The following is a 270,544-nucleotide window of genomic DNA, read 5'->3' as shown; positions in this document are numbered from 1 at the left end:
AAGGTAACTTTCAGTAAAGGTAACTATCTTTTTGAGGAGTCTTAGCCTTCTTTGCACATGATACTTTGTATTGTATGAAATGGTGGCTTTGCCAAAGTTTGCCCCTTTCAGAGAAGGCAGCAAAGCCATAACAAATGCAATCTATCCTGTATGCTTTTCTGAAAGAGCAAAGTGAAGTAGCTAAGTGTGGATAACCTCCTGGAAACTAAAACTGACCCCTATTAGACCCACTTCTAGGCAGGAGTGAAAACATGGCATTTGCACTGACCTTGTAAGGTAAGACTAACCAGTGCTGATCACTGACGAGGAGCTTTTTGGAGAAGTAGTTTTAGTATGTGTTGTTCTAGCGATCCTGTTCACCACACAGATGTGGAAACCTTCGTGCTGGAAGGAGGGAGGAGGTGCCACACTAGCTGTGAGTCAGAGAATTTTACTGACTCTTTAAAAAAAAAGATAATTATTAGATTCCTCTCATCATGAGACCTGTGTCTACTGAAGGCTGTAGAATGAGCTTGTTCAAAAGGATTAAGGCAAGAATTTCTGAGATGTAATTGATGCTGCATAGAGCTTGAAATTTTGGCCCATTCTGAACCAAACATGACAATCTCATAAGTAGCAAACAAGGCAAACAAACCAAATGGAGACCTTTTTTTTAACCCAGACAGCAATGCTTTTTCTCCATTAGCACCAAAAGAGATTTCTCTCAGAGCACAATAGTGCAAAGTGCATATATGGTGTGAGGCTCTGAATAGTGTTTGTATTGTTAAAGCAGTGCTTGTGGGATCTAATCCTGGCAGTGAGGCATTTATTATTTAATTTTTTTAGAACACTGGAACCATAAACACATTTTACAGTATTAACATAGACAGTTACGGCACATTGGCATACTTGCAGAGCACAAAAGTTGAGAAATCTGGTCAGACTGGTTTTTGAAAGGCGAAAGAGATCTCTGGTGAAATGATAAACATTAAAATACTATTCAGATAACATTAAAACTGGTGCTTTCAGCAAGCAATCTGGTCACCAGGAAAAAAAAAAAAAAGAAAGAGAAAAATCAGACAGCGCAAAAAACCTGCTTCCAGGCAATGAACCTAAAAGGGCACTATATGTCAAATCCAGTTGTGAAATTATACACAAAGGAAAGAACCAAAGTTCCCATAGGAACCCCAAGTCATCTGAAAAGCTTTAACAATTCTAAATGCAGTGCCTTTATTTTTATAACAGATGGATGTTAATATTGAAGTATGCTTTCTATTAGAAACACAGTTTCAGCTCCCTGCTCTCCAGCTGATGCAGGATGGCAACAATCCATATGACTGTTAATGTCAACTTTCTTGTTTTGGCAGAAGTTTATATTTATGATTGCATTTTTTGCAGACATTACAGGCTTTGATGTGGAACATTTCTTTCGTAATACATATTCACTGCAGGACTATCTACATTCAAGCTGCTCGAAAGCATCCTGACCACTAAATAATTGATGTAGCAACTTCCGTGTGCTGCTAAGATTTCTTGGGGTGCACATGTGGGATTTTTTTGGAAAGCATTGGAGAACTAACTGCACTTGACTGCTGGCATAGCTTAGGAGTGGTGTAACTTGGGTTTTAACCTATAAATCTGATGGGCAGCCCTAGAATTAAGGGGGTTTGGGAATGGCTCAGACTTAACATAGAGCTCAAAGGAGCTTTTCACTTGGGAAAGCAACTTTTGTGTTTGCCCGGCATAAGGAGAGTGTTGAGCAAAAAAAGAGTTGTCTGCAAATAAGGCAAGTTCTGCAGGAAGAGGGTTAGGCAATGGCAATGTAAAAAACTACTTACAGAAACTGAAGTTGGGTTAGATTTTTTGGAGCCAAGAGGTCTGAGCCAGTAGCATCCATGTATTTCATAAAGGCAAAGCTTTGATGTGAGTCTGTCCCCTCGTGTCTGCAAGTTCCTCTGCCAGGGTAGCTGCTCAGAGCTGCACCCTGCATTAACACCAGAGCATACAAACCATGTGTGTCCTGAGAGCAATGAAGAGGGAGGAAAGATACACGGAGTTTGCAAGGACATGGTGCCTAGGCGAGGGACCTTGGGTTAAGGTTTTAGGGCAACGTCTCACAAATAAATCTGTAACATAATATATAAAAACATATATAAATTCATAATCCATCATACGTGTATTACAGAGTTTCTCTTCTGGATGATGAAAATGACAGACAGGCAGATATGGAGGCTGGAGAAAGGAGCTTGCCCTTGGGAAACAGAAATAGCTAGGGTAGGGCCAGGTGGCAAGATTGGCCAGCACACACACACACCACATCTCTGCTGTCTGGGCCAGGAAGGCCGTTCTCACAGGAACAGATCAAGGATACTTTTTAGATTCTCAGTTTCAATATCTAACAAAGTATCTTTATTCTCCTTCAACATTTCCTGATGTAAGTTTACATTCTCCAGTTGTTTTTGTACCTAGGAAAAATCCCATTTGCTTTCCCCAGTTTCAGAGACGTTTCTGCTTTGCCAGCGGGGGTGGCTGCCCCTGCCTCTGCACCCACTGCCAGGCGGTGCAGCACAGCTTGCTTTGCAGATGACACAGAGAGAGGGATTTTTGCAGCCTCCCAGGGATGTCAGCCCAACAGGTGCCCACTCCTGCTGAAAATGTTGAGATTTAGAAATCAGTTCAGCCTGAGGAATTTCAGGGCCACGGAAAATTTTCCAATAGTTGTGGTGAAGAGCTACATGAGTGCCCAAGAGAATAAAGAACCACTAAGAAATTTGGGTTCCTCATTTAGGATTGGGATTGTCACCCAAGCAGGACTGTATGCTGCTATTGAGCTCTCCATTGCAGCCAGTGAGTGCATGGCTGGGCTCAGCAAGAGCAACTTTTGGGGGTTTTCCCTAGTTTTGGATCAATGAGGACAATCTATGGAGGTTTTGAGTCCTATGGTTGCATACGGCAGTTTATGTTTTGAGAGCAATTTGGGTAGTTTAGTGGCCTAGACCGTGGTGGAGCAGGGTGAATCACAGAATCGGTTAGGTTGGAAAAGACCTCTGGGGCCATTGAATCCAGCTTTTGACTGAACACCACCATGTCAGCTAGACCATGGCAAGAAAGGCCACCACATCCAGTCTTTCCTTAAACACCTCCAGAGACAATGACCACCTCCTGGGGCAGCCCATTCCAATGTCTAACCACGTTTACCATGACTAATATCTAACCTAAAACTCCCCTGGTGCAGCTTAAGGCTCTCCTCTCCTCACTAGTTGCCTGGAGGAAGAGATTGACCCCAATCTGGCACAACCTCCTTTCAGCTGCTTGTAGAGTGATAAGGTCACCCAGAGCCTTCTTTTCACCAGGTTAAACACCCAGTTCTCTCAGCTGCTCCTCACCCTCCACCAGTGCTCCAACCCCTCCACCAGCTTCGCTCCTCTTCTCTGGACTCGCCTCGTAAAGGCGATGCGGTGGGCACCGCCTTGCAGCTGGTCAGATCAGCGTTATCATCCCTGAACGGGACAAAGGAACTCACGGCAGCGGGGCCGGGCGCGGACAGCTCTGCCCCTGCCTGGGCACGACCCCTCTCCTCGGCCGGGCGCCCCTTTCCCCTCGCCCTCCGCCCGCCCGGTGCCCCCGCCGCTGCCGGGTGACCCCGCTGGGCCCGGCCCCTCCTGCCGGGGGCGGGCGGGGCGGCGCCGCCGCTGCGCGCTGTGTGCTGGAATGCGGGGGCGCCTCCGCCCGCCGCCGCCGCCAGCAGCGCCTCCCGCCCGCCCCGCCCCGCCCCGCAGCAGCCGCGCGGCCGGGCGGCCCCGCGCCGCCGGTGGGTGAGTGAGTGCGGCGGGGCCCGGCGGGGCCGGGCAGGGGGGGCCGGGAGCCGGGCGAGAGGCGCTGTCCAGGGCTGATCTGCGGCCGCCGGGCGGGCGGGGGCGGCCGGGCGGGCGGGCCGCGGGGCGATCAGCACCACGGCTAAGGAGCCGCGCCGGCCGCGGGGGCGCTCGCCGGGCCGCGCCGCCGCCGGAAGGCGAAGCCGTCGCCGGCCGGGCCGGGCCGGGCCGGGCGCAGCCGCAGGCCCGGGGCCCAGGAGCAGGCCCGGGGCGCCGCTCGCTCCCCCTCCCGCGGACGGGCATCGGGTGGGCGCGGCCGCTGTGACCTTGCCGGTACCGGGGCGCTTCCTCCGCCCCGCGCCCCCGCACCGGCGCCGCTGCCCTGCCCTGCCCGCCGCGGGGGGAGGAGGAAGCCGGGCGTCCCCACCGGCCGGCGGCAGCGGGCGGGCCGGGGGCGGCGCGGGGAGGGCGCTTTGTGTGGGCAGGCAGAAAATGGCCGCATGCCTGTCAGGCAGGGAGGGAGGGAAGGAGGGAGGGTGGCGGGGGCACGGCCCGGCCCGGCTCCCCCGGCGGATGTGCGCCGGGCCGCGGGGAGGTCGCCGCAGGGCCGGGCCGCCCCCTTTTGTTGGCGGCCTTGGGCCGGCGGGGCCCTTGGGGCGGGCGGCGGCCGGACAGGGGCGCTCGGCGGAGCCCGGCCGCTGCGCTCACCGGCTGGCCCTGCACCCCCCATCCCCCGGTGTCTGGCGTGGCGGGAGCCGCGGGGCCCGGCCCGGGTCACTCACCTGAGCCGAGCCCCGCCTGGGCCCTGGGACCCCGCTGTCAGCGCCTCCCACCCGTCCTCCACACGGTGGGATCCTGCACCACTCGTAGGGAAGAGCCCAACCACCCCTTGGGCAAAGAACGAGACCCCCAGCTCTGGGTTCTGCTTCCCGCTGCCCCAGCACCTCAGCAGAGTGCTTTAGTTTTTTGATGTTCCCTGGAGGGCTGCTTCGACGGTGCACAGCAGAGGAGACTTTTCCACACTCCGGTGCTTACAGGTGTTCCTTTTCTCTTCCGACAGAATTACTGCCATGGCAACTCAAGTGCTGGGACAGTCTGGTGGGAACGGCCTCTTTCCCGGCAGTTCAAATATTGGCATGGCATTGTCCAATGACATGTATGACTTACAGGACCTTTCTAAAGCTGAGCTGGCAGCTCCTCAGCTCATTATGTTGGCAAATGTGGCCTTGACGGGAGAAGTTAGTGGCAACTGCTGTGATTACCTGGTTGGAGAAGAGAGACAAATGGCAGAACTGACAACGGTGGGGGACAGCAACTTCTCAGATAGTGATGGAGAGGGTATGGAAGATACCCAGACTGCAGAGAGTGACCGTGAGGCACCTGAAAATGTGGAATTAAGCTCCCTTGAGGTTCCTAGTGTGGAAACTCAAGGTCCAGCTGCTTGTTCCCCTGCTAAGACTCCCAGTGTGGACAAAGATGCCTCATTGGAAGCACCGGGTACTCCAGAAAGCACAGAGGACAAGTGTAAGAGCTTGAAGAGCAAACCATTTCGTTGTAAGCCTTGCCAGTATGAGGCAGAGTCTGAAGAGGAGTTTGTGCATCATATCAGGGTTCACAGTGCTAAGAAGTTCTTCGTGGAAGAAAATGCAGAAAAGCAAGCACAGGTGAAGGAGTCTGATTCCTGCACTGCAGAAGAGGTGGATTTCTCTAAGGGCCCAATCCGTTGTGATCGCTGTGGCTATAACACTAACAGATATGATCACTATCTGGCTCACTTGAAGCACCACAACAAAGCAGGGGAAAATGAGAGAGTCTACAAGTGTACCATATGCACATACACTACTGTCAGTGAATATCACTGGAAAAAACACCTAAGAAATCATTTTCCCAGGAAAGTGTATACCTGCTCAGAGTGCTCTTATTTTTCAGACAGGAAGAACAATTATATTCAACATATTCGAACTCACACAGGTAAGGTTTTAATCTTTTTTTGACTGAAGTGCAGTAAGACTACTGAGAATATGTGATAAATGAAGGAAGCAGAGTCTTTTTGCAAAGTTTGTTCTATCTGATTTGTGCTCTCTTTTCTGGTGCTACCAGGTTATAGCCTAGTGGAATTTGCTTTGAGCTCCAGACTGTAGTCCTAGAGGGCTGAAGAAATGTCAGGTGCCCAAGAGGAGATGAAGGGCATTCTGTTTAGTCATTTTAAGCCAATTTTTTGAAGAAGGCATGACAAAGTGAACCTGAGATAATTGTCAGAGTCCACAACACCGAAACCTGATGTAGTCTAAAACCAAAACAAGCAGATTGACAGAAGGTGCCTGAATCCCATAGGTAGTTTTGAAAATGGTTCCTTTAGCCTGAGCTGAAACTTGACTACAATGTAATTACAGAGAAGAGTGAGCTGATATATGCATGCAGAGGAGTTCTCCAGCATCCACAAAGTCAGAATAAGAGTTGAACAGTGAATTAATTCCTTTTAATGCTCAGAGGCTTCGTTTTTTTCTAGGCCCTGCATCACTGCAGCAGCCAGAAGTAGACACACACTTCTGTTACCCTATAGGAAGCCTTCCGGGGGGTCTGGCCTGATTTCCTGACTTCTCCTACCCTTGGTTTGTAATTGGAAGAGACAGTGTGAGGCCCCTTTTTCCCTGGTGTATGGCAAGTGGAAGCAGAGGACTGTAGTGTTGCTGCTGTCCTGTGAGCTGGGACCTCAGGTGCCTTTGGAAATACCTTGGTTTTCAGCAGAGAGCCTCACCACCCTCGCACACGGGGAGTTCTGACCAACCAAACTCCTTTTGAGGGGGTTATCACAGCCATCTCACCTCTCTGGGCCATGGGGTACAGTTACTTGGCCTCCTGATCCCTTTTGTGAAAGTGAGAGGGCAATTCAGAGCTTCCCTGCTGCTTCTTAGAAGCTTTTATTTTCACTGTGTCCGGGCTTTTCTATGGAGAGGGCTCACTTGCTAACCATCTCCTGGCGTGCTCACCTGACTTGGTTCCCCTTTACTGTAGACTGTGCTGGCTGAGCAAAACACTGGGGAATTTCTCCTTTAAAGTCGTGTTTTGTCACAGCAGTGGCATGAATGGTTTGGAGGTTTCAGTTCAGTTGTCTGCAGCTGTCTGGAAGGGGTGGGCACCCCGGAGGCCTCGGGGCTGGGCTTGAGCTGAAGTGTGCAGAAGTTTGTTTGTCAGCTCGCTTTAGTGTCTGCTTTGTTGGGGCTGGTAGGGTCTGCTGGGAATTTTAGTACTTTATTCTTTCTAAGAATAGCTGCGTGCTGTTGTTCAGTGGATACCATCAATTTCAAACTCAGTCCTGTCTAAATATTTTTTTCCTAAACAAGTAAACAAAGTTTATTGTGAGAGTTATTAGGAAAATGGTGTTGTTTATCCTCCAGTTCATTTTCTTTGTGTGTTTTGGAGGAGTTAACAGGAAAGAGACCAGGTGAAAATGGCAAAATAGTAGGAGAAAACCTAAATTAATCTTGTGGGGAAGTCATGGCCACATGTGAGCCAGTGCTTTGATTCTTGTCTAGTTTACATTTGCCTAAACTTTAAATTAATCTCTACTTATGTTTGTAGATGACATTAGGTCCCCCTTTCCGACTTCTGAAAGTCAACAACTTCCACTTGTTGACTTTTACAGGAACTACCATGTTTGCTGAGGAAGTTCTCTGTTATCACTGCATTTGACCAATTTACCAATGAACTGTATTAAAACTTTTTAAAAAATCAAGTGTATCCAGATCCTAATTTTTTTCCTTTGAACACAGTTGTGCAGGGTCTCTGGTTCTTTTCGTTACTGTAATTAAGCTGGAATGAGTGATTATGATTTCAGCATGTTTTAGTGTACCCTTGTAGGTGTTTCTTTGCTACTTCATAACTACATAGTTAAGTTCTTTCAGGCAGTTCTTGCTTGATTAAAAACTTCCAAATATGTCAGTAGAATGATTTAGGAATGTGCCTTGCTTCCAGTAATGTTGGTTTTGTGGAAGAGAGCGTTAGAGTACTAGAAGAATGAATAAGCTCCTGGCAGGTATATTTTATACACCAAGCTAAAAGTCTCTGCCAATACTAATGTGTATTGCCTTAAAGAACACAAAACCAGAACGCACAAAAAATCCCCCCATACAACCCTCACCCAAAAAAACCCTGAGAAAACACCCACAGCTATTTTATAGTCAAAAGTATTTGCAGACTGTTTACATAACAGTATTGAATTTAGTAAAAACTGGCTGAATGATGCTAAAATAGCTTTGGATTGTAGTTTTCATTTAAAACTAAAAAAAATATTTGTTGGGAAAAATAAATGGGTTACATCCATCCATCATTTTCTTCCTACTCTATGGGTTCAGCATATTAAAGAAGAAAGTTGGAATTGTTTGTTTCTTTGGTTTCCTGATTGCTAATAGGTTAAATAAGTTTGGATACATGCTTTTCTTTCTCTCCTGTTTTTTTGTTCCTCATCAGACTTTTTTTGTGGGGGAAATGCCTCTTTGCAGTTAATTTGATTCTGCTGTGTTAGAGCCATACAATTTTCTGAAACACTGACTGTACAGAGTGGAGTTTCACAGGATACATGTGCTGCTGCTGGAGAAGGGCAGTCTCAGTTTTCTACCTATATCCTGGGACTAGTTGATTCAGCTCACTAAAATGGAGTAAAGGAATAAAAGTACTCCTTTCTGCTTCCCCAGGTTGGTTTTCTGCTGGTTAGTGAACTTAGTTGCCTTACTAATGACACATGCAAATACCAGAGCATGTGGCTGGGAGCAGGGAAGGGGGCTGCATGCTAGCACCTTGCATGATTGGGAAAAATACCAATCCTTGGCATGTTTGGGGACCGCAGGAAGACAGGCAGAAGTTATCTGCCTGCCTGTTGTTGCTTTCATTCATGTTGAAAAGCAGCTGTCCCAGAACCTGCCCTGTGCTGAGGATACCTTGCAGCTTGTGACAGTGCTTGTGGGACAGGCTGCTGACCAATGTTGGGCACCTTGGGCAGAGGGTGCCAGAAGGACCCTACAGATGGTCATAGGGTTGTCACCTGGGAAAGCTGCATCTAGAAGGGCCTGTCTGCTGCCCAGAGTGGCTGGCTGGAGGTGTTCAGGACAGTGTGTTCCTCTGCTGCTCGGCAGAAAGGACTCTTTGTGTCAGGGGCAGATCTACCTGGGCTCGTTTGTGCTCGTTAGACCTTTCATACCAAGTTTTGACTTGATTTACCTGCTGATTCTGGAGCTGTACTACGGGCAAGACAGTGCAGCATTGTTCTCTTTCTTTTTTCTTCATTTTGCTTGTTAGAAGAAATTTCTAGAAAACTTCATTGAAAATAATCTGAAGGGCTATATAACTAAGACATCTGCTTCACTCAGTCACAATGTTCTGTGCCTAGTTTTGGACTGGTTTTGGTTTGTGGTTGTTTGGTTTTTTTGTTCATTTGTTTGGGTTTTTTGTTTGTTTGTTTTGTTTTTTAATTTAAATTTTGGTTGTGAGAGGGGATCTTTCTTGCTTGCCACTCTGTTTGAAATTTGATGGAAGCAGATTTGTTTCCAGCAGATGGGACTTCTAATGGCGTTATAAAAAAAGGCTTTATCAAGAGGTTTTTGAGGAATACCTTTGGTGCAGGTAGCTCAGTGTGCAAGCTGCAGTTTGAGATCAGGTTTTGCTCAGGGTGAGGGCACAGAGGGGCCATGGGTTGCCAACCCTGTGCTGCTGGTGCTAGCCAGATGGATGGACACAGAGACACAGCAGGAGCCATGAACTGCCAAACTTTGGGATAACAAAGCAGATGAAGACTGGGGAGGCCAGCAAGGTCGACATGGAGAAGCTCAGCAGCAGGAACAGAAGACTGGGGAAGAAGAGTGAGATTTGTGTGCAGGTAGATTGTGAGGGTATAAAAGTGCAGGAGTTCCACTCTTGGGTCCTTTTTGGAGGCAACAGTTCCAGGTGTTTCTGTGTTACTGTGCCATGAGTAAGTGGCTTTATGGAATGGGACATCTGAGACTGCTGTGGGAAACCTGGGGTGAAACTGGTAAGGAAGCCCTGTGTGAGTGAGGCGTGCAGAGAATCACAGGGGGCACCTGTTGGGTCACTGGAGCCACCCACCATGAAAGGGCTTCAGTCCCAGCAGTCTGGCATGGGAGTGTGACTCTTGAGAGTCTCCTGCATGGTCACACTGGGAACTTCCCTTAACAAGATGGTCTTAAACTTGTATGCCGATGTCAGTGTGCCTGTTCATTTGCATAGAGTTAAGTGCCTGCTTGAGCTTTGGCTAGATTGGGGCTTATTCTCTAAGTGTCTTCTGGAGAGGTTTTTTTAATGGCTTGTTTGAATATAATGAAACAGCTTGTAATATTACAATACAAATCCTTTGGGGAATAGTATTTGACAGAACAGCCTGTACAATGCATTTAATTCTCAAGTGGCAATAACACATTTTAAATTAGTTGTGGTCATTATACTTAAATCTAGTATGTTTTGTGGCTGTGCCCTATGTAAAAAAGTCCATGAAAGGAAGCCTGTTTCACATTCCTAATGTTGTAGCTAACTTTACAGATATGAAATTTCAGGTAATAGGAAGAAGATATGACTGAATATTCCAGGACCTTTGGCCACATATTTTTTAATTGTAAGGAGTAATTTAAGACCAAAACCATTTCTTTGTACCAAAAGGACTACCCCTCCCTTGAGCATGACTTAATCTTATTGTGTGTATTGCACCAATCTCCTACCTTGTTTTAATTGGAAAGGGAGGGGAGTTGTGGTTGTGAGGCTGAATTTACCTTTAAACTGCTGATCTAATCAAGAGCGATAGTCTAAATGTTTGATGGAAGGAAGAAATGTGGAATTAATCTGCATTACAAAGGCCGCTTCTACTGCTGTTTTGGCACAGGCCAGCAGTGGAGCCTCACATCACACACTGGCAGATGCAGATCTTTGCTGCTGCAGATAGAGCTGTGCCTCTGAAAGTGAACACATACCCTGTGTGCAGGGCTCTTGTGGATGTCCAGGTCTCTGTGATTTAGAGAGCACCTTGGTTGTATACCTCATATGTAGCAAATTTATCAAAATGCTGTAGTGTAATTCTGGCTATGAATTGAATAAATACTAGGACTGAGTAACTTCTTTTTCCCTTTTCAGCTTTACTCCTCTCTTCTCTTGTGGATGTCCACCCAGGACTAAAAAGTGTTTGTAGGGAAGACAGTGTGTTAGCAGTTTGGGGCAGACACCCCTGGTGCTTATCCAGACCTGCCTAACATGTTAATTATAAAACTGTCTGCCTTTGTTTGGAGCTTGTCTTCACTTGAAAAAGATTTTCAAGTATCATTGTACTGAAACAATTTTTAGCTACAATTGCAAGCTGACTGTCCTCAGTGGAGATATAATTTATGACTGTTTAGTTTCCATTAGTTCTCCAGAGCCAATAACTCTTCAGGCAGGGGGTTTTGAGTCTTTTGAAATAAACGTTTATGCTGCACTTAAGCTTTTGCTAGCAGCATAATTTCACTGATCAGGACATCATGCTTTTCCATGCTGCAAACTATTTTCACTCTGCCGGTAAGACTTTGGAAGCAAAGACCTGCTCTATCTGCACTTGTGTTCTGGTAAATGCAAGTCCATGTGGATTGGATGGTCATATCCCATCTTAATCCAAATTAAATATGGAGGTTTCAGGTAAGATGTTAAGCAAAGCAAGAATGTACCTTGTTTCTTTCAGGATCTTTTGTGCATCTTCAGAGTGTTGGGAGAAGATGCTGTAGGGAAGTCAGGTCTGGTGGCTTAAGGCTTCCTAAAGTTGTCTGTCCTCATAATCTTTTGGCTGAGGTTACAGTTGACCCCAGGTGGACATTAGGATGCGCCTCTGTCGTATCCTGCCCTTTTACTACCCTCATTCACAAGGCATGACATGTTGCAGTGGTCCGGCTCGGGCATTTGCTTCTCACTGTCCCTTTGCTGAGACATAACATGCTCTCAAACACAGTGTGAGGATCTGTGCCAGCCTCCCCTGTGTGGCTTGGTAACCAAGTTTGGGAATGTGCTGTGTTTCGTAACTCCTTTGCTGTTTGTTTTGCAGGGGAGCGACCCTATCAGTGTGCGATGTGTCCCTACTCCAGCTCTCAGAAGACCCATTTAACCAGGCACATGCGCACCCACTCAGGTTGGTACGGGGGGCAGCAGTGACTGGGGAAAGGGGTGCCTCACAGTATCACAGCATCCTGCAGTCACAGGGCACCTCTGCAGCTCATCTGGGCCACACCCTGCCTCCAGAAGGGCCACCTAAAGCAGTCTGCCCAGTTCTGTGTGAGATGCCATCTTAGCCAGTAGGGCCTGGGCTTTAGTTCCTTTTTAAATGGAGAAGGTTGTCTTGCTAAAGAATGTTAAGTGTCATGAATAAAACTGAAAATGGAAATATATATTCTTTCTTTTACTTTTCAAGATCTATTCTGATATTCATAGGGCTGCTCTAGTAGTCCTAGTAATAAATACAATGTTGTGATGATATAGGAACAAATTCTTGTACACTGTCTGCTTCATAGCTGAGTTCAAATCAGTGAAACTGGGAACATTTTGAGTAGCTGAGAATTTACCCTGTGAGGCCTAGGATTGTATCTCATCCAGGGGTTCTGAGGGAACCCTTAGCTTTTGTTCAGTATGACACAGTGGTGTAAATTAGTGTCTGCTTATGGCAAGGAGGCACAGGAGGAAAAAACAAACTCAGAGGATGTTGACAAGTGACTCAGTCTTGTGGCACTAAAAGCCAAAGTAGCAACTTTCACTAGCCTTTATTTCCCATTACTGGTTGTGAGCTGAGGTGTTGCAAACATTTGCTCTCATGCTCTTGCAAATCTCTTTTTGAATGAATTAACAGCATTTTTTGAGAGTTGTGACACCATAGACACAAGCATAGTCATCCTTTATGACTCTCATTAGGGAGTTCATATAGGCCTGAGCCTGTGCTTTTGATTTGTTTTTGTAAAATTGAATTGACCAGCCCTAGGTGAATTCTTAATGCTGACAAACAGGAGTTGAAGTCTCCTGAACAAAAATTGTCTCAATTTCAATTGATGAGGCTTTTAATTGAAACCAAGAGACAGGCAGTTGTAACTGTAGTAGAGAGGGGCTTGGGTCCATTAAAAATAGCCACCTTTAAAATGACATGTCAGTATTTTGGTGTGAGAATTTTGTGAATGTAGTATTCTGCTTTCAGAAACAAAAAAAAAAATTTTGGTTGAGCCTCTGGTTTGCAAATGAACCACCAAATTTGCAAATGGTTTGGTCAATACCAAACCTGGAAACCATTTCATGAACATGTTGCTCTGCCCTTGTTCTGTGCAAGGATGTCTCAACTCCACAAGAGGTAAGGAGTGGGATCTGCTTGTGGCCCCTGCCTCAAAAGTCTCTGAGGGAAGGCATGACTTTTGCTATCAGGGATCTTGTCTTAATAGCTCTCTTAAACCCTATTGTATGTTTCGTTGCATTGCCCAGGCAGCTGCACCTTTTCTATAGCAATTTCTGGACTCCTGCAGTTGACAGGCTGGCTGTTTAAGGCCCATGGGTGCTGTAGCTTTCTTTCCATGTTAGACAGCAAATGGCAGTGGTCTAGAGCCTAATTCACAGCTGGTTTTAGCCATCTTGGTACATATCCTTTTCACATGCACAGTAAAGCCCCAGGATTTAGTCGAGGCCATGGCCACAAGCTCTTCACATGCTATCTTTGAGTTACCCAGTTGCACTCTGTGCACTTAGAACAGCTTGTTCATGTGTATGTAAGAGAGGCTGTACTTGTCCTCCCACAGTGCAGCACAGAACTGTTCTTTGAAGTGTTGGTGATAAAGGCTCTGTACTTGGAGGAAGGATGAGCAATAAACACATCAAGCTTAAACTTGTAGAAAATGTCACCAGGAAGTGGGATGAAAAAAGAAGGAAGTAAAGTGGTGAGGGAGGGAATCAAAGTAGCTCTTCTTTAAATAATAAATAGATGCTGCAGACAGACATGAGACAATCTAGACTCTTAAACAATTGTCCCCCTGATTTCTGCCAGGGAGGCAGCACAGCCTTTTCTAGAGTTTGTGAGGATGTTGCATATCTTGTGGTTAACACACAAACAGGCACCACATCTTCAGTGCAGGCTGGCTGGTCTCCTGAGTCATGCCACAGAGCATGCTTGAGTATGGGCAGTGGCTTGCAGGGGTGGGAGAAGCACCTATTGTATCATGAGCACAAGGGACTGGAGTGGATTTTCAGCATACTGAAGAAGTAGCATGCATTAGTGCTGCAGATCAGTTTTGAGATGCTGGTTCAGAGCTCAGGAGCATCCCAAATTCCTCAGCTAAATTTGCACATACACAGATGCTCCCAAAGTATTTCTGGACTTGGGTTGTTGCACTAGAAGTGTTCTTCCTATTTGCTTTGATGTGTAAGGGGAAAGCTACTTCTGCTGCAGTGGCATGCATTTAGCAGAACATTTCAGGAACACTTCTATAGGAGTCATTACACTAATATGAATGCAGATTTTAATAGTAACGTGATGGCTGTGGACTGCATTTGGTTGCCTTGCCAAGAGTAGCCTGCAGCCAGAGCACTATGTGTTTGAGGCACTAAAACAGCGAACAGAATTTTTTCGGAGGTAAAGATCTGGACACCCCTTTCATGTTCTTAGGTTTTGCTAGCTTCTTTTCCCTCATTTCCTTTTCAATGCAAACATGAAGTATGCTAAATCTGTATAAAGTTGGACTTTTTTGAAACGTTTGTGTGAAACCGCTATTCATCAAATGTTGCATTTCCATTTTTCTACAATGCATTCAATGGACCAGTTGGGTATGGATTCCATTTGCTAATATTACTGTAGAGAGATCTCTGCCGGTATGTATGCCTAGCCAGAACCTGTGACGTTGTTACTGCTTGTTTGGTTTTGGATCCCCTTCCTCCCAGCCCTCACTCCTTCTCTCTTTTTTTTTTTGTATTTTGTTCTTAGTGTCTTGTGAATGTGTTTGTGGCTCGTGGATTTCTTATGTTGACTTTGCTTAATTTTAAAGGCGCATGGATATTTTTTTTTTATCCTTTAAAGTTTCATATTTCTATATCTGTATTAGTGGGAAGTAAGTGTCCCACAACCACCATGCTTAATAATCACCATCATTCCCTTCCATCCTTCCTTCCTTAGGTGAGAAGCCATTCAAATGTGACCAGTGCAGCTACGTGGCCTCAAACCAGCACGAGGTGACTCGTCACGCGCGGCAGGTGCACAACGGGCCGAAGCCTCTGATCTGCCCGCACTGTAACTACAAAACCGCTGACCGCAGCAACTTCAAAAAGCACGTGGAGCTCCACATCAACCCGCGCCAGTTCCTCTGCCCTGTCTGTGACTATGCAGCGTCTAAAAAATGCAACCTGCAGTATCACATCAAGTCCAGGCATCCCGATTGTTCTGACATCACCATGGATGTCTCGAAGGTGAAGCTACGGACTAAAAAGAGCGAAGCTGACTTTTCTGAGAGCGGTAACGACAAAGTGGAGAAGGAACCGACAAAAGGGGATTCAGCTGCAAAGAAAGCGGAGAAAATTGTGAAGGTGGAGAAAAAAGATAATTCGGCAAAGGAAAAGAAGTCAGTGAGCAATGTTTCTGCAGGCCAGGTGACAACCAGAAGTCGGAAATCGGCTTCAGAAAACAAGGAGGTGGATATTAAAACTGAGAAAAGTACTGAGAAAACTTGTAAAACAAAGAAGGTCAAAAGAAAGGCAGAGACTGAGGCTACTTCCTCAAAACAAGAGCCTGCAAATGATACCTCAGTAGTAACAAAAAAGAAAAAGAAAGTGGAAGCTAAACCCAGAGACTGCCAGGAAGCTCAAAAAAGTGATGTTGCACCAGAGGAAGAGCCTAAAAAGCAAAATTCTTGCCTCAAGAAAAACAGAAAAAAGAAAGCTCTGAAAATTAAGCACAGTAAAAAAAGCAGTAAACCTGATCAGGAGAAGATTGAAGAAGAGGAGATGCCAGATGAGTATCCTGTCACAAAAGAAGATGGAGGCATGAAGCTGGACACTGAGGGCAGTGACCAAAAGGAGCAGGATCCCACTGACACAGTGGCATTAAACAACAACAGCGGTCAAGCTCTCAGCGGGGAGAGCACTGATCCCAAAGGAAACTGCATCCAGGGTCCAGGGCAGCTTTGTCTGCCAGCTCAGGATGCAAACACAGAAGCTGAGGTAGAGGACCAAGAAATGCCTGCGGCAGTAGGAGAGAGTGAAGACACTGGTGGTGCAAAAGAGGAGGAGAGAGAGGCGGACAAAGGGGAAGACGCTTGCTCTGAGGAATCTTCCCATGCAGTGTCTTCTGAAAAAAGCGTGGATGTAGTCATGGATGTGGTACCAGATCTGGCACCTGAGAAGGAGCCAGAGGAAACTGTGGCAGAAACTGAGACTAACTCCAGCCCGATGGACCTGACCAAGACATGCCTGCCAGCGACAGAGTCCACAGGAGATGCTGTGCCAGCGCCTGTGCCTGCAGCAGGGTGTACACAAAGCCCTAAAGTGGCTCTGTCCTTACCTCGGGATAGCACAGCCGTGAATGAATCTCAGGAAATGGAGGAGGATGAGGGCATCCACAGCCATGAAGGCAGTGACATCAGTGACAACATATCAGAAGGGAGCGACGACTCGGGGTTAAACGGTGCTCGCTCTGTGCAAGAGGAAACGAGTCCAAAGATGTCACAAGGAGCTCCAGACCCCACCGTGGCCAGGGAGAACTATGTGTGCATTTTTTGTGACCGCTCATTTAAAAAGGAGGGTGAATACAGCAAGCACCTCAACAGGCACTTAGTTAATGTGTATTATCTTGAGAAGGCAGCAAAAGGGCAGGAGTAGAAATAGCTGTGGTTTGGGGAATCTTCTTTTGTAAGATCTTACACAGCTTATGTAAAAATACTGTAGATTTTTTTTTAAGCACGGTTTGCTTTAGTGTCTGCATTGGTTTCTTTTTGGTTTAGTTTTTTTTTTTTTTAAGTTGAAAATATTTTTGACAACTTTGTGTCATGGTGAACTCATTAATTATTGGATCTCTTAATCAGAGAAAGCAGGTAGGGTGTATGAGGTTGTGTCCTATAAAGTCACTGTAAGCTTCTAGTCTATTAGCTTATGCAGCTCTTTTATAAACTGAGTTTTAGGAACAAGACTGGAGCTAGCAATATACAAGTTGGATGTTTATAGAGCCACTGGCATAAGTTGCTTTTTGTTCTAGCAGCCAACTCTCTTTCTCTCCCTTTTTCCCTTTCCCTTTTTTTTATTTTAGTTCTTTTCAATGTATCTTGATGTTCAAAGTGTTAAACTACTTGATGGTTTTTCTACCAGGAAGATAGCTTCTATTACATAAAGAGCACTTTGTAAAAGAAATCAAAGTTGGCTAGTGATGAACATAACTGTTTAAGCTAATTACAATTATGAACGTACATTTCAGGTCCCCTAAGCGTGAATGATGAGCCAAAATTTGAGAGCAGTCCTTCCAACTTTTGATTGGAGAACCTCTGTCTTGATTAATATCTTAATCACTGATCTGTAATTGGCTTTGTTGTGGGGGAGCAAGTTTGTTATTTTTAATTCCTGCTTTTTGTTTTTTGATTGTGCTTTAAGGGCTTAAAATGTTGCACTTGTTTTTGATTTTTACCTATGCAGTTTAATCTTCTAGGAATAGTGCTTGTGCAGTATATGTACACTTTATATATGCATGTTTGGTTTTGTATGTGTAAGTTTTTTTTATCTGGAAACGTTCAGACTTGTTGCTTACAGTGGGACAGTTTTCTGTGGCAGTTTTCTGTGATGTTCCTTACTGCAGATTTTTCTTGTTTTCCTGGAGTGTGATTAACTGTGCGTGAAGTTGCTAAAATTATGAACTGCTTGGCTATGTTTTTTTTACTGTGTTTAGAATTGTAGAGTTCTTGAGCAAAACAATACCAATGCAGTTTCAGAACACTTTTACGGGATTTATTCTGTCATGGAAATGCCACTTCTGATACTTTGAATACACATGCAGAGTAATAAATTGTGATTTATAATTTGGGATCACCAGACAGGAAAATAATCTCTCTCAGTGGAAACAGTCTGCAGATTCTGCAAGTCTGGAATTTTTTTTACCCTTCCATTTTCTTTTTTGTGGTGGACAGCAGTCAAATTTCATGAGCTTTAAAAAAATAAAATAGTAGCAGTGATATAATCTAACATCTCATACACAAAAAAACCCAGCAAACAAATAAAGATGAATCAACTGGTAAGCAACAAACCTGGCATTTAAAATCTGTAGGAATTTCTGCTCCATATTAATTCAAATTGCATTTAATAAAACCATCCTGCTTCCATGCAGAGAGAAACATGCAAGTTACCAGATTGTCATCTCAGGGCTGAATGTCATACGAGGAGTTTTTAATTCTAAACAGATTTAATTTCCAGCACACACAAATGCAAGAGAGATTGCTTACCTGACTGCTTGTGGCCAACCAGCGGCAAAATGTAAACAAAACCCAAACCAGCAGGGAAGAAGCAAAACCCTCCAGGTCCCGTCTGTGCCCTCTTCTGACTGTCACTAGCTGCTTTTCCAGTGGGAGCAGTTGGGGACAGCTCCAAAGAAGCAAATTTGGAGTCAGGTGTTACTTGGGGAGTGGAGTTGAAGAGCTCAGACAGCATTTGTCAGAGCACTTTATTGCAAGTAACTCTCTCTGTGTAAGCTCTGGAATAAACCCCATTCTTCATGGTGTTGTCCCCACAGCATCTTCCCCTCCAAACAAACCCACTGCTGTGAACGAATTGAGAGCAACAATGCTACATTGCTTCTGCTTTTGGGAGAGATTTGGTAATAGGAGGCCAAAGATTTGAGAGGGAAGGCATCCCTCATGGCAGACATAAGTTGTATAATGTATAGTGAGTTTCTGTTTGCATAGATAGTGTTCAATCCTTACCTTGGCTGTGACAATCATTGTCAACTCAAGATCAAGTTGCAACTATATTTATGTTAAACATTAAGAAAACAAACCTAGTTGAATTGTTTTCCTAAACTACCAGTTGTAATAGTTTTAGATGTATTTTTTTTCTTCATAATAGTGTTTCTTTATATATAAATGTTGCCACCATTTGTGAGTGATGTGAGCAGATGCTGGGCATTCCAGTGCTATGTAGAGATTTAAAGCTCCCTTCCTATCCTTGCGAAGAGCCTTTGCCATTTTGTGAGAGACTTCAAGGACTTTAGCTATGTTCAAGTAAACTCATGGACTGGCCTGATTATTTTTTCCTCTTATTTTTTAATGGAAACGATGCTGTTAACTGACTTTAAAGTTCTCTCTGTGAGACAAAAGCAAAGGTGATTCTCTGAAATACTGTGCTGCACATTTCTGTGAAGTGGTCAAGGTTTCAATGCTTGATCTGACAAGAACTCTTCAAAGACAACAGCTGGCTCCTCTTTGGTGGAGTTTCCTACCTTCCTACAAGACGAGAAACTGAAAATAAATTATTAACGTATTAAGAAGAAGAAAAGTTGATTTTTTCTATCTGAGACCCATCAAGAACATCCTGAACTAGCTAATCTTGCTGCAGAACTATGTTGGAATTCTCTGCAGGGTTTGGGATTATGTTACAGTAAAAAGGCAAGGATGTAATGCATTATGTTTATCTCAAATGTTAGGCACTGCTAATATGAGTATTTGAGGGGAGTGTGGGTCATGTAGCCCACCATATATGGTGGTCTTACATTGCTGTCTCCCTTTAAACAACGCCTTTTTTTTTTTTTTTTTCGTCTTTTTCAATATTGTTAAATTATTTTGTGTTGGTTTTGCCAATGCTAGCATGTTTGTGTTTTTTGGCAATAATATCTGTATTTGTGTTCAGCCTCCAATACGTGGTTGGAAGGATTAGCATGCTGATATACCCCTACACTGCCAGCCCTTGGTTGAGTCATGTGTTTTGGGCTTTTTCTGTATGAATCTATACACTCAAACTAACTGCCCCGAAAAATGGTCCAGAAATGGCTAGCTAGGCACCTAAAATCCATGGTTTGCAATTGATGTTTCTGGATTTTGATGATCTAGGCTGGAACTTCAGTCATTTAAAGAAAAATGTTTAACAGCTGACAGGCCAGTTAAGATACAGTAAAGTAATTGATTTCAACTGATTTAATGTAGCTGAAAGGTATTAAATCAAATTCAAGAATTTTCTTGAATGTCAGTTGTGTAGATATGTGGCGTGGATATGATATTAACAGAATCCAAATAGCTAAAGAAATTGTTTTATGTGTACATATATTTTCCCCCCTCTAAAATTACACTAGCTAACAAACTTTTGTAAGCTGGCATGGAAACATGTTTATGATGTTTAGTTGCACCATGTTTGATGCTTTTACAGTGCAATACTTGTATTCTCTGAATTAAACCAAAGGTAATTTTTTTCATGCTCTCTACTGTAGTGCATGACAGTCTTTTCTGCGTTTGTAATAGATGTAAAACGAGCCAGATCATACTTCCTGTTTTTACCTAAATCATGTATAAGAAGTCTTTTGTTCAAAATGTAGTATAAAGTTAAACTAAATTGCATTATATTAACCTTTACAAGTGTATTTTCCTAAGCATAGTTATGATTAAATAAACTTTATTAAAGTACCTTCATCTTCTATCTTCCACTTATTAATGGCTGTGGAAGCCATTTTTAATTAGAGGCAGGAGCATTGCCAGTGTCATTGACAGAGCTCCTCAAGACCTCAAGCCAGGTGAGCCTGGGGGAGTCAGTGCAGAGATGCCAGACTTGACTGCAGACAGGGACAGTGGCTCCAGAAATATGTTCTTTTTCCTTTTCAGCACATTGTTTTAATTTCTCTGCCTGCTTTAGTAAGGTCAGGGCACAAGGTGGGGGCTGCACACAAATGGACAAGGTTCAAATGCAATGCTGAGCCTGTTTGTGATTTGGAAGGATGGGCCCTATGGGCATGAAGGGCAATATTCTCTGCTACCAGAGAAGAAGTGCAGCTAGATGGAAGCTGTGGAATTTAAATTTGAGTTTCAGAGGTAATGCAGGTGACAGTGGAAGTGTGTGGGTTTGTGAGCCGTGCAGTTGCTACCTAAGCAGCAAAGAGCAGGGTGCAGTGCTGCCACAGGACACGGCCTTGGGGGCTGCAGTGTGGTGGGGCTGGCAGTGCCCAGACCGGGGGCGGGCTTGGCTTGCTGCTCCTCCAGGCTGCCTGTGGGCAGTTCATGGTATGGGCAGGGAACGGGAGTGGTGCCTGCGCCTGCCCTCAGGCTGCAAGGGGCATGTAAGAGTGTGGCACAGGGATGGCAGGGGCTGGGTACCTGAGTGCCTCTTTGCCTGTGCTGAGTTAATGATTTCAAACTGGATCAACAGAGGAGGCCCTGCCCTTTGTACCACCAGCTAGTGCTGCCCCCCACCCTCAGGAAGGTGTTCCTGGGACAAGCTGCCTTATCTGGAGAACCCAAGTGGGTTGGCAACCTGAGAAATCATTTTCCCTAACACCTGCAGTCAAGTCATCCTTATCTTTGACTAGCTCCTTGCAGCCTGGCAGAAAACCTGCTATTTTTTTTTCCCAGTAGAAAACCAGGATAAAAGCCACTAGGCTGAAAACATGCTAAGAACCTGCTTTGTGCCCTGAGTCGTTGCAGAGTGCAGCTGTCAGCTCATATATGGATGTCACACAGCAACTTAACTCTTCAGGTGAGACCTCTTTGGATAATTTTAATAAAAATTGGACTGTGAGTAGGTGCTTAGTCTCTGGGATCTCAATGTCAACCTCAGCTTTAGCACAGTAGCAGGAAAATGGAGAGTACCTCACTTCTGCTCTCATCCCTTCCCATCTTCTCTGCCCTCAAATTAAAAAGAAAAAAATTAAAATCCCCATGAAGTCACCAATAGCCTTTAAGTTCATTTTTAGGTGAATAGCTTTCCTGCTCCCCATGGCAGAACTAGAGACATGATTGTGGTGGTTTTTTTACACAAATCTGCTCTTTCTCTGTTTTAATTCTAGCATCCTGAATTCTTTGTCACAGAATTTTCATTCAAAGGTTTCTATGCCTTTTTTCAAGCATTAGCCAGCAAACCCTGGAAATGCTCTGACAATTCTGACAAGAATTGCCCCTATTTTACACAACAGTCTGCGGAGACAGGCAGTGTAATTGAAGTTAAACTAAGAGCTTAGTAACTTACAGAACAGATCCTGAGTGACTCCTATTTGCCACTTCTGATTAAAAAAACAACCACCAAACCCTGTCTTTTCTTAGCAGTGCTCGTCCCTACAAAGTGTGTGCATTCCTGGGCTGCTCCTCCCAGCACCACTCTGGGGGCTGGGGGTCTCCTGTCGGTTCCCTGACATAACCCTTAGCCCCAGGAAAGGTTTCTTGCCTCAGCATGAACTTGCAGGGTCTGTTTCCTTCCCTGGCAAGGGCTGAACTCCAGTGAAATGCTCCTGGGCTGGCTGGAGCTAAGCAAACCTCCATCTAGGGGTTGTACCTTGCTCTGCACTCCATGGGTGTGACCCAACTCCTGCCTGGACGCTGAGTTGACCTCATTTGGAAACAGATACCTCTCTCTGCAGCCAGCTCTCTTCAGGAAAAGTCCCCTGTTTTATCCTTGGGTCTCTGCAACCTGATGATCTTCTGCCTTTTCTATGGTCTTTAGTGTGTCTCTCACTGCTATTACTGCAGTGATGTAGCACTAAAGAGATCACCAAAACTCAGATCACTGCTTAATTAGAAGGAGCACAGAGGAAAGGAAATGTTTCCTTTTCAAAGTTATCTGGTTTTCACCTCCAATATCTGCCAGTGGATGAAAACAATGGGACAAAAATTTCTGGTCAGTCTCAACACTTGGTTTCAACTTTGAGCCTGTCATGCAGTGGCAGTTCTGCAGTATCTTATAAAGAAAAAATATTTTTAAACTACCACTGTCTTTCAATTCCTCTAGAATTTTTTTTGCCTGATTTTGATATTATAGACCCTAAAATGGTCTTTGGATACTTTGATTAATTTTCCTCTAAAGGAAAAAAATATAACAGACTGAAAAAAGGGGACAAAGTCACAAAACCATCTCCTCCTGACAATGGGCAGCAAGAAAGAAAAGATGTGCCCAGCTTTGTGGGTGATACCAGTCCTCTGAGGGCTGAGCACTGCACTGTTTCCCTTCTGGTTTGTGCCAGTATGGAAGCAGAAGAGCAGGCAGGAAAGGCAAGGGACTACTTCAGCAGGGAGGAGAGAAAGCCTGGTGTCACCATGATATTTTCTGAAAAGTCCTTTTTGCCCAGGAGTTTCTCCTGGGAATTTGAGAGGCCTCAGAAAAGAATGAAAACAATCATTGTCTGATTGCTTGGGAATGTGGTCTGGACATCATTTAGCAACAGGTGCATCTTTGATTCGTTCCATGTGAATTGTTTTTAATTAATGACCAATCACCATCAGCTTTGTCAGACTCTGAGGATTTCTATAGTATAGTTTTAGTATAGCATATAATATAATATAATATAATATAATATAATATAATATAATATAATATAATATAATATAATATAATATAATATAATATAATATAATATAATATAATATAATATAATATAATATAATATAATATAAATCAGCCTTCTGAGTACATGGAGTCAAATTCTGATCTCTCACCTTGTCCTGTGGACCCTCACAACACCACAGCCTGGGGGTTTGTCCATATCTTTTTTTTAACTGAAAACTTTGGATTTACAGAAAGATACATGTGGAAATGCGGTTGACTCTTCCCATTGCATCTTGCTTTCTCCAGCAAGTACCACTCTGTTGTGCCCTGTAAACCCTCTGTAGTTCATTAGATATCCATCCAAATGCGATGCAAACACGCTTAACTCAGTGTTACATGGTGTGCCAGGGGAAAAGCCACTTAAAAATGGCGATGACAAGGATAGTATTTGTAGTTTAGGTGTTGACAGAGATGTCTGGCATCCTGAGGCAGGATTCCCCGGCGTTCCAGGCCGAGGGAGCTGTGCGAGCCCGCAGGCATCACTAGATGGTGCCGCAGTCCGCGGCAGCTCCGGGCTCGGGTGGTGCTCTGGGCACCTCGGCTGAGAAGCCCGAGTTGCTTTTCCGGAGATGAGAACAAGAATCAACTGCATTTTCCACAATTTTCCTAGTTAGGGAATCGCTTCTAGGCAAAAATCGCGCCAGAAATATGATCACGTTTTCAAGCAGCTGTAAAATTTTACACATGAAGCGAACGAGCAGTTCTTGGGAAAGGAATGACAGCTGCAGCAGAACAGGTAAATGACATGTTTATGTGACACTGAACCCCACGAACCCTCTCTGTTACCCCACTGTGAGGAGTCACAACGTGGTGCAGAGCACTGATGGTGCTGGTTTCTGTGTGTCCCCAGATACTCTGGAAAGGAAATGCATCTGGAACCAGAAACAAACACTTTCTCTGAACAGCATTCTTCCCAGAACATCCAGGAAAACAGAGGCTGTCAAAGCTGTGAGCCAAATGACAACTCAGTTGGTTCTTACCCACTGGGTTTACTTCCACCGGATGAGAATTTGGTTGACAAAAAAAAAAAAAAAAAAAAAAAAAAAAAAAAAAAATCGTACCCAGGAAGAGCCAGAGTAAAAAGTCCAGAAAGTCTGGACTATTTTTTTCTTCCCCCCCCGCCCTTCCTCCTCCAAAGGAATATGTCAACCTTTGAGCACTTATCTATGACCTGAAGTAGGATTTGAAAATGTCGAAAACTGTTGAAATAACACAACATCATTGCAATTTCTCCCCCTGTGGACTTGAAATAATTACTGCAAAAAATACAATTTGCCTTTTTGTTGAAGTTGTTTTCCATTAGGGAACCCTCTGATGGATAATTTCCAGCTGGCTCTTGAGGTTAGATTTGTATACCCTGCTTTCCTTTATCTCTTCCCTTCTGGCCTTTGCTCTCTCCCCTGTGCCTAGTCATTAATGGGTTATTATGCTGCGGATCATGAGCTTGCATTTGCATTGTAGTTTTTATAGCCTTCAAAACCACAATGTGTATTTATTTCAGAAAGTGAACAGATAAAAGCCTTGGTCAATAAGTAATTTCTTTACTCCATTGTGTACTTACCCCCACATTTGTAACAGTAAGACAAAGGAAGAAGTTTTCCAGGAGTCTGCTGGGGCTGGCCAAATGTTTTCACTGGAACACTTTCACAGACACAATGTTCTTCAGTTATTCTAAACCCCCACAACCTTAGCACAAGCAGAATTTGGACTTCTAGTGAAAATCCAGCAATATGTTTTCATATTTTAAATAATTTTTTGGTTGAGCATTTTTAGAAATAAAAACAGTCTTAACAATTATTTTACAGATTAGTTGACTTAATCTTCTATTGCTTACCAGCTGTCATCAAAACTGATAAGCTTATAAATCTCTTGGCTAAGTTTTTAACAAAGTGCAGTTCAAAATGAGAGAAAGGCAAACAGTGACCATGTTGAGGATTCTTGGGTAGCTCACTGAGCCAATCAGTTCCAAAATTTGAAGGTCATCAAGTGCCTGTATTACATGAACACTTTAACCATCTGAACTATGTGGCTCAATATTTCATACAGATTAAACTCCAACTGATTTTCCTCTTAGTAGAGGATCTGCCAATAGCAATAATTCCAGTAGGAATTTCAATTGTGTTTGTCCTACTTAGTCATGGTGGAAATGAGTGAGTGGAAAAAAAACAAGAAGAAAGGCAGAAGAAGCTCTAGAAATGCTGTACACATTCCAGGCTTTCTCTGTGTGGGTTAATTTCCCAGACTCTGGAATGGGATGACACTACTTTGGTCAGCTTAGGTCAGAGATTTGTTCCCAGAAGGTAGGGCCAAAGGTCACTAAAAGCAATTTCTGAACAGCTGCTGGATTAAAAAAAAAAAAAAAGGAAAAAGGAAAATAGGCCTTCCATGAACAGGATGCCCTTGTCTCCCTCTGCCCTGGATAAAATTTTATTTACATACATATGTGCCAGCTGTGGCAACATCAGTGCCTTGACACGTATGAAGTGTGTTCTGTTCACAGGAACATTCTCAAGGCACAGTGCAGATTAACCCACCTAAAGGTAAAGCTGAAAGGGGCTGGATGCTCCAATCAGCAGCTGCACAAGAGAAACAAAGCATTTTGGATTCCCATGCCCATACTCTCCTCCTCCTGAGATATGAAAGTATCCTTTGGAGAGTAAAAAGGGAGGTGAAGTACCTGAGAAATCATTTCTGGGTCAGAAAGAGGATATGGTGCTAACACCCATTTTACCCTAAGGAACAAAACAAAGAGTGGTAATTTTTTTCAAGTCTCAGTCCTTTAGAATGCAGGCAGAAACTGCTCACAGATAAAAACCAGCTCCTTGATTGAGATGTTTCATTAACTGTATGAAATGGGACAAGGAAGAAACACTTGGGAAACCAGTGAATTCAAAGAGATTATTTGAAGGTTATGTGGTAAAATGCTTAGTTTCTTCAACTAATTAGGGCTGCTGGGGAATGTGCAGTTTCTAGGTCACATTAAGTGTAAGAAGCTTCCTACTTTAGCCAATTGAAAAATAAAGCTTGGCTGAACTGTGTTTGCAATGTAGTTTTTTTCCCCCTTGGCTATCTCTCTTCATTTATTCATGCCGTATACTCAGCAACCAAATAACGTGGAGGGGGCAACCAAAACCACACCGGTTAATTAAAACCTACAGTTCATATTTGTGTCCCATCTGGAAGATTCCCCAAGTAGTTTTGAACTCTAAAACTTCATCTATGGTGCTTAAAATGTTCTTCTTCAGCTGCACCTGATGATGGTGGTGGTTGTTGCTGCTCTGAAAATATGAACAAGAAATGCAGATGGCCCAGTCCTGTTTATCTTGAGAAGCTTATTGTCTTGGTAGAGGATGTTACTCAATATTTCTAAATGGGAAGGTATTGTTTATGTTTCTTTTCTCCTGCTGCAGTGCTACAGTTGATGGTTCCAGTCTCAGGACAGACTCTGTAATCTCAGCAGATCTTGCCATCCTCATCTTACACAACCATCTAGTGCCCCTCTGAGCAACAAATAATCTTCTTTGGAGCTGCTGTCAAGGCTGGCTCAACCATTCACACCTCTCTGCTCCACTGAGTTCCTCTTTACTTATGTATCAGCATCATTTTCTGGTTTTTGCAGGCATGGGGAATAGCCTGCAGACAGAGAAAAGTCTGAGACAAAAACAGTGAGAAAATCCATTCCTTTGTATAAAATGAGGAAACAGTATTTCAGTATTTCAGTTGGTTTAGGGTTTTTTAAAGTCTATGAAAAATATCACTGTTCTTACCTTTGTTCCTTAATCAGGAAATGAGCAGGTTTTTTTCTGACAGTGGAGTCTTTATCATCAACTGCTTCTGCAGTTTGGCTATTAATTTCTTTTTCTTGAGGAAGTTCAAAGTAAACCTGGCATTTTCACCTTCTGTTTGTGTTTCATGCTGGATTTTAATAAGCAAATGAAAAGAAATTGCTATTTCATAATGAAATGGAAATGTAAATTCAGCTTGTAAGGAGGCTTTTTTTGCATTACCTAAAAACTTTACTGAAGACTCAAAAATATTATGTCATATTATGTAAAGCAAAGGTCTTTGTGCTTTCAACCGTGTTTCCGACTTCTTAAGTGGAATCAACTCTCTGAGCCACTGATTTCAGGTCTCACTCATTAAATTATTGACACCATTTATAATTTCAAGCCTTTTATATAAAATTGAGGCTTTCTACTTCTCCGAAGTTCACGATGCTCATTTTCTACAACATTTCATTTTGCAGGAGCAGTACCCCTACCTCGAATACGTCAGCAATGAAGGGTCTATTTACTGTCTGTTCCTCCAGTTTCTGCAGCGCTGCCTCCTGTGGGCTGGTGGCAGGAGAGGAAAGTCTCCTTAGGAGCAGCCTGGGATGTGAAACAGGTTTCCACACTGTCTTCACACACTCTTCCAGAACCCAACCTCTCTTTTTCTCTATGCTTGTGTCTTGAGGCACCAGTGCAAGACAAGGCCTGTGCTTACAAGGGCTCCCCATATTCAGGACCCCTGAGAGCCAACTAACTGGTCAGTGCCACGGAGATCTGGCCAAGATTTAGCTCTGGATTTCTCTCCAGGAAAAAACAACACATTGGAAGAAAGGGACAGCCCCCACTGTTCTCCAGCCTTTTTCTTTTGTGCCACAATGCATGAAAGACAGTTATTCCTTTCAGACCTTTTCCTTTTTCTAATAAAAAGCCTCATTTCCAAGAAGACTGGAGTGCAAATTACCTTCTCTATTCAATTACAAAATCTGATCACTGCCTTTTCTTTTTCCACCACTAATAAAAGCTATTGAAGTAAAGCACCCATCTCTCGCTATGGAAAAACAGGCAGTAAGTCACCTTGAGATTAAAATATATACTGCTACACAATTTTCTGGGGAATATAGAGCAGTAATTGCTTAAGACAATGACAACTGAGACTACAGGGAACAGTGTATTTTTGTGGAACATTTCCAGGGACAATGAGGGAAATCCTTCACTGATTTAAAGTTCCACAAAGTTGCTGCTCTGGCTGATGTAAATTATCACGTCTTCATTGAGGTCAGTGTCTCAGCTCCTCCAGCTCTCACAACTTGGGATGTTTCCCTAAATATGAGCTATGATCCACTCAGTTTAGAGGAGCATGACAAGGCAGGTGCATTAGATCAGTAACTGGTGTTCCAGGCTGCCTGCTGGGATGTGCCCTTAGGACAATACAGGAATTTAGCACAGCCTCTGCTGTCCACTTAACAGGCTGCAAAATAGCCAAGCAAAGATGTGCCACATCTTCAGGTTTTCTTGCTACCTGTCATGGCTGAAGTGGCAAATACCAGCTAATTACACTTACACTTTCTGAAAAAAAATAGAGAGGGGGTTGGGGGGGAGTTTAAGAGCAGCAGGAACTTGAATTAACAAAAGCTTTTCTAGTCTTTGTAGTTTTGCTGACGTTCTGTTGTGATCAAAGAATTGGTGAAGCGAAAGCTGATCCCAGTGCCGCGCTACTAAAGTTTGAAGAAAAACCCCTAAGACCTTGCCCCTACAGGTACAAACTAGAGATTCATGATAATACAAAGCAGAAGCCAAGAATAGGTTAGGGGTAAAGTGTTACAATCAGATAATATCTGAAAACTCAATAGAGCATCCTTCAAAGGTCAGGTTGTCTTATATTTTATGTATCTATGGAAACACTTCGGGGGCAGGAAAGCTCAAAGTAAAGGTTGAATGTTTAACCTCTACCTTCAAAATGTTCTATAGGCACCTTACAAAAGCAGACAGAAAATACACACTGGTATTTCTCATGTCATATATGAAGGGGATTTTTTGTTGGTTTTTGGTGCATATTCACACATTTTTTGTAGGTGTCTTTAAATATGAGATGCTGCTCTGTTTTGGCAACGTGTGTTCTTCATTGTAATTTTATGTGCATGGAACTGTTAGCTTCCAGACCTTACAGATCAGAAATGGGAATGGCTTTGATAATTCTAGCAGTGTTAGCATGAGCAAAAATTAAAAGTTTAGCTTGAAGTCTGAGATCAGCCCCCTAGATTCAAATCCAGCCCTCAAACCTTACCATGCATTAACCTTGTCACACAATGAATGCCAGAAGAGTGAGAACAATTTTACTTTTCATGCTTCACAATAAATTCAGGCTCCCCAGGGAAGACTGACAAAGCTCCAAAAGTGCTTGGACAGTGCTCTCAGGGCCATGGTGTGATTCTTGGAGTTCCTGTGCAAGACCAGGAGTTAGGCTCTAGGATCCTTGTGCATCCCTTGCAACTCAGCATGTTCCACAATTCATGATAAGCTTCCCATAGCAGACTTAAAAACTGAAGAGATCAAGCATGAGATTTAAGGCAGGAATCCACGTTGAATTTCAGTGCAGAAACACATGTAGTCAGAGAGAAATCATGAAAATATTTATGAATATTTAAGCTTACATTTGTTTTCTTGGACTCTGGAGGAAATGGCGGGACATATTGAGAGACAAAAGAGAACTTTTTTCCATGATAGAGGAGGCAGCACCAAAAGAGATAATTCTGATGGGGACTCTGCCTCAGCTTCTTTTAATATCTGCCCAGCATGAAGGTAGAAACCAGTGTCCTGGTTCTGAACACTGGCCCTGACCACCTCTGTAAGTTCAAGATCCATTTGCAGGCCTTCATTTTTTATTTTTCTGGTTTTAGGCTATTGTGTAGAGTGAAAGGCAGCTTAGGCCAGTCTGGGCTGCCACACACTGCTCCCATGTTGTGGGCCCTCATTCTGAGAGGGCCAGCTGCTCACCCAATGTCTGTCAAAGTCACATCCACACTCCATTGGCTTTAACCCTTCAAGCAGGGTTGGTGACCCCACCTGATCTGTGCTGTGTGCCCACCCTTTGGACACAGCTGTCTGACACAATGCACCTTTTCTTGGGGGGTTTTAGCTGCCAGGATGACTAGCACAGGTGTAAACATTCGTGCAGGTTATCCTGACTCTGTGAAGGGGTCTGCTCTAATCTGAGGGTGTGGCCAAGTTTCTGCTGCTCTTGGGAATGAAAACATCACCCTCTCCTTGCCCTTCTCCAGTTCAGCTTTCCTTTTCAGGTGTGTGTTCCCAGCCCAGGCAAGAGAGGGCTGTTTTCATTTTGTGTGCAAGGCAGAAATGGCTACAGTGTAAAATACTGGTTATGGAGAAGAAAACACACACTCTCCTCTACATCTCCATTGCATTCTCAGCCCTGCAAAACTGGGAGTTGGAGTCAATCATATTTGCAATGCATTTCCTCTTTTTTCTTTCGACAAAAGAGTTTGCGATCTGTATCACAAAGCAGCTTATTTTGTACTGAAGCTAGAACAGGTTAATTTGTTAATGAGTCTTTCTCTCTCCCGACATTTATTGGTACATAGAGGGATATACCCCATTCGGCTTTCATTCTGGCTGTGAAGGTGAAATTCAAGTAAGGGTGGTCGGCCTCTCTCCTGCTGGGAGAGTACATTCATTCCCAAACAAGCAAACATTGTAGTTGTATTAAAAATGTATCCCCAGATTTTTGGAGATTGTATGCTACACCAGTGATTTGAGGAGTAAGTGGACCTGTGCTGATGTTAGCATGTCAAGGAGGCTGCCCCATTTTCTCAGTGAAAACTATTTAAAGTTCTGTGTTTAATGGTGTGAGACTCCATAGAGCCCAAATTGAATCCTGTTATTCCAGATGTGCATTGTCTCTATAGGAATGCAATTTCACAGTCATCAAACATTTTAAGTTCATCAAGTGCTAATTATAGCAGAGAGCATGACAGCAGAATCTTCAAAGCCCTGTGGACAGAAAAGCCTATTGATCATACAATTGATTTTTATCACTTGGTATTGAGCGGCAGGGCTGCCTCCTGCTGTATAATCTGTTTTTAATTTTTTTCTTTTTTTTTTTAAATTTTCTTTTTTGTTCTTCTACTAGACTAATGAAATAGTCTAGCTTGCCCTGATGCAGGGCATGGTTTGTGTGGCATATCACCTGGGGTATTGTACTGCATTACTGCAGCTCTCCAAAATTCCTGTCTGTGTTATTTTCTCTTTTAAAGAATGTGCTGCTTTTTCTAGACCTTTCCCTTGGAGCAGTATGCCCAGTGATGATGCCTCTGAGACTGAAATGAGCCAGCCTCTAGCTTCTGGTGGGCTGATGTCACTCACTTCAGCTCCATCAGCTTGGTGGGTTTCTGGTGTGAGAGGGGAAAGAGAATTTGGCAGTGAGCTGAGACATAGTCACTCACTGCAGTTTTGATGTTGCTTGTGGGATTTACTGCATGTGATCTGAGTATTGACTCTCCAGGAGCATCGATCAATCACAGGATCAAGCTACTTTTTCAATAGAATATAAGCTGAGAAATGGTGTTTGCTCTACTGACTGCCACAGAGCTGTCAGCTTTCTGCCAAGCTCCTGGGGGACAGGCAAAAGTGAACAAGGGGTCCTGCCACTCCTGTAAGCTGCTTCCTCTTGTGACTTGCTGTGGCTGATCTCTCCCCTCTCACATTCTTTTCCCCACCCTGTCTCTGTTAGCTGCTGCTTGCAATGGAAAGATAAGCACAGATACCTGCAAACCTGCCAGCTGAGGAGTTGCATGCTCACCGTGAGTTTTGCTGTTAATGAGCCACGCAGAGCAGGTAACAGGCAGCCCCAGAGGATTCACCAGGGGCTGGTGCCAGATACCTGTTGAAATAATTGGAAAGATTTCCACTGACTTCAGGGAGCCCTGGTTCCGTTCCTAATTGCACCCCACTGTGTTCCTCAGGGATTTGGATCCAGGAAGCTGTGTGTGCTGTGCTTGTGTACCCACAGCTCCCTAATGTCCTTTCTGTGCCAGGCCTCTGGAGAAACAGGCTGGACGCCAGCAGCACTTTGGTCTTCTGGGTACATTAGTCACGGACCTCAGGGCCTCAGTTTCCCCATGGGAAAAGATGTAGATAATGACAACTGCTTCTTGGAAAAAAAATGCCTGAGGACTTCTCATTTGTAGTATGGAGGAGCTGGTTGTTTCCATGGTCAGTCTGAGTGACTGCACAGTGAGATGAGCCAGACCCAAATGGGTATGTCTGCTTTCAGGGCAGCCACACCAATGAACCTCTGAGAGCCCACCTGTTGTGGCAGCAAGGATCAGACCTCTGTTGGGTCAGAAGGGGTTAAGTTTAGCTAAACTGCCTCTTTGGTGTGAACAGCCTGTATTTAGGATGAGATCCTAAGATCTCATCCTAAATAGATGATTGCTGCCAAGATTGACCAAGTATGGCCACATTTGAAATCAAGTGCCAAAAATCAGCTGCATTAGGGAGGAATGTAGAGTACTACTGCAGACCTTTCTGGTAAAGAACCTCCTGAATGCACAATCACTCTTTGGTTTAAAGGATGTTTCTGCTAGCTCCTTCTGACAGTTGTTTTCTTTAAGGATTCAGGAGAAAGAAAGAGAAGAAGAAGAAGGGGCATTTAGGATGCAAGGAGACAAAGCCATGTTAAGTCTCATTTACAGAGATGAATTGGGAACAGGTGCTTCACATAACTGAGGGCCACCATTCTGTGAGAGAGCCCTTGAGAGTCAAGAGAAAGGAATTGCAAAAAGCAACAGTATATTCAGAAAGATAACTATAATCAAGCCCTTTCTATATCTATTAAGGGGAAAAGACAACAACCACAAATGCAATGGAGACATTAAAATTGACTTTGTAAAAAGCCATTTTTAATATATTTCTTTGTTTCTTTGAAATAATTTCAAACCCGAAGGCAGGAATAATTGAAGCATTTACAGAATATATCAATAATACCTCATTATCCAGCTTTGCTTCAATCCACTGATTTCAATTTTCTTTTGAACAAGCTGCATTTATCAGAGGACTTAGCATATGAATGGGGAGGGGGGAGAAATGTAAAATGCGTGCTCTAGATTTACATGTCTTAGGATGCCAAATAGCCATCAAAACTAATTGTTTCTAAAATGCTTTATAAACCTTGTCTCATGTGTTGACCCTAATCAGTGCAATTAATTTCATAATGAATTCTTTCTACACACACCCAATCTTATTATTATCCTTAGTCTAAATTAATAACATCATGATAATAATTAGTAGATATGAAATTGTCTCTTCACTGCTTCTCATAGCATGTAGGCTTGATAGAAAAGAGCAACGAGGACGACAATTAGAGTAAAACGTCAGCTGTATTGATTGTTGAGCACCTTAACCCTAGCATCTGCAAAATAGGCTTTATTTAAATCTGAATATCTTTTTATACTCTCCCTCCATTCCTCCTTCTATTTTATTTCAACGTTTTCCTTTCTGCAAGAGGCAACATCTCCTCCTCAAAGCTCACGACAAAAGCAATAAAGTAGAATTTTAGAGCCTGATTCTCAGTGTGCTGATGCCAGATTTTGTAGCAAATGAGCAATGGGAGATTTAGGAGAGTGTCAGTGCCTAGAGAGCCATCGGTATCCTTCTTGAGGTTTCAGTCTTCCAGAAGCCTCAGGGAAGGTGGACAGCTTTCTGTTTTGGACTGTGATTTTATGGCCTTGTTAAGACAAATGGATTTGAAGAAGGTGTTGCTTTCATAGCTCCAGGTCCAATCCTTGCTCTGCCTCACTACTTAACCATGGGACAGGAGTGTGAGAGGGGAGTGGAATTGCCCGTGGTTGGAGGGGCATAAGACAGACATGAAAAACATCTTTAACCCTTAACTTTAATTGCCTTTACTGAATTCATTACTGTGTTTCAATCAATTTGTTTGTTTCTGGAATAACTCTCCATTCTCTGAAGGCCAAAATCTCTTTCTATGGGCATGGCTGTAAGATGATGCTCCCTGTCAGTCCACAGCCCTGCCTTTAGGCCCAGGGCTGTTACAGCCTTAGAATTTCCACCCTCCTTTATTCAAAGTCACTTTTCCAGCTTCTGCAGTCACAAGAAAACATGGCACACCTGCATTGACAAATTATTGCCTGAAGCCAACAACTTGAAAAGGGACTGAAACAGGACAAGGCAGAAGAAAAATTGCTTCATAATGTTTTATTCATGCACCTGACTGATGATGTATGGGCTACAGCTTTATGATGACTGGAAAAAAAAGAGGGAAATTTGTTGTATCTTTGGGGTTTTCTTTTTTGTTTGTTTTATGTCCTTTGTTTTATTTTGTTTTTTTTATTTATTTTTAAAAATGGTAATGATGGAGACCGTGGTATACGAAGCACAAAAGGAGAGTGTTCTCTGAAACAGAAGGTGTTAAGTCACTTGGGTTCTTCAGTGCAAGAAGAAGAGCTCCAACCTCAGCTTCTCATTTTGGAAACTGAAGTTAGAAAAGCATATTCCCTTGATGCCATTTCAAAAAGAGATAGCTAACATTACCCCTGCAAAGAGAGGTATTTTGATGTTTGGCAAAGAAAGCTTGTGACAGAATCACACCGCTGACAGTCAAGATGAAGGCACAGCTATCAGGAAATAAAGTCCCTCGTGTGCCTCTTTTTTTTCCCCTAAATCAGCTGTGAACAGCTTTTAAACGATCTTTGTATTTTTGAAACTAGCATCTTGAAGAGCTGCCTCTATCACAAAATCTGCAATTCCGTGTGCAGGCTAAAATGTTCAGCAGAAAATGCAGACTTGATATTCAGACTGAGAATGTTTCTTTGTTATTGGCAGTACTAGTGTGAATTCTAGATCACCAAACCAGATTCAGAGTGCTGCACACACAGATAGCAGGAAAGATTCAAAAGCTGTCTGCTGTGCTCATGACAAGGGCATATCTGAGATGCAATCATCAATCATGACTTGCCTGATGCACCTTTCATCCAAGAGATGAGAGCCTACCAGCAACAGAGACACAGCATAGATCACAAACTCCAGAGCCTTAGCACTTCTATAGAGCAAGTGGTCACACAGTCCATTTCTGATTCACATATTTTGTCCTGGAAAATTTTTTCAGTCTGCAAAAATGAAAATAAGATCATGGGTAGCCCAAAATTTACCTCAGAAGGTCTTAAAGTACTTCATTTTACAAACACCAAGAGAAATGTTTCCTCAATTCTACTTCTCATGCCAAGAATATTTGGCAAATCCTTCTGAAATTTTGCTTTTGTTTTGGAAGAAGAAACAAAGTTAATTTCCGCAGAGTCCACAAACTCCTCCTTAATCTGTGAACAGCAGATTCTTTGGCATCCTCACCTCTTCCCTGTGGCACAGCAGCCCAGAGTCCAGACCTGCTGGCCATGGCCATTGTTTTGTATGTTACGTTACATGGCCTTGTAACAGAAGATGGCAGCAAAACTTACAATGGTATCTTGTGCTTGTAAAGCCAAATTGATTTCAATGTATGCAATATTCAGCCACCAAATATGTTCCCTCCTGTATTTTTCAAGAACTCTGCAGTAATTAATAATTCTGCACCTCTGTTGTTTGTACATCTGAAGTAGTTTTTCTTATGTTTATTTTTCACCTATGGCTTTAGTTCAGAACACAGAGTTCACACAAGTGAAATTAATACAACACACAGAGTTCCTTCTGGTTGCTATTGACTGCTATGTAGCAACCAAAAGCCCTTTAGTTCTAATCAATTTTCCTGTCAGGTGAGGTGTGGACATTTTCCAAGGCACATCTTGTATCCTTCGAACAACAGGGACTGATCTTAGCCTCACTTTAACTCACTTACTGGCAATAACTCCAGCTTTGGCTCTGCTACTTGACTTTTGTGCATCCACAGGGATTTAAGCAGCCTGAAGGTCTGGTGCTCTTGGGACATGTTATAAAGAACTTATGTCCTATTGAGGCACTTAAAATCTCTGAAAAGTTAACATAATACGATGCTGGTGGTCGCTGAAAACAGTGGGGTCTGCAGAGATGAGATATTTTGGAGAAATAACCCGTCCATAATCTTGACACCCCCAGATGTTCTGGCGGTGTAATGATGCAGCCCATGGAGACGCAGGGGCTGCACTGAGGTGAGCTGCAAACGGAGTGCAGACCTCCCTCTGAGCCATGGATCAGGTCTGCCCCTTGGGATGGTCTCCGTGTTCCATAAGGGCCCTCCAGACACACGGGACCCCTCAGCAGCAGAGCTGTGGTGGGGCAGAGGGGCTGAGGAGCTGCGACTGGAGCGTGATTCTGCCTCAGCTCCGCTAGGGAGCAGCTGTGCCACAGCCACGGCTGAGAAAGGCAGCTCCGACCTCGAGCGCTGCACCCAGCTCTCTCAGCAAGCCTTATCCCAAATGCTGCTGCCTCAAGGGCGCAGGCCCTGCTACTTGGTTGTGTACAAACCCATATAATTGTCAAGCAGATCTTACACTAAAGAATACGAGGTCCTGCTAAAAGACAGACTATTTTTTTTCTAGTCAAGTCAGAGATTTTGATTATACTCTGAAATCCAAGTACAGCACTCATTGTATTGGACCTAGATAAATGCTTAATGTTTGGCATGTGCTTCGTTGTACATGTTTGAATTTACTTGCTACATCAGAATATTCTTTAATATATAATATGAAAGAGGTAGGAAATTTGCTAGAAATGGGTCAGATATGGTCAGCTTTTGAGACTGCACTGTAAATTATGTTTACAGTTCAACACAGAAGGCACAGCTAAGTTATTCTACTGTGTATCTGTTCAATGAGCTCAGAGAAAATTCCAAAATGAGATTAAACTTTTGAACTTTCTGCAAAGGAAGAAAACAAGAGGTGCTTACATTCTGATACTTTATTAAAGAGGTGGTTGCTTTCCAAATACTGAATAATCCATTCTTGTAGTGCTTTTGTCATCTGTCAAAAAAACCTTTGCTTTTCCTCCTCCAAACTGTTTCAAGAGGAGTATCTTTAGCTGTCTGTTTCACTGAAACCCACTGATAGTGCAGCTGTACTGTTCAGATTATATTTAAATTTCCCCTCTGAAAATTTTATTTTATGAGCTAGCCTCCTGTGGCCTCTCCACAGTGGAAGCTGTAGATTCTCCTTCCCTACCTTATGCACCTGACCCTTCTGCATCCTTTTAAAGCAGCACTAAATACTCTGACAAGTTCCTGAGGAGCAGACCTGGGCAGACATACTCTGTATGGAGAACTTCTGCACAAAACTTAGCTGGTACACACAGCTGAGACAAATTGGCCAAGACAACAAAGGGAAAAAAATTATAACTTCACCTGTCTCTCTCAACTGCAGAAATGAATGACTGGCCACAAAAGATAAATTTAAATTAACTCTGCCTGATAAGAGACATTAGTTTACTTAACGTGAGTCATGAGGTCTCACTTCAGTTCATCTAAACCTGTCAGGATATTTAAATAGCTGCAATAAACACTGAAATAACCAGTGTTTTTCAAGTAAATAACCCCAAACCTGAAACTTCCATAGAAGGTACAAATGCTGTGCCTTTAACTAGCTCTAAAATATTGTAGCTTACAATTCCAATGCTTATCAATGGTTATGAAAGTGCTTAGGGAAATTGTTTTTCAGCTGCTTCTACTGAGGGCCATTAGATTTGTGCTAGTATTAACCATACCTATGAAATATTTTTTTCTACAGGCACACTTTAAAGAACTGGATATTTTGGGAAAGCATTTGGATTGTCCTCACTTGCATCACTGCCTTCTGATAGATTGTCTTGGAACAGTTCAGCCTGCCAGGCACGTGAGAGTCAAAATCCCTTTTTGTACCCCCCATTCCTGCTCTTTTAAAGCTGTGCTCCTTTAGAAGCTCTGCTGTAGAGCCAGGCTTTCAGAACCAGCTGCCAGCTGCAATAACTGAGCACGGGATGAGCCGAGCTCCCTGCTCATGGAGAGCAGAGCAGGGCCTGGCTGGGCACAGCCTGCAGCATCCTCAAGCTGCAAAGAACCTTGGGCCGGCTCTTCAATATTCAGGCAGCCAGAAACTCTTCCAAAGGATTTCCTGCATCAGGAATGCTGCCTGTGCTGCTCACATAGTTTTGTTTGCCTCAAGATAGTACCTCTGCTGGTTGAGGCCATTGCTCCCCAGATCCTCCCAGAAAAACCCAGCCTTAAAAACTGGCAGGTGAAGAGAGGAATACCCTGAGGTCTTTGTTCAACAGAATGTCTGCCAATTGAAACAGAGCACCTGAAAGCAAAAGTGGCTTCTGTAATAAATAGTAGCTTTTGTTATGCCTTCTAACAATGTTTTGCCCTCACCAGGAAAGGACTGGTGACTGTGACATTCATGGTACCCCAGACATATTACTGCTGGGTTTAGTTTGTGTACCTAATTAAAGCTGGAATGTCTCATGGCTCACTGCAGCCTTCCATCACATGAGGCCTCTTGACATTATTTATGCAACTGCTAAGTGACACAGAAACACATCCAAGGGAGAAGCAGAGAGGAACAAATGGCTAAAGAAAGGTCAGGGTAACACCACGTGGCTGCTTGGCTGCTTCCTAGGAGTGGAAAGAGAAATTCTGCTCCTTTTAAACCCCTCCTTTTTCTGTTCTTTGTTAGCAAAATTAGTTTATGGGTTGTGACATTGAGGGCTTAATTTTCCTTTTATTGCTTTTGAGGGCTACAAATACACACAAAGCAGTAAAGGAGAAATATTAATGTAGATGTTCACGGTTAAAGCTGCCAACAACTGGCTGTCACACAGACAGCATCATTTCTCTTTGTGCTTTATGCTGCAGACACACTCAGATCAGGTTAAGACACTTAAACCTATTCTGTGTGTTTCAGGAACATCTGTTGGCAAATTGCCATCAGAGAGCAAGGCATCAGAAATGCCTTTATTATGAGCTTATATCAAGAGCCCAGGCGTGCAGCAGGAGCTCAGCATTGACTTGAAGCTTGTGGGCTTTTGGTGAGGGTATTCCAGCCTCTGAAATCTGGCATGCAGGAAAAGGTCTGCAGTCTGATCAGTGGAACAGAACAGGTTTTGTAAGAGGAGCAAGGTAATGGATGAGCAGGTTTGAAGGAAATATGAGGAAATGCTTTCAAATACAACATGCACCTAATCTGTAGAGCTTGTTGCCATTGGATGGTGTGGGTGCTAAGAGCTTACAAAAGTTCAAAAAGTGACTGAATAAATTCAAGAGAAATAGAAAAATCACTGGAGAGTGCTAATCACATCACCACATCCCATTCACGGGGCCTTATGCCTTGGATTAGTGTAAGCTTTAGTGTACCTGGGAAATACTGCTTTGATCTTGCTTTGGTCTTATCCTTGTACATCTGCTACTGGCCACTCTCCAAAAAAACCCCAAAACAAGTAGAGTTTTTTGCATGACATAGAGGAATAAATTTCACTGATGCTTTTTTTGCAGTTAGATCCTTAAGACTAAACAAACACTCATGCCATCATTTAGCGTCATTTCACATACAGTCAGTCCGGAAGTTTCCATCTAAACTGCAAAAATTGACAAGTGGTCAGCCCAGGATGATTTATTTCTTTCAACATAACATAGTGTTTCCTTTAAAATCAAACACATATAAATATGAAATATTTGCTTTATATCCTGTGAATCCAATAAACATTGCAATGACACAAGGATTTTCTGATCTGCAGGAAATTCCACCCAAAATATTCTCCCTGTCCTAAAAGGCTTATAGCCTGTAACTGTTTAGCTCTTCAGATCTTTGACTCTTACGTAAGTTGGCACATTTGCTCTCGGTTGATATTGAGCAAAGAAAGACTGTGACAAAAGAGTCTTATTTCTAAGAAGTCTATCATGAAAATGTAGATCAAGAAAAAAACTATTCTGTGTCTTCAGCTAAGGCCAGAAACTAATTAAATGAGATATTGAAGGGCAAAGTGAGAGCATAAAAGAAAACGAGGAGAGTGAAGGGAAAGAGTTCAGATGAGGTTAGAGATTTTTGGAAGAAGAAAAAAAAAAGAAACAATGCATTAAAATCATACCATGAAGAAAAGGCCAGTGGCCTTGCTGATAGACTTGATGGTTCTGTGGGGCAGAGGTGGAACTATGTTACACTTCACAGCCCTGACATGACCTGGCTGATTGGCAGTCTTTCTTTCAAATTTCCCAACCATTAAGGTTTTAATTTTGTTCATACTGCCTCTATTCTCTCCTGAGTGTTCATTTCTTCCTATTTAGAAAAATGCTACATATCCTGCAATGGTATAAGAAAAAAGTGTGTGTTCAATTTTGTTTTAAAACACCAAGAAATCCAGATTCTTATTGTTCATCTGATTTCTAATCTGCACAATAAGTGCATCTATTCTAGCAGTGAACTGACTTTGGCATGCACATTTTTTGCAGGACAATAAATAGTTTTTAGCTGTTGAGTATTATGTTCCTCAGAGTGTTAGAAAATGTGTACTGTATAAGCCAAATGAAATTTGAAAACATTGTGCTTGATATTCAAGGTGTTTTGAGGTGTTTTGATGCTTTTTTGTGCTGTGTTGACTGGCAAAGGTTCCAAGCCAGAAGAGGGCTTCATTGGGCTAAAATTACCTTGATATAATTCGTTTCCTGGATGGTGTTTAAACTTTAGCAAGAGCTGTATAAACCTGACACTGGGCCCAGATAAATCTGGTGAGTGAGATCTTCCAAAAGTAGCATTAAGGTCTCGTGGAATTGTGGTATCAGCTGATATCCAGCCATTTTTGTTAGAGTTTGAGAATGCAAACAAAGAAAGAAAAGTACAGAATCATACTCGTGGATTTAAATGTTTCTTCTTTTGTTCTGAAACACAAACATCAGGTTTTGGACACATGCTTAGCCTCTGCCACAATCATCTGAAATTAATCATATTTAAACTAATAGGCACTGTGAAACCAAACAGCAGTGCCTCACCATGAAAGTAAGGGAAAAATCATTCTGGGATTTCCCCAAGTCAGTCATCTTTGGTGCAGCCTTTCTGTGAGTCATGTAAACAGAATTAACACTGACTGCAGTGGAGCAGACCTCTCCATTAGCGCCCAACAGTGACAACCCCTGCTGACCCGAGCAATGGCGCACACAGCCTGGGCTCCTCCAGCAGGAGTTGTGGTGCATGTAGCTGTCAGAGACTACATCTCCTCGCCTGACAGTCTAGATTAATTCTTAGAAAGCAACAGAAGAAGAAAACAGTCCCCAAGCTGTGAATGAAGTTGTATGGCTCACTGGTATCACCAGGATTTGATTGATGTTTTAAAACACGTGTGCCTGTGTAGAATTTATGGGAGCCAGTCACTTCATACTTCTGAAGAGAGAGTGGCACTGCTAGGGCTTCCTAGAGCAGAGGATCAGAAATGTTACCCTCTACTGACTGCCATAGGTGGGTGGTCACTTCAGCCTTTTATCCAATAGTTTATGAGGTCTTTTAAGTCTTAAAATGCGCTTATGTTATAGCAATACCCAGAAGGAAGGACTGACTGCACAAAATAAAATGGAAATCTAGCAAACCCTTGCCTTGGCATTGCTGGTAATTTCTTTGACAACAAAGCCATTCATGTTTTGCAGGCAATAAAATCTCATTGTGTTCCCTCCCGCTTTCCTCCTCTTCATCCTGCATGTGCTTGTGAGGAAATCATCCATTTCTCCTACCAAGATGTCCCTCTCACTCTGTTTTGGGGGAAATGCAGAATTGATTATTATTTTGTTTCCAGACCTACCATCTAATTATCTATAGCATGTTCCTGTTAAGACTCTGTGGCCAAGCCTCTGAAGAACTCCACGACACAAGAGCTCTGAGCACCTGGATGCTTTGCAGGGTGCAGGGGCTGGTTCAGAGCTGCACTGAGACCCAAAGTGTCACCAAGGGGTAAAGCTCTTGACAGGGCACAGCACACAGGCCTTCTGCTCCTTGCTGTAGGGATGAGAGGGGGGCTTGGGAAAGACACTTAATTTTAAACCCACCCGTAAGACAAGTGCTTTTGCTGTGAAGAGCATTGACATCTCCTCCTGGAAAGAGCTAGGTATTATTAGTATTAAATAAGGCTTAAAGCCTTTGGCTCTTTCTGGTTTCCAGTTGCTTGAGCAGTAATATGCTCATCTGATGGGAAACTCACCTGTGGTTTTCCCATATGAAACTTAATATTAAGTTCTCCTAGGTGGATTCATAAGACATTCCTCATAATCCCCATTTATTTCAAGCCATTTTGCAGCTCTGAATAGTACAGTGCCTCATAAAGAACGTTTCCTTTCATTCAAAATCCATTTGCATTTTATTTGTGCCTCAGAGGAAGAACAATCCAAGCTGATTACAATCCACAGACACTGTACGTAATGAAAAATTAATTGCATCAATCTTTTTGCTGTACTGGTCTTAACAACTCATTTTGAACCGGTCATTTCTCCACCTGCTCACCGGGGCCCAGGCAGCTGAAGCAAGCCCATCCCTGACACTGGCTGAATACCAATGAAGCCAAGGTCACCTAAAGCCAGGAGAGTGGGAGAACAGTACCCAGAAAAAGATGTCACTCCTGGACCAGCACTGTGTGATGGAAACCGAGTAAGTCACCGGAACACAAATCTTACCTAAAGCACATTGAAAAACACACCCGTGCAGGAGGCAAGGTGCAAAGGAGAGAAGGAGGGCTCTGTTGAAATGAGAACAACAAACAGAGGTAGTTCTGGCTGCCTCCATCAGAACTGTCACCTGGCAGGCGTTGATGGTGGTTGTAAATCAAGATTTGCATGCTGGCTCCAATGCTAGTGATTTGTTCTGCCAGGTGAAGCGCCCTTGCAGAATGCATATTAATCAGGACATGGTTGCTGCTTTCCACAGTCAAAGTTGCTGAAATACAAAGGAAAAGTATCCATTAAAAATCCATACTTTACAAAGCAAGAGGAAAAAGCAGGGGGTGTTTGGGCAGGAATGACACCTGCTGCCTGCCTGCATCAATAACTCTGCAAAGCAGTAATTTTTATCCCCTGCTTGCGCTGAAAATGTTCTTTGGGTGCAATTTAATGCAAGCCATAGGTAAAGCATTTCATGTGCAAGAAGTATTCTGTGTTGAACTGTGAAAAATTACCAGAACTGGGAAAGGAGTGTAATTTCTTGATATTGGTTTGAGTATTGCAAATTCTCTCATGACTTGATCAGAGCCCTCAGATAGCTGAATTTCAGCCATCTTGTGGAGAGCTTAGTCATCATCCACTGCCTGAGGAAATGGTTGGTATCATATTTCACCAGAGTTTCAGAATATTTTAGGAAGAGAAGTGTGAAGCAGAGTAGCCAAGAGAAGGGTCTCAGCCAGGTGGGACAAGCAGGACACAGTGATTGCATGGATGATTAGGAGGAGATGCATTGCTAACACAGTATCCAAATATTGATAATACAGTTTCTAAATAAAAACTAATCTATTACAGGTTTACAGTCTCTGGCCTTGCAGAAACGACAATTAAAAAGCAGCAAAGCACCTACAGAGCTATTTTAGGATTTTCTCTCTGTATTTGAGCAGCTCTTTGGGCTTTTACTCGCAGCCTGGAGAGACTACTTTATCCCATTGGCTCATGAGGTTTTTATACCCTTTTGCAGGCCAATGTGCACCCAGGTCCATCACAATCCTCTGTACTCCCCCATCTCTGGAAGCATTAATTATGTGAACATAATTAATACACACCTGATGTTCTTAGGACAAATGACATTGGCCCTCAGGGACAGGAAAAGGAGGGAGTGTGTGACACACACACATGCCAAAGACCAGAATATCTTTTGCTTCACTCACATGGTGTTCCATATTTCTCCAGTCACTTTTGCTATTTCTGCTTAGATGTATGCACATTCTCCAAAGTAAACAAACGTGTGTTTTTGAAGGAAGATATTTTATCTATTGGGGATCCAATGTAACATGTAGGAACTTTGAAAAAAATACATGACAACATTTAAAAAATATGTTGAGGTTTCCCATGTAGCAGAATTTAAATTGAATCTTTTAAATTGATTGTAATCATTACTTTTAATTTTCCTCTAGAAAGTGCTTGCCACAGTTCAATAATGGAGGGAAGAAACAGCTGGTCTGTGCATTTGTGAGTGAGCAGCATTTAATAGGGTAATATGTTCATTTTCTAGGTGTCAGGAATTATGAATTTATGCCAGGTCAAATTAGTGCACATGTTTTCACACAGCACAGTGAAGAGCTCCATAGCAAGCACTGTGGTGTTTAGGATGCTTGTGGAACATCTACTTCTGGAATAAGAGGAGAGCCTCTCTGTTATGGAGATGTTATGAAGATGCAGCCTTTTAGAACAGAAGTGACAGGTCACATTGAACTCTCACCTCAGTATTCCCCCCAAATAATTGAAACAAGCACAAAGCTGTTGGCTGTAAAAAATGTGACTGGTGCACAAGTCTCAGGCTCCTATCATTTTCCTGCTACAAAGTGCCCCATAGCATTTCAGTAATATGAATAAAAACTAATTTTCCTTCTTCTGCCAAGATAGCAGTATGATATTGTGTTTGTAGTGTAGATAAAAAACAGACATCAAACTCTATTAAACTTCGGGCTAGATTTTTTTGCTTCTTCCCATAACCAAATAGTAAATATTGACTGAAATAAGTTTATCAATATTTATTTTGAGGGAAAATAAATCTTCCTGTTTGCGAAAGTGTAGAGCCAATTTTGTCAGGGAAAGAGATGACTCAAATGGTAAATTTCCCAATAATAATCTCAGTGGCTTTCAGCAAACAGAGGACATCCACTGGGGAACATTCAAAACTGATTTCCAGAGGTAACCAGGTGTTAATGCCAGACAGGTGCCCAACAACAACTGCTTTTAGACACAGTGCCATTTTTAGGACTGTTCAGTGAACTTCTCCATTTAGAAGGTGATGATGTGCTTGTGCCTGCAGAGAGACAGGAACTGCATGCTCTGGGCACCTACAGCCCAGCCAGGACAGAGGAGATGCCTTGGGTGCAGGGTATGATGCCAATCCTGCCTGGAAGATGTTTACTTCATGTGCCAAACACAAGGAGAACACAGGCTTGTGAGGGAGAGGGAGAATGGGGAAGCCAGAACTTAGGTGGGCAGTGAAAATAATTTACTCCTCAGTCCAGAGAGATCACAGAGGGACAAAGAGGTGTGAGACATGAATAGAAGGCAGTCTGCACTACTGTCACTGGGGAGAAAGCAACTGACCTTATTCAGCTAATGAGATGTGAGCCAGTGCTCCTGCCAGCACAGGAGGGAGGGGATATCCCTGGTCCTGGGGCACACTGGCAGCAGCATGAGCAGAGCAGGAGGGACACAGTCCTGTGCCATGGGCTCTGGGATGACCCTTCTTGAGCAGGGAAGTTGGAGCAGATGACCCACTGTGGTCCCTTCCGTCCTGACCCATTCTGTGGTTCTGTCACACAAAGGGCTGGAGCTCTTTGGCCTGGCACACCGCAGTCCATGAGCAGGGGGTTCAGAAACCTGGCCAAGGTCCCAGTTTCACCTCTTGTATTCTATTTTTTCCTGCTCAGCTCTGCTCTTTACCTTGTTGCCTGTGCACAAAGTCTCTGTGGATCTGTACATAGCAGGGGAAGGTCTGAGTCAGCCCTGAGTTTGCTGACCCTTGGCTAGGGGCAGTAAGCTGTGGCACTGAGCTAGAGGCAAGTGGTGCCTTGTGCTTACTGAGGCTGGACCAGGACTTTGCTATCACTTCTTTTTCAGGGCTCCATACAAGAGTAGAACAGCTTTCCCCCTTTCTTCCACCCTCCCACTGGAAAACCACATACACTCAGGGGTAGAGATTGTCTTCTCCTTTCTCCTTCCTCCTCTACCCCTTTCACTAGGAAGGAGAGAAAAAGATTGTCTTGAGACCAATAAATGAAGAGTTCTGCCAACATGATTTAACACTGACAGTATAAAGTGTCAATTATTAAATGTTCCATACCCAGTGATAGGGAAAGAAGGAGATGGATTACCAGTTCAGTGACACAGTGGAAAATATGCTTAGCTGATATGAATACCCAAATCGTCAGGTTAGAGATTACTCATTGGATAAGACAGGAGCACCTGAAAAGGTGCAAAACATAATCCTTCATAAGGCAGGAGGAATAATTTGCCTAAAAGTACATCAACTAATAGTTTTGACTGATTATAAACTGTGATCCTTGAATTATTTTCTGTTGACCTTCAGGAAAGTACCTGAGTATCAGGAGGATTTGAGGGGCTCCAAAAGCAAAGCTGTCACTTGCTTTGTTTTCAGCACAAATAAGTAAGCTCTGATCCCTTGGATATTACTCATTCCATTATGTGCATCTGGGAGAAATGGTTATAAGAGGGCAACTATTTCTTTAAGAAATATTTTGTCTTTGGAAATTTTCTTGACTGTTTATCTGAGTATAAAAGGTGAGATGCTTTAATGGTGGAAGCACTGCCAGCTCCTGCAGGGTTAAAAAAAGTCTATCAAAATCCAGCCAGGGGTCATCATCCTAAGATGTTGAAGTGGCTGGATAACCATTGTTCCTCATTCTCTGTGCCACCATGAGAACGATGACCATTCTCATGTCTCAGTCTCTTAGTGCCTGACTGCTTAGAAGCCTATTTGCATGAACACATCTTGGTACTGGTGAGTTTGTGCCATTACAGAGCTGATGTGGATCACCTTTCCTTCCCATAAAGTCTCTTTCTGACCTTTCTCACATTGTTGCTACAATGCTACAACATTGCTTCCTACCTCTTACAGAGGTGTTTGGGTGTGTGTGCTGCATGGGTGACAAGACAAGTCTGCAGCTGTAACTCAGCTCAGTCTCTCCTGCTAGGACAGTATGCTGGCTGGAGCCATCCTGCCAGGATGATGCCCTGGCTGGAGACATCCTCCTGACTCCCTGAAAGGGGAAGCTTTGTGTTTGCAGAAATCAGGTCTCGTCCCCTCTGCCTTCTTTCTACAGTGGTTGTTAGGGAGGCAGCTGGGATGACCTTTTCTCCCTGTATGCTGTTGAATTACAAGCTTTTGCTTTCCTCATTTTCTCTAGAGTTCTAGTCCAATTTTCCCTCCTAGAAACCACACTGATTTTCCAAAATGCTTCCATTTATCAAACAGTATCCTGAGGTTTTTCCTAAGAAGGCGATCCAAGCCCAGGAATAATGCCTCAGATATTTGTGCTCCATTTCTAAAGTAGAAAAAGAAAGCAACATGATCCAACTTGGTATCCTCGTGCCATTGTTACTCTGCATAAAGACTGAGCTGGCAGGATCTGCACAAATTACCACCAGAGGACCAAAGAATAGCTAGAAGGAAAAGTACATAGCAAATTTAGAACTAATAGTGCAGTAAAAGAGGTACCAACCAAAGGGGAGGACCTTTAAAAACCAATGTTATAGAATGAAATCCAATGTTAACATTCTATACTGTACAGAAGAGTTCCCTTAGGGCTATGTTCTGCCATGGCAGGATTTGTCTCTGTAGGTGAATGGAGAGGAAAGACAATTGCCAAGAAGAACAGCCACAAGCGAGTTATTCTCTCTTCCTGTTCCAGCAGTGACAAGTGGCAGAAGAAAAAATCAATCATCACTCTCCACATTGCTCTCCAGGATTTGAAGCAGCTTTATGCAGGACCTGGAGGAAATGGAAGATGCTTGGAAAGGTGATTCTAACAGCTAAAGGTTGCAGAGCTTTTCCCCAAATGGAGGAACTTGTTAAGGACCCTTGAGTTTGTGGGTATCTAGTTTTTCTGTATGATTTCTAGCCCAATCCTCCTCAACAAAGAGCAGCTCTTCTCTTCTCCAGACTTTCTCTCTTGCCTCTAGGGTTTGGGATTCCTGAGGGCTGACCTTAGCAGTAAAGACTGAAGCAAAGAAGCCATTTAGTAACTCCATCTTCTCTTATCTTTTGTCACCTGGGCACCAATGAGTCACCTGTGAGTTCTCCAAAGTGTTGTCCAAGTCAATGCCAGGCTTAACCTGTCCCAAAGAACAAAGAGAACCTAATAGTGAATGGAAAGATCTTTTTTTTTTTTCCCGATAAAAGTGTGAGGGTGGTGGTGGGAGTGTTGTGAAGAAAAGGCTCTGGGGAATTATTTAATGTCATGCTTGTAGATCGAGGGCTTTAATAAAATAAAAAAGAGCAAAGAGGAGACTATGTGCACCTGATGATGAATGAATATGCCTGCTTGGTACTTCAGGGATGGATTAAGCTGTTGAAAAAGCATTCAACATTGGCTAAAGAACTGTAATATATGTGAAATTCCACAGTTAATGCATCATTAAATAATTTGCTGGAACTGATTTATAGGTGCAATATACTACACCATGTCAAGCCGTGCAGGATAATAAATGATATCACAAAAATATACTATTGAAACTTTTGTTCTAATCAGTCTTTTGAGTTTTAGTAGAACATAGTTTTGCAGAATTGTCCTATTGATCCTGATAGAGTAACATGTAAAAGCTTCATGCTACATATATTTTAAGACCTTTTCTTAAGCAATCTGGGTTGTGGTCCAGTGAATCAGGCACTGGATTGTGACTTGTGGGACCTACACTCTGGTCCTTGCTCTGTCATTGAAACTCTAAGCTGCTGACCTAAGTTTTTCCAGGCAGAGTGCTATAATTCCCACTTTGAGACCTGTGCTCTCTCTTTCCATGAACGCAATGCACAATCACCCACCTGCCTGTATTGGACACACACGGGCAGGGAAGGGGGTGATAACCATTGACCTATGAATCCAACCTTCATGGGACTTGGGTGACTTACTGCTTCTGGGGAACATCCTACCACTCCCCATATTCAGTGTTTGAAAAAGAAACGCTTGTTTCTTATCTTCCAAAAGAGAATATTCAGGGCAAAAACATTCCTCATGTCCTACCCTCTTAGGGCTTCTTTACAGTGTTAAATTCTTTACAGGAGAAGGAAATGGTCTTGGTTCACTTTGGATCTTGCCCAAAATGTTCTTCCCCTTGTCCTTCCACCCTCTATTTTCCAGAATGTGCCTAGCCTCAGGGTTCCTGTCACTCTTACTGAAGGAATAGTGTCACTTGTAGAAAACAACGATTTACTAGGCCAGGTAAGGAGAAGAGTAGTTTGAGCTTGGAAAACTGGTGGTGAGACATTCAGTTGAAGGAGGTCCTCTCTTCTAGTCCCTATAGGATGGTGTCTGTACTTTGAAACGTCTCTTTTGGGACCAATGTAAAGGACCCTGATGCTTGCTGGTGAATTTAGATGCACCACTCTAATGGATGAGCTAATTGTAATTAATAATTTATTTGATTAATTTAACCCCTATAAGTTTTTGTGTTGTTCAGTTTGCAAACAAGACTATTTTTTTCCTTCTTTCTAAATTATTAAGCAAGCATTTTATTCAGCTATATTTCAGCCTACTGGAAATAATTGCTAAGTTTTATTTGAATCTGTTGTTCATACTGTGTGATTGGTCATGCTGTAATTAAGAACTGTATTCTTTCACATTTTGTTGCAGTCCAGAGTTTACCAATAATCTCTAATTACAGAATCACAGAATCACAGAATATGCTGAGTTCAGCTCCTGGCCCTGCACAAACCCATCCCCAAGAGTCACACCCTGTGCCTGAGAGCATTGTCCAAATGATTTTTGAGCTCTGTCAGGCTTGGTGCTGTGACCACTTCCCTGGGGAACTGTTCCAGTGCCCAAAGGGTGAAGAACCTGTTCCTAATATCGAACCTAAACCTCCCCTGACACAACTTCAGGCCATTCCCTCAGGTCCTGTCCCTGGTGAAGACAGAGGAGAGATCAGTGCCTGCCCCTCTCTTCCCCTCCCCAGGAAGTTGTGACTGCAGTGAGGTCTCCCCTCAGTCTCCTCTGCTCCAGGCTGAACAGCCCCAGTGACCTCAGCCACGCCTCACACAGCTTCCCCTCAAGCCCTTTGCCATCCTTGTTGCCCTCTTTGGTTCAGTCTCTAATGGTTTCAGTGTCTTTCTTATCTTGAGGCACCCAAAACTGTACACAGGACTCCAGCTGAGGCCACCCCAGTGCAGAGCAGAGTGGGACAATCCCCACCCTTGACAAGACTTACGCAGGTTCCTCCATCCTCACTGGCTGCCCATTGTCCAGGAGCTCCATGCAATCTCAAGACCAGACCTTCACTCTTGGTCTGATCAAAGTTCTAAGTGTCTGTGTTTCAGTTCTGCTCCCAGATCGTTGTTGGGTTTCCTGGCGTGACAGCAGACCTGACTTGTTACTTTCCCGTATGGTTTCTGGACTGCTGAGAGAAGATGTCACTGCCTCTGCTCTGCCTGGGCTGCCCAGTCACTCAGGTCACCCTCAGGGCCATGCCCAGTCACTCAGGTCACCCTCAGGGCCATGCCCAATCACTCAGGTCACTGCCCTGGGTCAGACACCTCAGAACCATGCCCAGTCACTCAGGTCACCCTCAGGGCCATGCCCAGTCACTCAGGTCACTGTCCAGCTCGTGCTGCTGCCGTCCTCAGCTCCCAGCCTTCCCTTGTGAGGTCACTCCAATCTTGCAGCTCTTTGGTAAATGTTTTTTACTGGAGTAATCCTGAGGAGAGTGTTTAGTACCAAACATAAGAAAGAATCTCTCTCTCTGCCTTGATTCAAGGAAGAACTAAGTTGTCTTTTAGCAGTGATTTTGGCATTTTAGAGGAGAAGCTGGTTCATATTTTGAATGAAACTTTAAATTTCCCTGAAGTGCCTGACCGCAACAGTGTTTGTAAGCAGTGATAAGGGAGAACTATTATGTTTAATAAGTAGGAGGTGTCACTAATGTGAATGCAACTTAAACACTAGAATAAAGAGCTTCTGTGAAAAGAAGGATCCATATCTCCTGAGAAGATTCTTAATATTGGTCAAAGCCAGAAAGCTTTTGAAGGAGCGATTATTAAAAATAACCTTTAAGGGGGATCATATTTTGAGATGGAGATGTAACTCTTTTAACATTTATGTTGTTTAAAAACTTCTTTCTAGAGGTCAAGAAGTCTCACTATCTAAGAGAAAGATTTCCAAATGCATTTTTTGAGTTGCACAGCACCCCCCTCCCTATGAGAGCAGCTGCAAAAGATGTTAGGAAAAGATGGTATTCCACTGGGGAAGGGGAGGCGGACATTAAAATGTTTGTTTTGGCCAGACTGAGTGTGGCAGTGCCCTTTCCAGAATATGTGCTGTACTGAAGTTGATGGGAATGCTGATCTGAATTACATGAGGACCAAGAAGAACCAGGCACTCTAGTGAATTCTAGAGCACACAGGACTATTAGCAAATTTTTATAACATAAGACCAGCTCTCTGCCAGTGCAAATCAGCTTACTGTTGCTGAAAAGCATGATCTCAGTTGAAGCAATCAGTTACAGTTATGCTACTTTACAACATATTCCAACTGAAAATCTGTCTGAGAGCTTGTGCTAACCTCCCTAATTGACAGAAAATGTTCCCAAGATTAAAAACTGACCTAAACATCACCATCATCTCTTTAATACCCATCTTTACTGTACCATATGCCTGATAAAATACCGCTACTGCAAAATAAGAAAACTGCTGCCAAGATAGAGAATCTGTTAAGGGAGTCACTTTTCTTTTAAGCCTTGGAAATACACTAACTCTAAGAAAACAGGCACTTGGAGAGGACCTTGGTGAGCTATGGTCCGTTGTCAGAAATGTTGCAGCTAATTAGCAGCCAGAGTTTCCAGAGAGAACAAACACTGACATGATGGAAAGGCTCCTTGCAGTGTCTCAGCCCCCAAGAGTTTTGATGCTGGCACAGTTACTGATGCAACTTCTACATTACATTAATCTAAAGAGGGAGCCACAACAAAGGACTTCTAAATGAAGTGAATGTTCTGTAGCTCACGCCTATTTGGTACTTGCTTACTGACCACTGCTTTTTCAATTGTAGCATTTTCAGGAGATGCAGTCATCATGGAAAACAAAATTTTATGGCCCTTCTAGTTCTGTAAGTCACTTAGTACTATTATGAGTATTCTGTGAATTGCATAAGAGTTGATAATTTTATTTTTCAGCATAGAAGAACTTGTTCTTCTGTCATAAAAGTATTTGCACTGAGTTGCCATAGTTTTCTCCACATGTAGTGAATTATCCCACCAATTCCAAAAAGCTTCTGTATTGTCATCTTCAGGATATCTGCTGTTGGCTCTCAGTGAGTAAAGATTCGAAACCACTGCTGTAGCAGGCAGCCTGAAGAGTCCTTTAGATCCTTCTTTACTTTTAACTGTACAATTTTGATGCACTTTCCAGAGAACAAGATAAGGAATCATGTAACTTGCAGTGAATCTCAGTGATGAAGCTATCCAGCATGGAATGAATTAGCTGCCACTATCTGAAAAATCACTTGTGTGAGGTAAAAGCATTTTAAGTGATGAATTAAATATCATGATTTGAGTTGCATGAATAAGCAAATAAGAAAGAATGGCATTGCCACACAGCTTGGTGAATTTCCCAATCTTTCCCGTGTACACATGTGTCATCTCAACAAAGGCCTCTTTGTTTGCTTTCGGTCTCTAAATTGTATTTCATCCTTGGAAGTGTTATGTGTAGGCACAACAGCCTTCCTCCAGTAAATACTCCTTCAGTATTATCCAAGCTGGATGTGATTCAGACTAATGAAGCAAAAAATCAGCTTCTCATATGTGGGCAGAATGAGCAGAATTGCTTCCTTCTCCTGGTACAGTCTACCTCATCAGAGGTGCTTTTGAAGAAACAATTTTTTGTTCTTTCCTGTTTCAGTTATTTTTTCTGCATCCAGGTCAGTCTGCACAAAAGGTGGAAATTGGGAATTAATTATTGCTACCTGTGTTCCTTTGAAGCTTGTTTCTGCAAATATTGTTACAGTCTGGATTCCATCCCTGCAATTTAAATGAACAATTGGTACTTTACTGACCCCATCTCTTGTAGCTATTTCAGGAATTAGAGTGGTTAGCAAAGACCTTGCTGGCAATAACAGCTGATAGTGCATGGCAGAATGATTACCCTGTTCATTCCCTGCCTGTTCTCAAACTGCAACTGTGTTTTTAAAGGGGAAAGAAGCTCCCTGAAATGTATTCAGGTTGTGTGTGCTTGGCTCAAGGGCTCAAGTGCAGGCATGAGGCTCAGAAAACTTCAGTCCATAGGTTTACCTCTGGTGATTCTCTGTGGCTCTGCTTTCCCAGGGACTCTGGTCACCGTCATATTTTCTGAAAAATCCCTTCACCAGGATTTCTTCTCCTGGGAAGCTGAGAAGCCTCAGAGAAAAATGAAAACAATAATGATCTAATTTGCTTCTCCTGTGTTTTGCTGCTTTGGAATGCGGTTTGGACATTGTTTACCAACTAGTCATTGTTTTACTGGTTTCATGTAAATTGTTTTAACTTAATAACAAATAACAAATAAATCAATAACAAATAACAAATATACAAATATATAATATACAATAACAAATAACAAATCATGGTCCAGCTGTGTCAAGACTCTGGAGAGAGTCACAAATTTTTCATTATTATCTTCTGCCTGTATCCGTTCTCTATTCTTTAGTATAGTTTAGTATAGCATAATATAATATAATATAATATAATATAATATAATATAATATAATATAATATAATATAATATAATAATATAACATAACATAACATAACATAATATAATAATAAATTAGCCTTCTAAGAACATGAAGTCAGATTCATCTTTCTTCCCCATGATGGGGGATCCCAGAAAATACCACAGACTATGGTCACTAGATTTTCCTTTTGTGCAGCAGTTCTTGGCGTCCCTTTGCATGCCACAGTGCCCATGGGGGAACAGGAGTGTGCCATGAAACATTCTCCAGAGCTGCTCACAGCACCTCCACAGCATGGGAAGCGTCCTGCTTCCCACAGGAATCACTTCTGCAGTGCAAGGCTGCACACAGCATCCCTGCCACACTGGCAGCAGGTCAGAGACTGGGAGCTGAGCCCAGCTCCCAGATTAGCTCCTCCTCTGTGACTGCTCTCACCAGCTCCTGCCTGCTGTGGGAAGCCCAATCAGCCTCCCAGACTCGCTCAGACTCTCAGTTTCTGGACTGAGATTTCTAAGTGCTGAGTTTAACCAATTTAGTGGGAAATAAACCTGTGGAAAGCAGCTTCCAAAGCACTCTTCTGACAGTGTGAGATCTCCCCCTGCATTTGAACAAGCATAACAGATGCAAAAAAAAACCCCTGCGTGTATTCACAAGTTTTGGTTTGAATACTTCTGCCATGAAAGAGGACAGCTATTCCTTTATAGAACAATTTCCCACTGAAAGAAGTAAAATTTAACTACTCACCCAGCTCATAAATATTAATTTGCAGTTAATAAGTCTTTTTTTTGTGCTAATAATTTGAAATTTTGCTACAAATGTCTGGCCTGTCAAAGCCTGCATATTAATTATAAATAAACGTGACTCCTCATCTTTATAATGAAATAATAGTTTAATCTCAGGACTGCCACTTTTCATTGGGAATGATGAATGACATCTTGGGAATGACACTGACAGCATGCTAGTGAAGTATATACTGCATGAAGTATAAGCAGTGTCAAACAGCTTATACTTCAAAGTGTCTCAGGTTTGGCTAATTGTTGAAACAATAAAATAAGGAGATTGGCAAACTAGAGAACAACTCCCTAGTTGTAGTTTTCCCATGCATAATAGTCCAGGCTACTTTATGGAAGAATTTCTAATTTGTGTAGAGATGTAATCGAGCAGTTCATTGTGATCCCTGCTTTTGGAATAAAACTATGGGCAGGTTGATATTTTTGATTAGTGTGCACATAAATGCAGTTTTTCCCAAATGCAGTTTGATCTGGAGTGAGGTTTCAGGAAGATTAACTTTCCACTATTGTTACTAACAGGCAGGTCAGCAAAGGTCCCCAGCACACAGTAGGTGTCATTTTAGGCACCATGCCTGAATGCAATGGACTTCTAAAAACATGATCCAAAACAGGGAGGATTTTTTCTTGTTTTTCTCACAGTACCTTTCATTGCAAGTCCAGCCAAGTATGTCACAGTTGGAGCTGCAGGAACTTACTTTCAGCAGAGATGTTCTTGAAAATGTGTCCCTATGATATTGGTTGAAGCTGCCTCTCCAAGCTCTCTGGGGATATGTCTACAAAATGTACTACAAACAGATGCAAGTCACTCTGTCACTTGCTCCAACCTGATATGAAGCTCTGTGAGCAATGTTCACATGGCCCCAAGTGGGCTTCTGCTTCCCAGCTCTCCCTCTCATTGAGGCTTGTTATCTCAATACCCTGCTGTCAGCTCTGAGCCCACGTGTTGGCAAAATATTATGTATAGACATCTACTGCCTGGGAAACAGCCTCCACAGGTCCCTGAGCCCAAAACTTTTTGTTTTCCCTGGAGGTGGAATCTTGCAGGTTTCCCACACTAGACCAGGATTTGACTACCAGAGGTAAAAAAGGTCTGCTGTAACCATTTCCTAGTATTTGGTGAAGTTCCCACATGTGGAAACCTGTGCCTGATCTTCTTAGAAACAAAGAATTTTTTGTTTAATGAAGCTTGAACTGAAATGATTTTTAAAAAACTTTAGTTACATCTAATCTGACAGTTCCTCAAAGGCAAAATTGAATAAACTTTCCTCCTCTGTGTATGATTGAGGTACTATTGAGAAGAACTAAACAACTTCTAGTCCTTGCTAGGACCTGAAAGCCTCCCTAAGCCAAATGAAATCCCCATTTCTGATTATGGATCCAGCTCTCATTTGAACTGTGTAAGCTCAAATCACATGCTTCTGCAGTGTTAGTATTACAACCAGCTTACAGTGTAGTGCTGAGAGGAGCACCAGAACATACATGAGCACGTATCAGAAATAAAGCTGTCACATACACATTGTAAGGACAAGAGGAGTTGCTTTGGCAATAGGATCTCTCAGAAGCTCCCAGATACAAACAAGAGTGTTTCAGGTATGTACTCTGTGCATTCAAAAGCAGCCTATAAAGACCCACTTAGATATCTGTTACTCTTTAACAAAAAGAAAACCACTTCACACCAGCTGGGCACCCTGGTAGGTCATCCTTAAATATATAATGCCTGGAGAGCAGAGGCACTGTGCTGGCACTTGCTGCCACAGCACTTTGCTGCTCCTCTCTGCTCACACTGACATCCATCCCTGCAGATGATTTTGTTGTGCAGAGCAGCTCTGGGTTTGAGCAATCAAATTGTTCTAAAATAAACCCTATATATGTACATATATATATAAACATCAGTCATTCAATGACATTTCACTCTAATCTGCCCCAAGGGGTCTATTAACAAGAATTTCATTTACCTTGCCTTCAGGGGTGGGTCTTAACATGAGATGCTGCAGTGCTGCTCTCACTGGAAAAACACCTGCATCCCCAGGCTTTGCTGTCTCCATAAAACCCTCCTTTCCTCCAGTGTACAAGCTGTACCTATTGCCTGTTTAAATTAGGAGTGGATGGGCAGCAGGCAGCCCTGCTGGCACTGATAGATCTTTATTGTCTTGACCAGTCTCTCCTGGGACTCTTTCCCAGTGCCTCTGTCCATGGCTCCAGGAGCTCCAGTTCAGCTCAGGGCTTGCATTCCATTCCTGGGTCATGCTCTGGGTGTACTTTTCTTTAGTCCTGTCTTTGGATTTATCTTCTGCCGCTTCTGTTTGATCCCCTGAGAGGTCCACAGGACTGATTTGTGGCTTTGCCTGCTAGACAAACCTGCTGCCAGCTCCCTGCTCTGCCTGCCCCGTTTGGGTGCTCTGGGGCTGCTCCCTGGCTGTGCTGTTCTCACCTTTGGCCCCTGGCTTTGTTTCTTTCCAACACCTGGCTGCTCCTGTTAAAAAAAAACAGCAGCAGGCAGGGCTGGCGAACTGAGGGTGCTGGTAATATATCTCCTGGGCAAGACTGATGCAGGGCATGCAGTGCTGCTCAGAGATCATTATTTTTATGACTATGGGGTCTAGAGGCTCCTGTCACTTTGGTAGCTTCTTGTGTGGGGCACTGCCAGTGGAGAGTGTCAGGGAATCCCATAAAATTGCCCTGTCTCGAGAGCCAATGTGGATGTTAGGGGTGTGGAGAAGGAAAAAGGGGAGTGATTTACCAGTGCTGCAAAGAAAGTGGGATTTCCTGTGTAAAAGGAAGAAATAAGAGTTCAGCTTGTCAGGGACCTTGTCATTTTCCTCAATAATCATGACATTCAGGGTATATGCAAAGCAGCACAAGGCACCTTGACTGATTTATCCTGTAGTTATTCTACAGGGTTTCTGCTTCCCTTCTGTGTCTCCATAGTTAGAAGGTACTTATGAAATATGTGGGTGACTACAGTGTCAGGATGAATGAACTGTCATTAAATCAGTAGATATGTAATGGGGCAAAACCATAATAGGCAAATATATGAAGAGCTACTTAAATATTTAAAAGAAGGGTTGTGCATCTTCAGGACTGGACTCTCTTTTCAGCTTCACCATCTAAAATGTATCTGCTAATGCCCTGCTAATATAACGAGACATAGGAGAATAGCTATAGGTAACAAATATGATATGGCTTTGGAAATTTCTTTGTGTGACTTGTGGATAGGAAATCAGATTAGTTATTCAGCACCAGCCTGGCACACATCTGGAAAGGAGAAAGATTGAAGTGACTTTAAGCTTTGCTTGTTTTTTCGCCCTATCTGAACATGATATGAAAGGCTGCTTCTCCATTCTGCTGGCAGAGAAAACAAATGGATTGTCCAAGAGAGCAATTTCCAACACATTAATGGTAAATTGAAGAAAAAAAGCATCAAAACAGGAGGCTTCACGTCAGGAACATCAAGTCCCTTCACTCCCCATTTGGCCTTGGACAGCCTTTGACTTAAAGCATTGTACTGAAGTGAATGACAAGTGGAGAAGGGAGGTGATGCATAAAAGTAGTGTGGGGAAAGAAGGCAACCAATATTGGACCCTCACCAGGAGCCCATGTGTCTTGTTGCTGGGATACAGTGGAGATGGATGGGAGAAGGCAGGAAGAAGTCATCTGCTTGAGGAAGTTGCTTAATAGACAAATAGCCTAAGCAAAGGGACAATTTTAGAGGCCTAATAGAGAAATATAATCAGATTCCCATCAGCTTTTTCTGGACAATAACTCGGGTGTGTGTTCTGGTATAAATCTGATACCCAGTGCTTTACACCTCATTATTTCAGCCACATTTTCAGAGGTCAGAGTGCCTCCACCAATGTTTGAGAGCAGCAACTGTGCTGCCTTAGGACCTGGATGCTGCAGTGTTTCACAGAGTTAAGTAATAGACAATGCTTTAAGGAGAGTCAGGGAGAATTCAGGGTGTGCATCATCTTTAATTATTGTTTGTTTGGGAGATACACTGAGAGGGCCTGAAATTGGGAGGGTTTATACAAGGAAAAGGAGTCCAGCTCCAAGACCCAGAGCTGAGTTGGTTTTCCCAGTCATCCATTGGAATTCAATAAGGGAGACAAGAATTTAATCCTGAGTTTCAAACCTCAGATGAATATCTCACCAACAAGCACGTATTTTTTTGTGTTTTTGCCTGCAGGTGGTCAGAACTTGATCTTGACTTCAGACCACTGCAAAGCCAGGGCCAGCAGATGAACCCTACAGTGACAGAGAAAAGCTGCATGATGGATCTTTTCAATTTCTTCATGCATCAAGATGAAAGCCAAGACAGAGGTACATGAACATTGTAAAGGAACATACTTTTAGCCTGCAGTCTAACCTCCTGGTTCTGGTTGTTTCTACTGCCTTTGGCAATTCACTGGTACAAAAGAAAATACTGATTCAGAGATCTGGCATAGCATTGTATCTTCCCTATTAAATACAGTGGGGAAATTGAGAATTCTGAGTATTGAATTTCAGAAAGGAAAAATTTATCAGCTACTGCAGCAGACTTTTCCAAACCATAGAAAGTACTATCAAAACATAAACGTAATATCAGAGCAGTCATGTAATTGATTGGTTTTCTTCACTGCCTTTCCCATGCTCCCACACTACAGTCAGCATTTGAGCTCTCTTGGCTCAGAAGATGCCTGCAGCATGGAAGAATGATGTGCACTTCCAGCTGTGCCCAGCTGCTCTCCAGCCAGCAAAGTGCTGTGGGGCAGAGCCATTTTTTCAGATTTCTACCAGCACCAGTATTGGAGGGTGTTGGCTTTCTGATAGTGTGATGTGCAAGCTGTAAGTTTTTAATTTCACTTCACAGCAGCCCAGCCAGCCACTCTCCTCACATGATTAAATGTTGGTTTTTGCCTGTTGAGCTCTGGCAGAGTGTTCCATGAGTGCACTCATACTGGGAAGGCTCTCAGAGCAGTTGGCTGGCTCTGTAAGCATCCTGCCAATGAGAACTGGAAAGGCTGCAGTATTTATCTTGCTGATTTGTGGGCATTTCATTTTTCAGATGGGAGCCTTTGGTTGCAAAAAGCCATTGACAAAGCTAAAGCAGCTGCTGTGAGGCTTTCTCAAAGGAGCTTCTCTCCTGAATGTCTCAGGGTATTTTTAAAAATTGGTGCACATGTGAGTCATAAAATCTCCCTGTATTATACAGATGCCTGAAACAAAGAAGAAAAAGAAAAGCATCCCCAGACTTCAAGAAAAGTTCTTCCCTAATCTGGAAGGGACTGAAGGCTCTGGGTGATCCTTCTATGGTAACATTCAAGAAGAAGGAGAAAAACCCCTACCTTAGCCTTATTTGGAAGATAAGGTGGGTAAGAATTTATAGGCATTTCTGGTTTATTTGTAAATCTAATGGTGGATGATATCTGCATCAAGGGTCTTGAGAGCCTGAGGTGAGAATGGGATGTAAAATAGACTAGAGTTTTGAGGAATTGGGTTCTTGGTGTTGAGGCAAATCCTGCAGCACCAGAGCATGGCCAGGTCTCACCAGGTCAGGTTTACCCCCAGAGGTGGCTTTGTGCAGCTGGAGATCCAATACCTCGTTTCTGAACCTTTTTAGAGAAGCAGTGACTCAGCTGGAGCTCTTGCATCTGCTTGTGCCTTGAAATACGGATGTACTGGTTAACTTTTCCCTGAAGACAAAGAGAAAGCTGCCTTTTTAGCCAGCCTAATCTTCCTTTCACTCCAGAAAGCTCAGATTGGCTATTTAGTCCTGCTTTGCAGGATTCAGCAGCAGAGGATCACTTGCCTCACATTTGAAGGAAAAATTAAAAAAAAATTGTTACTCATCTGTCATTGTTGAGATCTTCTTGTAGAAGATGTAATTAGGGTTACACAAGGCAAAAAAATATTCTGTGTCTGAAAATGGAAAAAAGCAATCAAGAAGATTATGGCAGGGAATTAACTTCTCCTGCAACATTTATGTTTTGGAAGGTCAGTAGATAAGACATGTGAAAAGATCACTTATAGATCACTTAGTTCTTACTCAAGCTAAATAAATTTAGCTCCAAACAGTGCTTTCTCTAGACGCCCCTTCTATGGCAGCAGTGCATGCCAAGGCTGCCTCTCCTAAACCTGTGCTTGTGGCACCCTGTTGTCTTCAGCAAGGCCCCCAAATGTAAACCAGTCACCACCCTTGGGATACCCCAGGCTGAGGAGACATACACATGAGCAGGAGAGTAGGGTCCTTCTTCAAAAAAAGCTTCCTGCAGATGACTGAGGTCCACTAAAGTCCTGCTGAGGTGTAAACCTTTCCCACACTCAGCACCAAGTGAGGAATGAGAGCGAGCAGTGATGTCCAAACTCAACAGAACAGATGGCTCTTGGCTGCCTTCGAGCAGACCTCATGCTGCTGTGTCTCCATCTTTCCAAAGCTGTTATTGAGTCCATCCAACAACAGGACAGCAGCCTGTGCTCCTCTGGGAAGAAAATTTGCCTTAAAAAAACCACAGCACAGCTGGCTTCAACTAAACCAAATTATTGCAGTGAAAGCCCACTTGGGGCTCATTTCACAGCCTGGTGCTGTTGTCCTTAGCTGAGGTGGCCAGATTGTCAGAGGTGCTGGGCACAGGCACCAGGGAGTCTTTTTTCATTGCCATTATTTTAATTGGGTGCCTTGCAGGCAAATTGCTTCACAGGCTGATTAAATTTATGAATAATAATTATTTCATTAAGGTATACTGTACAACTAAGAACTTACCTTCTTATATACATTTTTTCCTTTTAATCTTGTCACTTAATGCAGTATCTACAGAATTAGCCACAATACTTCTGTTTAGGAATGATCAGAGGCAAGCTGAAAATTAAAGCTAGAAAATATTGCAATCCTTCTGCTCCTAGAATTAAACTTGCAAATTTGCAATATTAATTACATGTATGTACAGGTGTTGTGCAGCCCTTGTTACATTTGGTATGCTGCCTTAAGAACTGAAGAATTGTAGTTATTTTTTTGGTTTGCACCCTTTTCTTCCTAAGGAAGGCGCACATTAATCAGACTTTAAAATGTACACCAGTTTGGACTTATGAGGATGGAGCATACTTGAGCTCACAGTAATTCAAGGTTTTCACACAGGTGTTCAAAGTTTTTTAAGAAGGTGCAGAAGATGAGAGCCAGTGTGTCTCTTTTTGGTGGGCAAGTGCCCTTGTGTCCTAGGATGGCTCTGAGCTCCAAGTTCTGTGGGTGAGAAGAACTCTGCTGGCACAAGCAGATCACTTCAACAAGGCCCTGGGAAAAACATGGATTCAGCTTCTTCTCTGCTGTCAAAATGAAAGACTGAATTAAATATATTGTAAATCTTCAAGTAATTGCTGGGAAAGCTAGCTGAAAAAACAAGAGCACTTCTGATTTGGAAGGTGGAATAGAGAAATCCACACGGTTGGCCTCTTTTTAGCCAAAACACCTGCCCAAGAGAGCATTTTGCCCCACACTAACACGTCCTTGTTTCTTAAATGGATTCTTTATGAAGCCTCACCTTCAGTCTAACAGCAGGTACATCAGATACTGCCCTATTTGTGACTGCACAGCAGGACTCTGAACCCCCTTACACTTCTCATAGAGTCCTGGGGCAAGCCCTGCAGTGTACACCTCCCTCCCTGCTCAAACACCTTCTAGGTGAGGAAAAGCAACTGTGCCTAAATTCAGCTGTGACTGATTTTATTTCTAGCCTGTGTTTCAGCTGGTGTTGCAGGTCTGTGCACTAATTTGGATCCTAATAGCCCAGGATTGGTGAATGTGTCCTCTGCTTGGCTGCATGAATGAGGTCTGATGTAACACGGCAAAACTGAGATTCTCTGTGTCAGGATGCTCACCATCAGTGATGGATGGCTGGAGCTGTGTATTAATCTAGGTCTGGTAAAAACAGGCACAGGACTATCTATAAAGATTTTTTTCCCAAGGATTGCTATCAATACTATTTATCAGCTTGATAGCAGGCTATAGGGGGAGGTCTTCTTGAGGCCCCTGTTAACTTTCAGCTCAGTGAGGCCCACAGCAGTGGGTGCTGGGGAACTTCTCCCTCCTGCAGGAGAGGCAGAGTGTCAATGAGGTACACACAAGTTGGCAATTTCACTTCAAGCTTCCCGTAAATAAGGCTCAGCCTCCTGCTGTACATCAGGGTGATGAAGAGGCAAAAGGTGCAGCTCGATTCCCATGATAGCCATTTCTTTTTCCTTTTGACTTAAAGAAATGTCAGCCCACACTTGACACATCTGAAATATCTGCACCGCAGCCTGAAAGATCTGTTTCAGGACTTGTTAGAAGACATATTTCATGTTCTTATTTACTTTCTTTCTTTTTTTTCTTCTGAGTCTTGGATAAACTGTTTGCTAATGATTTGCTTTAATGTTTCAGACTATATTGTAGAAAACATTGTTCTTAGTCATACAAAGTGACTGCCAAGTTCCAACTCTATTATTAATTAGCAAGGCTATCCAAGTGAGAACAAAATAATAAAGATCCTCTTCCCAAGTCCCCCACTATTATTCCCACATCACTCAATTCCATCTTTCTTTACCAGAGTTCATTTCTAAAATATACCCAAAAAGCACATTCCAGCCATGTCTGTACACTGAGAAGCTGTTCTCCTTCTCTGTTTGTTTTACTGGAATGACTCAGAATAAAGCAATTTATACAGGAAAAACACCACTCAGTACCTCACCTGTTAATATCTTTTTTTTTTCCCCCACTCATGTCGTGGTTGGGCTGTGGGAGATCTTTTCACATGAAGGTATTTCCTGCCAGGGAATGCAGAGGCAATGCTGTTGCCTTTCCAGGGTCTCAGGTGATGTGTTGCTGGCCCTGCCTTGCTCCAGCTTCTGCCTTGGGCCAGGGGAGGTGATGCCCTGGTCAGGAGCAAATTTGGGAGCTGCCATAACAGCACCCAACCATGTTCAGAACACCTTCCTTCTACCTCAAATCATATGAATTGAATAAGAAAAATGGTTTTCCTCAGCAATATGAGGTTTTTTTTTGAGCCATTTGCAAGCTCTTGGTCCCTCTCAAGCTGCCACAGATCCTGAGGGCAGAGGCAGCCTTACCAGTAGAAGGATTTTTTCTTTCCAGACACTGCTCAAGCAGGTTTCCCAGGGCCAGTGACAGAGCAGGTGAGACACCAGCTAAGAAAGACACAGCACTTTCTCCTCCCATCCCCATGGTTTCAGCTTGAGCAGAACCAGTGTTGTACCACAGAAGAGATGTCAACTATATTATACAAACTTATTTTGAGACGGTAGAAAATATTTTAACCAGATTCCTCCTACCTGAAAATATTATTTTATTTGTTATTTTCCTTTACCACTAAGGTGTTTTAGACTATTGATCTTTGCTAATTGGAACCAGTCACGGATGGCTGTGCAGTAACATCTGGGATGACAGTCCCTGGGGAGACTGAACTGGGGGGATGTCTGCTACCAGCAAGAAAGTCACTTATTGACTGTGCTAGGGTGTGAGTTTTGGCTGTGTCAGCTTGCAGAGGAGACTCATGCAGAGTTGGGACAGCAGGGTCACTGCAGCTTTTACCCTCAGGCAGCACACTGGGCAGGGCTGCTCAGACACAAACTCAGAGGCTGACTCAGGCACGAGCCCAAAGCAGCTCTCCTGCTCCATCCCAGGGCAATGGAGAGCGGGAGAGAAGAGAGGAGCCAAGTGCCAGAGAAAGGGCTTGTGAGTAACAGTGTCCTTTGTGCAGCCTGTGCTCAAGGGAGTCATTGCCCATCAATCCTACCTGAGCCCAAACATTCCCTGCACGTGCCAGGGCAGAGCAGGAGCTTCTCCAACCCACACTGCGAGGGAGAGATTGCCAACCATCTGAGAGCAGGTGGAGCAGTGCAAGAGGGAGCTGGATAAGGTTTAGCTGACCTGCAGCAAAGGGAGAGAAGAGGAGTTGTGCTCCCTGCCACTGCGCACAGCAAGGAGTGGAAGGAGCTAAATGCTGAACATCAACATCATCTGAGGAGGGGATGTGGGACATGAACTCTTGCAAAGGAATTCAAGAGGAGCAACCTCCAGAAGAGTAGCAACAACCCTTACAGGGGGATTTTTGAAATGCCAGTGCTATTTTTAAGAGTGAAACAGTTTAATGATGTTTAGAATTAGGTCACTGGCTGCCTTGGGAACTGTATCTTAAACTTTGATAACCCTCATTTTGGGAAGTAAGTGTCAATTAGGGCTTATTTAAAGGTGGCTGACCTTTTTAACCTGCATTGCTGTGTGAGAGATGGTCATGATCTATGGAGAAACTTGGGAAATGTGCTTTATTTGCCAAGAGAAAAAAAAAAAACCAGAGAAATGCTCTTTGTTTTTCTAAGTGTCATGTGCCAACATAAGGCTGAATGTTCCATCCCTGGAAGTGTTCAAGGCCAGGCTGGATGGGAACAAGTGGAAGGTGTCCCTGCCCCTGGTAGGGAGGCTGGAGATCTTCAAGGTCCTTTCCAACTTTCTATAATACTATAATTCTGTGTCTCTGTGATTCTATTTTACTCTGTTTGGCCTTCCCAAGGCCAGTGCAGGTTTATAAAAACAAAAGCCCTCCTGCCTCTGAAGGCCTGTCACAGTGCAGAGATAGAGCCAGATGAAGGGAGATCCTAAATCCAGGTCCAACTTGGTGGCCACAGGAATGTTCATCTTGGTTCCCAAGCAGAGCAGAGAGCCATCAGGTCTAGTGAGTTCCTCTGTCTGCTTCTGGGAAATAATTCTTCAATATAATGTGTCTTATTTTTATCCTAATTTTTAGTGAAACTAGTTATTAATTAAAGGAAGTTTTTGTATCTGCAGCTTTCACTCTGTCTTCTGAGACATATCTGTCCTGGTTTCAGCTTCTTAGTAGCTGGTGAAGTGCTGTGTTTTGGATTCAATATGAGAATAGTGTAGATAACACACTAATATTTTAGTTGTTGCTCAGTAGTGCTTAACCTAAGTCAAGGACATTTCAGTTTCCCACACTCTAGCAGTGAGAGTGGGAGGAAAGCTCATGTCTTTACAAACAATTTGCTGGGTGAAGGTATGGGGTTAATGTCTTTGAAATGGGTCTTAATGTCTGTACTAGCTTTGGGCAGCAGGTTTGTGGCAGAGCCCAGACAGCTTGGCTCCTGGAACACACAAGTGTGTCAGCACAAGCCAGAGTTTCTGAACTTTGGGCTTCAGCAGGGAGCCCAGTTAGCACAGATGCTGCCTTTGGACCTTGCTGTCCATAACATCCAACCAGGATGGCAGAAACAGCAACCAGGAGAGCTGGACATGGGTGGACCCATCACACTCGGGCCAAGGTCTCCAAAGCCCCAGAGATCTGGACTTTTCAACGGGAAGAAAAGGGTGGGAGACCTCGGCTATCAGCAGCCACGGACAAGGACCTCTAGTGATGAATGGACTAATAAGAATTGGCTGCTTTATTCTCTGTATTTACTTGCCAGGGCTCCCTGAGGCGCAGCACAGCCCAAGGGGGCCGCAGCCCCTCCAAAGCCCGCTGCTTCCCGAGCACGGACAGCCTTCCTCACCCCTCTGCAGTGCCTCTGGCAGCTCCTCCCTCATGCCCTACATCCACATCCGGGGGGACGGAGGAAACAGGGATGAGACCCCAGAAAATCCCATTTCTCCAGGAGAACGGGCGGGAGCCAGGGCGCCACTGAAAATCCGCCCAGGACGCCACGGAGGGGCAGCACCGACCGAAGGATGGCCCGCAGTCCTGGGAATCCCGGCGGGAACGGGGCGGGGAGAAGGGAGGAGACAGCCCCGTTTTGGCCCGTTTTGTCCCGGTTTGTCCCGGTTTGTCCCTGTTTTCTGGGGCCGGCCCCGGGCCAGCGGAGCGGGGCGGGCAGGGAGTCTACAGCGGGCAGAGGGAATTTCCATCCCGAAAGAAGCTTTGCTTTGCCAGGGCGCTGAGGCAAGCTGGGACACAGCCCGGGCTGCCGAGGAGCGAGGCTAGGGCGGCTTCATTTCCACAGAGATGGCTCTGGATATTTTGTTGGCTGCAGGGAACTCCTGTGGATATCACTCCAAGGTGATATCCCTCTCCGTGCTCAGGTGGAAGGAAAACACAAAAATAACACAGTGTTGTTTTTCCTCATCAGCATTAATATCAATTCAATAACAGCTGTCTGACACTGCAGATGGGTCAAATCACAAGATCCTATGGAGAATAAATCCACATCATCTGGCTTTAAATGCCAAACAGCATAAACCTGCCAGGACTTTTGGTTTTTTAGTTAAACTGTTTGGAGTGAGATGGCCAGCAGAGAAACAGCTCCAAAACATCTTGCCCAAATGCAATAACATTTAATCTGAAGGGAGCTTGAAAGCCTAAAATGGCTTTCTCCATGCCACAGAGCTGTCCTTTGCCATCCCGGGCACATGGGACAGAGGATTGGGATGCTCTGCACCCCACAGGGCTGCCGCGTTTTCTGAACTCAGTGCTGTGGCAGGGAAATTCCCACTCTCAGCCTGCTCAGCTCTCCAGATCTCCTGCCCCTGGGCCCATCCCGTGTGGCAAAGCAAGCAGCGCCTAAGCGAGGAGTGAGAGGTTTCTGATGTTTATTTACATGGCTGGCTCTGTCTCACCGCGTGGTTTCCCATCTGTTTGGCCATGTACACGTTAATCCCAGTGAAAACCAGAACCTGGCACATCGCACATCCTCACAGGCCACCAGCCCCTGAAGTTTTCATTGAGCATGTATAGAGTTACAGGCAAAATCTAAGCCAAGAGGTGTTTTTCCCCTTGAAAAATGCATGGGAGTTTTCAACTTTTCTGGCACGTCTCAAACCTCCTTCTCTAGTGAAAAAAATGCTTTTATGGGGAAACAGCCAATCCCCCCAGCAGCCACAAGGCTGGATATCTGCTCTGGGGGGTGGTAATGCTCCCCTGTCCTCTCATACCTGGAAGCATCACCTGGGGGTCCTGTCATTCCCCTGGGGATCATCTGTGGGCAGCAACTGCGTATGCTGGCAAAAAGCTGTTTTTGAGGCTGTGTTCTCACCTGTGCTTCTTCTGCCTGCCCCTTTCATGCTCACACAACACCTCTTTGGTCTTCATTTAAGAGGGCCCAGGAGCTCCTGTGTTACCAGCAATACCAGTAGCACCCCTGTGCTAATAATACGGAACAAGGGGGATTAAACCCATTTTGAGCATTTTCCACCCTAAGCAAGAAGCTTTCAGCAAAATATTCTCAGATCCTTTATCTAAATCCATCATCCTTTCTTACCTGGTGGCTTCTTATCTGCAGGTACCAACCGGGATCAGCCTGAATGATTTTTTGGACCCTGTGTTCTTTGCTCTGTGCCATTTTTATGTTTCTCTTGTCTTTGCCTCTCTCTAAAGGAGCCTTCTAATGGCAGATAGGAGGCAAAAATATTCCTCCTGAACATTCCTCAGTTTTGCAGGGATTGCTCTGGCACAAATGCAAATGCTGCTAATGCCTCCTCCTTCTCCAGAGCTGACATTTCCTGAGCAGAGCTCTCTTCTTTGACCTCCCTCTGTAAATATTGACATTGCATTCACAAGGATAATAGATTTCTGTCTACACTTACCACAGCTGAATGTTTCCACCAGGACTGTTGCTGCTCCTTATGGCTGGAAATGCACCTGCCCCAGCTGTGAGGCCCAGCAGAGCCCCCCTGCCAGCCCCAAACCCCCAGGCCCTGTACAGACCACCGCTGCCTCAGCACCGCGAAGCCCCAGCTCATCCTGGGACAGTGGGAAAGGAATATTCTCCTGACCCTTTCTTTTTACAGGGTAAAGAGAAAAAAACCATGAATTTGACTATCTTCTTCGTAAATCACTTCCTCTGTCCAAAGCACATGATCCCAGGGCAGGCATCCAGCATGAAAAATGACTTGCCTGTCACACATGACCCATATATCCCTCCAGAACAATCCCACAGTGATGCCTGAGCCTCTCAAGGAATATTCCTCCCAAGGAAGAATATTTCCAAGGAGGAATATTCTGAGGTTTTGGTTTTCCAGTAACAATCCAGCTATTTCTCCCCAAAATGAGATCATTCCCCATCCCCATCACCCAGGGATGAGCCTCAGCACTTGCTCTAATGCTTTGCCTGCAGCAAAACTTCACTGCAAAGCATTGCTTTGCTCTTTCTGCTCAGGGTGGTCTCTCTTGCCGTGCCAGAGGCCTCCTTAAAGAGCAAAATGATTTGGTGAAGCCTGAAAGCAGCTTTCTAAGCCTCTGCTTTCCATAACATGAACATTTGGCAGGCTCTTGGAGGGCAGCTTAAGGCAGGGCTTCAGGGAGGCAGCGCTGACTGGCGTGCAAGCACTGAGCAGCCCACTTGAAGAAGAGGAGCTGGTTTTGCACAAATATCTGTTTTCCCCCATTGCCTCAGCCCCTTTTCTGTCATATTCAGACCTTTGTTTCCTGCCCCTCTCTCCCTAAATGCATCCTGTTGTGACACAGCCACTGCCTTTCACAGGGCCAGCACAGCCCCCTCAGGAGGGGCCTGGTGTCCAGCACAAGGGCGGCCACATGAGCAAGGCAGTTTCCCCCTGGCTTTCCCTTGCTCCATGCTCCCTCCCGTGTGGAGGTGGTGTGTTAGGGATGTGCCAAAAGCATCCTTTCCTTGCTGCCAGCTCTGGCAATAACCATCCCCCCCCCCCCCCCCCCCCCTTTTTTTAGACATCTGGCATGCACTGAGCCGGAAAAATATGGCAAGCTGGAATTTCCTTCACTGGGAGAAGTGCACACACTGTTGTTTGGGCCAAACCTAAAGTTTCTCACTTATGATTTTTGCATATGAATGGGAATTCAGGCTTGGTCCCTGGAGGGACCATCATTATATGCATTAACAGACAGCTGGGCTTTAGAAAAAGGGGGAAAGCAGAAAAAAATAGATGTTTATTCTGTACTTAGGCAAATTCATACGAGGGGAATCATCTCCCATTCTCGCTGCAGCACACTTTACTCTCTATAGACTCTGAATATATTCCCTCATCAAGGCATATTGAGTAGCTGCTTATTAGCACAAGTTTGGTTCCCTTTCTGCATCCCTCAGACAAACACACACAAAAATACAAGTCCTCAGTGTGGCCCATCTGGAGTTTCTGTAGCTTTCTCTTGTCTGGGGGAAGGACAGGATCATATTTCTAGAACATTAAATTTGCTTTGATAAAGGCTTTTACATTTTTCAGCTTTTATTACACATATATTTTATATATTTTTTATAAATATCCTCATATATTTTTTATAACCTCCCTTCATGCTGTCTCCTCTCAAACATGGGAAATTTGCACTGCCCTGTGCCCTTCTGATGAATGTAAAAGGGCTTTGCTGAGGGTCAGATTCTAATGAAGGTAATTCCAATCAAATCAAATCACAGGGCTGAGGAAACAAAAAAATTAATTCTTTCATTCAACTCCTGATTTCTCAGCTCCTACAAAGTCACTGCTTCATCAGTGGGATGTTTCTGCAGTGAGCACAGTGACCTTTGTTTTCATCTCTCCTTTAGACAGTAAGATCTCTCCTCCCATTGAATAGGTGAATAATATTGAAAAAAGAGCTTACACTGAGATAACAGTGCCATCTTTGGGGACCAGATGCCCATACAATGCCATCACTGATGGAGGCGTTTCACCTTGCTGCCTTTTCCCTTTTTTTGCCTTTTTTTTTTTTTTTTTTTTTTTTTTTTTTTTTTTTTTTTTTGTCTGTTTGCTTTTGTCTTTTTATTTTAGCCCATGGAGAGCCCAACGTGGCTGCACAGAAAGCCACAACTGTGTTCTTCCCTTCCCAAGCTTACTCAGGCTTTCCAAATTTACAGGGATCACCGGGATACTTATCTGGCTTTTTCAAGCCTTATTTTTGCACCCAAGACTGCTTCCAGTGATCAGGTTTTATCTGTTTTGGTTTTTCCCTCCCCTTTTCAGCGTTACTGGGATGTGACTGTCCCCAGACCAGCTTGTGAAACCCTGGGGCGCCTAAATCTCCTCTATCGCAAAGACCTAAACAGCGGCACTTTGAAATAAGCTGAGCTTTTCAAGGGAAGGTCTGGCCTTAAAGAGCTGCGGTGCGGTGCCAAGGGGCTCACAGCGTCCCTGGCTGGTACCTGGGGGTCTCAGCCACTCCTTACAGGAATGTTTCTGCTCCCGAGGAAGCAGAGCTGTTTATCAGCTGCTTATCGGTTACAGCCATGGGGATCCCTGGAGCGTGGATGATAAACTAGCGGGAGGCAGGGCTCTTTTCTGCCCTCCTACCCTCTGCAGCCCCAGCCTGGATCTGAATGCGCTCTCTTGCCATAATTTATTTCTCCATTAAATTTCTGACCAGGGCTCTGGCTTTGCAGCTATTGCTGTCAGCCTTTTGTCTTTCTGATTATGCTAACAGCAGCACTTGAATGCTAATTGCCTTTCCCGATGAAGCAATCACACAAATTCGGGGTCCTAGGGAGGGATGGACAGTACACCAGGGCTTTGACCCTGGTGCAGGGGATGCAAATGCAGGGGCCAAGGATTCAGGGTCTCTTTGGCTGCTGCAGAAAATGGGAGGCAATGAAGCACAGCTGGCAGGGATGGGAGAGGGATGGTTTTTTGCAGGACTGATTTCTGTGCCCTGAAGCAACTATTCGTGTTGATTTGGGACACTGCACCTCTAGCACTCCCCTCCCAAGGGACAGCCCAACTTTGCCTCTGCCAGAGCCAACAACCTTTTTCTACACAGAATATTTACAATTATTTTATTTGTTAATTTTATTTGATTGTTTTCTCTGGGATATGTGTAGTTGTGGCTACAAAAAGATTTTGGCTGTACAGCCCTGTTCTCCAAACCCTGAGTTTCAAAGGGATGAAGAGACCACTGATGCTTCCCTTTCCCCTTGCTGGGCCAAGGGAAGGACTCACATGGGCATGTTCAAAACTAAAGTCACCCAAGCCCAGGTTTTAGCAGCTGCTGAACAAGGCAGTCCTCATGTAGGGCTCAGTGTGTACTCAGCTGCTCACAAACTCTGGCTGTGAAACCCTGGCTTTCCACTCCAAAATACTAAAACCCCCCAAAAGGGCCACTGTTTCCAAGCCAAGTAAACTTTTTTTTTTCCCCACCTGGGCACCATGGATTGACCTTTAGGCCTGTGAGTGCCTTTCAAGCCCAAAAGCAATGGCCAAGCCAGGATGAAAGCCATGCCTGTGGCTCCCCTCCATCTAATTTCTGCTCATTTCTTGCCAAATGCATGTTCCCAGCCACTTTATCCAGCCCATTCCATCTGCCCTTCCCTGCTTTGATGGCTGGTGACTGCCCAGTGGGATGGAACTTGGGGGACTTTAGCACTAGTGAGGACACCCATCCCTTCTGCAGCCATCCTAGCACTGCCTCCCTCCTCTCCCAGCTGGGCCATTAATCCCTCCTGGGACAGGAACACTAATGAAGGCCAAATCCTTTCCAGTGCCACACCTTGATCATCTTCATCTATCCCCCCCTGCCTGGCTGAAAACACTCTTTTCTGTCCAATCCAGTCTCACTCCTTGGTTATTTGCTGCCATTTACCATTTATTAGCCATGCCCTAATTCTTGTCTTAATTAAGAGGTGATTACCCAGTGCTTCTGCATATGTGTGCACAGGTATCCATGCATCTCTATATATATTCCATGTTCCAACACATCTCATGGAAAGGGACCACAGGATGCATTTTGCCCACTGGATGGGAGAGGCTGCTCCCTATCTTGTTTTTCTTTCTTTTTTTTTTCCTTTTAAATGAACATGTAATTTCCCTGCCTTCTTCCTTTTCTCCCAATGAAATATTTTTACCTTGCATGCCCTTTTTCTCAGCAGCTCCACACATCATATTTCTTGAGGAGCAAATGATTAAATTTTAGAGCCTGTGGTTTCATGTTTAAATGTCAAGCTTGAAACACAGACCTCAGAAGAGAAATCCATAGGGTTTCTATTTTCTTGTAATAAATATGGTCTTTAGTGGGAGCAAACCAAGAAAACGGCAGGCAGCCTATCTCACAGTTTTTCTGCTTTTTTCTTTTTTCAGCTTGAAAGATTTTTCCTTTGGTTTTGTAGTTAAAAAATAAGCTTTGAGAGAAATAAGTCATCTTCACCAGCACAAATGCATCTGCTGGCCATTTAAGGGGGAGCTTGAAGAGTTCTGGGGTCAAAAAAACCTGGTTAGAGCTGTTAATGGGTTATGAAAGCAGCACACCAGTGTAAGAAAGCATCTCCTTTTCTTACACTCAATTTGCTGGATATTACTACAGCTGATGCTATGAGTAACTGAGCTGACCCCAGCTAGAGGTGAGGAAATGAAGGAGTAAGAAGTCACCTCCATGGCTGGCTCACAGGACTTTATGGGAAGAAAATAATGAGCCATATGTTAATGGGCTGTCAAAGGTCATTTATTGTTGGGGCCTGCAGCCACCAACATCCAGCAGCTCCCAAAGGAATTACACCAGATGATCCCACAGGCAGTCATATTATAGAGACAGTGGGTGGGTTCAGTGGGCATTGCACGCTTCACACCTGTTTCTCCAAGGCTTTTGTCCCCTGGAAATCCTATGGCATGCAGTAACTGCAAACACACCCTGGTCTGCTATCATGGCTGCAAAATGGCAAAGCTTTCTGCTGGCCACCATGCTGCTCTGGCTCCCTTTTCCTACCCAATCTCAGCCTGAGATTGTTTTGATACCTGTCTTCATGTACAAGAAATTTAAGCTCTGTCAGCAGATGCATTATTAAAACTGCACACTTGGAAGCACACATGCACCTGCTGAGGGAACTGCAACAGGGAACATCACGTTTTCAGCACTCATCCCTGCACTGAGTCTTCCAGGGGCATCCTCTTTTTCCAGTGTTACCTCACTCTGGGCTGTCTCTCTGTGCCCCAGTGCCATTCGCTTTCTACACTGACCCCTCTGCTGGTACAACAGTTTGTCCTAGCATCTCCATAAGTCCCCCACCACATCTGAGGCATCGTGGATAAGGTGGTTTCTCTCCTGCCACCTACACATTTTACCAAGCAGAATGATGTGTGCCCTTCTCCAGTCCTCAAGGTCCATGTCCCTCCACATACCAGCAAAGATGAATTGTTCTGGGATGAGGTTGTGCTGTTTTGGCTGCTTCTTAATGCACCTGAGGGTGACTTTGAGAAGGCCCTGTTGACTTGAATAAAGCTATCTCATTCTTTCATCTCTTCTGCTTGCTGGTTCCCACCTTTTTTTTTTTCTTTTTTTTTCTTTTTTTGTGGAAGTATCCAGTCACAGTTTATGCACTGCATGCTGTTTATGCAGCTCAGCCCATGAAAAATACATGAAGAGTCCCTCGCTCTTTCTCCTCACAGCTTCATAAATCTTGCATTGCTTTCTGCATGGCAGCTCGGCTTCATGGGGTGATGGGGAGCAGCCTCCCCGCTGCTCCTGCCCTGGGGCCACAGCATCCTCTGGGGATTCTGGCATTGCAGCCTTGAACCCTTCCAGGCTGGCACAGGAGGGGAGAGGTTCAGAGCCCCCTCAGCCCCATTTTTATATTACTGGATAGGAAAATAGGTCCAAGTTGCTGTTTAGCTGCCCTGCAATGTCTCCAGCACAGCCATCATCTTGCCTTGCAGTTGGTTTCAGCTTTACTGCAAACAAGAATGATGCAGAGAATATTACCCTGAGCACAGCTTGTTAAGCATTCACAAGAGCTGGTGCTTGCGACTCGAGATGCAGCTGTGCATTGATTCAGGGACCAGAAGAGAGGCTGTGCACAAGAACCACCCAAAAACAAGCCTGGCATGTGCCTAAGGACTCACTCTGAAGGTGAAGCACCTTACCTTTCTGTGCAGGTAAATTTACTAGCTGGTGGCCATGAAGTGCAAGTGCTTTTTCTCGGTCTGAGCCCAGCAGAGGAAAACCATAGGCAAATGCTGATCTGAAATTTGTTGAAGAGCTGGTCCCAAGCCAATCTGAGCACAGATACTCATGGAAATTGCCTAATTCCTCAGTTCTCACTTAAGATGGAACATTGTGGAAGGAGTTTGCAGCCAACTCTGATTTTTAATGAAAGTTTCCCCATGTTTGTATTTTCCCCTTAGCAGGCTCTCTGCCTCCATGAAGCTACCAAGGATGCTGTCTGCATGGGCAAATTAACAGTTCTTCCCTCTGTCCTCTGATTCCTTACAGCTTCTGCCTCCATTGTGGTCCAGCAGCAGACAACCTCAAGCTGAACAAGAGAACACGGAGTGGGGACTGGCACGTCAATCCAGAGGGATTCTATCCAAGCTGCTGACAACCTCAATTTGCTAACCCAACTGACCTTGTGCTCCCTTTAATATATAAGGCAGCATTCCCCTGCTGTCCCAGCCTGTCATGCCTTTCCTGGCCACTACCCATCATCTGCCACATCTTCCTGTCATGTCAGGATCTGCCCCTCTTCCCTTTGTCCTCTAGCAGTGGACAAGAAGATGGTGGCTGCCCATCACCACCTCCATTAAGACCTTTCCCAGGTTAGTCTTTCCCCCTTGGCCTTTCCCACCTGTGGCTTTTCTCACCTCTCTTTAGGGCTGGCCTGTGCCCCTCTGCAGCATGTGGATGGCCCCAAATCCATGGAGCAGGGGATGTGGTGGTGGGTGCTCCAGCTGGTCATGGGTTTGCTGGGACCCCTCCCGGAAAAACTCAGAGAAAAATCACATCTTGGGACAAAAAAAAAAAAATCACAAAAACCAGTTTTTTCTGAGGGATATATGGTGAGGGACTGATCTGGGGCTTTGGCAGGCCCTTTGCCCTAAAAACTAGCATAAAAAAGTGTGTTTTCCCCCCAAAACAGAGAAAAGTAGGAACAGCCTGTAACAAGGGCAGATGCATTCCGTGGGTCTACATGTCTCACTCATCCCAAAGGCCTCTCTTTCCCTCAGGGACCACAAGAGCAGCACCAAGTCTGTGTTTAGGAGAGAAAAATACAGAGAATTTATTTCCTTTCCATGGGGGGAAATCCTGATGCTTTGTGGGAAGTCAAGGGGTCAAGTGTACTTGTTATCCACAACTGGATGTTGCTGTTAGCCAAAGGTTTTTATTTTTATGAAAAAATAGAAAATTTTGCATCTTACACTACAATAAAACCCCATGTACACAAACAAAATTCACAGAGGGCATCCAAAGAGGAGGAAAGGGGAGGAATAAACACAGCAATGCTACAGCCTCCTATGAGTTAAAACACTGATGCAAGGAGCTGAGACAGAGACTGTAGCTCTGGCAGCGCTGGATGCACCAGCTCCTGCTCTACCTGCACTAAGGAATTACATTAAAGGATTGGCAACTAAGTGTTAATCTTAAGACTGCTACTGATGTATTTTACACCTGCCTTAACATCTAATTTCAAGTCCACAGCAGTCCAAGGAGTCACAATTTCTTGCCCACTGGGACTTTCTACATTATATTCAACACTGAATAGACAAAAAATTTGACCTTTATTTTTTATTCTTCTCACTATTAACATATAGGAGGAATAAATAAAATTTTAAACTGATTTTTCTCCCTTTTATATCAGTCTTCCTTTTTAATGTTGAAGTAGTTTTTCCAAGTGGTTGCTACACAATGAAAAGGCGTCAGTCTACACAAGCCATTTCTTCTCCCAAAATGAAAAACTGTATCAATAAAAGCCTGTTCACCTTTTGGATCCTTTGAAATACCTCCCTCTCAATTATTTCCAGCGAAATATGCTGGAAAAAATTGAATCCGTTGGCTCAGCTGCAGCAGTAGTGAGCTGGGAAAGCAAAGTGCTTGGACTTACCATGGGCAGGAAATCCACCTACAGCCTTTCCAAGAACATAACCAGCCAAATGTTGCTGTCATCTCGTTCTGCTGCACCCCAATACATAAAATCATGACAAAGTTCTTGCAGCTTTTGGATGGGAACTGAAAACCTCCATTGTCTCTGTGATTTGCTCATGGACATAGAAGCTGTAACCCTTGGACCCTACACATTAAAACAACCTTTTATTTTTAGCCCCGAGACAAGGTCCATTATACAGAGATCTGTAGCAAGAACAGCTCTTGAAATAAATAGAAAAAGTTATTTATTTATTTATTGGAGGAAGCAAGAAGCAGGTTCCCAATTTACAAATGCAGTCTGGCTTAAGAACAGTTTTGTTTTCCATTGGTTTGTCATTTTGAACGTTACTCCAGAATCTGGTAGGTACTCCAGAAATACAAGTGATGAAAAGAGGATTTTGCTTTTAAGAGTCCATGAAAAAAAAAGGACCAAGTTCAACTCCTCCCACAGAGCCAACAGGACAGGATTGAGTGGAGAAGATGGGCAGAAAATGCCACATGTTTGCACACAGCATTTCAGTGCCACCAATGGATGCAGGCAAACGAACAATTCCTCCTGGTGAAATGAGCTGTTTCTGTCTTCCTACATGTATTTTCCCAAGTGTTGCAGACAGGGAGGCACAAATAATCTCAAGACTCTTCTGCTGACAGCTCTAATAATCTTATTTATTATATAACAAATCTCTTTTCCGCACCGAAATTGTTATGTCTTGATACCCTCTTCCTCTTTTGTGGTCTGGTGGCTGCCAAAATGAAACAACGGGATGAGAAATGACACTATCAAGATTTGTTAGGCCTCGCTGTGGCTCTTTTCCCTCCTATTTCTCCTGATTCCTGAGGAACTCAGCAGTTGCAGAGGCGGAGGGGGCCATTTCAGGACAGGAAAATATTGCCTGAAGAAGCCCTGCTGCTAAGGAAAAAAACACTCAACCTCTTCTCCTAGGCGCTTCCCTTCTTTAAAAAAAAACATTCTGTGTATCAAATCTCATCCAAAGGCTGGAGGAAATGAAAGAAATACTTTGAAACAGCTTCAGGTGCCTTGCAACACCTGTTTCTGTGAGACATGAAGGACACAGGCCTCCTTTTGGCTCTTTGAGCTCTTTGGGCTTGGCTCTGCAGCACTGGGGAGGAAGGGAGCTACAGCAACTCTATATATTGATGTTATTGCTAAGGAAGGATGCCACAAGATGCTATCCAGACTCTAAGGAAGCAATACATTTACAGAAACAACAAACCCTTGCAATCCACCGAGCTGTTTTAAAATCCTTATCAAAGTCTTCACAAAATAAAAGCCCAACCTATGAATACCAAATTAACTGTGCAGTTTAATCCTATCTACAATAAAAATAGGAGGACAACCCCAAAATACTTCTTGGTGTGATTCCCAGGGGATTGGGTTGCGCTCAGGTCCCTCTGAAAGTGCCAGCCATGGGCTTTAACAGCTTTGAGCCCCAGCTACAGCCAAGTCCTGATCTGAGCTGTGCCAGCCCCAGGTGAGTGGCATCTCCTTGCCCTCAGCATGCCATCGCTGTGACCATATCGGGCTGCTCTGCTCTCCCCTCCCCTCTGTGCTCTGTCACAGAGTGGCCAGATCCACAGCAAGCCTAGAATGCTGAGAGACAGCTTGGGACAGTACAGTTCCAAAAATAATCCCACTCCCACCACTGTGGGGGAAATACTACAAAATCTCCACACTGGATGCCACAGGCTCATTTCCAAACTGTGCCCCAGGCCTTGACCAACATCATCAGAAAAGGAACAACAAAATTCCCTCCTTCCAGCTAAAACCACCTCATGCTTTCTCTCCTGGGCTCCGGGAACAGAGGCGATGGCTGCAGTGGGTGATAGCTACTGGGCTGAAGCACCTGTGCAGAGGCAATCCCATGTCACCTTTGGCCAGGACACAGAAAAATCGATGCCACGTTGTTGCTGGAGGCCATCAAGAACCAGATGTTTTACTTCTCTTCTTCTGGATGTCCTCAACCCATGGTGTAAAGGAAGGGGGCGGGGGCAACATCTTTTATTTAAGCAACTTCCTTCTACCTCATATACATAATGAAAACTCCTGAAGGCTTTATGTGTTGATCAAACCAAACTGCAGCAAAAATACAAAGCATGGGGGTAACACAAAAGGGAGACTGAGTAAAAGAGGGAGGAAAAAAGGAACAAACCAAGGAAAGAGTCCCAGTCTTGTACCTGATGAGTAGCAAACTGTACAGTATATACATTTTCAACATGTATCATCCTCCCCAAAGAGCAAATAAAAAGAACTTGGTAACACAGAAGGAGGAAAACAAAATATACACCCTGTATTGTATTTGCCACGGAGCAAGCGACATGTTTATATGCTAGTCTTCTCTATAACTTAATGCTGTGTGACAGCATTATTTTTCTTTTCTTTAAATTTACAAAACAAAATATCTATCGAGAAATAATCTAATCATATTGCTCTTCAATACACTTCTGTAGACAAGTAAGACTCGAAGTTATACTTCAGCAAACTGCAGCTATTGGGAGTCCATGAATGGCCACAAAAATCTGCCATTCAAGTCAGTCCTTGGAAGCATTACCATGTGCTGCTGTAATTCAGTATATAAAGGTGCTATATATATATATATGTACCTCCCATGTACAGACAACACGTGGTGGAAGGCTTGTCATCACCGCTGAAGCTCAAGAGACTGGTTAACCTCATGTACAGCAGATTCATTTCCACGTTCCATGCATCTTACATTGACTTCATGAAAATGAGGACACAAATAGGAAGAAAAGCAAAACTTTAGTCAAACACTGCTTTAGAAATGCTGCAGCAGAGGCCAATGTCCTTCAGTAATAGAAACCACTGAATTTCCCTTTTTATCTTTTCTTGGTTTTTTTAGTCAAAATAAATCTCAGGGCTAGAGTACAAAGTGCAGGACCGACCCACTTGAGGAAGCAACTTTAAAAACCGTGTTACAACGGCACCATCCCATTCACCAACTGGACCTTCATCTCCTGAAGGCTGTTCATTATCTTCTTCTGGTGACCAACAAGTGTCACTCCCAGACGCCTCAAATCCCTGTGGGAGAAAGCAGACGTTGGTTCCATGGACCTCTTAGGCACACGTCGCCGCGCACACCACGCGCCACACGCGCTGCTGCTGCTGCTGCCAGTGCCTACCTGTTATCACTGGCAGCTCCCAGAGCCAAGTTTAGTTGGCAGGTTTCATTTTCCCCATTTTAAATTTTTTTTTTTTTTTTTTTTTTTTTTTTTTTTTTTTTTTTTTTTTATGGCTGACAGCACCTCAGAGAGGTGATGTGATTTGAATGAGATCACATCGCTGGCCAAGGAGAAAGGCCAGACAGCAACGAGCCAGTATCATCTTTAGCCAAGGATTCTGCTAGGCGTGCAAAGTCCTATTTCCAAGAGGAAAGCCAGGTAAGAAAGCCCATGTTGCTGTTTCCTCTTCTCATGGGAGAGGCTGGTATTTGATCTTGGATATGAGCAGTGAGGAGTGAGGTCAATCCGTGCTTTCTTCCTCTTCAGATGAGGGAAAGCCAAAGAAACACAAATGGCAAAAGCCTCGAGCGCGGCCACCATCCTGATGACTCCTTAAAGTCAACAAGAATTAGCAAAGCAGCTCCCCTTTGGGTCTTTGCAAATCTTCCCATAAACCCACATTTGGTTTTGCTTTGGAGACGTGAACTCTAGATGCCAAGGGCATTTGTGTTGATTCTGCCTACTGGGCTACCACTACAGGAAAGCTGTAAAATAAGGCAGTTAATGTAAAATGCAGGATCAGGAGGAAAGATTGTTTGTCATCAACTCCACCCTCCAAAATTCAGATGTATAGAGGAAGGTAATCACTTTCATGTGATTCACATGAATGGCATTAAGAGGCACCTCCAGGTTATACAGTTTATCCCATCCAAAGACAGGAGTGGGACAAATCATCTCCTGGAGATAGCACAGCAGGACCTTGGGTTATCAATGACACCTCTAAGCCAGGTAAAGCCATCAGCTATGGCAGAGTGTAATTGCAGAAATTTCTTACTCGGTAGAAAAGCGTTAACAAAGAAATTGTAGGAATAAAAGCTCAGCAGAAGCATCAAGACAGTTGCATACATGTTTCCAGCCCAAGACACAGAAGCTGTTAGAGAAGCAGGTTGACCATAAGAGATGTGGTGTTTTGACTGAAGACTTCCACTGATAGAAAAATATCAGTCCCTCACTTTCTACCTCCACACTGGAGTGAATTAAAGATGTTTCTAAGTTGTGCATTATGGTCCTGCCGAGACACTTGTGAATCCCCTAGCTGCTGACACCCCGTGTGCAACTCTTTAGGAGAAAGTTCTGCACCAAAAGCCACAGAGATGTGGCCTTGATCACACAGCTGCTTTTTAAAACCACACTGCTGCACTCATGCAAAGGCTGGAAATCCCCAGCAACACCTGGGAGCCCAACCATCACCTGAGACACAACTGCAAACCTGGCCTACAGTTCACTGCAGGGCTGTGAACTGTGCTGGAGGAGAGCACAGGCTGCAAGGAGCACCAAAACATTTTCACACGAGCTACCCACGGAAGTGTGCCTCTCTCAGCAGCTTCACATTCTGGACAGAAACTCCTGTGCAAGTAACAACCAATCTTCCATGTTCACAAATTACACAGATGAACGCTGCTTTGAATAAAAAGCAGTCTTGAGTGAAGGCTAATACATTAGCACATAAACTAGTTGGAGCCAAAAGCTACATCTGTACTTCTCCAAGGACTGTCATGTTTTCTGCCTTTTGATTTGGAAAATACCAAGTTTTTTGCTTCAGGCTAAACACATAATTTCATTATTGTACCCTTTTTCAGCAATGCTTCTTGATGATGCAAAGGGAAATCATAACGTAAGGGGCACAGAGCAAAGGAGGTCAATGAGACACATCAGCAGTGCTCCTTACCTGGCAGAGAAAAGGCTGCAGCACCTGCAAAAGGTGTCTACCTTCTCAGGGGAACATGCTTTCATTTCTGCCTCCACTGAATTGTGAAACTAGTTCAGCAAGCCATCTTAATAATGAAGGAAAATGAAGTAATGCTATTGTTACATGCAATTTATTTTATGTACACAACACAGTTGGAAGTTCACACCAGAGATCAAAAAAAAAAAAAAAAAAGAAACCAAAAAACAAACCAACCCTTGAAACCAACACAGTATAGGACCTGATTTTTAAAAGAGACAACATCCATCTTCCCCCTGCTGAGTCCTGCTCTGCTGGCACTTTTTGAAAAATCAGCTTTTTTTTTTTTTTTCCAGGTATCTAAAGTGCAAGCTGAGCTCTTTTGAAAATCCAGTACCACGTATTTCACAGATGTATAATTTCTGACACTCTCACATGTTATGCTGGAAAAAAACAGCCTCAAACTCAGAGAAAAGCATGCATGTCTTGGCCTTTCACACACAGCCCCACCAGTCCAATAAATCCCCCACCCAGTTCACTACACAGCCTTTTTTTCTCCCCATATTGAATCCCCTTAACTCAATATCCTTGAGGAGTGTCTCATTGATTTACAAAAGAGAAAGAAGAAAAAAGAGTTTCTGGTTTCAATACATTAACTGCTCATCAGGGATTCAGTCTTTTTTTTTTTTTGAATATCAAATCCTCTCAAATGTGAAGCCACCAGCCAAAAGCATGGGGGACTCCTCAGAGAGGGGAAAAACACTTTTGTGAGGTCTTGCACCTCAGCAAAGATGAACCAGAAGAGACAGCTCCTGAACCAGATGCTTGCCAAGGATAAAAATCAGCAGCTTTATTCAAAAGCCACCTTGCACATATCAAAGACAACTTTCTAAAAACGGCCTAGAGAATGCAGGAGCTTTAATTTTGATGTTTCAAGCATGATTTACAGCACGTTGCATTCTCCCATGCATCCAGTGCTGAAGCACCTAAAGTGGTGTAAGGCAGAAGACAAATTTGAACAGAACTGGGTGCACAAGCCAGCTGGTTTGGGGACAAAAAATCCCCAACAGCTTCTGTGCTGAAGGGCTGCAAGAACAACTGCCTTTAAGCTCCAGTCCAGAGCTCCTTGGCTCCTGTTACTGCAGCCAAATGGAAATTTCACTGGGCTCAGCTCTGCACAGGAGATGTGTGCAGACACCCACTGGGGCTTTACAATATTAATGAGCATTCCCTGCAGGAAAAGGCACAACTGAGACCTGTGGGCACAGGGTCCAGGCTGCTCCTTGGTGTGGAAGTGACCTGACCCCTGGTGTTGGGTTCTGAGTGTGCCTCTGCAGTGGAGACCTGTGCACCCATGTGCTGGGTGCTCTCCCAGCTTCAAAATACTTGGCCTCCCCAGCCATGAGACAACTCTTATTCTTGTTTTAGAGAGCAAGTTTATCTTTTCACTTCTTTCATCCATGTAGGACTGGAAATTAAAGCAGGCAGGAATTTGAATAACTTGCCAACAAGGTATTAAAAGGCTTACCTAAGTTGACCAAAAAGCCGAGAAAATAAAGGGGAAAATTGGTGTCAGCTCATCCCAAGCAGCCTGTGCACCGCTGCATGCATGCTGCTCTCTTACCACTGCCTTGCATGGAAGCCCAGCTGCAACATGCCAGTGACAATCCCCTTCCCTGCAATAGCCTCCATTTGCAAGGGTTGAATTCACAGTCTCCATGTTGTAAGAAATAGATTTAAAACATTTTATTTACAAATAGAACTACTTATACACCATGGACCAGTTTGCCAAACACAGTGTAGACTAGGACTGGATTGCCACACAAAATACAACCCCCTCACCAGCCAGTTTAGTCATGCAAGCAAAAGGGCCACAGTCCTGAAAGATCTCCGAGGTCAGCAGCAGCCAGCCTACCACAGGAATTTTGCATTTCCTCTCCCATCCAGGGCAGATCTCACCACTCTTCTGCACGTAGTGTAACTACAGCTGCCCATGCAGACTGGGACTACTCATGGAGTTAGTTAGTTGTCAGAATGAGGGGAAACAAGAAGAACCTCAAAGACCTTCAGACGATGCTAAAGAGAGAGGAATCCGCTTGCTAGGGACATTTGCATGAAATGAGGACTTAAAAAAATTTGTTTTAAGAGTTCATCTGCTCTTACTCAATTCCCATTCTACTTGTTTACAAGATGAGAATTTGTTAGGAAGCAGACACAGCATCAAAATCCCAGGACTGAGATTTTATGTTAAGAATAAGCATCTAGAGCAGGTGAACTCTTAAATGTTCTTCATCAAGTATAACTTTTAATAAATAATTTATTTTATTTTAGAAGAAAAATATATACAATGCAAAGCAACACAACACATATTATTACAAATATTCAGAGCTCTTCATCTAATAACAAACAACAGGGTGTCCTGAGATTCAGTGAGTACAGATCTTTCAAAAGGTGAAAATATGTAGTCCACATGGTTAGTAATTGGTCCAGTCAAGGGTCAGACTGAAACTCGTGTCATGGATCTATCTATTGTTGAGTATTGTCCTGGTAAAGTTATTCTTGCAGTGGATTGAAAGAGCTCCAGACACACTCAAAGTCACTAGGTGGTCCACAAGTTTAAAGAGCAGGTCTGGTCCACTGGAAAGGTTCCCTTCAAGTCTGATATCCAGTTGGAAAGAGAGGGTGGAGGGTGAGGCTCCACTTTTCACAAGGTGATTCATCCCTTTGCAAGAATTAGAGCTAAATGTAGAGATCACTCTTTGTTTGAACACATACATTTTCAGGTCTTTGCTTAAGCAGGCAGAGCTTAGGACTTGGGGTGATATCCATCCATCTTAGATTTTTAATCTTTTGCTTTCAGAAATTTGTCACAAATACTACTCTTTTCTGGAATAAATGCATCAAGGCATCAGTTTAAAAGAATCAGAATAGTAATCAGGATTTTGCTTTTCATGCCAGGGGAGGGAGGTTTTTTTTTTTAAAAAAAAAGCTGAACATCAACTATCTCAACTGGGTCCTGTAAAGAAGCCACAAGCTGGGCACCCACAATTTCCAGTCCTGTCAGTGTCATGGCCAACTCCTCCTACAGCACTAGTTGGTTTTTTTCAGTAGATTTTAGAAATTCTTTACATTTGTCCTATGTTTTGTCCTGCTTCTTCTGGCAGCAGTTAACCACCTAATTTCTACATCTCTCTCCTGCATGGTTTATATTTGGCAAAGATCATTTTGGATGGTATTTGAAGGCAACCTCTTAAGTTGTAAAGACTGATTTACTGATGTCATTTTGGGAATGCAAGCTACTTTCAGATGTTCAGATCATCTTTTCACCCGATCCCCCCAAGTCCCAGCTCTGGAATATACAGAACAGTTGCCTCTATTAAAAATGACAAGGAACATTTAACCTGAATTCTCCTTCATAGAGTACAAAATGTTTTGTTGCTCCCTTTTACAGGGAGAAAAAAATTAAAACCTCCAGAAAACCAACCCCTCTCAGTATATCAACCTTTAAAGAACTTTGCTTGTTCTGGTGTTTATTTTCTGGAGAACCCATGAGAGTCTCAGCTGAGCCCACAGGAGCCATTTTTCTCCCTTACTTTATTTTTTAAGGGCAGGCTGCCAGTTTACATCAGACTGAATTCAGGACTTCATTACAAGACACTTTTCCTCTCAAGCTGCTATGATGGTTTCTCTTTATTCAACAGCTGAGAATCTGCTGTTTTTTTCTTTTTATACTGTTTCTGAGAGGGATGAGAGAAGTTTTGATTTGGATGGGTACTTGGCCTTTTGATTAATCTTCCACAGGTTTTCCAAAAATAGACCTGAGTGGGGTCAAGCCTTTTTGCCAAGCCACCTCTGCAATGCAAAGGGCTGACAGAGAAGACCCAAGCAGGCATCTCTGCAAGAATCGCTGTCCACAGGCAGCTGGGGTGAGCAGGGGGAATTTATTTGCTGACATGGATAGCTACCTGGAATAGGTTTCAACCTTTTATCAGCTTCAACTGAGATGGAAGATGGATCCATGAAATGCCTCCTTCCAGTTTAAAAAAAACCCAACAAACCCAAAATCTCCCCCAGGGGCATCAGCTCCTTTGCACTGCTCTGCTGTTCTAAAAGCCCAGAAAAAAGCTGAAGCTGAGCAGCTCAGACATGTTGTCTCCACTGGGACCAGTGGGATGACATTTGTGCCAGAGAGGACATCCTGGGACATGGTGAGGGAGCTTTGCAGCTGGTGAGAGTCAGAGCATCTCTGGCAGCTATAATCTTATTTAAAGCCTTTCAAACCAACTCGCCTTTCTGGCTAGAACTGTGCAGGTAATTGGTTTCCTGGTTCATTGCCAATCAGAAAAACCATTTTAAAGCACTTTTTGCATCACCTGAAAAGATTTTGGGGGACATTTTAAAAATTTCCAGAATACTAAAGACTAAACATATAAAAATAGTTAAATTTTAAAGTCAAATTAAGGATCTGACTTCATAATCTGAAATGTTGCACATTGGGAATTTGAAGGTTAGGAATATGTTTGTCAGCAGCCTGGCATGCTAAGAGAGTGTAGGAGGGATAGTAAGATCCCTCCTAAAGTTACACAAGTAAGTAAACTTCTAATTTGCTGTTGAAAATACCCACTAATTTGGGTTTGAAGTCAACATTTTCTGTGACCCAAACAAAAGCATTTTACTTCTCAGCATTTCATGTAGAGCTCTTCAAACCACAGAAAATTCTGAAGAGGAACATGGTAGAAGCCTAATTTTCTTCTTTGACATGACTATTAAGCCAAACAGCAATAAATCTGTGATGGATTTTAGACAACCTGCATTTTCTACCAGAAGTTGCTCTGGTTATCAGATTGGGGTGGTACTGTGGAAAGGAACACTCCAATGTTTTTCTTTTCCATAAATTACTGCTTCATCCTATCCCCCTTTTCCCCACTCAGCCTCTGGCTAGCTATTTCTGCCATGTGGGCTCTGACCAGCCTGGGGATGGATGTTTGTAGGTTATCAGTCTAAACTGTGGAGTCCTCAGAAGCCCAAGTAAAGTGACACATAATTGCAGGACAAGGCTGGGAAACAACATGTAAAGGTCTCAGGAGCTGAAAAGAGGATCCAGGTAAGAATCCATGCACCCTGATTCCCCAGACAGCTGCTGGAGAGGACTTCATCCCTAGCTCAGGGTTTTCATGTGAATGGCTGAGAAAAGACTGGATGAGTCCAGGTGTAAGGGGCAAATACTGATGGTATGAGTGGAGCAAATAACATCAGAGTGAGAGCAGAGAGGCTCCTGCACTCCCTCTGTGTGTGTAATGGAAAACTGAACTCCATGGGGATGTCACTGACCTGCCCCACACTCCTGTGCTGTGCAGTGAGCTCCACAGCAAGCACTGTGGCAGACAGGAGGAAATGCTGCAGTTCTGTGGAGTAGGGGAATTTTTCTTGGTTTATTCTTAATCCTCAGAAGCAATTCTGCATGTGCAGTGGCAATCTGCATGTGGTCAGAGGAGACACAACCTTCTCCAAAGCAGCAGAGTGCAATTCTTCCCACTCTGCCTTAATGCCTGCAGTAAGCTAAACTCGAATTAACCCAGCTAGAAAGGCAGGCTTGGACGGGAGTTTGAGACAGCACAGGCAGCAGCAGGAAAGTACTGACACAATTTCACAAGCAAGGCAGGCAATTAAAGGTGCAGCATAGCAAATTAGCAGCCCTGAGGCATTTACCAAGTCATTTGAAGGCTGTTGCCTCAGCTGCAGTCACACTCACGTGCAAAAGCCACGGGCACATTCAGAAGAAAGGGTCTCGTTCAGGAAGCCTGTCCTCTAGAGCTGTGGGTTCCTGATGCTTTTGCACTGGCATCAGCTCTTACCTATTTCTGTTTATGCTGAGTACCATTTCCACACCTTACTGGGCTTCACTGTTCACTTGCTTATATCCAGATCAGCCGTGAATCCAGCTCATCTGCTGTGAAGCCAGGCTGTGTCAGCAGGGACCTATGCATTTACTGGTAGGGTAGAGGGTTTATTTTGTTGGTAATCCCAAATAATCAACTGCTAGTGTGTCAAGAGGATGGCCTGGCAATTACAGAAACTCATGCATTAATTTCTGTGAGTAAAGGAGACAAAATACTGGCTGCCAGTGTAGTAATTGTAAATTTTAGTCTTGCCTGCACTTGTTATCAATAGAGATGCTGTAAAGGAAACTGCTGACTGCAAACACAGGATAATGCTTTCCCTTTCTGCAGCCTCATCCTTACATATTCTTGGATGATTTGTCTTTCTCCTCCCTCCTCCCGTTGCAATTCCAAGAAATGAGGTGAAAATGATCTGGACACTACTCACTCTAGGGACACCTGAGCCACTGCATCCATTGAGCTGTATCCATTCTCCATGAAGATCTCTGTGTACCGGCCCATTTTGATGGCTTCCAGCCACTCACCCACCGACCTGTAGGCACCACTCCCGACTGGACTGTGCTCCACCAACAGGTTTGACACTCTAAAGGTAAGCAAAAACAAAGAAGAAAACAAAATCTGTATTGAGAGATACACAACTTGACTCAAGTTGCTTGCATTTTTTATGGTGAAGATGATTCTCTTTCTCCATTTTCAGTGATTGCTGCATCCTAAATCCTCCTAGCAGGCTTGATATGCAATGTATCAAACACAGCACTTCACCTGCAACCTCACCCATTCTTGAGTTAGCTCCTGCCATTTCCAGTCCTCACCACAAGCAGAAAGAGGAGGAGAGGAGTGGCATCCACCCCAGTTACCTCCTGGCCACAAGTAGGCTCCCCCAGTCACTCCTGATTCAAAGTCTTCACTTTGATGACTCCTGCTTTGCTCTCTTCCTCCACCTTTAAAGCTCATAATTAACTTAAGGCAGCGCAGAGCCTGGAAGCTGAAACCCAAATTACATTTCCCAGCAGCAGCATCGATGGCAGGCAGCTGTTCCCAGTCCAGGGAGCATTACACAGTCCAGGGGCTGCTCCTGCAGAGTCCCTGGGAGGGGGGCTTGGATGGAGACAGCATCCAAGGAGCCTGCAGAGAGCAGCAACGCTCCAGCCACGCTCCAGCCTGCAAACAAGGCACACTCCTGCTCCCACACCCTCCCTCAGAGCCTGCCAGGCAACTGCTCCCTGCTCAGCTATGCCACGCACGGAAGAAGCAATTCAGGCAAATAATAACCCTTCACCACAGCTGGAGCACTGACACAGTACCTGGCACAAGCAGGGTCCACCACCCCACTAATGATGTGCAGAGAGCAGAGAGGCCTTGTCCAAGGTCAGCCAGGAAAGAAACCAGATCTGTTCCCTGCTTTGTAAAAGGGGACACACAGCTAACACAAGCCCTGAGCAAAGATTTTTACCCACAGGTAAAGAAAACATTTTCCAGGTCAGCCTCTGATGGTGGCTATTACACTTAAAAGATTTTCAACTGGAAGGAGAGCTGGGATATTATATTATTATAGCACTTCAGGAATCTTCATATATTTTATGAGCACATTAGTATTATTTGTTTATTTAATAGCAATGCTGAAGGGTCTAATAAAATGTGAATACTTGCAGTACCAAGAACATAATGGCTTCCCATAACATTTTATACACATGAGAAATTCAAAACTCCTAAGTAATCATAATGAGAAGTGGATTTTCATCACTAATGTCAGGAGGTACCTAGTGATATCATAGCACACGCTGTAATGTAGAGAGTGACTTCCTCCCTTATTTGCATTAATGAGAATTTCCATAAAGAACACATTACATATATAAAAAAATCCTTTACAGCTGCTCTATATTGAAATTATGATTCATTTGGAATTACTATGGTCTGGGCACAGCAATCTATGAGAATAGAAGCACAGCCCCAAAGCCTGACTGTTCAGGTGCTTCATCCATATCAAAAATATCCACAGCAGCTCTGAAAAGGAGGGGTTTGGAATTGCATGGACCCATTCATGGAATAAAACATCAGCAAAGCGCTTAGCAGCTCAAGAAAATGGTTTCCTGCCTATTTTCCTCATCTGGAATAACAGTTTGGTATAAAAGAGTGCAGGAAACATCATGTAACAGGCCTGGAAAATAACTGTTCTGAGTTGAAAAAAGAGAAACCTCACATATTTTATGCTGTCATAAACCTTTTCCTGCAGGTTTGCTGGCACTGACATTACATCTAATTGCTAATAAGAATAATTTCTTCTTCAGATGGCAAATGGCACATGTAAAATAGCCTGAGGAACCAGATGTAGCTTGTATTTAAAAATTAACAGAAATTTCAGGTTTTTCTCTTTCAGTGCATGAAATGCCATGCACAGGGCCATGCCACCAGAGGGATGCCCAGCTGCAGCAGGGGAGACGTGCCACATGCAGCTGTGCAAGGCTCACTTGGAAGGGCTGGGGACAAACGACTACAAGCTCACAGCAGTACATCTCTTTTGGCCCATACCACCAGTCTAACCTAACCTTATCCCCCTCATTCCTGTTTAAAGAAAACACATCTTTTTTTATCCCTCCTCTGAGGAGAAACTTTCCTGAAGGGCCTTTTCCATGGTTAATCTGGGGAACTCCCCTGCCATCAGTGAAACAGCAATAATATACATATATATATATTTATATATATATATATTTATATATAATTTCTTTATGACCTTGAAAGGGACAGTGTGATTAGCAACACTGATGGCTCAGAAGTAAATGTGTGCTCACAGTGAAAATAGAAAAAGCCTCTCCAAGACTACTTAGCTCTTTCTTCCCAAGTGCAGCTTTATTTCTTGATTGTGTTTATCTTACTTGTAGCTGTGTAGCTATTCAGATTCATGTTTAAATACAAACTGGCTGTTCTATTCACTTCATGTGGCTTTAGCAAAGGGTTTGTGTACAGTACTTTGGTAACCAGAGACCTGCTCTTCCAATTACCACAACTCTCACGACTTGTACTGGTGGCTAGCATGCCTGGGAATAGTTGTGGAAGGATGTACCTGGACATCCATAAGCTTTGCACATCCTAAGAGTTTCCCCAAGAGGCGCTTTTCATTTGTATTACCAAGATAAAGTCAACAGGCAGATAATTGGAGCAGTATTTACTATCTAGCTCGTGCACTCGAGCCTTGCCTTCTCTAACCTTGCAGTAGAGCACAGATAGTTTTGTCACAGACAAAGTACTGCTGAAACTCCTGTTTCTGAAAGACAGACCACTGTAATTTTCTTTGTGGTAGCAGCACTGCATTTGGGGTGAGTGAATTGCTCATTTGGCTGCAATAGAAAAAGTTGATACGAGTCAACTCCCCTGGACATAACAAAGCTGCAGGAACATTCCCCCAAGAGCACACACTCAGGCTAAATAATCAGAGGGAATCCAGCCCTAGGGGTGGGTGTGCAGACAAGGAGCTTGCTCTGAGAAATGGTTCTGGGCTGGGTCTGTACCTGCTTGATGCATTAACCAAGGTCTTGAGGCTGCTGGGGTTCCGGATGAGCTTGTCCAAGATGCTGACGATTTCGTCAAACTTGGGCCGGCTGTTGCGGTCCTTCTGCCAGCAGTCGAGCATCAGCTGGTAGAGAGCAGCGGGGCAGTCCATGGGACTTGGCAGGCGATAGCCTTCCTCCACGGCCTTAATCACCTGCAGGACACAAAACACAAGGCTTTTCTTCCCCTCATCTCTTGCCCAAATGCAAGCTGACTTTAACACAGAACTTTGGGATCAGCAATACGTTCACAAAAAAATCCAGCCACCCCCCAGCTCTGCACACTCAGTAAGCAAACTTAGTGAGCCCCTCTGTCTTTCGTATTTCCCATGGGATGTGTTGAATAACTTAATTTTTAGTCATTGCAAAATGAATCTAGATAGCCAAGGCACTGCTGCAACTGGGGGGCAGATTGCCTGGTTGCACTTGTTCAAAGCTCAGTTGTGGTCTCTATGTTATATACCAGGAAACTCCTGGAGCCTATGCTAAATCCATGAAAAAGAGCCTACAGGGCTTTCTGGCATCTTCTTGGAGTGCAGTGATTTTGTTTATTCAGATGTTGGCTTCTTTTTAAATGAAAAGGCATGTGCTAGACCACAAATTTGTATTACAGTAATAAAAGTCTGACTGTATTTCAAAAGAGACTTTGAATGCTAATTGATGGATGGATTCAAGGCAGAGGCAGAACAACCATCTCATATATCATTCAATACTGTCTGGGTCTAGTAGTTTCTTAGTGTGGCCACATTTCTGCCAGGAATTTAAAATGTCAGCCCAAGAATATGTAAATTAAAACCAGGGGAGTTGTTGCACTGATTTCAAATACAAACCATCTATGGTTTTATATCTAAAACAAGTGATATGCATGTGTGTTGCCTGCCCTCTTGAAAGGCAGAAATGAATAAATGAGGGCAGAATTGAGGAAGGCAACTTGTTTTCCCCAGTTTGGGGCAGATCTGTGGCAGGGTTTTAAGCCCACAGCTCCCATTTTGAACCATTACAATTTTCAGGAGAATGCAGCTCGTGTTTCAAGCCACAAGGTTTTGTGTCTGTGCCAAGGGAGTCGTGGCAGCCCATCTTCACACCCTCCACTCCCAAGATTCCTTGATGAAAAGGAGCTGGAAGCAGGTATTTGCTATGACCACATGAAAACCACATGTGCTTCACTGTCCACTCCAAAGACTACCTTAAATGCCATTCACTCATTTCACAATTTGAAAATATCCTGTCTTGAAAAATAAGGCTCTGAGATTAGCATGGGTTGTTGTCTTAGTCTTTAGTGGCTAGATGAGTAGTACAGGATGAGCTATGTCAGGCTAGCACTGCATTTGAGAAGGCTTCAAAATTCAAACTGGATTGGTTTTAAATTGTCCTCCATACAGAGCTTTTTTCTAAGTGTAAGAGTCGCAGGAACGATCCAGGCTGACTGAGCAGCAGTAGTGGGAACCTCAGCCTCTCTGAGGATGTACATAGCAGAGAAGCAGTTAGGTGAGGCTTCAGCATCTCCTCCAAGGGTAAAAAGCACAGCATAAGATCTGGGCCTAAACATGTGCAGTCTTTTTGTGCCCATCTGAGATTTCATCTTTTGGTGGAGCACTCTCCACCCAACCTACACTTGCAAGGAGATCTCTTCTATGGCCTGGCTGCTGCTCCCATCTCTACCACATTGTGCTATTTATACTCTCTGTTCTTCACACCATGCTTTTCAGCTGGTCCCTGATTCCAAATTTGCAGCTGCCCTATAAAGAAAAAGCTTCAGTGTGGCACAGCCATGAGAATGCTATTTGCTGTGTCCACGTCTGTATTTATAACAATAATGGGTCATCCTCCAACTGTAGCAGAAAGAAAATAGTAGCAAGACAGGGAGCAGACCATCTGGCACCAGATCAGAATATCTGAACTATATCTGCAGTGGGGTTATGTGTGCTGGATATTCCTGGCAGTAACATCACAATCAATAGCGTTAACTCAATTTACAGGATGTCATCCGTGCTGGTGATACAATGTAAATGGTATCAAAATGCTGCAAGAAGCTAGAATGCTGAAATAGACTCTTGCATCTGAAGGTGCCTTCAGGCCTCTAGCAGTAAGGGTAGCAAAAAAACCGAAACAAGAAAGACTGGGTCACTTGCAGCCACCACAGTGATTAGAAAATAAGAAAACTGGACATTTGCTGCTCCATTCATTGCTGTGCTTATGGATTTGTAAGCCTTGAGGGTTTAGAATTTGCACCTAAGGAGGCACTTTTGTCTCTCTTCCTCTTCTGGAAGAGCACTATTCAGACTGGGGTGACTGAACTGGATGTTTAGGAGAGGACAATTTGGGATAGTCTATTCCAGTAAAGCAAAGCAACACTCAGTGGCGTTTTCATAGATTCTCCAGTCTGAACACTAAAAATCAACCACTGTGATTATTTAGCTTATCAACCTGTGCAACACAGGCCACAATATTCCTCTGCATAATTTCTGCATCAAAGCCTTATCTTGTGGTCAAACCAAAGCATATTTTTAGAGGGCCATCCAGAAACTAGAATGACTTTAAAATGTGATTTGTATCCTTAAAACATTTTCTGCCCTTTTGCACTTCACCTCCTTTAAAGCAAGCCATCTGTAACAGGGTGAGAATAATTTTGCTCATCATCAGTTGTGCTTGAAAATGATGCGCTTTAATTACAAGCCATACAACAAGAAACTCTTGTGCAACAGAGTTCAGAATTTATGTGATCCCTTTTTTCTCTGCACAAAAGCCAGTGCTGTATCTAACACCACTGACTCTTCTGTCAACACAAGCAGAGGAGGAAAGAAGAGGAGGCCTTCAGGAGCTGAAGGAGGAAGAATTGCACGAGAAATATGTCACAGCACTGAATTAAGCTCCTATGCCACTACCATCCAGGCACTTACCATCTGCACAAAGGGCAGAGGCAAGTAACAGAGAGGTTACACAAGCAAAGCCTAAGCAGGAACTGATGTTCATAAACATCTCAGTAGTCCTTTGTTTTCTGCTTTCACTCCAGGCAAGTCTGTGCCCCACAGAACGTGGAGGCATTTGGGCTTTCTGGAACAGTTCTGTAAAGTGTGGATGCTCACAGTGCTGTGATTCAGACAAGGGACTCCCCTGGCCACAGACCATTACCTCCCTGGCACCAGCCTCAATCTTAGCCTGGCATTTACGGAACAACATCTGTGCTGTGCCAGTACATCAGCATTAAAGATAGTTACAGCGCTCAGTGTGAACGCAAAAGCTTGGCTCTCAACTCCTGCATTCTCTGCACAGACTATGGAAGCAAGTCCCTGTATTTGATTAAGATAAATCCCTGTGTAGGTACATACTGCTTTACTGAACTTCTTGCAAATGTGACAGGCTCAGCAATGCAGGAGCAGTGGGGCATTCATGCCAAACAGTGTGTTCAGGTCCTTGGCAAGGAGCACGGCATGACCATCTCAAAGGCACCACTCGTTTCCATGCCTGGACTCAAAGTGAGATGAGACAGCAGCTCAGTGTGACAGGTAGTAACATCCACTGATGGCAAAGGCTTGCTAACAAAACTCAGGGAGAGCAGAACGCTCAGCCAGAGCTCTTGCTGCCAGTGAAACAGAAGAAAATTGCTGGAATAGGAACACTGCTCAAAAAAGCAGAAAGGATGAAACACCAAGTGTTGTGACCAGAGGAAACCCATCCAGCAGCAGGATCTCCACAGGTAGCAGGGCTGCCCCACATGCCCCGTTGGTGAATCTGACCTCACGAGTAGCTGGCATTCTCAGAGACCTTTGCAACTCATAGTTCTCAGAGATGTGAAGAGGAAGGAGGGATCTAGAAAATCTGGCTACCCCAGGCTTAATTTTTTTTAGCCTTAGAGCTCAGAGTAAAATGCAGCCCTGCAGTAGGATCAAAAGACCCTTACCCAGGCTGGGACTGGAGCTTCAGTCAGGTGGGAGAGAGTATTCCCAGGCATCTCACTGTTTGGAGGTGCTTCAGAGGGTGGCCTCGAGGTCAGAGGCTCAAGAGAGCACTGGAACCCAGGAGCAAGGGGACACAACTCGAAGGGGACTGTACAAATGAATGAGAGCTGCAAGCACAGACTTACAAGATGTTCACAACTGGAGCAAAACTATTCTCTTGAGATCAGCAATGCAAGAATGACCAAGACTCCTGGAACTCTGTGGACTGCTGTCACTAGATCACATTACCCAGCTTTTCTGCCGGGAAACAAAGCCCTCACCATGACTCTCTTGGGTTTCTGCTTTATGTGGCTGCAGGGGTTTGAACACACAACTGAAATGCTGCCAGTTTATCAGCATCTATCCCCTGGCAGGCCTTTGTCATTAAGCAGAGGAGGGACAGGCTCCAGCTCTAACAGCATTAGTGAAGCTCCAGCGGGCTGCTGGGGGAAGCAGGCTTGCCTCCGTGCAGACACATTTCCCTCTGCGCACAGCCTGTTCTGGGCTGCTGCAAAAAGACAGCATCAAAGGGGAGGGAGGATCATTTCTGTCTGGCATGGGGCAGCAAAGCCATTCTTACAGCAGCTCTCCTCCTCCAGTCCCCATTCTGCCTCTCTGACAGCAGAACGAGTGCTGAGCCCCCAAAGTCCCATCACACAGCAGCTCTGGCACGTGCTTACATCTTGGTTTGTCATCTCCCAGTAAGGCCTCTCGCCGTAGGACATCACCTCCCACATCACGATGCCGTAGCTCCAGACGTCGCTGGCAGATGTGAATTTGCGGAAGGCGATCGCTTCAGGCGCTGTCCATCGAATGGGGATCTTCCCTCCCTAAATGGAAAAGAAATACAGAAAAATCCCCAAAAAATAGATTGCAGAGGAGGGCAGAGAACAGGCGAAAAAAGTCGAAACAGCTCTTCTCAGAGCACCAAGGGATGTTATTTTCTCTCTGGAAAGAGACATCGAATTTTAAAGTAAATCTGTTTGACAGCATGGGGCCCCTTTCCACATTATCTCAGCCCATAAGCATTTGTAGGCTGCCTACTAATTGGCTGTCCTGAAGGTTTGTTGTTTGAATGTTGTTTGAATGCTGGGACATGTATAGGATCAACATCTCAATTATGTTGCACGGGTTGGTAAGGGAATACAGTTCCTCCATTTCTGAGAGCGAGCGGGGGAGGAACAGACAGTTCTGAGGCTGAGGAAGACTTTGATCTAACGAGGGCTTCATGCAAATTGCTGCGGAAGTAATTCCCTTTTTTTCTTTTTTCTTTTTTTTAATGCAGTCCTGGTCCTGCAGAGAGATCTGTGTAGCAGGCACAGAAATCTGTGTGCGCAAAGACCAGCCGGCTTAGCCTCTGCTGTGGGACTCAAAATGATGCCACAGCTGTCAAATGTGCTTTGCCGTTTCCTTTTCTCCTCTCTATCATTTTAGAAATCAAACTTCAGATCAGCTCTGAGAAGGGAAAGGGGAGGGAAAGGAGAGTCTGGATTAAGGAATACTTTTCTCATTGGGTTTAAAGAGCTGTCTCTCTTGATTTATATTAAAAAATATTTTGCTGTGAAGTCCCTTCCTCTACGTGTTGAGCTAAATATTGGAAGGTCTCCCTGAATGCCCCCTAACAGTGTTTGTTATTGGAAAAAGACAGGATTTGGAACACATTTTCAAAGCAACTTTTTAAAAGTCTCTTCTTCCCATAATTATTTATTCACAAGCTCAGCAGCGCATGCCTTAAGTGAAGGGCCAGATTCTCAGCAGTGCCAATTAGCACATGGCAGCACATGGGAGCCACAGCAGGGCTGGCCAAGAGCCCTTCAGCCTGCAGGGAAGTGCCAGTCCAGCTGTGCACTGGCTCCCATCACGGGGCCATGACTGACAAAAGCTGGAAGGCCTTTCCAAGATGTCCACAGGAACAGGGAACACGACTCAAGACAGCTCCCACCACCCTCAAAACAATACCCTTGGAAAAACACAGTAATAAGACATGCCCAAGGAGTGCCAATCACTGCCATTAATATTGGAGGCTCTCTCCAAGTCTGTGCTGTTGAAAGTGGGTCCTGCCCACCCTCTCTCTCCAGTGCCAGTGCCCTGTGGGCAGACCACTGAGGCTGGATTCTTGGGTTGGGAGAAATTACTCTCAAGCAGGTAATGCTGAGGGCAGTGTGCATTATTTACAGTGGTCACTCATTACACACTTAACAATGTTTTAAAAGGGTGAAATGGTTCAGAAGACCATGGCTCACATCAGAGGATGGGTGCCTGAGCAAAGCAATTGCTCTTTCTTCCCTTTGGTATTCACCAAACAGGACAGAATAGAGCTTGGAAGCATGGCAACTTTACTACTTGACTCGTGTACCCTACTTAAACTTCGGAGTTATTAGTTAAACTCTGTGTTATTTAAACTCTGTGTTATATAAACCCCCACTATAAATAAAAGGCATTTGCAAAATTAATCTGGTGACAATTAACTGTTATCACCTGGTCTAACCCTGTTGCTCAGTTTAGAGGCTCTGGATTCATAGAAGCTCTTTGCTAGAGAGCCTGAACAGCAAAATGTGGCAAGAAATACGTTCCTCTTGAGCTCAATCAGTTTGGCATCCCCATAACTGACCCTGGTTGTGTACGCCGCTTCAGGGTCATCCTCCAGGACTCTGGAGAGGCCGAAGTCTGACACCTTGCAGACCAAGTTGCTGTTGATCAGGATGTTCCTGGCAGCCAGATCTCTGTGCACGTAACCCATGTCAGACAGGTACTTCATTCCGGAGGCGATGCCTCGCAGCATCCCGACCAGCTGGATGACGGTGAACTGCCCATCATTCTTCTGCAAAAGGAAGGAGACTTTTGATGAGCTGAGAGCCTCTGCACCCTCAGCATTGTGTGTGCAGGAATAAAAATGCAAAGGCAAGTCTCCAAGGAAGGAAACCAGGAAAATTAATAATTCATTACTCTCATGCTCTGACCATGAAGCTTTTCTAACTTTCACTGTTTAGATTAAGATCTCTAGAGACAAAGCTAAGGAAATGTAGTTCTTTTAACTTGAGATCAAGGAATGAGCTGCATCTACTGGTGGCTGATAGAGAGACTGTGAGTGGAGCAAACACATGTGTATAAGGTGTATAAGGGCACCAGGATGGGCTGTTTCTCAGTCAGGCAACTGAACGGCACCAAGTTGCATGGAAGTCCTACTTGCAGGGGTTCATGAACACTTGAGGGGGTAGGAGCTTTTCCCCATGTTGCCACATTGCATTTCTAACCACTTCCCTCACTCTCCCTTCTCCAGCTCTTACATTTCATGGAAAAACTCTGACAAGTCTGGGGTTTGCTATGCTGCAGTACGGGTCTGCTCCTGAACCACACCGCATTTTGCAGGCTAAGTTAATACCTTCCACTGCCTTCTAAAATAAATGTAATATCCTCCAATTTATTCTTACCTGTTTCTATAATTGCATGCCCCAGGTCCTTCATGATGCTGTGTAAATGCAGATCAAAGAGACAACTGAGCTACTCCTGCCCCTGGACAGCACCAACACCCAGAAAACATTTTCATTGGTATGAACCATCTACAAAGAACCCAAAACAAGTCCCCAGGTCCCCTTGGAAAAAGGATCTAAGTAATACCTTTAAAAATGTATCCAGAGAGCCATTCTCCATGTATTCAGTCACTATCATTACTGGTTTGCCTAGAATAAAAAAGTGCATAAGTTTGTTAGGAATTTGTCTAAAAACCATGAGCAATAAAAAAGTCTTTTAATAGTATCTCTGCATCTGGATATACAGCCACGCAACACTAAATCTACACCAAGACACTGCTGTCCCAGCAGGACGACAGATGTTGTTCCCAGAATATATAGAGAAGTAGGGAAATTGAGGAGGAGTGGATTAAAAACTAATACCATATTATGGGTGGGGTACCAAGCCCTAGACTGTTTAGATAATGATTGAGAAGGATGCTGTAGGCTGAAGCCAGGCAGTTCTTGCCTCCGCCAACAAGCTGAAAGCTTGCAGAGGCCAAAATGCACACAGCAAAGTCTTTGGATCCTTCCCTCAAGCTTCAACACCCTGAAGTAACAACAGGAGGCCAAAAAGAGCAACAAGGATGATCTGAAGCTTGGGCTTGGTAACCATCAAAACTGAGACTAGGAAAGGTTGGGATTACATTCCTTGTAATTCAAGTGACTACCCTTGCAAACAGATCTGGAAGTAAGAGAAGGAATATTTACACTGCAGAACAAAAGCTCATTAAGTGTGGAATGAGTGCAAGTGGAAATCAAAGTAAAAGTTCTTAACAAAAGACCTGGTGTCCTATTGTTGACAGGAATAATAATGTTTTTCCAAATCTGTTTGATTAATTTTCATGCCTGAGTCATTTTAATGGTAATTATATATAGTTTTTGCTCAGTTTTTAAATCTAATTTCTCGCTAGCTTGCCACAATGGTGTAGCAATAATTAATGTGGTGTGCTCCAGCCCTTGTAAATTCAATGAAATCTTATAAGAACATGTAAATTATTTTTTATTTAAATCAATTTCCATTAGCTAGCACAAAGCACAGACAAAAGAGAAGCTGTCAGTTATTTGTAAAGTGCATTATAAATGTCTTTTATAGAAATGATCAACAAGAGCTGCTATGTGTCATAACATGCACATGAAGGTAAATACTAAAAATCAGCACGTCCTACCCTTTAGATAGATCTTAATTTTCCCATTTTTTATTTCCTTAACTATTTTGCCTAATTTACTGCTTAATTATGTACATAACAAAGGTAATTGTGAACTTGTCAATCAAAATACTCATTGCTGTGCAAACATTACCTTTGCAGCAGGAAGGACCTGTGCTGCTTCAATTCTTTTACGTTACTCTCACAACTGCTGCCCAAGCTTGAAACTCACCCAGAATATGACTTTTGATATGAGAAATGCACCTTGGGACCATGAAAAATATTGCTGAATAATCCCAAATGAAAGATGGGCCCCACCTTTAAGGATGGTGGCCATCTGTCTACACACAGCATGGGCTGAACGTAGGAGGGAGGAGAGATCTCAGGGGCCGTTGCTATTGGATGGCAAGCATGTCAGTGGCTTTGCAGGGAAGAAGACTCCAGGGATATCTCAAATGTTAATGTTTTGTTTTGATTTTAAAAGCTAAACACACAACTGTAGCATGAGGTCCCTTATCTCTGACACTTCAAAGCAGCGTTGCAGTGAGAATGGTGTCTTGTTATGCCACCACTCTGGGGGACCTCCTCCAGACTCCTGCCTTTGGATGCCACCAGAGAAAAACAGCAAGATTTCTGGCACTTATGTTTCATTATCTGACTGCTGCAGGTTGGCAGCAATCATGGAATAAATTAACCCCATCTCCAAGAGCATGGAAATAAGGACACAAATAGATAACTTTCAACAAAGTAAATTAAAAGTAAACAGCAGCCCTTCCAAAGTGCTGGGCTGATTCTCTGTGTCACTAGGGCTTCCTCCTGCTGGCATTACATGGTCATAAAATATATGTGGACGGCACTCATGTCAGCGGTGCGCCCATTGCATCAGTGCAACCAAATGGGATGCAAATGAAAACTGCCACTACCTTTGTAAAGCAGAAATAGCAAAAGGTTTGTCTGCAAGAGGACAATGAGCATGATTAGTCCAAATTACTAAGGTGTGCATTTGAACTATATTAGTTAAATACAATGATATTCTCATTAAGAATTAAAAATGGCATAATTAAATTCAATTTAACCTAATTTACTTCCAAGGTAAATCATGATGCAGCAAAGACCCTAAAGATTTTACCCTAAAGATCTGATTCTACAAAAGGCCAATGACTTAGATACTGAAGGGTAAAAGAAGTTAAATACTTAGAGATTCATAAAAATTGCTTTGGTCCATGTAAAAGAAAAGGGAAAACCTATGAAGATGCTGCAGATGTGTGCTGGAAAAAAATTTCGGGTGCAGTAAACAAATATTTACCGAGCTAATGAGAAGCTCTGGGTGCACATTGAATCCAGACTCTAGATTCTCCAAGTCCAATTTAGAAGCAGGGCTCCCTGTGTTTCCACAGCTTTTGGAGCAGACAGCCACTTTATATAAAAGACAGCTTGCTAGGGAGGCACATTCTCACTAAAAGTGGAAATTCCAATCATCCCCTGAGGCCCCAGCAGCCAGAAGGACTCAGGCCAATGCCAGTAGCAGCTTTCGTGGATGTATAATCATCACTTGCTCTTTGCCCAATATTCCACATTCCTGCAGGGCTAGAAATTGGAGCTCTTACACAGGTCGTCCTCAAGAGATTTTGGTATTTATTAAAATTTTGGGAGAAATCCATTTTGGTTATTTTTTTCTTAAAAGTTTCAGGAAATGCAATTTCAAAGAAAAATGCAAGAAAAGGCTGTTGATTACAAAACAGCATTGATTTTGTGATTACAAGGACAAACAGCTGGAGCCTCTGTACCTTCTCTATTGCAGCTCTGGAAAAGAGCTAATGTTGGAGATGCTTCCTCTGAGGAATGACAAATGGTACTGAGAGCAGCACGTGGCCCCAAATGCCACCATCTGAACAGCAGCAGCTCAGCAAGCTCTGACACTGCCAAGCATGAAGGCAAGAGGGGAGACAGCCATTCACACCTGTGAGGCTGGTGCTTCTACACTTAAAACACAACTTAAAATAAAGAACTAATTATTTATTTTAGAATTCATAATTAGCTGACAAAATAATCCTTGATGCAAATAATGTAGTTCCTCCAAGGCTCTAAAATGGATGAGTAACAACAACTCAACACATTTTCCACAGGCTCAGCACAGCACCAACAGCCATGTGCTGGGCAATTTGGATGTGCTGTTCCTTTCCCTGTCCTTATCTTTAGTGCATACTGTAATTTGGAGAAGAATTGGGCTGGAAAAGTTACAGAAGGCTGTTTTGCTAACTGAGCAGTCAGACCTCAGTAACTCTCAATCCCTCCCATATGCCAGCACTATGGGCAACTACGATCAGGGGCATCTCAGAAGATCCCAGAGAGAGTTTGTTTTAATTGTGGTTTTATACATTCCTGACATCTTCACCTACAGTCCTGTTCTTCTTCCCTGCTCCTGGAAAGGAACACTTATTTTGGAGAAATGATGAGAAGTGCATTCAGAACAGGCATCACCTAAGGCTCTCTCCCTTAACGAACTCTCCCAAAGCCAGAGCTCACAGTGAGCAGCCCACAGCAAGTTGCACCTACTTTTTGTGACGACACCTTCCAGGTGGATGATGTTGGGGTGGTCAAATTGCCCCATGATGCTTGCTTCTCCCAAGAAATCTCTCCTCTGTTTCTCTGTGTAGCCCACTTTCAGGGTTTTGATAGCCACTGGAAACTCACGCTTTCCCTGCAGCTTCAGCCTCCCACTGCAGACTTCCCCAAATTCACCTGCAGAATAAAATGAGGACACCAAAGGAACACATGATGTGCCTGTGTCTACAGGATGCAGCACAGCCTTGGCTGATGGAAAGCACAAAGGGCTGCCCTGCATTCATGGATATGGACTGCTGAACATTGCAGTGATGACTATCTCCAGCAGCCACTGCACCACAAGCCAAGTAATTCATAAGCACAAGAAAACTTAGAGTAAAAACATAATTTTCTATATTTAAAGAGTTATGCTTTATTTTCCACTGGGCTTTTTTTCTCATTTAATATTCTTGTCTACTATATGAAAGAGTCCTGTCATATCCTATACCACTGTCCTGTGTGGATAGCTGTAAAACTCAAACCACTTGTTTCTTAACCCTCCTTTGGTAAGTTACATGGATGGAAAGCTGTCAGCCTTCCACAGTAACATTTATTTTTATCGAGCTTTAAGAGTTTTATAAACTCTTTACAATTTTATTACTACCTTTTCCAAAAAGTAACCTAAATGGGTTTTTTTCTGGTGAACATTAAATTACATCCAAACCCACAATTTCAGAAGATAGAAAGGTTGGATGCACTCCTAAGATAGAAAGGTTGGATCCACTCCTAAGGTTGGATGCAAGTCCAAACAAACAGCTTTACTGGAAACAAAACGGGAGTTTCTTCTTCTAACCAAGGAAGTTTAAAGCTTTGGACTTTGACTTGTAGTTTTTTAATGTCACAGATGACCTCTTATTTTTAATTTTTGCTTCAAGAGTGACCTTAATACTGGGGGATAAAAAGGTTCAAATGGTAAAAAGAATGTGAAACTTAAGTGACTCCTTTCCCTCAGCATCCATTGAAATAGCCCAGCTGACCATTTGTGACCATTTTCTGGACCATTTTCTGAATTTTCAATTCAGCCCCTGAATTTCAAAACCGCAGTCAGTGACAGGTCTGTCCCAAACTTCAGCTGGAACATGCTCACCTTCACTTGCAGGGTACCTAACAGCTCAAGTATTTCACAGCCCTTCCCAGATCTCTCATGTTAAGAAAGCCAACCCTTCATGTTGCAAAAGGGTCATGGAAATGCATCTCCATACCAGCTCCGATAACTCTTTCAATGGTAATGCACGAAGCTTCAATTTCCTTAGCAAACTCGTGGACAGCTTGATTAGGGTCCTCGTAGGTGTGGGGGTCCACATAGGTCCTCACTCCAGGCAGCTTAACTGCAAACACAAATTAAGCACATTTAATGGCATACATCATCACGCAAAATGGGCATTACACACTCCTGTCCCTGGCACTCTGCTCTGCTGGAAATTTATTTCCATGGTGAAAATGAGTATCATTCTTGAAAACTGATATTTAGTTTATATGTGACATATGTGCAACTTCAGCATATTTAGCAAAGCACAGGAGTGCTCAGCTGGAATGATGTGCAGCTAAAAATCCCTTTTGGTGCTGTGTGATGGGTTTGTCCAGCATCTGGTAGAAAAGGATTCCTTTCTGGAACTAGAGAGGGTACACCAGGAGGAAAAGTACAAATAGCAGAATGTTACAGGAGTAACTTGCAAAGCAAGCTGGATGGATGGGGGTTGATGGAGAGCTGAAATAAATAATGCCCTACCAGTCACACATCAGCTAATCAATCGCCCACATTATTTCAGATGGAGTTACTGAGATTTAAAAGAACTGCATATTTGCAGTACAAAGCCTGTGGGTTGTATCAGTATGAATATAATCAATAGCGGGCTTTTTCTCCAGGACTTGAGAGGGGAAAAAGTATTTTCATTATCCATATTATAAGTTTGTTTTGACAATCATTAAGGCTACTCACATGAAGAATTGCTCATCAGTCTAATGAGACAGCTACATTACACTGTGGCTCTTAATTGATTTGCTTCCTGCTGCCTTCATTACATAGCACTAATGGAAATTTGACTTTCACTCACAACGTGTTTGCCTTTTCCACCCCAAAAGGCACCTCACTGTTACCCATCCCCAGATCCCACAGCTCTTGATGAAGGAAGGACTGATAGCAACCACAAGATTTACTTTTTAGTATCACTGCAGAGGGGTTTTCTATACAAGGGCATTAACACAACATTTCTGAAAGCTTCCTAGGTGCAGAAATAGGTGTTATTCCTCACACCTCTGCAGAGGCATCCAAGCTGAAGAGCAGCAGTGGGCTTGGTCCTCACAGCTGCCTGGGGTGAAGCAAAGGTTTCAAACAGGTATTTTGGACTGAAGCATCCAGACCACGAAAACGTTGGGTTGTTATGTGCTGAGCAGAAAAAATTAATAACATCTTGGCTCACACAGAAAAGACAGAGGAACAAACCGAAATGGCTCACTAGAATGATCTGGTGCAAACATACAGGTGTGAATAGCTCAGCACATATAAGGACTGTTCAAATCTTCAGTTCTCTGTGGGGCTTGCAGCAGGGGCAGGGGGGAACTTCTGCACAAACAATTCTTTTGTCAATTACCACCAAAAGCAGATTTTTTTTTTTTCCTTCAGAAAACCACCTCTCAGTTGAATTTCTCATTACCACAGAAAGCCAAAACCACATATATATGTTTGCTCTTTACTCACTGTGGCCATTATGAAAATGCATCTTTTCTTCTTCTGGATCTTGCTTAGCCTTGCTATAGCCACATCGCCTGGGAAAAAAAAAACAAACCACAACAGAAGAGTATTTTTGTCTCTGGTATGGCAGAACTCCATTCTCTACTTTGAATCACACAATGCACAAAACCCCAGAGCAGTGACGAACCCAACCTCTCTGGTGGCTCTATTGCTGCTGTCCCAGTTTTAGCTCATCAAACTGGTTGCAATTTCCCAAATGGGATTCAGGGCTCAAGGCCCATGGATTTTCAATTGGACTTGTGTTTCCAAATCCCACAGATGCTTCCAAAAACTCCACTCTACCTGACATTTAATGCAGCTATTTTTAAGAAGAGAAAGCAGGAACAGGAAGGACAATGAAAGGGGAATGGGATGAAACATTAGAATTGCAGAAACAAAATCTCCTGGACTGCAGAGCTTTTGCAGGCACTGGGGTGTATGTCTTGCATGCTCCCCTTCATCCACTGTGCATTTGGACAGAACTTTAAATTATGGTATTTTAGAAAATGGCCTTGTGTAAACATTAACATCTTATATACATGCAAAATAATGCCTTAAACCAAAGCAAAACCAAACCCGTTGCCTCATTGCCTTCAGGTGCCTCCTACATATCGTTGGCTCTGCACAGCATTTCATGCACATCTCCTGTCTTTCCACAGGGGAGCTGCCATTCATGGGATCCCCTCTGCCCAGCAGAAAAAAGATGGAAGAAGGAAAGCTGCCTGACCTATCCTGCTCCCACATTAGTGCCCGACAGTGCAAGGACAGTGCTGGACACTACCATGGAGTCGCAACTACAGTTGTATGCAAGTTGCATCTCCCCCAGGGAATCTCCTATTAGTTTTTGGTTGCTCTTCTGTGACTCTTCATTCTTCTCATTGGTTTTCTAGGTGACAGTTCTGCATTAGCATTAACTATCTGCTTTGGTGGCATTTCTGAGATCTGCTTCACTTAGACAACCACATGGAAGCCCCAGGACAACTGCAGTGGCAAGAAAATTGCTACACACACACACACACACACACATTTGAAAATACAGGACAGGATGACGTATGTAGGATACACATACATATGCCTGTCCTTCCAAGGACCTGATAACACAACCGGAAACAGGAACTGGATCATCCTACAGAAAACTGCATGAACATGAGACTGAAGGACACTGTTTGGTAGAATGAAAAGCCTGGAACAGACACCTGCAAGCCAGCCAGCATGCACTAGCTGGCACACCTCAAAGAAAGCCTCAGGCCGCTAAGAAGCCACTTAAAGCTGAGAAACCTCTCTTCCATTGCTTCTGTGATTTTTGAGCTAGGTGCATGCGAGCACTCCAGCATCACTCACAGCAAGGAGGAGCATATGATTAGCAGGAACAAAACTGCAGTTAGGAGGAGGCAGTAACAGGAATCTGCATGAAACATGCTCTCAGCATGAAGTCCTATTACAGGGAACTGCTGTCTGCCCAGATGCAAGGGGCCAAGCAGCCTTTTGGCTATAGGATTCTGGCACTGGGTTTGTGAAATGATCACAATTACAGACAAAAGCCCGGACATGATGAGACCCCAACACTGAGCTGGACTCAGCAGAGCTGGATGCTGGACAGTTGAGGAGAGCAAAAGCAACATGAGCTTCTGGAGCTATTCCAAGGAAGAGGAAGCTTACCTTGGGGACAAAGGAGACCTGTGCTACAAGGAGAGGAAGGAAAAAGAGATTGCAAAGGTTGTGCAAGCAAGGGGAATGGGTCAAGAAGACAAGGGAAGGTTGGCAGGCAGTCTGGGGACGCAGGCAGGGAGATAAAGAAGTTGCACTTGATAAACAGCCAGGCTATACATGCAGGGCATGATTTCAGCAGCAGCAACCAAGCTAAGACCATAACACTTTGAATGCAAACCCCACAAGAACAGCACTGAGGTGCCCAGAGATGTGGCTCAGTTATCTGCATGTTGGTGCTCATTGCCTTGCTCTAAAAGCAGCAGTGTCATTTCCTAAGATGGGGTCCTGCATCATTAACTCAAAACCTAGGTACTAGGTGTGCATGGAGACTCTGGGTCATTTCAAAGCACATTCTGGTGTTCACAAACCCTTGGTGAGAATAGATTCTTCTTCATCATATGACCTCCCCTTTAACTAAATAGAGAGTTGAGTCTCAGTATCAAGTCTCACTTCTGGCAACCCCAATTTTTTCTGCTGCAAGTTGCCGAAGTTACATCAGCTTTCTGCAGAGCTAACTTTTCTGGATGGAGGCATATGACTCAGTTTGCATTTTAAAAATACACAAATAACTCAGCTCATCCTTCTACCAAAAGCACGTATACTATACTTCTGTTTTGCCTTTTGGAGCAAATGCCCTTATCTCTTCCTCAGGCTTGGAGCACTTTGCCTGTAAAAATGCTTTTCTAACATCATCCTTTCTATGACCTACATCTCCTGACTCCTTGACCGTAAATATGGGAGACAGAAAGACGCCATCCCCTGCACAGAGTGATCCAAGCACACCTTGCTGCACAACAGTCCATGTTTTACTGCCCAGGGATGCACTCCAAGGGCCAACACAAACCAGTTGGCTGCAGCTGCCCTCTTCTCTTGAGCTGGGTAACACATACAGCAGCACATCACATTAGCATACAAAATCAGGCTCTGGGACGCCTGAAGCATCGTTAAAACAAGCCTTGACAAGACACATCAAAGTGAAATGGCAGCTAGTGGACTGTGACTGTCAAGCAACAGTTGGGTGTCACTAATAAAGCTTGCTGCAAAACCTGACATCCCTTGTGCCCTTCATACACTTTCTCAAACTACCCAGAGTCCACACTGACTGGGGCCAAACTGCGCTTCTTCTATTCTTGACCTTCAGATGCTTTAAATAACACACACAGTCAGTTTTTTCTCCTGTCTTCTCCAACTAAATCCCATAAAAATCTATAATTTTGGGTTAACAGTCCAGAGTCACTTTGTGAATCTTACTGGCAGATCAAAGTACCTAAATATTGTGGCTTTGCAATATATTTTGGGCAAAATAAAAAGCTCTCAATTGTTTGTGAAATAATCCATTTCTGCATGTGCATTTGCTCTTAATATTTATTGGCTAAGCTGTGAGTCAAAAGCTCTGATGGAAGACTCATTCTCTACTTTATTATCACTGTACAAACCATAGATTTCCTATATCTTTTCTGTATCATGCACAGCAAAAGCATAAAGATCCTGACACTCGCTTCATCTCCCACTGAGCTGGAGACGCTCAGCCAAAGAGGTAACATAATTCAGCAGCACACCTGAATCTCAATTCATTTACTCCTGTTGTGGGTTTGTCCCAGTTTCTCTATGTGGAAAGCAGATGCCTTCCTTGCACAGCTCTGTTTTTCTCCACAAAAGTATCAGAGGTAAAAAGAAAAGTGAGACTTTAAATATTCTTAAGGCATCATGTCTTATTTAAAAACTACTTGCAGATTGGCAGGCAGCTCGTAAAATATTTATGGAGCAGATTATAAAAGTGAAGTTATAAAATGATCCCTATATAGGTTTATAAAATATAAAATGGACAGGCAGAAAGATGAACAATCCAGCTGGGAAGACAGTGCCCACTACCTTGCATGACAGAAGCCAATTCACAGAGAAAAATCCTTCACAAAGTGAGGCAGAAAGATGCTTGCTCTCCCTGGACTGATGGAGATTCTTTTGTTTCTGCCCTGTGTTTCAGGATACCCTTGCTAGGTTGTGTGTGGCCCTTTGGCCAGTCAGGGCATTCCCCTGAAAAACACAGAATGCCCAAGGGAAAGAGTTTTCATCTCCCTAGCCAGGGCCACCATTCTGGTCACAGCCCAGGCAAGACACAGCCAGGGGACTCTGAACCTGGACCTTGGGTGTCAAGCCCTAGGTGGTGATGTGAAAAAATCTTGACATACTTTTTTACAGGCATAGGCAAAAGCATTTCAGCACACAGCCAAGGCATTACTGGAAGTGCAGGTGGGGACAGCATTGAGACATCCCTGATGAGGAAAGGGACTTCACCTTGCCAGGTGCAGTCAGTACTATCGAACAGGTTGTGCCCTGAAGCAGCATGCAATCCCTCATCCCAGTCTTGCAGAGACCTACACATGTATTTAATCTCTCAAATATGAGATAAACGAAGCATAGGCACTTCTCTGAAACAGAGACAAAACTTTTTTTTCAAGGGTGAGACCTTCACTCAGAAGCATGTCTTTTACAATAAATCAACTTAGAGGGGTGCTTCCAACCCATCTCAAGCTGTCACTTTACAGGAGGTTTGCAAGGACTGCAAGGTTATTGTTTACAAGGGGTTAGTGCTTATTTCAGACTATTTGTTCCAAGATGTTAAAGCAATAGAGCTGCATACGTGTTGCAGTGCAGGATTGTGTTCCATGCAGAGGAACAAACAAACAAACATGGATCTCTCCATCTGGCCAAGATCCTGTTGCCTCAGCTCATGTGTGGAGACAATAACTTGTTCAGTGAATAGCTTTATCCTTGATAAACAACGCTGATACTGAGCCAGAGGCAGAAGACTACCACTAGTGATGTTAGTTTGTGTTCAGCATTTGCCTTTGCTGTTTGCAATCCTAGGATAAATTCAGTATCAAAAAACCAGGGAATACTCAAGGGACTGGTGTAAACTGAACAGCTTCTATATTGGAAGTTGCTTTCCATTTTTCTGTTCACTTTCCTCTTGCACAAGACCAAAAGAGCAGTAAAAGGTCTGCTGATGACAAGCCAAGACCTTTAGCTCAGTTCAGGAGATCCAGGAGATGGCTGGCCTGAGAGGAACTGGGCAGATTCCCTTCTAAAGGGCTGCAGGCTCACAATCTTCTCAATCTTCGCTTTCCCAGCACTGCTGTCCCCCTCTACACTTGTGTGACCCTGTGTTTGACCTCTGATTAACTTGGATGCCTTACAAAGGAAGTTTCACGAATCCAGCAGTGGTATTTTTAGCCTTTAGTCCTTCCCTGCCTTTGCGCTGAATGACTCCCTGCTTTCCTAAACCACCGCCAGAACAATTAAAAATAATTTAAACAAGATACCGTTTTCCCCTCTTGCAGGAAGCTCCCTCTGAAGTGATTTCCATAAATCTCTCTAAAGAGGTTGTCGTGCCTTTCCATAGCACAGCCAGTGGCATCCGTGCCTTGAAGTAACTTCTCCCATTTCCCCCTCCCAGCCTGCTGCTACATTGGTCTCCCTGCACCTGAGGAGGAAACCTGCAGAGGGTGTTTTCCAGGTCAGCCAAAGCCTTGTGCGTCTTTCTTCTTCATAGCCATCCACTCCAGTCCTGGTCCTCTCTGAGAACTGTTTTCCATTGCTGTCATCCTCCATTGGGGGCCTTGATTGAGGACATTTGGAGCATGACTTGCAGCCAGGGACTGTGCACTGGTACCACAGGCATGATAGACAGTAGAAGTACTGCAAGGTTTTCTTTTAGAGCAATCATTGCCAAAACAGTGGTCCACATACCAGAACAACTTTTTACGGGCACACACTTTGATCTGAGCATCCTTGCCTGCTAAATCTGCTCTTAAGCACTGAAAAGTCACAAAAAAGCAAGTAAAAAATGCTCCACCAGGGGGAAAAACCAAAACCAAAACCCAAACTCCTTCTCTATCAAAACAAAAAATACAGCACCAGAAGACCAAAAATGGTCCACCTTAGCGACTGCTGTGCCCCACTGCAAGGAACTGCACCATGACCCAGCTACCACCATGCAAAGCTTCAGCATCCCCCGGAAAACACAGCAGAAGAGTTCCACACCTCTCACCAGCTATGCTGAGAAAACTTCCCAGCTTAACAATGCATGTGGGATGTCTCAGAAATTCTGTGGTCCCAAGCAGCTGTCTGATGGGGATGGTGAGTACATGCGTCTCTTAGGAGGCTTCGGAAGATCTCTGTCTACACAAATATTACAGCTGATTCTTCTTTGGGAAGCAACTCAACTGGCATCCAGTCAAACCAACAGAAATTAAAATCACCCCTCCTTTGAGCAGTTAGAAAAGAGGGGAGTACAAGAGAGCAGAAGGTGGTGAGGCAGCCCAGGTGGTGGCAGAACAGGACAGCATGCAGCATGGACACGCACCTCAGGACACCCGCAGGGATATGCCCACTGCTGCTGGAGCATATCGGGGGCAAGCAGCACCATGGCATTGCTGTGTATGTCATACACTGCCCTCTGTGTCCATGACATACACCCCATTCCACTGGCATGCATGTCACATGCCACCAAATAAACACTTTCCTGCTCCCGCCTGCCCCCTGCCTCCTCTAGGGACACATTTCCTCCCCCCAGCCCCTTTGGATGACAAGAAGCAGGACTGGATGGGTGTCCAGCATCCATGGTGTTTTATCAGACACCTGCTGCAGTGTCTGGATTGACCATGGCATAACACAGCAGGTTTTTGCCCCTGAGATGCCTGCTCTTGCTGAAGATACACTTTGCTTCAGGTGACAATATTTCCAGTTGTTGAGATAGACAAGCTGGGTACAGAGACCAGATGAGAAAGTGATTTCCAGGCCAGTACAAGAAAGGAAGGGAGAGGCAGACTGTGCACAGAGAACACGGACGGAGGACACGGAGTAGGAGCCAGCACGGGTGGGAACACTGACCATGTTAGGCTCGGATAGGCAACAGCACGCAGAGAAGAAGCCCACCCACAGCCATGATCGCAGCAACTGAAAAGCAAACAAAAAGGCCCAGGATAAGGAATAATCCCACCGCCCTCGCAAGGTGCAAATACATTCACAACATTTCTGTATGTATTTTCTTCCTTCTTATTGCATTTATTATTTGGACCTGAACACCCTGGGCTCCAAAAGTTTCATGGCATGTGCTACTGTTGGTGAAACATGCCTTGGGGAGAGTGTCTAGATCCTGGTGCTGTAAAGCAATTAACCATGTGCTTCCTGTACTGGAGTACCACCATCAGGATTAATGGGGCCACCCATGTGCTTAAACTTAAGCACCTGCCTTGAAGCAGGCAAAGTGACTTATTTTCCACAAGCGTGCATGTGGTACAATTACAATTGCCTTTAAAAAAGGAGAAGCACTGGATGAATACGAGCCCTGCTGTTGCAGATCCTTATGCATGTACTCACAGAGCCCTTTCTGCACCTCCTTGTGCCAGGGAAGCTTTGCACATGTTAGGTATCTGCAGAAGCAGGACCTTGTGAGAGCATTCAGCCTAAACAAACTCAAAATATGGCGAGCTGAAAGGCACTCCATGCAGCCACAGCTTGCCTTTGAAGGCTGCTCAGCCATTACTTTAATCAGACTACGGGTTTGCCTGGCATCAGTTCTCAACCCAATGCTGGCGGCTGCACCTCAGTATTTGCCCTTTATCCCTTGTCAGAGAACTTGTACGCACAATTTTTCTGTTACCAAATCTATTAAGATAGTTCATCCTGGAAAAGAACATAGTGCAGAAGAAACATCAGGAAGGACTTCAGTACAAGCAGGAGCCCAGTGGTGCAGGTAAACTCAAATTAAAGTCAGCTGAAGATCTCTTCATTTCTCCTCAGTCATCACAAGAAGTCATTCTTGAAAAAAATCCTGTGCACATCAGATTTTTATACAGTATGACTTACAATGTCTAAATACATTAAAATCGTTTATTTAGACAAAATTAACATTCTACAACTGCATTGCCTTAAATTATGATGCAAAATAACTTCAGGCATGCAATGATTTACAGAATTATACACTGGATTATGTGCTTACTTAAATTAAAACTGGTGAAGAATGTCTTCTAAGCTCCTTTTGCATCAGCAAAATAACTTGCTAACATTTTCTAAACAGCAATGCCAATATCTCTAACTATAATTAACAATATTTTCTATTTTCATAATGCCCCAGCTTGTTCAGTCATACTAATATGGAAGGAGATCAGCCTTCATTAACCCACTCTGTAGATCCAAGTTAAAACCAGAGATCCAAAACTTAAAGATACACAAAGGGAACCCAAGCACTAAATATCTTGAGTCAATTTTGCCATTTTCTTCCTTTAACCCTGCAGGATCTGAGTGCAGGGAACTGGTGCATCTCCAGAAGATGAGTTTGGCTGTGACCCTTTGGATTATGTTTCAGCCTGGAGGTCCCTTTCCCCCTGGCATTTTCTAATGCTGCTGCCACCAGACCTTCCCACACCTCCACACCACTCAGCATGCCAAGTCAAAGTTTTCCAAAGAACTGCTCAATTAACATGAAAAGCAGCCACTTCCTTAAAATGAAAAGAGCTCAACACTTCCCTGAACAAAGAAAACTCTTTAAGAGCTCATCAGCAACAGGGCTGCTCTGAGACTAAATCAGTTCCCTGTGCTGAATCCAGATCTCACTCTTTTTATACAGAGTAAAAACGAAATGTTCAGGTGCAAGAGAAATGTACTTCAGTGTAGCCTTGCTCCTACAAACCCATCAGCTGTGCACTTGTGGTCAAAATACTCTGAGGTTTAGCATTAGGGAAGATCTAAAGTGCTTAGAAACAAACTAAACAGGATCAGCAGACAATAAAATTCACTTTCCGGTCCACGAGCACTTGGTTAGGTAAGTGAACTTACTAATTGCTCTCAACAGTCAGGACAAAGGAAGATTTATTACTACTTGAGTTAAAAGGATGGCTTGATTTGGCAGATAAACTTCAAAATATAAAAATCCTGAGGCAAATAAAACCGATGTTAAACTCAAGCAAAGCCATCATGCATCTTGTGGCCACTGGATTTGGGTGCCTGATGGCTTCTAGCAGGGGCCCAGCTCCCATCTCCTCCTTTCCTGCAGGGCTTTCTTAGTCTAAAAACTGAGGAGCTGAAAGCAAAAGCCTTCCAGACAAGATCAAATGCTATGGGTAAGACTGAAATGCTTTTTAATGAAATACAGCCGGTCTTCTCCAGGGTTTTAGATCTTTAGCCATCAAGCTGACCTATACTGGAGAGCAGAGTTGAACCAAGCACTGAATACATCAATTTTATCTGCAAAGTCTCCTCCAACCTCACTGAATCAACCAGCAAACTATGAGGAGAGCTAGTGGGGGCTGCTACTGGTCAGGAGCCCCTCTGATCTGCTGCAGGAAAACAGATGACATGTCCATGTAACAGCAAAAATTACTGAGAAAACACCTGCAGTGTTAAATCCCCTTGGCTGGGCACGAACAGGCTCTGAGGCAACACCATCTCCAAAAGCCAAGCTTGCTTGAAACGAGGTGTGACACCTGCTTCTAGCCCTGCCTTCGAGGAAAGGACTGCAGATGGGAAAGGAAACAGCAGAGGAGCCTGCAGCCGCAGTGACACCTGCAGGAACCCTGTGCCCTGCTGGCACTGCCCTGCTCCCCGGCCAGCCCAGCTCTGCTGCTTTCAGCTACCTCAGGCACACAGAGACAACACTCCTCCTCTTCTAGATAAGGTCACCCCCACAAAGCTTATGTGCTTTGCAAACCCAAGTGTCCAGAGCACAAACTTTAATAAACCTGTCCGAGGAGCACTTATCAACACCCTTGGCATTGTTTCAAACCCTGGGCTTGGTTAATGAAATGTATATATATCATGGGCCCCAGCAACTGTGCCTGCAATTAATGTAATTAATTTACCACAAGTCTGCAGATGACCCAGAGAGCATTTGGAATTAAACTACATTTTTAATGGCTAGATAGAATTCAGAGAGGCTCTGCCATATATAGATGTGGCTTTTAAGAGTTATAAGCCGAAGTCTTGGAATCATGATAAATGGAAGTCTCATTTGTTGCTTTTAATAAGCTGTTCTAATGGGATGTTCTTCAGAGATTTGCAATTAGAGACTGAAATACTTGAGGGTGCCTGGGAAGATTTTTCTAATCCTTCATACAGCCTTGATTGATGGTAATGATTGCTTCCTGCATCTCCAGGTCAGGAGGCCAGCTCTACACCTAGCAATTCCTGAGTCAACATGCTTGCTATAAACATCAGAGAAGTGCCATTACACACTGTGAGCTGCTAGGAATATATTCCCACTTTGTCCCAAAATGTACGAATGTTTAAGGAGTCACCTGCTCTTCCTGCTGAGCTATCCTGGCTCATACATTAAAGTGTGTCTCTGCACTGTTTGAGAGAAGCTGAGAATACAGAAGGCCAAGCAGATGACAGCTATGCAGTCACTATGGGGAAGGAAAACAATGTCTTCAGGGAAAGGAACTGCACTTGGAAAGACCTCTGGCATTATACTTTTCTATGTCTAAGACATAAGAAAGCAGAGATAACCTTTTTTCTAGGTAAGAGGCCAAATGCTGCTACATGGTGAAGACCCAGGGGAGGTCACACTTCTGATTTCAAAGCAAAGTGAAACATCCACATATTCAGAAGTGCAGAAGGACAAGAGTCTGACTTCCTTCTTAATTCTCTACCTGCTCCACAGTCAAGAGAAGACACTGTAAAATCCCACTTTCAAAGACTACATACACAAGGGGTGCTGTGCAGAAGCCTCCAGCTGCTACAAATTCCAGCTTGAAGGGCAGCCCAGCTCCCTTCTCCACGTGGAAACAGGACTTGCACAATGCCATCAAACAAATCCCCTGCAAGAAGGCGAGGAGGTTTCATCACTTACTGCTGCACTACGCCCCATTCTCCCTGCTCAGACAAAGCTTATGCTGGTTGCTTATCTGCTCATCACAGTCCTTCCAGCCCATTCCCTTGGCTGCTACCAGAGGAACTCAGAAATAACTTGGAGCTTAGTTACAGATTAGTTTTACATTTGGTCAACTCTCACCTTCTGTCTGGGCCAAAGTCATCCAAAGGCAGATTAGCCTGGATCCTTAAACCTGTCTTGAAACTGCAGACCAGACTGCCTTGTGGAGCTTGGTGAGTCTGCACTAAGCAAAAAGTGTTAAGAATAGAAGAGGAATGAGGTGTTGGAGCAGCCACATTGGACAAGCTGACCTTGACAGGATGTTAGAGATGGGTGCTACAGGCAGCAGAGTTCCACACAGGCCCCAGGAAGGTCTGACCCCGTGTGGAGGGGGCACTGGAGCACTCTCCCTTCAGAGAGCTGGACTGTGCACCAGTGCTGCTCCTCCCTGGGAACATGTCCCAGCAAAGAGGCTGCTAATAGGATGGAAGCAGTGAAAACCTTGACCCCAACAGAAGCAGGACCAGATCCTGCCTGCTCTTGGGTGGATGGGAATTTTGACTTGGCAGAGCAGTAGCTTCCTCGACAAAATCCTTCCTCTTGTCAGGTGAATCGTGGGCAATATTTGGCAGTAGGCAGCTATAAATCACAGGAGACAATGTCCTGCAGGAAGAAGGAAGAGCAGGCAAGAATGCAGAGATAAAAATCCTTTAAAATGTCCCAACGAACAAAAATTGTGACTAATTCTGGAAAAATTCTCTATGAAAACCATTATCTATAGACTGTCTCCCATTTCCTACGGAAATATTGAAAAAGCAAACTATTTTAAGCCCTGACACAACCTGGAAAATAGGATGGGGGGAGGCTGTGGAAAATTTCATCCATTTTGACCTCCCACATCACAGAAGGTTGTAAACAGTCTCTCAGGACCTGGGATATAAACCACAATCTTTCACCCTCTCTATTCCCTGAAAGCCACTTTTTAACAAGATGCACATATTTGTGTCCAGAAAGTAGCCCTCTGCCACCACAGGCACAGATATTTAAAAGTCTAAATCAGCCAAGGTCAAGGATGGATACGCTGGTGTAAGAGCCTCTAATTGCCAATACCCAGGTGGCAAGATTTGTCTTTGCTTTGTCTTTCAGAGGCTAGCTCCTTGCCAGAAGGAGACTTTCTATATATGCACGACACAGGGTGAGGAGGAGATTTTTGCTGCTTGCAATTTTTTTTCCCCCCTAAGTTCTATGAAAAACTCCCTCTGGTTCTTTGGAAGATCACTTGAGATGGAAAGGTCATCCATAATGGGTAGTTGGCTATAAATGCAGATGCACAGTTGACTTGGCTGTTTTGAACAGCTTTTGCAAACATGCACAGCATTGACCTAATATCTTCCCCACTTTACTCTGTAAAAGCTCATGCTTTTGTTCAGTGCTATGAAGTTTGAAAGCTTGAGGAACTGGAGGGACCAGCAGTCTCTTAACACTGACCCTAAGACCTTGTCTGTTTTGCAAAAAGGGCTGGGTTTGAAGGACAAAAGAGGGGTATTGCTCTGGAGCAGTTGTCTCCTCCCCAGACTGCTGAAAACCTGGGTCTTGACCTCAGTTTGTAGGGAGAAAGAGACTGATACCACACAGCAAAAACTGAGGCACTTTACTGCTCCCTGTGAGATGGAGTGCAAAGATCTTTGTCACTGGACTGTCTGACACAGACTTTAAAACAAAAGTCAGTAATGATTTTAGATTAATACATACTTCAGTCAGGAACAGTAAGGGTAACAGACATCTAATTCATGCATTGCTAGGAAAGCAAAATTTATAGATTTGCTCCATCTGTAAAATGCACAGCACTTCTGAGAATACATAATCCCAACAAAACAGAGATAATAACAACTCTGTGTTCTTTAATAAAATACTTGTAGCTGGTTTAATAATAGATTTTCAATCCACTTCTCTTTTTTATGCTGAGACAACTACAGTCTGATTTAGTGAATCTCTTTGATTTGTAATCCCAATTGTTATATTATTAATATGTCCTTGATGCAAGAAACAGGATAACTTAAAAAAGGGATCAGCTATTTGGCTTGGCATTTATGACCTTGGTCAGAGGACGTGTTATTTACAGGAAGTTTTCTGGAGCATCTGCAAGTGAATCAGCTCTGAAATGCAGCTTAATTGTTTAGGGCAGAGCACATTTAGTTTCAAATTCCCAGGAATCTCCAGCTTCAGACGCAAAGTGCATTTCCACAGATGGACGCTGACATGTGGAAATGCCACCACGGCTACTGTTCAGCTGACCTTTGGTTAGGGCCAGCTGCCAACGGGAAATGCCAAGCTGTTACTTACATTCATTCAAAAGGGGCCAGAAAACTGCAGAGACCTGAAAGCAAAGAAAAGAGGACAGAGGTGTGGCCCTGCCTTTGGGAACCTAGCAATAACTAAAAAGCCTGCAGACTCCAGCAAACTCCTCAGCCCTGTGACTGAAACTCCTCACAGAACTGCCAGGAGCAGGACGACATTCACCTCGCGCTGCAGAGCTGCTCTCAAGCCTCTGCTTGCTGCAGCCTGGGACTGCGGAGGAGAGGTGCAAAGAGGTGCCATACAGCGTCCTAGGGAGGAGGAGTATCCTGAGGTGTCCAGGATTTCTCAGGAACCTGGGAGCACCCTGAAGCCAGCACAAAGCAATGTGTTTTCAAGAGCAGGTCAGGCTATGTCTTCAGCGCTGCAGAGCAAGATGGTTTTTCTCCTTCTCCTGCTCACTTACATCAACAGAAAAGACAGAGCCTGGGCTTTGCACAGCTTGCTTGGTGTGGCAAGCAGTAGTGATTCCAGCTGGAGTTCAAAATAGCTGTTTTCCTAATAGCAAATACAGGAAAGAATTAGGAAAGGAAATGCAACCCCCCTGGAACCAGGCATTGGAACAACACAACCACTCCAGAGGTTTAATAGGAAAACATCTCCCAGAAACAGGTTAACTGCTTCAGAAAGGGATTATCCCATGACTTGGAACATGTTTATTGTCCCTGCTGTCACAGCAGGAGAGTTAGTCCACAAATTGTCTTGAATCCCTGTCCAAGGCAAAGCAGCATGAGTAACACATCTCCCTGGCATCTCTGCTTTCTTACAAACCAGAGCAATTTCTTTGTTTTGTTTAATTTCAAATTGTCTGTCATCTTTCTGGATTTTTGGGGTTTATTTTGCTGTTTTCACAAGTCACTCAATGTACTAGATGGGCTTTAAAATTCATGGGAAGTCAAACTGGCAGAGAAGTCCTGTGGTTTCGAAGCCAATTTTCTGATAATGGACCAAACCTTCGTGTGGGAGGCTTCTCCACCAGTTCCAAATGAAGGACTGTGGTCTTTTCAGTTAGGGGAAGGGTTGAAAAGATAAAAATGGATGAGAAGTTCCTTGTGCCTACCCTTTCCAGACATCCAGCGTGGCACCATGGAGAATGTTCCAGAAACCTGCAGCTGCCCTGGGGTCCACAGAGGGAAGTGTGGGTACAAGGTAGGAGGATTAAGGTAGCAGCAGAGGCAGCAATAAAACTCTAGCCAAAGGACACAAGGGCTTTCATAAGCATGCCAAGAGATAAAGAGCTAAGAGGAAGCACATCCTGGAAAGCACATTAGGCAAGAGAACAGAAAGATGTAACTAATGAGAACTGCTGACAAATGGCTCAGGGTTTGCAACTGCTTGCTGAGACTAGAGAGAGTAGCAGAGAAAAGGAGACTTGCAAAGCTACACTCTCCTCAGAGTGGTACTGAGCCCTTGCCAGCGACTGTGGGAGAGCAGGAGCTATTGGCAGCCACACAGTTCTGATTCCCTGTGGCCACAGAGGGATGTACATTGCCCCCCCTGTCACTCACCCCCCAGACCCTTCCTTGCAGAGGTTACATCCACAGCTTCCCTACAGTCACAGAGGCATTCTCCTGTTGCACCAATACAAGCACACACCCGGGCTGGGCAAAGCCAAGGTTCACATCCACCTGCTCTGACTGAAGAGGAACTTCAATCACAACCTCTAGGCTTTAAGGAGAGACTTGAATCCTGTCTAGAGTGTTCAGAGCCAAGTCTTCTGAGTACAGCTTTCCTGTAGGCCCTGGTGTGAATTGCCCATTGACTCATGCCCCTCCCTCTCTGCTGCTGCATGCCTCTCATGCAGACAGGAGCATTTACTTTTTCATTTTTAAGCCCAACAAGTCACTCAAAGCAGACAACAGGAGCTCGAACAGCTGAGCTGGAAGAGACTGTCAGTCTCTGACCTTGGCTGGAGATGAGTCTGGCAGCACACTTACCTTTCAAGACAGGAAATAACTGCGTCCGTGTCCTTCCACGGATGCCTTATGCCTGGGGACAGAGTTGCTCAGCCTGGCAGGATTTCACTGCTCTGCATTTGCAGACTATCTTACCTCCTCTGGGAAATAAGACCCTCAACTAACTCAACCAAATTCAGTGCCGTTCCTTTGCATCTGTAACATTTCTTAATATTTACAATATCCTATAAATTAGAGACACCATGCTAGACCTGAGCTTAGGACAGACCTGTATCATAAAAGCAACTGTGAGCTGATGGGTACCTTAGAAGCATAAATGTTTATTTTGCACTGAAAACAAATTCAGCCTTATCAGTAGATGTACTTCACAAAGCTTTGTGGAGTACTTCACATATGCATGGAGGATGTTGCATTGTTTGACTACTGCCACTAAAAAAAGGTACTAATATACATGTAGAATATGAAAAAAGTGCCTTCCATGCTGGCTGCCAAACAAGTTTTATGTTGCAGTACAAACTTTTCCTGATACAAGCCAGATTTTGCCCCAGTACCACAATCTCTTGTTCATCAAAAAATTCCATCAACTTCCATTAGAGTTGTCAAAGATGGTATAGTCCAGGCTTTCATCACTTGCCTATGTTTAAGCACATGAGAAGTCAATGGGATGGTTTGAGGCAGTGTCTCCCTCTGTGGGGGAAGCTCTCTGTAGGATTTACTAACGCTTGGGGGACACATTAGTATTGTACACATGAGAAATGAAATCCAGATTTGACCAAAATAGGGGGCATTTGGCCATTTCAGTGGCTTTATTCTCATTTTCTTTGCAAGTGTTTTCCTGAAGTTTTCTCCATGAGCAAAGTCCATTGCAAGCTCTGAGTACAAACATATGGGGGTGAAGATATTTTACCTGTAATAAAACGTTCTGCTTATTTTTAAAGGAATGTGAAAACAGTCCTGGGAGAATCAAATAAAATAATCAGGGCCAGCCCATACACAGATGAAAATCATTGGGAAGTGAACTACATCTGTGAGAGCGCCTTTGTCATTCCTGCTTGTCCAAACAGATCAATCAGCCCACCCTCGTGCTGTTTTACAGTGCTACCGCTTGACAGCTTTGTTCACATGCTGCTTTTGCTTAAATCACACTAATCAGCTGGTCAGATAAAAGTTATTGCAAAAGTTGAAGAAGTATAAATACGCAGCTTCTTCTCTTACCTTCCGCTGAGAAGGAAACCGATAACAACAGCCAGCAGAATGACTCCCACTGTTACAGACACAACAATTATAGGAATCTGGCTCTGGTCGCTGGATGCAGCTACTGCTGAGATGAGAAACAGAAAATGGAGATTAGGGTTAAAATGACAGTCAGCACTCATATGAGTCTTTGTAGTGAGGCTGCCAGCAAGGTTTCAAGTCTTACCAGTTCATTTATTCTTTTACGGTTTGTGTTTTCCCCCTTTTGCTGTCTGTTTCTAGTTTGGAAAGGATATGGGTGGAAAGGAAACAAAACCACATGCAACACTAAGCCAAAAACCCAACAAGATTCCATCTCATTGCTCAATTCAGAAACCAAAGCATTGCAGGATGCAGCCTTCGAGTTTGTGAACTCAAGTTTTTCTCCCTGAGCTAGCTGCATTAGAAATCAGAGATAAAAGATGAAAACCCAACAGGCTCTCATTTGGATGAAAACTCAACAGTCAGAGAGAACATTTATGGAATGTTATTGCTAACAGACACAAGAAAAATCTACAAGATAAAAAGAATTACCTGCACTTCAAGAAGCTATAAAAAATTATAAACTAACCTCTTTGTGGCATCTCTATCACATGGCTGTGAAGTGCCCTCTGTAAAACAGGAATCTGCTAAGACATGTACATTGGTTGGTCTTTTTATTGGCCAAAACTTGGGGAAGCAAAACTCTTCCAGTCTGTGCCTTGTAAGGAGCCCTCCTGCCAAAAGGCAGGAGACTAAACTGGTGATAAAGATGCCAGCGGAAAAGTCAGGAGAGCTGATTGAGAACTGACTTTTGACACGGGTCAAATAAGAGCAGGTGACCAAGCTCCTGTAGGCTGTAAAATGGAAACGCTAATACCACTTGTATCTTGTTTATCTGCCCTACTTGGCAGGGGAAGGAGCCTATTTCCCCCAGGGGTTTGTACGTGGGGCTCCCCAAGCACAAACCAAAGTGTCCTCACCTTGCCCTCTTTGCTGCCAGCTTATTTAACTGCAAGCATATAACTACCCCAGGGTACAAACCTCACATCCTCCCTGCAAAACCAGCTCCCTGGCACAGGAACCACTGCTCTGTGGGGGAAAACCTCATTATAGCTCTTAACCTCGTGCCAGCCCAGGATGAAGCTCCATCCGCCCCAGAGAGCAGCAGGAATTGATTGTGTACTGAAGAAGCCTTTAACTAAATGACTGAACTAAAAAAGGGTCCTTAGCACAGGATTAACGTTATGAAGGCTATAAAATAACTGAATATAGTCCCATATTAATTGTTAAAGGAAAGGAAAGACAGAAAGGTATGACATTAAACATTGATCTGCACTGGGCTTCAAGCAGCTCTTCATATGGGAGCTCTCTGGTGCTTAACCATTGGCAGGGTGGACCTACTACAGCAGAGTAAGTGATTTTAGAAGGACTGGTCCTGACACTTTAAATATTTCATGCTAACTGCTCCAATCCCCTGCCATCATCCAGAGATTTTATAAGCCTCACAAAGTTATGGGGGCTCCTTAAGATGGTGTTTTACTGCTTTCTTGACAAAATAATTAAAAAGAAAAACATTTAAAGGAGAACATTAAGCAGTGATTGGTGGTTTTTTGCACAGCTCAAGGGATGGGGAAATGAGATAAATTCTACTGTGATCTATGGCAGATGAAAAGCCTGAACTCATAAGCCAAGCTGGGGCTTGCTGCCATTCAAAGTCAGGGACACACACACATCCCCCCTGCATTACCCCTTCCCAGCTTGGCGATGTGTTCCTACTCCTGCCCAGCAGGACCAGCTAGATTAGCTCACCAATCCAGCCAAAACCCAGCTCTTTGCAAAGTTAGTTTTTGGGGCTAGATGATCTTGGTGGCATTTGGAAAGGATGAAGCAACAAATGGATACACCCAGCAGCACCTTCTACTCAAAATAATTCTGCTGAAAATTGAAGCCTTGGCTGCTTCATGGTGCTTTGCAGAATTGCACAAGCAGGGCAATATAAAAATTCCCAGATTCTGGAAAAAGAGAGAAGTCCAAAACAGCTTACAGCTTTCCTCCATTGCATTTCTTGGGCTGTTGTTGTATAATTCCTCCAAATGTATTAAAACTAACTACAGAAACCTTGTGAACTGGAAACAAAACCTATTGTTCAGTCCAAATGAATTGGAAATTGTTTTTGTTTCTCAGAACAGCCACTGAAAGGGTTTCATCTGTGCTTGAATAAAAATCATTTGCTTTGGCTCTAACAAGAAGTTCAGATTCGTACTCTGATCTAGCAGTGAGATTTCGATCTGTGCTTGCTTTCAAAAGCTCCAGGATGTGCAGGAAAGCAGTGGGAGTCTGGTCACACTCCTGACACTAATATTGACTTTATATAGGGCTTTGGGGAAAAAAAATGCTTTTTATAAGGTTTTAAACGTCAAACAGAGCTGCATTTTGCAAGATACTGAGGCTTACATTGTATTTGAATCCTATTAAGTGTTAAAGAATCTGGTTAAGTCTGGCCTCAGCCAGAGCTTGAGCCCAACAGAAGAACAATTCCCATTCCCAAACTTGGGACAATGTAGTAGGTGTTCCTCTGACTATACCAGCAACTCCTCAATATCAGAGAAGTACCTATTCCTCTGCCTTTAAAATGTGAAAATGACTGGGATGTGGGTAGGACTAAACGACCCATAGAATTTCTAGTGTTTAAAAGTCTTTCCACATGATATCCTTCAAAAGTCCTGATTAACACAGATACTTACATGATGGGCTTGATGAAAGTGCATTATTTTTGGACCAGGATCATAGGTAATAGATCAAATGTGCCTATATTCCATGTGTTACTCATTAATAGACCAGAGCACTATTACTCAAACAACTCTAAGCTAGAAACTTTCCAACTGAGAAAAACTACACAGAATAATTTTTTGGCGTAATATGATTTGGTTGCTACTTATAGAGCACAATTAATGGTTAATACAATAAGAAATACATTAAATACACTGTCCTTACTGCATTAATCTTTGCAGTGTGATGCAATTTTCACTGTATTAGCTTAATCTCTGGCTCCACAGCTACATTTGCACATGTATAATGACTCCTTGAAAATCTATTACAACTTCAAAGGCAGCATGCACTGAAAAGACAACTTGGCATCTTCTCCTCAAAGATGATGAATTTTAAATAAACTGGAGTGACAGTAATCAAAGTATTTATGAATTTAAATTTCCAAGGAAAACACAGCAAACAGTTCCTTTCCCACAGGAATGATCAGAGTATTTCCACCATAAAATTCCTCTTCCATGCACACAGTATAAAAGTTAATAAATGACAGCTGTACAAATTAATAGACAGAAGACGTATTTTCTGGTGGATAAAATCGTACTTGACACCTTGGCAAAATTCTGTATTTGGGACAAAAAGAATTTCCCCACAGCTGTGCCTAAACACAGAAGAAAGAGCAGCTGAACCTCCATGTGCCTCAGGAGCTCACCCTGCCACAGAATCTATTCCAGAATCTAGCCCTGGATAAGTTTCATTTAAAAAAAAATTAAAGAAAATTTAAAAACCCACAAATGTAACAGGCCAAGAAGAAGTCCTGCACCTGCAGTGCACATTTTTTACGATTTCTGATTACGAGTCAACCTCTTTTTCTTGAGGCTGTGGCCTTGGCAGCCAACAGAAACAACCTTTTAACTTGACAGGAACTTTCCCCCAAAAACACAAAAGACACTAATGCTGGTTCAACCCTTCCCCTTGCAGAGAAGTACCATTTCAGGGTTTTTTGCCCCAGATGGGGAAGACAGCTAAGCAACCTCTGCAGCCCGCCTTTAAGGAGGAGGTCCCATCCCCTCTGTCCCTCCTGAGAGGAACGACTCTCTTACACCAGGCTCCTGTAAACACAGGATTTTTCTAAGCATGGAAAGCCATGAATCTCTGAAGCCTGAAGATCTCCTGCCCTCTCTGAAGCCTGAAGATCTCCTGCCCCACCACGAGGAAGCAAAAGACAGATAAGCCAAGTGCAGAGTCACAACATGCCCGGCGTTTCCAAAGTCAAGGGATGAAGCAATCAAAGGAAGCGCTCTGTGCAGAGGTATCGATCCCTGACGTGTTTCAGGGCAGCCTTTCGGGGACAGGGGCTGGCAGCAATGAGAAGCACTTACACACTGGGCTGGTCTCGAACTCGAAGCGGCGGCTGAAGCCCCCGTAGCCGGCGGCCGTCCGCGCCCGGATCTGGAAGACGTACGCCGAGCCGGGCTTCAATCCATCCGCCGTGATCGCCGTCTCCTTGGACTTGATGATGGTGTAGCTCGTCTCCTGGTCCTTTTCCCAACACCCCCCCGAAAACCACAAAGTTCAAACACACACAGAATGGCTCTCAGAGAAGACAGACTCTTAACAACCCCCAGAGAAACACAACAAAAGATGACTGAAGTATGCATTTTTGAGGATTTCTGCCTCAAAACGCCCTCCCTCTCTGAAGGTCCTTTCTGCAATACAAAATCTGAGATCTGATTTTCTCTTTTTATAATCAATGATTCTGGGAGGCACACAACCAACATCTGCAGTAGAAGCAGCTTTCCCCTGCTCAGGATGTACATGGCCTGGGGCAATGGAAAGGTTTATCATACAGAGATCAATCCCAAGGCACAGGGAAGATAAAACAAGTCCCATTGCCTTAAAAAAGGATTTTGATTTACACCAAAACGGCTTCCCAGTAGTGTAAGTAGGCCTAAAAGAGAATAATACATTACACACTATACAACTTTATGCCTGCATTTCTAGAACCACGAATTAGACCTTGGGAAGAGAATAATAAACCGAAACTCCAGGAAAATACCTAATTTTTGCATGGTTCTTTTGAAGCAATGAACTTGAAGAAAAATTGCTGAAATAAATCTTCATCTACATCAGTTTCTAATGTGAAACAGTTCCAGTTCTTTGATTAAAGTTTTGTTGAAATGCTAAGTAATTACTCTTAGAATTATTTACTGTAACACATAATCTAGACAAGAGCTCATAAATTAAGGTCTACAAATTTGGAGACTGCTTTTTATTCACCATATCTTCTCAGATCCAAATTATTATGAGTTAAACCAGAGTTTTTAGTAGTTCCTTACCAAGATTTCTGGATAGCTCTTAGAATCTGAGTTAATTTTTCTTCTTTTTTTAAATTTAATAGCCAACTTCCCATTGACAGCAATATGCCTGGAATTTCTTAAATGTAAGATTACAAAATTTCTCAGTTAATGCCTGTTTTGGAGAAATGTGTACACACACACACACACACACACACACACACACACACACACGCACATATAAATATAAATATATGTGCCCTTTTTTTTCATATTAAGGAGTGATCCCTCTTACAGGAATGCAATCTGAAAAAACTCAGTTTTACGAAACATTTAATATAAATGTTCTTGTCCCTTAGAAATGAATGTGAATTTACCCTTATGAAAGACTGAAAACTGAAAGAATATAAATTATAGTAGCAACAAAGAAAAAGGATTAAGGGCAATATCCCCAGCCTATCTCAACTACTGGTTAAAAGCAGTAAGTGAATATTAGGTCACATCTTTGCCTGTATGTCAGCCAATTAACTTTTCAATACACTGTTGGCTTCTGCAAACACTTGGACTCTCGAGCTTTTCTATGGAAAATACAAAACTTTTCTCTCAGCTTGAAGAAAATAAATCAAGATAGCATAAACTTGGACTGGCTGGAACTGTCTCTCCACAAAGGACTCACTCTTGAAGAACTATTTGCTGAAGCTATTTGAGACTAGTTCTGGACTGCAAATACAACATTTTAAATCCTCTCTCCTACCAACTTGTTTGAAAACAATCTAAGGAAAATGAAGAAATAAACTTTTTTTTTTCATTTTAATTATTTGCTTTATCTTTTTTTTTGGTTTCTAAAAGCTGTTCTTCCCAAGCCATTCCATGGTAAGGATTCAATGTACCCCAACAGCCATTCGAGCAAGTTAATAAATAATTAGTGATGGATTATTTCCTGAACCAAAACAATTTTTGCATGTACCTTAATATTCAGCCCTATTTAAGTCACTCACATATCTATTTCACAAGCTCCCTCATCTGCAAAAATAATGTTAATTTTATTTTGATGGAGAAGATTTATGAAATTCTTTCCCCTGTTTGCATTGACTGCTTGAGCAGGTCCTTCCCATGGTCAGAGAAAGAAGACAGAAGGAGTAAAGATCTAATCCTGGTCCATGTTGAACAATTTCACCTGGATCACAGATAGACCTAATGGAATATCTTCTTTAAAACAGAAATTCAACCCCTCTTAAAAGTGAATTGTGACTCAATTTCATTATTTCCCTCTTGTTTTCATACAGAAAGCCCGGATGTTTCTGAGGAAAAAAGGACACCTTACAATTCCAGCTAAGGTAAAAAAAATGCTATTCAGTCGAATCCTGAAAACTTGATTTTTGGAAATCTAAAATTTCTAAAGATTTAAGGCCATATCACTCAAAATACAAATACCCAAAATATTTGATAAAGACATTTGGAACCATTTTCATTTAAACAACATTAATTTTGCAGGAAAATAACAAGTCACCATTTGAAATGAAGACTAGGAGGGGCATGTTTTGTGGGGAGACTGCTTCCCTTTAAACTGAGGGAAAGCCTCAGTTTTTAAGCTTTTTAAGCTTAAGATGATCTTCTTCATATCAGAGCACATGCAGTCTCTCTCCAGAAGCCCCTTCTCCTCTCCTTTCACAGTGGATGGAAAATCAAGTGAGAAATTGAAATACCAAAGGCAAAGTATTTTGCCTGATGTTTCTGGGAGGAGACAGATGCTCAGTCCCCATCCCCTTCTATTTTTAACAAATGAGCAGGCTCTATCTTAATGTGATAAGGCTGGAGAGGAATCTGACATGCGGATTTAATGTATTTGTTCAAGAGAAGTGGCACACTAATGGAAAACAACACCCTCATTTCAAGTCTTCCTAATCATTTACTGCAAAATCAATCTGACATTGATTTATGCATAAAATCTCTCCATTCCCTTCCATGACTCAAATAATAATAACTAAAAGAAGAAAACAATAAAGAGAAGGTACTTGGGAAGCTCAGCAATCAGTCCATCACACCTTTTCAAAATATTTGATTTCGTATTCCAGGATGATGCCATTGGGTCGATCTGGCTCCTGCCAGGAAAGGGAGATGCTATTTTTAGTTATCTTCCCTTTTTTCACAGTACTCACTGGAGAAGGTGCTGCAAGACAGGAGAAAAACAGAACAGACGAAAACCATGGTTAGTAAGATGGTCTGCCTCAGCCAAAGTCAAACTCATCAGTGCATGCTTAAGCACAAGGCAATCCCCAGCTACTGCAGATCAGTGGAGTCTGTTTTCACCTTGGTGGCATTTGCCCATTTTTAACAACTGGACTTGCACAGATTTGTGGTAGCATGACCACGAAGGCAAAGTAATAACATGAACTTCTATCACAGCTTACACATCGACCCCATCTTTTCAAGCAATTTTCAAGCACATCAAACCCACACCTTCTCTTTTCAAATGTGTCAGGAGTCTGTGTTATCAGAATTACATCCTGATTATGCTTTGCTTTCTTTTGCCTGCTTTCAAGCCAGATATTTTTCAGAATACCTTAGATTACATGGGCTCCTTAACTATTTTTGGATTTTAAGTAGTTTAAGCCCAGGCATCTTTCAGCCCCTTCCTTTCAGAAGCAAGGAATATTACAACCTTTATAATTCAATTGCTCTCTATAAATATCACTGGGGTGTTGCAGGCTCACATAGTGATGCTAATTCCTTGCAAATGGCAAAAGATTTTAATGGCAATCACAGTTTGGAAGTTCTCAGTGTGCTTGGGGAAGCCACAGCATGAGAGCAGCCATACAAGCTCTGCTCATTATTTTAAGATGCAGCCCTGAAAGGTTATCTGCCCTTTGCAGCACACATGAGCATCAGAAATAGGCTGGATCCTTTGTATTCAGTCCGAGGTCTGCAGAGACTTTCTAAGTTGTGGTTGCTGCCCCCCTGCCAGCTCTCCAGCAGAAGCTGCTGTGGGCAATGCAGCCCTAACACCCCAGGTGTTTCATGCCAGTGATTGGGAAACAGCCCTGAGTGAAAAGAAAAGGGGATGGGAGAAACTCATGGTCTCCCATTTGCAGGGCCAAGAGCAGCTTCTCCAGGGACAAAAACAGGCCATGCCTGGATGAGGGATTGTAACTCGCCCTCCTGCAAGGATGACAGGGGGCCTGAGGAGACCCATGCCAAAGACTTTTGTGGCCAGGTGGGGAATGGAATGGAAAGAGCAACAACCACATTTCATCTTCCAAAATGCATTTGGAACTATAGAAAACAATTTCTTCTATATGCAGGACTAGCTAACTATCTTAACACTATAAAAACCCCAACCCATTAAGTAAAATAAAGACAACAAATACAGTAATTTTTCCAGGCCTGATTTTAAGCCAAAAACTAAGGGAAGAGCTCCAGACAATTGTTCTTGGACTGAAGGCTAGCATCAAGACTTCTCTGTTATAGCAAATTGCCACATCTCAGTCTTGCATCAGCCCTAGTTTTTTACACTCCTGTTTACTTTCCCCACTTGGCTCTTGAAGGATTCTCAGAGGTGTTGGCTATTTCCAAACTGTTTTCTGCTGGAGAGCTGGCATCAAGCTGTACAGACCCTGTTTGCTTTTTAACTGTGCATCCACCACTGTGCTCACAACTGCTCCACTAAGTGAGTAAAATCCACCTTGATTTCACCACGACCACATTGTTTATGCAGGCACTGCATGGTGATCACCAACAATTTTTCAACTGCAAAAGTCACCTTACCCCTCCCTGACTGATGCCCTCTACAAGTTTTTGGGCTATGTGAGGGAAAATAACCTAAATACAAACTGCTAATCTGGTAAAGGAATTTCTGTTACTCAGCCCAGGTGCCTGAACAGGCTCTGCGTGTTCACGTGCACAGCAAACTGAGTTGTGCATCTGAGATACAAGATCTGTGAACACATGTACAGTCAGATATATCAGCTCAGAGAAGATAGAGGGAGTAGGGAGCTCCATCAAAATAGAATGAAGCCCCTTCTAATGCAAGGGAGCTACTTAATTTTCAGGGCCATTGGATAACAAGCCTTGCTGTGTGGCGATGGTGCCAAGTAAAAGGAAATGGTACGATCCTCGTTATACAGATGATACCGCTCACTTATCATGAGCCACTCAGATGCTACCATGTACAGGGAGGAGCCACCAAAATACTCAAAAAAGGGACCTATGCCCTCTGGGACTGATCTCCAATGTCTCCAAATTCCTGCAATGCCTCTCCCATGCTTACAGAGCTGGCAGCAGAGGTCTGGCAGGATAGAGAACATGAGTGCTGAGCATTAAACCATTTTAACCTCCTATTAGCAAAAGTAAACTTGAGAAGAGCAGTGAGGGGAGACCTCAGTTCTCCCTGGTACTGAATGCCTCTCAGGAAGGTGAAAATCATGCAATTCCCAGTATCAAAATCACCTGATCAAACAGTGGATTTTTCATCCACTTTATTGAGGTTTCCTGAAGTGTTTATAGGACTGAGGCTCACAGGTGCTTTACAGCCAAGAAAACAATGTTAGTGCTCCCAAACACTGCTGCAAAACCTTTCCCTTGGAGGTTCAGGGCAGTTTAGCTCTCCTTTACGTGCACCTGCATAGTACACGACAAAATGCACCACCAGCCTACCCAAACACACCCATCAAACTTCCTACTCCCCTAAATCATAGCATTCCCTTTAAAAAGTGTGTGCAAAAAGCTTGGCTAGTGAGCAGCTACATGGACTTAAATCTCTGGGTGTGCAAGTCTCTAAAATGTTCAATTGTGGCTCACAGAATGCTCTGCTCTACCAGGAAATGGATGGAAGATAAGAAAATGAGTAACTCGACTCTCCAAGTAAATTAGTAGAGGAGTAACCGTATCCTTTTTGAATCTCCTTCAAAAGAAGTGTTAAAGTGTAACCGTGAGATAACGTCCAATTAAGTAAATTCAATAAATCCCAGCGGTGCTGGCGTGATACAGCAACCACTCTGCATCCTCAATGCACAGAGATTACAATGCTCTGAAGTGAAGGAAGGAAGGTACAAGTATTTTAGAGTTTTCTTTGTCAAACAAAATGTAATTCAATCCAGGCAAGTGGACAAAGTCTGCAATCATTCCATCTTAAAAGCCTGCAACTGGATACTGTGCTATATGATCTCAGAAAAATAAAAGGATTACTTAAGACTTGCTTTTTAAAGGTCACTGCTTCTGCAAGGGCAGCATCCTCTTTGTAGAAAGAAGTCAAACCACAGAGCCCTTCCATTTGGAGTGCAACATGCAAAAAAATAAATTCACGTAAGAGTCAAGATATATAAAGCTGTAATATCCCATGTTTCTTATGTAAGCAGACAGAAGTCTTGTTCAAATCCCTGCCTTGACACAACAAAAGGTAGGTGTACATTGTGAATTGTTCATGTTCTGCGCCTATGCATTAATTTCTCAGCCACAGTCAAGATCAAAGAGGGATATTACATCATTTATGTTTATGTTTGCCATTTATGAAAACAGCCATGCATGTGATAAAAGCAAACAGAAGATGTAACAAGGTGTGAAATTGCCAATGTACATTTTTGCTTTCCTGAGACCAAAAATTAATCAGGAAGCAAAGAAAAGCACAGAAAACTGATTCTTCCTTTTTGTGTGTGTGTGTGTGTTCTAACATTTCTTAAGAAGAGTAAGGGGACATACCAAATAAATAAATAAATAAAAGTTTCTGCAGAAGACACACCATTAGTCACATCTGAATAACTACAGGAAATTATTTCACGAGGAACAGACTTTTTAGGACATTTGTTCCTCTGCAACCTTTGATAATGACATTAGCACTGAATTAGCCATCTAGGCACCAAAGGCCATATTTACAACATACTGTGCTGTGTCCCACTAATAACTGACATACAGTAATGCTTAGTAGAATAAAATGCTAATTATAGTTGAAGAGAAACCAGTGTTATCAGGTGAACAATCACTGTACCAAGACAAAACAAATAATCCAGTTTCTACTTTTTATGGTCTATCTAATGCTCTCTGCAGGCCAATTACTTTTGCCTTGGTATTTTTCACTCTGGCAGAAACAACAGCTAATGGCTCCCCATCTTACTCAGTCCCAAAGCCATAACCTTTATCTGTTATTATATAACCAAACAAAATGTTATAATTAATGCACTTAATAAAATCAGGTAAAATTGAAGAAAATAAACCTGTATTAGAAGAGTAGCCACAAGACAAGTAACTCTGGTTACACTTCAAAAGCCTCGTAAATTGTAATTTTTCACTCAGTTTCTAATTTCTTGCTCAGGCCTTTGGTGACTTCAGCATTTGAAGCAAGACTTGCCTTATTCACCAAGTCACACTAAAGGCATTGCAAAAATTGCAGGCGGCTTCAAGCAGTAGGTTAATTTAAAAAATATAGATATGTTAGTTAAAAGAGAAACACTGAAAGGAGAAGGAAGAAAAATGCTTCCACTGTATTATCTCTTCATTTCTACATAGGAACTTTTAGGGCAACACCCAGTGGCTCTCTTAAGGGCACTTTTACTGTGAGCATTACACCTGGGTCAGAACTTAGGATTTAAGTTATAACTTGTCTTTCATGCTGCAATTTTTCATATCCCAAAGTGCACTCAAGTTTGTCTGATAATGGATTTCAAAACTCTTTGTCCCTTGAGAACAAAGAGTTGCAAACCATGCCTGGTTAGTTAGGCAAACAGGTTGGGCCCCAAGTTTGCAGGTGTTTGCAAGTGTTTTTGAAAACTGAGTCCAGGGAATGAAAGGTCCTTGTACTAAGTAGCATTAAATGCTATTTATATTCTATCTGAGATCTTTTGTAGGACTTCAATCCTGCACAGACCCTAAATAAGGCAAAGAGGTAAATTTTAGCCCCAGGATTAGATTAAATCCAAACACCTTGCCAAATAGGAGCCAAACCCTAAAACATCGTTCATATATGGAGATCATTTTCTTTTGAATGATTCTTCAAAGCATCTCTTGTGTAGATGGGGACTTCATGTTGGTCCTTTTCACACACCAAATACCAAAATGAGAACACAATCTTCAAACTGCTTTGGCAATGATGTATAATATTTCTTCACAACATCTACGTTCCAAGATGAGCCCCTGAGGTGCCAGGTCTTAGATCTCTTTGCAGTCTGAATTGACATTTTGAATGCCTCTGAAACCTGAGGTGGCCTGACCTGCACCTTGAAACAAAACAGGTCAAACAGGAGAGAGGAACCCAACTGAAGCACTCCATGGCCCTGACAGAAGGCGGGGCCCTATTTCTGTAATATGAATCCATGACTAACCCAAGCAACCAGATCTGTCTCATTTGAAAAGGGGTGGTCTTTCAGGTGGCTCCCATCCTGCTTCCTCTAAGATTCAACACAACTCCTTAAGCTCGACACCAGGACATGACTTGACACCCAAGCTGGTCATGGCCAAGGTGCTCCCAAGACCTTGCTGCCTCCCAGCTGGACAGAAGATTGGGTTAATGAAAAGTGAAACCCCAGTTGGGTGCCTAATTGTGTTGAAGAGCCTGTTCTTTCTTTGACAAAGCTTTCCTCAGAGAACTTCTTTCTAGGCTTCTAATCCTTGGACCTAAGACACCAGAAAAATCCCTTTGCTAAAGGCAAAGAGAGCAGTGGGGATGCTGTGCTTTTGTGGACACCATGAACCAATGCTTTTAATTACCAGCCCTCCCACTACAGAGAAGTGCTCTTGTGTTGGTAAACACAAACCAGGGAAAACACTTTCAATTCATACTCACATTAGAGAAATAACAGAAGCAATCTGCATGCAATTTGCATTAGCACAGGGGTGATGGCTCATCTCACTTCTGATCTCTGTTAACAGCTCAGGAGATCTGTGTGGCTAAGCACCAATGTAGTCTAAGGCCACAAGACCTACTGTGCCCCAAAACTCAGTGTTCTTGCAGTAACTGAAGTGTGTTTAGGGCAAGGAGAGGTGTGTGCACACTAAATTCAATAATTCAAGGCTTTCTTTTCTCTGAGTGTTTCCTAAAGGAGCTTGCAAGAGAATCAGCAAAAAGAAAAAACAGAGGAAACTACAGCAACAAGCTAACATCAAGCGACCCACCCATAAGGACCTACTGCTTCTTATGGTAAATCTTTAGATGAACACTCGATATTTTGCTACTCCTGTAAAATGGTTTTAAAATAACAGATAGCAACAAGTGCCTTGCTGCATGTGAAAAATCACTACTGAAATCCTTCCTGCAATAATCTGTGTTATAAAAATGTGTCTGCAAAATATTCTTTGTTATTAAGACCAAGTACTGATTATTGACATATAAATTATGAAAACAAATCCAAAGCTTTAAATGTTTGAATGTAGTCTTTTCCTCTTAATTGAAATATGTTGTTAATTTTGAGACAGCAGGATTCAATACATATTCCTTGAAGGACAGTGGATGCAACTAGTGAAAGCTTTGCCATTCACAAAGTATTTTACTGTTAGAGAATATTTCTAAGACTCACCTACCTAAGTGCCTACTTTTGTGGAAGCAACCCAGGAAGGTGTAGCAACAGCTCACCTCTCTCTTGCTGACTACATGAGAGTTTCCAAAATTCACCACTTACACAAAAAACAAACAAATAATTTCTACAAAATCTACCATAAGGAAGTTACTTTGTTTCAGGGCTATCATATATTAAAACTGCAACAGGATTACAAACAAAGCCCAAAGACACCAGAAAATCTAGGCACTAAACTACAGGGCCTTTGGGGTAAGACTGCCTTGTCATTCCTCATGTGCACACCACCCCATATAGAACAGAGCCAGAATATTCAATGATGCCTATCATATATCACTGCCATCTCAAAGAAACACATAACCTTTGGCAAAGCTCTTAAAAGCACATGGTTTCAAAAAATAAATTGGATTCTTGCCATTTGCCTTCTGTTTACTGAGTTGCACGGACACGCTCTTGGCTCCTGCCAATCATGGATGGGAGATGTGAACTCTTGAAGAATGGAAGCTGCCTGCAGATCCACAAAACTGGCAGGCACGAGGCCTGAGGAAAACATGACCAGATATCACAAGAGAAAATTGTGTAATATTGAGCCCACTCATCTCAAAGGAGGGGAAGTATTTCCTCCAGCTTGTTCATCAACAAACACATTCAAGTCCTTAGCAGGAATATTGGTACACAACAGTTTTAAGGAATTTTAAGGATTCTGTATAATGAAGGCTACAAAGAGCACCATTATCTGTAACAACAATCAAGGTAATTTTTTTCTCTTGAAACCTGGAGGCTTGCAAACACTCGCCTGTATTTTGCAGGGTGCAAAGTCCCTTTTGTACAGATACAGGCTGTTTAGAAAAAATAATTCAAAAAACTGGCCTGACAAGACTGGCCCTGACCACAGCTCATTGTTTGAAATTTTTTTTTCAATTGTCAGGCCTAAAATACATTCATTTGTATTTACAGCAGCATCAGCCCTGTGTCCTGCAGAGCCAGTTCCTATTAAGCTCCAATTTACTGTGATCCTCAGAAGGGAGAGGAAGACATTAGGGCATCACAAGTTGCCTCGGCTTAGGAAAAAGAGGCATCCCTGATATCCCTAGCAGGTACTTGCACTCAAGGCCAATGTGTATCTGAGACAAATATTTGTTGGAGCAGGGAAGAGAGCATGAAGAAATATCTTCCCATAGGGTGCAGATCCAGAGGAAATTGCAATACTTGATTTTATTTTTCTAGCGCCTCTGGAAATCAAGATAGTACGTTTTTCTGAAAGCTGGAGAACAGATTGTGGTTAAGACCAGAGCAAGATTTCTTCACACCACAGAAAAGCTGTAATTTCCCTATATTCCATTAGTGGTTTAGTTGTGAAGCCTAAGAATAAATACTATTGACTTACAAGACTCCCATAAATTCACTCCTAGCAAGGTGATAAGGACTCCAGCTCTGATCCATCAAAGCATTTTTGGAAAATGCTTAATTTTAAGTGCATGAGCGCTACCACTACTGTCAGCATTTTGCTGGATCGTAGCCACAGGGCTCAGCATTTTGCCGTAGAATTCTCATTATTGAGTACATTTATCAGACTAGCTTCCACCACACTAACCAAGGAGTGCCTTCCCTATCTTTAGTACCCTCATATCTGATTTGCATTTAAGGAAAAACTTCCTTTTAAAAGCCACACACCATTAAGAGCAAAACAAGCCAAACCACAGCTACTGAATTAAATGTAAAATGTGCCAGTTCCTGCTCTCTAGCATCTCACCTTCTTAATTCCTAAATTGACTCCTTCCTTTGTACAAGACTTGCTGCGTCCCTTTTCTAGCTGTTATCAAACTCTAAACCCAGCAAATTCATAAACCATTTTTAAATTGTGTGGGAAATTTCTGTCTCTGCCAAGCCTGCCACTCTGTATGATACAGCAATCAGTCTTGCTGATGAATTCTAGCATTAAAGCCAAATTACTGAACACTCTAGTGAAATTAGGGGCAGCCAAATTAATTCCTTATGTTTCCACTTGAAGAACAGCTACTGAAGAGGTGCATCAGGTCAGAGTGAAGAATAGCCAAAGTACTTAACTCCCACTGTAGCTTGTTTTTGACTTCCTATGGTGTTTGGTCCCTCTGAATACCACCACTGTTCATATCTCACCTTTCATTCAGAAATGGGAGAACAGCATGAGCCCACCACTTGTCACAGGACCCTGAGCTGGTCACAGCTTTTTAGAACCACAATCCAGACCTCTTCCATAAGTGATTTCCCCAGTGAAGACTGGAAGGCTTGAAATAAAATTCTTAAAAACAAATAAAAATATATCAAACAGGTAATACTGGATCAAACCCCTAAATCAGCAAAACCTCAAAATTACTAGAGCTGAAATTGAAAGGTGTATGTACCTGTGATTATATAAAACCCTTGGTTTGAGACTGACAGTGGCTTTTCTGGATCAGAGCAAATGCTGCCTAGGCTTCTACTGTTTCTAAGGGAAATGGCAGACAAATAAAAAAATCTAACAGATCTCACTGTTGCTGCCAGCTGGGACATCCTACTCAGTCTTTTGGCACTTAAGTGTGATCACGGGCAGTGTTAGTCCTAAAATCTCAGGTTCCAAACATTGAGATGAAGCTAACCACCCAAGTCAACACAAATCCAAGTTTTACTACAGGTGCTTGGGAAAACACCTCTTCATACTATCAAGTGAAATTTGTGTACCTTAAGCTTCCTAAAGCTTTTCCTTCACACCCCTGCAGTGTGAAACGTGAGCATGTAATGCCCCTTTGGAAGGAAGGAAAAAGATGAAGCTTCACAGATGGTCTGAGTTGGAAGAGACCTGAAAGATAACCCAGTTCCAAGCCCAATGCCATGGGCAGGGACACTTTCCAATAGACCAGGTTACCCAGAGCCTCATCCAGCCTGGCCTTGAACACTGCTGGGGAGGTCACAACCACTTCTCTGGGCAGCTGCTGCCAGTGCCTCAACACCCTCACTGTAAATTTTTTTCCTTATATCTAGTCTGAACCTACCCTCTCACAGTCTTAAGGCATTATCCCTTGTCCTATCCTTAAAGTCCCCTGTAAAATCCCTCTCCAGCTTTCTTGTAGGCCCCCTTTGGGCCCTGGATGGGGCTGTAAGGTCTTCCCAGAGGTTTTCTCTCGCTGGCTCTGACATCAAACTGGTAGGAATGGGATGAGAGGAGTTTCTTCTCCCCTTCAAGTCAGCAGAGTGTGACCTCCTGTGCACCCTCCCACACAGAGTGTCCTGCCATGCCCTGCTCCCTCCTGGTCACTCGCAGTTCTCCCTGGGGCCGCTCTTTTTGGCCGCTCTTTTCCTGGCCCCACCGACTCATCAGCTGCTCCTGTACACACTGTGGGCTTCTGGTGGGTCTCGGCAATCCTCAGGGGCGTCCCTGGCTCAGCAGACCTTCCTGTACATCCTGATGCCCTGCTCTGCTGTGGAATGCACCCTGTCCGTGCTGTTTGCTTTGGCAAGTCCTCGACCCATGGCTTCCCAGCAGGTGAAATGATTTATCAGGTCCTTGGGGAGAAGGAGGGAGCACTTGAGGGAGCTCTAGACCATGCCACATTCTGGATGTCAGGAAAAACACAGTGCATTTTTATGGAATCCAAGAGGGAACTGGAGAAAACCCGCAAGTTAGGAAGGCTGCAAACAGAGACTGTTCTGTCCTGGGGAAAAGGAGACTGAAAGAGAATATGAGTCTCCAAATAAGTAAAAGGCTTCCCATGACATTGTAGAAAGATGGAGGAAACACAAGTTTCACTCTCTCTGGAGCAAGACCAGCACAGTAATGAAGCACTGGAAAAATATCACCCAGTGAACCTGTGGCCTCTGTGGAGGTTTTAAAGCAGATTAGATGAGCACATCCTGAGATCCTTCCAGACACAAGGCTCTACAGAGGCACCTGGCTATCACAAGGTAAGTGATAAAAATATAAAGGATCTTGAAAGGCAGAGATCCAAGAGACATACATGTGCCATTTACTAGCTTGTAGTGCCATTTACTAGCTAGCTTGTTTGTGCCAGGAGACATGATGGAAAAATCTAAATTGCTGAAAATGGCCAGTCACACAAAAGGATGGCACTGGGATAAAAGCATCAGACCAGAGGAAACAATACTCTGCTTTCTGGCTCTGCCAGAGATTCCTAGTATGACCATGGGCAAGTCACTTCATCTTTCTGTGCTGTTATTTGTGCAATGAAGATAATGATAATTCCTTTATCTGTACAGACTTGAGGGGCAGCAACTAACTATTCAGGTGCTGCCAGCACAATCTTTGCTTTGGCCTGCAGGCACTGCCGTAAGGCAAATAAAGAAAAGAAGGAATACCTGCAAGCATTACTCTTGACAGCTGGTTTCTTCTGTTTAAATCACAAGCAACTTGGTGATGTCACACTGAGCTCAAACACAGAACAAAACCCCTACGTGAGTGACAAAGAGGAAAATTGTGGGGAAATTTGTGGCAAAGGCTTGTTTCCATAATTTAATAACTCTCTCCAACTTCTGTTTCCAAGTGGAGGCACTAGTTCTGTGCTTAAAGACAAGCACTGTGCAAAATTGCTTTGCTGAGGGAGAACTGCAGAGTTCGCGACCGAGCAACACAAGCTCAGGATGAACACCAACCTTTAGAAAGGGATAAATGCAGCTGCATATGAAAGCATGGCTTTTGACTCTCCCACCCTGCAGAGGCATCACTTTTCTGCAGGAAGCAAATACAGACTCTTCTGACAAAATACAGCAGGCTTTTTCAGTCCAGTTAGTTTCTGAATGTGTTGATTTAGAGACAAACTCAAGAATATGCCAGAATGTTTTTAACATGAAAACCCAATTTAGGGACTCTCTAATCCAATTTTTCCCCTTACTGCTGACAGGATATGTCCTAAGCCCTTGTCTACTTAACTGGGTCACCACAGGCTGTGGAGGTCAGTGCAATGCAATGGTACCAGGAGAACAGCCTGGACATCTGAGGGGGGTGGGATTGCCCCCCAGAAGCTAATGGTCCCAGCAGAGATTCTGGCTGTTTCATTTGGTAGCTGCACATGCACTCTCTAATGTATCCCGAGGCTTCGGTGACATCGTCTCATTCGGCATTCCCATGACATTGTAGAAAGATGGAGGAAACACAAGTTTCACTGCATCCAGATTCCTCTCTGGGTTCACAACCACTCTAACAGGATTTGGTTTTGGCAAGTTCTCCTTATACTGCTCACTTGCTTCCCCTCAGCTTTGTGACTGTCAGAAGAGAAAAGGGCATTTTAACATCAGTCACTGTGGGTTCCTCCTTCTGACAGGTTTCTTGGCTCTCTTCTCCAACCAGGGAATGACTTGGATAGATGTAAGGAAGTGCCCTAGTCCTTCCAATTTTCTCATCTTCATCTTTATTCAGTGAGTGGACTAGACCACCAAAAGACTTACTGAGAATTAAAATACATGTATGTATGTCACCATAGATGCAATACCTAAAACACTTGCCTGTTTGGTAGCACCCTGCACATTTGTGACTCTCCTTCGACCAATCTTTATGCTGCAAGTGCTCACTGCATCTAGTGGCTGGCTGAAATTGTGCCTTGAGGACGTCTGAAAGTAGTCAAAGCAGCAGATGACAGGATGGCATGGATACTAGAGCTCACTGCACCAACACCAGCTGCTCACAGGCATTTGCCTGTCGCCTTCACAGGACTGTGATGATGTTAGCTGCCACTTGCTCTTGGAAAAAAGCAGCTTCCAGCACCACTGAGAATTACCCACCCAGTACAGATGGGAGCTCATGAAGGTTTTCCTTCAGACGATGCCTTGAGTCAGGGGTATCATTTCAAGATCAGACATATACAACAGTTTGCATGGGTCCAGGGCTCAGGCTGCTGAGATTGAGCAGACAGAAATCAAACCATACGGGTTTTCCACTATTCTGTTCCCCAGGTTGTTGCCTATTACCATGGCTCTCTCTCCCTAAATGTTCCCTGCATAAATGTGAGACTATAACAGTAAGTGGCATTAAAAACGTGAATGATGAATGCCATGCATCAGGCAGGATGATTAAATAACTATGTGTAGATTCTGGGGCATATTAGCTTCTCTGCCTTCTGACATGATAATTGATCATTCCTAATCTATAGCAGAAACAAAACAGAGATTACCTCCTCTCAAACAATTCAGCTTCTATTCTCCTTTGTTCATTCCCCCAGCCCCTCCCTCCCACAAGGGGGAAGCCCATTAACTAGCTCTAACTGTTTTTAATTCCGTGGTATTGAAAATGGGATCCTAGCAATGCACGTAATTGATCCCATTTCACAGGACTGCCTTCCAAGGAGCAGCAAAGGTGAAGCATTCACATTATCAAGGTCACTGCAGTGAATGCAAGAATAACAAAGACTTGGATTTGCATCAGGATTCAATTACAGTGAAGTATACAAATGTTGCTAGACTGCCCCCCCAAAATGAGGAGTTCTCTAGGAGAGCTATACACGGCTAAGCAGAATTAATAAAAAGAATAACATTTTAAATGGTTTTGTTAAAACCCTGTACAAATACAGTGGACTCAAACAGAATGTGTTTTATGTTCATTTAACTTGAATTTGTAAATTTATAGGCAGCAGGTAAAGCAAGATAATTTTAAATCAATATACCTAGATCTTAAGGCCAAAAGAGATCATTTAGCCCTCCCACAAAACACCACTGACTTTTCATCTTCCTTTAAATCAATAACAGTTCACTCCTGAGGGCAGATCACCAAACTTCACCACACAGTAACTTGCTGCTCCATCATGCCACTTGGTTAAAAGAATAAAACATCTTAAGATATAACTGAACTTTGTTCTAGAAATTAGTACTAAAGAAAAAAAATTTGTTTTAAAAAAATCAATATAACAGTTACTGAGAGCATGAAAAACAAAAGAGAAAAGGACAATTTTAAATATAGATGTAGACGCATGCACACTTCCATAAGCCTTTAGGAAAAAAAATATCAAGGAGAGCCTGAAGAAAGGATGCATGCTTCAAGTGTAGTTTTTAAATCTTGAAGTCTGCCAGTAAATTTCCAAGCAATTTGGCAACATTTATCAGTTCATAAAAATTACAAAAAAGCGTTATTTTACAAGGCCTGCAGATACTGAACTATCACATCTGATCAGTGGGAACTGCCCATATGCATTTTTATGCTCTATAGCACTGCAGTGTACAGAATTCAGCTCTGTGGATTACCCTCCTATGGGCCTGTTTCTATCAGTGAAGAATGCATCTGAGGAAAGAAATAAATTTTGCCCAGTGTTATCATCCACTTGAACTATCACATAGCTAAGAAAACAGAAAAAAAAAAATAAATTCCATCCAGTCATTCAACTGCCAAGCAACTGCTTGCAGAGACTGCTTACTTTGTGTGGTTTTCAATCACTTCATTAACTGTACTCCAACCAAAATTACTCAAAAGCCATTAATGCCAGTCTAACTTCTTGTGCATCACTCTGATAAGAAGTTCATATTACTTACTTCCTTCTGCAGCTAAATGGAAAGAATGCTGACCACACAGGCACATCTTACCTTGTATCTCAAGAAAGACACTGCTATCATCCTTGCATGGTTTCCAGTGGCTGGTTTGTCTGGTGTCTGCTGCATAAATATGGACCACAAGTTCCCTCTGGATCACCAGGATGCTGCTCATTTTAAAGCTGCTTCAGCTAGCTGCATTCTCTTTTGTTTATTCTAAGACTATGGCCTTTAAAGTCTGGATGTGACATTTAAAAGGCCCAGTAAATGCCATGAACCTTGTCTAACACAGCAGTGTATTATGATCTCAGTGATCTAATTCTTGAGATAATCTCTTTACTAACAAGACCCAGGATGGCCACTATGATAAAGCTCTAGGAACTCAAAAAATATCTCAGTCAGTGACCCAATTATAAATCTGGTGTTCTGCTTCATCTTTTCCTCAGTAAGGCATGTCAAATCACATACTACAACTATATACTGAATGACCTGGGTAAAAGGATTTTCAGAATGTGGGGAAGACTCTGAACTGATAAAACAACAAAAATCAGAATGATGGCACTTTCATGCACAAGATAATCTTGCTTCCTCAATACTCTGGGGAAAAAATTATGTTTAGAGCCAAAATTTCTAGAGCCCAAACAGAAACACAAGAGCAGCTGTGAAGACATCCAGAGAAAGAAGTGTGGTGATCAAACCTACCTGAGACAACAGGCCCTTCCTTGCATTTATCTATTTGAGAAGCTACTCACTTCATCAAAAGTAGCTTCCACACAAGCAAGACAAGAATTTGATCCACTATAGGAAGGCAAAATAAAATACATCCCTCCAAAGTACTGAATTAGCTAAAGAAATGAATGAAACAGAAGACCACTTGGACATACGGTCAGCTGCAGGTTAACACAGAGAAAATCTGCCCTTCCCTTTTGGAAGAGATCCTATTTATGGTCTTGTACTTCAGTTCTTCATCAGGAAGGACTTGAATGTACACCAGGATTCAATCTCTAATCCTGTATTCCTGTGCAGAGCTCTAAAAAGCAGTCAAGATCCATGGAGACTAAAGGAAGGACACAATAAATACGTTACATTTATGCCTCCACCTCGAATCCAGCAAAGCAGAGTGCCACTAGACCCTGGTGACTTTTGGTCTCTCCCTGGCCCTGCTCATGAACTGATGGGTGACCTTGGGAAATCACTTCACTCTCTTTTGCAGCCTATAAATGCAAGTGCAGCAGGGACACTCCTGCTGCTCACACAGCACTACCAGGCCTGCAGTTGACATCTTCCACTGCAGCATGTACACTCTCATCTTTGGTGGCAGTCTTAAGCCTGTGGTTGAAACAATCTCTCCCCTGAGATCTTATTTCCCCATTCCTTCCCAAACACTTAATTAAAAAGCCCCAAGTGATGAGTTTCTAGCTATGATCTTTTGCTGAAAATCATCTTCCCTTGGCAAGTTGTTCCTATCTTATTCCTAGACACAACTTCCAGGCTTATGCCTGCAATATGCTGCTTCTACCTAGACTTTCTTTGATGGGCTGACAAGGGGACATGTTTAATTCCCTACAACAATATTTTTTTCCATTCAAGGTGGCAGACCCCTGTGCCTGTGACATGTATCTGGAGTTACTTCACAGGCCTTTTCTCAGGGGCTCCCAAGAGTCGAGGTTTCTCTCCTCCAATGCTGGCATGCAGAAATACCCTGCACAACAGAGCACAAATGGAACGCTCCTCTCTCCTGGACCTAATCCCTTTATTTCTGTATTTATTTTTTAATGTGTGTAAGTAAAGCAGGCAGAGGTGAATATTGCAGCCAGCAAGAGGTAAACCTCTGGAAATGCACAAATATGAGGAACCCACAATATTATTGCAGCAGGGCTATGGAAACCATCTGGTGCCTCACCAAGTGTTCTCCAGCACCTGATGTTACAACTGCTTGGATGATGGGAGCATCTCTGACAGGCTCTTAAGTCTCCTAAACTAGATTAATCTATATGCAGCATACAGCAAAGCTACAGATACTTCCTAATGGTCTGAAGTGCCAACTTCCATGATAAATATATGCATCCTATGTGCAATTATGCCTGCATCTTAACAGCATTGAGATGGCTGCAAGATACTAATTACCAAATAAGAATTTGGCAATTATACTCCATCATACCTTCCTCCTGACACAGCCACTTTTAAATAAACAAGGATTTGTTTTCAGCATAACCAAAGAAAGAGGAGTTTTCTCCTTTGCTTTGTTCTAGCTTACCAAGTGTGATCGTGGAATGAAAGAAGAGAAAAAAAATTCCATTTGCTGAAGTACTGCCACTGCTTCACTGAAGCCATTTCACTGCTGTTTAAGAAACACTGTTAACCCTTTTAGGAATCAGGGGGAGGAACAATGTTACCTGAAACAGAAGCAATCTCACTAGCCAATCCCTTCTATTCTCCAGCCAGAATTTCAGTGTTTGTCATGAACTGTCTGCACACTTACCTTTAATTACCAATACCACCAGATCCAAAGTATTGCCCGTTTCTCTAACGCTGCTGTTGTTAGACAAAACCTCTTACCTGTACCATCTATGGAGATACTGGAAAGCAGCTTACACCACAACTAAAGAGTACAGAGAAGCTTCTTTCTGAGGGATGTAATGAGAGAATTGTGCCAGTGCCACTCAGACATGGAGGCACTGTCCTTACAGCGAAGTCAGTGGCAAAGTCCCTGGTTTACTACAGTGCAGAGGGAATTAAGCCAGAGCTGAGCAATTGATGTATCTCCCCTTTGAGTGTTACCTCCTGACACAAAAATAAATGGGCATTATGGTCATCTGAATAAGAAGCTGTTTAGGTGAGATTATAGCAAGGATAACTCAAACCATTCTATGATTCTAAGTGTGAGAATCTGCGGCAATGTGAAAGGATGCGCTGATGACAGCAATATTTTCCCACTATTCATGCAGCATGGAGACAAATATTGTGATCTGTCTCTGTCTGCCTTTTCTGGAGTGCCATTTTATGACACAGTTAATAAAATTAGCAAAAAAAAAAAAAAAAAAAAAAGGAAAAGCAACAGCCCTGTAACGCAGCAATTGCAAATGATCTTTGACTTTCATCTTGTAAGAGGAGTACCAGAGACCTGTGTTTGACCCCTTTTTATGTGATGGGGGAAGGTGGAAGGGAACTTGGAGTAACCATCTAAAAATAAAAGTGTGCAAATGATGCCATGATGTACAACTATTTTGTTTACCATAATCCTTAGCCAAAGATTTATCACCGTGCTCTTAAAACATGCTGTACATCTTTTCGTTCATCTTCTCACCCCTACTTTCCCTTCTAATTGGAAGTCAGTCTGTGAAATGTAATTAAAGCTCTCATAAATACTGCCAGCAAGTGCACCCTTTTTCATCCAAGCAACTACTAACATCTCTGAGAAGACCTCATCAACTTGTAATAGAATACAGACTAATGTATCTTCTCACACACCCCACTCAGGATAGGGAAGTCAATCTTTCCACCTTCCACATAATTAAAGTCGTCCACATTATGTACTTTTCCTTCACCACTCCCTCCCCTTCTCTGACACATGTATTACCTTGTCATCAGCTGCTTTCTTTTCATTTAATTTATTCTGTTTCTACTCACTGAGCAAAATCCAGTATTTTCGAGAAGACCTGGAGCAGTCCTAGGCATCTGCTCAGTACCAGGTCTCTTCTATTAGAAGACAGCACTTTCAACTCTCCTTTAAGAGGGATTATTTCCTGCAATCTACAGAGTTTATTCATGCCTGGGAGTGAAAAAACCGACCCTTTTCCATTCACAGTAAATGACTGTGACATTAACAATGAAATTCAATGGTACTTCAAAGACTCCTATGGGCCCTAAAGGTTGTGCAAGGCAGCCTGGGGACTGAATAAAGCCCAGTTAACCCAACAGGTGGCTTCATTTGCTCTGTGAAAAATAGCTGCTGCTTCTCTTGGAGAGGAAAACACTCCTCTACTCAGCCAAACAGCAGCTGTAAAATTGTCTGACTTGCGGCATCTCTAAAGTTTTCAAGCACCCTCATGGCAAAGGGAGAAGGCGGCTGGTGAGCTTGCCAAAGCTCTCCTCCTGCTAGGGCAAAGTGCACAGAACTTCCACGGGCCACTGGATCATGAGCCATGTGCATGCCTCATCCCCAGGATCATTACTTCTGTGAGGCAGAGTAGCTGGAGATGGAGACAGGGAGGCAGGAGACCTGATGGTTCCATACCCCTGATATTTGTAGGTTCTCCCATCCAGACCCTGGCACAGCCCCCCAGGGCACCTGCTTGGGGCTCAGCCCTGGGCACCAGGGAGCAGAGGCAGTGTGACCCCAGAGCCTGACACAGCCCCTGGCTGGGAGGCAGCACCTCACCAGTCCCTGGCAGATGGGCTCCTGATCCAGGCTGAAAAGTTGAAGAGAGGAAGAGAAACCGGGAGGAGCCCCTGAAATCTCTGCTAAAGTGCTCAAGTGGATAAACACAGCGCCAGTGTCTTTAGCAGTTTATTCCTGCTATCACTTGATTTTGTTAAGTGCTTTTTTTGGACCCTCATCAGTGAACAGCTGCCAAGTCACTCTAAATACTATTACTGTCAGAGGCCAAATAAAACCCAACTGTATTTACTGAACAGGTAGCAATTGCTCTCTTGCTAGATACCAAATCAAAACGAGCAGGATTTTAGTTACATTTAATCGCCTGGTCACTGGAATTTGTAACAGCTTGGAATGGACACTGTCACATTATTAACAGCTCCCTTTCTAGAAGACAAAGCACAGTTCACCGAGCAGATGTATTGAAGGCAACACCTTGCACTCAGCTGGACTTGGATCAAAGATTGTCTCTCCTGACAGAAGGTGCAAAAGAGGAAAGGAGGAAATTTTCACTATTGCAAGCAATTAAGACTGGAACCAAAGGGGCCCCCTGTCACACATTTCCCCAAGCTATTCAGCACACTTTAGCTCACTAAATGCTTTGGATAAATACACTGTTGTCTGACATTTCTATCTCTAATGCTGCAGTGAAACTGAAACCACATTCAGAAAAAGCAATCCCAAACCCAACAGCCCATCTCCAGTGGACTCTGGCCAGCTCCCTCTTTCTGCTCTTAAGTTAGTTTGGCAAACAGGTTAGGAAACATTTCCAACTCACCTTAGTGCTCCAGCCCTACGGAAAGAGTTCAGCAGGGGCAAGGAGCAGCAAGAAGAGTCCCAGTCCTGGTGTGTGTCCTCTGGCCTGTCACACCACACCTCCATGCCCAGTTCCCCCATTAATGAACCAGATGCCTGAAAAACCTCCCTGATTAAGGCAATGCATAAAGTTTTAGGAATCGAAATAGCAGTTTACTGACATTAGGTATCCCTTCCTATGATGCTGTATCCATCAGGTCTGCATACAAGAGAGCTGAGCCAACTTGCATTAATTTGCATAATGACTATGTATTTAACTTCCCCATTTTGCCCTTAATGAAGAACAGGACACTGTACAAACTGAATTTAAAATAGCAGTTCTCATTCACTGACCAATATCAGAAGACAGAGGAAGAGTGTGAGGCCACAACAGATGCACAATTGTTACTAGAGCACAAAAAACATTATCAACTGACTACTTTATGGAGGATTTGTTTTGCTCTATAGAGATGTTCTGCAGGGGTTGCAAATAGCACTTAAAGCCCTCAGGACTATTTAACTCTGGCAGAAGTCCCCCTTGAAGCTTAAGCCAACATATAGCAGAGGGTTTGGTGCAACACCTCTGTGCAAGGCACCGGGCATTCTGTCCTTCATGGACACCCAGCTTTGCTAGTTGCTGTCTGCAGTTTTGGAAAAGGTGGAGATAGGTCTGTGCCCTCATGTGCATCCTTACCCAGTCACCCTCCAGTTCCTTTCCATGTCCTAGCAGGGGCTGAGTTGCAGCTGGGACAGAGGGATGCACAATAAATTAAATAACCCAGTCATTTCTGCAGTGATAGTCTTCCAGTTTACTGAACTGGGTGAGAGCACCTCTCTGTGGAAACTGTCCTTGCATGGCCAGGTGTTTAAAGGCTCAGGCCATAAGTCTCCAACAAGGACAGCAAACAATTTCATGCTCTTGGTGGCACCCCTCAGGAGAACAAGGCAGAACCATGGAGTTTCATGGCTTAATGATCCAAGCAGGAGCCCATTGTGGGGAAGGCAGAGCTCTGGAGATGACAGGATAATGTGTGGTGCAGATCAGCCCCCCTGTAATAAGCCACACTAATGCTGAACTGTGTGCAAGGCAACTCAGGAAACAGAATAATTAATAATCTACTTGGCTGAGCAGCACTTTCTCTCTTTGGATTGAGGCAGACTGCAGAAAGTTGGAAAGAAGCTACAAAGAAATGGCACACAGGGTCCCATAAACCCTTGCAAACCTAAGGAGGAAGGGAAAGCCCAGTTTTGTGCTTTTACCTGATTCAACTTTGCTTCCTTGTGCCTCCTGTAGGGGCAGAGAGCAAAGCGGCACAAGATTTGCACAAGCACGGTGGGAAATTGTGCTGTGTATTCCTGCAAAGGCAGTGAGCAGTGCTGGTGCCCTCCACTGGCATTTTCCACCTAATTCTCCAAATTTGCTTTTGAGGCATTGTTCTCTCTCTGCAGAGCCCAGGGGCCAGATGCAAAAGGCTCCTTGTACCACCCTGCACACCCAACCACCTCTGGCCAAAACCCACAGGGCAGATTTGGTCAGATGCATAAGAGAATTTGCTGTTTTTTCCATCCATTTCCCCAGACCAGCGCTCTCTCCATGGTTTGCCAAAGCACTTAGAGGATCAGCCCAGCGTGGTTGGCCCCTCTGCACAAAGAGCAGTGGCTCAGCACAGTTCCCTGCACTGCAGCAGACAAACCCTCACCCAGCACCACCATAGCCCATGGGTGCTCCGCTTCGATTCGTGCAGGGCCTTTTGATCAGAGCTTGTATTCTTAGAAATTGCCAAGCCTGAAAAAAGAGGAAAATAAATAAATAATAACACTTCCCTTCTGGTGATTTCTATTGTACTGATCTAGCTGGAAATCCCATTAGTTACTTGCTTTTGATCAGGACTGCTCCTCCAGGACCAGGAGATGCAGCAAGCATTCCATCACGCTGGCAAAAGAGCACATCTGAAGTGTGTTTTAATTAAAACCTTCCAGCTCTTGAGCTTTTTGTAGTATTTGCATGCAGCTGAACTTTGACCCAGCTGCTGTGGAAGAAATATAATTTATTGCTGGGTTGTCTGTCACCTCAGTGCTACTCTCGCCTCTTCAGATAGAGCTCTCCCCTCTCTGTCCCCACAGTGGGGAAAGAAAGGGCAGTAATCTGGAAAAAAGTACTAGCCAGTCCTACTACTTCTATTACATTAGCCCTTTGCAAGTAATGCAAGTGTCAGAAGTAGCATTTTGGAAATCTTTCAAGGAATGAGCAAGGGATTTGCTGTAGAAATATATTGTAATAGCAACCACAACAGAAAACATGGAAAAAACATTCCAAGCCTCACTGAAACAACACCTCTCCAGTGAGAAGCAATCCAGGGGAGAAAAGCATTTCAGCCTGATACTATAAACACTAACTGGGAACCTGTAATTCATGCACACTGAGAGCTGGAGCTCAGTTCTGATACAGCAAAATCCTTCCTGGGATACAGAAGTCAGCTTGCTGTGTGGGTGCAGACACCAGGCACAACAGCAGCCAAGGGAAAAAAATCTGGCCATATGAACAAATAAATATTACAAACTGCTTACTAAAGAAGGGTCATGCTCATGGCAAAAGAAATCAGACAGAAAGAAGAAGGGACCAGAGAACTGCTGGGTGGCCTTGCAGCACAGAGAGCCACCCTCTTCAAATGTGGGCCCCATTAGGCAGCAATTCGGCACAAGGACACGAAAAGCGGAAGGCACCTGAAGTGTCTGAGCTTTACCAAGCTCTCACAGATACCCACAAGGGTGTGTAACCTCTGTGTCCTGTCCAGCACGTGTCCTGCATGGTCATACACAAATGCACAGAATCACAGAACCACTAGGTTGGAAGAGACCCTCAAGATCCTTGAGTCCAACCCATCCCCTAAAACCTCAAATAAACCATGGCAACCTCAAATAAACCACGGCACCCACACTGCCATGTATGTACTTACACCTTCACACTCCGACAAAGTCATTTGATTAGCATGATGGGTGCATGGGAGAAGAGAAATGCCCTGTGAAGCTGCCATACCCTGAGCAGCACAGCTTCTGCCATACCCTGAGCAGCTGTACCTTCTTATAGCTCAGCTCTTCAATGCACAACCACTGAAACACAAATGTCCAAACTCCTGTTTCCTCCACTGTTATATTTAGTGTTTGAGGGAGATTACCATAAAGAGCTTACTTGTTTTGCTACTGCAGACAGAGAACAAGTTGTTTTATTAAATGCCTGCAAGTCCACTGCTATTTCTCTAACAGCACTGAAAGTAGTTTTACATTCGTTTTTGGCTATTTTGGAGTCCTGATGTCTTAAGAGTACTCTCCACAGTATCATTTATGCAGACTGTTAAAAATGTAAAACTACTTTTAATGCTAAAATCAGAGAAATAACATAGGAGACAATAGAATTACCAGCTTGCAGACTGAGATTAAAGAGCTGAATGGGACTTTATCAGCAGAGAAATTTAAAAGCAACATTCATGGGGGAAAAAAAAAATCGATAAGTTGATGTCATCTGGGCAGTGGAACCATTTCAGATGCTTTACTTTTGGACTCTGCCAGGTACTGTGCTCAGCACAATACAAAGAAAACTCCCTGGCCTTGAAGAACGTGTTTTAAGGGGGTTAGAATTAGATTAGTATAAGATTACTTGGCAATGCTTTAAAAATATGCCAGTAAAATGGGAAATAAGATTTTAAACCAGCTCTATCACTCTTGTAATGTAACATGAGTAATGCCCTGCAAAAACACAAGTTTCTTAAAGCTCTGACCTTGTGAAGTTCTTACTACACATAATTGCAGCATGGCCTGCTGTATGCTTTTTGGAAAAAAGTCAGTATTTGCTACTCATACACCACTAAAAACCTGGTTTCAGATTGCCCAAGGTTGCCCAATATCTGCTACTTTACCCCAAGCCTGAGGTGATGTTGCTGCTGGGGATTCTGGTGGCTCGGGGATGTTACAGAGCAGCGTCAATCCTGCTGGTTGCAGCATCTCAAGCCAAATATTTGGGCAACTCTTTCTCCCTCACACCCATCTGCATGGCACCATGTGGGTGCAGGCCATGGATTCATGTTCCCCAGGTACAACCCAGGATTTGCTTTTTGTACCTCATGCCTCACACATAGCTCATTTTGAAGAGGACTAATTGCTTCACCATAAAGATGTTTTGTCTCACTGCCACTGGGAGATGGTAAAACCTGCACCCTTCTGCACAATAGACAATGTGACACAATAGACAAGCTCATTATGAGATCTTCAGCATCCTTCTTTTTCCCTTTTTCAGGAGGAGGGTGGATAGAGACAACTACTTCTTACTATTTTTATTTTCATCTATAAATAAGATGTTTTAATTTCATGTCAAAATTGAAATGATGCAGGAAAATGGCTTTTATTTCATCTTTTAATGTCCTTATATATCAACAATAGGGTTGTCTCACATACTTCCAGAAAAAATTACCTCTAACTAAAAGTCATATTGTAATTTGGGGATTTTTTTTTTCATATTCCAAAGACTTGTCTCAGTATTTAAGCATGTATTTCTAATATGTGAAGTATAACAAAAAGACTTATAACAACTATGAAAAAGTAGCAATTACCAATAGGGGAGTTGTAAATAAAAGTGTAAAATATTAATTTGATCTATAATTCATTTGGTAGCAGACATCCAGCCATCTGGGCTGGGGTGAACTCATGGCTCTGGAATAGAATGCTGGATGAAGATTTTGCATTCAGTATAAATGCAGCCATTACCAAAAAACAACAACAACAAGAAATTCAAACAACCAACCTTTTGTACAGCACCAGCTTTCAGGTTTTACTTTGCCAGTGTGTTTGCTTTTCACAGCCTGTGATTGCATGCTCAGATTGCATGAGATTGTGCTTCAAAAATATACCAAAACACTTCTTGAAGCTGATTACCAGCATATGCGTGGAACTTCACAAATGAAATTATTCTCTTTCTGGCTGAACCTTCACTGGCAGATCAACACTAATTTTCACATCTCCCTGAGCATGAAGGGTGTTCACAGCCAGCAGAAAGATCTTGCTGCAAGGGGCAGTGCAGGGTGCACTCAGCTTTAAATAGAGACTGTGGTCTCTGAGGCAGTACAGTTTACCCGCACATATTAAAATACTCCTGTATTCACCAATCCTGGTATGGAAGACATTCTTTCCTTTAGGATAACATTGTTCTAGCTTAAATGCTGCAATACCTGGGTTAACACGCTGGAAGCCAGAGCTGCATCTCTAAATGGCAGTGCTTTCCACAGAGATGGGCAATTGCAAACCTTAAAACCTCTATTTATGCCACTAATAGCTCCTCTCTGGCCAGTGTCAATCTAAAGCAGAGTTTAAACTACCAGGCATGCCAAATTCATAAAGGATTGCCTGCAGCCGTTAGAATTTTCTCAGAGCCCATAAAATAATTAGACAAATTCATGTGAGAAAAATCCATTAAGGGCTATAAAGCACAAAGAAGTGTTCCCTGGAGGTTGGAGAAAGCTCTAAGGAAGCCCAGGATGTGTGTGCATCCTGCTCTTAGCCCTTCTATGGTTCCACTAGTGACCATTGCTGGGAAGGTGGAGCAGCCCAGTGGATCAGGTATGGTTACAATGGATGTTTAAAGGCAAGCCCTGCCTAACAAGCTGGCTGTGGAAAGGCAATTTTTCAGAAGCAAGCATCTGCTTAAGCTTTTGCAGACCTTGGGCTAGCAGTTCTGGCTGAAAAGTAGAGCTGCAAGACCATCTTGCTTCTTGTGTGAGATGATGGAACATGATGCCTCTACTGCAGCATCCCCTTGGAAATTTTCTGCTATTCCTGAAGAAAATAAGTAAACTGCTCCCTTCCTCACGCCAAACCAAACCAAACAAACCTGTGAAGACTTCAGAGTTGGAAGGATCAGACCCTGAATGTTACAGGACTTGAACCCATCAATTCTCAAAGGCAATCTCTGGAAATGAGGTTCCCAACTCTTGCCTCATTTCTGATGTCTTCTTCCCAGACAGTGCAGGGCTGCAGTCTCTTGGTTTAAAGAGCATGCAGATACTGATGCAAGATTGCAGCAAGCTCTATGTTGCAGGTTTCCCTTTCCAAATAGCTCTTGGCTGCTTTTCAAAGAATGTACACCTCCTGACTGCTATGGAAAACACCTTCTCCCTTGCTGCCCTCCACTGCAGCATCCCAGCCTGTGCAATCAAAGGAAGGACCGTGGTTTTCAGCACACCTCCCCACTCCAAGAACCTTCTAGCTGCTCCAAGCATCTAGTGGTTTTTGGTCAAGTAGGAACCCAGCCACACCTCCCAGACAGCACTACAGGTTGCCAGGTTCTGTCCTCCAACACCTTTGCTTAAAAAGCAAAGCTGCTCCACAGGATGCAACTTCTATCTCTGGTTTGGCCTCAGACACGCAGACTTCTTGAGGCATTAGACATATTAACTCCTTCTCTGTTAGCAGACACATCTGTACCTTTCTTCTCCTCTTTGCCCAGAAGGAGGGCAAAAATATGATACAGGTCACAGAAGGGGTTTGAACAGTGGCTTCTGACTTTTCAAACAGAAAGCAGGCAGGGGGTTTATCTAAAAACACACACAGAGAAGGTCTTTAAGTGCAAAGGAGTCTGTGGCATCTGGGATGCCGGCAGGAGAACTGCCCCACTCTCATACCCCCCACCTCCAGGCCAGCTCTGCGCCTGAAGCCATTCCCAGCATGGGACTTGCTGACATCAAAAGCAAAGAAAATTGCTTGGCTGTTTAGGCTGGCTTAAAGTGAATACTCCTGGCAGGTTTTAAGCCTAGAAAGGTTTTAAACATTGCATCTTTCCAGTGTGCTCCTGCAATGATACGATGAGTGTGCAGGCAACCGTGAATCAAAACTGCTTGCTCCCTATGGACCCATTAGGAGACACGCCTCTGACCAGGACGTCATGGTGCTGTACACAGGGCAGATAAGGTGAGAGACCTCAAGGGAGAAGCTCATCTCTGTCCAGAGTGACAGCACACCTTAATCATCCAGCCTGGTGAAAGCACTGAGAAAAAAAAAAAAAAAAGTCATGCAGTTGTCACTTGAAAAGCAAACTTCAGTATTAGCAGTACACACAGACTGCTCTGTGGGAGCCATTTAAATAGGACGAGGTTTCAAAAATATGAAAACTTGAGCAAAACCGTGAGCAAGGGAAGGATGGCCAACTCCATCCTATCATTGGCACTTATGAATTATTCACTGTGCTCCAGCCCACGTGCACCAGGCACACTTTTTAACACACTGTGAGACTGCATTCCCTGCCACCTGTGCTGGGAAGTCCCTTGGACATGTATTTTGCAGCAATGCCATAAGGGAAAAGCATGCTTGGGTCAACTCCTGTGCCTACAAAGGGAAGAAGGTCCTCTGTCTGCCTGCTGCACCTCTAGGGTAGCCACAATGGAGGCCAGCACAATTTCTATGTCTCATGGCTGGTGGCATTGCTCTTCCTTTCTAGACAAATGTTTTCCAGCAGAAAAACACCAGCAAAATCCCACAGAAACAACAGAGGTTTGCAGATTGCAAGAGGTTACAGGAAAACTAGTTCTGTATTTGGAGCCTAAGGCACTGCGTCCTGCATGGATCAGCCCCATCCCAAGAACTGCAAGGTCCCCAAGGCCTGGGGGAACAGAAGAATGCTGGGGTCACCAATGGAGATTAGCAATTGGCCTCTTCTTGTGCACAAAAGTTTACTGTTCCCTCTCTCTATTTCCAAATCTGATCTCAAAAGTTTGGAGTAAAATTACATCAGTCTGAAAATGCCAGATGGATTGCGAGCGCCAAGTCTTTTACTCATTATTTAAATAGAGGAGAGAAGAAGGGGGACAAACTATTTTGGAGAGAACCACTATTTTTTTTTTCAGGAAGGAATCCCTTTGAGAGCCTAACCCAGAGGTGGTTTCTGCTGCCAAAAGCTGCCATACCCAGAAGAGGTGGTGCACATGAAGACTCACTGCCTGCACATTCTTTGCAGCTCTGAAATGAGCATGGTCTTCTTGGGATGGACAAAAGCCAAACCAACAAAACAGACCCTGGCATTTCTCTGCAGTGCTGGGTTACTGAATATGTGCCAGCAGGACTCCAGCAGCCAGACCTATCCCACGGCATGCAATTTTTCAATTTCCTGCAGCCAACAGATCTTGTAGCAGGATTTCTCCTACTGCTGCAGTTGGCCTTGTGTCACTGATTCAACTTCATTAACCAGCCTCTGTGAAAATATAATCACCATCAGAAAAACTGTGCAAAGGAAAAGATGAGGCACAAGAGCTGCACCTCTTAGAGATTATTCCAGGGGGAAGATGAGTGGCTTGAGACACACTGAAGCCAGATGTGCCCTGCCTACTCTTTACTGTTGAAGTCAGTCTTTATATTCAGAATCACTGGACATGGAGCACTCCATTACTTGCCTCAAAAGATATTTTTTGGAGGCACCTTAAAAAAACAAATTCTCACTTCCCATGCTTGGCAGTTAGGTTTGCAAAGTCCCTCTTTCCATCTGCTTTATTTCTGGCATGGGCACACCGATGACGGCCCAGGGGAGCGCTGAAAGAGCACATCACAGGGAAGCCCATTTGATGCTACAGCTCCAGCAGACAGGCCTGGCTCAGCTCACAAATGCATGTTGGGACCAGCCAGAGAGACAAGGAAACACAGTCACCACGGCTTTCTTTACACTGCAGTTTGGTAGAACCTCCTGTTGAACCAACCATGAGAGCACACAGGTGCAATTTCTACATCCCACAGCGTATCAAACACCCACGGCTTGATCTGCTAATATCTCCTGTGATTGTGGCTCCACTAAAATAAACAGGGAGACTTAACCAGAAGCTACACTCACCCACTTGTCCTTAGCACGGGACACATTTGTCACAGGTTTCCCATTTCCTCTAAGAGACCTTCCAATACAAAGCTGCAGGTGATAACTGTGCAAGGGGATCATTCTTGGCCTGAGGCACAGAGATGCAGCTACATGGATAAATTCTGCTGCAGCTCTGGAGAGTTTGGGACATAAGTCACAAACCAGGACCTTTTCCTCACTGATCAGAGAGGTATCATCTCCTCATGCACAGCTACATTTACTGAGATTTATGTGGATTTAACAACACATGTCAGGGAAAATCCAGTGGCAGCAATGAAGTACCAAGCAAACCCACTAACAGGAAAATAGACTTCTTCCAACAGCAGAGTTACTGGCAGCAGCCTTCACAACAGGAAAACAGTAAACAGCATTAGGACCGTGACACCCACTGATCTGCACTAAACAGGTGCCTTTAATGGGTGTCATACTGCTGTCCTCTAATATTCCTCCAGCAGATTCCATGCCACATCTATCAGCAGCACTCCCAGCATGCCTCTATTTCCTCTCCTCAAGAAACATATGAATGATCTGTCCAACACTTCAACAATCCAGTTTAATTACCAGGACAGGTATCTGCACTTCCTCGCTGCTGGCTGCCAAGCCTGTGCACGCACACCTGGGTGGCAGGAATGAGATGCAGCCCTGCTCCAGCTAGTGTTTTTCTGTTCCACAGTGAGGATCTGCCAATCTGCATCCAGCTGTCACACTGAATTGCCCACTGGGTTTCCTGGCTGAACCTTGTCTGGAGGAGGCAGGGGGTGGCTCCAGTGATCTGGCAGCACAGTCCTCACAGTCTCCAACGCCACCTGTTAACAGTCCTGGAAGGGCTTCATGGTGGATAAATGCCACTAAATTAAATGGCAGGAAGCAAGCCAGATAGGAAAAGGAAGAGACCCTAAAACACAGAGCATTAGGGAGCAGAGAAGGATGGTCAGTCTCCAGAGCTTTACAGAAGTTGTGTGATGTGTCTGGTGCGTTGATGCACACAGAAGGAAAAGTAACAATGTTCTTGCCTCCCATCATACCTCCAAGTGACAGGGGACAATGGCAACTCCATGCCTGTGTCCAGGGACAGGTCATTTCAACTTCTGGGCAAAGGAAGGGCAGAATGATTAGAGCCCTGGACAAAGGAATAAACCAGTCTACATGATCTCTGTCTGTACAGTGCAAACCAAGAATAACACAGTATGAGTGAAATCCTAGCCCTACTTGGTCAGGGAAGCAGTGACAATGTACCATACCTCATCAGCCTGAACCCAGTCACTTTAGCATCACAGTGTAGAAGAGGGATTAAATTTCCTGAAGTCATTAAAACCAATTTTCTTAGGGTAACTGTTTGTAAAGTTTAGATGTTTTAGCCATTTTTAATCAAAATGGCCTCTTAGAAATTTCCCTTTCCCAACAGGAAGGACAGCCGTTTTTTCCTGGTTTAGTGGATGGATACACCAACATGCGAAAAAGTGGAGGTACCACCAAATAGCCTAGTGTAAAAGGAAAAGTCACAAATCCTAAAAATGTGTTCTGCTGAAAGGAAACATACTGAAGACTACAGTAATTATAACCTATGAGACAAGCACTGCCCACCTCCCACCCCCCATACTTGAAGAGGCCATAGTCCAGCCCTCCATCCTGGAGACTTCCACCCATTCCAAAGGGAGGTCTGCACTGGGTCTGACTGGCTCAAGCTCCCACCCCAGACATTGCCCCAGGTTGAAGATCCACTTACCTGCCTGGTTTGTGGTTACATTTACAGACACAAACTGCCGGGCTCCGGGGTTCTGGTCGGACACTCCGTTCACTGCCTCAATTTCAAAGGTATAGTTTGTATGAGCAAGCAGATCCACCATCATGACAGAGGTGTTTTTCAGGCCGGTTTGCTGGGGGAGGTACCTGACATGACCGCCACACGCCTCACACAGACCCGAGTGTGAGCTGCACTTCTTGCATGCAATATAATAAGACACATCTTTCCTTCCACCAGTATCAGCAGGGGGAATCCATTCCAGAAAGACACTAGTCTCGTTAACATTTGAGATGGCACTCCGAGGAGCAGAGGGGGGTCCTGGTTTGCAAAGTGAGAAAAACACATGGTAAAAACAGTATCATCAGTCATCCTGCTTGCTACTACTCTCTAGGCTGAAAAGAGATGCCCCCCTTGCTCATGGGGACCATTTGCAACAACACCTGAAGAACTGGGAAAGCAGGGATTTGTTTTGAGCACCTTGCTCAAGAGATCTGTGTTGGGATGCAGTCATCTGAGTGGGAGGACAGGACACAGGGCTGGCTGAAGCCCACGAGGAGGAGCACTGCACCCTGGGGCATTGTCTCCGGTGCTCTCCTTGCTCTTCCTGTGAAGGGATTAGCAAGCCTTTGCCCTGTTCAAGTTCCTGTTGGCTTCACTAGGGGCAAGATTCCTCCTCCTCACCCCGCTGCCCCTGTACCACTAACCCCTAGGTCCTTAAAAAAGGACACACACTGGGGTTTTCACACCACCCAGGTATTCAATTCAGATGCCAAATGTTTCCTCTGTATGCAGCTGCCTCTTCCCATCAGCCATTTGGCAGCAGTGAAACCAAAGCTTAGCTATCCAAATCGCACTTAAGCGAGATGCTCAGTGTAGCCCAAAGCAGATGGTGATCTACACGGGCCACTGGAGGCACAGCTGTGTCCAGCCACTCCATGGCAGCCCTCCTGGTCCTGCCAGGCTGGTTACCCACGCCACACTTGCTTACTTTGCCAAGCCTCCCTGCTCAGGATGCCAGCATGGCACTGGCAAGGCTGTCCAAGCAGGAGCAGCTGCTGCAGAGGTACCAGAGCACCTGCACAAAGTGGGCTGCTTCTCCTCATCCCGGTGGGAAAGGCCATGGCTGGGCACGCAAAGCCCACTTGCAGGCACCTTCTCAAGACTTGCTTCCTCACAGAAGGTTTTTGTTTTGAACAGGCTTGTGTTGCAATGAAGGGCAAGCTGCAGATACACCCTGAAGACAATGTGAAAGGACAAGCAAGAGTCTCATGCAAGATATCCTCGTGTTAAGTACTCAGGGAATGCTAATGAATGAGGAAGAAAGAGGAAATTTATCAAAGCAAGCCAGGATGGATTTTAGTCACAGCACCACCAGTAACTACTCAGCAAGGGCTGGGATTTTTGCGAGGGAAGGCAACACAGCACACTCCTCTACAGTTTGAATGAAGTTGTCAAAACCCATGAGCAGTTCCTTGAAAAGGGTCCAATGAGTAGCTTCACTAGCTAGACATCCATATGAATCCTAACAGGCTGACTTAGGCTGTCATCTTCTTGTTTTGTTGTGATAACTAAACTCGATTCGTTATTTAAAACAGGCAGTGTTGCAAAAATGAAATCACCTTATAAACCAGAAGCATTCTCCTCCATTTCCTTTTTCTATTTCCCTCTCTGAGTCTATAAAATTTGTAACACTGATAAACTGAAACACTGCAATGATTTCGACTCAAGCTGTTCTGATTCAATGAGAAACTCGCTGCCAGAGGAAATAAATAATCCTGATGTATTTTTTTGTTTTGTTTTTCAGAGGAAAAGCAGTTGATGAAAAAAAGCTAAGTTGGCTTAGGAAATGCCAGATCATCTTTGTTTTGTTCTGTGATCCCTTCAGATCCCTACAAACAGGAAGCAATCCACTCCCAAGCTGCACCCCAGGGATGCAGCACTATTGAGCTAATGACACCAACACAGAGCCCAAGTCAGGACCATTTTCTGCAGTGTCATACTTGTACTGATATAATGGAAACTATGGAATTCATCACTGGAGCTGTATGGAGTTGTATGTGCTGCACTTGAGGATTTTTTATATGTTTTTTACTGGTTAAATTGCCCTATTTTTTCTTCCACTAGATGAATGCCCTTTTGCTGATGCCAGTACTCAAGGAAAAAATAGAGAACACAGGCACAAGAAATACTTACTGGACAATGTGTCTTTAACAGGGGATAAATTATTACTTTTGTAAAGTCACCAGAGGTTTTTACTTGCTTTGTACAGAAAAGTCAGCTACTCTTCCTGAAGGCTTAAAAACATCAGCTTCAGTGGAAATGCTTTAAAACTGGCTTTTGTAACCTATAAAATTAGTGTTCTCCCAAGGCCTCAGAGAAAGGTCTTTAGTAGAATCCTGAAGCTGTACCTGAATAAAACTTGGCTAAACCCCAGCTGGGAGAACAAAAAGGTGTTTTGCCTTCAGAACAGGGGGGCCCTAGATCTGCTAAGGTGGTTCAATTTCCAAACTCATGTTGTCAAGGGCACAGATATTAGTCTACTCAGTTTTAAAAAGATCTATGTAATTTTTGAATTTGCAACTTTATCCCCTCAGATTCACTCCTTTTGCACCACAGTTTTCTGACAAGAGGCAAACACTTTCTGAAAACAAAAATATTTCAAAACAAATGTATTTTCTAGATGGACAGCAAACCTGTTGTTTACTGATGCAAATATTTTCCCAACATGCACTGAGCAACAATAAAGCTACTTGTAAGAGACATGAGGAGAAAAGAAAAAGGTGAAACTGTTTTGGTTTTAAAGAGATGTTGTGCAAGGAACTGAAGCTAGGATTACTTAGTTGAGAAGAAACAAAATGCAATTACTTACTGGAAGATGCATAATAATATTAAAATAATTCTGAAATATCCATCAGGACCAAAATTCTTTCCTTTTTTGTTTGAGAGCACTAATTATTTCAGACTGCATCACAGCACAATCAGTTTCAAAATTACCAACCATTACTTATAAGACATACTTAAGAAAGTGGAAAAATTGAACAAAAATGTATTCCTCCCTCTCCCTGTACTTAACTGAGCAAGTGACAGTGATACAACAGCTAGTTTTCTTTAGTGATGCTGGTGGTGGTGGTGGTGGGGAGACTCATGCAGCTTGGAACTGAAAAACTCTCACTTTAAATTAAGAAAATGTGATTTTACAGCTATACTGAGTGGCAAGGGGACTGCAGGTGTAGATGTGGAAATAAACATTGATGTATTCTCTAAAATTAACTGCATTTCTTGTTGAAGGAATCCTATGAATATTATTAACTTCTGTGGCAATAAATAATAAAAACATTAAAAAAACCTCTTGCAATATTTTCTTGCCACTCATGACTCAAGTCTCTCTCACTTTTGTTTTATCTCATGATGAGCTGTTGCCTTGCAGATGTAACTGGACTGGTTTAGAACATCAGTGTTGCTACCTAGTCTTTCCTGCCCCTGCCAAAATCCTCTACCCCTGCTGCTGAGCTGGCACAGCACATGGAGCCCTCCTCATCACCTCTGGCAAACAGAGCAGTATTAGGACAAAATCCTAAAGAAAGATGCATGGGGAAGGTGAGGGTGACAGAAGCACATGGAGAAGGCTCAGATATTCCACCCTGCTTTTGGGGTGGTAGAGTGAATGCCAGCAGAGGTGCTGCAATGTCCTCAGCTGTGGCTCTGGGGTTTGCAGTGGCAAGCAGATGCTGAGCTGCACCTTGATGGGTGTTAAACTTCTCACCTGCCCCAGAAGGACTCTGCACCCTTCCAAGCCATATCCTAACACAGCTTCAGGCACCATATCTGGGCCTTAAACTAGCTTACAGTCAGCTCTCAAAACAAAAGTAAAACCCACACTGAAAGGAAACCACCCAAACAGTAAAAGCCAATAAACTTAGACAGTCACCAACAATAAATAAGCACAAAATCCCGAAACAAACATTAAAAGAAAATCCCATGGCATTTGCAGAGTTGGAAATTACAGCCTTCACCTAAGAATTTCAACTGCACTAGAAACCCGGGAGAGACAGGCTCTTGAACTTCATTTCTTTTTAACAGGAGTTGTTCACCTCACTTGCCTGTGACTCTCTGAACCCTGCTGATGCTGCTCAGGCCACAGGCATGCATAAACATCCTCCTCTGGGATGGCAGCTCCTTCCCTGGCTAAAGCAGCAGCAGGGCAGACTGCATGTGCGCCTTTCCATTCTGGGAAGGGCAGAGAGCAGCACCACTGACGGTGGGCAGGAGGCACAGCACACACCACAGTCTGGCATAACTCTCTCTCAGTTGCTGGCATTGGCTCTGTCTGCACAGAAAAGCCTACTTTATGAGTGTTCCAGAGCTCAGTGTGTTTCCCAATACCATGCTGGACCGCATTTATCTCAGTTTTTTTTAAGTCAGGCCAAGGGGTAAAATGAACATCAAGAAATGCTGCTATCAGATTTTTCATGCTATAACCCACTCAGGCTATGCCTCCAAGAGACTCTGGCACACCTATTTAATAAACTGGGAAGTGCTTGCCTGACTCACCCCCCAGACCTCTTTGATCTGACAGCACCAGTGACTCCAATGCTGCCTAAGGCTGCCTTCTCCTTCCCCGCAGCACAGCTTCCAACAGCCATGCTCCTTTGCCTGGTGAAAATCAAAGGCAGAGTTCAAGGGGCCCAATTCTGCTCCAAGTGCTTCCTGCAGGCAAGCAGGGAGCTGCCAAGGGCAGTTTCCTTTGAGAGAGTGTGTCGCCAACAGGAACAGACTTTTTCTTCCTCTTTTTGAAGTGGAAAGATGGGGAGATAGGAGGGACATTTGTATTCACTGGGAAAGGCACAAAAGCCACTACCATCTCTACATGATGCAAAGTACTTCCCTACAGTATGGAAGTCACCACTGCACCATTGTCCAGTGGCTCTGAGTATGTATGGAGTCATAAATCTACTTTTTCCTCCATTGTTTAAGTTTCTTGGAAGGCCCAACTGCTCCTACACCAGAAGTTCAACTCCATTTCAGTAATTTTCAATCACTTCTGCACCACAAAAGTTACATTTGGACAGCCCCAGCTCAGATCTGCGCTATACTCAGCAGGACTAGGTGGGGGCATGGAAATTGTGGCCTTAAGTATCTGAAGCATAAACTGAACAAGGGACTTTCAAGGTACAGCTGACAGGACAGCTCATGGATGGCAGGAGAAGGGTAAAATTAGTGATTCTCATTACACCAGCTCCACCCTGGCGTCCCAGTAGCCCAATGTGCCTGTTTCACTGCCCACCCCCTACACCCAGGGGATAAGTTCTACATTTTGGAGAAGCAGTTTCCCTCACAGAGTTTTGAGAAGAATGGCCATCTCCAGGCAGACTGGAAATATAGGGCTCTCTCCCAGCTTGTGTAGTGAAAATGAGCTACGGGATGACACCAAGCAGGGCCATGGAGATTCCATCCATGCCCACTGCTGGCAGGGACTATCCGCAGTTAATTCCGCGTGTGTGTCCCATGCTGGCACCCAAGCACACACCAACAGGGATGGCTGGTGCCATGTTAATGGCTGAGCCCCTCAGCAGTGCAGGGAGCAGACAGGGCATTTGCTCATTACAAAATCTCTTCCTAACTTGGATGGCAGCTTTCAAAGCAAAAAGCACTGAGAAGCCTCTTCTCTCGTAACCCGAAGTACGGTGGACAATGACAGTGACATTACAAGTGTGTCAAGACTAGCTCAGACTCCAGTGCAGAGCCTGAAAAAGCACATTAGTTAGTATCATAATGTCTAGTCACAGTACAGGAACAGCTTGAAAGGATTAAAAACAACCCTATAAGCACATGCTTACTTGTACAGGCCATTGTAGGTGGGTCTGATTCCTTCCTAAAATAGTGTTCTTCACACAGGCAAGATGTGGATGCTTCATCAAGTGTGTAGCTGTGAGGGGGACATTTGCTGCAGGATGGACTGTGGGGTGAAGCTTTGAAGAACCCAGGTCTGCAGACTGTGAAAAGAAGAACCACAGGCTAAGCTCTCCCATCATAAAATTAGTCTCTTCACATTTCCTTTAAAAAAATACCCCATATCTTCAGCTATAAAACAGACAAATACTCACGAGCTATTTAGTTTGCATATTTTAAAACAGTCTATGCCACCAGCAGATAGTGCATACTTAAATATCTGCATGAAAAGATAATGTGAATTTGTTGATTATTTCTTTCCCCTAGCATCTGCCATTGCTGGATATTTATTTTCCTTGTTGAATGCATTAGAGGTAACATCATCTGGGCTCTGCTTTAGAAAACATTACTGTGATTTTTTTTTTCGTTCAGTCTTAGGAAAACAGGTAAAATACATTCCATGGTTTTTTGTTTAAGATGTTCTACACCCAGAAATCAATGTCTCAGCAAACAAATAGCAACACAGTGGTGGAGGGGATCTCAAGATCGACATCTTTAAGACATTGTGATAAGGCTACTTCCCTAGGGTCTTTCCCCCAGCAAACCTGTGAGGAATTTTAAAGTGCTCCATATGACAGGCTGTTCTGGGTATAGTCTGAACCAGGCATGCTAACCATACAAGATATTTCTTCTAGCTCCAATACATATGCATGACGAAGGACAAAGACTTGATCTGAAAGCTGCGTTTTTTCTTACAAATCCACGGCTATGGGTAGCTTGGGATTTTTTTAAGTAGTTTGAAATGAATACAGTAATATCTTGTTTCCATCCTCCTGAAACAAGTGCTTTTTCAGCTATGAAAAGCTCTCTGAGCTTCACCTGTGTGTGTACACTCTGCCAGAAGCAGTGATAGCCATAGTTTTGCAAGTGGTTTTTTTTTAGGAAAAAACCCAGCTGGCTCTGTATCATACCATTAATTACAAATGCACTGTTAGCAAAAGGAGGAAATGTTGATTTTCTGTTTGTCTCAAAAAACAGAGGCATAGGGACATGTTTAAGCAGCTCCAAAGTGCTGTTACCTTTCTTCCTTCTGAATTGCTTTAAAATATTTCTGCCCAGTATGATATTAATGATGCACAGATCTGCTAGCAGACTTGAAGAAGTTACCTGTAAATCCCAGAGCCTTTCCATCTGCATTCAAACTCTCCCAGCTGTAATTAGCTTGCAAAGGAAATGAGTTCACAGCGAAAGCATTAATATTATCCCATCAGGAATGTCCCAGACAATCACAGCATGTACTAAAACTCAGCAAGTGATGACAGAATTCATCTTCACCATAGGTAAAGTATAGGTTTTTACTAGTGCTCCCTTTCCTCTGATGGACCAACTAGGACAACTGCTTCTAAAGTTGGCTCTCTGTAGTACCAGAGAAACTCCCTTGACATCTTCCCTTTTACGTCAGTAGCTTCTCCACCAAAGGTGAGACCCTTGCACATCAATTCCCAACTCCCAGAGCTGAACTGTAGGTCTTTGGTGATGAAGATCACTCATGCATCAAATGTGTGATTCAAGAGCATCCAACAGACCTCCTCCAGACCCACCTCCACAGCCTTGCCTGGACTGTGCACCTCTCAGAGCAGGCACCACACAGCCCTGAGCAGGTCCCAAGCTCAGCACAGGCTGCCAGGGCACTCCCATGGATCCCAGGCTCAGCACAGGCTGCCAGGGCACCCCCATGGATCCCAGGCTCAGCACAGGCTGCCAGGGCACCCCCATGGATCCCAGGCTCAGCACAGGCTGCCAGGGCACCCCCATGGATCCCAGGCTCAGCACAGGCTGCCAGGGCACCCCATGGATCTGCAGCCTCTCTGCCCTGCTGCATGGGGTGATCAGCTCCCTTCTGACCTCCCCAAACCAACACCTTCCCACTCTATCCCACAGCTTCCTTTCTTCCCACAACACAGGCAGAGAACAACTGGTTGGACTGGAGGGATTTACAGGTTCTAAAAACCCATTTTCCAAAATTGCTCATCATCCAACTAGTGTTCCATTCCTAGGCTGTGGTATCCATCTGCAGTGCACACTTATTCTGCTTGGTGCCCGGACACCAGGACCAGTGAACAGATCAAGGGCTGAATCTGTGCTTGACGGCTTTCAGCAGACTTGCCACAAGCTGCCCTTGTGATTTATGGCACATCCCTCAGTTTCCAGCATACACTTAAATTCCTTTATTTACTTTACAGTCACCTTCAAATACTGCCCTACCTACAGCAAAGACTGTTACAGAGTCTCTGGAGAGTCTTCTGGGAGAGCAGATCACCAAATGGTTCCTCTCTAGCCCACAGTTTGTATTTCAAGGCCAAATGAAACACCCTTGCACACGCAGACAACAGAGGTGGGGAAATGACAGCACGAAAATGTGCAACATGTAAGGACAGCAGTGCACATCTATGGTGTACTCAATGTAATTAGCCCTCAAAAAAGGACCTGAATTTATCTCATTATGTTCTATCAAGACAGACAGAAAATCATTACAGCACAAGAGTTTACTGTGCTTCTATCTTGTGCAAAGCAGCAAACGCAAAATAAGTCAGTTTTCCTTAACAGATTTGAAATGAGGTGTAGCTTGTTGATGATAGTACAATACATACCTCACCTCAAAGGGAATGTGTGGTTTTCATGAATAAATGTGGAGCCAAGAGATGCACAAGGCAAATAACCCATGTCTTAATGAGAGATGTGAAATAGAACTGAACTAGACTAATTTTTGTATAAACTGCAGGCTCTCATGGGTCAGGTAAGTCTCATTTGTATTCAAAAAGTATTAGGAGGAATGCTCAAGAGCATTACGTTACACTGAAGATTTCAGCATGAGTTCTCAAAACAAACAGGCAGCATAGCAGCATCCTGTTGGACTGAGGTGAAATATTCCTGTTTCAGTTAGAAAGGAAGAATTCAGGGATAGGAGATGGGCTATTAAAAAAAGGGAAGGACAGGAAATCAAAATCAATGCAAGAAGGGCCACAGTGAATGGTCTTGGCTGAATCCACACACCTGAAACAGATGCTTTGGAGAGGACAGGGGGATTTTCAGGGTTCCCCAGCACAGTCTTCCAGGCTCTCATGACCAGCAGCTCCTGATGGAAGCCATGCTTGCACTGCCACACTCAAGAACAGAAGCAGCTGTATCTGCATGGGTGTCTCAGGCACAGCTTGTATCTACTACAACACCTCCCTCTGTATCCTTTCCTGTGTTTGCTTTGCACACAGCACAGAGGAGAGGAGAGGACAGCCTGTGAGATGGTTCCAGCAGCAATTGTTTACCAGGCAGAGATGCTGTGATGGAATGGACCCTGCTTAGATGGAAGCTGACCCAGGGGCACCCTACGCCTCCACGTTGCAGAGCAATATCAGAGCAGGTGGATGAGCACAGTCTCTGCTGGGCTGAACAGCCAAAAGCAGCAGCTGGTACCCTGCCCATGTTCTGCCACTGGTGGCAATGTCTCAGACATTTTGCAAATTTCTTTCAGAGCAGAACAGGGCCAAAACTTACCTTGCATGTACCTTGGGTTTTGGTCTCTTATCTTACCATTCGTCTTCTGACAGTCAATCTTATAATCTCTTCATGAAGTATACATGGCTTTATTTAAAATTACATGGGCGTCTGGTGTTTAATTCCTAATTAAATCTTATTTTAGTCTTCTTATATTTTTATCTCAGTATTTCCAATTCACCAGTGATTCAAAGGATACACAGAACTCGCACAGTACAGTCATAAGATAATGGTGCTATCTATCTTTTAAAGGGGATAGGAAAGCAGGAGAAATAAGATGAGCTTAAGGCTCCCCATAATCTGCTGCAAGCCAGCTGAAAAGAAATGAAATCAAGTTTGAAGCTGTTGATGAGATCTGCTTCTTTCTTCTTAATATTAAAACCCTTTAACTGATTAACAGCCAGTGATGTGTGAAAATAGTCTTTAAATTAAATCGGTTGCTAGAAAAAAAATTATTATTTTTAGAGTCAGCAAATACGCCATAAACAACCTGCCAGTGTTAGGTACAAGTGGGATGTGTTTCTGTTAGTAGCACATCCATTATTAGCAAATCAATTTCACTCTTTTTATTTTTAATAGCAACCACAAAATGTGGCATGCACAGAGCATTAACATCTGTGCAGCTTCTTGCTGCACTCTTTAAAGGGGCCAGAGAGAGATGGCTGTGGTGAAGGATGGCAGCAAGAGCATCTTGGGATTGCAATGGCATGGGCTGATCCCCTAAACCAACAGCAATTGGATTAGAAACTGTCTCTTGTACCTTGCAGAGCAGAGCCCACAAGAGCCATGCTGAAGGACACTGGCTCCTGGAAGGAATGTGGGTGGATGGAGGTAGAACCACTGGTCCTCTTACAATGAAAACTGGCCTCTGCCAACATGCTGAAGGTGCTATAGGTATATAATGTGCTATACCAGTGCTAGAGACAGTGAGTACTGGTGAGGAGACAAAGCAAGAAGAGGGGAGAACAAGCCACTAACAACACCCAGCTGGGACTACTTGCCAGATTATTTTCTGCAAGCCTTAACATCCAGTGGTTTGCAGCTCATCCCTGTAACCATGCCTTCCCTGAGCTTTGGCTGAAGACTGCAGCCAGCAAGCAGGGCTGCTCTCCTCCCCAGCTCCCCATGCCTCCGCTGCACGCTGACCCAAGGCAACACATGCTGGAAGCAAGGACACACCCAAGGCCTTCCATACTCACATGACCATGGCAGCAAAACCACCCAACTGTCACTGAATTATTAAGGCTGGAAAATACCTCCAAGATCACAGAGTCCAATTTGTGACTGAACACCAGCATGTCAACTAAACCACAGCACCAAGTGCCATATCCAGTCATTTCTTGAACACTCCTAGGGATGGTGATGCCATCGCTTCCCTGGGAAGCCTATTTTAATGCTTGAAAACCCTTCCAGTGAAGAAATTCTTCCTGATTTCCAACCTGAACCTTCCCTGGTGCAGCTGGAGGCCATTTCCCCTCATCCTGTCACCAGCTGCCAGTCAGATGTTTTCCTTCCTAAAGTATGTCCAGCCTTCCGGGACCCTTTTTTTATTAAGGGCTGTATCTGAACCAGTGTTCTGAAAAGGCCAAAGTCTGCCAAAGTCTGTTCTGAAAAGGCCCAAGTCCAAGGCAGGTTTTGTAGACCCCTTTCCTTGCCTCACCAAGAACTGAACACTTTATAATTCCTTGGTCACAATGCCCAAGGTGGCCCTTGACTCCCACTTCTCCCACCAGCCCTACTCTCTTCATAAGCAGCAGGTCCAGCAGGGCACTGCCCCTGGTAGGCTCACTCACCAGGTGTGTCAGGAAGTCCATATTCCACACACTCCAGGAACCTCCTAGGCAGCCTCCTCGCCACTGTGCTGAGTTTCTAGCACACATCCAGGAAGTTGAAGTGTCCCACAAGAACAAGGGATAACGTGAAACATCAGCCAGCTGCTTGTAGGATACTCTATCAGTCTCTTTATCCTATAATTAGTATTAGTGTGAATTCCAGTTTTGTCCCTGTAGAGAGAGAAGCTAGGAAACATGACCCTATAAGCCTTGAAACCCCAGGAGATATAAAAAAGGTCCAACTTATTACTCTTTCACACTCTTGAGATGCTGGGAGGATAAGCTCACAGTACTTAAGTGCTTAGGATCAGTAAAGTGACCTTTCATATGTCCCAGAACATAAAACTCAAACAGAAATTACACTGTCTCCCTTGCAGAGCACCAAATTAGTCTCCACAGTAATCAGAAACCACAAGTGTAACTCATAAGGTAGTGCCACTAATCCATAAATAAAGCTAAAGGACTAAATCTAACAAAAATTAATGAGAATAAGGATGCCTACCCTAGGTGGAGCACAGGTTATCTGACTGAGGTTTCCTGAGCCTGGGAAGACCCCTGGCTTCCTTCACATCCTCAGTCCCATTTACCTTTCCAGACTGCCAACTTCTTCAGGCAGGGACACACAGCTCAAATTGTCACAGCTTTTAAAACTAAGCACAGTGGAAAACTCTCTGCCCCATGGACAGACCCATAGTCCACAACGAAGCAGCTCTCAGCAGAAACATGAGCAGGATATGGAGGGATGTGCATGTATATGTGTGTATGTTTTCAGCTCTGTAGCTCATCAGCTCTGCTTTCATTAGCACATTGCTCCAGTGCAGGGAATATGCCCTGAGAGTTGGAGGATCTGAGCAAAAACAAGCTACAAACAAATCAACCCCTGTTCTCTTGAGCTGCCATGCCTTGAAGTGTTTGTACTGAGAAGAGGGTGCTGCTGCCTCTTAGACGTGTCCAAAACCTATAAAAGGGTTTAGCGAGGTACAGTCTTTACAATGTGGAATCAATTAAAATGCTGAGAGGCTCCAAGCCTCAGCTTGTGCTCCTGACACGCTCTTTTACTTACAAGAAAAAACAAAACAGAAAACCACAATGGACTGTCTTCGTGCCTCCCAACAAGCATAAACATATGATTGCCAAGCTCTTCTAAAAAGTGTTTCAAGAACTACAGCAACCCACCACAGAGCATCCTTTTGCAGAATTTACAAGCAGGCTCCCAAGAGCTAATCCAGCCCTCCCTACAAGCTTTCCTGAACTGCAGGCTGACACTGAAATTGCTGCCAAAGCTGCAAAGCTACAGAAAAATGTGTAAAATGCCCAGATTATATCTATTTTAGGCTTGGTCTCTTCTATCTGCAATAGTGCAATGTTGCTTCCTGTAGCATGCCTTGGGGATTTGAAGGGAATTAAATAAATACCCACTAATAAAACATTGTAATTTGAAGCTGCTGGTTCACTTCAATCCAGCAGACTTGCCAGCATCTTTCAGGAAGCCCAGCACCCAGTGCTGCAGTCCAAGAACTGCTAAAGGTCCTTTTAAATGATGTCCTGGAGCTTGCTGGACAAGTGAGGCATCTACAGGCTCTGCACTGTGAAAAATAGAGACTCGGCCTCTAGCTTGAATGTCAACCAATTCATGCATCTCAAATGGGAAATATTCTTTAAAGCTTTTTTTCTTCTGTTCTGAGAAAACATTGTCTTTTGATGCTGTCCTGCCCAACCCCACACTAACTCAGGCTGAATTATTTCCACTCTGCGTTGAAATCAGCTCTAGCTCTGAATAAAAAAACAACCTTAAAAACTAGAATATAAATAAGTTAGTGCTTTCAGTTCCGTCCTCTGAAATAGCACTTTTTTCTATCTCGTGGCTCACTAAATTGTCACACAATAATTTATGACATAACCGTAGTTGCTAGAAAACTAAGAATTAACTGCCACTAATGACATTAATGTCTTTCTTGTAAATGGTATAAAACTTTATCACATGGCATCGCTCTGAAAAATTCATCAAATTCCCAAGTAATTCAAGACATAAAAATACCTAGAACACAACACATTTGAAAACGCTCATGCTTACATTAGTATCTTAATGGGCTATATTTCTGCACATTCTGACTTTGCTCTAAAGAAGATTTTAAAGCAATCAATGAGGCAAAACCTGAGTCAAGCCTAAATTCTCAGCAGCATGATGGAGGAGCAGGGAAAGAGATTTATACCGGCATATATGCAAACCCACACTATCATTTGGGTTGATTTCACAGAAGGAAAGCAAGCTACGAAAAATAAATGGTCTTAGGGGAAACAGAAGATTTTTCAAAAGCATTTAGCACAGCACAGGCTAGCTCCCTGTGCCAGCTGCAGGGCTAGGCAGCTGTGCTTGGGTTTTGTGGGGTCTTCCTTTTTGCCAAACTTACCTGTCCAAAAAAAACCTGAGAGAAACTAGTACACTTCTAGAGAAAGCACTTAAGGTGAAGTGTCATTTCCTAGCAAACCCAAAATTTCTGTGACCAGCAGCTGCATGCTTTTGCAAGCATGTACAAGGGCTCCTTCAGCTCTCAGCATAGGCAGCACCTGCAGTCTTCCTTGCTCTCTGGCTACAAGGGACAGATCCAGGTTCATCTCACTGAACCCCAACTATCTGGCTTACAATAAAAAAAGGAAGTCCACATCCTGTTGCTGTAGCTTTTCCGCCCATCGCATTTATAAAGTACGTATCTTCACAAATCTCTAGGTCCACAAAAATCTATCTGTGTATCTTCAGTTTGTTCTCTGGGGTGTGGGACAAAGATGCACTTAAATTACTCCTAAATTACCGTCTCAGTTTTTTTAATGAAGACAAACTGAAATCATTTTACTCCCTTAAATAGAGGAAGCCATGATTTACAGTGCTGCACCTAAAGGAAAAATACAATTTAAGACACAGAAGGCAGCACAGACACATTTGTTTCCTCACGCTCATAAACATAACTTAAGATGCCCGGCTCCACACATAATCCAAGAGGCACAGGAGTCTATTTTGGGGGTTTGTGCACACAAAGACACACACACACACCCGGGTTATCCTTTGTTATGCGAATGGCGACTTCAACATTCAAGCTGCAGTGTCTGCTAAGCGAGGGGAGGATTGATGGACAGGGCACGCAACTCCCTCGAGTTCCACAGCAGCATTGACTGAATAGCAATAACAACATCGTCTCTAAAGGCACTGGGGGGACAGGATCAAACTTGAAAATGATGCAGCCAAAACCCCCATGTCCATCTGTACACACCTATTAGAGACAGTAATGCAAAGATCAGTTGGCAAAATCTCCTGGAAAATAGGGCTTTTCAAAGAGCCCTGTGTTTGCTGGCACAATACTACAATGGAAGGGTTTTAGTCTTATGGTTCAGTCTGCCATAAGGATCTGGAGCCCAACCGGCAAAGAAAGAAACATTCTTTAATTATGCTGTGGTTTGGACAACTGCAAGCCACTGTGGTTAAGAAATATGATGATTGGGAGGATTTATTTTGATGATTAATGCCATGTGTGTTTACTCTACCAACATTTTAAGGTTTTAGCCTGAACTAATGAACTGTACATATGCAGACAGTAAAGAGAATTAAAAATTCTTATAATGTTTCTCTCCAATTGGCTCTACCTTGCTTAACTTCGTTTGTGTGAACAAGATTTCTTGCTGGTATAAAACCAGCCTTTCCTCTGCTGAATATTCGGTCCAAAATAGGCAGCATCCCACCAATCTACAGTGATGCTAACACCTACTCAAAAGGATCCTTTCAAAGCCGGCGTCAAATGTTTAAGGGCTTGTTTGCTTCTAGCTTTATGATCATCTGTCTCAGGAGGTAAATTCGGCAGGATTGGCTGTAGACAATTTGGTTTAAAATTGTTCCTCTGTAATTTATGGCTGAACATATGTCACTCCAGACACAGCTATTCAGATTCCATCAGAGGGTGACGGAGATGGATCTTCTATAGTCCTGACCAAAAAAAGATAGGAAGGATTTATCCAGAGTTGACAGAGCTAAGTGTGCCAAATGGGTTTACACACAGAACAATGACTTTGGGGAAGTGATGCTTCTTGGTGTGTGGGTTTTGCTGGGGCATTTTGTTGTCATTGCAAATTTAAGGTGCAGGTGATGCTAGCCAATTTTGCTGTGGGCAGGCAGCTGAGAGGGGCACAGAAAGAAACATGGACATATCTCTTGGGGAACACCTTCCTTCAGTCTGTTTCCTTCCACAAAAGCTCATGGACTTTTGCACTGGAGCATGCTGATTGGAGTTACAAAAGGAGGTCTCACTGAGCTAAATTCTGCCCTGATATGCATACCACAAGATGCTATGGCTTGTTAGGCCACAAATCAAGGAGGGTGTGCAATGAAGACATGGCAAATATTAATACCTTGAGAAATTTAACCAGGAGAGCTGAGCAAGCTCTAAACACACAACCAAGTGCAGAAACATCAGTTATCCTGTCACATGCAGATAGAATGCTTCATCATTTCAGTTTAATTAACCAGACTGACTGGTTAATTAGAACCAGACTTAAAAATACTGAGATTATTTGTTAAGTTGATTAAACTACCCCTTTGGGTCAGATGAACACTGCAACACTTTACAGCTCATCTGCCTTGCCAAGTAACTTCACCAAACAGCTCCTCTTTAGCAATAAGTTCAACAAAGGGCAACCTGAGGCACTGCTGACTCTTCCCATGCTTTTCTTCTGTGCTGCAATCCATCAGAGAATTTATTTCAGTACTGTTTCTCCTGTTTCTGGAGGAAAACTTGCCGCATTTAAAACATGCTCAAACACAAGATAAAACAATGTAACTTGACACTTTAAACCCCCTGGTTTTGAAGCCAATCTCAATACTATTTGGGCAGGAAGCCTAATGGCCTTTGGATGCTGGAGTTGGGTCATCCTTGCCATGAACTGGCTAGAATTGCCATGACTCCAGCCCAGTCAGAAAAATCCCAAAAGCCCAGAGGGGAAAAAAAAAGCAGTTATATCCCAAGATGATGTTTTATCAGACATATAAACATTACTTTCCATGTAACATAAACATTACTTTGCATACAAACAGCTCTTTCCTAAGACAAAAGCATGTATTGGGAGGAGACATCCTGCTAACAGCCCTGTCCATTGCCTCTTCTCAAAGGCTTTGCCCCAGAAATGGCTGTTTGACATACACAACTGTTCCAGAAATCCACATATGAAGCCAAAAGTAAAGCAAAGCAAACAATGCCTTCCCTCCTGCTACATGAAGCCTTACCATGATGTCCTTCCTGCCAAATCCATTTCCCCATACTGTAAAGCACTAGCCTGAAGCACACTATGCAGCAGCAATGCTGGCATTCTCACAGGCTTTTTATTTAAGGTTGGGAGCTGCCAAAGCTTGATTTATGGAGATTTAATTCTCAAACTATTATAAAGGAATACTGTGGCTCACATGTAGCTCACATGGCTCTCCAGCTATATCTAAAGAAATAAGCATTGCCTTTATGAGCTTGTTTGCTCTGGAAATCCAGCACTGCATTAATTTGTAATTTTTGCTGCATCTCTGCATCCTTGCATTGCATCAACTTGAACAGTCTTTCTAAGGCAGCTTGGGGAAAAAAAAAAACCCAAACCAAACCTTCTGCTTTAGAAACCCATTCATGTTGGATTTCTTCAAGAGAAGACTGGAAGACACCAGGAGAGGAGAAAAGGGAGCAGTTGGCATGGGCACAAGGGCACTGCACCCTTGGTTTAGCATAGCTATGTCTTGCAAGAAAAAAGATTGCAACCTGCTGGTCCTATGTCTCATGCACCACCATCCTCAACACCTTGCCACTCCTCATTGCCAGCTCCAGCTCCACACCTTGTTTCCAAAGCCTTGTCAAGGGCTGTGGCATCTGTCCTGTGATCCCCAGCAGGGAAGGGAGGCACAGGGAGGTGCTGCCTGTCCCCTCAGCAGCCCTGAAATGTACAGACTGCAGGAGAACATGAAGAATCAGTCTTGTCATGAGGAAGAGAAGGCCCAAAAAACCCAAAAGGGAAAAAGAGGTTACTAGTCTTTTTGAGAAAAAAGCCTGAAAATGAGAAAACCACCAGCAAAGCCAGCAAAAGGGGAATGCAAAATATCGAGTATTAATTATTTTATTTGAAGAGGAACACTCTGCACTGAAAGACCAAATAGGAGTTTCTGGACTCAAGTATGGACTGGTAATATTCTCCTCCCTGTAATCTCTCAGCCTCCCCAATATTTAGCATCCATTCCATATGGATGCACTTTTGGATGGTGGTTTCTTTTTAGATCCACTAGAGAGCTGCCAGAAACTTCTGTGGCTCTGACACTTAGCCCAAATACCATCTACAATTTATTTTTTTTCAAAGTTGTGCAAGTGGTAAAAATACAAGGTTCATTATTCCACGCAGAAATTCTCTCATCATCCAGCCAAATTTAAAAATAAATAGTTGCAATTAAATGTGTCGCTACATTATTTATGTAGATGCATTCAATTTGCAGAAAGCTGCTATAAAAATACTCCCCTTCAATCCACAGGAAATTTATTGCACTTTTATTGTATATTTTCTTCTCCCCGCTTAAATGTATGTTGCTCCCTGCCTTTTTTTTCACCCGTGTTACTTAACACATTATTTTCCAGCCAGTGTTTCTCCTACATTTGTCTTGAAAGAATGAGGGATGTAATCTAAATCCAAATGTTTCTTGATTATTTGTGAACAAGGCTGCTAAATGATTACTAGACAGATAATTCCAGTATTTCCCTTGAAATCAAGCACCACTCCTTGTCTCTGCATTTGGCTCTTACAGCTGTTGGGTAAATGATATGCACAAGGCTGCCCAAGGCTTCTGCGTGCATATTAATTCTGTCAGAAACTCCAGACACTAAAGAATTGCTAATTTAACAACAGACTGTGAAATTATTTTTTCTTTCTTTATTAATTACTGTGCTATTTGAAAGTGACTTCACTGCCCTGACTGTATCTGGCGTGAAGAACAGGGGGAATTTCATCCGGTGAGGAAATAACTGAAAGCTTTCTCCCCAGCAGTCCCTATACTCATAACCAAATATAAATATGGGAAACAACAGCTAATAAAACCAGGTTAACTTGCTGCAGGTGTTCCTCTGTCAATTTAGCCAGGTGATATTAGCAAAATCTGACAGGGAAGCACAGTGATATATTTCATTTGTGCCTTGACATTTTGATTCTGTTTGTTAGAGTGTATGTGCAGGGATCTGGCTTTTTCTCCAAGACCTCTATAGCTGTCAGTCTGTACAAACAGGATTTGACAAGATGTCCATTTAGCAGGATGGGAGGGCAAAGGAAAAAGAAAAAAAGAGATGGAGAAACCAGGTATCTGGGTGAAACTGCACTGCAGTGCAAAAATGGATGCTTTTCACAAACAGAGCAACTCAAAAAAAAAAAAAAAAAGAAAAGAGCAGCTTGATATGCAGGATCTGAGACAGTTTGCATCCTTTAATCAATAGCTCCTTCGAGAAAGGTGGCCAAGAATAACACAAATAGATGGCAGAGGAGAAAGAAGACAAAAGGCGAGAGCTGGAGAAGGCACAGGATCACTGAACACTCATCCACACAAGGATTTTTGGTGAGTCTTAATTATTTTTTAAAAAGAGAGATAAAAAAAGGATGCTTTCATTTCCTCAAGAGAAATTAGATTTAAGAATAAATCTAAACAGGAAATTTTGCTTTCCAAGGCTGCCTTTTTCCAGCCTGAGGAAAGAAGCAGAAGGTGATGAAGCTGTCTCTTCCAGGGATAATATAGGAATTTAGAAGCCTTCAGCTTGTTTCTTCCTGCAAAGAAATTTGGACCAGAAGCAAGCAAATGATTTACAATGAAACAGAGTACAAAATAGCTACAAAGATGAAACAACAGAAAATGAATGCAGCATTAAACAAGACATTACCCAGAGTTTAGAGATTTATGGTTACTGGCTGGTGTATAAAGATAAGAAAGGGAGTTTGATAGTCTGGGTGATTCCTGCCTCTCTGCAAGCATGGTTTAAAAGAAACACTGAATACACAAATCTAGCGTTAAAACTCAGAAATAAAAGCATTAATTTGTGGGGTTGTAACCATACCTTACCTTTCAAAATGTACCTCTACACACATCAGGCACAGCAGTGCTGCCCACAGGCTGCACAGCCAGCAAGGGCTTGCCCCTTCCTCCCCCAGAATGCACGGCAGCTGCTCCTGCCACATCTGCACCAGGCTGCAGAGAGGCATCTCCCTCCTGCCCTGCCCTCTCCAGGCCACGCAGCTGAACACACAGCTCCCATGGCCCAGCACACGCGAGAGATCACAGCACCAGTCCAGCACCCAGCCCAGCTCACACAGGAGCAGCTGGGTGCTGTCTGATGAACAGGAGAGCTGGGCACCCCACAGCTATGGGAGGGCACATAATACCACCACACACATCAACCTACAGCTCAGCCTGGGAGCAGGACCAAGCCACAACACCCACAGCAGGGCCAGACACCTCCAAAGCCACCAAGCCTGGTCCCAGACACCAGGAATGTCTGCAAATGACCTGCCACCCCCCACAAAAGGAAAGCTTGAATTAAGTTCGTGTCAAAAAAACCCCATGACAGACATCCCTGAGTAGTTTTGCACCTTCACAGCACTCCTGTATATCACCTCTGGCATGAAGTCATGAAAGGAGATCTCAGTTGAGCAGAGCCAGTCGTGTCCTCCTTACCTTGCTGCTCCACCGAGGTAGAAAATATGTATTACTGAAGCCTTAAAGTGCTTACAATTATTGCTGCAAACCCAGTAATCTCCACTGATGTAGGTAAATTGCTGATCTCTCTATCACTGTTACTTACAATGCAAAAAAACCTTGGGTTTTCTCTGCAGCTTAATAAAACCTGCGGGGAATTGGGCAAGGCTTTCATTCCTTATAGCCAGCCTTTAATGTAGAAGTCTAGATTTCCTGGAGGGGAGCTGAATAGTTTAGGATAATTAGTGATTTACATATAGAGCTGTCAACAAAGATACATGGTATTAAGTTACCATGATGAAGGGTTCCACCTTCTCAGTTGCTACGTTGGATTTGATTTTATTTAAAAATTCTGTATTTTAATTCTGCTCACATTCTGCAATCGCTAGTAAAGTGGCCTGAAGCGGACAGCAAGAGGAGAGCACTAAATCGAAGGCTTAAATCACTTCTTCCTCAGTTCCCCCTGGCAGATTTAAAGAGCAACCTGGCACTAATGCTTTCAAATAATATACTGCTGGACCTGACACAGCAGAGAAACTCTGCTTCAAATCACACAATGGTCCCGATGACCATGCAATTACAATTAACCTCCTGCCCGCTGTGCCTAATGACAAATGATCATGTGAATGATAGACTCGGGAAAGGACCCAGGTATCAGAAAAATTATTTCTGATTCTTACATATTTAAAAAGCCATTTTCAGTTAGGAAAAAGCCAAGGGACACTAATTTTAGTTTTGCATCCAAAAGAAATGAATAACCCTTGATAATACACATGCAGGCATAAGCACAGGCTGTCAGCCTCCTAGCAGCAAGAGGGATGCATGGAAGTCTCCTTCTGCCAGAGCTCAGTAATCGGAAAAGTACCAATATCCTCCACTGCTATAAATCTCAGCCCAGAACTGAGAGCATGAATTTTGTCCATGTTGGATAAAAAAAGGTAATATAACCTCAAAACAGCATGCAATATTTTTTGGCACACTTGCTGGGCCCGTGGGGTTCGCATTACAAGGTCACTAAGTAGGGAGTTATCCTGTGTTGTTCCATCAGGTTTTGTGCTTCTTCTGCTTTATGTCCCTCATCTCATACTTACCTTGAGACCTCTCTTTACCAGGGAGCAGCCTCCTCTCTGTGGTCACACAGCATCTTCAGAAGAAAGCAGAGCTATTTTCCAATCTGCTCCCTCTGCAGAAGAGGGAAGCACAAAGATCACACCATCCTGGGAAGTGCTGGGGGCACCCATTTCCTTTCCTGTACTCTGCTCTAATGGGATAAGAGTTTATTTGCCCCACTTGTGCTCCTGCTCAGATGATCTGTCAGCAAAGCACCTGGAGCGATCACTCCCTCAATTGTTTCACTGAAGCAAGCTCATTAATTTAAATAATTTTTTAAGGTTTTTGAGAAGACACTCATTCTAATTACTGTCCAGACCTGATGGGGCAGAAACCTCCAGTTTAGGAGCAACACGATGTGTGTGTGTGTATATGTATTTTTACATTTATATGTATAGGACATGCCTATGCAAATTCTGTCTCCCATTCTTCCTAAATGTGCCATTTTCCACATCTCCCAAGAATGGCAGAAGCAATATGGATATGGCCACTCACCATTTGAAAGCATCAAATCACTAGCAGGCACTGCCAGGACCTCTCCTGAAGCCAGAGCAAGCCCTTAGGCCCTCCTTGCTCCCGAGTCAAAGGATGGAGCCCCACCAGACACCCTGGGGCCGTACCCCCAGCCAAGATAAATGGGCAGCACCAAGCCTGGGCAGGCCCCTCCTGCAGAGCCTGTTATGGCAAGTATTTATGAAGTTGTATGCTGAGCTGTTTTATAGCAGCTAATCACAGGCATAACACAATTAGGAGATAAGCCTTGCAATGCAGAACATTATGTATAAGGGTTTCTACATATATTTATAGCACCTGTTTCAGCATGCCTTCAGACAGAATCTTCTCATGTAAAAGAAATATACTGTACTCTGGCAATTTATTCTGATACTTGATTAGGGAAACATTGCTTCATGAATTCTAAGCCATGACATTTCCACTAATCTTTCCATTTCAACAGCACAGAAAGGAATGTCTTTCATATCTCCATGCTTATCATTTTCAAGCTGAGTATATTATCTGCTCGTCTCTGGATTTACTTGATAGCTCTTAAAAAAACTAAAACAGACTACCACAGTCTGTGAAACTTATGTGTGGCTTACTTGGAGAGCTGTTTGTCAATCCAAAGATGAACAAATGTAGAAACTAGCTCTCATCTTTATTCTAAAGTATGTCAAATAAATAAAAAACCCAGATTGCTATCTGTTATTTCCCTTCAATGAGACTGCTGCTTGAAAGGTTACAAATGATGATGTTTTTGCTTTTGCAAAAGGCCACGCATTAAACTTCTCCTATTGCCTTGCAGGGATCAAACAGAGTCTGTTGGTTGTCAGATTTCCTAACCTTGCTCTTCTGCCACGCCCGCCATGCAAAGCCACCCCTGCCCTGCTCACCAGTGTGCCCCTGAGAGACCTCACCCTGCCATCCTTGCAGCCCCCTCCTTCTGATCCCCAGCCCCACAGGCATCTCAACACCTAAACAAATAGTCATGAGCTCCTCAGCTCCTGGAGTTTCCAAGTTACAGATTTAATTTTGTGTTGCTTGTCAGGTCCTTCAGCAGCATGAGCTGTGTGCCACAATACCTCGTCCCCTCACAGTTTTACCTGGGACTGCTCTCTAACCATGGAGCACCATATGGTCCTGTAACCTAGAACACAACCCATCAGCTTGTGAGGGGATAAAACTCGACCTGGAGATGTGTCCTGGGAGTGCACTGCTGCTCACAGTGCCTGCTCTAGGTTCCTCAAAGGGGCCAAGCTACAGCCAGCACAAATCAGGGGCCTTGAAAGATGCACAGCACTCTGCCTCAGCCTATGAATCCATTCCCAAGGCATCATCCCACCTGCTAATGTAGAAAGAGCCTCTGCTATCATTAACTACAACAATAGTGCCTTTTGTTCTGCCATAATACACACCTATAGCAGCCTTTATTATATATTCAGACTCAACCTGTCTTTGGAATTTGCTTTCCCAATAGCTGTCATGCTCCAACACTTGTCAGTTGACTCAGATAACAAAATACTACTCTGATATTCACAGCACAACTTGGAAATTCCCTACACAAACTACAGGGAATTCTGCCAGTTCTGAGATAAATTAACTGCTTATCAAAGGCAAAACTGACAAGGGTTGTTGGTTTGATTTTTATTTTTTTTGAATGAATCCATGGTTTATTACTTCCCAGCCCCATAACGCTACTTAGCTTTTCTATGATCCATGCATGAAGACATTTCGATATATCACCTTGGATTAATAACAACACAATTACAACCACTTAATGTGTTTAAGGGAACAGTCCCAGCTTAATTTCCGGTAGGAGCATGCTCTGCTAGCAAGGCAAAACCCATCAGCCTGTGCTCAAACCTTTCTTTAGCTGCTTAGCCAGAAACTTCCCTGCCCACCAGCACCGGGATGAGAGCTCAGTCCCTGATCCCAGCTCATCAGGGCAAACCCCACGTGGCTTCTTTCAGGGTTTGACTGCAGCTCTTCCTTTCCTCACACCAGAATCAATACCACCACAGCTCCTCCTGAGGTTATGCTAAGCTCTGGCAGAGTATCCTTATTTTTCCTCATGAAATCAGCCTTCTGGGTCACATTTTGGAGGTTATCTTCTAAAAAGCCCCAAACTGAGTCTGGCAGCAATTGAGTCCCAAGCCCCAGAGTTTTCTCAGGACTTAAATGCCAAAGCATTTTGGCTTTCCATGCCCCAGGACAAGAAACTTATTCCAGAGACCTCGTGGGCACAAGGATGCCAAGTGCTCTTGGCCTGAAGGATGTAAGAAAGCTACCAGCAGGTTATCAAAATCAACCCTACACATACAGCAGCCCAGGCTTGTGCTCAGCGGCCTGCCTACAGAGAAGCTGGCACTCCACCACTAAATAACCCATTCCTCTCTATCACACACACTCCATTATCCTTCCATCCAATTTCCAAACCTCTCCTTCTGGGGTGTGTGTGGGGAAAAGTATAATGTTTCCAACATGGAACAAAAGGGTGGGCATATTTCAGTGCCAGAGCAGAATTGATACTGCCCACACAACCTGGGGTTTGGAAATAATGTATTTATAGAAGTACATTAAGACCAATTTAGAAAAGGTTGATTAGATAAAGTAATGCTCATTCAGGCAAGCCTAAACAATTTTCTTATTTCATTGAATCAGCAATAATGTACTCCTACAAATGCAATAAATATATATCTAATCACCTCCTCCTTCAGTGACTTCTCCCCTTGCTCCTTTCGGTTGGCAGCATTTGGTTTGGGTTGTTTTCAGAAAGGGAAAAAACCCCAGTAACTCATTTATAAAACCTTCCCTTCCTGGTAATTTTATTTTATCTCTGTAGCATAAGGCAATCTAGCAGAAGCAAACATTGTTTACTTGTTAATACCAAGCCAGAACTCTTAAAGAGAGTCGATGAGACCACAGAGGAAAACTATTGTTTTCTTTGTTATTCTGCTGGAAGACCTGCGGTAACATGTCAGACATTGGTGGAGTCTTTTGGGGAAAATAGGAATAGTTCCTCTGTTTCATCCATATGCACGGGAAATCGTGCTGGTCTACAAGCACTGCAACATTTTCTCTTGCTGCTCCAGCTACATCTTCTCACACCGTAAGAACACATGCTTTAAATAAAAAATCACTGCAATTTCCAATTCAGAAAACAAGGTATTTTTAAAATCCTGACTGTTTGATTGTGTTACTGATTTACTGATCATCACAAGGTACATCTCAGGAGATACAGAGCACTAACTGCAGAGCAGGCTTCTGTGCCCGAGTCCTGGCACCCCACAGCCCCTGGGTGAGCCCCGAAGCCAGGATCCAACCCACTGGTACACAGATGAACTGAGAAACTGAGGGGCTGAGAAACTGAGGGTCCTAGCCAGACACATGCATACAACATTCTTTTGTTTTTGTTGCATGGTGACAACATCTGTTATCAGGAAAGTGGCTGTTTACCTGTGGGTTTCATGGCTTTTCTGTCTTAAGAGTGCCTTCAGCTCAAAACCACATTTGGATCTCAGGCTCCCTCTAGCCTTTCCCTTCTCTTTTCACCCTCTCCATTATTTGCCTCTTGCTCTACAAGGAATTAATATTTCTTTAAAGCACCCTGGCAGGGGGGGGGAGGAATTGTTTTTGTCATCTCCTTTCTATGCAAGCATTTGCTGCTGAGGTATAAGGGCACATATATGTTCCAGCAACAATTGCATGAAACACAGACATGGGGAAATTTCTGCCGCTGGGCAGAATTTTTGCACCTGTGTTTGTGCCCAAACTAAATTCCCAAGCACACACTCTGAATAAAACCTCTATCAACCACCAGCACAGAGAATTGATTCATCAAGTATACCCCCTTATGAAGAGAGACATCTTTTTACCCCATGCTAAAAACTCAAATTTAATCAAGGATACTGCTTAAGCAGGCTTTTTATTTTCCATATCCAAGTCCAGCAAATTTCTCTGGATCCTTTTGATTCGTGAGGGGATGTTATTGGGCTGCTTGCAGAGCTTACTCCCTCCTGGCCAGAAAATGGCACCATTTGGCCTCTAAAAACAAAAAAGGTTCCAATTTAGCAAATACTTAGCATCCTCTGCAAACAATAATCTACTCCAGCAAGATGCTAGGTAAAAACTTTTGAAGCCAGAATTGGGTTTTCAGAAGTCCTGTGCGTACACTCATAAAAGCCCAATCTTTAACAATTTGGTAGAGCAATGTCCAAATCACTCCCAGTACCACTAACTGTTTTGAAAAGTCCTACACTGAAGCAAGAAACGCATGTGGGATTTTGTCTTGTGCTGTAAGCGCCTAGTCTCTCCTGGGGACTTAACAAATGCTCTCAGAAAACCAGGAATGATTAAAGCCTTACCATCAGCTTCAATGGGATAAAGGTTTTACTCCACATCTTTCACTTATGTGCCTGGATATAGCTTTAGAAACCTAACTTTAATTTGCTTCTCTTGGAAATCTAACTCTAAAAATTCAAAACAACCAACAAGGGCTTAATGAGGAAAACAAAATTAGTCAGACTTGCACAGCTATACAGCAATGCAGACAGCTGAGCTGCTACTACCATGGAGTCAGCATGAAAGCCTGCAAGATGATTTGCTGGTTTAAGGCTTCCACTATAATTTTCTTTGACTCAGGATTAATTCTCCTCAAAACTGAATTGAAAACAAATGAATATTTACATTCTTTGTGCTACAGCCAACGCTCAAAGCAAGGAGTACATTTGCTCAGCTCATCCTGACAGTGGCATGGATGTAGCTCCAAGACCCCACTAGTGGTCTCTCAGCAGCATGGGAAATAACCTGTTCTTTAATTTGTCCAGCAACGAAAAGCAGGAAAAGTAAACAAAATCCTACTGATAAGAGAGATTCAGTCAGGAAAATTTCAGTGGATCCTCCAACTCCAGACCCAAGAATAATTCCTGTTGAAAATGTCTGGATGCATTTTCTTTATATAGTTGCACAATTTTTCTGAACCATCCCTGGTGAGCTTTTCTCCACTATGTGCATTTTACATCCTTAGGGGAATACTCTTTCCTTGATGTTTTCCCCTGGAGCATCACCCCATCCTGAGCAACAATGCTCAGCACACCCACCCTTGATGTGAACAGGACAAAAGTCAGCTATGGTACTCCCAGGCAAGGAGCCACTGAAGAGAGCAAAAAATCCACAGTGAGAGAGAATGAAAGTCATGATGAAAAGGTGTGAACCTTTTGCTCGAGAGAGCCAAAAGAACTTTCCACAAAGAAAACTCAGGAAAAAAAATTAAGCGGAGAAGAAAAAGAATGTAGGGCCAGGAACTTGCTGGCAGTGCTGTTCTCGAGAACTCTACTGGCCGTGTCAGACAAATTAAGATATTTCTGCTTACTACCTAGCTTTTTCCCCCTGCTTTTTAAGGCTTCTATTACAATAATAACCCCAGAATACCTTGCAGCACTCGCTCTCACATGCATGCATAGATTAGGTCTAATATAATGCACTTCCCATTACTGAGCGAAGGTGTGAGTGCACCTGCTCCGCATTGCTTTAGGCAGACAATTGCCCTGTCCTAACCCCTTCTGCAGCCAACATGGCAAGCAATTTATCACCATCATCTAACTTCATTCACTTCCCTGCTGAGTGACAGCCATCAAAAGTCTCATTACTGGCGTGCTACTAGGTGGAAAGGCAATCACATCACCTAACAAGGTCTTAAAGAGGACAGAAACTTCCCAAATCCCATTACCTAGAGGCCCTCCCTCCCCCAAGATGAAGATTTGAGCATGTTTGTGCCACAGATGTCAAATACATTTCTGACCCTTTTTAATCTTTCAACCTTGCTTCCAGGTGACTGAAGCAGAGAGTCCTCCTGTAGATGCTTGGATTTGCTTCATGGAGTTTAAAACCATCAACAGTTGAATTTGCTGGATGTTTTCAAGGCAAATCCACTTACCTGACTAATAAGTAACCCTTCTGGGCAGGGAAAAGTCATGCAGAGATTTACTCTTGGAAACTCCAGCACGGTGGTAGGAGTATACTTCTCTACCATGCAGGACATTTTTGTGTATTTGACCCTATTACTGGAAGTAAAGACAAAACCCATCCAAATCTACCTATTCCATTAATTTCTGCAAGTGAAATGGCAAGGGACACGTGTGGCAATGGAAATCACAAAATAAGATTAATAATGACAGCAATGACAATCAGCAGTCTGTAACTCAGTGACTCACACCATCAGACAATGCTATCAAGTCTGGTGAGGCAGCAGCTAAACACAAGGGTTATTATGGGTCCATGGCATGGTTCTGCTGCAGCCCTGTCAGTCTGAAACACCACCTGCAGACTCCTCCTGACTTCTCCATGCTAGGACCTGGAAGTGCTGTGCTTTTTAACAGCTGCACATCAGGGAGAGACAAGACAGAGACAACAAACCAAACAAATTCAAGACGTCAGTTTTTGGCCAGCTCCCATGAGTGCAATGCAGTGAGAAAGGCTGGGTTGGTCTCTTGAGCCTATGTATTTCAGCTCCCAGTCTGAATGCCAATGTATGGGCCACCTCTGTGTCACACTTGCATTGAACAGGGTCCTGATGAGTAGGTCAGACCTCCTGGCCTTTAGTGTATGCTGCTTTACAGGAAAACCTTGCCTTTGAGGTAAATCCATTTACCTTTCAGGAGCAAGCACACGTGCCTGCATCTCCAGGTAAGCTGCAGTTTGCATGCACCCTGCACATCTCCAAGCACCAGGACTCAGACTTACTGATGATTTCACTTACTATCACAAACCAGAGGCTCTCTTGATGCTGTTCACGTGTGGGAAGATGTGAGCAACTGTCCCCATGAACAGGAGAGCAGCAATTGCCCTCTGCCATGGGCTGCAAAAACTGCCAGAAATGTGCATCCTGGTATCTTTGGTATCCAAGGGAGAGCTGCTGAAGCATTTTCATGCAGGGACTATTTAAAAATACTTTTCTCCCTTTTTTTTTTTTTTTTTTTTTTTTTTTACAGAGGGTTTAGAATGGAGTACCTTGGTGCACAACGCTAACTTCGCAATGCAAAAGCATCACTTTCAAACCTGAGGACTCATAACACAGATTTATATTAAGACAGTCCAATGAGCCAGTCCAATGGAAGATAAAAGAATTTAAAAAACCCTTGTTTTATTTTTTTTCCAGAGTTCGTTTCACCTTTAGGATTCCTCCCTTTGAAATAAGAATATCCACACAAGTGCACATGTGTACATACATGTATATATGCACGTGTAAAAAAAAAAAATGCAACAGATACCATTACTTTCCCATTCAAGATGTTAGTTACATCTTTCTGTATCTCATGCTGGAAGAGGAGGTTAGGTTTTCTGCTTTTTGTTCCTGGCTTTGGTATGACAAGAAGCTCAGACTGACTATTTTTCATAATGCAACACTTGAAAAAAACAACCTGCTTAACACAGAAGGACCTTCCATGTGTGGAAAAGGCAGGCATAAATGGCTCCAACATATCTGTGAAATTGCTAGACTTCTATTTAATAGTTACTAGATCCCAAGAGTTTATTTTGCTAAGAGGGACAATGGGCACTGGGGGAACTTGGACACACTCCAGTTACTCATCATCTGGATTCTTTTATAGCAAAGCAGTCTGATGCACCTATAATTATGGTTGCTAAAAACTTTTCACTGGAAACAATTTTTTTCTAAATGATCTTTCCTCTAAGAATTTCTAGATAATTAACATGTTTAAATAATTTCCACTTCTTGTCCAAAGCTCAGGTATTTTCATTCTGCAAAAGGTTATCTTAGTCAAACTTATGAAAAGAATTTTAAAAGGTTCCAATTCCATTCAGAAACATTCATGGAAAACACTTAGTTGCTGTAATAACTACATCCACAGCATTAAGCCTTGCTGATGATGCATGTACTTCATATACCCTCAAAACATTTAGTTACATTCTTCCCATACAGCACCATGGCTGCTTCTTTAGGTTAATTTACAGCAGCATCTGGGACTTTTGGTCAAAATTCCTCTGGAGAACAGATCAGAAGGGAGAATGGGACAAGGGCTGAAACAAAGCCAGATCATAAGAGCAGCTTACAAGGCATAAATTAACCTTTTTACTTCATAAAAAGTACAATATCCTCCAACTGACTCTGCTACAACTGGCCATCAAACTGAAGCAGCTACCAGGGCAAATTAATGATTCTTTATTTTTGTGCAAGCGTGCTAATGAGGTTCACTCCCTTTGTTAGCCAAGGTGATCTAAACTGAGACTGGCAGACTTTTCTCCTCAGTCCTGAGAGGTTTCCTGCCTGCAGTTGGGCCTGCAGAAATGGCCAAGAGAACAGAACATACCCCAGCACAGGAATCCACCAGGTCTGGCCCTCGGGTCTGAAATCTCCCTTCTCTACCCACAGTAGTAAATCCATTGTATACCTGCAGAGCACCACTCCACAGCACCTGCTTATCAGCCAGGTATTTGTATTTAGATCTTCATCTCCTTGTCTAGTTGTGAACCATTATCCAGAGGTCATGTCCTAAATATATATAGATGGCTTCACAGACACACCCATACCTAAACACACATCCATCCACAGCCCAAATGTGCTGGGATATTTTTGTAGGGGTTTTTTTGTGGGCTGTTTTCAAGGATATTCAAAGTTCAGCTTTTGCCAATTCAGTTCTTTATCTTCTCTCTTTTTTTTTTAATCAAACTGCATTTCAACTGCAGATCATCTCTACAGGAGTCAGTTCTTATTATCAGTGGACTTCTTAATTAATGTTCACCCTGTCTTTTTCTGTTGCTATATTGAATTTGAGTGCATATGGCTTAATAGACACACCAGATGCTGCTTCCCTAGGTTGTTTAGAAGCTAATGCTTCATCATTTGAAGGTTTCTAAAAAAAAAAGAGAGGCTCATTATTTAGTAGATTAGCCATCAGTTCAGAAGAGGAGACAACCTGGAGGAACTACCTTGCCTGGCTGGAAACCAAAGTCCAGACCTCAGGAGGGGCTGTGCTGCTGCTTCACTGTGGAAGGAAGTGGGCAACCTGGGTGCCTTCTTTTTTTCAAAGCCTACTGACAGTGAAATAATGTCTTCCAGAAATAGCATCATTCCCTCCCCCCTTCTCCATGCAGGTAAGGGCTGAACCCAGTGGATTCTTGACTTCTCCCAAGGCTGGAGACTTTTTCTGCTCCAGTAATTTACTTCCTGTTTCACCCTTCCTTATGGTTTAGAAGGTGAATAGAGATATAAAACCACTGCCTTTAACAGCTGCCTTGCCACCCACAGAGATACCAGCAGCCAGCCAGCAGTGACATCTCAGACTCAGGCATGTGACAGCTTGAATCACTGAGTATGGTGATACCTATCCTCAACTCTCCTCCCCCCTGATCCCAACAGGTCAGATAGAAATGTAAGCAATCCTTGCTCTCTATTACTGATAATCCCAGAAATTTCTCCCATGTGTCACTTTAAATGTATGAGGTCACATGTATTCATTTAAGAAGTAGAACTAGAGTCCAAGTATCTCTGGCTTCAAAAAACATGGGTGATGCAGTAAACCACATGAATGAAAGGCTGAAATTTATAAAATGTTTTATAAACCAGAGCTGCATGGGTAAATGCATACAGTGCAATCTAGGCACCAGAAAAATGCTTGCAGTATATGCTGGTGGATATGGTTTTATGCAGTCAGACAACCTAATTGTGAAATGCACTGAAACAACACTACTTTTGTAGCATCTTTAGGTTGAGCCAACTCTGAACAATTTTTATGTTTAAGAAGATAAATATGGAGGATCTGACAAATCTACATCCAATGTTGTCATAGATTGCAACTACAATACAGCCTCGTTGCAAATACCATCAATAACCTTGTGCTGGGTTAAGAAAAAAAAAAAAAGAAAAATAAAAACAGAAAAAGGACCCAAAAGTCACCTTGCCTCCCCATCCCATATTGAATCCCGAAAATCCCAGCCACGGCCCAATGTCTTGCCACATCATGGCTGCTGGTAGCAGGATGCTGGCACTCCTAATATCTGAGGCTGCTCAGGCTGCTCCCCAAAAAGAGCTTTTCTCTGTCTCTCTCAGCCTCTTTAGAAAGCCTCAGCATGCCTGGAGGACCAGGTAGGGATGGGCTGCAAAGACACACTCTGGGACTGCTTTATTTTCCTATTACAAGCAGGTGACATGGCCCCCCAAGAGCAGAGGCTCAAGTTGTGCACATGCACAATTTCTCTGTAAAAATCTTCTCCTTTTGGCATGCTGGCAGCAGTTCATAATTATGAATTCATGGTTCACAATTATGGCTCATAATTCTTCCAACATGGAGAGGCTGGTGAGACAGGAATCTAGAGAAAGAGCTGAATCAGCATTTCCCTTGATTTTCCTTCATTTCATGAGGAGTCTCCATATGGAGAAAGTCTAAACTTCAGCTTTTTGTTTCCAAATGAGTTTAAACCATACCTCTGGTTTATTTGGAGCAGGTGGTGCAATAAAAATGCTAAAATGAGTTTATGGACAGGATTATATGACTTAGTGCTTCTGGCAGACAAGGACTAGCACGAACACAGTGAAGTCCTCTCTGCTCTTCAGCCCTCTGCTTTCTAAGCTTTCTTGCTCAAACCAGAAGAGAAATACTAACTCATAACCTTTATTTAGTTCAAGCCAGCCACCTCCTGGCCCTTGCTGCTAGGCAGAAACCAGTGCTGGAGCATTTGCTCACTCCCACCGAGCAAGAGAGGGTTTCACTCACCCAAATGCTCATCGCCTGCACCAGGCAGCCTGTGGCACAAATGGGCTGTCCTTGAAAGACCAGAGATCATTACTCCACATGAGCATGCCAGGCTCCAGTCTCTCTCTGGAGAGTGTTAAATATAAGCTGCTTTAGACTTCAGCTTCTGGAAACATGACATGCTGACAACAACATGAGGAGAGACAAGAAATTTGTGCAAAAATAGCTTATTGCAGCCCAGCCAACCCCCAACACATTTTGCCTCTCCAGTGCTATCACACAGGAATCTTCACTTTTAAAAGGCAAGAGTTAAAGCCAGCTAAGAGAAAAGGACACACAGAACCTTGAGGCTTACAATGGTAGAAATACAGAAGGGAGAAAACATAATGACAGTCTTCACAAAACATACACTGGTCCTGAAGAGGTCCCCAGTTGTTCTTCACACAGGCCAGGACTAACCTTCAATGGCAGCTTGTAAATATGCTCTCAAATAGATAAGGCTTAACACTCCCACCCCCAACTCAAGAGCAACTGGGGAAATTTCCCACTATTGCCAGCTGATTAAGAGCCACAACCTTAACCAACAGCAACCAAGAGCTTGATCCCTGCAGCCCCATTTAGGTGCTCAAAGGACCTCAGCTGCAAAGGTGCTGGTCCTGCATCAGGAGGAGCCATTATCTCAGGCCTCATAGAAAGGACTACTGTAATCAGAACTTTGGGCACCTGCCCAACATCAATGGCAATTTCTGCCCAGAACCTTTTAGAGACAACCCATCAACCACAGCACAGCTGCAGCTTGTCCCGAACTGCCTTCATCCAAGCTCAGGCACGCCCTGGAGCCACAGGAGGTGAGAAATCTCATGCTGTAGGCAGTTCTCCTTCCGAGTGTGTTTCTCTGAAGGGCTGTCATGACCTCTGCAGAGCTCCTGCAGTCCCAGCAGAGCCTCCTGCTGCTGCAGCACCTTGACTGCCCCACCATCTCTGGTGGGGTGGGTCTGTCACTGCACAGGGCCTGGGACGGTCCCTGTGCATTCCCTGTGTAAGATGGCAAGTGCCACCTCTGCTGCCCGCGAGGGGAGGTTTGACAACACAGATTTACAGGGGGTTTGGAGCCCTCATCCAGTCCATGGTATGAGTGCTTCATTGTGCTGGGATTGGAAGGCTGGCTGATGATTTATAGAAGGCATGCAGTGACCTTTGGCTCATTTAATATCTGCTTAGATAATAGTCAGCCTTTGATGTACAAACTCATTCAACAGAGTATTCCTCCAAGGTGTCTTTCTACCTCTAGTGCAAATCAGCCAAGAGATAATGTCAGAAACATGAACATACGCTTCCTTTCAATCTGCTCCTTCAACACATCCTGATACACATCACCTCCCAGCTCCCATCCCAGGGACAAGCATGGATTGTGCCTCATGTATTGCATCAGTGAGGTATTTCCAGAGAATAAAGCTGTTCACAGGCACAGCTCAGGGGAGGGGGGTATGCACCCATGCACAGGCATGAGAAGCACGTGTGTCCAAGAAGCAAAAGCAGAACAGCACTTAGAACAAGAAAAAATACATCATCTTTTAAGTGCAGCCATCTAATTTTTTTTTTCAGGTCTGTGCGGCACAAGATCACATTGATAACACCATCTTATCAAGTCACCAACAAACACTCCATAGTGTTGTTGCTGTTTTTTTTTTTTTTTTTTTTTTTGTTCTCAGAGAAAAAAAAAAAAAAAGAATCTCTTTAATGAAGCTGTTCAGCCTTATGTTTGAAAAGCAAAAGCAGGAGCCGACCTCATCAGTGTTTAAGACTTACAGGGGCTGAGAGTGTTTTCTCACTGAGCATCAATTCCAGCTCTTTGAACCAATTGCCATAGATTCCAGGAGCTTGCCCACACTACAATTTTCACACTTAGCAACTGTAAAATTGTTAAAGCGATATCTTTCCACACGGTTGCTCTGTTATTAGTGCTTAGTTTGGCATGCCACCTTAGTTACGGGCTTTAAATGCCACTTTCCGGGGTAACCTTGGCCATGAAATCGGAAAATCAGATCATTTTCTGGTCTTTTTTTTTCTTTTTCTCTGGATAAGATTAGATTTTGCTACGCCTGACTGACAAATCTCATTTGGGATTCCAGAGAAGGCTGAAGCCCTGACCTCCTTAAGAAGTAGGAGGCAAAGATGTCTCAAGCTATGATAAGAAGGAAAGAGCTAATTTCAACACATCACCTAACAGGCAATTAGTAATTAATTTGCACTGAGAGACAAACATGCTTGCAAAATATGTTCAGAGAGTGCTTCCCTGTCAAGTCAGGCTGCTTAGTTTTATTTCTCTAAAATGATGCTAAAACGGGAGGTTTTCTTTTTTCTTTGTGTTATCTGCATCTGTTATGTTTACCTCAGGAAAACAGAAGGATAGGAGTTAGGGGCTTTCTTTAAATATTTTAACTAAATGCAGTGAAGAAGCAGCCCACCAGCATTTATAAGAATTATTTTTTAACCATGTTTAAGTGATTATTTGACCTTTCTGTAGCTACAATCTTTTGACAGCTCATTATGTTCCAAGCATGTTATCTGTGCTAGATGCAGTGTTACTTAAAAAGGATGACAAACTGCACATCAACCATAATGAACAACAGACAAATGTCAAGAAATTTCATTTTTAGTGTTTAGTCATGTTCCCATTGAAAGTTAACATCACATTAAATACTATTATGGAATATCATTCAAAATGACAGGGCAAAAGCTCAGCTGCTCCATCAAGTAATACACTTTAAACTGCAGGACTTCAATGGTTGGTCCACAGAGCTGTAATAACTGATGATATGCAGGACCACCCACTGACACCCTGAGACTTACTGCTGATTAACTAGGAATAAAAAACCGTATCAGTTCAGCAGAGATGCCCTGTACTAAGATTTTCATTCTGGTTATTATCCTTAACATCCCCAAAGAAGAAAAGAAATCAATCAATATGCAGAGGCTGGAAATATTATGGATTAGAAGGATTAAAATACAAGGCTCTCTAGAGAGACTGTAATCTTTTCCAGGAGTTATTCTGAAAGCTACATCTTCAACTAGAAAGGCTGCAGTAAAATTTAAGTACTCCCAAGAAGCAAAGGCTCACAGGGAGGAGGAAAACATCCTGGGACTCCATTCAAACTTTAGTGCAAGTGCAAGCTGAGGAACCAACTGGAAAATTTACACAAATGGACTTACTTCAGAGCCCCAAGAAGGCTTCTTCCCTGAGCAGCACTTCCAGCTCTTTGAACTGACTTTCACAGCAAGCTGTTTAAGGCAGGTTTGCAGAGCTGGAATAAAGGGATGGGTTGTCCCAGAGAACAATTCAGAGAGGGGAGATTTTCCCAGCAAGAATTAGCTTGCAACGGGAGCCACCCCTCCAAACCCACCTTCAAAACCCCCACAGAGCTGACATGCCCATGTCATGATAGGAATGCCTGTTTTGTGCCTTTGCAACCTTGCTGACAGTTTGAGGCTGCTAAACTTTTCCACTGGTGCCAATTATCCCCAGGCACTTGAGGCAGGGTAAATGAGGCACACTGACAAGTGACAGTAATTGATTTTTCAGCATGCATTTTTTATATTTAGACAGGGAGTGCCAAGCTAATGAAATGAACTACCAAAGTACAAAAGTGGATTACAGGATGTCAAATAGTCTGTGAAAAGCACCCATCTCAATGTCCTTCAGTCTTTCACTGCCACCCTGCCTTGCAACTACTGCTTGACTTTGACTTGAGTGGTCTTACCAAAGCAGGCAAGAGTTCCTTCCAACCCAGTCTATCAGGCCAGGACCAGCCACCCCTGACAAGGTGACCATAAGGAGCCCCAAGGGACAGGGAGAATCAGTTCTGGAAAAACCCTGATGAGGCAAAACCTCCCAAACACATTACAGACAGACAACAAAAAAAGACTTCCTCTCCCATGACCTGCCAATATTAAATGTCAGAAGCCACAACAGCCATCAGTAACCTCCTCCAATGTCTTGAGAAACAGTTCTGAATTTATTAAATAAGCCAATGCTACTTTAAAAAGCCTGAAATCCCTTTGTTTTAGTGGTTACTGCACAAAATGCAGACTTGAGGATTAAGGCTTAAGGGCCTCCTATCAAAAGTCTGTGCAAGTGTCACTAAATGCAGATATGTGAGTAATAATATGGCTTAGTCTTTCTTGTCACTACCGAATCTCCATGAATTTTGTGCTCCAGGATCACATCACAACTCAGAGAGAAGCAGGAATTTGGAGACTTATTTCACATCATTGCTGTCCAGCTCACAAGTGCTCTATGCAATGCAAAACCATAACAATTTACTTTCTCATGAGACGTTCACAGCTTTCCCTCAGACAAAAACAATTCATGCCATGCTCCAAGCCCATCCTAATGTTGATGTTCAAGCTGGGCTACAGCTTGGCTTCCCCACCCACATCACAGACTGGCACCCAATTAGACAAAATATGAGCTGGCAGTTTCATATGCACACCTTGCACAGAGGGCATCCCTTATGGAATATTATTTATGGGCAAGGAATGAGACAGGGCGGTTTGTGAACCTTGTACAGCCAACACTCCACTCTCCCAGATCTGCAGCAGGAAACCAGGAGACCAAACTCCTCAGGCATTTGTTTCTTAAAAAGGTAAACGTTTATTCGCCTGTTATCCCGACAGTTAACAAACAGGATAAAGGATTTCCATAGTGAAGATAAATGTCAGTAAATTTCATCATTCCCAGCCATTTTGCTGCTTAAAGGACAATCACATGATTCAGACTCTTTTTCCAGGAAGAAGAATCCTTTCCAAGCCTGGTGCTTATCCCACATCTTTTTGATTTGTCTTCCCCTGACTGACTCACCCTACCTGCTTCCCATGTGATTGAATATTAATAGCATGAAATTTCCTATTTAATGTGACAAAGTTCTTTATCCGTTGGCAGTCTTGTATTTGATCTTCATCTTTTCTGCTTATCCTATGTTTTTGTTATGAATAAAATAAAAATTAAAACGAGTAAGGTAATAAAATGAAATGAGATCATATAATGAATATCTTGGGTGTTGCACATAGAAGGAAATTAGAAGAAGTTCTATAGAGCTGCATTTTTATTCAACAGGATATTAACACACACATGTGTCTTCAAGACTTAAATCAGAGCATCTTTTTATCGCTTGCACTGACACAGGGGACTGGCAGGAGAAAGAGGATGTGGACAGTGTTGTAAATAAACTGTTCAGCGATGGAAAATATAAACAGGTAATAAATACCAATTTGATAAAGCCCAAGTTTCTGCCTGTTCTCAGATCAGACATGGAAATCTAAGAAATCTTACTCTGGTATGGTGTGATGTTCATTCCTATTGCAATGCAGCAAGAGAAGTGTTGGGAGCAACTCTTACAGCATGGAAAGACAGTCATTTTGTCACCTAGGGGTTTGCTTTTAATCAAGACCTTTGCTCTGTTTTTTTAATGACAGAATTTCTGCTAAAAAAAAAGATTCAGTATTTCTATCATGAGGAGGATGAATTGCAAAGGAGAGATTTGCACAAAGCACTGCTGTGTACAGAATGAATTGGTTTGAGCTCATCTTTCCCTCTTAGATCTGAAAATGCTACAGTTGAGGGGAAAATTCATTAAAGGTTGAGATGACTCCTTTTTGCTCCTAGCTTAACACGATCTTGGAGAACAGAGACATGAGGAAGACCCTGTCCTTCAGGTCCTCCTCCACAACACAGGCATTCTTCCTCCTGGGATCTACTGTGTCCTTTTGCTCATTTCTGGCATCTCACGGGATTCATCACAAGCAGAGCTGTATTCCTTCTCCTTTGCTTAATTTTCTTTCTACAAAAACATTCAAGATCTTTTTCTTAACTCTCCCTGCTTCTATGAGAAATGCCACAACTCAGTCAAGGCTTTATGCTCTCAAAACCAACCCTCAGTGTTATTAGTCGTGCAGCAAAGAGGGGAGTTTGTGTTATTAGTCATATTGCTCTCCACCATTCATGTAAATGAATCCAATGGATAATAAAGGGTATTTTCTTATACTAAAAATGTTTGTAAAAATTTTGGAATCCACAAGGCTCAGAAGTGTCTGAATTGTTGCAATCCATCACGCCTGGAGCTTTCAGAGCCAAGAGGTGATCCTCCCCTCAGCTGCAACTTAATAAGAACTTCAGGTTTTGGAAATGAATTACAGTACTACTCACCATGGACCCACTATCTTTACCTTCAAAGGGACTCTATAAAAAATGAACCAAGTAACCTGCACTTAACCTTTTTATCTACTGAACTTTTATTTTAAAAGCTAATAAAACTAAACCTATGTGCTGCCTGTAGTACAGTGCTCTATTTTCTTAGCATAATAAACAGCCTATTTTACAAGCTACATAATTTATGTATATGGTAAACCCAGCAGAGAAAACTTACCATGATTAATAAGTTTAACATTTTTACTTAGGTCACGTAGTCACTTTCCAAAGACATCAATAAAATGTTTTAGAGTTAAATAACAAATCAGTCACTGACAAGATAAATCACTGTAATGGGCAACTACTTTCCAATTACACTTTATTTCTGCAGAAGTCATTTTGGGGAAACAGCATTAATTGCTATTTGGAATTGATAGGGCATTACCACCAGGCAGGGAGAGAGGCATCTCAGTTCAAAACTGTAAATGTCCTGTGTGATGCCAGCATGATACTTAAGTTGAAAATAAATCACAAGCAGCATGAAGATAGCAGGAGTAATAGTTCCCCCACTCCCCATAACAGATGACCTAAATAAATGAGAAACACAGCTCCATAAAAGGTAAAATGCTTCATCTTCTTTTTTTTTTCTTTTTTTTTTTTTTTTTAACAAGCTATTCTCTTATCCAGTAGCTCAGCTGCAGACTTTCTATGGCACTCACTGACTGCAAATATGCAAAGGTATTAGTTACCTACAATGTGCTTTATAACTGACATAGACTTTTTCCAAGGACAGGCAAAAATGCACAAAATATCAATGCTTCCTGCAGTTACAGTTACAAGATGGCCAAAAGGAGCCAAACATTTCCAGAAAAAACTTCTTGTATCAAAAAAACCAAAAGAGGGAAAAAGACAGTATTGGTAAAGCAGATCTCTAAAGGTATTACAACTACTCACAGTTCTAGAAATTCCCATAGTCCTACAATTCGGAGTGACTTGCTATTTAGACAGCACAGGAGAGGAAGCTATTTTTGGGACAAACCTAACACCAGACTGAAAAATATTAATTGCAAAATACATAAATTTTAAGCATATAAGAAATCCCAACATATTAAGGAGAGAAACACAATTAGCGAGCCCAAGTTCCTTTGACTGTTCCCCCCACATGCATTTCCATTCTCCCATCAGTTTCAGTCAGAAGTATCTAACAAGGTCTGGTTCTTCCAGAGTATGACAGTGCCACATGGACAAAGTGTAGGGAATAGTGGATAGTCTTCTAGGGCTGAAATCCAAGTCCCTTTGTAGATGGTGACATCCATTTTTTGATTTGACTCCATCTGGCAACAGACTCCAGAATGCACGGGCACCACAGGCTGGCAATCAGGCTGATGACCATAGCTCAGGTCAGCACAGCTACCTGCTGTGGCTTATAAACTCTCAAACTCAAGTATCTCATGAGGATTAGGAAAAAATTGCTTGGTTTCCAGTTCAGCTAAGGCTTTACTAACAAATCAAAAAATGCCCAGTTGCAAACTATTGCTTTTTTGTCTATTATACCTCTTTTAAATTATTGAAACAAAACAAATTTCTGGACTGCACTAAATCTGAGGAAGTTGGAATCATTCCTTTTCCCTGAGTTTTTATCTATAAATGTTGTAAAATTCAGCATTAGGGGCAGGTCAGAAGCAGTGAAATTCAGATCATTGTGGCTTTCCATAATGCAGTTAAGCAGAACTATCAATTCACCGATTCGGCGCTGGGCAGCACCTGGATGCCCTGCTGCAAGAGCTCCAAGGGGAAGCATTAAGTGGTCAGCACTGTTCTGCTGCAGCACCAGCAGCCAGCACAGTGGACTGTCCTGCCTGGGCAGCACTGAGGGCATGCTCCACAAACAAGGCAGGCAGCTCTTCCGCAGGAAATCACCCATTTCCAAAGGAGCATCTGTGATCCATCGTCCCAACAGCTGCCCTCGGGTCTCTCAACAATGCAGTGTTTCCAGAGCCATTTCACAGGCTGCTCATTTTCAATGAATATTAGCCACCCAGGCTGCCCATGCTGCACATGTTTGTGTGCTCTGCATGGCAAGCACGTGTGTGAGGGCACGTCAGACCATCTCCTAGGAGTTTCAGCAAATTCCAGCTTTACCTACTAATTTCAAACCTTCTTTTCCAACAGCTCATCCCTTTTCCCTTCTCATCACTAATTCTTTCATGGATATAAACATCCAGGATGTGGCAGAAATGCTCTTGGACTCTCGGCTGATAGCTAGCATTAGTAAGGGCAAACAGATGGGTATGCAAAAACCAAGTGCCAAGCACACAATTATGTGTAATATAGCAGTGCTGATGTGCCCCAGATAAATATCTGTGCCATTTAGAATATACTTTACTCCAAAAGATAGTAAAATCTGGCTGAACTGACAAGAAGGTGGAAAACAAGAAGAAAAAAAAGACTTGCTCAAGGTCAGAAGCGCTGCTTTAAATATCCCAGCTTCTACTCCTCGTGCAGAGATGGATATGTTCACAGGACACTGCAATGCCTTCCCCAGATTGACATCAATCCCATGCACTTCCTATTTAGTCCTCAGAAATCAGGCTGTGCATCTTCCTAACAATGCAGGCTCAACAACATATTTGAGTCATAAGTCTCCAGAACAAGCCTGAACTTTCAGAGGGAGAGGCAATTTTGTCCCCAACACTGTCTTTTGCATGACTCACTTGAAATTAGTCTTCTCAACACTTATTTGGGAACCTGCATAAGTCACCCAAGTAGAAAAAGTCCTTGTGCTCTCTCAACTACTACTCATTTCAATACCAAGTCTGACTGTCAGGGCAATTGTACAGGAGCTGAAACACGGATATAGGTGTCTCAGAGCAGCCACTGTTTAATGATTTGCCCTGATGGTGATTAGTGTTTCTTCTCCAGCTACTTCTCTAGTTTCTTGTCATGAAGATGAGAAAATATCAGAATTTTTAATTTGCCCCAAACAGCACTACTTAAATTTTCTGTGATAACTAACAGGATTTCAGCATATGGAAACAATGTGTAAGTAAGCACAGAAATAGATGATGATCTGCCTCCTTCCTCTCCCCCTTTTCACATTATGATTCCCCTTCCCTGACATGCCAAGCAGGGAACAAGGTGACTTAGGTTCCCTTTGGTGAAAAGGGAGAACATCTCTGCTTTTACCAAATTTAATGGACAAGATGAGGCTCTCTGAGTACCCAGCACAGGCTTTATCTGTTCAGACAGACACAGCACCCAAGTACAGCCAGAGGACCCACGGCCCTGCCCAGTCCCAGTTCATGCTTACAAAGCACATAAGTGATTTAGCATAGACAATATAAACCTCTACCCAGGTATTCAAAGACCTCCCTGCAGCACAGTGAGGTTATCTCCCAAGGCCTAATGCACATCCTGAAACAAGCTCTTCAACTCCATGAGCATTACAAAATACTGAGAAGTTTCTAACATCTGAATTGCGATTTTTTGAATTACCCTTAGCTTCCTTTGGGTGCAGAGAGAGGGAACAACTTGGTATGGGTAATTTCTAGCCAGAAAAGAACAAAGGAAAAAATGTTGAGGTTTTATGGGCTGAATTGGAAGAGGCAATGTTTGCAGAAACTGTGAACTTTGTCTTTTAGAGGCCAACATAAGGACCTGAGAACAGTTCAAATTTTTTGATTATGGGGATTCTGCTTGCAATAGGAGACTGGTCACATGGAAGAACCCTCCAGCTGGGATCCTGAGGAGCTCTCAAAGGTTTGGGTCCACTGTGATTTCTCTCAAAACACAGAGCATGAAGTTCAAATATATGAACAGATGTAAGGCTCCCATTCCTTCTCAAAATACCACAAATTGTTGCACTACACTTTCAGAACACAGACAGAGGATTATTACATCTATGAGCAAAAAAAAGCCCCAACCCACATCCATCCAGGAAGAAACTAATTACAATATGAAAAATAATATAATATCCTAACACGCTTTGGGTATTGCAATAGAAAATAAGCACACAGGGAGAAGAAGAATATGGTGATATCTGTGCTCTTGAGCCTTATACATAATTTCCCTAAAGCAGGTTATTGGAAAAAGAATGAGTAGTAGAGCACACTAAGCATGAAAAAAAGAGATAGAACAAAGGGTATTTCAAGGACATATTTTCTGAACACAATTCATAGTTGTATTGCTAGCACTGAAGCAATGGAAACAATTTCCACACTAACCTAGAAAAATCATGGGGTTTACACATGATGAAAACACTGTTTCTATTACTATCAGCAACACTGCAAGAAAGTAGATGTCCTATCTAAACTCAGTGATAGCCATAACATTCCTATAAGGCTGTACTCTTATATACTTAAAACCACTACTGGAGTGAACTAACTCCAGCCATGGGTAGTCAAAATGAAATGTTTTAACAGGTAAAATGGTGTTCTAGCTTCATTCTTAGGTAGTGAGTTTATTTTGTTTTGTAAAAGTGGCTTTACAAAACTTTCTTAACTCTCACCATACCAGACACTATTTCTCATGCTTTTTCCCTAACAGTCCTGAAATTTCAACCAAAAATACCTAAAAGGTAACTTTCTACTGGTTTCTTAAGGTCACTTGAGACTGTCCCACCTCTTGTCCTAAAATTGCCTCCTCAAAATGTACTTCCATTTGGCTTGCAATTGTGGTTCAACTCCCACACTCTCCCCTTCTCCTCTTTTTGCCCCCTTTTCTTCACAAAAAGACTCAATAATCCTGAGAGAGAGCAAAAGCATGTTGCTGGAATTAGACTAACAGTGTTTTATAATTATGACTTAATCAGAAAGCTAAAGCAAAGAAGACTTCATAGTTCAGCTTTTGCATTCACACATAGGAAGTTAAGTTCAGAACAAATGGATAAGGTGATTGCTAATGCCCAGCAACACAACCACCATGCACTTCCAACACACCAACTCCCAAGTCCTTTCACCATAAAAACATCAAGTATTGAGTTGGAGGAAAAGGCTGGAGACAGTCTCAGGTGGTTCTTCCCTTCCAATATCTGTCCTGCAAGCCCAGAGAAAATGAAGAAAACCTGTCTGGAGCACATCACCTCCAGGACATAGGGCTGACTGCTGACAGAACATCCAAGAGCAGAGCCATCAGCATGGGGACCCTTCAACAGCATTAAGGAGCAGGCAAAACTGTCAAAACTGCAATTCACTGAGCTTGAGTGACAGCTGTCAGGGCTTCAGGAAGTCCTCACAGAAACACAGGTCTTGGGACAGTGAAGGTGTGAAGACAAAGAACAGAAGCCATCATCCCTCACCGTCTGCAAGATCAATTTAACCCAATTACCAGTTTGTTCTTCTGAGCAAAATCAGACAGACAGCACAACGCTGCTCCAAATTAATTCACAGCAGTGCAGGAGCAACTAGGAAAGACCATGGCACAGGAATGGCCAGAGGCATCTGCTGGTTAGTCATGCCCACTCCCACAAGCACCACATTGCCCTGTGCTGCTCGAGCCACAAGCATGGCTCCCCATCACCTTATGGTCCTCCTGCGCATCACTGAGCACTGCATGCTTCTCATTCTCCTTCATCCCAGCACGATGCTCCAGCAAAACCTGCTGGGTTCCTCTTAGAAAGAGAATTTACTGCAGAGGATCTCTCTAAGTCACGTCACAACCAGCCTTAAGATTTGGGTAGCCTCCAAGATCACTGAGGCATCCAACATCCTTTGTTGTGAAAAACACGAATAATTTAGGCATTTTAAACACTCTATACAGTAAACTGAATCTGGAGATTAAGGTCATTACAGTCACAAGTGCTTTTAACTGGTATTCTCACTTAAATAAGAAGTGTTTATCATATGTAATTCTTATTTTAGAGTTCTTTACATGGGCATTTGCTGGCCATACCCTACCACCTAAAGATAGGTATTCCATGATTTTACCTATGCCAGCTCAGTACCAGATCCAACCACTATCAGTTTTTTCAGGACTTCAAGTAAGTTCTGAATCTATTTAAAGTAAAGAAAATAATTCTCCCAATACCCACTGGATGCCATCACCTTAACTACCAGGTTCAAGAGAACACAAAAAGCAGAAACAGCCCTAGGTTCACTTTTTGGAGAAAACCTTGCAAACAACCCCCACCAAATAAAAGACTGATGAGAGAGAGGGTTTCAGGCTGATGAAGTGCCTGCAGCTCCCCATCAGCTGCAGTGCACCATCATGCAGATGGTGCAGGAGAGACCGTGCTGCAGACCTCTGGAACAGTTGGCATCTCCAGGGTTTGGCATCGGTGAGCTTTGAGAAGCTTTTGGTCAGAGACCACCCCTGCCCCAGTATAAGGTCTTAAAGCTGGAATTTTCAATAAAGGAGGAAAGGGGTCAAACATTTATATATCAGAGCTCAGGAAAGAGCTACAGCTATAATGAAATACTACCACTTGTGTCAGGACTTGCATCTGCTCCAAAGAAAGGCCATACAGGATTGTTATAATTCACAAATGCTCATCACTCCCTAAAATAATGAGATGTTTCATACTGTTATTTACAGAAAGCAGAAAAACACTTCTAAGCCAAGGCCAAATCAGTTAAAGTATATATGAGACATGCCATACATGATATAAATAGGTATACTGACTGCTCGCAGTCTGAAATAGATGAAGTGTACCTCAGCACATAAATAATAGTACTACAACTAGGAGGCAGCTTTCAGCTTCTCATAAGCAGGTTCTAACCTGGACTGAGTTTGGAGTTTCATGTAGAAAGCTTTAGTAACTAATTTAATAGATATAAAAAACCCTAAAAGTTTCCTTCTAGGCACATCATTTCATAGGCATTAAGGCCTGTGCTCAGCTTAGAGGTGCATGTCCCCGTTTAGAAAATTTCAGTTGCTCCCAGTTGTTTTTAAAGCTGAACATTAGTTTCTGCACTTTGGTCATTTGATACTCTCAATAAGGTAAAGAGAAAAAAAACGCATCAGCCTCAAGGTTTTCTATGACATCTAAGTATTCACTTCACCTACACTGGCCTTGCAATACCATATTTTCCACTACCACATCTGCTTTAGTTACTCCTTCATGGCTAGCTACCTAGCCCTGGTAAAAAAAATCTCCTATTTTCATGAGGCAGCACTAGCTGACAAAATAATTGACTCCTGGGAGCTGCATAGATACAAAGACCCGTAATGTATTATTAGGTATGATGTCATCTGTGAGGCACAATTTAAAGACTATTTATCATGTATGAAACACTTCGTTTGGAAACATGCAGCATAATTTTTCATCTTCAGCCTACTGGACAAGATAAGAACTCGCCGAGTGTATTGATCTTAAATAATTTACTACATCATGGGTAATATCTTAATTTGCTGGGAAGGAGAAGTGACAGAATGGCAGCACCAGGGACTAACATTTTTTTTTTCCAACAGAGAATTCATTTAGTCTAGATAAAAGCAGTATGTATTCCCAAAACTCACCTCTATTATTTTAAGTCCTCTCAGAGCCTATTTACATTACAGTCTCTGATATAGACAGCAAGACTGATGTTTAGATGGGTATGGCTGTTTGCCCCTCTGATGAAAAAGACATTAGAGGCAAAGCACTGAGACGTTAAAGGCAAATGGGTTTCATTACACTAATCTCACCTCACCTATGAGAGAATTCAAGTCAGAAAACCTAACCCAGTTATTCCTGGAGCCACCCCCTCAGTTAGAGCACTGAGCAATTGGTACCAGCTGCAAAAGGTTTGTTTATATTTTGCTGCCACTCTTGACAGGACTCTCTTCATCCTGTTTTGTATTTTACATTAAATGACCCATCTGAATCACAATCTGCATCCTTCTTTTTCTAATTAGCTTTGCAGGCTTCGCATTTGCCAAGCAAAGATTTAAAATGAAAACGAGAGGCTCAAAATCTCTGAGGCAAATCAACGAATTCAATAAATAAGTAGGATTTAAAATTCATGATTTTTCAAGCAAACTGCACAACTTCTGCATGCATACATTTGTAATACTGTGACGCTGATAACTGCAAGAACCAACAACACACAGCCAATACTCTACACATATCCTCAAATCTCCCTCTTTTCCCACACTCCCACATATACATACAGCCATCATATGGTAATTACATCTGGTCACTCTTGGCTTGAGAAAAACTGGGACTTATCAACTGGAAATGAATACCAAACCCCTAAAACCACACCATTTCATAGACTGCATTCTGTGAAACCACTGACATAAAAAGGTTAGGTGAGGAAAAGCCTCACAAGTTGCTAAATCCCAAGGATTCTCCCACTTTTTTCCCCCTGAACTGAAGGAATACATAGTCTAAAACTTAGTCTTTTCCAAGATGAACATGTCTAAGCCCATGTCTGGAGTCATGTCTCTCACCAAGCATGGATGTTGCTGTCTCCCTTTTGGCTGCTTGACCCACACACCAACCCTTCCCCAGTCACTACGTCCACCTTCCTCCAGGGAGACTGGAAAAACCCACTGAACTATGTGTTTACTGACCACTTTTGACAAATACTTCTTGTTAAAAATTTATCAGGTTTGCTCTACTAAGCACCACACATATTTTTAGGGATGTGAACATCTTCCCCTCCTGCCAACATCCCTTCGACCAGAAAAAAGATAAAGCCAGAGCATGGGTTAACACAAAAACTGCAAGCTATATGTAACTCAGGCTTATAACATTTTCAGCATGAATTCTTTATGTCCCTAGTTAATAAGGTAGGCTTTCTTGAAACAAATCAGCCTGTATTCAGTTTGTTATTTTCCATGAAAACAAAGAAAAAAAAATTACTGCTTTTAAAAATAGACCAGAAAATTCTGGTCAATCAAAGCCTGCAGAGAAGATAAACTCAAAGATATTTTAAAGTAATTATACACTGCACCTAGCAACCTCCTGGTTTTCAACACTTACTCTTGATTCTCCTGTGTTATATCTTATTTCACCTCCAGCAGGATCCTGCAGTAGTGTATTATTCAAAGCAGTATCATGACTGTTGTTTTCAATGCACTAGGTGGATCTGGTTATTTCGCAGACTCTTCTTTTTGCACTGACTCACAGTCATAATGGATACCAACATCTCCCAAGGGAGTTTTCCAAGCCTTGTTAACAAATCAGATACCCTTCCCTTTCCTTTCCACAAACTTACCAAGAAATAAGGAAAACAGTTTCTACTTCAAGGCTGTTTTACCAATTTTATTGCTGCGAAAGGTGAAGAGAAGGTTTGTGTATTTCTTTCAAGGTGAAGGTCTCTTGCTGATGACATGAAAGAACTGATTAAAAATAAATTAATGCACGGAATATGTTTAACTTCTCTCTAAACGGGTTGGCCTCAGAGACTGACTAGTTATCACTGGAAGGAGAACACCCAGTAAGTAAAAAGTTGTTACAATCTTGCAAGCAACATGGTAATATTTCCCGAAGCCCAGGCACCAGCAAAAATAGCTTCCTCCAAGAGGCTGACTTTTTCAAGGGTACAAACGGATACTTCCTCAACTCCAGGAAAAATTACAAGCGACATCTTCTGTAAAAAAGCAGGAGACAGGGCACCGTCAAAGGCCCAGACCACATCCACACTCCTCACTCTCACATACACCTGCAAAGGAGCTCTGAAAAAACAAACTCACACGCTTTATAATATAATCCATCCCTCATGCAACTCAAGCTGTCCCTTCCCTCCATCACTCTCTGAGGCTCATATCATCATGCACCTCCTCCTCAGCAGCTGGAAGAGTGGAGTTTTCTCCAGTCCCACTCACTCAGCTGCTCATGGGAGGGTGCCCAGATGCTGAGTCCTGCCACTCCACCCATCCGAGCTGCCTGGGATGCTGCTGGGAGCAGGAAGGGTGTCACATCTCCTTTCTGCATGCACACACAGAACAAAACTGCCTGTTACAAAAAAAAAAAAAAAAAAAAAAAAGAAACAAAGAAAAAAAAAAGGCATTGATTCCACTTGCCAGGGAGCCTGGTGACACTGTAAACCTGATCCCAAGGCAAAAGGCAATCTGCATCCCAGCACATTAGGTTCTCCTGATGTGTATACCACAGAAAAACTTCAGCCCTGGTGAGGGCTCAGAAGTGCACAGGAAGGGCTGTGGTGTGCAGAAGGGGATTTATCACACACCCTGATGCATCAGGGAAGAGGGAGAGGGGCAGTGGAAATGCTAGGAATGACTGGAGGGGTTTCAGGAAAAAGCAGAGCCCGGCACAAGGTACCAGAGGGTGAGTGGGAGGGAATGAGAGCAGACATGTACTCAACAATTATAGCTGCATTTTGAGCAGCTCCAGCAAAACGCGGTGGTGTGTGTGACAGCAGAGAGGAGAGCCAGAGGCACTGAGGAAGCTGAGCTTCATTCCACCTCGGATCTCAAGGGGGACAGGGGCAGGAGGCGGACACAGGAAGCCAAGGGAGGTGGTGAAAATGAAGAATCCTATTTTTGTACCTTAAGAGGCGCTACGGGTAATTCACTCCAACATGCACTTTTGGTGCAGAGCTCTTCACACACCATCTGGGGGAGGAGCTGCATGGTCTCCACTCCTCCATCACCATCCCCAAAGCAGAAAACCTCCCTGAAACATCATCCCCTCTCCAGCATTGCTCTGCTCCAGCAGCACCACAGCACTTTGTAGCCACTCTCCCCTCAGTTTTTTCCTTCCCAGACCAGAATTTTTATAGAGGAGGTCACCAGAACCAGCAGAAAACGTGCTGGTTGACAGAGGCCAAGCACCACAAAGCAACCGAACATTTGCCACAGATAATTTATCACAGCTACACAGTGGCACTGCTGAGAGAACGCACACACCGACTTTTGCAGTCTCTGTCTTTTGATTATTAAAAGGGCCAATTAGCACATAAATTGAGCTGTGAATACTGAAAGGGATTTGGAAACAGTAATAATTAAAGAGCAGGACAGTAACTGGGCTCTGAGCTGCCCCCTCATCTGCCCTGGCCTGCTTGCCAAGCTGCTCACACATGGATGGAAAAAAAGCAGCAGTGCTCATTAACTGTGCTGTGGTGCTCGGGAGCATCCGTGCCCTGCCAGCCCCGAGCCTGCAAGCACACAGGCTCCCTGCCCTTGCTGGGAGACACAGTGTTTATTTGCACTTCTCTAACTCCATACAGCACTCAGTCCCCAAGGAAACTCCTCACCTCCACCCCCCAAAACACCTTAGGATCCACAGGTATTCCCTCATGTCAGCTAGATGGTGGGACCAAACCCTGAAAGGGAAGGGGTGATAATGCCAGGAAGAGGAAAAATGCCAAAGCTCAGCACCCCACCCAGCCTTCCCTGTGTCAGCCACTGACTAATGAGGAGTATCTAATGGCAAACGATGTTCTCAGTCCTTAAGCTGCTCCCCAAGGAAACTGTCAGCATCTTTTATTTACAGACTGACGACAGTCCCTGGGGAAAACAGTGCCGACTCCTCCGTGGAGCACGGGAAATGTATATCTCTTTAATCACCGCAGCACTGATTCATCTTCAAGGCTGGTGCAGCTTCCGCTCTTTGTTGCTCTGAAGCGACTGCAGCGATACAGCTCCCCTGTGAATACCACTGCCTCTCAACTACAATATTTACTATTAGGATGGCTAAATACACTCACTGACACGCAGGCAGCTCCATCCTGACTCCAGGGGCAAGGTCCCATCGGCTCTCCCATACAAGGAAGCTTAGCAAGGAAGGGAGGAGGAGGAGGAGGATGGACCTGCTGTGCACTGAGTATAAATGGTGACAGGTCCACAGAAGTTGAATGAGTAAAGTTTGATAAAGAAGTCACCAAGACTTCCATGAATGTTTCATATATATAAATTAGAACATTCATCAAGCAATGTTCTCCCTTCCTCATTTGAAACCCATCAATTTGATTACTTGCTATAAAAACTACCTTTGGTTAAAAACAGGGAAAACTAAAATAACACAGGAAAAAAAAATAGACTGGAACTTATTTAAGAATTAACATTTGTAATCATGAAAGCAATGACATATTTCTACTCCATTTAGCACTGCATGATATCTCTATGTGCCAGGCTGATGCAGCTACAAAGCTCCATCTCCCAATGCCTTGCAACCAGCAATATCATGTAGGGGCATGGATACACCCTTGCTGACAAAATCAAAAAGGATATAGCCAAGTCCACCAAAACAGGAGCCAAACCCACACAGGTTTAGGCTTAAAAGAGAGTAAGAGTCAAACCCATGAACTCTTTCACACAGGCTGTAGGCGTCTAGAGCACAACAGAAAGGCTGGGGTTTTTCTGGGGTCCTACAGAAAACTCAGGGCAATTAATGCCATGTATAGACTCTGCCACATCAGTTTCCTGGTCACCTCTGATGTTAACAACTTTTAACAATAAAAGTGAGAGTCCATCAAATTCATGCAGGCAATAAACAGCTTTGCAATTAGTGTGAGCCAAGCTCCCTTGAAAAGAGGTACATGCTTGAGAGAGACAGAGGAGCCAAGCAGATTTATATTGGCTGTTTTAGCATTAAATCTCTTCAGAGCTTTTAAAAACATTAAACTGAGACCTTATTAAAAACTCGGTATTTTTATTTCAGCAGATTAATGACACTTACAGTACTAAATTCAATCTGCAGTTTCAAACACCACCAACAAACACAGCTCTATCTAAGTGTAATTAAAGAACTAGTCATCATTTTGGAGAAAATTTCTGGAGGCACACCAGCAAGCTTGATAAATGAAAGGAACTCAGCCTCATATGGGAATTTGAGAACGTATATTTCATTATTTTTTTCTTTTCTGTGTACAATGAAATATCTTGGTAGCATTACATTATAAAACAGTTTAACTGAAGGGACGGAAGGCTCACAGCAGGATTCACTTCTACCCGCTAATTAATTATCACTTATTGGAGACTTTGCACTTGTATGTTTTGGCTGCAGAAGCTGCAAGTCTGAGAGGTTTTGTCTAAACAGTAGATTGCCAGTTTTGCACTAAGTCAGGACGAGCTTTTGTTTTCATTTTTACTTGAGGGGAAGAGATCTAGTTCTAGTTCTGTTGTCACAGAGGCAACATGCACGGATTCACTTTCGCTCTCTTTTCAAGAGATAATTAAATATGTAGAAACACCATGCACAGTGGCATGCTATGTTAAAGCAAACACTGGAACATGTATTCAGATCTGGTGCTTCAGCAAAACAGAAAAGGCCACAAATTACCCTTTTTAGTAAGTCAGCAAACAGCAAAATATTTAATCCAGCCTGATCCAGGAGAGAAGATACAGATAACTCAGTAATGTACTTTGTAGTGGAATTTCTACATTTTAAAGATTTCTTATTTCTCCAATAGCCTAGAACATAACCAAGTAAATACTCAGATATTGATGATGTTGTCCTGCCTCTAGCTTTCCTAACCTAGTTGACAAAATCCTGTAGACTGTAAGAACATCTAATACAAAATGTAATCAAGTGTTTGACTGAGCTACAGTTGAAATCCTGGCCTACATATATGGAAAAAAAAAACCCCTCAACTGTAAATGACAAATCACATCACTGAAGCTATTGCCAGGAAAGCAAGTCACTTAAGATCAGCTAAAATACAAAAGACACATGCCTACACTCACTAATGAGAAGGAATAGCAGTCATGTATCTGCACAGGCATGCACTTTAGAAAGTGCACTATGAGATTGGGAAGCCTGATTTTCCACTGAATGATCCATGATTTTGGCAATTCCTTCCTTTGTTTTGCTCCCCATTACCAAATGAAGATAATGACATCCCCAAGGTACAAAGATATCTGATCTGATGACAAAAGCCCTGGAAATTCCACCTCAGAAAGGCAAGTGTACAAGAAGCATAACTGAGACTGACTGCTCAGTCCTTTTTTCTTCATCATCACCCACAAAACTCCCTTGTGTTTGAAGAAGCCTTGTGTTAGTGCTACTAACATTGATGTTGTTGCTGTTTTAAAGCCCAGGAAAACCTACATTTCCTTATTGCCTTTTGCAAAACACAAACAAGCTATTTACAGCAAAACCTGATACTTTTTCCTTAAGAAATGAAGATTCAAAATATTTCCAAACATGGTCATTTTAAAAGCATCTAGGGGACTTTGATTTCTTGCTGCCATTAGAAAACAAACTATCAAAGCAGAGTCCAAAACAAAAAAAAACACAACAACAAAAAAAAGAAGATAAACCTGAGTTTATGGGGTCATTTTCATTAGCACCAGCACCACATCCTTCTTTAACAAGAAGATGTAATAAATTTATCAGATATAAATACAAGAGAAAGATACAACAGAGTATCCACAACGCCTGCCAAATGCCACATCAGTAGGTTGCTGGGTGTGCCATGTCCCAAACCTGCAGCTGCTGGGTGGAACAGGCCTCCCATCCTTTGGAGGGAGGTACACAGGTTGTTTGCATGTTTAAGGACATCTGAAAAAGGCAAACAGGCTGGTTATATCTGTGTGGCTGAAGCAAAGATGATGGGCTTTTTCCCTTCCTATGCATACTCTCTGATTTCATTGTTCTTTCTTTACTCATGGTGTCAGACAGCTGTGGCAATGAATAGCTTTTTCTTGCCTTCAGACTCACACACATATAGACTCAGTGCTCCAAAACAGAAATATAACTTTTCTCTGGAAAAGCTATCGCTTTTGTTCCATTCTGGTACAGACTTAATGGCACTTTTCCCAAGCAGTGCTCATGTCATGTATACCTAAGGAAAAGGAGAGGAGGAGGAGGAGGAGAGGGAATGAAACTCTTCTATTATTTATCAGCCACATAGTCTAGTGTTTGCCCCCACAAGCTATTTCAGAGATGCAGATGCAGCATCTGCAGAAGATTTTCTCTCATTAATACTTTTAGCCATGATGATTTACAACACAGCACAAAATTCACACACCACTGAATGCTGTGAATTTTTGGGTTTGTCCTCAGAAATTATTTGAAACATTAGATTCCTTTGCCATTATATCGTAACAGTGTGCTACAAAGTAGGATCTATACACTGCACATTTATCAAAGCTCATAAGTTATTGATGTGACTCTTAAAGACTAAGCTGATTAAGCCATTCCACTTTTCGTGATTTACATAATTATACTTTATGTACGTTTTACTTATTATTCTGTTGCCTAGAACCAACTTTTAAGGAAACATTGTGTGTATTCCTTTTTAACTGGAAGCAATCAGAATTGCTCTACAAATGCACTTTTACACAAGAGCAGAGGTCTTGACAAGAATCTCAACTACTCGTTTCAAAGCAGTGGGTAATATTCAGGAGAAAAGAATAATACTCATCATCACCGCTTTACAGTCCTGTGACTGCTCATTTGTTTATATCACAACAGCATCTAAATCAAAGACCACAGACATTTGCCAGTTGTTTGACAGATAAGTGTAATTTGGGCACTTATCCACCTGCCTGTTCTCCCTAAAAAGCTGTTTCCAAACTGCCCCAGAAAGCCCCGGACACACCAGGGATACTCGCTTTCAAAGCATTTGTTTCTTTTCTGTTATCTGACACAAATCAAACATTGTGTTCTGCATTCCACTGTGAAAATCCTGCCCTCGGAATTCCCCTCCATGCCAGCTGGGAGGAGGCAAACAGAAAAGCAGCCACCTCAGCTGGCTCCTCCTAAAGGGAGAGTCGGGAGGAGAGAACAATGCACATACAAAACAAGAGGGGCAGAAGGGAAGTGAGTCAGGGTGCCGGAAAATATTTGCTTGCAGATGTGAACACAAAGGAATCTCAAGCATTCCTTGCCTGAGCAGTGGATTTGTTGCCACAGGCTATTTAAGGTAGAAATCTGCCATATTTATCCTCCAGCCATGTCAGTTCAAGCTACTCCCCCAGGGCCCTGACAGCACAACATCACTTTGCAAAACACGGCCAGCTGTCCAGGGAAGCCAACCCATCTTATGTTAGAAAGGAAGTTCATGCCTAAATCCTTTTCAGGACAGCAAGAGAGATGAGAAAAATTGCTAATGATCTTGAAGCAAGGAAGGCAGAAGCAGGAAGCCTAAGTCTTCTAGCTCCATCAAAATTGGTTTTCGTGATCTTCAGCAAGTCACCCAGTTTTGTGTCTCAGTTTTGCCTCCTAATGCCCATCCCACACACTTTAACGCACATGTGTACAGCTGACAGAAGGCTGGAAAACTCTTCCAGAAGTGTGAAGAAAGGGTAGCCAGGGTGAAACATCAGAGCTTGAAAGCAGCAGTGAAACAAGTTTCAGACACCTTTCAGACTAATACTATTCTTTCAGTAGGTGTCGTGGCAGAGAGGAATCACCATGTTTTCCAAGTGCTGCTCCGGTAGCTATGCCAGGCATCTTCAACACAGTAATCTCCGGATATGGGATTGACTCAGACTCTTGAATGCTGGACAAAGAGGGCAGCAGGACCCCAGGGGTGAAAATGAGCAAGGATCAGATGAATCAGTTCACTGTGTAACTCCTCCTCCTGCATGACTCTTGTCAGTGGACACACTACCAGCTGAGGATGAGGTAGTGCTGGTTTCTCAAACTGAGAAAGAAAGGCCAAACCCTCTGCACGAAAAATACACCTTGCAAGTGAAAACCACAGCTTGCTAGACCTTGTGTAAACCTGCCAGCCAGTGCTGACAGCTGCAGCCCACATGGTACCCACCTGGAGCAAGGCAGGGACCCTGGCTCTGCAAAGGAGCCAAGAGCACCTCATGTTTAGCCCTCCTGCTTGAAGGAGCCCTGCTGCAAAGAGCCTTCCCCTGCCACAAATGTCACGAACTGAGATGCTGGAGTATTGCAAGCAGCCACAGTACCATAGCAGCAACACAAGTTCAGCACTGCACACCTGCAATGAAATACTGCTGATAAATAGCACTGAAAACAATACTATAAACAACTGCACTACTTGTGTCACCAGTGCTACCCCCAGTTTGGGGCAGGTTGAAGATGGGCATTAATAAAATCATCTTGTAGCTCCCATGGTCCTTCAGGTTTATGCCCAAGCAAGCCAGGAGTTAAACATTAAAATTATAGTACTTTTGACACCTGAAGTATTTTTTTATCGGTACCAGAGTGTCCAGATAATTTTGATATCAAAAATATGATTTGGCAGGATTGAATTTGAAAATTATATATCAAGAATTTGTTAATGGAAGGGAAAGCATTTGCAGCATACAACAGACCAATAGTAGAAAAGTCTGATTGCTGTGATGAATAATGCATATTGCCTATGGTACTAATTAACCTTGTACTCCAGTAAGATATTATGGAACAATAAGGCTAATCTGAATGTGGCCTGACACTCTTCCCAATGGCATCTAGAAATCAGTCTCTGAAACATTTAAAATTTGAATTGTTAAACCAGAAGCCTTTTCCCAATAAACTTTCAGGAGTATTTTTGTTTCTCTATATTCACAGTCCACACTGTTTTCATGCACGTAGGCAGTGCAAAACACTGAAGGTGACTCCAGCACCAGAGATGTTCTAGCTTGGCTTTCCATGGGCCCTCACCCACCTGCCAGCAGCACACAAGCAGTTAACAGGTGCCTCTCACTAAATCCCTCAATGCACACTCAGTCCTACAGACACAACTGCAGTGTGACTGTTGGGCTGCCTCTGCTTCTTCCCAACCTGAGTGGCAAAATACAGTAAGCTCAGAGGAAATGAACACTACAACTTTAAGCTGGTGCTTTTATGCTTCCAACCTAAGAGCAAATGCTTTCACCTGAAAACATTCATTCTAGTTTGGGCTAGTTTGTCTTTTCTTGTAAAATACTCATTTTTCTTCTTAGCACAGAGCTTCACAAGGTATTGAACACAGATGCCACATTGGAGGCATTGTGTTTTTAGTTGTGTGCACAGTGCCCACAAAGTACAGCAAAATGACTTGCACATATCTGAATGGCTGAAGACACAGAAGGAGTCATGCACAGGGATCTTGATTAACAATAAACACTTTTTGTGTCAGTTTACAGAGTCATGGAATCAAGCTGCCAGACAACACTGGCCAGTGTTTTACACACCAAGGTCTGATCTAGCATAGTCTTTTATTGGGAAAAAGACAACAAAAAACGAAAACTACAACAACAAAAAAAAAAAAACCAAAAAAAAAAAAAACAAACAAAACCACCCCAAACAAAGCCCGACCCAAAGAAACAAAACAGGAGAAAAGAAGATGCCATCCAATCAAATCAAACAGTCCCACAATATTTTGGAAGAGCAGGATTTGGCAGGGAGCACTTCCCCCCATCTACCAGTGCACTTAACATGCTGCATTTCAGAGCCATGCATGACCCAATGCCTTCACCATCAGGATGACACAGCTCGTCAATGCCATTAGCCACGGTCAGAGCCCCGTCAATAACAGACTCACACAACGATTCCACTAGACCCTGGGCACCAGATTTCTAGCTGGCAGCCATCCCACACACCCCAGCAAAAACACACCAGGAGATGTCTGACCTGACTGCTGAGTGTTACTGATGCATCCAGGAGACAAGAGCCTGAAGACATCAATGATGAGGATGCCAAGTGCAGAGCTCTTGCTCAGTTGAGCACACAGCAGCACCTTAGGGAAGGCTTCCTACAAAGCACCATGTCCTGCAGCCAGGCTCAAGGGCTGCTATGCCATTTTAAACTAATTAGAGTGAGAAGCAACTCAAAATTTCTTCCTTACTCTCCTCAATGGAGAAGAGTGCAGAAACCAGTGGATGAACTTCAGCCTGTATCCTCCTGCATTACATGATAAAAAGACAACCACAAAATGACAGAAACTGATATTTGGGAAGCTTGGAGGAGATCAGGATCAGACCACTTGCTGACAAATAGTTCTGAGTTATACCAATTATCATGAACTAAATTTCCTTCCTATAGGCTGTGTTCTGCTGGCAGTCAGCATGACACTTAATAAAGATCTAGGCCAGGAAATAATTTAGTTTAACATATCATAAAGGATTATCATCTCCCTCCCACCAAAATCAATGATAAAATCCCCACTGACTACAAAATGCAAAAGATCACGCTGCAATTCATTTCTGCCAGGAAACCTGCAACCAGATGTATCAGTCTGGCAGCACTACCCTGCAGCAAGGTCTCTCAGTGTTATTCCTGCCAGGCTCACTAGTGCAGGCACCAACAGGATGGTTTCTTTCTCTCCCTGGTACTAGCTAGACTCTCAGTCTGGACCAGAATGCCTGTGCACATGAATGATCGATGAAGTCTCCCGAGCATAAGCGTGTCTCCACATCTGCCTGTGTGGGCCCACGCTGCCCTGACCCAAGCCATATCTGTAGGCATTATCCCTGTCTAAATTCCCTGCTGACGGCTTTGTTGAAGGATGCTGCTGCTGTCACAACACAAGAGCAGGTCCTAGCTGCTGTGACACTTCATTTGTCTGGGCAGCAGCAGCGCCTGGAAGGATGACTGCCCTGTTTTAGTGGAAGTATGCAAGATAATCAAGGCCAGCTAAGCAAACTAGTTTTGACACATTAAATCATGCTTGAACTGTGAAAGCAAAGAAAAATAATGTAAAAGCTCTTCTAAAAAAAAAATTACAAATAAATAAATAATATGGACCAGTCTTGTGCCCAGGGAGGGGAAAAAAGCTTTTATCTGAGCCTGACTGAGGACATCAGATGGGCAGAGAGGGAAATATTATTTTGCAAGACAGACACCTGCCTTTTTCTTCATAGGTTTGTGGCGTTTTACTTCTATAAAGAGTCTCTTGCTGATCATCTGCTCTGGCAGTAAAAGAGCATCAATTGCTCAAGCAAAAAGCAGACTCAAAATCAGGTAGGACAGGAAGAGTAAAATCACATCACCCTTCTGCTTACCCCTTACCAGCACTCTCATGTGCCTACAAATGCCCTGACCAACATCTGACTTGGTACTGGAGGGTCCCATGATTACTTTTGCTACAGTACGCTGTGAGCCTTAAGCTATTTTTGCCTCATATTCCCTCTGCAGGCACTTTGCTCTAGACATTGCAGCCTGCAATGACAACACTCAATCAGCTGCCAGTCAAGCATTGCAATGCAGGAAATCCCAGCAGCACAGGGCATCTGTGGACCTTGGCAATTATATATGGCATCTCCCCATCATCCTGGACCTCTTCCTCCCTGCTGTGAATTTCTTCCAGTAATTAACATGCCCAATTGCCTTGGATTTATACTAATAAAACACTGGCTCCTGTCCCAAGATTCCAACATTGCTGTCGCTTCTTGAACCTGCCAGAGCCCCAGCAGTGGTGAAGCCCACACTCCTAGCTCTATTACTGCCTGGGCTGCAAGCTCTCTGAGAAGCAGTTTGGAGCTGGGAAGCTGCAGACTGCAGGTTGCTTCCACCAAATTACAAATTAGCACATTCCCCATGCTCTGCAGTAATTAAAAACCTTCCTTTCCAGGCAGATTTCAAAGGCAGCACTGTGACCCCTGTCACCACTGCAATGGGATGACAGACTGCCCAATCTGGTGTAAGCCCTCTAATGTGTTATTTGTGGAATTAGTGCTGTACCAGAGCAACTCCCAGCCCGGGCAGGAGACAGTGATTTCACCTGGGTAGCAACCATCACTTGGAGTTCAACAAAGATCACGCTGGCTCCCTAGACAGGCTCCCTTTATTGCAGTAATACCAGTCACACACATGCAGAGGGACTGGACAGTCTGCTGGGGCAGGGATGCTTTTTAATATACATGCAGAATGTCTGGTAGTCAGTAATGCTGATGTTTTGGCAGTGAAATGAACCCTTGAGTAGAGATGGATTCCTTGGCACAGCTGCCACACTAGGCAGAGCATCTAGGTGATGTGAGAGTCCTGTTCAGAAAGTGCACCTCCAGGCCAAGTGGTTTTGTGAAAGAAAGCACCTAACTGAGGTACAAAAGCAAGCCTTTTGAAATGACAATTTCTGTCCAAATTCCATCTCTAGAGGAATGTTAATTTCATTGTTATTTCCCAATGAATCCACCTGGAGAGGAATGATCTTAAAAGGGCTTTAGGTTAGTCTAAGGGCATGAAAAGAACACATGAGATCAAGCACAGCACTGATACCCAAAATCCTGGTTCAGGCTCTAGTCTCTGAATGACATTGAATAACTGAGTCTCCAGCCCAAGGCTGTTGTTTGTAAAACCAGGAATAGTGACTCTGACCTATTTCACAAAGTTGGTAGTTATAGATCCAACAGAGGAAAGCCCTCCACATGACCTGGAAGGTGTTTTAATAGTCTGCATTAACTGTTTCTTTCCTCACAGTGAAAAAACCCACTTCTCAAGTGGCAGCAAAACTACTCACAAGCTGGTCAAAGCCTCCTGTGAGGACTTGGCTCAGGATACCCCTCCAAGTGTCACCGCAAGAATGGGTCACATCTCAAGCCAGCACCACCCCAGCCACACTGGCCAGGCAAACCTGTCAGGGAGGCTGAGCCCACACCATCACTGCCACAGCAGGCTCTGTGAGGAGCATGAGGATGCAGATGAAGGTGCTCTGCTGATGTGCATCCTCTCCCACCCATCCTGCTTGCAGGAAAGTAACTGTGGGCGGCATGAGGAGGCATGCAGGCAGGGATAGTCTTCTTTCAAACCCCCCAGCCAGGGAGCTTGTCCTGATACTGCCACTTACTGTGGCTCTTAAAGCCAGAGTTTTCAGGAGAAGGGAAGTAGAATTTTTCTTGGCATTAAATTGATTGACTGTCATTTACAGTGAGAAGAAAGTTGTCATCTCAAATCCCAGTTTTTCAAACTTCAGTGGTATTTTTAAGGACATAAATTTATAAAGACAGGTGTATGAAAGAAATGAGGGACATCCACAAGCCTTGAATTGCCTCTTTTGTCTTGGTTTGTTTCGGTTTTTTTCTCTAATCTGTTTTGTGTATACATTTTGGGGTTTATGTAATGCCTACCCCTCTGAGTTTGCTCCAGTATTAAAAACCTCTTAACCACCCTGAGGGAAATAAAAAATGGAAGCTCATCAGAACCATGTTCAATACAATCTTAACCCTATGTTGTTCATACATAGATTAACTTTTTCAGTGACAAAAAATGAACAATCTTCCAGCAAAATGAATGGGTATATCTTTTATCATGAAGAGCAGATTCAACTCTTTCTACAGATATACGTATTGCAGTTTCATCGCTCTTCATTCTACTGAACACTTACCTTGTAAAGGATACAAGTTTATTCAGCTAAAGAAATAAAATAAAATATAAGCTGTGAATCTGTCCATACAAGGCACAATTGTAGCCTGCTTTTGTGGAGCCTGGATTTCAACCTCAATTTTAACCCAGAGCAAGTGAAAATGGTCAAGATGTAAAGCATGCAGAGAGGAAAGCTTGTTATTGAAATGTCAACACATCATTAACTACTGCTAAGTGTTTCTAAATGAGAAATACAAAACCGAAAACCCAAATTATGAGCAAAACAATAGTACCACTTCATTTTAATGCCCCATATAAATTAGGTGGAATGAGGGTTCTGACAAACGAGCTCTAGCAGACCCTTGGCAGTTGGAGTGGTTGCAGCGACCCTTCTGCCACAGATCACCATCTAGGGAGAGTGCCCCCAGGCCAGGACATCAGGACAAGCACTCCACTGATCACATCAGTCATGGGCAAGCGATCCAGTTTTACAGAGCCAGCAGCAGCTTCCAGTCCTGGGACAGAGTGGGCAGCTGGGCACAGCTGTATCTTAAATCAAGGCAATTAAATTCACTGCGTTGCCAACAAGCATTCATGCACTTTATCCGTAGTGGTTTTCCAGAGTCCTTAATTGTTTCAAAAAACCACAATTAATAAGTAAGCTGTTTCCAAGCCATTCAAAATCAAAGCTGGCAATCAAAGGAATCTAACCACACCATGGCCAACACTCCTTTTGTCCTACAACACCTCTAACAAATTCCCTAATCTACCAATGGATACAGTATCTTCAGGAATGATAAAACCAAACAAAGGAAGCACTCAAGTAAATATAATTTAGTTTTCTAGGACCAGACTAAAAAGCATACCCTAAGATCTGTCCCAAAATATCTGATGGTTAAGAAGCAAACATGACCTTCACAGTTTACACTTCTGAAACCATTTCCAAACCTTATTTTGTTTGCTCAATCTACACTCGGCGAAGGGAATAAAGTACTTCTTAACTGTCCTTCTGAAAGGTGAGTGCACAGCAGCCAGACTGCAAGGAGCAGGAAGGTTAAGTTGGTCAAAGCAGCAGCCTGAAAGCATCGCTGCAGAACAAGGAAAAGATCTTCAGTCCTTGGGGTTATGAGTATACCAGGTAGTGCAGAAAGTTACAGCTCATTAGTAAAGCACAAACCATTGCACATAGATGGACACCGTGCCTCCTACGAAAAGGAGGGCAAATATACCCACACAAACCAAAACAAAGACAGTAATATTTAATCAGTCCTGCTGCAACACAGTTTTGATCTGTGCAAAACATTTCCCTGCTCTTGTTAATTATTTCAGCTGCAGAACAAAACACCTAAATATATACATGCACACACCTCTCTACAGAATGAAGCCCATTCTCCCTTCAGTGACAACTGCATTTTGCATTCAAGTGACTTTCTTTACATTTGAAAAGAGAATACACGTTGTGTGGCCAAAAATTCAGCTATTCTGACACTGGTTGGGTTTGTGACTAATTAAAATTAACTAGGTACTGCAGTTCATAATTATATAAACACCTAGCATGCTATATTCCCAGCCAATTTGGTTTTAATCAGAAAAACGCACAAGAAGTATGAATGATGGGCAAAGAACTCCCTGGAGGGGCAACTGTACTTCCAGATTTAGTATTCTCCATATACCAAATATTTCCATCACTGTTTTTCTTGCCATGTAATCACCTCCCAGTAGAACAATTAAAAAGAGATTTTTTTTTCCTTTCTTTTTATCATCCCTGGACTTTGCTTGCTTTCCACTCCCCTGCAAAGGTAAAAGCACACTTGCCTTATCCACCTGAGTCCCAGCTGGGAAGTCTCCCACAAGACAGGCAGGATTTAGCAGTATGCTGCCTTTCCAGCATAGGTAACAAGGAGGAGAGGGGGGAAGAGAGAGAATTCAGCCAACATGAGGCAGAGAGGCAGGCAAGTTGTGGAATGGACTGAAGAAAAGTTGCCCCCCTACTGCAGGTCTATCAGGCGTAAAACCAGAAACACTGTCTGCTCTGGAGCAAAAGACCAAGTTTCAAAATAAGATTACCCGTGCAGCAGCATGTTTCCATTTCTAGAAATAAGGGGATAGGGAAGACAATGGCTGAGGTTCTGCACTGTGTCACCTGAGAAAACCACACATAATATGCAAATACACAGGGTTTTCTTTATTGTGGTATCAGCTGTCTCTTTTATTCACATCAGGTCTCTGGGATAGCTGCTGTGCAGACTCAGAAACACAAGAGTTGTAAAGCATGGCTCTGCCATCACTCCATTTTAAGTCCTCAGCTGTCTCCCAGCCCTCCACAGCTGGTACCTTCTGCTCCTCACCAGCCAAGGGTCACTACCTGTGGCTGCTCACTCCTGCACAGCCTCCTGTTAATTGTAAATAAACAATTGCCTCTGAGTGTCCTTCGAGTGGCGCATCAACGGGATGGCAATCACTGCTCTGGGAAAGTGCCTTCAAACAGCCTGCACTGATTGCTCTGCTTTTGGAGGAAGATGAGGAGCTCTGCTTCACCCCCAATCAGCCAGCAACAAAATCATCCAGAAACTGATTCAGCAGGTAAACTTCTAAACTACATAAGCTAGGTGTCAATTAGTTTTAATTAAGTCCAAAATAAATGACCTGTGAACACAACATTTTTCTGCAGCCCTTGTTTTCTGTAAGAAACTCATTTCTCTTGGCAAGGGCTCAGCTAAATCACAACACAAGTAATGAACAATCAGCAAAAATAAATATGGTTTTGTAAATGCATTGAGGTATGTTCAGCAAAGTTGATTAAGGGAAAAATAATCAAACAAACATCAATATTTAAGACAGCAGAAGGACTTGAACATTCTAGACAGGTTTTATCAAAAAAAAAAAAAAAAAAAAAAAAATCCAGGTATTTTTTCTGGTAGCAGCTCCTTTCCAAAACCACACACTATACCCCAACCCACCTTTCCTCCAGCTCTCAGTTTCAATGTTCTTCCTCAGAAGACATCAAGGGTGAAGAAAGACATCACTGAGCTTTCCCCCATTATTTTGTCCACCTCTAACATCTTTAGGCTTGTGTGTATACCTGCTAGCTAGCTAAAACCAGCTGTACTTTTTTGATGTCTCTTCAAGTGGCAGCATGCACTGATTCTCGGAAAGGAGTGTGTCATGACCTCCTGACCTCATTACTCACCTTTTCACTTTGGTTCTCCTTCTGCAGAGTTTTCTTTTCTTCCGTTTTTTCTTTACTCAAATATTTAATTTATTTGTGCTTCAGCTCTGAAAAAAGATCAGGCTCTGCAAATCAATTACATTTGCAGCCCACTGGACACTACCAGGACCTCACCACTGCAGATGTTTTTGGCTTTCATTAGCTTAACATGTCAACATCCCCTCTCTTCCAGCTGCACGGGCCCAGCTGTTTTTAAAGGCATAAAAATAAATACTTCTTGCTGCTCACTGAAAACATATTGGGCTGAAGGTGAGGATGAATGCAAAGAGAAGTGCCAGAAGGTGCCCTTGTCACACTATTAATTTCCTACACAAACCCCAAAGGTTTGAGTGCTGATATTTACAGTAACCAACTAAAATTAAAGTTACAACAAAACTCACCTATGCCAGTGCAGGAAGAGGAAAGCAGAGTTTGGGCAGATATTTTTTTTTGTCAAACCCCTAAATGGGTAAAGGGAGAAATGTCAGTGGCACTACACCAACTTTTACAGCATTTTTGGATCTGTCCCTCACCTTTGGTTGAGCATTGCCTGCTAGGGCAGAGACCACCATTAGGAAACATGAAACTGGCCAAGCAGACTTTAAAGCAGGCATTTTCCTCAAGGGTCCATTCAGAAAACACCATCTGAACTGAGGCAAAGCCCATAACCATCAGTCCTTTAGTGCTACCAAACCACCACTGAAAACCAGCATAGAAATTCACAGAGCAACTGCTTAAATTTCTCTTATTAACTAGCACAGCAATATATTCCTGTGAATAATGAACCCTCAACACTGGTCCTTTACAAGCACGTCCTAACACAGTCACAATTTACCTCTAGCTGTCCCTAGCAGTTGCTGATAAATATGCCATGTTGCCAAGAGGTGTAAAAATCCAAATAGTTTGAGTTTTTTACAGTAACTACTACCTAGCTGCCTATACTAATTGACAGAGTGAGCACATTATATAAGGAGATTAGACCATGTCATATTTACAACCTCAGAGTCCCCAGTGAGAGAAATTGCTCAGCTGTTACTGTCAGTGCCTTCTTCAAACAGGAACCCTGCTGACAAGATGATGAATTCAGAACATCATTGCCAATTAATGATTTGTAGGCAGAAGGGATTTCAATAGTTCCCATATGTTTGTGAGGATGACTGGGATTTACATCACCTCTAATAAAAGAGCGTAGTGTGCTCTGTCCAGACGTGACACTAGGGATTGGAAAATGTCATCTTTGCAGGAGAAATTTTAATAAACAAAGCCAGGGTTTGTTTCTTCTGGTTTGAAAATGTTTCCCAAAGCACGGTGATGAAAAAGCTGCTTACTGAGTGAAAGCAAACTGGGAGACTGCTTGCAAGATGCACCCAAGTGATTTACAAACCAAAGGTCAGAAGTTATTTAGGTGTTTGTGAAAGCTACACAGCAGAGTGCCAAGACCACCATTATGTCAGCCAGGAGCATGGAGTGCATTTCCTTAGCATCAATCAGACTGTGAAAAAAAAAGTTGAGCGTTTACAAATACATAGGACATTTCTTGGTGTTACTTACTTTGCTCAGGGATGCAGAGTTTAATTTCACTGCCCTAGAAGACAGTCTCATCTTTGTGAATGTAACAATAACCAAACCAGAAAGTGTTTTACTCACATGGGATATCAACATGAACTCCCATACATGCTGGATACAGACCTCCTGAACTGCCTGAGGCTGAATGCCTCCTATCAACAGAGCATCCTGGAGCCAAGCAGCAGGGAAAGCTTGGCACAATGACCTGGGGTAAACACAGGACATCCAAATGGGGCCCTCAAACAGAACTTGCCATAGGCACTCAAGTCCCATTGATTTGGTGATGGAATTTAGGGCTACCCCACACAAAAAAAAAAAAAAAAAAAAAAAAAAAATTACTGGTTTTAACACCTCTAGAGCAATAAAGTGATAAAAATCCTGTCTGTAGGTGAGAAAAAGAGCAGTTTATGTGAATATACCTTAGGAACAGAGCAGAGATAAACCACCACAAAGCATCTTTACACTTCTTAATTATGATCACAGTCCTACCCAACACAGTCATAAATTGAGAGGCCACATACTGCCCTCTTAAGAAAAACAAATTAAAAGAAAAGCCAACCTAGACCCAAAACTGGAAAGCACAACCTTTAATCACTAAGGTCTTCTGAAAGCACACCCCAGGCTGCCATCTCAACACTGCAATCCTTCTACAGGCAGCCCAGCTTCTTCAATGATAGTCTCAGGTTTCTGGTTTAAATCTGTATTTTTTTGATTTTGCTGTTTTGGTTCATAGCTCGTTTTTTTAATAGTGGTTTTTTTTTTGGGGAGTGGGCTATTTTTTTGGTTGGGTTTTTTTTTGTTTTTGTTTTTTCCTTATGAGACCTCTAAGTGTGCTTTGAGAAATGTAGCATCAAAGGACAGGACTTGAAGGGTGACTAATAGAGGACTCATTTCCTCCAAAAATTCTAGACCTAGCACCAGATCTATGTCTTGTCATTTTGTGACGTGGTATTTTCTGCCATAATTAAGTAAAACCTTGCTGATCTATCAACCAACATCCCTCGTCTGTGACAGTCTGTATTTCCTCAACTTGGAATAATGTTGATCTTAGCTCCTCCATTGTACAGTATCAAACATGGAGTCAGTCTCTTCTCCCCCCCCCCAAAAAAAGGAGAAATATCTTTATTAACACAGGGAAAGCAAAATCAAGACAGATTTTGCTTCATTGACTACATCTGTTGAAAAAGGATACTATTCAGGTCAAAAACACCACTCCACATGCTGTTTAGTAGAGGTTTCTCCAACACAAACACTTCTCTCAAACATTACATTTTTTCTCCATGTCAACCTTTGAAGAGATTTGAACTATCTTCAGGGTCACAAGCTTGTGACCAAGGACTAAAGGATCAAGACCACAGTTTGCTGTGGATATGCACTGATCTATTCTTTGTACTGCACTACAAACAATAATCAGTGTCTGGAGTGAGGTGAAGAGAAAATGCAACACAGACTTCAGCTGAAGTGGAATTCCTCTGCCTTCCCCACAGTATCTATTACAATCCATTATTAAGTGTCTGCAAAGACAAGCCAATTGAGATAGAACCGATAACCAATACGTATTAATTTTGCAAAGAGCAAACTGTATTGATATCATTGTTTACCTTCTCTTTTGCAAGCAAATTAGTTTTAGGCTACCTGCTACATTTTTGCAACAGAAGGGCAAATTTTATAAATAAGCATGTAATACAGCAAACCACAAAATGATATTGTACACTCAGAGTACACTGTTGTTCTTTGTAAATATTCTTTTTTAAGTCTTGAGCTTTAGATACTCTAGATCTCTTGCACAAGGCCTCTGATGATTCAGGAGACTATGCTGACCAGCAATCTGGGAACTTCAGCCATCTACTTGTGGGAAAACTTCAGCACATATGGAAGCATTTTTATCAGTGGGGCTTTAAGTTTAACTCTGAACAGCCGAGCAGCTTTGTATTAAATTATTTACCAGAGAGGAAAATCAATCAACTCACACCACATCAAATACCCAGCCCCCCATAGAGTGATAAAGACAGAAAAACACACTCCTCCAAATAAAAAAACAAAATGCATCTTCTATAGAGAGATTAACTTCAAACATTCCTGGGTACAGTCCAGAAAATAAAGAAACCGGGCTTCTAAGACTCATAAGGAAAACCTGATACTGAGGAAAAATAACATAAATCTCTAAATAACAGATAAGACTACAATTGCCTCGTGGACCCAATAGTACAGTGCTCCAAAGGTAATAGAAGAATGCCAGATTCTCCTTGTTGGCAGCACCAGAAGCACCTGCACACGGGGTGTCAAGTGCCATGACATCCAGCCCAGGCCTCTGTCTTCCTGCTGCAACTCTTACTCAAAGGACCTCGGTGGAAGTGAGAACCTGACCCACCACTGCCAACTCAACCAGGCACAAAAGCCATGGAAGAGAAGAAAGCCCAGCTGCCCACCCTCTTGGAAGCTCAGCACAGCGCCCTCCCTGCCAACCCTTACCTTGGCAGGTGTTGTTCTTCTCCTCATAGCCTGCCTTGCACAAGCACTTCCCGATGGGCACCAGCCATTCCCCCTCGGCGCTGCAGTGCATCTTGGGTGCCTCCTCGGTCACCGAGTGGTTGATGCAGACACCCGACACCTCCAGGAGCTGCGAGGAATCCGCCCCCGTGATGGTGTCGGGGAAGCGCGCCAGGTTGCGGATCACTGACGGGCACTTCTTGTAGTACACGCGCACGGAGACCAGGGCAATGCAGGCGCCCACGTCCTGGAAAGCCAGGTAAAATCCCTTCTTTGTCAGGGGCCCAACGTCCCGCACCTCCGTGTTGAGCTTCATCACTCTGTCGCCGAGGTCTAACTCGGTGAAGCTCTCGTCAGCAGCAATGGTGTCAATCTTGATGTACTGGTTTTCTTTGATGTTCCTCCCATCTTCATCATCGGATTCAAAGTAATACATGTTGAAAGTCTCCTTGCAGGTCCCAAGTCCTCCTGGAAGGCTGTTACAGTCCCTCAGGGTGAATTTGAGCTCGATGAAGATGCGAGATGCCCCCTCATTAGAGATCCAGCTGGTCAGAAGCCAGTTGTTCTGATTCTGTTCCATTACCTTGCATACTTGGTATGTGTGTATCGGAGCGTAGTTTTCATCCACCTCGCCAATTTCTTCCCACTGTATAAAAAGGAAAAGTACTTTTTAAAACAGTCACAACTCTCAGCTTTCCCATCTAAAGAGCATCTTGGGTTTCAGAACTCAGAACTTGCAGGGGAAAGAAATGTTTTAATTGCCAAGCTTTCTGTACTAGAGGCTTGATACATTCCTGGTAAAGTCAGATAAATGATCCTTTATAAATAGAAAAGGATGCTAGTTAAAACCCTTTGTTTTAGACAGTTCAAAAGTGGGAAAACATATTGCTGGGTTTGTCCACTACTATTAAGTTAGGAAACAAAACAAAAGCAGATGGGGCCATTTCTGTGAGCTTTTCCAATGCATCCATGGTTCGTCTGTCCCCATGCCCCCAGGCTCCTTTCTACCACATCCTCAAATCACTGCCCCACATAACGAAAAACACACTTCTACAAGCTATTCTCCCCCACCAAACACCATGCCAGAAAATCAGTGGAGTGATACACTAAATAAATGAGCCTTTGCTATCCCCAAGTGCACTAGTCAGTGTAGTTCTTGCTCAGGCGAAGAGAAGATTACTTCCAATACAGGTTACAGGGAACTGCAAATCTTGAGCTGTTTATGTGCTACACAGATTTTTAATCAGAGCTTCAGGCAACTTTTTTGCAGTTTTGTGGGAATTGCAGCAACTGTTTGTTCATTTTATTTTAGCCATGCTCTGAAGGGCAGCACTTGGAAGAAACGTTTCTCCTGGTGCAGCTCAGAGTCAGCAGCGTCACAACTGTGCCTACCACAGATACACATTAGAGTTTGCTCTGCTTTTGACGACCATAGTATTGCATTAAGAGATTAGATTAACCATCTAAGTGCAGCAAAGAACCCAGGAGAGCCAGTGCTGGTTTCAGTTTTGTTCCCTTCTACTTTTGACCCACTCATCTGCCACCCAACACCTGCTCCATCCTCTGCTCAGCATTGCTGCACACACCTGGTCACAGCTGAGGATGCAGCACAAAGGAAACGCACAGAGCATAATTCAAAGGTACTCCTGTTTCAGGCTGCATATCTTCTAAGGGCCAAAGGCCAAACTTTTTCTGTGGAAATACATCCTGAGATACTATTGAGAGTGTTCTCAGCCCAGATGCCATTACTGAAGAGCTGAGATAGAACACCCTCAGAGTCAATGTAACAACAAGATATGTTTTTAAAATGAAACTGTTGTTCTCACATTTTAAATTAAAACAGCAGCAACAAGTGACATGAGAACCTAACCTGATGGTACAGTCAGAAATGAATTGCAAACACCACCATCAGAAAAACATTTCTTCTCCTGCCTAGCCAGGGATGTGAAAGTGGGGACTCGTGCAGGAAGACATCCCCATTGTGATGTGCAGAGTCCACATGCACCACCAGTCTTCCAAGAAAGGAACCTAACCCAAAGACATTTTTTCCATGGCAAGTAGGACTTTCATTTGTAACCCTTTTTTGTATCTCTTGTGGGCTTAAACAGGCCACAACCCTGATTAAGATGTAATTGTCACTGGGCAGCACCACAGAATTGGACAAAGATGTGTCTGCAGTGAAAGCCACGCAGATCTGTGCAGGATTCATGCCTGACTTTAGGAGAGGCAATTAACAATTACCAGGAGAGTGACTGAGAAAAAATAAAAGTATGCAACACAGAATAATTCAGCAGCTAGATTTTCTATGTTCCAGTAAATAGGAAGGGTTTGATATATGAAATAAGAAGCAGGAAAAACACCATCCATCAACTAGCATGGTTAATTTGAGTAATAAATATACTGTACATATATACTTCCAAGTGAATTTGTCTAGTTTCAGCTAGGATAGAGTTAACCCTCTTCATAGTAGCTCATATGGAGCTACCTTTGGGATTGTGCTAGAAACACTGTTGATGACATAGAGATGTTTCAGTGACTGCTGAGCAGCACTTACACTAGTCAAAGGCCTTTTCTGCCTCACAGCCCATCCCACCAGCAAGGAGGCGCTGGGGGTGCACAAGAAGCTGGGAGAGGACACACCTGGGACAGCTGATCCACATGGCCAAGGGATATTCCAGGCCATATGGTGTCATGCTCCGCACATAAAACTGGGGCAAGAAGAAAGAACTGGGAACAGGAAGAATCATGGCATTTGCTTTTGCAAGTCACCATTATATGTGAGGAAGTCCTGCTTTCATGGCGATAGCTGAACACCTGCCTGCCCATGGGAAGTGGTGTTCCCAAGGAATATTTTGGTTTACTTCACTTGTGTGTGTGGCTGTTGCTTTACCTATTTTAATGTCTTTTCTTAACCCATGAGTTTTCTCACTTTTACCCTTCTGATTTCTCCCTCATTCTTTGCAGGGAAAGTGAAGGAGTGGCTCTGTGGTGCTTAGCTGCCAGCTGGGGTTAAACCACAACAGTCCTTTTGATGGCCAGTGTGGGGCTGGAAGGGTTTGAGATAACGACAGGTTTGATCTGAAGGTGCTAGATTGAAGTTATAGCTGTTACTGTTGTTGAGCTATTCATTGACTGGCTCCTGGGCTTGCCATGGGGCTTGATTGCCTCACTGCACACCAAAGCCTGGGGCTTGTAAGTGCCTGCTCCTTGGTTCTGCTGCTTGCTGAACTGCTGACCATGTTACTCTGCCAGGCCTGGCCACATCCTGATGTCAGCAGTGACAGAGCACCAGGCTGGCAAATGCCCAGGCCATCCCTGATGTGTCTGTGATGCTACACTGGATATGCTGCAGCTGCAGTGTGAGCTCAGGTTGACAGGAATGTGACCTGGGGTTAGTCCATGTGGGAGAGCAGCCCTAAGCAGCTGTGGATCCATTCCTGCTGGAGCAGGTGCATCTCAAAGCATCTGTGGCTGTGGTCATGTTGGTGTTGCAGCAGGTACACCCCTGAAGAGACTGTGGCACATAGACAAGGCTCCACTTTGAGCAGGTAAAATCCTAAGGGACTGAAGTCTGTGGCTAAGACCAAAAAAGGAGCAGGAGCAAAGAGAGGAGTTCATTGCAACATTACCCCAAATGGTCTGGTCCATGAACAGGAATTGTAATGAGAGTTCCACCCTGCTTACCTGGAAATGGCAAAACACCAGCCAGCCCACGGGAGAGGTAAATTAATTCCTTGGTTTGCTTTGCTTGTGCATGCAGCTTTTACTTTACCTATTGTAGCATTTTTATCCCAAGTCATGAGTTCTCACTTTTACCCTTTTGATTTGCTCACTCACTGGGGGGAATGAGAGAGGGGCTGTAGGTGCTCAGCTGCCAGCTGGGGTTAAAGCATAATACTATATAAAGGTGAAGTCCTATTTTTATAAAGATGGTGGTGATTCTCCTTTTGGTGAAAAGGGAGAGTAACCCTCCACTTCCCACAATCCACAGAGGGGTCCCTGCCAAACCAGCCCAGGGGACAGATGAGCACATCCCAGTATTGCCCAGGAAAGACATAATGACTTTAACTTTGCTTTTTTCTGGCTGAAGGTCCAAGGATCACTCAAACAACTGCTCACACCAACAAGCATACATGAGTAAGTGTTAACTTCCAGCAGGAAGTGGGGCAAAGCATCTCAGCACTGGAAATGGCTCAGACCAGTTTCATCACATGGAGATATTTATGGATGGCTGCAAGGTACACAGTAAAACGCTGTGCACCATCTAAAGAGCATTAGTGTGTATTTCTTTAACAGAACTGACATTTACAATGACTGTGATGTTGCAGTAATATCATTAGTGACCTAACTTGAAGGCATGCTGAAAAACATCACTTGACTTTTTTCATACTTGCCAGGTCAGTTTTCAAGGACCCAACCGTGATGCTCCCCAGAGTTATGCACTTAAGCTCATTTCCACTGCTGCTTCAGGAGTTGTGCTTTTGGGAGCGAGTACAAAGTTCATTTGTTGAAAAACAAAATGCTGTGATTCTAATGGTTGCTTTCATGCACTGAGAGCACTAAACACCATGAGGATAAAGGTCCAAGCATAAATACATCAATGAACTGTGCCAGAGCCTTATCTCAGCTGCAAGAAATGGCACACGGCCTAACATCTCCGGCTTCAAGATGTGCTGCACTTCCAGTACTGCTCCCCAGATCAGAGCAAATCCTGCCATCACCACCTGCCATCAAACCTAAAGCAATCATCAGAGCATGAGAAAGGGGAGGTGCTAATGAGCTAAGGCTGCTTATCTCTGTATAATCCTAAAGGGAAAGTCAACTAGATTTTATCAGAGCAGCCAGTATTGTGCAAAATCTCTGCTCTATCATTTAATCTTCTTCTCCCCTATCTGCATGTAGGACTACACCCTTTCCTTTCTCTTCAGCTGGATCTGCCTGCACCCAGAGACTGCAGGCAAGCTGCCACCCTTCTGTTTTTACATCCCTCCGTGAGATGGAGATGCCAGTAAGAGCCCCTGCACCTTCTGCCTGGTCCCAGCCTCCTAGTCACTACAGACCTCAGAGAAATATTTCAGCCAGCAAAGAAATACAAAGCACAGGATGACATGCAGTGCCTTACAGTTAATGAGAAAGAAATCCCACCACATTAAAGAGACAGCATCTAGATGAAAATTACTGGCATGAAAAAAAATTAAGTACAACTGAAAAATTGTGTAATGTTATAATTCCTCTCTGCAGCACATTTTTTTTGATATATAAATCAACCCCATCTGCAGGATTAAAACAAAAGTGCAACCATTAATTTGGTGGTAAATGTTTTCTCTACATCTTTAATAGCCCTAAGAAGGAAAACACAAATGCATTTCAATGGCCTGATGTTAAATCATTTATAGAAGACCTATTTCTGAATCAGAAATTTCCAGCACACTATTGTTGGCAAGTGAAAATGCAGCTCCATCAATAGGAAACACACAGTTCATACAGGCTGCCTGTCTAGAAAAAGGCCAAAGATATCACACATCTAACTAAAGATATAAGAGTTAAAAAAGCATTCAGTGGAGCAGCCTTGGGTTAAATGCACAATTTTAAAACACATTCACCAGCTGTCTGCTACTCAGGCTTGTTTCTAATCTCGGAGATTCCAGGAGTGCAATTTGCTACCACAGCACAGCGAAAGGCTGCTGCCCCAAAACCAAATACTGACAGCAGGGATGAACATTTCAGAGCTTTTGTTTATTTGGTTTTGAGGGGAGGGGGGGTTGCAGTACTAATTTTTGTTACTGGTCTTCACTGACTCATTCACTTTCTTTAGCATCCACTAAAGGCAATACAGACATTTCAAGCCTTCTTCCTAGTTCCACACATCCTTGCACTGCTGAAAAAGAAATTAGGCATTTAGCAAAATCCTAGCTAACTTAAGAGGGAAAGGAAGCTTAAGATCATTAAGCAAAAGTGTTCCTAAGACTTACCTGAAACCTTCCCATCAGGACTCCCTCACTCCAAGGGTGGTGAATCTGCCTCTCTTCCCACTACATATTTCACAGGCTCCATGCTACAAGAAGCCTCATCCTCTCCTATTTAATTTTCCATCCTGCCACACAGAACTCTGCAACATATGCGTGTTAACTCAGGTATCTGCTGGCACAAAGATGTAAAACTAGAAAAGGATTTACGTATTTTATCTTTTTTCTTTTGGAAAAAGCAAGCCTGGCACAGATCTCTGATCTCAGGCTTTGAATGTGTGAAAGCATCAGAGATACTCTATGTGCTTTGCCCACAGAAGGGCAATTTTACCTCAAAATGCTGCTGTCAAGGCCACCACGAGCACATACTGATGCAGAGGACAGTGTGACATGGTGCTCTGCAATCCCTATGCCAAGTGAAAAGGGGACACCTGACGCCCTTTCAGAAGGGCAAACCAGCCTGGTGTTCAGCTCAGTACCATTTATCCTGCCTTTCATCCTGGTAACATTTGGGCAGACTCTTCGATTTCCTTTTATGCAGCTGATGTTAAGACCTGGCTGCCAATCAATAGCCTCCAGCTTAGCTCCCTCACAAATGCTCCCTCCTGCTACTCAACTTTATCTTGCAATCTGCTTCTTCCCTCCCATCACAAAACCCAAAAACTTGTGGGTTTGTTATTTTTTTTTTAGCTACCTGCTGGTTTCCACTTGCTATCGTATTACACAGCCAAAGCAAACAAGCAGCAGGCTTTCCTCTGCGCAGTTTCAGTGACTTCAGTGAGGTCACATAAGGCTAAATCTCCAGTGAAAGCCAGGCAGAGCACTACACATCTTTTCTTCTGCACTGCAGAAGGTTTTGCAGCGCTGTGCTAGCTGTAAAATAGGGCTGACTTTGTCACTATCTTGCCTATTGCAAAACAGCACTTACAAACAGGCCAGTCCCTGTTTCAGGGGAATCCTGCCACCAAATATTGCCAGTGTTATCAACAGAAGCTGATATGTGGCATTGCTCAGATTTTCAGCTCAGGAGGTGTAGGATTAAGCAAGAGCCTGATTTTGCTTGAGGTGTTTCAGTCTTCATTAAATGGGTTTTGCTTGCTCAAAGAACAAGACCACAAAAGACACAGCACCCAAAAAAGTCATGTTACTTTTGGCTCCCTCTACAACAGTGACCGGCAGGAGCAAGAGTTCTGTCTTGAACACTGGCATTGGCAAGAGGTGCATGCATAACCTCTGCGACCTACTGGTCATGGCAGAGTCCACCAGCACCTGGATGAGAGCTTGAGAGGCCTGGGGTAGTACCCCTCACAGCAAGGCACAGTGATCCAAACCACTCTCAAGCAGCAGAAAAATGCAGTAACCTGGAACAATGCTGCATGTTTGTTTGCAACCCCGCTCTTTGCAATGGGTGAGCAGCGCAGAGACATCAAAATAATTGTCCAGCTTTTTCCACCAGTACCAGTGCTTAAAACAGCACTCTTGTGCAATAGTTTTTAAGCCTTTCTGCCAGGGTAACCACACAGGTTTAAGACCCAATTTTTGCTTTGGGGCAGGGTGCCTGCTCACTGGGACAGGTCAGCAGCTTCTCCTCTGCTGCCCTGCACCAAAGGGTGCAAGGACACCAACTAGAGCCACATCACTTTTCCCAGTAAATCACAAACTTGAAGTACAAATAATCAGGAAACCAGAGCAATTCATGTACTTGGATCAAGTCAGGAAAGAAGGGGAGGGAGCAAAAAAAAATTTAGTAAAAGAGAAACCAGTTATTTTGAGAGCCTCACAAACCTTGTCTTTACCATCTTCTCTTCTTGAGTTTAAACAAAATAGAGGCCAGATAAAAAAAAATTATGAAAAAACTGTTCTGGAGTAATACAAAGTACTTCTTTCAGCCTCAAACGCAATTTTAAATTTTGGCTACCAAACCACAAAAAAATTATTACTTGTGCAAACTTTTCCAATACCAAAATCCACTTTTATAATGCAAAAGGTGAAGTTTTTTTTACACTTCCTCAGCCTGGTTTTAGGGGCTTTGGAGCTCATTTTCAGGCAGGAGCCCATGTCAAAAAGAAACCGCATTGAGTTCTATGCAAACAACATTTGGCAAGAGTTTACTAAAACCTTTAAATACCAGAAGCAGTTGCAACTGTCTGGGATCTTGCTATTTCCATACATCTGACAGTGCCCCCACCCAAGGCTCAAGCCTCATTTGGATGGCAATTTTACAACTGAGACATTTATACATACAGATATATATTCCTACTGACAGCAGTTACCAGTCAAGCAAAAAGCATAATGGATAACAGAGGACAGAAAGCATCTGATTAATCTCCCTACTCAGGCGGAAATCTGGCCTAATGAAAGCTGAGTCTCTGAAGAAGGATCTTAACATTTTCTGGTGGCTTGGCACACTCCCAATTTCTCCAACCAGGAAAATAAAACAAAAAATAATAATGATATGGGCTACTTTTGGGCTGCTCTTCTTATTTTACTACTGGATTGCAGTTTCCTGCTGTTTCTTACAATGCCACTCTGGTCACTAAGCTGCATAGTCCGGTTAACACACAGCTTCAGAATATCCTGAGGTCAATTAGCTGAAGTAAATATGAGTTTCCTCGCTCATTACTGGAGATTTCCCAGCAAGAAGCTAAGGATCATTTTTCATACACTAAAACATAAGTGGAGGAAGCAAATAGCAAAGAGGTATGAACCGGCAATTTAAAGCATGATTTTGAGATGTGCCACATCAGACTAGTGAATTTTTTTTTTCCATTTCTATATTAGCCAAACACATATTCCCTAGCCCACGTGTGATAGTTACCTAGCAGAAAGCAAACTTAGAAAGTCACTTCCATTACCACCCCCTCCAACCACCTCCCACTGAAAGGGCAAATCCTCACCTCAGCAGAGTCACAGGAACTGCCAGATATGCTTCTGGATGACCCCTTGCCATGTGTGGGCAGCAAAAATGCCAAGAGGAGAAAAAGGGCCTTGCTTCATGTTAAAGGCTACTCCCCACTGCATCAAGAGTTAACAAGACTCAATTTCACTCGGTGCCAAGGTTTCACATTTGGCTTTGCACTCTGACAAAGGGCAGGAGAGTGAATAGCAAAGATGGGGAGATAATTGATGTTTCATCTCCACTATAAAAAAAAAAAAACTACACTGAAAATGGGCTGGGTGAATGTTCACAGCACCACCACGCTCCATCCTAACTCCACTGCTGCCAACTGCACATTCCAATACTCAGAACAGCTCATCAGCAGACATCAGCTTTCAAAAAATGAAACTTTTAGAACTGAGAGCTTAAGCATCTGGGTGGGTACTTTGGTATCTTACAGTGTTTTGGATATTTTTAATTCCACCCAGGTCAACCTTTCATCATCCTGTGTGCAATCAGGACTGCTAGAAATCCTCCTCCTGCATTGAGTTCTTGAGAACCAAGAAAGGTTCTCACACCATCACACTGCTCAGAGCTGAGGGAAAACACCAAACAGGAGAGCCCCACACTGAAACCATGAGGTAAAGCATGACTGCTCCTCTCTAGAAGAGCTACATGTGAAGACTTTATCAGTCACCTAAATTTACATGGAGAACTCCATAATCATCAACTCCTGTTGTGTAAACATTTGAGTTTACTACTTGAACAAATTTTCAACATGACTTTTTATTTGTAGTATTCACTCAAGGTTTGCTGCCACACCTTCAATTTCTGCAGCAGGCTGTGCAGGAGACTTCTCAGTGAAACTCCCTATAAGGCAAAAGTGCTGACAATTCCTGGATTGCTCTGCACCACTAACTAGCTGAGAAACAATGGAGATTTCTGGAAAGCTGTGATAGCATCTCAAAACACAAGCAGCAATTTGCTACACAAAGTACCACCCAAGAAAATGGATAAGAAAGAACATTTAAAACCTTAAAAATTACTTTCAGTACATGCTTATGAAACATGTTTTCTGTTCAGAAACCTGCACAATTCAAGCTGTTGAGAAATGGAGAAACATCAGGACAAAGTCACCTAGACTTTTCAGTCTGCACGCCAAGATACATGGGGGGAAAAAAAAGAAAATGGGACTGAAGTTTAGCTCAGACTTTGACAATTTGCATGATCAATGAAAGATGTCACCACCAGAATCCAAATGGAATGAGAACCCAGCTGGAGGCCAGCGGAACTGGAATGACAAGGAGCACCAGCCCCTCCTCAGCATGCCTAATCAGGCACTGCGCCGACCCCCTTCCCAGAACAAAGCCGCGTGCTGGCTGGAAGGCCCCCTCCCCTCACACAGGTTTATTTTTTTAAAGGTTGGAAATCCTCTGTACATCTGAATTAAAACATCCATTTCACATCACAGACTGGCAATTGAGGGGAAGACAATGGAGACGAGCGTGAAAGAAGCAATGAAGAAACACAATACCATTAAATCATTTTTCACTGCCTAATGTTACACTCATTGCAGAGCAATTTAACAAAGGCCAGAACAAACAGTATTGACACCACATGGTTTAACACTGGGAGGCTGACAGAGCCAGATTTTCAGAAGGACTCAGAGCAGGACATAAATGTTAGGTTTATAACCAAATGCTTGGATTTTCAAAGCTTTTGGGATATTATTCACATTATTTATCATCTGATGATACCAAAAGTTTCACAGAACAACTTTGAAAAGCAGGAAGAAAGGAAGTTTTTCTTGTTACTTTAATGTTGACCTAATATTTAAACAAATCAAGATCTATGGGGTGATTCTGTTTACTACAACTGAAATAACACAAAGTATTTGGTTTCTTCTTAATGCACAGAACAGCAAAACTTAGCAAAAACTAAACTAAAATCTTAATCGTTATGATGGTCATTGGCTTTTTCTAATTCCTTGAAAGTGCATACACATTTAAGAGTTTCCAGTAAAAGAGAAAAAGTACTTGATCTAAAAGTGCATTTAATGAAAGCAAAACAGATTAAACTTCCTGGTTTTCTAGTATTTCAGGAAAGTGACACAATTATCCACGTGCTGCACTGGCAAAGCCTAACCTCTCAGGCGTACACGAATTTGACCAGACTACAGAGGGCCCATACACCGTATCAGACCCTCCAGCAAATGCATTATTTTGCCACTGCTCCCTGGTCTCTAATCTACCCAAAGCTTTTCAGAGTGATAATATTACATTCATGGCTTAGGCCTTGACAACTGCACCCATAAATCAATTTTAAACCTCACATTAATCATCTTTCTGTAATCAGTGGCTATTCAGCACAAATTTACATCTCATTTCTGTTGGCCAAACAGCCACATTAGAGCTTTGAAGCTTATTCAGGCTTAAATGATTATATTCCCCTAATAAACACTGAAGTCCTCTCAGTCCAGCTGCTGTGAGCTGCATTAATGACATGCCGTGGCAGCAGGGGCCATCTGAAGCCAGCCCTGTGCAATGCTACGAGCAGCAGCCCCCTTGCCAAACACATTTCCTGCATTTCCAACACTCTCAGAAGGAACAAGGAGGCTGCTCTGCCTGTGCAGACCCTCCTATGGGAACTGGCATGTGTAGCACACACACACAACACGAAATTTACTGCACTTCCCCTTAGCAGCTTCATTTGCCACCTCCTGAATACAGGGGGCCATGAGTAAAATACCCAAAACCAGATTTCCTGATTCCCCACATGCTGAGCACCTTAGCTTACTTTGAGTTCGGTGACAGTCCTTTTGAATATGAACCATCTACAAAACCCACTTTTCCCACTTGTCAGACAGCTCTAACTTTGTTCACAGCACCACCAAAATGCACCTTAGTGTGCTTTTCTTTGATCACCTCAGAATTAGATACTACATTTTTAATATCTGACTGCGACTTTCTTCCCTGTTTTATTGTGTGACAGATTATCACTCAGGATTACAGTAAGCAGCTAAAACATGATCAGTTCAGGGTAGATCTTGCATGTACTTGCCTGCAATCCATATAGTGAAACAATCCATTCTGATTGAACAATGAATAATTATTTAATTAAAGAACCTTGGCAGGCCTACATTATTAAACCTGCATAAAAAGCCTGACATTGATTGTATATTCACTTTCAGTTAAGGTCTGAATCAGTATGCTAAGATCTAAAAATGAATGAACAGAATGGGTTTATTATAACTGGTGTTAAGTACTTACCCCACTATAGGTAATAAATTATACATGTGGATGCCTGGTATGCTTATTCCACAACATAATGAAACTTTTAGTTACTTTTTATTCTATGGGATTTAATTCCCATTGTGTCAGGTTTATGTTACTATTTAAATAAGGCACCAGAATTACACGGGTGTAAATCTGCTGGACAAAGATGCAACCCAGACCTCAATGTTCCTTTTAATCTGGAATTGAAGAAACACAGATGTGCTCAATTGTTTGTGACAGATGTCCTGTGTCCTCACCATTTCACAAAGAACATGTTTCATATAACACAACATACAATGCAACCTCCACACTCTCCTGGTGTCTGGCAACCACGGAAGAAGAAGCACTTGAACATCAGCATGCCATGGCTAGGAAAGCAAATACAATCATGTGCTAAATCCCCAGCTGGGATCTCTGCAATGCAAAAATAAATGCTGTTCCAGCAATCAGCTGGGATAATGCAAAGTCTAGGAAAGCTGCTGAAGTTTTCAGAAGAAACTGAAAAAATTTCTTCTTAAGCAAGAGGTAAACCACGGCTTAACTTGATGGTAATACTGCAACACATACACAGAGAAAAAAGTTCTGTTATCAGCTTGCTTTTGCTAAACCAACAAAAGCTCCCAGAATTTAAATTAAATGCTTTTGAAGAGAAGGGAAGATATCTTGTTGGGGGGCAGGGCATAATCAATCACAGTGAGAACTTGCCATGGGAGTCAAACCATTATTCATCATCATAAGGGGCATGCAAGGAAGTTTCAGAAGAAAGTATCTGATCAGGTAGCCAAGCCCACGATGAGCCACATATATTCATCACAGAAGTACGGTGGGTTAAAGCTAGCACCAATATACCTGTGCCATGTGGGAGTAGAGAGTGTGTACATAGATAATTAAGATTCATGTATATTGCCCTCACCAGGTTACAGTAAGAGTCTCTTCCAGACCCAGGTCCCTGAGGCACAGAAGTGAAGAACACCGAAATGCTGAAGACATGCAGTTCCTCAAAGAACAAACTATCAAAAATAGTTTAAATAGAAAATTAAGTAATTGGTCTATTGCTACATCTCTGGCTGCTCAGTTAAGCTACAAGCTCTTACTACTGCTATTTTCTATCCAGGGTACACTGGGATTAATGGCAGGTTAGAAGTCGGAGAGGCAGAGCAGAAAGAGGAAGTAAAAATACGGACATGGGAAGGGGCTACATTTCCTTATGAGAACCCAGATTGCCACCAACCACCCCTTCCTCCAGCAGATTTGGGCTAAGGCAGGTGATTGCAGTTTGTAAACACCTGGTGGCAATGGACCTGCTGGATTTTGGCCACCTTGAACGTTCTGATGTGCCATCCTGCACAGCTCCAGGCTTTGGTGTTTCCTTTCAGTGCTTCTTCTCCCCTGCCAGCCCAGCAGGCCAGTCAGAAAGGCACAGGCAAGGGCCTTGGCTTTGGACTTGCTTATCAAAGAGACATTCTCACAGTGGGCTCATCCTTGAATGAAACCATCTCAATTTTGCCCAGCTTATGGACAGAACTCAAGTTAAATTGCAGCAACAGCATTTTATTGCTAGGCAAGATAATTCTTGTCTTAAGCCTGACTTTTTGGTAAAAAGTTTTACATAATCTTCAGGAGTCCCTGAAAGGCACCACTTGGCACAGAAACTACAGATGTTTATTTATCCAGCCCTATCCTAGGCCTTGCTCTCACTCTACAAAATGGGTTGATTGGCCATTTCACACTAAGAGGAAATTACAGCCACAGTTTGATCATTATTTAGCAATTAAACCATTGAGTCACTCCCATTTCAATTTTTGTCTCATCAGCTTCAGCGCCTTTCAGCAAACCTGGATGCATATTTCACCAAGTGTTGAAGTTTGAAAGGAAAAGGATGAGTGAATGTACTTTGAAAAATAAATTAAAAGTACAGTTCTCAAAGGAAGAGCTAATTACCATAGGAAACAGCACTTTTACAGGTTATGTGGTTAATTGACATAATTCTTCTTACCAATACACACACTCACTGCAAAGAAGACTGCTGAAGAAATGGTACTCTGATGCTGAAATGTTGTCCCCATAGTGCGCAACACATAAAGCTTTCTAATAATGTTTGCTGTCATCCATAAATTATTGTGCACAAAGAAACTTAAAACAGTAAGCAGTGAAAGAAATTTTGGACCAAGTAAAGGGATTAGCCATTTAGGGGAAGGACACAAAAACGTCTTGTTGCTTCTCAATAGCTTCCTCTTGCCTTGTGAGCGAGTGACATTGGACCTGGCCCAAAAGAACTCTTCCACTCATACACACAAAGGGGAATTTTCATATTTGTGCCAACTGAACCAATCAGACAGGCCATCCAAGCACTCAGGTGATTTTGGTTTTGTCTTCTCTGCTCAGGGATGCACAGTCCTGAGATGCAGCAAAGTTTTTGGCTTTACTTGCACAGCAGCTGGTGCTGAGCCAGGACTGAATCCCACCTTTCCTAGGGCATTAAGAGGCTACAAGGTTATATCTTACACTGTAACAGGAACTGTCTTCCTACCAAAACCTGTGTAGGTACACCCATTTAATAGCACATCCACCTCCTAGGGACTCCCCTTACCACATATCCATCCCACAGGTTCTCTAATGACAGTCTTCAGCACAGCTCTAGCCCACATTTTCATGTCATAGAGTATCTTGCACTGTTCTGCAATTCCTACTTGCCACAGCAACCAGCTGAGCAGGCACTATGATTTCCTTTTCACTTTTACCTGGTTTCCATCACAAGGATGATTTTCTTCCCAATTGCCTCACAGAGCAAACAAGATACTAATTTTCTAATTTACTTTCAGAATTAATTTCAGCAACAATTTGCTAATATGGCTTTCAGAAAGCCATTTTCTTTTCAAATGGCATCACTTCAGCTAGAATAAATTGCAAAGGTCCCACAAGAGAGTCCACAGCTACTCATGAGATCAAAGCCCTACTTCACAGCACAAAAACCCATTAAAAAATTAGAGAAGGCTGGGAGGTAGCTAACTTGCCTGTGGCCTCTTTGCCTGAAAAGAGTTGTTGGGAGAAGAAAGAGAGGAGTAGCATGTACCAGTAAAGTTAGCAAGAGGAGGCATGGAAAGACCCATTGACTGAGAACTGAAGTTTGAACAATTTGAGCTAAAAAGATTCATTTGTCATACATTAAGGACAGATGGATGTTGGTACAAGCTACAAAGGGATATGGACTTATCACAAGAGGGTAACTCACTCAAAGAAATCTCTCTCCAGAAGATGCACTGTGGGCCAGATCAAGGTTACAGACCTGCTCCAAGGACTCCTGAACAAGTTTCTGCACCGCATGTGCCACAAGAGATTCAACTATGTAATGTTAACAGAGCCAGTGGCCTTAAATCATATGAAGGTACACCACCATTACCTTCAGCCCACACCTTAGCGTGCTTTTCTCTTTGTGCTTTCTCCCAACCAATTGTTTTACCCCACCAGCACTGTAACTGTGACTCGCTAACAAACAGAAATAGCATGTCTAGAATGTCAATGATTTGCAATCAACATATTTGAACAGCAGGGTGTTGCCCAACTTTCTTCCTTAATACCATTTTAATTCCTTATGTATTTACTGTAATACAGGAAAAACAACAGTTCTCAGTTTTAAAATTCTGCAGCGCAATAAAGGAAGGAAATTTGCCAAGTAGTATCTTTGGTCGCAGCACTGTGTGTAAAAAAAATTGTTCAGACTCTATTTTGTCTCTTTGCTGCTTTATTTTTAAATAAACAAAACAAAGGTTGAAGAAAAGGAAGGGGACAATCTGTTCTTTAAAGGCAGTTTAAATCAAGACTTTGCTAATTTAAGTCATTCCCAGTTCAGTAAAACACAGGACACCTACAGCATTAGCCCCCGTTTTGGATTTAGTTGTTTTCTTTACCCTTGATCAATGGGGGTCTCTATGGAATCTTCCAGCAGGGTCAGAGGCACCAGGGAACTCATTTGGGAAAAGCTCCCCACATACCAAAAAAGCTCAGCATAGATTCTGGCTTCTGACAAGGACCCTCTGCAGCACCTGGAGAGATGCACAGGGACTTCTGCATATCCAGCTTCAGCAAGGTCAGCCTCTGCAAACTGCAGTGCTGAGAAACACCCCAAGTTAGCACTGGAGCAAGACAGTTCTGCGAGCAAAAAATCTCTCCGAAGTGCTTTGCTCAAAAGGGACAGAAACAGAGAAGTCCAAAAGGTTTACCTGGGCTATTGGTATCAAAGAAAACAGCTTTGCAAACACCAAGCAAGGGCTGCTTAAAATTCCCTGCTTTCTCTTCAACACCTTCACAGCAAAAGCCTTTTACAAATATTACACAGGCAGCATCATAACCAAATCCCCTGGGGGCTAAAGACATTTGCCAGGTCAATACATTTATGCAGCTCTGAGAAACAGGCTCTGCCAGACTTACTTACTGAGACTCCAAAGGACACACACTCCTGCCTATCTGTACTGCCTGTCCACACTGAGACCACCCCTCTGACTTAAATACACCAGGCTCTGAAGAAGCAGTGCTTTGAAATTGAATACACAGGGAAGCTGAGCTTACAGCCTGAGTAATCGACATGGATATTCAATTATCATTAAAATTAATAAGTAGGACAACAACCAAATCCCTGGATGGGTTTTGATTATCTCAGTCTGGGTATTTATCAGAATTACTCTGACACACTGAGCCATTGGGCTCTGGCTGACAGGCACAAGTCTCTCCTTAGCCCACTGGAGTTTCCTCTGCATTGGAAGCATCAGGACATCCAACAGCAGGAACAGACGAGTACCACACAGGAAATGAGATGGGTATCTGAAAGTGTACAAATAGTTTTGATTTGGTCTGAAGTCCATTCCCAAGTGAACTACTCATTTTGTTCCTGTTCAGCAGCTGTCCTCTGCCTCACTATAATTCTGCAGACTGACAGCAGTCACTGCTTTTGCAGGAAAGCACCAAGCTCCTTCCAGCCACCTACCCAACAGTGTACCAGTGATCACAAATCACTTATTTCCTGATCATGTGACAAGACTGGTCTAGTGATGGACATAACTAGCAATTCTTTTCTAAAGCTTCATCATTTTAAAGTTGGTTTTCCCATTACTAGAGTGAAAATCAAGGCTTTGGCTAATTACTGTATTAATCAATATCAATAAATTTAAGAACGCAAAGTTAACTCCAGAATTGGCAGACATATTAAATGTGTGTTGCCATTTAAATTAACTACACAGAAAAATTCAGTTACTCAATCTGTCATCAAAATAAAAAGCAAACAGTAAACCAGACAGAGATTGTGTAATGAAGTAACTTTATCTTACAGGATTGTATTTGTGGTTATGACTTTATTTGTGTAGTCTAGAAGGATTTGTGACAAACTGAATAATCTTGCATTATTGTAATGATTTGTAATCACAACACTGGCTAAAATTTATGGGTTGACTTTACATTCGCACTGCAATCATCTAAGAAAGTCAGCACATGCCCTACAGTTCTAACCACTTAAAATTATGTCTTGCAAGGAGCCCCAACAGCCCCCAGTTTGGAGGTTTGAGGCCAAGGCAAAGCTCTCAAGTGTATCTTTCAATTTCTGAAGCAAATAAAGCTAAAAAGAACAAATCTCAACACCCCCAAGGCTTCTGAACAGAAGACCAAAGGTTATATTTTTGCTGTCCTTTACTGTTGACTGAACGGGGAGCAAGCCACGCTGAGCAGGCATCATACAGAGCACAAGTTATTTTGATGACCCTCAGCTTTAAGTGACAAACTTTGAGGACCTCCAGGCTGCAGCAGGAAACCAGGAGAATTACATCAGTGCTGTACCTGGAGTCTGCAGGCTGACCCCCTGCCCTTGTCCCATCCCCACTCCCCCAAATTAAAACATCAGGTACCAATGAAAAAGGCAGCCAACACAGACAGAAAGTGCTAGTTTTTCTGAACAGTTGGAGGAAAAAACCCCAAAATTCTTAAATCCTCTTTTTCAAAACCAGACAATTTCACCCCCACACTTGGTATCTGCTGAGTACAATTAGGTCTTGGGGTTATCATCCAAGAAGGAGTGGTACCTGTGCATCACAGTAAAACTCAAACAGCTCAAAAAATTAATTCTAAAGAGCACTTTCAATAAATAAATATTTTAAGAAGTCCTGTCATCACCTCCCCTCCCACCCTGCGCTCACTCACCTGGTCTTGGTCTAGCTCACAGCCTAAGTGAGGCACTGATTTGCACTAGAGGAGCACCAAGTAGCTCTTTCTCACAACTGATACCAAACTGAAAATGGATTAATGATACCTCAAATCATAGCAAGAAACACCCAGCGCCATCTTCTCCTGATAACTGTCAATATCATGGTCAATATCCTGAATACTGCCAATATCATGGGAAGAATCACTGGGGTTATAGGAAGATCTCTGAAGGCAAGGATTAAGTCACTTGTCCCAAAATATTTTTGTTGAAGTCAAATGCAAAATTCTGCAGCATGAAAGTTCAGTCCTCTCCCCACTTCAGAGCCAGAAGTTCTGATCTTTGAAAGAAAGCATCCCAAGGAGAGCAATTATCCACAGAAAACACACATCTTTACATGATTCTGGTTTATCTTAGTGCAGCAAAAGTAGCAGATCTACAGGACACTATATGACTCAATATATAGGTAGCTCATATACATGGAAAAAAATAAGATTCAGGCCTTAGTAATGGGGAACCTCTCTAAAAATTTAAATGCATCTACTTTTTTGACAAGGTTTTTTGAACTTGATTTTTTTTAAAATTCTCATTTTGTAAAGTCAAGAATTAAATATAATCAGAGGAGTTGCCTGGCACTTGCTTGAATAACAATGACAAAGAGAAAGAAGTAAGAGTACATTAAGCTAAATGCTTATCAAAGCATTTTGGCAAGAACCAAGTACCTGATAATACTTTCCTTGGAAAGCAGCAAAAGGAAGCAAATAAAGGACTGTGTGGAGGTTTCAGCCTGATCTGACAGATCCAGGCTTTAGAAAGCCACCAGCAATTTTACTCTTTGCCATTATCAGCCTTCTCTGAGCAGTCCCAGACATGCCCAGCTCAGCAGGCAATTTCTTCTACACCTCTTCCATCACACCATGCTGATCCACAGTCCCCACTCTTCTCAGGGGAGCTTTCATCCTTACCAACCCCGGGGCTCAATCCTGCCTCCTCCCTGCAGCTAACGGGCAACTCATCCATGGATTGTTCCCTACTAAGGCCACTAAGATCATACAGGGGTAGGTGAGGGTCAAACTAACATGCAAGATGTCAACCACTCCTAAATATAGATCACTATTATATCACAGATGTGTCTTCAGTAAACCATCTTGAAACAGAATCAAGAATCAGTGATGTCCCATTACACATGGAAGAAATAATTGCTCTCTACACAGTCTTTATATTTTGAGACTATTTCAGTAGATTTCCCCCCCCCAAAATCCTCTGCCTGGCAGAGGAAGCAGCAGCCAAACCATGTTCTGCAATTGTTTTCTACTCACTGTTCATCCCATGGGGTGCAGACCATCAATCACCGTGGCCTGACAGCATACAATATCACAGTGGTATCTCAGAGATGACTGATAGCCAGGTGTCACCCACACTCCTCAACAGGGCTTCATCACTCATGTTGAAGAGCCTAAAGGCTGGAGAGAAGGAGGTGCCACTCTTCTTTGGAGCAGAGTGAACACAAAAGCCTCCAAAGCATGATTTGCATCCATGTGTACTGCTCATACCTAATCTCCAATCTGTTTTGCTACAGTACTTTCAGTATTAAGCCAACAGACCTCATGGTTACTGTTTTACTTGCACACACTAAATCACAGAGTTCAGTATGCCTTTTCCCTCAAAGTGAAGATGCCCGAAGATAAATTAAGACTATTGACCCAAAATATATTGGGACAAGAAAAGCTTTGAAATAAAACACTGTCATTTTCTTTCAATAGCCAAGAACCTAGTCCCAGCTTCCACTTTCTTATGTGCATGTAGCCTTCAGCAACTGAAAAACACCCTGTTTTTCTGATCAGGACAAGCAAACAGAAAATCCTGAATGACTTCCATTAACAACTTGAAAAATGGATGGAAGTTTGTTCTAACAATCCCAGATGTTCAGCTGCTGAACTGTTTCTTAATAGTAGGATAACCACATACCAGGACTTTGCAGCAACACAACAGTCAATTGGAAAGCTCTCCTTTCAGGTTTCCAGCTAGGTGAAGGGTCTTCAAATTAGCTCTCTATTTTTATTGTCCTCATTCACTGTCTACACACAAGGCAATGGCTTGCCATGAAGACAAAATACCAGCTTCCCTCTTTACATTATTTTCAGGAATTTTGCATTTCAAATGTTCTCCTTCTGAACACACCTACTAGGTGTTTACCTTTTTGAAGCTAGCATTCTTTCTTTTTAATGGTTTTTTTTGAACTGGCTTTCCTGAATAAGTAACATCAAAAAAAAAAAAAAAAAATCAAACAGTATTCTTGAATTTACTTACCAAAAAAAGCGCCATTAACCTGAGGAAAAATATATGCTGTCAAATGGGGCCAGTGCATTTGAAGTCTTATAAAATGATTATGCAATTAAGTGATAAGTAATGCACTGATATATATATTTGGCGCATGAACCAGTAAGAAACATACTTCAAAAATTCATAAAATAAGCTATAAAATCCTAATGCATGTTTTGAAAACCCTGGGCTGTTGCATATGCATTCTGTAATGGTAATATTTTATTCTGTATAGTTTCAGATTTTCCATGAATGCACTACATTAATACATTTTAATTGTATGGTTACTAACTGTTGTATACCAGTATTTCTGAAATTGGCACAAAAGCAACAAAGAAAACAATGGTTTTAGAAGATAAAGCTCTTCAAAGCTCTTTTATCCCCCAATGTAATTCCTAGACACTAGAGAAAAAATAAGACATTTTAGCATGAAAGGAGATTATTGTTTGCCCAATGAGCCTGTGTGGAGGAACCTAATGCTGACAACAGTATTTACAAAATGATATACTGAAGGATCAACCTTTATTTTTCCCCATGTAGAATATATTATTCCAGTAATACAGTTCCAGCCAAGATAAAGATTTGCTTTATTCCTAATCTCACTAGTATTAATTTATTTTACAATACCTTAGAGTACTCTAGGCATTTTAGATCTCCTTTAATAAGACCTACACCTCGCCAGATGCTGCTCCCAAATAAATGCTGATTTATGTCAACAGCACACAAACCAAAGGGCAGCCAGCTGAGAGGACAGGACAACAAGAGCAGTCTCAAATGGAGTGAAAAGATTAGATTTCAGATACAAAAGGAGATATGAGAAAGGACATGAATTAAATGGTAAGGCTATACAATGAGAACTCCTGTCTAGCATGAGTGTCTTTAAAAGTAGATACATACTGCAGCTCATATGTTGCAGGTATCAAGAGTGAATCTTAAATGCAGGTTAATGGATGAGTAGCAGTAACCTGATTTTAGTCAGGCCAAGATTAAAAAAAATAAGAAAAGACAAACAAATAGTAACAAAAAACCAGCAACACCCAATACCCACCATTACCCACCCCCCCCCCCAAAAAAAAAAAAAGCCAAAAAAAGGGCACACCAAATTTCAGAGGGAAACAAAAACAGATCTCACCCTAGACAGAATCAGGACAGGCTTTCAGACAGAAGGGCTTCAGACTTAGGGTTGCAATAGGTCAGAGCAGACCACCTGGTTTGTTCCTTCAGGAGAGATTAACTCAGCTTGACCAGAGTAGCAGAGAGAGTCCAACCTGCTGTCAAGAAACCTCCTGTGACAGAAATCCCACATCTGCCCCACAGACTAACCATTAGAAGCCACACTCCATAAAATTTACCCTGAACCAGTCTAGATGAAATAAATACTGCTTCTCTTGTCCCACCCATTGCAATCCTGGATGAAAGCTTTTTCCCTTCCTCCCTGGTGGCTGTGGGCCAGCCCAAGACTCTGTGCTACACCCAACTCCATCAGCCTTCTTACACAGGATGCAATTCCCCATTCCTAAGCTGATCTCTTTAGATTTTGATTGGTATAACAAAGCTTTGTGAAACAAATGCAGCTCTATGAGCATCGCCAACTCATCAGGGAAACCCACCCATGTGGACAGTAGTCTGCTGGCCAAATTCACCTCTCATGGCAGTGCCCTACTCCCACTGAACTCCAGCATCTTCATTCTCCCTCTGGGGCTTTCAGAGTTGGAAACATGAAGCCAGTTCTACTTTAAACACAAGGTTTAGTTAAATACCACAAGGGTCTCATACAGTTGCATTATTAACCTCTGGTTAATGACCTCCTTCCCAACCCAAAGCTCAAGCTCTTTTGTTGGAGTTATGCTATACAAAAAAAGCATGCATGACTCTGGCACACTAAGCAGGCAGCACAACCAAAAGAAGACACATCATCATGGTCCCATTGAATGAATAAAAATGACCATGGACATGAAGTACCAGAAAGAGAGTCACAGAGGGCAGATCTGTAACTATATATATAAATACACACACAGATATATAGAGATATTGCAAATTACCTTAATAAATCCTAGTGGGCAAAAAACACCCCATATGTTTCAACTCTTGAGCTCAACATCACCCCACACATGGTCTGTGTACAATTCCTTTATATGGTATATAACAGAAAACATTAGGTACTACTGCTCAGGCTTGGATTACACAAACACTTACACATGCAGTATTGTTTCTTACTAAAGTGTGCATGTACAAAAATGTGTACATATAAACAAAGCAGCCAAATTGCAGGCTTTTAGGGTGCCATTTACAGTTTTTCAGCTGCCCAGTATTACTTACTTCCATCATGCTTCCTGCTAACATTTAAACTGCATTCTTGTATGTTAGCATATGTGTTGGTTGTGGCTAGGATAGAGTTAATTTTCTTGGTGGTAGCTGGTGTGGGCTATGTTTTGGATTTGTGCTGGAAAGAGTGCTGGTAATTCAGGGATGTTTTCCTTAGGGAGGTTACACAGTCACGGCCTTTTGTGGCTCTCACCCCACCCTACAGCAGGAAGGCTGAGGGTGCACAAGGAGTTAGGAGGGGACACGGCTGGGACAGCTGATCCCAGCTGACCCCAGGGATATGCCACACCATGTGGAGCATAGAGAGCTGGGGAGAAGAAGGAAGGGAGGGACATTCAGAGTGATGGCATTTGAGTTCCCAAGTCACAGTTACGTGTGAGGGAGCCCTGCTTTCCTGGAGATGACTGAACACCTGCTGGCCCTTGGGAAGAGGGGAAGGAATTCCTTGTTTTGCTTTACTTGCATACATGGCTTTTGCTTTACTGATTAAACTGCCTTGATGTCAGCCCACGAGTTTTCCCACTTTTACCCTTCTGATTGTCTCCCCCATCCCACTGGGGAGAGGGACAGGAACAAGCAGCTGTGTGGGACTTAGCTGCTGGCAGGGGTTAAACCACAGAGCAGATCCTCTGAATTCCTCTTCTACGCTGGTCACAGACGAGCAGCAGCATTTGCAGGAAAAAAAACCACAGGCTGCCAAAAGTGCTGCCCTGAAAATGCCAATTATAATCATAACTACATGACACAGCTCAATGGTGCCAAGAATCCTCCTTCTCCTTTCACTAACCCGCATCCCTCCCCCTTTATTTTATTTCTATCCCTGAGGGCAAGCACTGCCTCCAATCCAGGATTCCTGTGTTAAATCTCTATCTGAACTAAGATTGACGGAGAGAAACAGAATCTATTCCCAAATCATGCTGAGTAATCTAAAACTGCTGTTATTTTTAACTTTAAAGAGGCACCCTAGGGTACCTATCCTCAAAAAAATAAGCCAGAAATGCTGCTTGGGGAAAAAAAAAAAACAAACCACCTATCCAAACCAAACAGAAAAAAAACCAAACCAAACCAACCAACCAAAAAAAAAAAAAAAAAATCAAGACCATCAATATCCTACATAAATTAAAACAACTTGTGGAATCAGTCTAGCTCAATTTACCCAACTTTCAGTATTTGGCCTTACTAACCCCCCAAAGGAGGGGCAATTGCTTTCCTTCTTGCTGTCCACATGCAAGAAATCACCTATCTCCCTCACAACTCTTTATTCATTGCAAAAAATTAACATCTCCTCAGGACCAGGTTCTTCAGTACATGTTTATTTTCCTGTTTGAGCCTAAAGAAAAAAAAAAAGCCATCACATGGAGATGTGCAATGAGCCACAGCACAGAAGCAATACCCCAAGGACCACAGAGACTTTCCTGTTCTGTGCTGCAGGAAGTTCAGGGAAATCAATGTGAGGTGGAGGAGATGGAAGAGAACCCTTTGTGCAAAAGCAAAGCAGGTGTGCAGCATTCTGATTTGGACAGAAAAAGAGTACTTTTAATCCATAAATAAAGAAGTTTTAAAGTAACAGTGAAAGGAGGGAGGGTCAAACAAATAAATCAGCCCTATAAGGGCCGCTGGAACAAAAATCAGATATAATTGCTGAATAAATCAAACCGGTAAAAAAAAAAAAAAAATTTAAGCACCAACTTTGGTTTTACTTGGCCAGAACAAGTAAAACTGCACAGCATGGGTTTGCTCTGTAGCCCCTGCTATGGCTTTGCAGCAAGCTGAAATGCACGACCCAGCCTCCTGCCCAGTCAAGGGAGGAAGAGGATGCAATACAGCCCACAAACACTGCCTGGCCTCACCTGGCTACTTCTGTCACAGCACTTGTTCCTACCACTGTGAGTTTGCATAGGATAAAAATGTATGTTTAGCACAGAGAAGCACAGGCCCTTCAGTCAGAGCTGTCCAGTGTCACAGCCACGTGCAATGCACACACAAACCTCTGATGTGCCCACTTTGGGCAGTCCTAAGCACTGCCCCAGCAATCGGTCCAGAGGGAAAAGACTTTGCAGACCTGCTGTACAAGCCTTTAATAGAAAACCTGACTGGTTTTGTTCATGTGCTTGGAGGGCTTCCTACTGCACAAGAGGGACCAGACTTTCCTGATATAGCCTCTGGTAATTACAATAACTACCTTCAAGTTAAAACAAACTTACAAGAGCTGCAGAAATAAATCAAAATTGTCCCTTTGGCATGTAATAAGAGGATCAATTCCTAACCTGAGCACAAAAAGGACAGCATTTTCCATGCTGACCATGCTGTTTTGTCAGGAAGAGAGTCCCTTTTCTGAGCTCCATGGCCATGAGGGCCTCACAGGAATCTGCTCATGCTTTTAAGAGATAAAATGCAAGTTTAAGAGCTGACTGCACAACTGCTGCAAGCTGCTGGACCCACACAGGGCAGCCAGGAAGCCAGACTACTGCCATTCACTTATCCTTCAGGGAAAAGCAGCAGAAATAAGGAAGCCCTTTCTCCTGCTCAGCAGCCGGTTCTTCACACCAGAAGGCATTGTTTCAAAGCCCAACTTGGCCATAGCACATTTCAGTCATCTCATTCCCATGCATCCCTCAGTACTCCAAGGAAGAGGGGGATTTTTCCTACCTTCTATGCGCATGGGGAATATCAAGGCCAACCAGGCTGCAAGGATAATGGCCACCACCCAAATCAGTACCAAGTAAGTGCCTCGCCAGACACAGAGCTTCAGAGGACAGCCTTGGCTAAAGTGCTCATCTCCCTTTCCGTACAACCCACTTCTCACAAGGTGAGCCAGCACACACTGCTCAGCAGTGCATCAAGGCCTGATTTTGTGGGGACTGCAGCTGCTACAGTGCTTCTTCATTTGAGATGAGAGCACAAAACAGCCCTACCTTTATTCCTGATTTGTTTCCAGGCTGGAGAGTCAGCCTCCTTCCCATACAATGCTGCTTTCATTTCCCACATTAGATCACATTTTCCCGTTGTGTTCAGAAAAAATAAGGTGAACAAGAGACTAAACAAGGGCAACTGGACCTTTTGGAGCATGAAATGTTTTAAACATTCAATATACAAAAATTACACAGCACACAGCTGTAATAGAAGTTTAGACTATGATATCTACAAAGGATCTGCCAAAAGCAAGTTCATTTGGCTTGCCTGGACCTCTTATCTCAATTGTCTCAGTAGGGGCTTTTTGTGGGATTTTGTTTGTTTGTTTTACATGTGGAAATCTGTTTTCAAAACCTACCAGCTTAAGCCTTTGTGGTGCAAAGATAATTTCTCGCAAGCACTCCCATACAATGCCAAAGACTAAACACTTGTTTTCTTTAACAGCAACTGTGCCCCGCTACAGTCTCCTACTTCTAGCACTTATAGTTCTAAGAAAAGTATTTATGTTCTGTTAAGATTATAATAAAAATAAAGTGGAGAAGCAGCAACACTGGAAGAGAACCAATGTATCTTCAGCTGGAACTGCACCACTGTTGAATAGTGACTGCACTCCACAGGATATTGTTCACAGCAACAGCGAAACACCATGCCTCAAAAAAGCTTACTTCAGAACGTGGTTTGTATCTACACACTCTGGCACAGCAAAGTGTGACACATCCTGACATTCTTGCTCCTTTCCTTCATGGAGAACTGTGCAGACAGATACAGGGACCTTGAAAATTTTCCCTAGGAGAACATCCTGAGGTAACAAATTTGTATGAGAATGCCCCAAAACACACAAGAAGGCCTATATCGGATGACAGTTAAAGCACCCTCCTTTTCCAAATTCAAATCCCGAAGAAAGAGTGACTTTAAATACTAATATTTGGTAGATACTGTAAAAAAAATTAAGCAAAGAATGTGTAACTGCAGTGTGGCTGACTGCAGAGCAGAAATAGCAATTAGAGAAGTAACTCTGGAAAGACCTTTTTCAGTGCTCATAAAATACTGCAAATATATTAGATAAAAAAATAAAGACAGTTGGACTAACCTCCTGGATTTTTATAATGTCCCATGAAAACAAAGAAGATTAAGATAAGATTTCTGGAAATTTGAAAACCAACTGCCTAATTCACTTTTAAACACAAAGCAGAAGTTAATTAAGGTAAAAAAAAATCTCCCTATTGAGTCAGTAACCTTTAATTTGGCATTCCTGAGTGTACTTTGATGTGCTCTTTGGAAACTGAGCTTGTAAATATAGAAAGGTTTCCCTAAATAATGAAAAGATACAGTTGTGGCTTATGTATAGGACAGTTAGCTTTTGATTTACTCATCTACACATACAGACTCAGAAGTATTCTGAACTTCTCAGCCCTGTTTTTCTATGGATATTCTTTTAGGGGCATTGGGATACACCAGAACTGGGCTTTATACCACAGGAAAAATACCAGAAGATGTTAAAAAAGTTTAAAAACAAATAAAACCATCCCTTAAGAATATTGGGTACTGGATATTGGGATCCTTATGGTGCACCATGGCACCAAAATATTGCTCTGCCAGCATATCTGGCACCAGCCATTCTGATGGCCACACAAGCAAGTGGAGTAAGTTTTATTCTCAGCTTTAAATCAACAGATTAAAAAAAAAAAAAAGGCTATAAACTAACCCTAACAGGATTAGATCTTGGAATGAATTGAAAATAAAATCAGATCCTTGTGTAGCTTTCACATTCCTGCTGTAACCAGTGCCTGTAAACATGCAGCTTGTCCAAGTGAGGCTGCCATTTCCACAACCTTTCATCCACACAGAATATATGGAAAGCCAGACTTTAATTTACTGTCTAATATATATTTTTTTTCAAGGTTGGCTGAATTTTATACAAACACCATCTATATAACAATCCAACTGGAATCCAAGACAATTATGCAGTCTGTTTCATCTGGTGACTAAACCTCTGGAATAACACATTCCTGAGACTTGCTCTGTTGGAGGGCTCAGTCATGCAGCATTTCTAACTTAGGATGCTTTCTACCCTCACACAGTGCTCATGGCTTTCAGGAACTGACAGGAATACCCAGCATGGTGCAGAAATCAACCTTTCAAGACTGCACCAAATCTCTGTCGCAGTACAGCATTGCAGATGCCCCAAACCAAAGACCAAAAGTCATAGCCAAGACTGCTTGTGTGATGCAGTCAGGTCAAGCAGATACACTGGAGGGTATTAATGCATTTAAATTCTACTATTTACTTCAAGTATAAAATTAGGCCAGGTTCTTTCAGCTACAGAATCACAAGAACGGGTCAGGTTGGAAAGGACCACAGTGGGTCATCTGGTCCCACCTCCCTACTCAAGCAGAGCCACCCCAGAGCACATGGCACAGGGTTGTGTTTAGAGGGTTCTTGAGTATCTTCAGTGAGGGAGATTCCACAACTTTTCTGGGCAACCTGTTATTCACACAATAACCCATGATCACCCACACAATAACCAACTTGTTCCTCATATTCAGGTGAAGCTTCCTGTGCATCAGTTTCTGCCCTCTGCCTCTCGTTCTATTGCTTGGCAGCAGTGAGTGGAGCCTGGCTCCATCCTCTTGGCACCCTCCCTGCACTCACAGACGTTGTTGTTTCAGTTGTGTCCTCTTGAGGCGGAACAGCTCTTAATATAGGAAATGGTAAGGGACAGAGGCTCTTCAAGGTGCTTAGAACTCAGCTCCTGTTTCAGTGTTATCAGGTCCCAGAACTTTACCATGAATCTGAGATGCATTTGTGAACAGCCTTGTTCATTTAAAGCTAACAATGATGTTCCACATCTTGCTCTTCAGAAGCTAACTTCCAAAAAATTGTTTTCCACATTTACCGCAAAGGCTCAAGAAAAAACCCAAGAATTTATAATTGAAGAGAAATTTAAATAACCTCATGGATTTTCTTGGTGAGGGGGGAGGAGTGAGGAGGCTGACTCATGATTATTTTTTAATACTTGTGGTTGGCTCTGCTGCATAAATGAATCAATTCCCTAGCCGTACAGCTCCATTTCTTCAGTCACAGCTTGTTGTTTTATTTATTTTTTTCCCTCCATTGCCGACAAATCATTCTAGAGAGTTTTTAAACCCAGTAGTCTACTTTCCGAATGGAAACGATTAGTATAATCTGGGAGAGAGAAAGAAAACAACAGCAGAGACTTACCCCATTTTTTGGGTAGGCTATCCATCCTAGGTCCCCCATTACTGTACGTGAGTCCAGCAAATTCACTGAAAATAAAAGAAAAATATGTTAAAGAACATGGACTGATTACAAACTTCAGCAGATATTTCAAGGCATGGATGGCTCTGGTAAACAGATTGTTTATAATTAACCAAGGAAGGTGAATTTCTGTAAAGCAAAATAACAATGCAATAACTCCTCCAACAATGAGGTCATACCATGAAAACAATTCTCTCTATCCATTAGCTTATTCCTTTGAGATCTGCCACAGAAACCAAGCTGCAAATGCACTGAACTTCTGCAAAATCCAGATCCTGCACATTCTTAGGACCTTGAGCTGCCAGGGGAATAAGTACCTCATGCACACTGTGTGTTTATGTGTATATGCCAGACATACAGTATATAGGTAAAAATATACACTCACAAACATCTTTGCAAATTTATACACACATTTCTTCTAATGTGGCATGTATTTTTTGGCATAATCAGGCCCTTAGGACAAAAATGAAACAAGAATTTTTTAAGTATTATATGTGCAAGTATTAATTTCATCAGCAATCTATAATTTTCTTCCTCTTCCACATTTTCCTCCAAGTCTTTGACATCTTCATTATAAGCCATGCAAGGCATCTTTTGTCTTGTACACACAAAAATTCATGAACAATTTTAAGTCACACAAGCAACCAACAATTTACATTAAAGAGCAAAAAAACCCTATTGCCAAGTTTGTGACATTTTTTTCCTCTCTTATTACCTGAAATATTGGGTAAAAAGTGAGAAGTGACTAAATCCACACAAACTTAATTCAGCTAAGAAAAACAGTGGCAGCTTCTGGTGCTGAGCTTTCACCTACTGCACCCAGGGCTCTAAATCTCCTAGGCAGAAGATTGAATCATCAATTGTCATCCAAAATCTCAATTTCAGAGCAACTTTTGTCTACCTTAATAGCACACTTCATCAGATTACAACACTCACTTCTCTCAGTATAATTGTTTGCATAAGACCTCACTTTTTGTACTCATGTTCTTCCTGAAAAGGAAGGGACTTCCCTGGGTCTTCAATTCCTGACCTCCACCCTGCATGCTCTTTAAAAATCTCACTGGAAGTTTTGGTAATTGGACTTTCAAGACTATCCAGCACGTGATTATCTAGACCAAGAACAAGCTTGAAATGGGTGCTGAGGTATTGTGCTCTTTTCTTTAGAATTGCAAGGATGTAGGTACTTCAAGATTGCTACAGAGAAAAAGCCAAACAGGTTGTAAGCACAAATTTGAAGCAGGCATGTATCATAACTAACCCTCTGGGTTACACCATTTATGGAGGCATACTAAGAAAATCCAGAAGTACTATACTGCAAAGCTTGCTCCTTTAAAATATTAAGGAATATTTAAAAACAAAGGAAGGCTAAGCAACTGATTTCATTTGGAAAAAAACCCAGAGTTCTCTAAATCAATTTGGTCTTGATCATTGTACTGCACTGAAGGCTGACTGCTGTAGTTCCTTGTACACAAAATCAGGCCAAAACACAAAAAATAAAACACAGTTCTCAGATTGGGCAAACGCTTATCTTAAAAGTGATTTGCTTATCCAGGTATTTTCACAATGTATAAAAGTATTAATGCAGGACACTACCACAAGGCATAACATGTTCTGCCTGGTCAAGTATATTTTTGTGATGTTGAGCAAAGAACACATTTGGTGGCTCAGGGTTTTCATTTCTGGATTGCTTTTTCCTGCCAGAAGCAGAAACAGTTGGAAGCTGTCAGTGCTACCAAACTACAGGACATGTGGTGGAAGCAATACCCAGAGACTACACTGGACTGTATTCACAGTAAGTAAACATACAATCAGGTGGCATTCCACCCCAGAGTCTGTGCAAAATAAAGCTACTGCTATCACCTAGCACTAGATACATCACCCAGTTATGCCCAGCCTTTCCCCTTATGAAGTCTGCAGGTAAAATGGTCATTAATTTCTCCTGCTTCAGCTGAAGCCAAGCACTGCCATCCAAGTGCTCCTGAGCTACACTATATTTTCTTAGGATAAAAAGAATGACCCCAAAGTATTCTTCAAAATAAGACACACAAACAACACATCCCATATTATAATTGTATACTATTTTAAAAAGCAAGAGACAGCAGTGAAGTTGCTAAAATGGCAGGTTTGCTCAAATTCCTTCTATTAAAATCACTGTAATTAAACTGTGCAGAACAGTATATTCCTGTCGTTAAGTTGCAATGGATGCAAAACAAGTATTGATCTACATTGTACAACTTAATTAAAAGTTGTCCTGGAGATGCTACTAATGAATGTAATTAGATGCTGTGTTTGATGTCACAAGCTTCTTCATGACACGCTAATTAAGGAAAAAGCAGAAAAAGTGCTTTATTCGAACATCAGATCATAAAAAGAACATGATACAACTAAATATTGTATTATCTTTCTATCAATGACAATTTTTAAATTGCTGTTATTAACTTCCAATTCAAAATAATTTTCTGCATATGAAAAGATAATACAGCCCATTCAACTCTAAGTCAAGTCAGTGGGAATTTTCTGACTAGTGAGTCAGCTAGCAGAGACGAATACAAATCCCCAGCTACAAAAGACTCAATTCCTCCTGTGTCCTCTTGCATTCTGCATAAATAAATAGGATGGAATACACCTTTTGACAGGCACCATGCAGTAACTCAAAACTCATGTGCCAGGAAGGCAAAAGTGACAAGTGACTTGAAGCTTTCCCTGGCTCTGGGCTGCTGTGGAGAGCAGAGGGGCTCCCAGCACAGCTCAGAAAGGCTCTGAGGGGCTGTAAGGCACAGCAGGTACTGACTGCCCCATGAGCAGCTATCACCTACCCTGCTCAGGGCTGCTTCCACACTGCAGCATCTGAACAACTGCACTGCATCCATCTGCTCTGATGAATATATGTAGCCAGTAACCTAAACCACCTCCAAGGACAGAGATGTTTTGCTTTGAGAAGCCCCAAAATTCTAGCATATAAACACAAATTGTCACTTCCTCTGTTGAGATACAAGGTGTCTGCACCTTCCCCATCAGCAGCCTCCCAAAATGTCACTGGGAATGTCTGTCCTTCACTTGCACCATTTGCAGGTCACTACCCCACCCCAATGCAGCCCCAAAACAGGGCCCCAGCATCCCCCACCCCACGGGAGGGGTGTTTCCTCCCACAGCCCAGGTGCAGGAGTTCCCCATGGCAGTGATGCTATGCACACTTTGGGGATGCTCTCTCATGCACACTTTGGGGATGCTCTCTCAGGCACCCTTCCTGTGCTGCCCTGCCCAGAGGTCACTGGAACACACACACTGGTCCCACTGCACAAGCCCAGACAGGCTCAGCACCACCTCTCTTCCCACCACCTTCCAGCCTGGCAGGAACATTATTTTTGCTGAAATTGTTTTTATCAAAAAAATGCTACTTGGCCAGGCTGAGGAAAAAATCAGTGAGCAAGCAGCAGGTAAAAAAGACACCAGGAACAGAGGAAAACAGGAACAGAGCCATTCCTCCCTACTCAACCTGTGATGACTTTCAGCATGTATTTGGCTGTGGCTGTTTAATAACCAAGTAATCCAAACACTCAGGACACCAAAGGAGGTAATTCAGGAACACCATCAGCCAGGTGTGCAAAGCTTGCATGCTTCAAAAGGTCTAGGGCCAGCTCCTGTGTGACTCCTGGACTTGCCCCAGCACTGCCTACTCCATGGGCATAACCCAGAGCTGTACCCAGGAGCAGTTGGATACTGCAGAGCTAACCATGCCCAAGAAAAAAAAAATCTATTCAGAAATTAGTAACAATTCTGATTGGCCCATAACCGTAAAAAGCTCCAAAATAACCGAAGTCCTTTATCCCTACTTCCTTTCTATCCGCACCAGCTAGCTTTACCTCAACAAAAAAGCAAGAGACCTCAGACCCCATAAGCACACACTTAGCACCTGTATCTTTGCCAGCAAACTTGGAAGTTAATATATATTATTTTTTGCTCATCTCCACCATCAGTGCATCCATCCCACAAGCCCTAATTATTTCTAATGCTCAGTCAAGGGGAACACAAAACCACACAGATCTATATCATCATTAACTTCCATGCCTTCAGGGTAGGATAAATGATGATTAAGTCTAAAGTCATACCACAGCCCTTTTTTTTTTTTTAATACAGAATAATAGCCTGGGGAGTTTGCATACACTCTTGTTCTCTGACAGGCTGGTTACTACAGGTGAGCAATCAAGTTAGAGAAAAAACAGACATGATCTAAACCTTTGCCCTGAACTCTAGCTGGTGAATTAATAGTGGTTTTTCACTTGGGAATCTCTGTCAGGGAGGCTGGATATAGCTTTTTACTCAGATGTCCTTGTCATGGTCATACAACTGGCATTGAGCAGCTTAACCATGGCTACACAGGGACTGTGTCTGAGAGGAAGCACATGAAATTCAACACTGACCTAAACCAACTCTCCCCAGCACAGCAGAGCTCCCCACTGGCACAGCCACCTAAAACATGTGGCAGCAGTAGCTTGCCCAGGAGAAAGCAGGACAGGCTTAAAATGATGGTACAATGCCTGAAGTAGGAGCCACCAATTCATGGACCACTGAAGTGACATGGCTCTTCTGGCTCTGGGCTGGAGCAGGATCATCTGGAGTGTTGGGGTTTTTTTTCCTTCACTCCAATTTCATGTGGGAAAAAAATGCCCAAGCTAAAAATCAAAAATGCCCCACCAACAGTCTAGAACATTGAGTATTTCTGATCCCACCAGCTACACATCCTCCTGCCATTTCAGTATCTAAAGATCTTCCAGGAAATCCTTCACTGCTCACCCTGGGGCAAAGTCTCTGTAGGCATACAAAAACTGAATTCTCCAGAGTTGACATGGTCTTTGAGCTAATTTCCAATACTGAATAATAGAATAATAGAGTAGAATAATACTGCTCTTCAGTAGCACCATTTGCAAGCTAAGGTTTCCCACAAGGCATTCTCTACCAAAGTATACCCTAACTAAGAGCTCTAGAATAAGCAAAATGGTTAGGATAGCAAAAGCTGATGGAATTTCTATCATGATCAAGCTGTATGTAAAGCCATAAAAATCTCTTTTTATTTTATCCCACTGAAATATACTTAAAACAGGAAGGAAATGTAATCCTCTTTGACCCTAAAAACCACCTTCCATCACAAAACAAACAGGAGTAAAGAAACCTCCCTGAAAGCCTGCACAGATGTTTCAAGACATCACATGAGTTCTAAAGTAGCACATTTCTAAACAACTAACACTAACTAAACTGAAACAAAAGTTAACACTTAAATAAAAATGTTTGGTTTTCAACAATTGAAGGACAACTCTTCTTTAATAAAATTGTTACAAATTGAACAGGAATGTGAATGTTATTTTCAGTAGCCTGAAGCTGAAGTCTGTTGTGAAAGAAGGCCATGCTCCTACATCCTCCTCCAGGCTCCCGGCCCCTTGGCACACACGCTGCAGGACACAATGTACCTCCAGCCTTTCTGTGGGCCGTCAAGGCAGCCCCAGCTCTGACCCAACGCTCACAGCTCGTGGGAACAACTGCATTTACAGAAACCTCTCACAGGAACACTCACTGACAACTAAGCACGAGGTGAAACCTTCTGCGGGATGGGGGTCAAGGTGCAGGACAAGATGTGACAGCAGCGCTTTGCACTCCATCAGAAGGTCTCAGAAGACCCCCTTCTGAGGTCTTCATCTGACCTGAGACTTCATCTCAAGTCATCAGAAGAACAGCATCACAGACTTTCCACCAAGCTTCATGCCTTTACTCCCCTCCACCCAAAGGAGGGGGCACAGCTGGCAACATCATCATTAACAGAGCTCCTTTCCCCTTACAATGCATACATCCCCATCCTTCCTCCAGTACTTCCAGGGGTCACAGCGCTAGCAAGACACATAGCAGAGGACTCTTCCATCATCATCATAATGGGTCAAAGTTTTCCTGCTTCATAAATCTTCACTGATTTTATTGCAGTTCATTCCTGCAGTTCGTTCATCGTCCAACAGTTTTCCCTGTTGTGCCAAGTGTTTCTGTAAAAAGTATATATCCAAGGTACTCCAAGAAGTGAAAGTCAAAAATAACCCATGAAAGCAAAAACAAATTAAAAAAATCTAACTCTTGAAAGAAATCAAGGTCATCAGGGAGTAGATGCCTTGAATTAATTAGCTACATTGAGTAGGGACAAAACACACAGAAGCAAGAGCCTCTGAAATATTTCCATCAGTGGAAACAAGCTGCATCAGAGTACAAGCTGTAGCAGAACCTATTATTTATAGCCCACTGGAGGAGGAAAGTATACACTACTTAATGAACTTGCAAACTAATATTAACTGCAGATTTATATTTTATTATGTTGGCTTCATTCTGATCCAAGTTATCATGATTCCCTTTTATAGCAAGAGCCAAAATGAATCTGCATCACAGATTCATAGATTTTTAAGGCCAGATGGACAATTGCAATCATAACACCAACTAGAGAATTAATCCAGTAATTTCTGCATTACATCTGTAATTTGCTTGAACACACTGTTTACAAGGAAATGATATTGCCCTTTGACAAAGTTCTTCAGGTTGGCTGCATTTTTTCCCCATGTGCATAGAACCAGCTGTAGCACCAGGGAGGGAAACCCAAAGCTCACTTTGATAACCTGACCCACTAAAACAACCAGAAAACTGCAGAGTTTTTCCTTACAAAAATTTCCAGTCAAAACAAGAGGCAGTCATTTGTTCTTCCCACCATACATTACTTAATGGAAGAAAGTGGTTGGATTAGCCTGACACCAAAGTGCCTGGAAACTTAACAACTTCAGGAATGTTTTGCTTTTCTTTAATGGTAAACACTCCTATTCCCACCAAAATCACCATTTAACTGAAAAGGGTTTATTCACTGTGAAGAAAGCCAGGAAAACGCTTCCATTCTCACTCATCAAATTCACTGGAAACAACACTGTACCAACACAAGAGCAGATTTCTGAGCTGGCTGCAGCACCACGTTTTTGGGTAACCATCTGGGCAAGTATCACTTTACCACAAAGAAAGAAAAAGAAGCTTCCACTGAAAGCAACATGCAACCAGCACCTGCAACCTGACAACCAGCCTGCACGGAGAAACAAAATACCAATGCTGTCCTGCAGATCAGGGCCTCCAACCACTGTCAAAGCATCTGCAGCCATTGAAGGAGGCAATTTCTTCAAGACCCTGCTTAAAGCTAGCACCTCATCAAGCACACACAGAGTCAAGCTGAATGTTAGCACCCCAACACCTTCTCAGCGCAATCAAAACACCTGCTAGCAGAGCTGAGATGGAATCTCACCTCCTTCCCTAAATTAACAACTAAAAGCCATACAGCCTCTGTGGCCTCTGTTCCTAAAAGACATTGAGATCAATATCTGTTATGCATATATCTAAACTGAAGAAATTTGGCACAGGTACATCCAGGCCTGGCAAGGCTGTCAGCTTTCAGCACCAGTGGACTTGCAAGACATCACTGTCCACCACCAATAAAGCCTTCCTGTTAAAAATAATGACTACTCTGCTGCCACTGAATTCATTCAAGTAGAAAATAAGAGGAACTGACATAATGCTTAGCAAGCATTTGGGAGGAAAAAAATGTTTAAAATGATCTACTGGCTTTGCAGGGGGGTTGACAGTTTATCCCTTCCATTTCTGCGGAGGGAAGAGGGTGGAGGTAGCTAGTAATTCTTACATTTTAGTAAGAATTTGCTTTTGAGTATTAGTAAGGCAAGGATGGATAAGCCAAAATGACTGGGTTATTTTTAGAAATTATCTTAAAAAAGCAAGTATGTAGATAATTTCCCCAAGTAGTTTCACTGTTTTGGGACAAACAGTTTAAGAAGTGATACAAGTCCACTCAGAAGCATGAAGAAATGCTCATTACTGATGATGAATAATTGATTTTCTCTCAGGTGTTCCTCTGTCCCCTCTGGGAATTACTAAGTTCAGACTGGTTGTTCTGATCCCTTTCTAACATGAAGTGATCCAAGTTAGAGAACCCAGTAGACAACACCTTGGCAAAACACTTCAATACTGCCCCCTGCACCAAAATGACATGGAAGCCGGCAGGCCGAGGGTTCCATCCCCTCTCCTACAGGTTCAATACCTGCTACACAGCCACCTACACCGAGGAGCTCTCAGCTTCTGAGGGTGCTGTTTGCTGTCCATGCAGAGTTTCCTGTTCAAGGCACAGTTTGCTGAACAGATTCTCAGGAGCTTGCCCGCAAGAAGACAAGGAGCAGGGATCCCCTTCCTCCTCAGGGATGCCAGATCAGCTCACGGGGGAATTCCCAGACCTGTTGTCATAGCATCACCTTCTCCAGGAGGCATCACTCATCCTTTCCAGCCAGTGGTCACCTGAGCATCTCTACCTGGTCAGAGTGCTCCTAACACACCTGCTGCACAACTGAAATGCCAGGCAAGAGGGAGAGAAAAGGAGCGTGTTTTCATACCAACACCACTCCCGGTGAAACAGCACCCACTGAAATGTTCCCATAGCAAATATTGTGGCCCAAAGCACCTTCAGCCCTCTCTGCAAGGCAGAAGCAGCATCCTTGTCCACAGCAGGCAATATGCTCTGCATCTCTGCAAACAGCCACTCACCCATCACCTCCCACACCCAGCAGCAGCCAGGTGCCATGGATCACAGTGCTTGCATCTCCTCCTCCTGATTGCCTGCTCTGGAGCAGCTTCCTTGCAGGAGACAGGGATAATTGCTTTCCACCTCCAAGAGGATATGTGCATTAAACCTTCGGAGAGGTTCAGATAATGCACTGACCAAAGAGATAGCAAATACCAAAACTGAGACTGTGAGAGATATAATAGGTCAAAGAGACAACTCAAAGGGTAACAAATCCCTAGAGAGAGCTTAAGCTACTGAAGGCCAGTGCTCAGGTTTGCCAATACAGCTGGCTGTGAAAGCAGCTGGGGCAGGAAATGCTTTCACCTGTCACCTCAATGTCCAGCTAGTCACAGAGCCGACTGAGGGACAGGCACAACAAAGGACAACCCAGCTCTCCACTCTGCCTGTGCCAAAAAACAGGCACACCTTAAAAATAAAATATATTTTCAGAAGAAAGAGAATTCTCTACAAGCTTTTTTAAATACACATCAGTTTTTCTAGCAGAGATCAAAGAAAACCAATTTAGTGAAGAGAAAGTTGAAAAACATTTGTTCGTTCCAATGCAATAATTAACATAGTATTTCTGCACCACTATCTGAGTGAAGAAAAATACCCAGCTCAAGTCCATTGGGTTGAAATGAGGCCTCATCTCTCAGCAGCACTTATGGTTACTCAGAAAGGTGCATTTGTGACAGATTTCAATTCTGCGTTTACATGTTTTACTAGAAGAACAACATTCTTTTTTAAACCTTTTTAATGGATAGTAATAGGCTGAGTACCTACTGAAGAGCTGAGTGAGTACTTTTTCCTCCATAAAAGCAAGCACTTAACTAAGAAATTCAGTGCTTCTACAAAGTGACCAATCTGTGTGTGTTTGGGGTTTCTCTCATTTTGCCCTTATTCCATATACAGACTTCAATTTATTCCTGAAGAGGAAGTGAGAATATTTTTTTAAATTACAAAAAGAGCTTGTTTTCTTCTTATTTTGAGGCAGGGCTTAATTTCCCTGACATCCCTAAGCAAAGTTTAAAGCTCATCTCCACTCGAGTATATGCACACTCACAGGAAGGGACCTGGAGAAATGCAGCTCCAAGTCAGAAAGACTGGCAGATCCAACAGACCCGTGTCTGCTCGAGACCCTAAAGCCAACAGGGTCCATCACTATCACTGAGCCGAGCTAATTCAGCGGGACTTTCCCAGGTCAAGGGCTCTGACCTTGCTCAGCACATGCTGGACACCAGGATTCGTGCAGAAGCAGCATGGAAATCCTTGGAACAATAAAGCACAAAACCAGCAAGAACAGAGCGCAGGGCACCACGTCAAAAGCTGTCCCACTTTTTCAACTTCTGCCAGATTTTATGAAATCCTGCTCTTGCCTCACCAGCCGTGCCTCCCTCAAGCCTGCTGCAAAAAGCTTTGTAATTTTTAGCGTAAAAATTAAACATTTCACCATGGGCAAGATTTTGTTTTCTTATTTAGCAGAAAGAGAGCAGCAGACATGGAACCAGACTGTATACTGGAGCTAAAAAGTGAGGCAGTGGTGGGAGAGTTAACAGTGGAGGGGGAAGAATCTGTCACACAAGCCAAATAAATTCCCTTCCTTCCATGGAATTAACCCCTCTGCATATTGATGTGCAAATAGCTGCTTTATACATCAAATTATAGTATCAAAATTTACCACATTATAAGCAGTCAGTTACTGTTTGAGACAGTTTGACTGTTTCCTACTATTTATCACAATTTTTAAGATGAGCTTTGAAAGGAAACAGGCACTATCTTGGAGTCAATCTTTGCCATTGTTTATTTCCATTTTTAAAACGTGTCATTAGGCAGCAATGCTTTTAGTCATATACTTAAAAGTGCTGAGTTTCAAATGTTGTTTTACTGTCAAACGGATAGTAGTTCCATTTTAAAGCCACGACTGAGTCATTCTAAACCCCTTCAAAAGCCATAAATCACACATCAGACAGATCCCAAAAAGACCATTAGACATGAGCTGTCCTTCCTCATACCAGCAATTCCACTGCAGTAAATTTAAAAGTTAATGGGACTACACTACTCCAGTGAGTAAAATAAACACATGGCACTGAGGCTATGCCCTGCTCTCACGGCAAGCACACAGGGAACCATTGCAATACACCAAATACAGAGCTGATAACTCCTTACAGCCTCCTTAAGGCACTGTGAGCACACTGAAATGTGTCCACACTTACCTGCTCTGCATGCACAAGGCAAATGCATGCCAGCAGCACTCAACACCTACAGAATGACATAAAATCCTATAGTTGTGTGAATGCACAACATACTAAGCCAAGCAGTACAACCTAATAAGCAGAATGTTCTCATAGTGTGTATTTTTATCTGAAGCATTAGACTAATTTATATACATTGATATGAAAATTAAGACTATTTTCCCACCTGCTTTTACTACACCAAAAAAAAAAAAACCTCCTGAAAAAGACTTAATTCACTTATTAAAGATAAACATTGTGATGTTATAGCTAAATATGCATTTATCTGTGTGCTATGAGACAGAAATTATATACCACTATGAGACAACACATACACACACAAATCAACACATTGAGAACAGGTAGGCTCATTTCAGGCTCTGGCACGAATAATTTGCAAATTACAACCTTCCTTTATTTTTGCCAGCACCAGACCCACCCCTTTAATTGTACTCATTTATTCATTCATTCAAATAACAAATGATACATTGAGATAAAGCAAGCTTCAAAAAGCCCTGAAACAATTAAGAGGGAAAGGAGCAAAGCAGGAGTTCATAAAAAATAATAATATCCTTCTAGTCTTAAAACAAACACAACACACTCCAAAGATCCATTTTGCCTTTTCCACCTCTGTCTATTTAAGTCAATGTTATTCTTGCAAACCGCATTTCTTTTGATTTGCTTAACAGTACACTTCATTGTTAAGCACTGCCTCATCAGCACTTCTGCTGAAAAGCCCAAAAATGAAATATACTTTGTATTTAATTACAATTATGCAAATATCTTGTGGAATTACTTTGTTACAAGCAATCAGATATAACACACTCCATTATTTTAATAATTTGCCCACATGACACTTTTTAAGGTCATCTAAGTGACGACCAAATGTGATCTGCAAACCTCTTCAAATCCATGGGCGATGTGCAACAAATCATATAGTTTAGGGTGAAGGGGGGGAGTCTTCAACCAAATCAGTCATTCATTGTGTTTCACATAAATAATTTATACAAGCCACTTCCCAAACCCTAGTACTTACAACAGAAAGATTTAAAACACATGCATTTTTAAACCAAAGGCAGTGCAGGAAGCCCAGTGGCACATTGCAGGGCTGCCTCTCGGACCCTGTGATCATAGGGAGTGCATTTTACAGCAATCATGCACTTCTGGAATACCAGCACTTCACAAAATTGCACGATGCTTTCAGAGTACTCTTTGGAATATTTTCATCAGGACTAATTTCTGAATTTTAAACATTACTCAAAGCAAAAAGCAAGTATCTGGTTTTAACAATGAGCTCTGCTAAAGAGTTAAAAATAATGGCTAAACAATACTTGAAAATGCATGAAATGGTATTGAGCCTTCTTCTTCCACTACATGTTTTGCTTTTAACATATAAACTGAGGAAAGGTGATTAAAATAAGAATCTGTTTTATTTTGCTATTACAGGAAAGGCTGGAGAAAAATTAATTAATTTTCCCCAATTATATCCTTCAATCCATTTTTGGATATATCTATGAAGGTGACCAGATTTGTGATAGAGGTTGGGCACTCACTACTTCTCCATAAAAATGGCAGGAGCTTCTGAAACCCATGGGAAAAGCTACTTCCATGATAAGGAACTAAAACAATGAATTTACTTTCTTCCCCCCTCTGAATCATAACTTAGATTTTTTAAAGCATTTTCCCCTAACTTCCCTCCACTAGAGGGTAAAATAGAGCATCACATACTGTGGATTGTTAACTGCATGTATTTTATTCCACGAAGTCATTGTGAGTTACAGTCAGATTTAGAGAAACAAAAACACAAGGCAGGAGTAACAAAAAAATTATCCTGATAATTTGTCATCATCTATGCAACTACTGATGTGCTCCATGCCTACACAGCACAGGTTATTGGCTAGCTGTTTACCCACGCTGAGTAGGATGAGTGATAATAAATCAAAAATAAACCCAGAAAACCCGATACCACCAACTTTTGAAAACATTATTCACTGGTCTAAGATGGCTACCTCCATCTCAGCAAAGGCAAAGTTCTGAGCCAGCCGAGGAACCAACCCAGGGATGGGAGAAGCTCTCCCATCAGAAGCAGCCAAGTTCAAACCAAACTGGGGACAAGCGTCAGCTCGCACAGGAGGGCTTCCCTGCCCGAGGCTGCTCATGCCCTGGGCTCCAGGCGCTGCAGGCAGTATGGAATGGCAGGGTGAGCCATTCCCAGGCACCCAGCTGCTCCCGGGCAATTGGCAAAGGAGGCACGCTGCGAGAGGCACTTGTCAAATAACGCTTGTTTACAAATAAATCTCCTCACAGCGAAGGACAGCGCTCACTGAAAAAAAGTTCAGGTCCACAGCCAGACCCCTCCTAGCAGCAGCTTTTTAGCTTTGCATTTACTGAGGAGATGGAAATTAGAGAGCAGCAGTGAGAAAAGTAGCAGCAGAGACACCGTGAAGCAAGCGCTCACGCTGCTCGTCATTACCGTAATATTCCCTCGCAACCTCCCTGTAAAGATGCCACTAAAGCCATTTGCAGGCAGCTCCATTAATCCTTTCCAGTAGTTTCCTATCGTGTAAAAGTCCTATTCTGCGGCTGCCTGTTCACGCAGAGGCACCTCTGTGCTCGGCAAATGGTCCCGTTGCCTCAGTCAGTAATACCCAGTTTTCCGAGAGCTGGCAGGGATGCCTGAGAGGGGCTCGGAGCATCTGTTGGTCTCTCAGCACGGCATCATGGCAGACGGGCTCACACAGGACAGCATGCTTCCTAAAACGAAGGTGAGGAACTGGGAAAGCCCTTCCCAATCAGCCACGCCATCTCAGCAGCATTGCTCCCATGGGTGAAATCATCTGAAATTGCATGGGGGCAGAAGGATTGGGCCCACTGTTATCTAACCAAGGCAAAGCCAAACCAATTCAATCATCTCCCAAACCAATGCACTTCCTGAACATTAGATATCTTTGTACACAGAGGAACAGCATCTCCCCCTTCCTCTGCACTTTTTTTTTTTTTTTTTTTTTTTTTTAAGAAAACTGCAATTCACATTATTCTCGCTCTCGAAAATAAATTACAGCTAGCTGGTTACCTCAGGCCACATCTTTGAAATTCTGGTACGGTTTTCCTTTACAAACCCCTGCATACCTCCTCCTCCTTCTAAAGGAGTTTCACAAATAATTACGGTGCATCACGACGCCAGCCTGCTTCGAGCCGCTGGCATCCCCTGCAGATGCTGAACTTCTCCACCCATTGCTTTCACATTACAGCCTGCCCGCGGATCCAAAAACATAAGAAAGCCCCAAGCAGCGTCCACACCACGCACGGAGAAAAAAATCCCAGTCAATTTCAAAGACTGGAAGCATCCTGCTAGACAAGAAGCCCGGACGCGTTTTTGGCCATTGGACTCACAGAGATCAAAGGCATAAAAAAATCCGTCCCCAGCGGCCGCGCTCCGCTGCGGGTTACACACCGCCGCCGCCGCGGCTTCATCTCCTTTTTATACGTGTGTTTTAAGCCACGAAGTAAGCGCACTGCGGCCAGCGCTCGCAGGGCTCCGCACCGGGAGCCTCCCCTGCCCCGTGCGAACTCCCCGGTGCCAGCCCCGGCTCCGATGCACCTGTGCGACTCCCGGGGCACTCGGCGAGCCGGCAGCGCCGAGCGCACCGCCCGCACACATCCATCCCCGCAGAGGGCAACACCCGCTGCCGTGCCCGGGCATCTGCGCACCCCCGCCCGTGCCAGCCTGCCCGCCGGGAGCCCCCTGCCCCACCGCGGTGCCGCTCGCATCCCCGCCGCGGCACCCGCCTCCCGTGGGCACAGCCCATCTCCACTTCCCCCGGAATGTCCCGAAATTAAATCCGCCGAGTCGGAAGCCGCGCACGGCCGGGCGGCCGCCCTCCCGGGTGGGCGCTGCCCCGACGGCCCGGCCGCCCGTGTCCGCTCACCCTCGCTGCCGGGGCTGGCCCGCAGGCTCCGGAGCGCGGCGCACAGCAGCAGCAGCAGCAGCGGCAGGAGGCACGTCCGAGCGGGAGCCGGCGCCCCGGCGCGGCCGGCCCAGCCCCGCGGCCCCATCCCGCCGCCGCTCAGCGCATGGGGCGGCGGCTCCCCCAGCGCTGCCCGCTCGGGCCGGCTCCGGACGGGACGGGACGGGGCGGGCTGGCAGCGCGATGCACTCGCTCCCTCCGCTCCCGTCCAGCCGCCGCCGCGACTGGGGAGGCAGGGGGCGGGGATGGGGAGGTGGCCCCGCGCCGCCGCGGAGACGCCCCCGACGGGGCGGACCCGCCGCCGCCGCCGCCGCCGTGTGCGGGGGACGGCGCCCCCCGAGCCTCCGGAGCCGGGGAGCAGCGGGGACCGCGCCGCCGGTGTCCGCTCTGGCAGCCCGCGGTGCCCGTGCGAGGCAGCGGCGGCAGCGCTGTCCCTGCCCGGAGCCCGCTCGGGGGACGGGGAACGCCGGAGCTCCCCGCAGCAGCCACGGGTTACGGTGCCAAAACTACACGCAGCCCAGCACACCACAGCCCAGGGCCGGGAAAGCCGCGATCTCGCAAGGCTGGCAAGCCCGAGAGGAAGGCTAACCCCTGGCCAGGTAAGCAAAAATGCCACAAACTCCGTAATGGAGCCGACAGAAAGATGAGTTTCAGGTGTATTTTACCCCAAGCCACCACCAGAGCACAGCTCAGAATCCAGCACAGCTAGTTTTAGAGAATCACAGAATGTGCTGAATTGGAAGAGATCCACAAGGATAATCAAATCCAGCTCCTAGCCCTGCTCAGGACCATTCCCAAGAATTACACTATGTGCCCATGAGAATTGTTCAAACACTTCTACACGGACATGTTTTTACCTTTCAGAACCCTAGTTGTCAGCCAGGCCATCTCCCTAAAAACAAAAAAAATCCTCCAAAGAAATTAATTCTGGGAGGTTTATTCATTCATATTGGTTCCTCGCTTGAGGAAACTTTTTCCAGATGAGCCAATAAAGACCAAACTCAGCCTTGCAGGTGCATAAGCAGCAAGACAAGGTTAACCTTGTGCTCACCTCGTGCTTCCTCCTCCATTTAACCCCTGTTGATTTTTATTATAAAAAGCTTAACCAAAAGTTGAGCACCTGCAAAATGCTCCCTCTCTCCAAGGTGCAACGTTCAAAACTAGGGTTCCAAGCAAGTTGTAATTGAAATATACAATCCCCAAAGCCAGTTTGAAGAGCACAAGTAGTTTTCAACTGGGGAATTTCAGATAACATAGCTCTCTACACTGACATTACTCATCTTTAATTCCTTATTAGCCAGAGAGCCTGTTTCT

At 43.3% G+C, this 270,544-nt stretch overlaps 2 protein-coding genes across 9 annotated transcripts; one reads left to right on the top strand and one right to left on the bottom strand.

Moving 5' to 3' along the window:
• Window positions 1-3,757: 3,757 nt before the first annotated feature.
• On the top strand, window positions 3,758-20,423 carry REST (RE1 silencing transcription factor). 2 transcript variants are annotated; one of them, XM_058024550.1, is made up of 4 exons: window positions 3,758-3,794; window positions 4,855-5,765; window positions 11,863-11,946; window positions 14,953-20,423. In XM_058024550.1, the coding sequence occupies exons 2-4, from the start codon at window positions 4,865-4,867 to the stop codon at window positions 16,647-16,649; spliced, it is 2,682 nt and encodes an 893-aa protein (XP_057880533.1). In that variant the 5' UTR covers window positions 3,758-3,794; window positions 4,855-4,864; the 3' UTR covers window positions 16,650-20,423. The 2 variants fall into 2 exon arrangements, with proteins under 2 accessions (XP_057880533.1, XP_057880534.1); XM_058024551.1 differs by having other exon boundaries at window positions 3,772-3,790.
• A 55,931-nt stretch (window positions 20,424-76,354) lies between these two features.
• EPHA5 (EPH receptor A5) lies at window positions 76,355-269,305 on the bottom strand. 7 transcript variants are annotated; one of them, XM_058024732.1, is made up of 18 exons: window positions 269,192-269,305; window positions 254,343-254,407; window positions 225,240-225,903; window positions 163,254-163,409; window positions 157,399-157,734; window positions 127,681-127,805; window positions 124,721-124,880; window positions 120,576-120,681; window positions 111,111-111,176; window positions 104,475-104,542; window positions 102,979-103,104; window positions 101,729-101,914; window positions 98,134-98,195; window positions 97,127-97,336; window positions 95,196-95,345; window positions 90,539-90,732; window positions 87,460-87,615; window positions 76,355-79,266 (listed from the first exon to the last, which is right to left on the bottom strand). In XM_058024732.1, exons 2-18 carry the CDS (start codon window positions 254,379-254,381, stop codon window positions 79,161-79,163), a joined length of 2,910 nt encoding a protein of 969 aa, XP_057880715.1. In that variant the 5' UTR covers window positions 254,382-254,407; window positions 269,192-269,305; the 3' UTR covers window positions 76,355-79,160. The 7 variants fall into 7 exon arrangements, with proteins under 7 accessions (XP_057880715.1, XP_057880717.1, XP_057880718.1 ...); XM_058024734.1 differs by having other exon boundaries at window positions 120,576-120,678; XM_058024729.1 differs by lacking the exon at window positions 76,355-79,266 and adding an exon at window positions 81,271-83,854 and having other exon boundaries at window positions 269,192-269,275.
• Between the last annotated feature and the right edge of the window lie 1,239 nt (window positions 269,306-270,544).

The sequence above is a fragment of the Melospiza georgiana genome, chromosome 5, assembly GCF_028018845.1.
Source record: "Melospiza georgiana isolate bMelGeo1 chromosome 5, bMelGeo1.pri, whole genome shotgun sequence".
Lineage (NCBI taxonomy): Eukaryota > Metazoa > Chordata > Aves > Passeriformes > Passerellidae > Melospiza > Melospiza georgiana.
The sequence above is the reverse complement of the archived record's forward strand: the minus strand, read 5'-3'. Positions and strand labels throughout refer to the sequence as shown.

What these genes read in the sequence shown, in the direction of transcription:
- REST (XM_058024550.1), top strand. Translation starts at nt 4,865, where the DNA reads ATGGCAACTCAAGTGCTGGGACAGTCTGGTGGGAACGGCCTCTTTCCC. An exon ending in ACATATTCGAACTCACACAG is followed by an intron (nt 5,766 to 11,862) that starts GTAAGGTTTTAA and finishes TTTGTTTTGCAG; the next exon opens with GGGAGCGACCCTATCAGTGT. An exon ending in GCACATGCGCACCCACTCAG is followed by an intron (nt 11,947 to 14,952) that starts GTTGGTACGGGG and finishes TTCCTTCCTTAG; the next exon opens with GTGAGAAGCCATTCAAATGT.
- EPHA5 (XM_058024732.1), bottom strand. Translation starts at nt 254,381, where the DNA reads ATGGGGGACCTAGGATGGATAGCCTACCCAAAAAATGGG. An exon ending in AAGCGGCGTACACAACCAGG is followed by an intron (nt 95,346 to 97,126) that starts GTCAGTTATGGG and finishes TTTTCCATTTAG; the next exon opens with GGAGGGAAGATCCCCATTCG. An exon ending in GGGAGATGACAAACCAAGAT is followed by an intron (nt 90,733 to 95,195) that starts GTAAGCACGTGC and finishes TGTGTCCTGCAG; the next exon opens with GTGATTAAGGCCGTGGAGGA.